Source organism: Alosa alosa, chromosome 1 (genome assembly GCF_017589495.1).
Source record: "Alosa alosa isolate M-15738 ecotype Scorff River chromosome 1, AALO_Geno_1.1, whole genome shotgun sequence".
Lineage (NCBI taxonomy): Eukaryota > Metazoa > Chordata > Actinopteri > Clupeiformes > Clupeidae > Alosa > Alosa alosa.
In genome coordinates this window covers 33512673-33773828 of record NC_063189.1, presented here as the reverse complement: position 1 = coordinate 33773828, position 261156 = coordinate 33512673, and the positions used below count along the sequence as shown (strand labels likewise).

The following is a 261156-nucleotide window of genomic DNA, read 5'->3' as shown; positions in this document are numbered from 1 at the left end:
CATTAAATACAACTGGGCCCCATTTTGTGTTGCCCATTCTGAGACCATATATTGGGTTCAAAATAATTACCCATGTAGGACCCATATTTATTGCCCACATGGGTTTATCCAGGTTTGCCCATATCCAACCCGAGTGGTTTACCCAAATGGGATCCATATGTGTTGCCCATTCTAAGACCATAAATTGGTTTCACATTAATTACCCATGTAGGGCCCAAATGAACTGCCGACGTGATATTGTCCGGTTTTGCCCATATCGAACCAGGCAGTTAACCCTAATGGGCCCCATAAGTGTTGCCCAGCCTGAACCCAATTGTTGATTTCCCATTAATAACCCACACAGCACCGACGTGGGAAACCCACAAGGGTTTGTCCAGGTTTGCCCATGTCGGAACCAAGCATTAAACACAAATGGGCCCCATTTGTGTTCCCCATTCTTTGCCCATATATTGGTTTCATATTAATTACCCATTTAGGACCTATATGGATTAACCACGTAGATTTGTCCAGATTTGCTCATATCCAACCCGAGTGGCTAACACTAATGGGCCCCATATATGTTGCCCGGCCTGAACGCAATTGTTGATTTCCCATTAATAACCCACACAGCACCGACGTTGGAAACCCACAAGGGTTTATCCAGGTTTGCCCATGTATAACCCAAACATTAAGTACAACTGGGCCCCATTTGTGTTGCCCATTCTGAGACCATATATTGGTTTCACATTAATTACCCATCTAGGACCCATATGGATTGCCCACGTGGGTTTCTCCAGGTTGGCCCATATCCAACCCGAGTGGTTTACCCAAATGGGATCCATATGTGTTGCCCATTCTAAGACCATAAATTGGTTTCACATTAATTACCCATGTAGGGCCCAAATGAACTGCCCACGTGATATTGTCTAGGTTTGCCCATATCCAACCTGAGTGGCTAACCCTAATGGGCCCCATATGTGTTTCCCAGTCTGAACCCAATTGTTGATTTCCCATTAATGACCCACATGACACCAACATAGGGAGCCCACATGGGTTTATCCCAGTTTGCCCATGTCTAACCCAAACATTAAGTACAACTGGGTCCCATTTGTGTTGCCCATTCTGAGACCATATATTGGTTTCACATTAATTACCATCTAGGACCCATATGGATTGCCCAAGTGGGTTTCTCCAGGTTGGCCCATATCCAACCCACAGTGGTTTACCCAAATGGGATCCATATGTGTTGCCCATTCTAAGACCATAAATTGGTTTCACATTAATTACCCATGTAGGGCCCAAATGAACTGCCCATTGATATTGTCTAGGTTTGCCCATATCCAACCTGAGTGGCTAACCCTAATGGGCCCCATATGTGTTTCCCAGACTGAACCCAATTGTTGATTTCCCATTAAGGACCCACATGACACCAACATAGGGAGCCCACATGGGTTTATCCCAGTTTGCCCATGTCTAACCCAAACATTATACAACTGGGCCCCATTTGTGTTGCCCATTCTGAGACCATATATTGGGTTCACATGAATTACCCATCTAGGACCCATATTTATTGCCCACATGGGTTTGTCCAGGTTGGCCTATATCCAACCCGATTGGTTTACCCTAATGAGCTTCATATGTGTTGCCCATTCTGAGCCCATATATTGGTTTCACCACCCATTTGGGACCCATATGAATTGCCCACATGGGTTTTTCCCGGTTTGCCCATATCCAACCCGAGTGGTTAACCCTAATGGGCTCCATATGTGTTGCCCAGACTGAACCCAATTGTTGATTTCCCATTAAGGACCCACATGGCACCAACATGGGGAGCCCACATGGGTTTATCCCGGTTTGCCCATATTTAACCCAAACATTAAATACCAATGGGGCCCATATGTGTTGCCCATTCTGAGCCCATATATGGGATTCCCATTACAGACCATAGTAGGACTCATATTGGAAGCCCACATGGGTTAGACAATGTCTAACCCAAGTGGTAATCCCTCCTGGGACCCAGTTGTGTTGCCCATGCCGAGCCCATATAAATGCTTTCCCACTATTTACCCAACCAGGACCTACATGGGTAGCCCACATGGGTTAGCCCACATGGGCCCTTCTTGGCTAACTCATATGGGCCCCTTGAAAAATGCCCACCTCTAGCCCATGCCCACCTGGTACCCATGTAGCCCATGTAGAACCCATGTGGGCCCCAGATATACATGTTGGCTGGGCAATGATTCCATGCAATGGCTTGGGCTTCAGGGCCCCCTGACCCCTGACCCCTTGGGCCCCTGGACCTAGGCCCGGTAGGCCTGTGCAGTAATCCATCTCTGTGAATGCTGTAGTCAAATTATATAGTCCAAGAGTATTATTGAGTCCATACAATGTTGCTTTTAAGGTGAAAATAACTGAATGGAACTAGCGCACACTGACCAGGGCATAAACTCTATTATCTTGATTTTCCTCCAAACATGACTCATTCTATATATTTTGAGTGTAGAGCCCTAGAAATAACTAGTAGTGGCCAATAAATAACAGTGGGCAGTGCAAGAAATACTGGCAGAAAGAAATAGGGTGCAACCTCATCCCTTCAACTACCTCAGAGATCCAGAGAGGGACTATTAGTGTCTGGCTGAGGATACAGAGGGATTTCAGCCCGAAAGTGGGATGAGCGATCACCTGTCAAATTAGACGAGAGAGGGAGCAGTCAGCGATGCAGGAGAAGGTGGATATAAAACAGAGAGGGATAATGTGACGGCAAAGCCTGTCACCTGAAGAAACCAGAGACACAAACCACAAGGGGACTGGGACTTCTAGTTTTCTACATGAAATATGAGCTAACCAGTGATAAAAGCAGACCGTTTGCATCATTTACTTCACATTTCTCATTCTGCTGTTTCGCCAGGAATATTTCTAGAAGCCTGAGAAAACCTTGCCTCTATCTCATGACAGGGAGGCACAGACGGTTTAAGTGGCCATCTGTTTTTGACAGTTGGGTCTTAATCTGCACAGAGGTTGTGCATGGTGTAATGGTGGGGCAGGCTTAATGGTGTGCCCCAATGATGAATTGGAATGACTAAATGAAAATAAACACAACTGCTGCAGCGAGGAATCAAAAACAATCAGTCACATGAGTTGTAGCTGCAGCACTTAATAAAAATATGTCTGCTGTAGCCTGCTGCATTAACAGTATGAGGTTGCATCAGAGATTGCAGGGCAATTAACGAAAATTGCAAAATTATGAAAATGGTCTGGCATTGACCTGTGTAATTACTATCATCAAAAATCACACATAAAGCCTCCAGCTCAACTCTTAGGTATGACGTTCAAATTCCACATTTTGATCCACTTCAGAATGTTTATTGGACTAGACTGTGGTGATGAATGTGGTGCCATAACTTCATTAGATGAGGAGGCCTGTATTCTTGCAGGAATGAAGCCCCACTCCTGAGTCTGACCCCATTCTTCCCATCCCACTCTCTTTTAGCTCTTCTAGCAGTGACCTACTCACTGTCCCTCACACCAGACTCCCTACCCTGGGAGGCAGGGCCTACACTACCATGGCTCCCTGGATTTATTAACAATTTGTATTGCTGTTATTATTAGTATTGCATTCACATTTGTGCAAAGACTCACAGGGGTTACACAAAATAAGGGAAACACCATGTTAAATAACACACAGTCTCTGTCTCTGAGTTTAGCCTTCCATTAGACTTCCTGGAGCAACTTTTCCCTTGTTTTTGATATGCCAACATGACTCTAGTCACAGTTTCTCTCGAAACATTTAACAACTCAGTCAATGTTGTCACTGAGGCTCCAGCCATTTGCGCTATAACAATTTGCCCTCTTTGGGAAAGTCATGTTTGCCTCTCAGTAAGGTGTCAGAGAGCAGCAGGCCAGACAGAAGCAGTGGCATACATTGAACTTGTTTGCTAGTTTGGTGTGCGTCTAAAACTTTTCAACATCAAATTATTCATTCCTGACACCTGGGTACAACAACCCTAAAAAATCCAATTAATTACGGCTCTAATGAAGCGATAAGGTCCTGAAGATAGCAGCTTACAGCACACAAGGCCTCTGAGGACATTGTGCATTGCAGTATGCGTGTGGTGAACACTTAGCTGAGCTCCTTTGGTGTAGACGAAGAAATAAACTGGAGCACGGTTAGATATAATGCAGCACTGTGAGATATAATGTATTTTAATGCACAAGGGTCAGGCCCCTGTGTTGTAAGGTCAAGGACTCTCCAGGAAAACTCATCTCAGGGAGATGAAACTACCATGTCAATCTCATGAATGCAAATTAGCCCGATGTTCTCATATCTCAAAAAGAGGAACGTCAACTCCTTGTCTTGGGGCAACTGCTTGACTTCAACAGGTTGTCATGTTGTACTGTTATGTGTGCTCTGTCCTCACCCAGTCCAACAATCAAGCTTTCCTGCAAGTACTGTATACCATTGAGTAATAATTACAACTCCTACATTTTATACACATGATACATGCAAATGTTCACTAATCTATGTATTAACACCACACTCTGATGTGAGATGCTACAGCATGCCTTTGACCAGACTTGCTCAATACAAGGTTCTTGTCGATGCACAAAAGGAGAGAGACAGGGCTCCCCCTAGTGGTCTTATACTAATTTGACACCTAAGTGAGCAGTGATTACAGATGTGAAGGCCATCACAGCCTCCATAGCAACAGTCTTACATGGCAACAACTTCCTTGAGTACATGATGGTTCTCGCAGTCAGCGTTGCATTCATGTGTCTGTCCCTAGTCAAGGATGTGTGTTATTGAGTGACCCTTGCAAGAGGGTTAGTTTGGGTGGAAAATGTTTGCAGCCAATGTGGCTTGATGGAATTCATTTCCATAAAGGCAGCAGAGTAGATTTATCCTCTCCCCTTTAAACAAAAGAGAAGCGAAGAGACACTGTTTGCAAAGACATATGCAATGCAGAATAGGAACGAAAGAGGAAGGGGGGAGGGAATAAATATTCTTCAGACTTAAAAGAGATGCCATTTTCACAGCTTCCTTTGCTGCTTTTTGTAAGACAGTGCCATTTGACACTCTCCTCTTCATATTAATGTTTCAGTCAACAGCCCTTAAAAGGCAATGTGTCCCAGGCTCCCATTTCTCAAGATGAGAAATAACCCAGGCAGCGTAAGCCTAGGGGAATAGCCCTGGCATAACCATCAGCTGTGAAGGCCCAATTTCATCCATACAATGCGGGACTTTGATCAGCCTGTCAGCTTGATTTAGTCTGTCTGCATGCAGCCACTCCTTCTGCGCTGTAGGCATGGAGCTTTCTGGAAATAAGAGCTGGCTCATGATGGAGCATTTCCAGGGAGGGCCTCGGAGGAAACGGCTCCACCACCTTCACTGATCAATGAGGGGTCCTGCAAGTGTACTATTAGTAATTTGTAGAGGAACATGGCAGGAGAAAACAGAACCTGGGGTAGCACATGTAGACACATTGAAATAATATGGGAGTCCAACACTACAGCTTTTATAAGGGTTTTCTGATTTTTGAAGCCAAGACAAAGGAGAAATCAAAACATTGACAAATGCAAAAATGGCTATTAACCATTGCCAGCAAAACAGAAACAGGGTCGATGCTCGTTAGTCTAGGGGATTTACAACCTAACCTTGTCCCAAAAGCCCTAACCAGTGATTTCCCTGCGATGTTGTGAAGGTCTTGGACTTTTAACTATGTCAGTATGTGGGCGAGATGTTGACTGGGCTAGGGGTGAGCCACCGGAGGAAGAAGCTGACTGGGTGAAGCGACGACTGGATCTCCGGAATCGGGCTAGCTCACTCATGTTTCTGTGGAACGGCCTGGTGACGGTCTTTCGGAGCCTTTCGGCCATAGGCTAACGTAGTTAAAAAGTGCTTAAGCAGGGCGTCGAAACGAAACAAATCAAAAACAAAAGTTACTGTGCACAGAAACAAACTACATTGGAGATTCGGTTCAGGGGAAACACCTTTTCTATCACCAAACCTTTCTCCCAAAATCTCTCTCACAAAATCAGATCACGTGACCCCCTTATACCCACACACCTGTAATCAGCTGCGGGGCAGACCAGGTCACGCCCACCCATTTGCCAGGTCCCTCTCCTGGTGGCATGTTAATATCAGTGTCTGACCAACCAATCTATGTTAATATCAGTATCTGACCTCGTAACACAATTTTTTATCACATTAAGAAATCATCTTCTAATGATACGCTAGCCGCCCACTCTGTGAGTAGTCTACACTGTAAAAAAACGGTCTCTGTAGGCCGCCCAGGTTCCTTAAAACTGGGAACAAACAAAGTGGGGGCAGCCTATCCCACAAACAAAAACAAAACCCTCTGTGGAGTTCTCTGGGAATACTGAAGGGAGAGGTGAGCTACCACTCTGGTGTGGTGAACCTTTGTTAAAATATAATGTACCGGTACGTTGTTCTGGACAAAAGCGCCTGTTAATACATTTAAACATAAACAAACACAACTTCCTGCCCAATCGCTGACTGTAGCTTTAAATACTCCTTTTGTGATTCGGCACAAGGGAGAGAACAGCTCCATAATGCTAATCAGCACAGGTTGGCAACAATTGCCCCTGGGTTATCCTATGCAACTGATGCCAAAGTAGGCCTATTGATAGACAGTAATTTCAAAACATATTTAAGACTCACTGAACTGCCATTTTTTTGTTGTGAAGATAGTTCAATTGTGTCTTTTGGGAGGCAACGGAAACTGTGCTATCGTCGACAGGAACACTCTGATTTAGTTTTAGGCTTATGTAAAAAACACTTACGTTTTAAGCCACTGAATTATTTTAGTTCAGTTATCCCGTACAACCCCAAACAGCACATGTTGTCCCTGAGCGACTCTTAATTAAATAATTTACTCTTAAGTAAATAAATATCCAAGAAATACATGGCCGCTTTACTAACTAGCACACAAAACACCATAGGTATACCTACGCTGCCTCATTGGATGTTTTACCCATTTTTTTTCTTTACAGCAGCACCCCACCGAAACTGCAACAAAAACATTAAATTATCAAACAGTCTGAAAATAACAAAGTGTGCAAAATGTGCAGTAGGCTAATGGCGAACACATCTGTATCCCATCAGCTGCGTCATCATTACAAGCCAAGACACATTCTCATGTTTTCAACAAAGACCGTTTCCCTGCTGAAATCAAAGTTTTGCTAATGACATGGGCCCTGCCCGACCGCCTGTTGGTCTGTCTCTAAGAGCATCAAACACACCAGAGAAGGGGACGGCCCCATCTGGCCATTAACGTTACTGACAGGGCACGGGCAAAAAGAAGAGACGGCTGCCTCAGCCTGCCATCCCCATGGAGACGGCACTGATGTCTCTGTCTCTACATCACTACCATCTCAACTGCTGGTTTTTCATACCAAATAATAGGCAGGCCCTTGAAATGTTTTTGATATGCCTACAGTATGAGTTGGCGCATTTGAGTTATTGACAGGTAGAGGGTACAGAGGTCAAGAAGAGGACACACCCGTACAGAACACTCAACAAAACGGAGGTTGAGGGGAAAATAGGAAAGGATTACAGAGGCTGTTTATATATGCTCATAAAACAACAATTTACCTAACAAGACAACACAAGTGTTCAGCCAAGCACTGGTGCAGTTGACAGTTCTCGTAAATTTAGTCAAGACTTAAGTTCTACTTAAGACTTGAAGTTTCCTTTCCAAAAATAATGCACTATTGCATTAGCACTGGAGTGTTGGAGAAATTATTTACAGTTCATATATTGTGCTATATATATATATTTTTTTTTTTGTATTTGTTTAACCAAAGTAGTCACATGACAGGAGTTTATTTTCCAGGTGAGCCCTGACCAAGAAAAGCAGTAAGGAATAAACATAAAATGCAACACAAAAGCACAATTAGGATGTAGGCCTAAACTAAATAAGGACACATTAAAATATAGCAAAAGACAATCTAAAAGCATTCACATGATAATGCTTTTAGCATTCACATGTGAATGCATGCAAGCATTTACATGATAACACACACACACAAATAAACACGTACATGCACAATATTCAAGAATTTCTCAGAATTATGAACAGGCAAGATGGGGGTGGGGTTGTATAAAATTTATTTTACATGTGGAATCTCTAATCATGTTTTGGTACTTGGTGTCGCAGACACCAGTGACAATTGAGTGTGCATAATGCAATTCAGTGAGACGGTTAGAATCATATACTGTATGCCTTTCACCTTTTGTTTTTAGCCAGCAGCCAGACCAGCAGATACCCTGACTTTGCTGATCTACTGACGCTTAGTTGGTACTTGGATAAAAAACCTCCTTGGAAAAGTAGGTTCCTGCTGGAAGTGGTGTTGGTGGCTGGCCAGTAGGTGGCACTCTTCCCTGTGGCCAAAAGCCACCAACCAAATATCAATCCCAATGTCCTATTGCAGTGACAGGGACACTGTACTGCAGGAGATGTTTTCCTTTGCATGAATGTTAAATTGAGGTCCTGACTCACCATGGTTGTAAAAGATTAGATCCCATGCACTTATCGCAAAAAGTAGGTGGTTCCCTGATTTGCACACACAAAAAAACACACACAAAACACATATACACAAAAACAACCACACACTCTGCACACACTCAATTACAAACACACAAAAAGGAACAAAGTAGGAAATGAACACAATTTTGATTATTTTTGTGGGAAAAAACTGGACTTTAATATATTTAACTATAATACATTTAACTTCATAAACTGTTGAATGATAACAGCTTATTGATTATGTAAACTTTAATATATTTAACTATAATACATTTAACTATAAACAATACAATTTTACAATTAGTGGCCACAACAAGTTACCCTGGAAATCCAGAGTTCTCGCGAGAGCACAATTTGAATTGTGCCCGCAAGATACTCTGGCCACGAGCAATGATCCAAATTTCTTCTATCTCTCGAGCGAGAGGGACCAATCAAATCGGTGTAGGCGGGACAAAGGCGAGCTACACTGATGACTGACACTGATGAATTGTTGTGATTGGTCGTAGCGTTATCCAACTGCGTGCAGTGAGAGTTTCAAATGCATGCTTGGTGCCGCCCCTCGAATTGGGCCATTTTCATTACTCGTGGCCAGACCCTTAATCTGAAAGATTCCAGGGTCTGGTTTACCAGGCTAACAACAAGTAGCCTATGACAGCTACTCGGCCAGATTTAAGTTACACATTGGGCTTTGTCATCTTCAGTTTATCAGAGGATGGAGGCCTGAAGCTTCATGCTCAGATCAAGTCTGTGTCTAAGTTCTTCTCTGGTTCACAAGTCAAGTTCTCAAACCCACCTAATTCATTCATCTTAATGCATCTGTTCCTGGCACTTGCAAGTAGCCTATCAAAGTAGAAAAGATATAACCAAATAGAGTAGCACAGAGACACAAACATAGTCATCTTACTGGTTAAGTTCCTTTAATTTGTTTTGACTGGTACAAATCCCAGAGGCATCAACACTGCAGTGAAACAAAACAATCAATGCAATTGTTGCTGCCCTTTCCTCAGGTCCTGAACAAGAGACGTGTGGAGGCTTCAGTGATGACAGATCTGGCTCTAAACTGCTCCATCAGCAGGAGATCGCTGTTCGACAGGAAGCACTACACTGACGTACCTGTGAGCCCACCCTGCCTAAGTAATCATTTGTCTGAAAAGACTAAAGTGGTTGTCATTTGTAAAAAAACGCTTACGAAATGAATAGCTATTTTATTATAATGACAACAGGGATACATAATGTAAATAATTAAGACTATGATATGTGCTTATTACCTGTACAAACATGACTTACTTATCTCTAAAAGCTCATAGTAGGAAGACTGAGGTGTTCAGCTTCCTCTGATGTTTACGGAGCCCAGGAGGTATCATTGCAAGATATTTTTGTATATCGAGAGAATGTGCGCTCATTTTGCTAAATTGTGGTCTCATTTCACTATATAGTGTGCACAATTTAGTATATTGTGTGCTCATTTTACTAAATCGTGCGCACATTTGACTAAATAGTGTGCTTATTTTACTAAATTGTGCTCTCAATTTAGTAAATTGTGCACACATTTTACTAAATTGTGCGATCATTTGACAAAAATTAAAATGAGAGCACAATTTAGTAAAATGAGAACACTATTTAAAAACAATACATTACTAGCCACAGCCCAACAGGTGTCATAATACCAGTTTCGGCCATGGGAGGCGGTATGCGGGCAACATAACCGCCAGCCAAACTGCAATACACGTTTCTCGGTTATTACTCTAGGGTAGACCAACTCACTTTCTGGAGGTATACTGCCCCCATCGTTTATGGAATGTGGAGAATTTATTTTTTGGCGGACATTACTCATGCCACCTTTAAACATTTACACTTTACAACTATACAGAGTTAGTAGTTGGAAATGAAAAGTATTGATAATTTTAAACCCCGGCAATGACAATCTATTTGAAGCAAATCATCTAGAAGCAGTTCAGACCCTGTGCTGCAGTTTGAAGATGGGGCCTTTTTCCAAGCTGGCTAGGTAAAGTGGTTGCCTCCTTGTCGAAATACCAGTGGTTTAATCCCTTTCAGCAAAGGTAGATTTCTTTTTGACTCAGAGATGCAGCCGTGTGAAATCCCAGCTGGGAGCAGACGGATTACCTTCTATTCTGTGCTCTCCTGCTGTTGATATAGTGTCTTCTTGCCATGGGTTGCGTCACCTTTTCATGCTGGGAGTTGGCTTTGAATAAGCACAGCCCAGCTGCTACACACATAACTCCATTCAAGGAGCCTATTGAGATGCATCATATCCGTTAATCCATATGTTATCCACTTATCCACCTTTACGCCAGTTTTTGTGTTTAAATGTTCATCTGGTAGCCTATTTTTGTTTGCCCACTGGTGGTTACTACTGTACATGAATATGTTTGAGCATCAGATACAACATCTGTTTGTGTCTGTATGGCAAAAATCATATTGCATAAATTAAATAAAGCACAAGGACTCCAGTATGGGTGTCTGATTCACTGATATGTTCCATCAGTCGCAGATTTAATTTGGCTAAACAAACTGTTGTGCACTGAATGATTTATGTTGCTGCCTGACTGACATTTTGGACTTAAAATGGCTGCCACGAGTAGCCTTAAGTGGTGACAACTTTGCTTAATAACGTGCTTTAGCAGCTGCTAATCTAATGCTGTCTTGCAGGCCTGTAATTACACAATTACATGAAGAAGAAGAGTATACAGGATATACACGTGGCCTGGAACCGTAATTTCATGAGAAAAAGTGAAACTTAGATGTGTGTGTCAGGAGGGATTTAGGCTTAGGAAGCCTGCAGTAATCAGATCTCTGATCAGTGACTTTAAGTGATTGGATTCAGGATGAGAGTTTTTAGATTAGAGTCACACAGTTTCAAATGACAATGAAATATGCTCTGTTCATTATGCAGTGATTGAATGGTTGGGTATATTTTTTGTTCTTGTCAAAGCCGCTGTTTAATTATGTGACACATGGCTACTGGACAGGTAACTATGTAATTTGCAGAAAATACAGGCCCAAGTTTCCCTCTCAGATGTGCGTACAGTATGTTGGTCTTGCTGGGAACCAACACTTAAACTCTTGCTTTGACTCTCTGTTTGATTTCTCTAGTGCCCCCTGTCCCAGCATATTCAGGTGTATGGACACACGGTTGATGCAGATAGACCTCACCATCATACTCATTTTCGAAAGTCCAACCTCACTGGGCATTACTTGCCAGCTGTTCCATGGGTTAGGGCAGGGGTGTCCAAACTTTTTGACTCAAGGGCCACAATGGGTTTTGAAAATTGGCCGGCGGGCCACACACAAAAAATTATGTTATATATAGTAGTATAGTATCATTTATATATGGTGCACTGTCACTTTAAGGGCTCTATCTTGCACTCCAGCGCAACTGACTTTGTATACTCGCGCTTTTGTCTTTCCTATTTTGCAGTCAGCGCATATTGGAATTTTCCCTCCACAGGTACATGTGCGCCCACAGGTACATGTGCACCCTGGGGCGTTAAGAGGGGGCGTGTTCCAGCGCAAACGGTCCCTGTTGATATTTTGCAGTTTCAGAAAACAATTCCGCCACAGACCAGGAACTGACCAGGAAAGTCAGTGGTGCAAATTCAGATGCTATTTTAAGGGCGCATGCATGGCCACAGGCCTGCAGGAATGAATGCTATGCACACCGATCTACAGACACCCTGTGCACAGATGGAAAAATTCAAAGCCTTGAAAATATTTGTATTTCCCGGTTTTGTTCGTGCATTGTGTCGTGACTTTTATTGAAATATATCCTTTAGTTTATATATCTTTTATGTAGTATCTTTATTCTGTGTAATATCATTGTTTTGTGAAACTGATGTCTGTAGTACATGTATGTTCAGTGTGGGAAAGGAAGACTGGTTTAAGTGAAAGAGCAGGCCTGGCAGAAAATGGCATAGATAAGGTTTGGTGCCAGGAAATGTAAGCAAAACCTAAAGAATGGCAAAACCTAAAGAATGTATGAATAACAGGATGAGAGGGCAAAGGTGAAGTACCATATATTACTTGGTCAGTTATCTGTAAACATAGAGTGTCTTGTCTGGGATGACTTGAAGGGGTATAAAGGCTGGACAACAGCCAGAGGATGTTATCTTACTTTGCTTTTCACTTACTTGCTTGCTTCACTAATGCTCCGGAGTGCATTAAAGCCATCATCTGCAGTATACATCCACGGTGTGCGGACTTCTTTTGAGTTTGTATTATTTAATGTGGATTTGACACCACAATTGGTCAACTAAAAATGTAGTAGCCTATATAGTACATCTACATGCAATATCTTTACAACAACAACGTCTAATTACGACCTATTCATTACACTAAGGTTTTGATAAGCACCACAATTTTGTCTACCTTATTGTAGCCCATCTAAAATAACTCCAAGCTTTGCTATGATCCCTCCATCCTTTCGTTGGTTTCCAAAAACTTTTTATATCCATGATGGCCTTGAAGTCTTGAGTTTGTGAATTAGCCTAAATCAGCTTATTATGTGCTGTTAACCAGCAACCATAGATAGTAAAAGAAAGCAGCAAGTAGCCTTGGCTACAATTTCTGTAGTTGCTGCGTCCATTCATTGTTATTCTCTCTCCTGCTCAAACAAAAGTTGTGCGTGCATTAAGTTGATGATGACGTGTTTACAAACTCTACTTTACATAAAATATTGTGAATAGCCTACTGTCATGCAGTTAATGGGATACTGTGCAGAGTTGGAAAGTTAGGTCAACTTGGAAACTGTTTCTCGTTGTTGAGTTGCCTGATGGTAAGGTACAGCCGTAGCTTACACCTGCAGGAGTGCTTGCTTGGGCGCCTGTGATGTGCAATGCACTTTGCTCCTCTCATCCATACGATGCAGTTCCCATTTCTCCAAACCATACATAATTACAAGGACAACTATTGCTACACGAGGGAAATCAGTGTGGTGTCCGATGTGAAAAAATAGGTATAAGGTACACATTTCCACGAATCACGGATGTGTTGATGACATAAATTAGGAAATATGCAAAAATATCACCATGCATTCATAACCCCGTGATTCAGTGAGAGTGATCCCAAAACATCAGAAAGTGACATTTCTGTATTACATTTTGTCAAGAGGAAAAATCAATAGCAAACTGTTCCCAACTGACTATAGCGCTGTGAACCGTTCCTGGCTGCACCTGGCAAATCCGCCATCAATAGTAATCCGCTATGGAACAAGCGTGCCTGTTGTTAAAGGGAATGTGAGATGACGCTCTGATTGGTTTATTGCACGTTACGCCCAAACCACACCCATGAGTAATGTAGCTACTACAGACCACCCCATTTTAGATTTGCGTCGGGCGCAACAGTCATTATCCCACCGGTAAAATAGCATCAGTGCCCAAGATCCGCCCATAAAGCGACTTGTACAAAGTCAATTGCGCTGGAGTGGAAGATAGAGCCCTAAGACTCTTTTGCCAGCTTCACTCAAATCTCAAATATAGCCTATTGCTAGTGCTGTGCCTATGGCTGTGCCCTCTCACAGTTTATAAATGGTCAGTAGTGGGAACTGTTGCGATTCCCTTTTAAAAGTTTCTTATAAAAAGGAGATATCAATTATCAACAATGACAAGCCAGCTGGAACTTGCCGCGCTCCCTCCCTCTCGTGCACGCTCAAATGTGTTCCCAATTAAATGGAGTAGCATAACGTAGTTAGATCTGCTGCAATGGAGATACTATGTATCTCGATGTAACAAGCTGTTTTGACATTTACATTGTAAACGTTCTCTAAGAAGAGTGTAAAGCAGTTTGCAGTAGCCTAAAGTTAACCACAACGTCGTCTATCACTGGAAAAAAAATGAGCGGCCTATGATAACCTAATTAAATGCTCGGCAGGCCGGATTAGAGTGCGTGGCGGGCTGGATCTATGAAAAACTAATAAATGCTCGGTGGGCCCGATTAAAGTGCGTGGCGGGCCGAAGTTGGCCCGCGGGCCTAAGTTTGGACACCCCTGGGTTAGGGTCAGAATAGTTGGCAAATGGAAAATGTGCCTTTTTCCTGTAATATTGTATCTACAGTAACGAAAGAAAATAAAAACACTGTAAACAGCACTTTCAGTAACCATGACAACTAATTTATTCTTGTGTACCCAATTATGTCTGTTTTCTGTGTTATTGATGGATTTGTTGATTTATAACAGCACACAGATGGTCATGGTTGTCAGCTATTTTACTTACATGTATATATTAATTTATTTATTCCTTCTTTGGTATGCCAATAAACATGATTAATGTTTAGTCCTGTGCTTCTCTGTTGCTATGGCAACTCTGGCGGCATCTGATTAGGGCCCTCAGACCACTGGAGGAATGAGATGAAATATTTATCAGTGGGCAGCTGTCGGGTTGAACACTTGGCAACCACGGGTAAATGATTCAGTGGTTTATTAATCACAAAACAGCGCCCTGTGCTCACCCTTCTACTCCCTCATCGTAATTGATTTGATGGCACTGCTATTGTCATCTTTTCACACAATCTCAGACAAATTGACATCTAGGTTACAGTATTTATCATTATCTTCCACAAACAGACAATTTGCACAGGCAGATCTGAGGGATGATTCATAGTCTACACAAGTTACGTGTAGGCCTACACAGTTGAGAATGCAAGGCTGACGCATGTATTGAAGAGCTCTCTTGTAGTCTATGCAAGGTACAATGTGCCCCAATCATAAACACATGACATGGCACTCACGCGTGTGTCATGGTGCAACACACTTTACTATACAATTATGCGCCAAACGCTCCTTGCGTAGTTTGATGCACCCCTGTATCTTGTGACTTTCAATCCCCATAAGTATCTCTCACAGTGAGAAGAAGCGTGAACATGGCCTGCTTACCGAGTGTGTGTGTCCATGGATTTCTTACATGCAGCTGTCTGAGAAATGCATGCCAAGTTGAACAGCTTTCCGTTTTTCTGTTTGCCACCTCAGAGTTGATCCTGCTTCTGGCATCGGATCCTTTAAGGACATTAAGAGCTGATGTTGGATCAGCTGCTAATTACTCCTGCACCTGGCTCTACCAGGAGCAGGTGTGTTTGCGTAGGAGCAGGAGTCTGAGGGGCCATTTATACGAGAACGATTGCGAAGGAAGACGACAAAATATTTTATCATAAGTGCCTTTCGTTTACACGGCGACCCCGCCATCAGGGCTTGAAGATGCAAAAATCTGAAGACTCCTTCCAGAGTGTAGAGTTTGGAAGACGACCCAGGTTGCGTCTCCGTCTAAATGGCTAAACCAAAGATCCTTGATTACCTCTCTGGCTAAACTGTCAAATTAGAATGTCTGCACGTGACGTACCGGGGTTCTATCACACCACCACCCAGCGGTCTGGAATGCATATCCAATCGAATATCACATACTCTTGCGTCTTCATATAAACAAAGATTTCCCCCTGAGAATGCTCGTCTAAACGCGAATAAAAAAATGAAGACGAGACGCCACTTCTGCGTCTTCTCTTTTCATCGTCACCGTATAAACGTAGCCTGAAACAGCAGCAGAACTGAAGATATTCAGGCCTAGACTGAAGTGGAGAGAAATGATTCTCACTGTTCCAACTCTGTGAATGGCATCTAATGCAAGCTCCCCACACAGCTCAGCTTAGTAATGACAGCAGTGACACCGCAGTGTTAGACTGAAAATGTGTATGCCTGTTTATGTTATGGAGGATAAGCAGAACAAACAGTTGTGTTTGTCAGCTAATGTTTGCCAATTTTTCGATCTATTTTTACATATAAATAACTGAGAATAACAGTTAACTGATAAAATTGTGTAAACATACAACGGACAGTCTGGCCATTTCCATCAAACACTTTTCAGCTGCTGCCACTGGACAGCTCTGGTAATTGTGAGTGTGCCCTCTGGTGGATGAAATGGAAAGAGTTGTTGAAGCCCCACACAAAGGCCACACTGAAGTTTTAATGTTCTCTTTTGGACAGAGGTGAATTCAACTAACAGAGGCACAACCCCCAGACACAAACACACTTCCCTCACTGTTATACACACTCACAGACGCACTCACTCCTTTTCAGAGACACACGTAGACCACACACAATCACCCGCTTTGCTGTTTAAACACAGTTCTGATTTGATATATTTGAAAATATAGATAAATAAATATCTATCTATAATCAACACGTACATAAAGACACACACAAATTTACAAACTGAAACACACACACACAAACACACACACACACACACTCTCACACACACACACACAATATGTAGAGGCGTGTGTAGAGGTTCTCTTGTGCGTGTTGTGATTAGACCGCAGTGCCCCATCACTCTGTGTGGGTGTGCAGGCGAGGTGGCCGAGGCCTGCTGGCTGCTGTAATTATGCATGTGCTGCCAGTCACACTGGGAGACTCAGATAAGACTGACACACAATGAGCCGAACCCCCCTCGGTCTGTTACTGCTTCTCTTAATGTTCTGTCAGAGAAGACATCGGAGGTCTCCACAAGTGCACACACACACACACACACACACACACACACACACACAGAAACTCCCACACTCATCTGCACACAATCACAGTCTCTCTCTCTCTCCTCCTACTCCCTCTCTTTGTCACTGCTCACACACACACACACACACACACACACACACACACACACACACACACACACACAAATGCACACAAGTACACACTCTGAATCCCTGAAGGTAAACTTGACTTTTCTCTGACTGATGCTGTGCTCAAAGAGGACAGCCTTTGCCGGAGTGCCGTGTCCCCTGTAAAGCAGAGGCTCGGAGTGACTCATCTCCTGTTGAGAGCCGACAGTCAGAGGCACAAGCTGTCATCTCACCCTCTGCCCCAAAGACACGGCCTTTACCCCACAACAGCTACAGGAACACACTGAGACACACACACTGCCTTGCTTTTGATGCACTCCTCCAGGGGGCCCATTTGGCAGAGCAGTTAGCTGGGTGAGATAACAAGTTTGCCAAGTTCAGGAGGGGTGTTGATCTAACGCATTTAAGGGACTGAAATTTGTGCATTTAGCACTTTTGCACTTTTTCTCCTCTGAATTATTTAGGACGCTCTGCATCCAACTTCCATAATGCCGTCAAACTGGAAAGCAATGTATCCTGGTGCATGCATGAAGCACTGTATCTGAACAGGGGACATGTATTTACAGTTAAGGTTAGTTACAGTTAATCTTGAGAGGTATGCAGCAGACACTTTTAGCAAAAGCAACTGCACTCGCATCAGTGGGTGTGGGAATCGAGTGGTCAGCGTAACTGCTCCACCCTACTGGCACATTTACTTTTCATGATGTGAGTGGAGTGTATACACTGTATGAGCTGTGTATGGGGTATAGTATACTGTAGGTGTAGTGTAAGTGTATGGGCTTGTCTGAGAATTTAGATCAGCAAATCATTGATCTTGTGGGAAAATACATGAAAATGAAAATACATTCAAGAAGGGTTCTGATTGAATAGGTGACAAGGCATCCTAACCAGTTGGTTTGAGTATTTGACCTGTGCATTTCATTTGTGTGTGTGTACGTGAGTGTGTCTGTGGGTGTGTCTCTGTGTGTGTCTTTACTGTGACCAGAGAAGCAGGTAAGAGAACTCTAACATCTATCACCTTATATGATAGGCCCAAGAAATTAGATCACACATCCCTTTCTTTCCCCAACCTCACCATATACCACCTTCTCTATTGCAGCTGCACACATATGACAGTGCTAAAGAGTAAAGTACCACAGTGATTACAGGATAATGCCTTTACCAGCCTGGCAGCTTCTGAAGGCTGAGAAATGTGAACAAAGATTTATGTGTGTGCAGATTCACGCTGGAGTCCAACCTGCCCACTCTGAGGGTGTACGACAGTATGAGTGTGCTGGCGGGGTTGGACTCATCTCAGGTGGTGGAGCAGAGTGTGAATAATGGCACAGTATTTTGTTGATTAGCCATGTAATCAATCACCTGTAGTATGTCTCATAGAAAAAATTGAGGATAATGGCTTGACAAGTTCTCATGAAAAAACAGTAGGTGGCAATAAAGGTTAATTGGTTTCCTTGGGCAATGTCCATTTTAGTAGTAGTAGTGTATACTGTACTACTACAATAGTCAGTGTAGCCTACATTTAATATAGGCTTCATTTGTAGAGGAGAAAAAAAAATGAAAAATAAGTTCAAGAAAGTGAGAAATGTACACATAATATGTGTAAGGTAGGCTAATCTATTTAATTGTGACTGTCAGAAAAAAATATATAATATCTTTATACTAAGCGATGATGTAGCAGATGAGTGGTGAGAGGCGCCAGTAGTGCAGTAGAAATCGAAAGTAAAACAAGATGCCCTCTGTAAATCATCCATCTACCCTTAGGAGAAACGGGCTTTGTCCTCGTGGATTCACTCTGGTTAAACGGCGTAGTTTGTGTCGAGGCTATAGGCTACATAAATTAATCCTGGTTATAGCCTAACATCTAAATCCTGGTGGGGGTAAGAGCAAAACCGGCATCATTGCACTACATTGTTTCAGATTAACACTGCCCGGTGAAGCTTTTTCTGAGCAGTAGACATATCATTGGATTTTTCCATTTACTACTGCGCCACTATGCCTAGGCTATAGGCTACTTATTTTGATACCTTTTATCCTCTTTATTCCAGAAGTAGCCAAACCTATTCGAATGTGCAGGGCTTCATTGTTATTCCATTTAACTACAAATGTATGCCTATTTGTTTTTTGCTCTCGTGTTTGACAAGGACAATTGAATCGGATAGTTGAGTCCTCGACTAGAGAAGCGCTCTACCGACTTCTGTGTGTTCATGAGTTTGTAATGTGCCTTTCAAGTGATGTCGGAAATATCGTAAATAGTCTACTAATTCTGAGCACATAGAATACTCATGCAGTCGTAATCACCAGTGGGAAACTCGAGTGTATCTAAGTAAGCCTACTCGAATTGCAGTATGATTTCTCCCGCCCCCCTTAATTACTGTTGTTCAGTTCGACAGCTTCAGACCTAGCCTGGAAACCAGTCTGGCCTAGATCCATAGACAAACGTTTATTTCCGAGTGGGAAGGCAATGCTTGAGGTTTAAAATCATTAGAGTTCCTTTGAACCGCTTTGAACCAATCACTAACAACCGGCGTTTCGTCATACAGAGAAATTTATCTGCATCACGCCCATAACAAGCAAGCCATCTTATCAGCAAACAGTCACAACTCCGTATCTCTCGCCAAAATGCATCATATGGTGTTTTGTAAATGTACTCAAGTCAAACCTTCATATAAATGCATAAGTACGTCCAAAGCACCACTTTTAAGCTTGTATGCGTTGTCGTTTTCGGGTGAAATGACCTTTTGATCACTATTAACATTTGCGCACAGCAGTGCATTTCTCAAAACAATTAGTGCAAACTGCAAAACCTAGTGGATAACCTGCAAAAGCACGTCACTTGCTCAAAATGGATAGTCCATTCCTCAAAAGCAAGTATTTATGTCAATGAAACTGCCAGCGTCATCAAAATGAGAAGTCTTGACACCATTGTTTGTGAACAAGATAGTCAAATGGCTTTGTCATTTGGTCAGAACTCAGTGACAATACCTGAAAATGCTCAAAACAGCACTATACAGTTGTACAGCCATTTGAAAACTACAGTAAAGTTACAAATTGCTGTAGTTAGGGGAGTAAGTGAGGACAATACACTGAATATGTACGTTTCACAGTTTTACTGTATATTCTCTTTGCAATTCTACAGCATTGTGACAGAATTTGATAACTAGTTCACCAATTTTGTATGTAATGACTCAAGCAATGAAATGAAGACTATTAGTTTTATTGGGAACATTCAGCATCCATAAGTATAGTTCATTTTGACTGACATGACAAAGCAACTGATACATGTTCAAAAGCATTTGCAATTTGTTCAGAGGAAGGAGAAATTACTACTTTAATGTGCACAAATGACTAAATGTTGTGGAGGTTGAATTAATAAGTATAAGTATATATACTCTTTATAGTTATGAGAATAATAGTTATGAGAATTTTCATTCTGATCTGAGAAAAGCACCAAAGCGACTGAGAAAAACTGTAATTTATATGCTAGACAGAGTATGACAGCTAGTTCAACACATTTGCATGTAATGTCACGAGCGAAACGAAGAAAATAAGGCCAATTTGTTTTATGGGGTAGGACTTTTCAGCAGGGACCAGTATAGTGCAATAAAAAGAAACAGCAGACATTTGTACAAAATCAGTTGCATGGATATAAGCATTGCTATTTGTTCAAGATGGAGTGAAACTGCTTTAATGATGTGCACAAGTGATAAGATGATATGGAGTTTGAACAGACAGTTTTGAGAATTTCCATTTAAAAGTCAGCTAATATGATGGTAATGAGCGGTTCGGCAAAAAACAATTGGAATGCTCTTATCTTCGAATGTCCCAGGCTGACAAGCCAGAGCCGTTATGTGATTAGCTAAATCAAACATGTCAATGTCACGTCCAGAGCGAAAAAAGCGAATTCATGACAAAGCTTCTTCAGCGACCTTGGCTACTTGGTAGCTGAGGTTGTTTCTGGTGTACACGCATCTTTTGTTTAACAGCAACATAGAGAAAACCATGAATTGCCGTTATTAGCATATTAGTGTCATTGTATTATTGGCATGTCATAACCATTTTATTTGTTTGGGGGGGTGGGGGTGGCATCACGCAACACCCTCCATTGACATTAAGAACTGGCATTATTAGCATGTTATCACCATGTTATTTGTGTGAAGTGGCTTATTTGTCATTGTGGAACATTTTTAATAACTGTATCACTTCATCATCTATGGAAACATATTTAAGGAGAGTGAACAATTATTTACACCACCATTGAAATTTGCAAATTTCTCGGGTCTTTTTGGACGCCATCTTGTAAAATGGCCAGCATTTGAAGTAGCAAATCAAGTGGATTTGGTTGTATTGGTCTTGATCACATCCATGCCAAATTTCATGCGTCCATCATAATTTGCTTTGACAATTCTGTGCAATAAATCAATTTCTAGGGTCTTTTTTGGCAGCCATCTTGGAAAATGGCCACCATTTCAAGTTGCCAATCAGGTAGATTTCATTGTATTGCTCTTGAGCACATACATGTTGAGTTTCGTGCTTGTATCATAATTTGCTAGGTCAATTCTATGCAATTAATCAATTTCTGGAGTTTTTTTTTGGCGGCCATCTTGGAAAATGGCCGCCATTTCAAGTGGCCAATCAGGTAGATTTGATTGTATTGGTCATAAGCACATACCTACCAAGTTTCATGCTTGTATCATAATTTGCACGATTCTTGCCAAATTGGCCTTGTAGCCACTCTACTAACAGAATCCGTGAACATGATCAACTGAGCTCCGTGTTAAAATTGGCCGGAGTTCTCCTTTAACTCATTGAGTGCCAAAAACGTAATATTAAGTTTTTCCTTCCCATGCGTTGAGTGCCAAAAACTTAATATTACGTTTTTAGCTTTTTTTTTTAAATTACGAAACTAGACACTCTAACACACCTTATATGTGATTTTGGGAACTCTGTGATGAATGGAAATGAAATATATGACGATCGAAAACTCATGAAAACGCACAATCTGGACATTTTATCTGGACATTTTATCATAACCGCGGTTGCCGCTTTGGGTCGAATCAGTGACGCATGCACGTCATCTCAAAACCAGGCCATTTTCGTGGGTCTATCACTAGGTGGCAGTCTCGCCAGGTCTCGCTAGGTCTCGCTGATCACTTCCCGGAAAGTTTACAGGAAACACTTAATATTTCATGAAAGACGTTATATCTCCATTTCTAGAAAAAAACAGCGATTTTGATGAAAACTAGCCACTGTTTAGCTTTGGATTTCTCAGGAACAGAGGCGTGTAGTAATACATGGTTTGCACCCACTGAAAGCTTAAAGTCTCACCTTTTAAACGAGCCATTGTATGTGTTCATAGCCATAACACAGAATATGCTGTGGCTGTACAAAAATCATCAACAATGGTCTAGATCAGGGGTCCCCAACCGTTTATGTACCATGGACCGGTTTGATTCCCATTTTTTTTGTGGGGGGGGTTCCATGTTCCGTGTTGTGCATGCATTACTTTAAAAGAACTAGCTCCAGTTATGTATGAACAGTGAAGGTAGCGAACTCTTAAAAATGTAAAAAACGTGAACTTGAAGAAGTGAAAATTGAACAATATGACCTATGAAAATTAAACATATTGAAGCTACATCTATCATGTGTGAACATGCTTAACAAAACATGGGAACTAAACGTGCATTATGCATATAATCAGTGGGAGCCATGTGCTTGTTTCCCTGCAACAAGAAAGGTTCCATCTGGGGGTGATGGAAGACAGTGACACCCTCAGTGTGTTTGAAATGTCCAGTCGATTGTGCAATTTGGTCTTAGTTGCAGTCATTGCCGAAAACCTGGCCTCGCATAGATACGTGGTGGGAAATGGTAGCAGCGTTTTCCAGCGGCTTTTACGGCTATCTCGGGATATTCTGCTTTGGTTTCATCTAAAAACCCGCCAGAGAGGTTTCCTCATAGCCTACACACTCTTAAGACCACCGTTATTTGCAATTTCGATCAACTGCTCTTCCTCCCGAAAAGTTAGGACTATTCGGGATATTGACAAATGGGTTGCGGACCCACTCCAGTGTTTCCCCTAGAAATTTTTCCAGCAGCGGTGCTGTTGAACGTAGGAAGCCCCCAAAAAAAGAAAACATTGAAAAAAATACTCCTTAAATGGTGACTTCTGGTGGATTTTGTGAAAGAAATGGACAGATTGAGTTACAAATTATGACATAACTATCAACACAAGCATTTACAAAGCATGATTATTGCAGTACTTGAACAGGATTATTGATGTTTTTCTTTCACCTTTTTCATTTACATTATTAGTAATTAGCCACTGTACAACTGTACACTGTAGGCCACTGTACAAACTATTACTATTTAGAATATACAGTGCTGTGCATAAGTTAAGACATTTATTTATATAATAACATTTATTTATTTACGATACATGATACATTAAAAAATAATTGATGTCCTATTTTTTTTTTAATTAAGGCATTAAGACAAAAGGCAAAACATGTTTTTTTATTCCTCCCTTTAGTCAATTTCAGCATGGGTGTCTTAACTTTGGCACAGCACTGTATAAACTATATAGACTTCTCTTTCATGTCATTACACTGTATTGGTGCTGTGCAAGTCGAATTGAGTGCCTGTCACTTTAATGCCGTGACGGCCCGAGAAGCTTGCTTGATTCTCACGGTTTTAAGCTAACATCATAGACTGTATATATATTATGTTTTCCATGTAATTTGGTAAAATAAATGCTCAAAAACTCTAGGAAATTCTATCTTGGATTATAGGAGATACGTGTCTTGTATCATTTCTATAATTTTGGTGAGCTCTACAGGAATTACAAACTATCTCCAGATGTAAATGGTTGCGTATCCTATTACTGAAATGTATTTAAACCTACCAATAGGCTAGCTAGACCTTAGTTTCACCGCTTAGGTATGTTAGCAACACAGGGCTTGAAAGCATTGCCTGTATCACAAACAAAATTGAAACAATGCGTGGAATTTATCTGGGAATAGGCTACTTGGGCGAGCTATCTCGCTGGCGTGTTTAATTTGGTTCATTGGTTAACATAATGTAGGCTACGTTTTTTTGCACAAAATTGCGTCTGCTAATAAACTTAAACATAAACACAAACAAGCGTGATCTCCTGTGGAATCCCTGACTGCGCCTTCAACGTTAGCCTACTAGTATTTGTTGACATCAAACCTGAACGAACGGCAGCTGTTCCTGAAGTTCACTTGCGTTTTTTTTTAATTAGGCAACTTTTTTTGCAGTGGTGCTTGAATTCCTGAGCGGCGCTGCGCCGCTGATGAATGCATTGTAGGGGAAACACTGCACTCATTGGTTTGCCGTGGATCTTTGGAGGATGGGAAGTAACGCTCAAACTCATTTGAAAGCGCAACAAGGTGATCGCGCACCAGCTGCGAGAGAAAGCAGGGGCGTCATGCAAGCCAAAATTCAGAGGGGGCACAATCAGGCAATTTTTTTTTTGGGGGGTTCTAAACATACCATTTCAATGCAGTTTGGAAGGGACAGAAATACCTTAACAGAGCAAGCAGTAACCCTCATCTATCTGAGGACTAAGATAAAGTATCTATTTTGTAAGTTAATGTAAAACACATAGGTTGGTGAAAGAACTGTAAGCTCAAATTCAGCTCATTAAAGTGTAAGCTCTTTAAAGCATGTTTAGACACACACATTTACACTTAGGCGTTCTACACATGATTTTAAAAACAGTATTGCAGTTGTTATGATTTCATTGATATGTGACCTAAGAACAAGCTTACATTTAAAAAGTTGCTGGTCTGACTTTGTGGTGCTCAGAAATTAAATTAGTTTAATCTTAATTCATGTGATGAAGGACTTTGAACGAAGTTTGACAGGTTTCAGTGCTGAGTAAGGTTAACACTAAATATTTGAATATTTTACTTCTAGTAATATATTTTTCATTACCATTATGGCAAGCAATAGGCTAGGCCTACCTCATTTGTAAGTTGCTACATGTACCTGCAAATCATGAGCAAGTGACCTGATAACCTAAGTTATGAGCACATGAGAGAGACTATTATACTTTCTTGCCCTCTACATCACGGTCATAGCGATCCTATTAATATAAAACAACTTTAGGCCTTCTTTTAAAAGGGTATCCCTTTTCACTACATGGATTAGCTGCCACATACGTGAAGAGAACAAGTGGAGATTGAGAAACATCCGACGCAATGCCTTGGTAGGCCTAATGTTATTAGGTTGGATTTTGTAGTCACTGTAAATTTAAAGGGGTGGTTCAGGATTTTGGACATAGGACCTCATTTCCAAGTAAGCAAGTGTGATATTTATCAGTGGAGACCGTTTTTCAACACGTTTCATCCAGTCGTTCTAATTGCAGAGTTCGCAGGTGCTAGGCTAGCGCAAGTCAACGGTATGTGCTAGCCTGCCACTAAAAACAGTCTTACCTACTCCAAAGGACACTCGAGGCAAATTCCAGACAATCGATGTAAATGTCTGTGTTGATAGAATAGTGTAAGAAATACAACTACCCTCGCATCGCGTTGCCATAGTTATACTTTGTTCCCTGAAGTTGGTAGTAGTCATTTTGCATCTCAGCGGCGGACTGATATTACCAAGGCTACTACTAGGTATCCCCATTGGAGTGCGCTTTACTGTTTACTTTTTGGCGCAGTACTACTAACTGGAGCAAGTATAATTCCGCCGCTGCTAAGAAACTAGTCCCTCAAAATGTAATGCGATCGTTGAAATGCAAGGATAGAACAACGTTAGAAATAACACTGTCAATACAGACATTTACATCGATAGTCTGGCGTTATAATTTATTTGCCTCGGGTGTACTTTGGAGTGGGTAAGACTGTCTTTAGTGGCAGGCTAGCACATACCGTTGACTTGCACTAGCCTAGCACCTGCGAACTCTGCAATTAGAAGGACTGGATGAAACGTGTTGAAAACGGTCTCCACTGATAAATACCACACTTGCTTACTTGGAAATGAGGTCCTATGTCCAAAATCCTGAACCACCCCTTTAAAGACAGTCGTCATTCTCCCCTGCAGTGACAGGTTGAGGTCATTAAGCAACCCGAATATGTCACACAGGTAAGTGAATTTTGACACCCAGCCCTCATCACTAAAATATGCAGCTACTTGGTGACTTTTTTTTTTTTTCTGTAAGAAATCTGTGCAGCGGCTCATAACTCAAACACTCTGGCCAGTGACCTGCAACCAACCAACTTGGATGGCGTACCCACGGTGACCCATTCACCCTCTCTAACAATATCCTCTGACATATCATCAATTAAGCCTATGGACAGTGCTTGACCTGAGCTATTTTTAGCTGCATCCCCAAAGTTCATTGCACATGCCTGTACCAGCAGGGAATTATCTCTTTTGCTTCTTAGATTTAGCAATTTAAGGCTTTTATTTGTTCACCGATGTGGTTGCTTTTCGCTCTAGTTTTTTGTCCTTCTTGCCAGCGTTTTTTCAAAAAACTAAGGGGTTTGTCTTTAAGTTTATTTAGTTTGCATGACGGCCACGGGCGGTGGTTGGGGACCGCTCTAGATTGCTGGCACTCTAGAACAAAGCTTCCGAAAACAGCTTGGCATTCAATGAGTTAAGACCTGCCTTTACATATCCAGTATTAATCAAGAACTCATAGCTTGACAGGCAGTAGGTTAGGCAGTAGGTTACCCCCTGTGTGTGTGTGTGTGTGTGTGTGTGTGTGTGTGTGTGTGTCTGTGTGTCTCTCTCTGTTCTAGATGCATACAGATATGTTAATCAAATTAACTTCTTGTTTTGTTGTTGTCAGTGATGTGGTGGCTGCTCCTCTTTGTATGTGCCTGTCATGGTGCACCAAGTAAGTGTTTTTACTCATTTAATGTTGCTTCATCCAGTCTTAACTAGATGTACTGCATGGCAGTACAAAATATGACCGCCGGTCAGTCCTGTACATCCGTTCTGCAAAAATAAATCACACTTGTCAATTTGTCTCCATCTCCTACTCCATCCCCCACTCTTGAAACTTTTGTGTATGCTTGTATGTGCATGCCTGTGTGTGTGTGGGCATGTGTGCCTGTGTGCATGCGTGCGTGTTTGTGCATGTGTGTGTCTGCGTGTGGAAGTGTGTGTGTGCATGCATGCATGTGTGTATGTCAATTTGTCCGATAGTCTAGTGGATGTATATCGGTCATAGTCATTTTTAACAAACACAATGTAAAAATGTTCTCCCATTACAAGGTTCTTATCAAGATGGGGCATTATGTATTTGAATAGGCCTAACTATCGAGTTTCCTAATGAAAAGCTCTTCATATACAGTAATAGGAGTCTTTATTGTCCTATAAGGATATTCTTTTTCACACATATCATTGTTACATTCCATGCAGGATGTACACAGCCTCATACATATAACATATAACATATGTAATTCGTTTTTGTTGTATAGAATAGAAAGAATAGTAAGGATAAAAGAGGTCTTTGTTCTGTACATTACCACAAACTACCGGTACATTGTGAGCAGTTTATGCTTAATGACTCCTCCTTTATGCCAGCAAAACATTTACAAATATGATCACTTTACTTTAAGCCTTTGAAGCCTAAACCATGCTCCTCCTTACTTGAAACACCTTTCTTGAAATGCAAGAAATTGAAGGCTGAAACTAATGTTAGCCCACCTGCATAAGACAGGAAATGCACTACTCTATCCCACCCATAGCGTTCTATTTATTTATTCACAAATATACATACCGGTACTGTAAAGTACTTACACATAGCTATATCCTACTGCTCTTCATACTATTCTTACTGCTCTGTTTTTAGTCTTTATATGTTAAGTGGGTGTTACTTAGGTTGTTAAGTGTACTTTGAGAGCAAAGTTTAACCGGAGTCAAATTCCTTGTTTGTTTATGCAAACCTGGCCAATGAAGCTGATTCTGATTCTGATACCCTATTTAGCAAGCAGAAATGTCCCAGCCCGGTGTTTAGGATGCATCGTAGACAGGTTATCTTTCATGTACAACTGCTCAAAATAAATAAGGGAACACTTTTTCATAGGAGTATAGCATCAAGTCTATCAAACGTGTAAGCTATTGGTCTGGCCAGTTACGTAACAGAAGTGTTTGTGAATCAGTTTCACCTGCTTTGGTGTCATCAAAGTTAACAACAGGAGGGGCAACAATGAGATGACCCCCAAAACAGGAATGGTTTTACAGGTGGTGGCAACTGATAATTTTTTCATCTTTATCCTTCTTGAGTGATTTTTCACAAGTTTCGCATTTCGGTAGGGTCAGTGTCACAACTGGTAGCATAAGCCAGTACCTGGAGCCTACAAAGGTTGCACAGGTAGTCCAACTCTTCCAGAATGGCACACCCAGCAGCAGGACCAGTATCTGCTCCTTTGTGCAAGGAGGAACAGTAGGAGCCCTGCCAGAGCCCTACAAAATGACCTCCAGCAGGCCGCTGGTGTGAATATCTCTGACCACACTGTCAGAAACAGACTTCATGAGGGTGGCCAGAGGGCCCGATGGCCTCTAGAGGGATCTGTGCTCACTGCCCAGCACTGTGGAGCTCAATTACCATTTGCCATAGAATACAAAATTGGCAGGTCCGCCATTGACGCCCTGTGCTTTTTAACAGATGAGAGCAGGTTCACCCTGAGCACATGTGACAGACGTGAAAGGGTCTGGACATGATGTGGAGAACGTTATGCTGCCTGCAACATCATTCAGCGTGACCGATTTGGTGGTGGGTCAGTGATGGTCTGGGGAGGCATACAGTGGGCAGTGCTTCGACTTGGCCAGCTTCACTCGCGGTCCGCGCGTGGGATCACGCGGTATCACACGACTTTAATTTGTATTTTTCCAGTGAGACGCTGCAACAACCCAAACAACGGTAGATGGCTCAAGTGAGCAGGGTGTCTCAGTAAAATGGAGCCTGGAAAACCCTACACAGACTTCACTACAGACTTTAGCAGACTGGTTTAGAAATAATGTAATAGCCAGAAATATGCCTGCCCTGCCCTAATAAAGAAATATTTGGTTAACTGCGGTGAATCCCGTTTGCAGCCGCTTAGGACAAATCAAACATTCTGGTTTTTCTCGAGTGCAGCGATGATAGACGAACATCATTTGGACAAAATATAGAGTATTAACCTCCGTTGCTCAGCCAAATGCCTTCCTGTTCGTCCTGTTATCGCGGAGTTACAGGGAATTAAGCGATTTTTGATGGTCACAAGTTTACTTCATAAGGGACTGTTAGTTATTTATTTAAGGGGCTACGGAGGAGTTTTGGGAGCATTAGTCAAAAAGGCGTGACCCTCCCTCGCCAGCAATACATTTTTCTATGACCCTCAAAGTGATTAGGAAAAATCACTGTCAACTTTTTCGGTTTATGCCTACTGTATTTTAGCGTTTTCACATATTTGGCCATAAGCGTTTATCATCCGCGAAACCAAACTACAAAGCTGAACACTTTAACGGGGAATTAATTGGGCATGAATCATGCTGAGCGCTATTTCACTACCTTAGAATAATAAAGGTTCTATCTGCGTTTTGAGTACAACGGGACGATTGAAGCGGGGGCCAGAATGAAACATTCGGTTTTCTCTGAGTGCTGCGATGATAGACAGTCATCATTTGGACAAAACATGGAGCATATTAACCTCCGTTGCTCAGCCAAATGCCTTCCTGTTACGTCCTGGTATCGCGGGTTACAAGTGATAAAGCGATTTTTGATGGTCACAAGTTTACTTCATTGGCGGTTTATTTTTTGGATTATTAAAGAGTGTTTTTCATTTAAAGGTTTGACCCGTGCTTATTCAGTAGAGCATTTAGTGCTCTCCCCAATCCCAGACGTTCACATTGCATGTTTGTTTGTAATGGATGCAACCGCGATAGGCTATCGTTTGACAATGAGTTGTTAACAGAACCAAGACATATAGCCCAGCAGCAATCTAGGGACTGATCGTTATTTATTGAAGGGGCCAATTTTGAGTGCTTCAGTTGGAAGTTGCCGCGACCCTCTCTTGCCTGCTAGAAATTGTTCAATGAACCTCCGACAGAATTGTTAAAAAACCGCGACCCTCCTGCCAATTGTCTTCCGCCCAGCGCCACAGCCACGCACTTTGTGATAGCGTTCTTAAATCAATCTTTCCGTGAGCTTGCATGCTACCAGCTTCCTTTTCAAATGTGTTCGCCTGTTTGCACAATTTCACAAATAATCATATGTGATTAATAGTATGACAAATAATCCCTGTGCCGCGGGGACGAAACAATGCATGCCAACTTTTTTCCGTGTTTATCGCATTATTTTTAACTTTCCGCTGTCTTGCCGTTTTAATGTTTTCCCGTAGAATATCCCATATTTTAATACTCTCATAACAGCCCTGCCATCGGGCCTGTCTCTGTGTTGCCCTGTTGCTACCCCTTGCCCTTCCAGCAAAACATATGTCTTCAAATCATCGTTTTCCCTTGCTTGAAGGCCCGAACTTAGAGTGATGTTAACCTATTTAAGTTTAACAGTAGCGATTGTCGTGAAACCGCGATTCATTGGCTTGCATGTTGGCCTTATGTCACGTGCGCACCTGAGGGCTACTCAGCTGAAAGAGAAATAATTTCCCCTGTTTGTATGTTCACTGCAAGTTGGCCTACCATAACTTACCAACTCTGCACTGTAGACTGGCTATTTATATTTTTCTGTGAAATAAGCAAATGTATTTGTTCAACTTTATGAAGCAGAAATTGCGCATAGGGTACTTGGAACATAATACATTTGACAAAGGACAGATGAATGTTGCTAGTGACAAAATATTAACTTTCAGTGTTTTCACGATGTCTTTGTCATGGGAAGTGTTTTTTTCCCCATGTATTTATTCTAGGTTACTGTCAGTGACTGCCCGTGAGAGAAGCGGGTTCTGTGTTTTCGTTCATGTCAGTGACTGGCCGAAGCGGGGTCTGTGTTGTGTTGTGTTGCGTTAATTTATTTTCATTGGGCATACCTTGCCGTGCCGTCCACAGCTCTTCAGTTCTGACAAAGCCAAAATTACTCCTTTTAAAACAATGAGTGCAGGAAGCGCGTTTGTATGGTTATATTGCTTGACGGGGGGGTGTCCCAAGCAGCTTTCAGCCATAAGGCTACTTTGAGAACATTTCAATTCACCTGACACTAATATTCAAAATGTTGAAAACTATTTCGGCATAGCCTATAAAGCAGTTTAATTAAATGGAATGTTAGTTGTAAACAAACGAGCTACTTGGTGAGGCTTGGCCTCACAGATGTGCTCGTGCCTTAGATGGCAGGAAAAATCTTCACGATAGGCCTATTAACTAACCACCCGATTCACGTTGGCTGGGGGGAAGGGGGACCATCAGACAATTGTGCCCAGTTAATCCGGCCCTTCCCCCCAAAAATCACACCTTCCCACCTCTGACAGCTTAAAAGAAGTCAAGAGGACTTTTGCATTGTAGGCATAACTAACATGCAATACCGCCACCAACAACAACCAAAACTAGGCTAATCATTGTCAACATGTAAATTAAATGTAACATTATTGTGAATCAAATTAAAATGTTCTCTTTTGCAAACGTAGGCATAGTACCAGAATAATTTAATAATGTTACAAAGATACTACATCAATCCGTATGTTTCATTGGGCTACTAGGCTATTTGTTTTGCCTTGATTCATTTAGGCTAGGCCTTTTTATTCAGGGGCCATATTCACAAAGAATTTTAAGGCTAAAAGTAGCTCCTAACTGGCGAATTTAGGAGCAACTCCTAAAAATAATGGGCGTGTCACTCCTAACTTTAGGACTCCTAATTTTTTCACAAAAAGTAATTCACGAAGCATTTTAGACCTAAAAGTAGCACCTAAGTCTGGGACAGTTTAAGTCGAGAGGACTCCTAACTCACTAAGACCTATTCATAAACAGCTTTTTTGTGGCATTTTACGTTGCGATGGTTTGAAATAGCCTATGTAACAGGAGCTTCAATCAAGGGAACAATTTTGCATTCATAAAAGGGATACAATAGCCCACCAACAACAACCAAAACTACTCATTGTTAACATGTAAATGAAATGTAGCGTTTCATTGTGAATCAAATTAAAATGTTCTCCTCTTTGCAAACATAGCCTAGGGATATGGTGACAGATTAATTTAATAATGTTGCAAGGTAGGCTACTGCATCAATCCATAGGCCTATGTTTCATTAGGCTACTAAGCTATTTGTTTTGCCTTACTCTTTATTCATTTAGGCTAGGCCTTTTTATTCAGTTATTAATCATCTTCCGTCCTTAGCACTACTTGTGTAGCGCCGCATTCTCCGACCTGTCACCTGTCAGTCATCATCGGAAGAGGTGTTTGGAATTCCCGCATTACAATCGTCAGCCAATCAAGGTGGTCACTTCAGTCAAGCTTCGTGCATGAGTAATGGCGTCATCCATAGCCCGCGAAGACTCACTCCTAGTTTAGGAGTTGTCTGAAAGGCTTTGTGAATAACTTTTAAGAGAAAACTCAATCTAAAATCTTTAAGTGCGATTTAGGAGTAGCCTACTCTAGTAGTAAGATAAAAGCCTTTGTGAATAGCCCTCTGCCCCAGTTATTCATCATCTTCCGTCCTTGTGTAGCGCCGCGCATTCTGAGACCTGTCACTCATCATCGTAAAGGGAGGTGTTTGGAATCATGCCCCGTTACAATCATCAGCCAATCAGCCAATCAAAGGTGGTCACGCTTGCCCATTTACCCAAATTAATGGGTGAATATTACTGATGATCATTGTTATTTAAGAACATGCAGTGTCGTGGGGTACCAAAAACATCTTGCTTTCGTAAAAAAGCATCATAACGCACATTCTGGCCGGGTCTGTTATTTACTGTAGGCTGCGCAAAACCACATGCCTTTATTTTGGGCAAGCCTGCATTCATTCATTCATTCAACCTTTATTTATTCTCGGGAGGGGTCATTGAGGGAAGCCCTCGTTTTCAATGAAGCGAAATTACAGAAGCGAAGCAAAGCTCCCACAAACAAGACAACATTCGAGGCCTTCTGTTGAAGAATTTTATATAAAGCCTGCGTGACAGTAATCCTCCTGCCCTGATAGGCCTACCACAGCTGTGGATAGTGTGGAATGTTCAAGTAATAACACAATCAATGTGTGTCTCAATTGTCCCCGCTGACCACCTCACACATTTCTCTAGATTTTGCAACGAACTTACATGACACAATGCCATAAAATATGCCAGTTTTAGGACACAGAATAATGTTTGTAATGATACCAGGTAGGCCAGGTATTGTCGAAGGTGCATGGTGAAGTGAAATTCTTACTTTGGAAAACAAACATTTGCGATATCATCGCCGATCATCAGAATATTGCAACAGATTCTGTGTTCTGGACTGTAGGTAACTTGTTAAGCCAGTGGTTCTCAAACTTTTATTTCATTCCCCACTTTGATCAAGGGGCATGACTGATGATAGTGGAGATAACACGTTATCGAGGCTTTTGCAAGTCAGCATCTTGACGGTAGTCTATTAAAAATATAAGTTTTCGATGTCCCAAGCGGAGAGCCATACTTTATTGTTTTTAACGATCTCTATGCTACTCACAAAAATGTAGGCATGGGGACATGATGAAGTAGGTTATCCAACTGTCGTGTGTTAAATTATTGTGATTACGAGCCAGTGGTTTTCAAACATTATCGCATTGACTTCGGACATCTAACTAAATGCAACAGGCTCATATCGTCCTCCGCATTCGCAAAATGGGGACCAGTGTTTTGTCAAATTACCAAATAGCTATTCGTTTTAACTATTTTTTTATGATAGTAGCCTATACAAAAAGCACTTCATACTATCTTAATCTTGGAATATGGGGGGAAGTGGCGGCGTCTGCAGTCAGCCAAATATGAATGTAATTTCTGCGGCATAAAGCAGATGTAATTGTTTATTGTACAGAAAAAAAAAAATGACATGTCAAGCAGTCAATTGACTACATTGCAGTCAAGAAGTAGAGGCAAATTAATTTCTGAAACCAAAGCGTGGGTCATAGTTGTCTAAGCCTCTATTAAGTAGCCTGTTAAAAGCGATAAGCCAGATAGTATTAAATCGGCAACAACATTGTTTTCTGCAGAAGCCTACCCAAGGCTACAGATTAATTCTGAACAGTTATTTCTCTACTGGCTCAATTACCACACCACTGTTTTGATTTGCGTAGTTGCATTAACCCCAACACTGACAATAATGTAGACAGCAAATTTCGATTTCGATTTTCGTGTAGTCAAGCCTTAAGCCATACCCAAGTAGCCTAAATCGAGGTAATGTTTAATTATGCATGATTTATTTTGTTATTGAATTCGTAGGCTGGGATTACTCTCCGCAACAATTATCTAAGGGACGGCAGGCAGAGCGATGTACAGTGGCAGAGCGACGCACAGTGGCTGAAAGTGGTACTAAAGCTTCGCAGCTTCCGCCTTGGCGTAATCTTGTGAATGAAGTGGTCATTTGAAAGCGATGCCCACTGTATGCTTTGAGGGACGCACAGACCTCTATGGGCAAGACAACGGCACCCTCACTGCTCTTAGGTATCGGGATGAATCTTCAGACCCATTGTCTGACCCTGTACTGGTGCAGAGACCCCTGGGTTCCCCTTTGTGCACAACAATGGCCGGCCACATGTGGCGAGAGTGTATAGGCAGTTCCAGGAGGATGAAGGAATTGATACCGTTGACTGTCCCCCACACTCCCCTGACTTAAGTCCAGTAGAACACCTCTTGGATATTGTGTTTTGGTCCATCCAACACCGGCAGGTTGCGCCACAGACTGTCAAGGAGCTCAATGATGGCCGTGTCCACATTTGGGAGCAGACCCCCAGGACACCATTAGTCCCGCTCCCGCCCGCTAAAGCCCGCATGCAGGAGGGATAGCCTTTTCAGTTTTTCTTTCTGCCTCACGAAAGGAGCACACACACCTGAGAAAGACTCCAGATGTCAGTTTCTTGGTTCTGAATGTAGGCTAACAACTGAAGTAGGCTTAGTCTGGTGCCCTCTTCCTCTGTCATGCTTTCGATTATTGAGTTTTGACAATGAGCAGCAGGAACAAATTGAACCCACGTAAACGACAATATAGGCTATAGGCCTGCTATCCATCAGTTATGTTATGTAGTTTTTTAATGCTGCCTAACAGAACATCCAGCTGAACTATAGTTATGAACAGTACTTTAATCATTTCCATATTTAATTTTACGCACATATTTCATTTGCGGGAGTGCAGTGAATCATCGGTTTGTCCTGCACCCGCGAACGCACCTCTCATCCCGCCCGCTCCCACAAAGAGCTTTCAAAAGTTGTCCCGCGCCGCACTCTTTTACGGGTCTACCGCGGGAGTGCAGACCTCTAGTGGGCTACATGCCCACCAAGTTTCATATTCATTGGTGTCCCGGGAATCGTTGACCAAAAATTCAGGAAGTAGATGACGGGGGAAAAAAAACTTTGACTACGCTCGCGGCGGTTATAATTAAAGGGGTGGTTCAGGATTTTGGACAAAGGACCTCATTTCCAAGTAAGCAAGTGTGATATTTAGCAGTGGAGACCGTTTTCAACACGTTTCATCCAGTCCTTCTAATTGCAGAGTTCGCAGGTGCTAGGCTAGCGCAAGTCAACGGTATGTGTTAGCCTGCCACTAAAAACAGTCTTACCCACTCCAAAGTACACCCGAGGCAAATTCCAGACAATCGATGTAAATGTCTGTGTTGATAGAATAGTGTAAGAAATACAACTACCCTCGTATCGCGTTGCAATAGTTATACTTTGTTCCCTGAAGTTGGAGTAGGCATTTAAGCAACTCAGCGGCGGACTGATATTACCAAGGCTACTACTAGGTATCCCCATTGGAGTGCGCTTTCCTGTTTACTTTTCGGCGCAGTACTACTAACCGGAGCAAGTATAATTCCGCCGCTGCTAACCCAGTAAATAAAATAAAGTCCTGGCGACGTCCCCTAAAGGTCCCCTGGCGAACGTCACCTCCTCGACATTGTGTAGGGTTCCCTTGACGTCCCGCGGACCTGTGTTCGGGAGGTCTAAAAGACGTCCCCGAAACTTTAAGGGGACGTCCTGTGATGGTCACCGCAACGTTTATATTTCCGCAATGTTAAAAAAAAAAAAAACATGAAACGTGATTTCGCGGTATTACATCCTGTAGGCTTCATCGCTGCTAGGAGAGAGGTTGTCGGAACATGAACGCGCATTTATGATTTGCCTGACAATTACACAATCAATTACACTTACCTTATGTTTCCTCGTCGACCAGTCATGTATGAAATCACGTCCTCCTTATGCATGACACTAGTGGTAAGTAGACATGGACCTTTATACTGGGCTAGGATGTGCTACTTTCACATCTACAGTGTCTTTCTTAATAAATACGACTTTCTAATGGGCATATATCGTGGCATATTGTTCAAAACAGCATCAGAGTAGGTAGGCCTAGGCTAGCCCTAAGCTAAATTGTTCAAACCATATTGTTTCAAAAAAAAAAAAAAAAAATGATCATAGCCTAAAATGTGTAAATGAATTGCAATGCATGCTGGGAAGCAAAACTCAACATGAAATAAAGTAGGCCTACATGAAATATAACTAGAATGCATTGACGTTATATCCACTCTAAGGCGTTTTCTTGGACCTGTGATCAAACAGGGACAGCCAAAAAATAGCCTATGTAAGCCTATCTTCCTGGAACATTGCAGATAAAGAAAAATGTATCGTTTTCTCTAGGCTATGAATGCTCTTTGTAGCCAACTTTAAGCTGAAATAAATAGATTCCAGATGTTTCTATTCCATATCATTTTTTATTCATAAACAGTAAGGCTCTGGTAAGGCAGAGATCTTGCTCCTCGTCAGAAATCTCATCGGATATGTGCACTCTTCTTTGCTGTTTCCACAAGGAGCTGCTGTGACATCGAGGGGACAGCTATCGTGATTTACTTTTAAAGCCAGCGAGCATCGTCAAATAAATTACAATGACATTTAACAAGTCATGAAGAAGCAGTATCCTTAATTCTTCTGCAATGTAGAGCTAGATCATTTTGCTTTACAATTTCAGTAGTCACTTCTGTTGCTAGGCAACCCTAAACAAATGCTACGTGGTCTGTTTTTTAACATTTATCTAGTTTCATTGCATCGTATTCAGCTCCAAAAGTCCTCGGTCCAGCCCCAATTCGGCCGTGTGTGTGGGACAGAAAATAAAACACATAATAAGTACGTGACTAGGTTAAATAAACCACTGCCTATCTAGAGACTTCGGTAAAGTTAGACAGAAATTGGCAGATTCGAAGATTCGCGTTTTGCGGTTCAATAAATCATAGGAGAAATGTTTTCATTGCACAATTAGGGGTTTGCACCGACGTCACGTTCTGGCCGGTAACTATGGTAACCCAGCACACTCGGCCATACTGGCGATACTCAGTGAATGAAGTACAATGGAGTATTATGCACTTTGGATATCTTACGTGATTGTAGCCGTGTCTAAACAACAGAAAAGCTCATCAAAATGCGTCTAAGATGCATATAGGGCAGGACTTGGACCACAAGAAAAGGCGCAATATTTCGAGAAATTACGGATTATTGGCAGCGCAGATCCATATGAGTTGGGTGAGGGAGACGAAGTACCAAGTTCAACCACAAGCGCCCCCCTTCCTCTGATAACTTCTGGCATTATTTTCCTTTCTCCCTGTTTTTTTTAATTACTTTTGGAAGTCGATACCTACACCAGATGTTTTTCTCAGTCTAACCTATTGGTACAACCTAAAACACGGCAATAATTAACCATTTTCCTTGACGATATTAGGGATTTACCTCAGTGCCTAATGCTTTTTAATGAGGCGAGTATCTCCAATATGGCGATGTCCAGATCTGATGACACGCCGTGCAAACCCCTAATAGAGAGCTCTATCTAACCGTAGTAAGGTAGACAACAAGCTACAACCCGGTTTTCTTTCGAAAATACCGTGTACATACATGGATAAATAAAACACATCCCTGTGAGCATTCGGCTGTCAGCCAAGCATCTAGGGACCATCTACAAAGTGCAAAAACGAAAGTGGATACAAAGATGCATTTAAATAGCTTCACTGTTATTGAGCCTAGTGCTTTCAAAATCATAACACACAGCTACTTCTTCCGTAGCAACACACTACACGTGCCAAAAAGCACTATAGCAGCTAATTGTGGGAAAATGGACTCGCCCTATTTATAATATATTTTTAATGGGGGTAAAATTCAATAGCTTCACTGTCATTGAGCCTAGTGCTTCCAAAATCACAACAGACATCTAGGCCCTCACTAGCAACATACTACACCACCTAATTATGGAAAAACGGACTCACCCTATTTATAATATAGTTTTTATGGAGGAAAAATTAAATAGCTTCACTGTCATTGAGCCTAGTGCTTCCAAAATCACAACACACATCTAGGGCCTCCCAAGCAACATACTACAGCAGCTAATTATGGAAGCACTAGGCTCAATGACAGTGAAGCTATTGAATTTTTCCCCCATTAAAAATATATTATAAATATGGTGAGTCCGTTTTTCCATAATTAGCTGCTGTAGTATGTTGCTTGGGAGGCCCTAGATGTGTGTTGTGATTTTGGAAGCAGTAGGCTCAATAACAGTGAAGCTATTGAATCCCCATAAAAACTATATTATGAATAGGGTAAGTCCGTTTTTCCATAATTAGCTGGTGTAGTATGTTGCTAGTAAGGGCCTAAATGTCTGTTGCGAATCTTGCGAATCTGCCAATTTCTGTCTAACTTTACCGAAGTTATTTAGAGCATGTTACATGCATCACGTAGGCCTAATGACAGTTATCTGAAGAAATGTGCATTGTAAGCTAGAAGCTAAGAACAGAGACTTTGCTAACGTTACACCAAGCATCACATCAGCTAACATGAATTTGACAAAATCCATTCCCTAGTTTGTAACGTTATACATTAACGTTAAACTCAAAATGTATGTGCTACATAATTCACATCTGCAGTGAACCTAGCATGGTTCATAAACTGTATGATATGTAGACTACGGTAGGCTAATGCAGCTACTGCTAGAGACGTTAGATAGATAGATACTTTATATCTCCAGAGGAAAATTACAGAATGTTACGTTATACGTTACCATTATGACAACTTTTCATTCAGTTTTATTCAGTTATTGAAAACTTTATCAGCTACATACACAGCCAAAAATGTTACTTACTTTCATCGGTGGCCACCAAAGGTGCATTTCTTCCGAATGCTGTGTAGTTTATTCTAGCTGACCTCAATGTTGCTACGTAATGACGTGTAACGTGAAGTCGCACGTGGATGTGATGTCTCCGTCCTGCAGGCTGTAGCCAGAGCACTCTCCACTCCGCTGCCATGTGTGAATAAACAAACGTCCCCTTGATGTCCCCGGTATAACGTTATTGTCGGGTCCTTAGGACATCTTTGAAATGACCAAATGCAAATGTCATCCGAGGGACCTGACGGTGACGTCCCCAGAAAGTCCTGCACCGGACGTCGTGCAATAACCAACAGATAACTTGCTCCGGACGTCAATAACATCACCGGAGCATCCACTAGAGAACATGGTCTTCGGGACCAATCGGGGACGTCGTGAATGTCCACATAAGGTCCGGGGGACGTCCCGTGTTTGTCGGGAAGAAACTAGTCCCTCAAAATGTAATGCGATCGTTGAAATGCAAGGATAGAATAATGTTAGAAATAAAACTATCAACACAGGCATTTACATGGATAGTCTGGTGTTATAATTTATTTGCCTCGGGTGTACTGTGGAGTGGGTAAGACTGTTTTTAGTGGCAGGCTAACACATACTGTTGACTTGCGCTAGCCTAGCACTTGCGAACTTTGCAAAATAGAAGGACTGGATGAAACGTGTTGAAAACGGTCTCCACTGATAATCACACTTGCTTACTTGGAAATGAGATCCTATGTCCAAAATCCTGATAGACAACAAACAGAGTTTCTTGTGAGAATTCTTGTCATGAATATTATTCCAATACACAACCTTAGGCAAATGGACAGATCATTCCCAAGGTTTCATGTTGGCTACTACAGTATACCAGCAAATAATATTAATAGTATGTGGTTCTGTGTGATTTGTCTAAATTTGGTTGGATGAGAGCAATTAATATAGTCCTCTTGATATTAAACATTTTTGTTATTTAGATTTTGTAGATTGTCATTTGTTTCCAGTGTCATTGCTGATTATTGAACCATATATTACTGTACATATGTAACCATATGTTAATGCTACAGTATAAAATATATCAGTATATGAAGACTACAGTATGTGGGGAAACATGGGTTGCCCTCTCTGACTCTTTCTTTCCATCTTCAGCTCATGACACATTCACCGTGTCTGCTCCCAATGGTCCACTCTCTGTCTGGATTGGATCCTCGATCATCCTGCCCTGTTCAGTCTCTCCTGCATTTACTGCATCACTACAGGTGCGCTGGCACCGGCCTGATAAGTACAAAACTCCAGTTCTGCTTTATGAGAACCGACAGGTCCAGGAACAGCCTGCTGACCCTCAGTACAAGGGCAGGGTGTCCCTGATAGGACAGCTGGAGAAGGGGAACGTGTCCCTGAAACTGGAGAACGTCTCACTGGCAGACAGTGGAGAGTTTGTGTGTTTTGTTGCTGGGGATACGTGGTATGAGCAGGCCAGTGTTCACCTCATTGTTAAAGGTGAGAAAAACAATTAATCAAAGTACTGCATTAGTTATTAATATTCTAGTTGCTCTGTCAATAATAATTCACTGCAAGTTATTATTGGTGATGCAAAAACAAACTTCCATTCTCTTGAAATTGTATTTTTGGAGATAAATGGATCTTCCTTCCGGTCTCCTCTACCCTCCCCCATCAGTGATGGGTTCCCCACCGGTCCTTTCAGTCACTTATGGAGGCAGTGGGCAGGTGAACATTACCTGTGTGTCAGATGGTTGGGCTCCGCAGCCTAATCTTACCTGGAGAAACAATGGAGTCACAGAAATCCCCAGTCAGAACCATCACAGTGCAACAGGTGAGTGCAGTGATGTACTGAAATGCAACTTTCACCTGCAAACTAATATGCTTTATGCTGCACAATACAGACATGTGGTGACCTTCAGGATTGGCCAACAGTTTAAATAATTCAACTTGTCTCTGTCTGTGATGTTTTTCCCAGATGATCATGGACTTGTGAGTGTGACTTCCTGGCTGGTTCACTCTTCCTCTGGTTCCAAGTGGGTTGCGTGCTCTGTAGGTCTGCCTGAAGAGGAGAGAAAAGAGAGCAGGATCTTACCATACATCTCTGGGGTTGACACAGGTATCCACAGGTTTCCTCCATCCCATGAGTTCTTGCATTAAAATTGGGTGCAATTTCTGCTTCTCAGTATAATGAATGGGACGTGTTTGGGAGGCTTTTTAAAATGTAAGTTCTTCAGACATATTCTTTTTTATTCGTCGTCTTTTGGAAGGCGATGGAAACTGTACCATTGTCGGCAGGAACACTCTGATTTAGTTTGAGGCTCATGTAAAAAAGAGCCACTGAATTATTTTAGTCCAGTTATTTGTACAACCACAAACAGCAGCTTCATAACATCATCTCTCATAAAGGTTTGCGACTGTAGTGAGAAATTCCAGAGTGTATGTACTTTAACAGTCATTTTAAGCATCACCCCAGCCTTTGATCATGCCAAACCTTTTGTCAACCAAACTGCTCTTGTGACCTTTGTCAATCAAATGCTCACATGACCCATTGTAACCACATGAGGACACATGACGACAATTAATCATTTGATGATGAGTCCTTTCCTCTAGACACAATCAAAGAAGGTGGGCTACGCTTTAAATGCAGAGGGAAGACACTGCTCTGGAGGTTCAGTTGGCCACCGCCATAAGCGGTGAGCTATGCTGGCCTCCGAGCTCATATGCTGGCCTCCGAGCTCGTAGTTCTAACACCATTGTTAACCAATAAATGTTTCACCATGTTCTCAGTATTCAAACCTGCCTCTGTCTGCTTGCACTCAATTTTTCTTACGACACGACTTTACACACTAAATAATCCTCTTCACTAACCTCTTCACTAACTAGCACACAAAATACCACAGGTATACTACTTCACTAGCTAGCATACAAAATACCACAGGTATACTACTTCACTAGCTAGCATACAAAATACCACAGGTATACTACTTCACTAGCTAGCATACAAAATACCACAGGTATACTACTTCACTAGCTAGCATACAAAATACCACAGGTATACTACTTCACTAGCTAGCATACAAAACACCATAGGTATACTACTTCCGCTGCCTCACTGGAAGTTTTACTCAATTTCTTCTTTACAGCAGCATCCCGCAGAAACTTGTGGATTATGTACTACCTTTGCAGGTATAGATGTATACAATCAATCAAGCAATCAATCAATAAGAATGAGTAAGAATGGCCCTCCCAAGGAGAGGAAGCAGCCCTTTTATCTGGACACCTGCACACAGGTGCAGCTCATCAGCTCGTTAGCTTCCTGACACCTGAAAACAAGTAGACAAACAAACAAGTGTACCTAGTGGCCCGTCACAACACAAAAAACGGTCCATAGCACAATACAAAACATAGCAAAAGACAGGAAAATACAAGACAAAACACATACAATAAAAATGAATACAAACAGTCAGAATCCCACAGGTGAACAAAAAACATGTTGAGATATTAGCATATAAACTACAGTCTCGAGGTGAACCTGACCACACTCATTGCAGGGTTCACTAGTGTTGCAGTTATGCTGTTGGGTGACTCAGTTAGTCTACACCTGTACATGAGATTCCTGAGTACAGCAGGGTAGGTGGATACACCAACACTAACAAACATTTGGCTTGCACTGCTCCATCGTGGCACTTTAAGCAGCAGCCTCATGTTTCTGCATACTGGTTTTTTTTATAGCGCCGCTACAAGTGGGCAGTATACATTTGGGTGCAAAAAGCTTTAAAAAGGGTGGTCATCACAGACAATGAACACATACTAAATTTGTGATTCAGCATATTAGCTTGTGCATACATCATACAGTACTGTCTGTGGTTGTCCCTATCATCGGATAGGTGATCAGTTATATAGTGCCATAAGTACTTGACTTTGTCACACACTTTAAGGACAGTACCAGACAGAGAGACAGCAAACCATTTATTGTCCTCCCTGATTCTAGCAATCATAACATTACTCTTCTTTGAATTGTATTTATTGTCAAAGTCTGAGCCATATTGAGAGCAGACCCTTAGTAACTGTTAAGGGCCAGCACTACAGTATATGGAAATAAAATCACCAGATCATCTGTGTACATCAGGTGTAATGGTGTTCCCAACCATACAGCCTGTTGCACAGTTGTTTAGCAGCTTTGATAAATCATCCATGTAAATATTAAAAAGAAAGGGAGATAAAATGCTTCCCTGCCTAAATACATTGCTTACATCGAATGGAGCAGACATAGAGTTAAACACTTTTGCGTAACTTTGTTATTGTGATTCATCAATAATGTGTTATGTGTTGTGTACTGCACTGTTATAAGTGCTGTATTTACAGCATAGTTATCATTACACAACTTTTCCAGCATCTTGTTGCCCCTGTCTCAACTTTTTTTTAAATGTGTTGCTGGCATCAAATTAAAAAAAGCATGTATTTGCCATGATATTTGCAGATTATCACATTCTGTTTTTTTTGCATTTTTACACAATGTCCCAACTTTTTCTGATTTGGGGTGGTACTTTATAAAACATGTTTTGTTTTTCATGGTCAAGTGGAACTGGAGAGGATACTGAGGGACAAAGAGGCAGAGATGGAGCGTCTGAAACAGAAGAGTGAAGGTAAGAGTTCTGGCCAGAGCTGGGATGATCCCAACACACACTCCCCACACACCAAGTATGGTCTCATGTACACAGATCTGATGGTGTACATATATGGCAGTTAATGACTCACTCTTAAATTTGATACCTGAAGCACAAGTTAAAGAGTTGAAAGAAAGACTGATAGCCAGTGGGGCAAAAGTTGAAAGATTGAAGCAAGAAGGCGAAAGCACAGTTAAGTTTTAATGCTTATATTATTATGACCGCCGCTAGCGAAGCGGTCATATAGGGATTGTCAAAGTTCCCCCTCATCTACTTCCTGAATTTTTGGTCAACGATACCCGGGACACCGAACCACCGGGGTATATATTTGGGGGTATATAGCCCCACTAGACTTGGAAAAAATTTGTTTCGTCCCCGGGGGCCACTCCCCCTCCGTGCTGGGCCCCCCGAACCGCAAAAAAAGCAGTTTTTCCTAAATAACTACCTGAACCGTGGCACTGAGGATGAAGAATCTTTTATGGTATGTTGGTCTCAAGGGCCCACATCAACCTGGCCCATAATCACTCATTTGGGATTTGCACCCCGGTAAAAATCGCCCCTATCTTCAGTTAAGATGTTCAGAACTGCACCAAATTGTATGTGTATGATTGACCTGGCATTCTCTGGGGGTATGCCATGTTTCGTAGAATTTCATCCATGGGGGGGTCTAAAAAAAATTACGCGACACAAGTTATGTGTACATTTAGTGACTGTACACTCATTGGCCTGTAGATGGCGGTGCACACATATACACATGCACACACACACAGGCACCCACATACTATCGGTATTAGAACGGCCGATACATAATTACAAATTCAGTAAGATTAAAAGAAAGCCAAAATAAATATTCATCATCATCATCATCATCATGGCTGCATTTCCAGTATTGGCGATAAGTAGTTGTTTGTCCACCAGATGGCGCATCGTTGCAGTGAGACGTAATTTTGTTGGAAGTTAAAAGTGGGTTGGGAAAACAATGGACGCTTACAAGGACTGCAGTTTACCGCAGAGAACGTCTAATAAGGATAGGACGATGTTCACATGAAATGTAATTCCCATTTCTTCTTGAAGCCGAAATAAATCTGAGGATGTTTATCGGACATGCTTGGTTTTTACTGCAGGTACATTAATCTTATAATATCAATAAGTCCGCTTGATACTGTAAGGCGTAAGCCATTAGTTTCCAAAGGAGATTTTATTTGTGTCGCCAGCATAGTCTATTGACAATTTATGTTGTAAATAGGCCTACCTTATAAGCCTACCTGTAGGGAAGCTAACAGTCTAGCGACGCATTTCATCAAGGCCCATTTGGACATGTCAGTTATTTGCACCACTGGTTAGATGTAAAACAGCATTTCGTTTCAGACTACTGTTACTTAATTTGTGCATTAACAATAACTACCTTATAAGCCTACCTGTAGGGAAGCTAACAGTCTAGCGACGCATTTCATCAAGGCCCATTTGGACATGTCAGTTATTTGCACCACTGGTTAGATGTAAAACAGCATTTCGTTTCAGACTACTGTTACTTAATTTGTGCATTAACAATAACGTTTCAGACTACTGTTACTTAATTTGTGCATTGACAATAAAGTATTACATGAACTAAAGATGACTAAAATCTTATGTAGAAGAAGAAACATTCACAAAAAATCCATCCATCCAAAAATGACCTTTGTTTTTGATAGCTGTTGAAAACGGCATGGAACTGACAGAGATGTTTTTGTTTATAAATAAATAAATAAATAACATTCTGCTGATACCTTTTGCTTTTCCCAAATACAATGTAGCCTACAGGTGTAAGTGACCTTTCATCAATCCAGTTGCAATGGATGAACTGTGATGAACTGCCCTACTTGTGATTGTTTAGAGATTTTAAAGGTTTCATAACAATGCTACATCTTCTTTGGCTATTCTACAATCTATTCACCTTTTCAGCACCAGTAGGCTACTTTCTGTGCAGCCGCACACACACACTTAAGCATACACAAAAGTTTCAAGAGTGGGTGATGGAGTAAAATATGGAGACAAATTGAAGTGTGATTTATTTTCGCGGAACGGATGTACAGGACTGAGCGGCGGTCATATTTTGTACCGCTATGTGGTACATCTAGTTTTAATAATGGACCTGTAACCGGAGGGTTGCTGGTTCAAATCCCGACCAGTAGGCACGGCTGAAGTGCCCTTGAGCAAGGCACCTAACCCCTCACTGCTCCCCAAGCGCCGCTGTTGATGCAGGCAGCTCACTGCGCCGGGATTAGTGTGCTTTACCTCACTGTGTGAGATTGGGATTGGGATAAATGCAGAGACCAAATTTCCCTCACGGGATCAAAAGAGTATATATACTTATACTTTTACTTAAATGCTGACTAGGATTTTGAACATGTTATAATATTTTGTGTGGGTGTCATTTAATAGAGCAATGAGTTATGTCATTTTACAGTTTAGGTTTCTATTTTAATTTAACACTAAAACTCTGTTTAAAACTCTGATTTTCTTATCCTGTGTGCAGGACCTTGGAAAGAAGTCTTCATTAGTTTTCTTGTTCTGTTGCTACTGTCCTCTGCTACGGTATTTGTGTTGTATAGAAAAGGTATGGATCATTTCAGTAATGTGGCACTAATAATTGTGTCCATGTTCAACTCAAATGTTACAAATAATGTAAGTAAAATATATATACAGGTAATAGTAGGCTAATTAGATTAGATTCAATTCAACTTTATTGTCATTGTGCAGAGTACAAGTACAAAGACAACGAAATAAAGTTCTAATGGTATTTGTAGTAGTAAATGTAATAGTAGTAGTAGTGTCAGGATCCAGTGTTCATTGGTACCATGCAGTGGGTTTAATTAATTTACATCATACAGTCCTCTGCAACTTGCTGATCACGTCAAACCATGTCCATATCATTTGCACATTGCTGTTTTACTGTCAACATGTTATGTTTTGTGCTCATATATGCTTACACTAAAAGAGGACTGTTTTTTTGTAGGCTTTATAAAATGTAAAGACTTAAAGGAAGCAGAAGCAGGTAATCCACAATGTGTGATTTTGAGTGCTTGTATCGTCTAAGCCAGGGGTGGGCAAACTGCGGCCCGTGGGCCACATCCGGCCTGGCAAACACTTTCGACCCGCCGAGCATTTAATTTGGTTCTCAGGTTGCTCGCTGTTTTTTTCCTGCAATAGAGACGACGTTGGTTAGCTTTACTGCAAACTGCTTTTCACTCCTTAGATAGCGTTTACAATGTCAATGTCAAAGCATCATAAATAGAGATGATATGCCTACTCTTAGTTATCTCCTTTGCAGCAGATCTAACGTGAACATTATGCTACTCCGTTTGGGGACGCGTCTGCGCTCACAAGAGGGAAAGAGAGCGGCAGGTTCCAGCTGGCTTGTCGTTGTTGATAATTGATATCTTCTTCTTATAAAAAAACTTTTAAAAGGAAATCATGAAGATCAACAGTAGTTCCCACTACTGACCATTTATAAACTGTGAGCGGACAGAAGATCATTGAGAAACTTGAAATATTCTTAAAGCAACAGTGCACAATTTGTTAAACAGCATAAAATTAGCAGTATTTTAAAGCAATTAATATTTTAAAACAAATACTTTTGATGCTGAATGATAGGCTATAAAAAATGTATTTTTGTGTGTGTGTGGCATTGGGGGGGATGGGGGTGGGTTGTGCAGCCCGCCGGCCAATTTTCAAACCCCAATGTGGCCCTTGAGCCAAAAAGTTTGCCCACCCCTGGTCTAAGCCCTTAAATCAGAACTGATTTTGAATGTGTAATACAGTATTATAGTACATATTGAGATGTTTTATGATACTATTTTGGGATGTTGAGCTGTCTTACAAAACGCAACCTCCACATATGTGCTATAGATAATAATGTAATTACATTATGAGCATTTGTAAAGAACCTAATCAAAATGGTCTTTAATCTTTTTTTTCAGAGTACAGAAAACAGGACAAATTGGAGACAGAGAGTGAGTATGAATTGCTGAAAGATCATTTCTATTGCAGTACCTTTCCTTACGGCTCGTGTCCATTATTGCGGCGCGTAGACGCTTGCAGACACCTAGCCCTCTCTCCCGTCACCGCTTGTGGGCGTGTATAGGCTAAAGTGTATGGTGTAACGTTTTAATTTATCTAATTACACAATGCCAGCTAACGTAGGCTACTAAAGTGGAGGTAGCCTACTACTGTTAACATATTTTATTGAAACACTCACAAATATCACTGACATGTTCCTCCAAAGCACCTTCTGTCTTGGTTCAAGTCGCCAACACTTATCAGGGGGAACAAATATTTCTGGCAGGCTATTGTTCCGGACCAGAAGACTAGAGCAAAGGACAGAACTTGTTTACCGAAGATGTACTTTCATTGGCTAACCGCATCGCATTAACCGCTCTCATTTGCATAAAGTTCAGCAGAGCCCAACTTCTTAACGCGCTGCCTCTGTTCTAATGGCCGCGCCGCCTTGAGGTGCATTGCGGAAGCGTAGACCACGCCTTGCCGCTCTCCATAGGAAATCAATGGGCTATGTGCGGCGCGGTGGGCTTTGACGCGATAATGGACACGAGCCGTTACTGTACCACACTGGAGCCCATTAGTGACAGAGAGGCGAAATGAGTGGAACAACAGACTGAAGACATGAGGATATGCCCTGGCCTTTGTAGTCTTGGACTCAGATGTACTGAAGCTTCCTGGGCCTTCCTGGTTAATATTGGCTACATGGACAAATACATACAAAATGACCTTATGTCTTATTTGCCAGGCCTACTGAAGACACAGAGTGAGGAGGTGGAGACTCTGAAAAAGACGATTACAGGTATTGCATGTACTCAGTATAAACGGCACTAGATTATTTATCAAACTTTGTGACACAAGCAGCAGATTGACAAATTGACTCCTGGTCTAAATGTCTTTTTTACACCTACCCATATCTGTGTGTCAGAGCTGCAAAGTGAACTGGATAAGAATAAGGGAGAAGTGGAGGCACACAAGCAGCAGATTACAGGTAATGCATGTATATATGTGGGTCATTCTGTGCCAAATCAACAGGTTTTAGAAAAAATTCCCGCCTGACCATCTTGAATTTGCTTCAAACTTTAAGTCAATAATGTTATTATACCCAGCAACTTCTGTGCAAAATGTTAAGCTTGTATCTACTTTATTGTCTGAGATATGGAAGCTTTTACACAACGTCCCAACCATTTCTGATTTGGGGTTGTACTTTATAAGACATGTTTTGTTTTTCATGGTCAAGTGAAACTGGACAGGATACAGAGGGACAAAGAGGCAGAGATGGAGCGTCTGAAACAGAAGAGTGAAGGTAAGAGTTCTGGCCAGAGCTGGGATGATCCCACCACACACTCCCCACACACCAAGTATGGTCTCATGTACACAGATCTGATAGTGTATATGTTAGATCTGATGTGTATATGACTCACTCTCTTGAATGTTGTTCCTGAAGCACAAGTTAAAGAGTTGGAAGAAAGACTGATAGCCAGTGGGGCAAAAGTTGACAGATTGAAGCAAGAAAGCACAGGTAGGTTTTAATGCTTACATTATGCTGAATAGAATTTTGAACATGTTTTATTATTTTCAGAAGATCAGAAGTATAATCATAAGATTACAGGTATTGCATGTACTCAGTATAAACGGCACTAGATTATTTATCAAACTTTGTGACACTACAAATTGACTCCTGGTCTAAATGTCTTTTTTACACCATTTTTTTTCATATCTGTGTGTCAGAGCTGCAAAGTGAACTGGATAAGAATACAGTGGGCAGTGCTTCGACTTGGCCAGCTTCACTCGCGATATCACGCGACTTTCATTTGTATTTTTCCAGTGAGACGCTGCAACAACCCAAACAACCGGTAGATGGCTCAAGTGAGCAGGGTGTCTCGTAAAAAGAAATGGAGCCTGGAAAACCCTACACAGACTTCACTACAGACTTTAGCAGACTGGTTTAGAAATAATTTAATAGCCAGAAATATGCCTGCCCTGCCCTAATAAAGAAATATTTGGTTAACTGCGAGTGAATCCCGTTTGCAGCCGTAGAAAAGCATGAGGACAAATTAAACATTCTGGTTTTCTCCGAAAGTGCAACGATGATAGACAGACATCATTTGGACAAAATATAGAGCATATTAACCTCCGTTGCTCAGCCAAATGCCTTCCTGTTACGTCCTGTTATCACGGAGTTACAGGCGATAAACGATTTTTGATGGTCACAAGTTTACTTCATTAGCGGTTTATTTATTTTTTTATTATTATTAAAAAGTGTTTTTCATTTAAAGGTTTGAGTTCGTGCTTATTCAGTAGAGCATTTAGTGCTCTCCCCAATCCCAGACGTTCACATTGCATGTTTGTTTGTAATGGGTGCAACCCTTGAGATAGGCTATCGCTTGCGGCAATGAGTTGTTAACAGACATGAACCAAGACATATAGCCCAGCAGCAATCTAGGGACTGTTCGTTATTTATTGAAGGGGCCACCGGAGGAATTTTGAGTGCTTCAGTTGCAAGTTGCATGACCCTCTCTTGCCTGCTAGAAATTGTTCAATGACCCTCCGACAGAATTGTTAAAAAGACATGACCCTCCTGCCAATTGTCGCTGTCTTCCGCCCGGCGCCACAGCCACACACTGTGATAACGTTCTTAAATCAATCTTTCCCGTGAGCTTGCATGATACCAGTCCTTCCTTTTCAAATGTGTTGCGCCTGTTTGCACAATTTCACAAATAATCATATGTGATTAATAATATGACAAATAATCCCTGTGCGGGGACTGAAACAATGCATGCCAACTTTTTTCCGTGTTTATCACGATTTTAACTTTCCCCGCTGTCTTGCCGTTTTAATGTTTTCCGTAGAATATCCCATATTTTAATACTCTCATAACAGCCCTGCCATCGGGCCTGTCTCTGTGTTGCCCTGTTGCTACCCCTTGCCCTTCCAACTAAAACAGATGTCTTCAAATCATCGTTTTCCTTGCTTGAAGGCAAACTTAGAGTGATGTTAACCTATTTAAGTTTAACGGCGTGATTGTCGTGAGAGCACGATTCATTGGCTTGCATGTTCGGCCTTATGTCTCACGCGCACCTGAGGCTACTCAGCTACAAGAGAAAGAATTTCCCCTGTTTGTATCTTCACTGCAAGTTGGCCTACCATAACTTACCAACTCTGCACTGTAGACCCTAACTGGCTATTTATATTTTTCTGTGAAATAAGCAAATGTATTTGTTCAACTTTATGAAGCAGAATTACGCATAGGCTACTTGGAACATAATACATTTAACAAAGGACAGATGTATGTTGCTAGTGACAAAATATTAACTTTCAGTGTTTTACGATGTCTTTGTCATGGGGAAGTGTTTTTCCCCATGCATTTATTCTAGGTTACTGTCAGTGACTGACGCGAGAGAAGCGGGGTCTGTGTTGTGTTGCGTTCATTTATTTTCATTGGGCATACCTTGCCGTGCCGTGCCGTCCACAGCTCTTCAGTTCTGACAAAGCCAAAATTACTCCTTTTGAAACAATGAGTGCAGGAAGCGCGTTTGTATGGTTATATTGCTGGACGGGGGGGATCCCAAGCAGCTTTCAGCCATCTACTTTGAGAACATTTCAATTCACCCGACACTAATATATAATATATATATATATAAATATTCAAAATGTTGAAAACTATTTTGGCATAGCCTATAAATCAGTGTTAATTAAAAGGAATGTTAGTTGTAAACAAACGAGCTACTTGGTGAGGCTTGGCCTCACAGATGCACTCGTGCCTTAGACCCTGTCCACACAGAGACGCTTTTTAGGTTAAACGCAGAAGTTTTGCTTCGTCTTGGCCGAGCGTCCAAACGAATCCTGTAAACGCACTGCTCGAAACCTGGTCCCAGAGTGGAGAAATCTGAAACCGTAGCCCGTTTGAGTTCGTTTAGACAGCGAAACCGCACATCCTGCTTGTGTATCGATGATGTCATCGCCATACCTCAGCTGCCCTGGACTTGCACTTATAGTATTGCCTAACAATACTAGTTTTCATACATGACATTACCTATGATTACACTCCGTTAAGATAAATATCACAACTGATGCTGCGCAGCGCCGATAGCTTATGACTTGGTGGACTGAACACTGTTTTTCCCGGTGTTTTTTTATGCATTCTAGCTACTGTCAGTGACGCGAGAGAACTTAAGTTATTAGGAAAGTGCGGTGTAAGTTTAGGCCACATTAATTTGTGCGTAGTGTCATTCATTTATTTTACATGTCTTACAACATATATACATGCATTCACAGTCGAGTGAAATCAGATATAAGCACAAAGACGCTTAGAACTCACGTTAAGCCGATGGTAGTACACTGAATGCGAATGCAGGATTTGATGCAGACTGTTACTAACGAAGGTTTTATAGCAATATTATAAATGTGGCGACAGAATAGCCTAGAACTTGGGTAAGCCTTGCGTTTAGTAGCCTAATTGCGGTGATAGCCAAAACTAATGTGAATCACGGACTATCCTACAACCAAAGAAAGTAAAGGTGATTAGTAGGCCTACCTGCATTAGCCAAATAAAGGACGGGACTGCGCCCTTCACAAACCGTAAAATAAAGTTTATTAGTTTTACAGTTGACTACAGTTGACAGTTCACCATCAGTCCACACAAACAATTCTGGTTTCCTTGCACTAGCCATTTCGCCGTAGCCTATTCTGTCTGTTTTTAAAGCGCAAGTTTGGCAAGTTTTGGTGAATTTCTGTAAAGACAGTGCCACCTATAGGCCTGCGGTATGAAGTAACGTGTTGAGTCGTGTTGAGATGGATCCGTTTGGACGCAAATATTCTTGATACGATTCCAGGGAAGACGGAGGAAAAAAAGATTGGTTTGGTACGTGTGGACTAGGCCTTATATGATGGCAGGAAAAATCTTCACGATAGGCCTATTAACTAACCACCCGTTTCACGTTGGCTGGGGGGAAGGGGGGCCATCAGACATTTGTGCCCAGTTAATCTCGCCCTGCCCCCAACAAATCACACCTTCCCACCTCTGACAGCTTAAAAGAAGTCAAGAGGACTCCTTACTCACAGACCTATTCACAAACCTGCGGCATTTTGCCGTGTTTTGAAAAAATCCTATGCAGCTACAGGAGCTTCCAATCGTGAGGACGTTGGTTAGCTTTACTGCAAACTGCTTTTCACTCTCCATAGATAGCGTTTACAATGTAATGTCAAAGCATCATAAATAGAGATGATAGGCCTACTCTTAGTTATCTCCTTTGCAGCAGATCTAACGTGAACATTATGCTACTCCGTTTGGGGACGCGTCTGCGCTCACGAGAGGGAAAAAGAGCGGCAGGTTCCATCTGGCATGTCATTGTTGATAATTGATATCTTCTTCTTATAAAAAAACTTTTAAAAGGAAATCATGAAGTCAACAGTAGTTCCCACTACTGACCATTTATAAACTGTGAGAGGGCACAGCCATAGGTACAGCACTAGCTATAGCGGAGCGGACAGAAGATCATTGAGAAACGTGAAATATTCTTAAAGCAACAGTGCACAATTTGTTAAACAGCATAAAATTAGCAGTATTTTAAAGCAATTAATATTTTAAAACAAATACTTTTGATGCTAAATGATAGGCTATAAAAAAATTATTTCTGTGTGTGTGTGGCATTGGGGGGGGGTGGGGGTGGGTTGTGCAGCCCGCCGGCCAATTTTCAAACCCCAATGTGGCAAGAGGCGAAATGAGTGGAACAACAGACTGAAGACTTGAGGATATGTCCTGGCCTTTGTAGTCTTGGACTCAGATGTACTGAAGCTTCCTGGGCCTTCCTGGTTAATATTGGCTACATGGACAAATACATACAAAATGACCTTATGTCTTATTTGCCAGGCCTACTGAAGACACAGAGTGAGGAGGTGGAGACTCTGAAAAAGATGATTACAGGTATTGCATGTACTCAGTATAAACGGCACTAGATTATTTATCAAACTTTGTGACACTACAAATTGATTCCTGGTCTAAATGTCTTTTTTACACCAACTCATATCTGTGTGTCAGAGCTGCGAAGTGAACTGGAGACGAATAAGGGAGAAGTGGAGGCACACAAGCAGCAGATTACAGGTAATGCATAGATAGATAGATAGATAGATACTTTATTGATCCCCAGGGGAAATTCAACACATGTATGCATGTATATATGTGTATGCATGTATATATGTGGGTCATTCTGTGCCAAATCAACAGGTTTTAGAAAAAATTCCCGCCTGACCATCTTGAATTTGCTTCAAACTTTAAGTCAATAATGTTATTATACCCAGCAACTTCTGTGCAAAATGTTAAGCTTGTATCTACTTTATTGTCTGAGATATGGAAGCTTTTACACAACGTCCCAACCATTTCTGATTTGGGGTTGTACTTTATAAGACATGTTTTGTTTTTCATGGTCAAGTGGAACTGGACAGGATACAGAGGGACAAAGAGGCAGAGATGGAGCGTCTGAAACAGAAGAGTGAAGGTAAGAGTTCTGGCCAGAGCTGGGATGATCCCACCACACACTCCCCACACACCAAGTATGGTCTCATGTACACAGATCTGATAGTGTATATGTTAGATCTGATGTGTATATGACTCACTCTCTTGAATGTTGTTCCTGAAGCACAAGTTAAAGAGTTGGAAGAAAGACTGATAGCCAGTGGGGCAAAAGTTGACAGATTGAAGCAAGAAAGCACAGGTAGGTTTTAATGCTTACATTATGCTGAATAGAATTTTGAACATGTTTTATTATTTTCAGAAGATCAGAAGTATAATCATAAGATTACAGGTATTGCATGTACTCAGTATAAACGGCACTAGATTATTTATCAAACTTTGTGACACTACAAATTGATTCCTGGTCTAAATGTCTTTTTTACACCAACTCATATCTGTGTGTCAGAGCTGCGAAGTGAACTGGAGACGAATAAGGGAGAAGTGGAGGCACACAAGCAGCAGATTACAGGTAATGCATAGATAGATAGATAAATAGATAGATAGATAGATACTTTATTGATCCCCAGGGGAAAGTCAAGACATGTATGCATGTATATATGTATGCATGTATATATGTGGGTCATTCTGTGCCAAATCAACAGGTTTTAGAAAAAAATCCCGCCTGACCATCTTGAATTTGCTTCAAACTTTAAGTCAATAATGTTATTATACCCAGCAACTTCTGTGCAAAATGTTAAGCTTGTATCTACTTTATTGTCTGAGATATGGAAGCTTTTACACAACGTCCCAACCATTTCTTATTTGGGGTTGTACTTTATAAGACATGTTTTGTTTTTCATGGTCAAGTGGAACTGGAGAGGAAACTGAGGGACAAAGAGGCAGAGATGGAGTGTCTGAAACAGAAGAGTGAAGGTAAGAGTTCTGGCCAGAGCTGGGATGATCCCACCACACACTACCCACACACCAAGTATGGTCTCATGTACACAGATCTGATGGTGTATATGTTAGATCTGATGTGTATATGACTCACTCTGTTGAATGTTGTTCCTGAAGCACAAGTTAAAGAGTTGGAAGAAAGACTGATAGCCAGTGGGGCAAAAGTTGACAGATTGAAGCAAGAAAGCACAGTTAGGTTTTAATGCTTACATTATGCTGAATAGAATTTTGAACATGTTTTATTATTTTCAGAAGATCAGAAGTATAATCATAAGATTACAGGTATTGCATGTACTCAGTATAAACGGCACTAGATTATTTATCAAACTTTGTGACACTACAAATTGACTCCTGGTCTAAATGTCTTTTTTACACCAACCCATATCTGTGTGTCAGAGCTGCAAAGTGAACTGGATAAGAATAAGGGAGAAGTGAAGGCACACAAGCAGCTTGTCTTTTACTACTAGTCACAAATTAGATCAACATAAATGAGCTGTATTGAGCCACAGTAAAATAAAGAAAGTGCCTTATTGTTCTCATATCTGTGTGTCAGAGCGACAGAGTACTAGAAATCTTACTTTAAGATTTCGAACCTGGGTCCCCATGGGCACTAGGACCCGTATGGTATAAGCGCTGTAGTCTGTTGTGCCACAGCGCCCCTGCAATATCAGAGTTTACACTGCGTTCCAAATTATTATGCAAATTAGATTTCTCTCAGATTTTCCTAAATAGTTGATGCAAATGACTGTCCGTCTCATTTTCAAGTCATCAACCGTCAGAGTATAATTCAAATTTTTATTGAACAAACCTCTCAATGATAAGTATTTAAAAAAAAAAAAATTGTTCCAAATTTGAACAATTTGAATGTGAACTGCCTCCCAGCCTCATAGATCTTTTGCTTGATGATGCTCCAAAGGTTCTCAATAGAGTTGAGGTCAGGGGAAGATGGGGGCCACACCATGTGTTTCTCTCCTTTTATGCCCGTAGCAGCCAGTGACCCAGATGTCTTCTTTGCACCATGAGATGGTGCATTGGCATAAAGATGATTTTGCTACAGAAGGCACGGTTCTTCTTTTTGTACCACAGAAGATCCCCATGATTCCGGCCCAAAACATGACTCCGCCACCTCCTTGCTGACGTCCCAGCCTTGTTGGGTCATGGTGGTCATTCACCAACCATCCATTACTCCATCCATCTGGACCATCTAGGGTTGCACGGCACTCATCCGTAAACAAAACTGTTTGAAAATTAGTCTTCATGTATTCCTGAGCCCACTGCAACCGTTTCTGCTTGTGAGCATTGTTTAGGGGTGGCCGAATAGTAGGTTTATGCACCCTTGCAAACTTTTTGAGGATCCTACATCTTGACGTTTGCGGGACTCTAGAGGCACCAGCGGCTTCAAATACCTGTTTGCTATGAATTTGTCTGGCACAAACCTTCCTTATTATGCCTTTGTCTGCACAAACCCGCCTGTGCTCTGAATCAGCGACAGATTTCTTCACAGTACGATGATCACACATAAGTTTTCGGGAAATATCCAATGTTTTCAAACCTTTTCCAAGGTGACAATTTCACGACTTTCAGCAGCAGAGCAATCCTTTTTCTTTCCCATATTGCTTGAAACCTGTGGCATGCTTAATAATGTGGAACATCCTTCTTAAGTAGTTTTCCTTTGATTGGGCTCACCTGGCAAACTAATTATCACAGGTGTCTGTTCTATTGGAGTACTATGAACGCCTTCACTCATGGAGGCCTTTTATGTTTTGATGGGAAGCTTTTTGGCAGACCATGTTTTCCCTTGTTGAAGTAGTGCTCCTTTCCCTTGGTGCAGTGCAACGGTGATGTACTACAGTACATGGAAAGAGTTTGGGGTGAACCAGAAATTTGACTGCATTTGTTACATGAGTGTTTTTACAGCTTAGGAGGTTTCTGGGTACCTGTAAGTCTTCCACAGGTTAGAAATAGCAAGTTAAAATATTAAGCCAATAAATTCACACAATTTGTGCTTTCAGATTACAACTTTCAGTTGACTCTTCATATTTATCTGATTTCTTGACTTTCCAGGTGCCTTCCCTCAGAATCATGCACTACTACTGACCTGGGACAAATTGAAAGGTTTTAAAGGTAAATATGCAGAATTCATAAACATTTTTACATTTGAATGATATCAAATAGGATCTTAAGTTTAAACAGATGAAAGGTTTGTGTGCTGTGTGAAATATGAATATTTCTCTCTGTCTCTCTATACAGAAAGCCCCAACATGGATGAAGCCAGTGTACAGGGCAACTTAAGAGCAAAAGGAAAAAGAGTGCAATGTGTTAAACCAAACCGTGATCAACCACTAAATACTTACCATTTCATTCTTTGTAAAGACCCATTCAGTTCAGGACAACACTACTGGGAAATGAGGATAGAAAATAAACTATCCTGGTTTGTAGGGGTTTGCATTGACACACTGAGAGGACAGGAAGGAGTACCTTTAACTCTTCAGAATGGCTGCTGGCTTCTCTGTTATGACGAAGACAAGGGTTTCTTTGTTAACACTGAACCGATAACTCCACTCCAGGTGACCATTTCATTCAAAATACTAGGAGTGTTTTTAGACTGTTTTGGGCATTCTTTGACCTTCTATGATGCTGAGTCCCATTCATTGCTCTACACTTTCCATGATGTGAGATCAGCTCACCCACTGGTCCCTGTGCTTAGCCCTGGAGTTAGAGACAACAAACATATACTAATCCTCTAGCCATACTCTAGTAATGCTCTAATGATAAAGATGTGGATTATTGAATGAAGAAAACAAATTAAATGTGATAATCAAAGTGTCTGTGAGCATTCATTTCAAAGGTTCTTTAGAATTTCACAAATGTTTGTAATGGTCTGTTTTTGTGTTGGAAAATAAAAGGCCTCCTCATGGCATTCAAAGTCTTCACCCATCTAAAATATAGCAATGGTTCCCAAACTTCTCATGGCATGCCCCACTTTCACAATGTGTAAAGTATTTTTTGTATTTTATTTGATCAGAACTTTAAATATGGCCAAATCAAGTACAATTTTATGATTGGATATGTATCATTCCATTCTATGAATTAGTTCATGTTCATCACCAAATAAGTTAGACTAGTTACAAATCAATGGTCTGCGCTCAGGTCAGTGTGCTGACAGAGCTCTGCCATACTTATTTTGACCAGCACCCCTGCAAATACTGTATAGACCCTTTCAACAATAAAAACAAAAACAATGCTTGAACGTTCTATTTGGGCCCCAATCTACTTCCTCTGCATTAAGATAACATATGGAATGTTAAAAAGGAAGTCTTGTAGGGCCAACTATGATGCTGATAATGGAACTCTCTTGAAAGGGTCCATACACACACTTCCCCTTCCCTCTATGAACCCACTTACAATCAAACAGTCCCACTCTGCCTCTGCCGCACGCTCAGGGTGCACTGACATGCATGCTGTACCCAAAGCATCTTGCCTGGCTGATTTGTAACTATAAAACTCATTTGTGAAATTACACAAACAACTTTTAGTATTATCCATGTCCTTCATTAACAAACCATTCCACGGTTACTACATACAGTATGTCTTTCAATTACGAGTCTATTTTGCAGTTACAAATCTCTGCTGTGTGTATGGATAATTTCTACAGAGCTACAAACACTTCGAGACAAATTTGACACTTCCTGGTTGAAAAGCAAATCCACTCAGCACATCTGTCTTCGGGAGGATTCCCGTCTGGTTGTTAGTGTTAGTAGTCACCCCACCCGGTCTCAAACCCGGGTCTCCAGGGTGCCAAATCTGCAGCTTGATCACAGCTTGAGCCAAACCAGCAGCTTGAGCCAGGGTCTTTGGTATGGCAGTCAGAGTGCATACTTAACTACAGTCACAGCACCCCGTCACGGTCACAATCACCAGTGATTATACTGAACCATATGATCACATCAAAATCACTATTTTTAAAACACTAAGAAGGCTCGACACAACATGAAACTTTGTTAGACGTATCACCAGGGACGTATCATCTCTACACATGAACTTGACCCTTTAGAACATTGTTTGTGTACACAGAGTTTACTAAAAAGAAAGATTTTGACAACTCACTTTGGCAGTTGTTTTCTCCGCACGCCGCCATTTTCCTGCCCTAAAGCATAGATGCCATAGTTATTCTATTTGGTTTGCAAAACAGGTGTTGGCTCATGTGTATGGGCAAGCAATTCTCTAACTCTTAAATGAACGTTTGATGGTTTGCTGGAGCTGTGTTTTGGATGAGATGTATGTCCATTTACAGGGGAGTTGATAAGCTCTTTCTGACTAGCTGGGTTTTCTGTATGAAATGATATATTGGGTCATTTGGACCAGGTTTATTGTTCTGCTACTGGGTGCTTGGCTGATAAGAAATGTATTTATGCAAACACACACAGAAATTAGCTGTCTCTAGTCCACCTGGGTCCTTAGATCACACATCCCTTTCTTTCCCCAACCTCACCATATACCACCTTCTCTATTGCAGCTGCACACATATGACAGTGCTAAAGAGTAAAGTACCACAGTGATTACAGAATAATGCCTTTACCAGCCTGGCAGCTTCTGAAGGCTGAGAAATGAAAATAAAGATTTCTGTGTGTGCAGATTCACCTCGGAGTCCAACCTGCCCACTCTGAGGGTGTACGACAGTATGAGTGATATATAAACTTTTTTTTTTTTTTTTTACACACTTGTACATCAACTGTACACACACTGCACATTTTATTATCTCTTGCTACTTATTAAAATATTTCTTGATCTTTCTTTCTTCACACTTACACAGAAAAAGCTGAACACCAAACGAAGTTTCACTACATGCTTTACGTTAGTATTGCTATGTATGTGACCTCCTTGTTTCCTAGTGTGCTGGCGGGGCTGGGCCCATCTCAGGTGGTGCTGGTGGACCAGCTGCAGGCCAACCTGCCTGAGCTGTGTTTCATTATGTTCTGTCTCTATCTAGACTATACATAATGGACGATTAAAGCAGTCTTTGCAGCGTGTGCGGTGTAACCTCTAAATCAGTCCCCCGAACAACAGTACTTAAATAAACAATCCTATTGTTACATCTTTCTTTTTCCAAGTTAGTCTCTTTCCCTGAATGTAGGTATTCTAGTGTAACACACTTTTACCATATGCTCTGCTCATTTACAACAGATCTAACAACATAAGCAATACTAAATCAACAGGTTCAAAACATCAGCTTTCCCACAAGTGCAACACATTTCCATTTCTCCATCTTTTTTTTTTCATAGTCCATACTCTAATCACTGAGAATAGTCTGTCAGGTAGTGGGGCCTGACAACTTGTCGACCTGACCTGGTGACCGTCTCTTGGTTCGCTGGGCCACCTGAGTCACTGTTGGTGTGGGTGTGTTTTGTGTTAGTGTGCGCTTGGTGAGATTGTGTCTGAGGTGGCGACGATTTCATCTCAAAACACCTCCTGACTCTAACTCCACCTCATATGATCTATGGCTCACCTGTTGGACCACTTTCGCTGGTCTCCAGCCCTTGTGTGTGTCACAGGGCTGTACTCTCACACTGTCCCCTCTTTCCAGAGTGTCCATGTCTTTTGCTGTGCGGTTGTAGTACTTTTCCTGTCTCTGTCTGTTGTATTTCAGTCCCTGTTCGTTGTGTGTTACCTCTGGCTTCAGCAGAGTGTCCTTTGTGGGAAGCAGGGTCCTGGTCCTCCTGCTTAGGAGTCTCTGTGCCGGGCTTGTGTTGAGGCCCTGGCTCGGTGTGTTGCGATGATCCAGCATGGCCAAGTACGGATCCTGTCTCGCTGCTGCAGCCTTCAGCATCAGGCGCTTGGCTGTCTTCACCGATGACTCCGCCTTCCCGTTACTCTGCGGGTATCCCGGCAACGATGTCCTGTGTTCAAAGCCCCACTATTGGCTGAAGTGCTGAAACTCTAGTGATGCATATTGGGGTCCGTTATCTGAGATAACAATGTCCGGAATCCCCTGTCGGGCAAAGTGGGCCTTGAGTTTTTTGATCACTGTGTTACTTTTAGTGTCAGGCAGATAATCAACCTCCCAAAAGTTTGAATAATAGTCTACTGTTATCAGATAGTCTTTATTGTGAAAGGAGAAAAGGTCTGTTCCTACCTTGGCCCATGGTCTGTTTGCCATGTCATGTGGGTGTAGTGTCTCTCTTTGTTGCTTTGGGTCCACGGACCTACATATGTCGCATTTGGAGATGAAGGTCTTGATCTCCTCATTCATTCCAAGCCAGTATACACACTCCCTCGCTCGCCTCAGACATCCTTCTACTCCCAGGTGAGAGGAGTGGATCCTGTGAGTGATGTCCACCCTGAGTGCGTCAGGTATTACGGCTCTGTCCCCTCGGAACACTATGCCATCCTGGAAACTCAGTTCCTCTGGTGCTCTCTGGTAAGTATGCTCTACTCAGCGTGTCTGCAAGTAACATATCCCTGCCTGGAACATAGGTCACACTAATATCATACTGCTGCAGCCTGAGTAGCATTCTCTGCAGTCTCTTAGGTGCACTAAGTAAGGGCTTGCTGTGTATATTCTCTAGAGGCTTGTGGTCACTTTGTACTGTGACCTCTCTACCATAAGTATACTGATGGAACTTTTCCATCCCAAACACGATGGCTAAACATTCTTTCTCTATTTGGGCATAGCCCTTTTCAGTTGGTGTGAGTGCCCTACTGCCAAATGCTACCGGTTTACCTTTCTGTGTCAGGGCGGCCCCTAGTCTTGTGTCAGATGCATCACACTGAAGTGTCAAATCCTCTTCCTTGTTGTAGTACTGTAGGACTGGTGCTTTAGCGATTTTGTCTTTCAGCCTTTGAAACGCCCCTTCTTGGATGTCTGTCCATTCCCACATGTCTCCTTGCGCGTGAGTTGTCTCAGAATCTTACAGTCATCTGAGAGGTGGTCATAGAAAGAGTGACCATCCCAACTACAGTAGTCTCTGCACCCCTTTTACGTCTGTTGGTCTTGGCATCTCTCTGATTGCCCGTACTTTCTCCGGGTCAATCCTCAGTCCATCGGCCGTGAGCAGATGACCAATGTAGGGTACCTCTTTTTGTCTGAGCTTGAATTTGTCCGCGTTCAGCTTGATGTTGCGCTCTCTGCACCTGCTTAGAAAGATTCTGACTTTCTCGTCATGGTCCTTTTCTGCCTCCTCTTGTGTTGCTCCTTCCCCCGTGATTAACACATCATCTACTATGATGTAGACTCCTGGGAGGCCCTCCAGGGCCTGCATGAGCTTTCTTTGGAACACTTCCGGTGCTGGGCTTATTCCCATTGGCATCCTTAGCCAACGGAAGCGACCAAATAGGGTGGCAAATGTGGTGGGGTAGCTCGACTCTTCTTCTAGTTTGACGTGCCAGAAGCCTTGCTTCACGTCGCAGACTGTGAACACCTTTGCCTTTGACATCTCCGGCAGGATGTCATCTATAGTTGGGAGTGGATAGTGACTACTTTTTAGTGCCCGATTCAGAGGTTTTGGGTCTATACAGATCCTCAGCTTCCCATTAGGTTTTCTCACTGCAACCATGCTACTGATCCAGTCAGTGCTGCGTTCCACTGGTGTGATTATCCCTCTTCTCTCTAGATCTTTGAGTTCCTCTTGTAGAGGTGTCATCATAGCTACAGGCATTCTGCGTTTTGGCAGTTTCATTGGTGGTACTCTGTCATCTATCTCTATTTTATATTCACCCTCCATGCAGCCATCTCCGGTGAACACATCATCAAACTCTTCCTTTATTTTGTCTATGGTCACTGTGACGGTCTAGCTACGACCGCACATGACTGGTGAACTGTCAGCACTCGTCCTCTACACATCAGCTGATATTTGTGCAGACACACAACACACACTCGTACATGGGCCATTGCTATGTGGCTAGCACTTTTAAGATGTGTAAGAAACAACACAACAGCAATGGTGGCACATTTATTGTTTGTCTGAATTAGACACAAGTTTGAATGTTTGTCAACCGATAGCTACCGATTCGCGTTCATGGCGTTCTCTCGTTCCAGCTTCTGAAGGTCCGGTGGCAAAGGAGGGCCGACTGGATCGCATGGACTGTTTATTGTTTCCGGGCGGTATTGGACCGTTCCATTAGGTTAATTGATTGTGGGGTATTTCGAGACGGAACTGATCAAGCCGCATCGACGATTAGCCTTTCCACATGTAACTAAGTTAATTATTTAACAATGTATTTAGCTCATTTTGCTAGTGACCTATGATGTATATTTATGCTTGTGGCCCAGGGTCTATCTTGTCTATTGTGTGTTAATTGATTGTTTAGTGTTTACCTGTCTATGTTAAATGGTGCTGGCTGCCAGGTATATGTTCCCCTCTGTCTAGTCTGATGTTAGTCTTGTCTGGCCTATGTGATGTGTAGGGTACTGTGAGTACTATGACTGTTGCAATGCTGCTGTATTTTGATTAGAAGCTAAAGCAGTTTTTTCATACTGTTTCGATCTCACAAGATTAGATGCTAAAGCAGATTTTTCATACTGGTTCAATATTCTGGGGTTTCTGACCTTAACCTTACATGTACCCAGAGGAGTCAACTTGGTCTTGTTATACATCACTAGCACTTTCTCAGTGTGCTCTAACTGTGTATCTGGGTTTAGTAGGTTGATGGGGATGATATTACAGGTGGCCCCACAGTCTATCTGGAAGTGAACTAACTTTTCCCCAATCTTCATTCCTGCAAAGAGCTGCTGGCCCTGACTGTGGCTGTCTTTAACCTGGTTTACAGTTTCATCCTCTCTATTTACTTCAGTTATACAGTTGACATCCTCATATGAGTCACTGTCACTAGTCTGCTCTGTAACTGCATCTCAAGCCCGCGAAAACAACAGGTCTCATCCAGGTCCGCTTGCTGAGCCCACCACTGCTCAGCTCACGCCCACCAGGGAGGAGCCAAGAGAGCGGGTTGAGCAAACACCACTCTCCACTCAGAGAGCGCGGCCCTCTGTAGAGACAAGGCAAGCCGTAAATGAACTCTGCACTCGTAGCTGTGAGGGGCTGAGTGAAGCACAGGGTAGCCAGGTGCAGAGACTACTAGCAGCGTACACCGACATCTTCACCGCAAGAGATGAGGACTGTACCCGAACGAGCCTGGTCCAACGCGATATCGACACCGGAACTGCCTGGCCCATCCGACTTTCAGGACGAAAGACTCCTACCCGCTCCCCCGCATTGACGATGCGCTGGACAGCATTGCCGGCTCCTGCTGGTTTAGCTCGCTGGACTTATTCAGTGGCTACTGGCAGATTGAGCTAGCCCCGGAAGCTCGGCCGAAGACAGCGTTTACCATCGGGCAAGGGCAGTTCCGGGTACTTCCGTCGGCCTTGCAACGGGCCAGCGAACTTTGAGCGGTTGCTGGAGCGTGTCCTGGCGGGCATTCCACGAACATGCTGCGTGGTTTACCTGGACGACATCCTGTGTCATGCAACAGACTTCACCGGTGCCATAGGACATCTGGAGAAGGTGTTCGACGCCATACGGGGTGCTGGGCTCAAACTGCACCCGAAAAAGTGCCACCTGTTTCTGGGCCATGTCGTGGGGGCCGCCGGAGTGGCCACCAACCCAGCTAAGGTGGAGACGGTGAGACGTTGGCCTGTTCCGCGCGATGGTGCGGAGCTTCCTGGGCCTGGCGTCATATTACCGGCGTTTCATCCGGGACTTTGCTACAGTCGCCAGCCCGCTGCATCGATTGACGCACAAAGACCAGCTCAGCTGAGGCCCCAGTGCTCGCTTTCCCTGACCCTCAACTGCCGTTCATCCTGGACAACGATGCCAGCGACGTGGGCGTCGGCGCCGTCCTCTCTCAAGCAGGCGAGCAGGCAAGCAAGTGGTTGCATACTTCAGCCGCTCACTGGACCGAGCGGAGAAGAATTACTGCGTGACCCGCAGAGAACTGTTGGCTGTGGTGGTGCCAGTGCGCCATTTCCGAACCTACCTCTATGGCAAACGGTTCCTGCTGAGAACGGACCATGCATCTGGCTGCTGAACTTCAAAGTTCGCTCGCTGGCTGGAGGCGCTCCAGGACTACGACATGGAGATTCGACACCGGGCGGGTCGGCTTCACGGCAACGCGGACGCCCTGTCCAGGCGTCCGTGTGCAGCAGACCAGTGGCAGCACTGCCACCGGAGGGAGGAGAGGAGCCTGGCCGCGGCTCAACCGGAGCCCGCTCGTCGGCTACAGGCTGCATCACCGCTGGCAGAGAGAGAGAGAGTCGCTGTTTTCAACGCTCGCCAACAGCACGCCAGTGAGGGGGCCAACCCTCGCCAGCAGCACGCCAGCGAGAGACTCAACGCTCGCCAGCGCCGCGCCATCAAGAGAGCCACCGCTCGCCAGCTATAGACATTGGCGAGCTCCCGATAGACAATCTGACATTTTCCAGTTGCTGATTCCTGCTGGATTACGAGCCCGTGTACTGGAACAGGTACATGGGGCAGTGGGGGCAGCTCATTTCGGCATTGCAAAAACTCTTCGTCGGCTGAGAAGCCACTTCTATTGCCCGGGATGCAGGCTGGACGTTGAACTGCATGTTCACTGCTGTGACGCCTGCACAGCGAAGAAGGGCCCGGCGCTTCGCCAAGACGCTGCAGCAATACGCAGTCGGGGCTCCCATGTAGCGGGTAGCCGTCGATATCATGGGCCCACTGCCAGTCACAGAGCGGGGAAATTGTTACGTGCTCGTAGCTATGGACTATTTCACTAAGTGGCCGGAGGCGTATGCAGTGCCAGATCAGAGCGCCCAGACGACAGCGGACAGACTGGTCACTGACGATGGGCATCCGTAAAACGAGAACGACACCTCTGCATCCACAAAGCGACGGGCTAGTGGAACGGTTTAATCGGACGCTAGCAGTGCAGCTGGCCATATTGGCCGACCGCCGACAAAAGGACTGGGACTTACACTTGCCCCTGGTGCTCTGGGCATATCGCACAGCGGTGCAAGAGTCAACGAAATGCACACCAGCAGCTCTGATGTTCGGGCGAGAGCTACGCACGCTGGTGGACTTGGTGTTCGGTTCGCCTCCGGAAGCGAAGATTGGAGGTAAGCCAGGGCTAGAATATTACAAGCAGCTACGCGAGAGACTGAAAGGAGTAAATAGATAGATAGATAGATAGATAGATACTTTATTGATCCTCAAGGGGAAATTCAAGGGTCTCAGTAGCATACAGACATAACACACAACATGCACTTACAGCAGAAATGGTAAACATAAGTATAAGTATAAACATATAACTAAACTCCACTGTACAATAAAGACAGTAGAAGATAAGACAGATAAGAAAACTAACAAAACTAAATACACTATATCAGTTAAATTAAGAAAGTCCAATGTGCTTGAGGGTGATCAAGCATAAGACGCTTGTAGTGACAGGGCCAGGACTGGTGAGGTGCTAAAGGGAGTGAGTGTTATGGTGAAGGTGCAAACAGTAGTCCAACCATAGTCCTTAGTTATGTGTGCCTGGCAAGGTACTCAAGAGAGTGAGTGTCATGGTGAAGGTGCAAAAAGTAGTCCAACATTAGTCCAACAGTGCAACAGTGCAAGAGTAAGGTCTAGAGACCAGCATAAATAATATAGACAAATAGGAGAGTAAAGTGTAATGTTGACAAGGTAAAATAAAAAACTATTTCAGTGCAAGAACAGGTTGAGGTAAAAGGGTTATAGCCATTCATTCATTCAGTATTGTATCAGAAGCCTGACCGCAGCCATTGATCATGTGTGCTAATATAGCATGAAAAACAGTGTAGCAGTGTAGCAGTAAAACAGTAGTGAAAACATTAGGCTGTGTACAATAGTAAAACAGTAATAAAACAGTCATAAGCAGTAGTAGTGGGCAGTCAGTAATCAAAAAACATGGACATGGAGAGGGTGGAGAGGCAGACAGACTAAGCAGAGAAGTCTATCTCTCCTCTTCCCTTTAGTGAGGCATTGAACAGTTCAATGGCCCTAGGAACAAATGACTTCCTCAGCCATTCAGTTGTGCATGGCAGTGAGCGAAGTCTCCAGCTGATCAAGCTCTTTTGGTTTTTGATAGTGCTGTAGAGCGGATGACATTCATTGTCCAAGATGTTGATCAGTTTGTTTAGGGTCCTTTTGTCAGATATTGAAGTGATGCACTCCAGTTCAGCTCCCACTACAGAGCCAGCCTTCCTTACCAGCCTGTCAAGTCGCCCAGCATCCTTCTTCTTTGTGCTTCCTCCCCAGCATACCACTGCATAGAAGAGGGCGCTGGCCACAACAGACTGATAGAACATCCTGAGGGAGCTTGCTGCACATTGAAGGACCGCAGCCTCCTCAGGAAGTACAGCCTGCTCTGTCCTTTCTTGTAGAGTGCATCAGTGTTGGCTGACCAGTCCAGTTTATTGTCCAGGTGGAGACCCAGATACTTGTAGGTGCTTACCACCTCCACATTGACCCCATCAATGGAGACTGGTAGCAGAGCGGGCTTAGACCTTCGGAAATCCACCACCATCTCCTTGGTCTGAAGTGTTTAGTTGAAGGTGATTGAGTTTGCACCACTGCACAATGAGTACACGAGTTGGCCAGGCAGGCTATGAGTGAAGCTGGAATACGTCAAAAGCGAGCTTACGATACTGTGATCCTGTCGTGGCCAGGAGTTCCAAACCGGCGATAAAGTACTGCCCGGAGAGAAGAAAGGCATTTCCCCGAAACTCACTAGCCAGAGGGTCGGGCCGTGCGATATCTTAGAGAAGCTGTCTGACGTGGTCTATCGTGTGAGACTGATTAAGCGTCGGAGAGTTGTGGCTCTCCAACGTAATCGACTGGCCCCGTATCGACCCCCTGGCCTCAGCTGAGGGTTGTGGAGACTTGGACACTGATTCTGTGGACCTCGGTGACAATGGAGCTGTGGCTCTAACACCGGTCACCATGCAGCCATCCCTGAAAGTCACCGCCGCGACAACGGGGCGCCCACAACGCCAGTGTCGCGTCCCAGCCAGGCTCATGGACTGACGTAGGGTAAGACTTGAGTCAAGGGACATAGACTAAGTCTCGGGGGGGCTGTGTAGTGAACCGAGCCTAGCTGGTTCATGACTGAACTCCCATAGTGCTGTGCAGTGTATGTGTGTGTGTGTGTAATGTTGGTTTTAGTGAGAGTAATTGCGTTTACCTTGTCATGTATGTGTTAGCTGGTATAGTCTTTCTTTATGTTGTACCTCATGTGTTTACCCCGTGTTGTATGTGACTACCCTGTTGGTGTATCATGCTTGTTTAATTGACCTCCCTTGTGTCGCCTGTGTAATGACGTTTGTGTGTTTTGGTGCGTAACCAATAAAACCATTCTGAGACAACTTTGCAGTTTGTTACAATACTTTGGGTGTCCTTTCTCTCTAATGAGCATTAATAATGGCACAGTATTTTGCTGATTAGCCATGTTATCAATCACCTGTAGTAGCCTATGTCTCATGGAAATGTACCCTATGTCTCATGTCTCATTGAGGACAGTTAGGGGTGTGAGGATTTACACATTCTGCATCCCAGATAGCAAAATCAGATTGCCAGATAGCGGACCGCTGGTATGCTGCTGGTGGCGTGCCACTTGTGGTCCGCCGTTGGACCACCATCTCTTTAAATTTAACTTGTCATGAATATTAAGAAAAGTTAATAAAATTATATATGGAGTATAACTGAACAAATGAAAAAGATTTTAGACCAATAGTGGCAAAATATTGGGCAATTTGTCTGCAACCCGACAGCGGACCACCAGAGAACCGATGAGCAAAATGCCAGCGGACTGCCAGCTATGCCCCATCGACAGTGGTCCGCCAGCCTCTTGCAATCTGGGATGCTAGCTCAGTTCAACTCCATTACATATGGCTTGGCAATATTAAAGGAATGCTCTGGAATAATAATAAAAAAAACCTGGGGTCTATTTATGGTTGATAATCGGTTCAATTTTTTCTTTGAGAGCAAAATTATGTTGATCGGAGGAGTTTTGAGCAAGACCGTTATAGGCTGGCGCACATGACAGAATTCCCCCTGTTATGAGTCAGTGTGTTCCATCAAAATGAAGCCATTAATTTATGGTAAACATTACATATTGTTGTTTTAACATTTAAGCCATTTTTTAACATCATAACACGGTGATATGATTATACACACACACACACGTGGTGTGCTGTGTGTGCGTGTGTGTGTTAACCTAGCATTCATGGGCTTCGGAAAAAAACGTTATAGCCTTGCAAATAGTTGGCTGTGTATATGGGTAGCCTATGTAAAACTCTTGCTGGCCTCTTGCTTAGGTTTCTGCTACTTACTTAATGTGTTGTCCCAAGTATACACTGAGTGTTACCTGCTCTGTTCTCTCCCTCCATCCTCCACTGTGCCTGTTCTGCTTATCCAGGACCAAGGATGCAGAGGACAAGAAGGGTGTGGCGATATATGACTGGAATGGTCAGATAAGATAATTTTTTATGTTTGAGGTCCACACAATGGGGCCCTTACACAAATGGAGTTGTGTTGATCCAGCATCTTCCACACCTCCCATAACACTCCTGACTCCAGCCAAATGTGTTGCATCCTCCTTACCAGATACATAGATAGATAGATAGATAGATAGATAGATAGATACTTTATTGATCCCCAAGGGGAAATTCAAGAATGTCACCATGTCCCTCTTAGAGGTGTACAGAGTATATGGAGAGCTATCCATCCCTTCCACATTGTGTCTTTTGTGTAGTTCACACACAATTGTTGTTTAAACTTTGGATACTGAAATCTTTTTTTTATTTTTGGAAACCTAAATTAGTGTCAGACCTCCTTTTTTATGTTGCAGTGTCACCATACCTTCCTCCCAGTCTTTTTTGCATTTGTTCTTGTTCTTGTTTTAAACACATATTGAAAACTTAATAAAAATTCTATTGAAAATCTAACATGTACAGTATCAGTCATCCTTTTCATGCTGTAGTCTCACCAGGCGGCTGAAATATAAGTTAGGCTATAAGTATTTTATTGAAAAAGTTGATTGCTTATTGCTAACAGCTTACATTTTAAAAGTTTCATCAATGCATTAAATCTGTTCAGTTCTTTTAGAGAAATAGCATAAAGGTGGCCTTGGTAGTAACATTTTAAGACCAGCCATAAACATGTCAAAAACACATAGGCTAAATAAGAATCAATAACAACTTAAATGTGAAAAGTTTGATCAATACTGCAAGACACCCACTGTTTCAATAACACACTAAGCCTACTGAATACTATTTATATATTTGATAGACGTTTATTGCTAGTCTTACAATGATCAAAGCTGTAGATTGGGGCTGGGCACCTTCATCTTCATCTCACCAAACGAACTGAGAAGGACACTGGATCTAATGTCCACACACAAAGGGATACAAAATTCATAGCCTACATTTGGACAATGTAAGTAAAGTATATAGCGTGATACAGGCAAATGTAGGAATCCAATAACAGCTTATGTCCAGCAAGGAAACAAACGTCCAATGTTAGAACTACCAAAGAACATATTTTAGATCGATGTTGCAGACCAATTATACTCGCAATATGTAATTGACACTATAATGTAAGCATGATAACACGTAATAACACTCGTTTTTGTTTTGTTGTAATGTTTCCCGTCTAATAACGCACTTGCTGCTGTCTATCCCATTGAAATAACACTACACGCAAAGAGCTGTTTGGAACTGTTGAAGCGTACGTGAACCACGTGAGGCGTGGCGGCGACTTCAAAGAGTGTCGCAACTCTCTTTTTCTATGGCTCTGGATTTTGCTAACAGAGTTGCCCGGTTAGGGGCTCGTCATCACTTTTGTCGTCACGTTGTAGTTCGTTTGTAGTCCATGTGGCCTTTCATGTCCTTTCAACAGTTTTAATGTGAACTTGGGAATTTGCCGTTTCCGTCACTTAAAAGCTGCAAATCTTTCTTTCACGAGCGTCTTACACTATATTTTAAGCAAATACAGTTGTTTGTTTAGGATAAGTGAGTGTATGTTTTAACCTTTGTTGTTTGTCACACATTCCTATGGCAAAGCACATGAACACTTGCTGTCGGTAAAACAAAGTAGCCATGGGGGCGGTGCTTGTCATTCCGAGGTGCCCTGTATCAGAGCCCGTTTTTAGACATTCTCTGCCTGAATCAGAGAATGTCTAATAAGGGGAGAATTGCCACTCTCGGAAAACTTCCGGTTTCTGAACTGGTTGCAGTTCCTTCTGTGGTTCCACATGAGGGCGCTCGTCCACGAGTGCAGAATGCATGGAGGTCTATGGAGCTGCACCCCTCAAAATCCACTTTTCTTGGGATATAATTTTTTTTCAAGTAATTTGAGTATTGCATTCGAAAGGAGAGGCAAAGAAAATACACTTGGTTGAGTATTATATTTTTTAAAGTCACTTAATTGCTCTAGAAAGCCTTTCAAATGTGTCAATGACGTCATTCATTAGCACAATGCTAGCGTGTTATTTGCAACAACGACCCAACCTGTAAGAAATCAAAAGGACATAAGTACTCGTTCATTCAACTTTTGACCTATAACCCATGTTGAAGTTATACAAACTACAATCAAATCTGAGATTTGTCAACGACAATCAGATGAAAGAGACCAATTTAGCTGTCTTGCTCCATTGACTCCCATTCATTCTGCACTCATGGCGATCGCCCCCAGTGGAACTCTGGTGGAACTGCATCCAAAATTCGGTACAATGGGACTTAATACGGAGTGGCAAGGCTCTCCGTAGACGGGCTCTGGCCTGAATGCACCCTAAGTGCCCGCCTACATACGGATCATGTCACGTGATAATGTTATCCAATGAAGTGAAATTGCAGTCGGGAAACATTTTCATAACATTCCTTAACTCGCGGAAACGCACTCTGCTTTAACAGCTCGAAATCTGTTGTGTCAGGCATCAAACGGTCATCTTAGGCACAGATTTGAGGGGATAGCCTTGGCCTATCTTGGACTACACAAGGTAAGGCAAAGTCAGTATAGACTATCCTTCTTCGTAACCCATATAGTTCTACAATATAGCCTACAGTCAATGTTCGTAGCTAGACCAGATTGACTATAATATTGTTGTGTAATCATATCATGTGATGTAATATTAGGCCTGTCCTTTAGCAATAGGCTATCGTTCTGTGCAAGATCGTGCAAACCAAGCCGTCTCAATATTGTTTATCAACTCAGCTGGAGAATAGCCTACTACTGCCTGGAGGTGGCATTAGAGTGCTCAGGTTATGTCACTCGTGTATGCTACAGTCAACACTCTGTAGGGGACCACAGTCATGATTGGTCAATTAACCATGTTTAACCATCTTCTCTGGCTTTATTCGGCAGATGGCCTTGACTCTGACCGACAGAGTCATTGGGGCAATCATAGGGTCCGCTGTTGCAGATGCAGCAGGTAAGCATGTGAGTTTTTTGACAGAGAATGAAAATGTGTCAACAGTGTAGCCTATTTTGCACAGCCTGATGGCATACTGATTATTTTTTTTTTTGAGACTGAACAAAGTCTCTCAAGTGTGAGGGTCTGGGGAAGTTGTTGCTACATGCATGATTGGAGTCTCATCCCCACTGGGTAGGATACTGGTGCTATGAGCATGATGTGACTCCTGAGTGTGCTGGATCAGCCCTTAATGAGCCATGCAGGAGTCACAGAACAGACAAGAGAACAGTTGACAGGGTAGTCAGACTCACAATACCACTATCAAATCTATCTATAAGTATCTTGTTATCTTGATGCTCTGATTTCTTCGCCAGCACAACCCCTACACTGGGTGTATGACCAGCAGAAGCTCAGTAGCCTTTTGTCCCAAGATAGTCCCCCAGAATTCCGCCCGGAGTCTGCAAATCCCTTCTACAGAAGGGCAACTGGCAATCAAAGTTGCTATGGAGATCAAGCTTATGTTCTCCTTGAATCGTTGTCAGAGTGCAAAGGTAATGTATGTTTTCATTTTGTGGAAAGGTTTCCATTCATTCATTCACAGTTCCTACACCCCAGCAGTTTTCATGGACCACTAAAAGTTACAGCACACTCTATTTTACTTCTACCGCTTCACTGGCACAAAGAGATTTTATTTCCTCATAGCTGTGCTGGTATTGCAGTTAGGGTTGCTTTTAGATAGAGCGTTTAAAGCCAGTTGATGGCACCCCACATGCCGACACACAACTGTGTGCCATGTTCATATTAATAGTTTGCTATTTCATAGATTTTAGCCATAGATAGATAGATACTGTATTGATCCCCAAGGGGAAATTCAAGGTCAATAAAGTATCTATCTATCTATGGCTAAAATCTATAAAATAGCAAACTATTAATATGAACATGGCACACAGTTGAGTGTCGGCATGTGGGGTGCCAAAGACATTTAAAATGTAAAGACAGACAGGTGTCTTTTTCAACAGTGTAAGCATATTTGCCTTTTATTTTACATACTAAACTTCTGACCACTCTTAAAGGTTTGAACACTGATGATCTGAAGCAGCGCACATACAAGTTCTTTGGGCCAGGATCAGAGTATGATACCCCTGTCAATGATCCATACAGAGAAAAAGGAGGTAAATCGTTTCACTGAATCAGTTCAGTTTCATGTTTCTTTTGCAATTCATTGAGTGACTTGGAAGCTCCTTTCTTTGTAAATGTTTAAGATGGTTGTATAATGGATCATAATGGTGTATAGATACAATCTGTATAACCAATTGCTCTGTATTTAATTATTTGTGCTACTGACGCTTTTAAGGTCCAAGACCACAGCTGCCCATTGAAGGACCATGGAGACATGCAAGTATTAAAGGTTTCATTAAGAATGTGGACGCTGGAAAAGAAAACACAGGTGATTCATAATGTTCTGGTTTAATTCCTTATCTGCAATGTAACTATCCCTCCTATAGTTTCAGTACTGGATCAGTATTAGCAATCTGGTGTGCATGCATAGAAAGGAAAAGTATGGCATTTGATTTTCTGCCTGTCTTTTAGGTTGTGAGGAAGACAACCAGATTGATGGAATTGCCAAGCTTGCTCCCATTGTAGCTCTGTATGCTGGGAAACCAGACATGCTGGAAAAAGTAGAAGATGCAGTCCGTGTTACCCAGAACAACGATCTGTGTGTGGCCGAGACCCTCGCAGCAGCCAGGTGTGTACGTCATGCAGATGTGTGTATGCAATGCTTCTGATCTGTATATTCATAATGCAGAAATAAAAGACCACAGAGAATATCTTAATCATATTTCAGGTTCTTGGAGCATTTCATTTTGAAGGCTGCAGATCCAGCTGCCTTTGATTGTGTGATAGCGCAACTTAATGACCCCAAGCGTAAGAACTCCCAGGAACTGGATAAAGCTGTAGCCGGTATGTCCAGACCTCACTGTTTCTTCTTTAACATATCTTGTATCATTCAAAGTCAGAGAAAGAGTTGAAGTTTTAAAAAGGTTTGTTGGATTCATAGGACACCTCTATCAAGTGAAAGAACAGCTTTCTAAGACACCTAAGGAGCTGATTCCCACTGTTTTCACAAATGCCTGAGGTATGGATGATAATGTTTTTCTCCTAAAAGTGACCAATAATTTCCATCACTTATAATAAAATCCTTGTTCCCTCCTTCTTATGATAGTCATAGTCTACTGCTGCCACTTCACCTTGTGTTTCATGTGTTCAGGTTTGCCTGGTGCATTCCAAGCAGCTCTGCATGGGGTTCTGACAGCCACAAGTTTTGAACAGGCTGTGAGAGAGACCATGAGCTGTGGGGGTTGCACCTGTAGCAGGAGCTCCTTCATTGGGGCTTGTATTGGAGCTCAGGTATGTCCTGGGAGGAAATGCAATTGTATGTACTTGTAATGTGTAGTAAATGCGTGAGTCACATGAGAGGTTCACTGTTCTTTTTTAGGTTGGACCTGAAGGGATCCCAAATGCATGGAAGACCAAGACACTGCGATACAACTCCTTGATTGAACATGCAAAGAAGATTGCTGAACTCCACCAGGCATAAATGTGCCATTCTTCATATGTGTGGATTTGACTGAGATGCAATTGTAAGGGAATGTTATGGTTTTACAGTACACTTAATGAAAGCTCCAGCTCAAACATTTGAAAGGTTGGAACTTGATGCCTTGTGTGATGTTAAGTCAAGACATGCCCAAATAACTGTCATTAAATCAGTTTGGATTATTTTTCAGGTATCACTCTTTGTTTTGTAAATGGTTATGGTTATGGGATTTGGCAGACGCCTTTGTCCAAAGCGATATACAAAAACAAAACAATATAATACTTAAATTTAACAGGGAACAATTTAAAATGTTGGTCAGACTATTAAGGAGAATTGCAATAATAAACAACAATGTAAAATAGCCTAATGGAATAATGAAGGAAAATAGCAACAATAAACTATAATGTCCATTCAATCAATAATATAATAACAATAGCATGGTAAGACTACAATAAGGAGAATATAAATAATAAACTACAATGTCTATCAACAGCCTAATGAAAAAAAACAATACTATACAAACCATAGCGCATAAGAAGTGCTTAATGAACTAGGTGCATGTTGAACATAAAATGGTAAATGGTTAAGGATAATCTCAAAATAGACATGCACACACACCTCCACCTTGCTGGAAAAAATATCACCGGTAATTAGATGGTTTTTGCAACCTATCCACTAGCTAGTTTTGTGCACAGACTGAGAAATCCCATATAAATGTAAGATCAGGTTTTTCAACATGTCTCCTAGTAAAAACATCAAGTGTGTTGTTTGCTAGTTAACTTCCATGTGGACTCAGAAATACAGATTTTTTTAAAAGGTTGCCAAGTAAAAAACAGCAACAACTTGCTTTGGACAGCAAGACCTAACCCTAATTTTCCACGCCAATAGGATACCTTGAGCGTTTGACTAATTTGTTTTTTCTTACGTTCTGATATCCATCCTTATCCTGAACTGCTTTTGGGCTAAGCAAACAAACTTAAGATGATGGCGAAAGTTGAACCAACACTTTCATTATTTTTTCCATCCCGCACTGTGACGTTGAAATGAAGTGTAATAAATCAATCTTGACGGCAACGTAAAACAAACAGCGCTGTCTGTGGTCCTGAAAAGCAGCACACAATTCAGAACCATCGCCTATAGTTATTTTGTGCAGTGGGAAAAGAGATTTGGAAATATAGGATCTAGGCTAAAACGTGACATATTGGTTTTATAGAATTATGGTGGGCTAAATTGTGAAGGCTCTTAGTATATTAAAATAAAGAGTAACGAGGTCTTACGGGTCTAATCTTCACATAAGGATCGGATAGTCCATCTGAGCGGTCGACGTCCCTTTACGACCCCTCGTGGCGTGAGGCCGAAAGTACAACCATGGCTCATTCGAGACAACTCGGAACGGTTCGAGTTCAAGCTAAAACACATTTGGCCAATTAGATCGTTTTACTGTCTATGATTAGACCTCTAAAGTTCACCTACAAAAAAGAACCAAAGCTACAATTTTTGCTCATATAAGGAGATCCGGGTCTTAATCGAAACTAACTAGGCTACCTAGGGCAAGTTGCATTGCAAGTTAGCTCTGGGGTAACAGAAATCTAAGTTTCCCGTCTTAATTAACGTACCGAAAATAACAGGAGCCACTCGAAGGCAGAGACAAAAGTGTGTTAAGCAAAACGTCTGCATTTCAGACTTCTTCATCCCCGCGAGAGTTTAACAGGTGCGATAGTTCAAACCTATGTTATTTTCTTATAGGAAGAAAATCGCAACCGGATCTCAAATATGGCAGCTTTTTTGTAAACGAACTTCAGAGGTCTATTTCACTCACTGCTTCGTCCGAATCTTCGATGCCGAGGAATATTTTACACATTGCTTAATACAAGTGGCTCTCTAGTGCAATTTATCGAGTTGGGCGGACACATCGGAATTACGAGTTGTCTCGAACGCGGCATAATGTCTTCCCTGTGCGCATCATGGTTGAACGATGTCGCCAAAGGAGTGACAACCAATGAAGTCGCATGTAGCTGACTGACGTCCAACCCCATAACAGATGATGACAGAGAACAGTGTTAGTGTTAAACATTGATGCACAACACTGATTGTTTCTAACGTTTTCAATCGGTACTGCAAAGTGTATGGATTGCTTGTAGACATTCCACGTTCAGAGGATCAGGCCTAGCCGTTGCGAACAATCGAGGTCCCAGTCGTAAACAAACATGGATTTCGATGTCAGAAGATTGGCAGCAGACGCTGGTACTTTACTCAGCCGTGCAGTTCAGGTAGCACTATAAATTCTGATACCAAGACCCTCTGACCTTTATGCGGTTTTAAAATGAGACAGGCTCTATATAGCGCTGTATTTAGGCTACTTTTGGTATGTTTGCGTAATGTAAGCTACACAGGCTGATAAGATGTTGGGTTAACGTTGTAATAACAGTATGTATAAGACCACTTCAGTGGTCGCCTTACAGCATGTAGTGAACCAAGCCATAACGACCTCACATTGTACAGTTCACAGAAGAGGTTCTTGGACAGGCTGAAAGAACTGAACTGGATGGCCACTTGGAGAACCTTCTTACTAAGGCAGAGGCGACCCAGCAATGGACAGAGAAAATAATGAAACAGACTGAAGTTTTATTACAACCTAATCCAAGTAAGAGTAGTCTGATCTTTCTAAAGTTTACACTTGACACGTAGCTGACATTTATGAAGTATAGCCTACTTCGACATATTTATACGAATTCATAGTGTTAAATTATACATACTACCTTGCCGTAAATGCAATAGCTGTGGCAGAATCAGGCTACCTTTAAGCTATACTGACCCAATGGCGTCATCCCAGCTAAGTGTTAAGTAGGGACTAGCGGGGCTAGTCCCCATCTGCTCTTAAACTCGGACACTTTGAATAGATCCCACTCCATGCAGGTCTTGTGCCATGTTGTATGTTCTCCCTAAATTGAGCCTAAATTGAACCTTTGTGAACACAGATGTCAGAATAGAGGAGTTCCTGTATGAGAAACTGGAGAAAATGCCTCCTGTGAGGCCAAACAACCTTGAGCTGCTTGGAGAATGCATGATCGACTCTGGACATGAGTTGGGTCCTGGAACAGCATATGGTGAGAGGACTGGTGCGCCGCAGGTTCTTAGATTACACTGTGCAAGTTGAGATCGGAGAAGTTGGAAAGACATGGTCTCCAAAATGAACCATAATGTGCAAGTGTATACTGTATGCACTCTGTAGTAGTCCAGGGCAGCAACAAGTCCTTTTGAAACTAGGTGGGCAGAAACATCCATAATATTTCCAACATTTCATAATATGACACAATGATACATGCACAAACATAAAGCAACCATCAGCCATTTAAACAAGCAGGAAGATATGGAAAAGTTAACAGATTCATGTTCATTGTAGGCTGTCAAACATGACATGAAACCTCAGTGTAAATCTGAGCTAGCTGCAGATTTTAGATAAAGGCATTCTCACAGTGATGTCCCAAACATGGTCTGTTTGTGCTGATTCTTCTGAAACTGGTTTTGATTTATGCCAGTTATTTTGCTTGTAAATGAAATTACATTATACCTTTGAAATATTGTTTCACTACAGGAAATGCTTTAGTCAAGTGTGGTGAGGTTGAGAAGCAACTGGGGAGTGCTGAGCGAGAATATAGCCAGTCATTGGCCATCAACTTCATCACACCTCTGAGGAACTTCATCGAAGGGGACTGTAAAATTCTTGCAGTAAGACAAGGTTATGCTATCATAGAACTATATTCAAAATAGTTTTTGTTTCATGGTGTGTTTATATTGGTTACTGTTTTTGGCAATAACAACCTAAATATGCTAAACATTTTGTGCTTCATGAAATTGCACAGCACTTTTTATAGCACAGTCACCAAATATATTGCCGATCAGTATCACAGTCAGCCAGCTGTTTAGTGTTATTTGTATATATGTATCATAACTGTTTAGAAAGCCATTGCATGTTCAATAGGATTTATGCTTGACTTGCTTATTGATCTACAATTTCACTCCCCACTAAAGAGGGAGCGCAAGCTTCTGCAGAATAAACGCTTGGATTTGGATGCTGCTAAAACACGTCTGAAGAAGGCCAAAGAAGCAGATACCCGGTCTACAGTGAGTGTTACATTTGAGTATAAGATACCCTGTCTACAGTGAGTTTCACATTTGAATTTAAGATATCCGGTCTACAATGAGTGTTACATTTGAATATAAGATATCCGGTCTACAATGAGTGTTGCATCTGAATATAAGATACCCTGTCTACAGTGAGTGTTACATTTGAATATAAGGATGTTGTTGATGTACTAAAGGTAAAATGGTTATTTTTATCCAAACTGTTCCATGATGTTTTCACAGTATTTTGTATTCCGTGCTATTGTGATTTAACATTTTACCTTAATTGAACATGACTGTTACAAAAGGCATATCTAAACAGATTTGTAGATAACAGTGATTTCTTTTAACTCAGTGAACCAGTGTCCCAAAGCTTTCATGGTCTGAAACATCAGCGTTAAATATTTTGGTAGACAACATATCTTTTCAAAATTTGCTTAATTCTGCTTGTCTCTTCCCATCACTGGGGTGGTCACATTTTCCATGCTGGAATTTAACATATTTAAAGAATTCATTATGTTGATTTTATGTGATCTTTCTGGGCAGTATGGGGCACCAATTTCTGAATACCAGTTTAGACATGAAAGAGACCTTTTGCAGTTTTTATATTTTCATGCATCTCAAACTCTCCTACTCTCTATCTCCTGCCTCCTTGCGACTGGATGCCGTCCTAAAAGCAACTTAACTCCACCCCTCCACTGGGAGAGGAGTATGTGGCACACTTTTCCTACATGTTCAGCTTCTTGCATGTCAGATGGCTTAAGGTTTGTCTACTCTGCACTGGTTCCTCCACCCAGAACACATGTACGCTGGCTCCATTGTTAGTTGTAGCTTAGCCTCATGAAGACAAGGATTTCAAAGTATGGTCATCACTGTGTCATGCTTTTACATACACAAATAGCTATAAGAGGAAAGAAATATCAAATCAAATCAAATAGGCTACTTTTTAATTGAATCACATGAGAATGAGTATTTTTCTTTGCTCATCATTATGCTGCAGTCAGCCACTAGGAGTCGAGTGAGAGTGAGATGACACTCTTTATACCTTTTACAGACTGGAGATGACGGTGATGACTAAATGTGGGTAGTAAGGATTACTGTGTGGAGGGCAGTTACAATGTCAGAATCAATCCAAACACATCTTGAATATATAAGTTGATTGGGATGTTGAAAAACCTTCAGATTTGCGCAGAGGTCTGGGGTGAGTCATCCCCAAAGAGCCTGAATCAAGCAAGTCTGTTTTGTTATATTGATCCTGCTGTCCTCAATCAGGGAACTGTTTCCAAATGTTGGACACAGCAAAAGCTGCTATTTGGTTGAGTTGTAGTTGTAGGTAAAAATGGAGTCCGTGTAATGTGTAATAATGGACTCAGTACTGTGACTGAAAAGATCCCATGTGCTTCATTTAGTCCTGTTATATGATGTGTTAACAGCCTAACAGTATGTGTGGTTTGTATCCACATCCTTTGTATGCATGCTTTGGTGCTTCACGTACCGTCTGGTTGTGTCAGGCTGCGTATCATAAAGCAGAATTGTTTGGAGTTGATATTTGAACTGGTGTTGCAGCACTTGCTATGCCAAATGTTAGAATGACATGCTCAGAGTCTTGGAGAACAGCACCACTATACATTGATTCATCTTGTCTGTCTCTTGTAGCCTATGTGTGGCAATGAATCAAAGTAATATCCCACTTTGTGACTGTGAAGTGAGTTTGTGGTGTTTGTGTATTGTTGTTGATGTGAATGACAAGATACCCCTTCTCTCACTTGGCACTGCTCTGCTTACATGAGGCTACTTTGAGGTTGATGTAGTTAAAGTGTGGTAATGGAAGTTGCTTTTTTTAACTTGTGTCTGTCTTTATCTAAAATGCACATCAGATGTGGGCTGAGGAGGTGTCACAGGTAAGTGATTGTAGGAGTGTCTCTAGACTTTGTTGCTTTTCTCTTTAAACTCCTTGGACCCAAACAGTCAAAGCAGTTTGAGAGAGTGAGAGCTATTTTCTTTAGTTCTGGTGATGATGGGGTGTCTATCGGGAGCTCATAGGGCAAAGTAACACAAAAATCAAAATATCTCTGACTTCTCTCACTTCTGCACCTATGGAGACATATTCTTTGTGCAGATATTTTGCAGAGGAGATGCCCCTATACATTCATTACATTCTATAGCAATATTGTTATTCACTGGATGAATAATACTGCAGGGGAATGACACCTTCTATTCTGACCATTTTCATGTGTAGACCACTTTCCTGTGCTTTTCTAGCCATTAAAATATAGGGTCTGGGCACTCACCGTTGGCAGTGCTCAGTCCGAGGGGCAGGATAATCGGTTGTCTTTCAAATTCCCTCTGCTTGCAATAGGACAGCCTGAGTCCCATGTGTTTTCCCACCAGCAGAGCTAGTTGGCTAGTTCAAACTTTTGCCAACTTAAAAAAAGCTTAACTCGTGTCACGCTGTTCGCCAACAGCAACATCCATCTTCTTTGTTTTCAAGTAGCAGGGAATTCAAGCCAAACCGTTGCAACTCTGCCATCAATCATTATGTTAAGCCGGCCTAACGTCTCAATGCACGATTTGATTGTTAATAATGCAGTTCCTTAAAAAGTGTATTTGATTAGAATTCTGAATGGTGCCTTTGAAATAGGGAATCATTTGTGGCTGTCCACTTTTGGTCTTGGTCGTCACTTGTAAATGTGGATCTGCTGGAAGTTGCTTTTTTGAGATATGCTTGGAAAGGATATGCTAATGGATACTACTGACAGCCAGACAATGAGGGTTTTCTAGGCTGTAGCCCACTGATGGGAGAGAAGATAGTAAAGCAGATGGGAAGTGGGAGACAGAGATTAGAAGTAGGTTTGGGAAATGACCTGAGGCTGGACACAAACCAGGGTTCCCATGGACACTAGACCCATAAGGGGTGTAGTATGCCAACGCTCCGCTTCACATCTACAATTCTGTTGGCTGTTACTGTTTCAGTCTTGCTTACTCTGTTGGTTTGTTCATGCATGTGTCAGGCAGAGACAGAACTGAGGATTTCCCAGAGTGAGTTTGATCGACAGGCTGAGATGACCCGGCTGCTCCTGGAGGGACTCAGCAGCACTCATGTAAGTGACCGGAGTCAGCAGATACATCACTGGCTGTCCATACTGGCTCTTAAAAAAATTTCCAAACGTTGGTAACCGTTTTAGATATGCCTCCTTATATTCAACCCATAATAAGGCTAATTGGGTTTATCAAATCTTTCTAACAGACACACCATCTTCGCTGTTTAACTGACTTTGTGGACACTCAAACAACATACTATGAACAGTGCCACCTGTACATGGGCAACCTGCAGAAACAATTGGGAAGGTGACTGAGTATTCATTCAACAGTGAAGTTGCATATCCACTGTGGTAGTCTTATGTACCTTATATACCATATACCAAATCTACTATAATTTTGAAATAGTCTACGTCACTGCAGTATCCCTTTTCTATGGATCCTTGTTCTATTAATTAATTCATGAAATTTCCTGAAAAAAATCTCTCATTCATGTTTCTAGTTTTTCGTCTGTGTTCTGTGCCAACAACAATCAACCCTCTGTGAATGCTGCCCTGGATGGTTCCTCTCCACCCTTAACCTCCACAGAATCGGGGGCCACTGTTCTGCCACCTCCTGTCTCTGGCCACTCCTCCCCTTCTGTTAGGGAGCTGCACCTCTCCAATGGCACATGTAAGGCCCGTGTGCTCTACAATTACAGTGCTGCATCCAGCTCGGAGCTCTCTCTGTTGGCCGATGAGGTTAGTTCAACTTCCTACATTTTAAGCAAAGATGTGGTGTTCAAAGATGATCCTCCATTCAAGTCAGCTTGTTAGGCCACTCTGGTGTGTATCTCATTAAGCCAGAACAGTATTTGCACACCCTGACAGTGCGTAATATACGTATATTTAAGTGTAAACAGGGCCCAATTGTTTGGAATGCATGGTTCAGCATGATGGCTGTTCAAGTAAGGTCAAATACATTTCCCTTTCCATTTATCTGTACTAAGGGCCAGATGTACTGTAAAGAGTACAGCCAGAGCCCGTCTACGGAGAGCCTTGCCACTCCGTATTAAGTCCCATTGTACCGAATTTTGGATGCAGTTCCACCAGAGTTCCACTGGGGGCGATCGCCATGAGTGCAGAATGAATGGGAGTCAATGGAGCTAGGCAGCTAAATTGGTCTCTTTCACCTGATTGTCATTGACAAATCTCAGATTTGATTGTAGTTTGTATAACTTCAACATGGGTTATAGGTCAAAAGTTGAATGAACAAGTACTTATGTCCTTTTGATTTCTTACAGGTTGGGTCGTTGTTGCACATAACGCGCTAGCATTGTGCTAATGAATGACGTCATTGACACATTTGAAAGGCTTTTTAGAGCAATTAAGTTACTTTAAAAAATATAATACTCAACCAAGTGTATTTTCTTTGCCTCCCCTTTCGAATGCAATACTCAAATTACTTGAAAAAAAATTATATCCCAAGAAAAGTGTATTTTGAGGGGTACAGCTCCATAGACCTCCATGCATTCTGCACTCGTGGACGAGCGCCCTCATGTGAAACCACAGAAGGAACTGCAACCAGTTCAGAAACCGGAAGTTTTCCGAGAGTGGCAGTTCTCCCCTTATTAGACATTCTCTGGTACAGCCACGACTTTCTGGCTACCGATTGCAAGTCCAGTTCCTTAGCCACTATACCACCATAGCCCACATGGATTTAGGAATTTAGGATTATACTTGTCTGTTTTTTTTTCTATATCTTTGTTCTTTTTAGGTAATAACTGTGAGCAGTGTGCCTGACATGGATTCTGACTGGTTGATGGGAGAGCGAGATAACAAGAAAGGAAAAGTACCAATCACCTACCTCCAGCTGCAGAGCTGAAGCACTGCCTGTTGCAGAATTGAAACTTTCCATCAATGTGATGGACAAAAGCAATAGGACTCACCTGTAGCACTGCCATATCTTATGAATGAGAAGTATCAGTATTTAGATATTGTTGGTCTGTTTTTTGTCAATGTGCCAAAACATTTTTAAAAATAAAAATATTATCTTTAAACAGACAACTGCCATGCAGTGATGTGCCTAAAATCAGTGGTGGATTTACAATTTTCCTTATACGCTGTGGCTAAAGAAAAGTTACTTTGAATCATGATTAGTAATGTAGGTTGCAGTTTATAGGATTGTTGTATGTTTAAGGGGTTCAAGAATAATATAAAAGGATATAATACTTGGCATTCATGTATCAGCAGTAATTCTGTATAATCAGGTAATCAACATTGTGACTAGTTTGTTGTTCTAAACATTCATTATTATGCAAACGCGTATCATTTTATGAAAATCCAAGCTAGAACCGGCACTGCCTAAAATAAATATTTGAAAATTGTTGATGCCTACTTTGCCTGTCTTGTGCCACAGGGAGTATAAGAATTGGTTGTGTTGAACAGAAAGCATACAGAAAATGACAGGAAATAGATGGGCACTCAGAGCAGACATCTACCAAGGCCAAACGCCGTGTCTCACAACTTTAGTGAAACCAAAACTAAACTTTGTGTTTTGGCCCTGTGATGTAGATCCTAAACGTAATGGATTCTTCCATGGCCCATAATAACAATAATAACTTGGACTTATACAGTGCCAGGCCTTCATGGTACCCATGCTACATCTCTCTACGAGATTCATTAAAATCATGAATCATTCATTTTCATCCAGAATAGGATTTTTTTCTCGTAAAGATCTCGTATTGATGATAGTCAAAGCACTCAGTAAAATCTTATGCATTACATCCCAATGAATTTCAGTGAGGTTAAAGTCGGGACTCTGTGTTGGCCCGTGTATAATTCTTCATTCTACCTGATCCACATCCCACAATTTGAGCCTGATCAATTCTGTCGTTGTCAGACCTGGAATATACCCTTGCCAGTAGGGAAGGGGGGAAATCAATGATGGGATAACCTAGTCATTCTGTATTCTGGTAGTCAGCTGACATAATGCTGCTGCTGTGCCTAGCTGTAATAGGCCAGAAGCACTGTCAATGACCAGAAGCGAGTGCCCTCCCTCTTCCGCGAGCGTGATCAGAGTGCACTCCGTGACTGAGTGAATAGGGAGGGTCTAGTGAGTCAGTGTCAGTGACAGGACCTACCGGTGAATGAACTATAGCGTTACACGCACAAGGTGTGTGAACGGCATTTCTTGTACGTCTTCACTGAATACCAGTGCGCCAATCAGTACCAAACATTATTTGTAAAGAAAGTAAACGATATGGAGAACGATCTGCCAACCACGGGGAACATTAGCCTGGACGATGCTGTCAAACAATGGCTGCAATTTGACAAGGTAGGATATGGCATGGTAGAGTTTATGCTATTGCTGCTAGGTCTGATAACGTTAATTAAAAAAAGAAAACTAACATGTTAACGTTAGCTCGGTGATGCTTGGTAACTTCTACCCAGCTGATGATAAGGTGCAACAACACATAATGTGTATTAGCGGTTATTTGTTTACCTGCAACAAGCTAGCAAAGAGACAACTCTGTGTTAAGGTTAACGTAAGTCGCTAGCTGGATGTCGCCTTGTGACGTAAGTCAAAACTTATCTGCTTGACTTGAGAGCGAAGCAGGTAACGCTAACTGTTAAACTATAGTAACGTTAAGGAGATACTGTTATTACTAGGTTAAGGAGTTCACTAAGTTACACCTTATTTGCAAGCAACTCGGTCGGTCCGATGTTGTACGTCTGAGTTAACGTTATTTCACCAGATTCTGCACTATGCGTTGTGTAATAGCCGACAAAGTCTGCTGAAGTGGCATGACTGTGGGGTTGGATATAAGGGTACATGGCTTTTGATGACCCCCGATATGGAAACGTAATTTGGCCTTATTAGGCTTAATGCTAGTCAGAATGTTGGCAGCATATACAGGTTGCCAGCATATAAAAAGAAAAAAATACGTTAATAATAGCCTATTCAGCGTCCTGTACGTTCGGCATGTCTGATAGTAAAGCATGGAAAAGCTGAAGTCTAGCTGGTACTACTACCACATGAGCATGTTACAATGTCTTAATTGAAGTAACGTGCTGTGTTGGCATCTGATCCTCTTGGACACATGAAAGACATTCTCAGAGCCTAAAGAGAAGTAGGAGGTTGCTGATTAACTAAAATTGGAAAGCAAATAAGATGATTTTCCCCCTTTGGCTGTGATGAGGTTAGGTGGGTTCCACACACTCAATGCTCTGTCAGTGGTAAATTGAGGTCTGTGTGTGGATGGAGGTGAGGAGGCTAAAGAGACCTCACATGCCTTCAGTTACATTGCACTACAATGAGCCATATTTTTCTGTCACGAGAAAAAAATTTGGGGGCTGGCAGAAAGATGATGAGAGTGAATGAGAAGAATTTTCCATTGTTTTCTGAATTTGTCATTCCTTAATTTCTCGTAGGTTTTTAGGCCCACCTACATCCATAACCCAAACCAATACGAAACATGACATTCATCACACCACACTCAGCGGAGACAGACAACCGTGTACCTTTAGCACATTTATTAGCAAAATGCTGATTTCCTTACATGCTAGATTCACCCCAATGACTAATGTCTGATTTTTCTTCTAAAAGATATATATATTTTTTGTCAACTTGCTTCTTATTGAATCAGAATCCAAAGACCATTGCTGCCGTCAGGGGCTTGCTAAAAGAGGGGGCTGTTTCAGAGCTTCAGACTTGCTTTGGGGCCCGGATGGAATTCGGCACGGCTGGCCTGAGGGCCCCCATGGGACCTGGTGTCTCCCGCATGAACGACCTCACCATCATCCAAACCACTCAGGTGATTGATTTGATGTCACCATCATTTGCACCAAACAGGTTATTTATTATATTACATTAGCATTAGTATGCTAAGTTAGTTTAGTGTGAATAATAAAAAGATAATTGAATTACTAGGCAAAATCATTTTGCTAATTTAAAGCCATGTGCATGATCCTACTGGGAGATATGGGTACTGTAGGTCATTGTTACGGATTTCATATGTGAAAGGGGCCAAAGTTTGTTTAAATGTAATCCTCCTTACCTCACAGTAAAGACGGGGAAAATGTGAAGAAACTGTGCCTTAGGAAGCTAGCAACCTTTTTACAGTTCCTATTTTTGCATGCATTCCTACTTATGCATGTTACAATATACACAAAGTACCTCTGTAGAAACTGCTAGACTGTTGCTCATGTCCTGTGCTTTTCTTAGGGGTTCTGCAGCTATCTGGAGGGAAGTCTTCCAGACCTGAAGGAGAAAGGGGTAGTAATAGGGTTCGATGCCCGCGCTCATCCCCCAAGTGGTGGCAGTAGCAAGAGGTTTGCCACTCTCGCTGCTACGGTTTTCATCAACAGAGGAGTGCCCGTTTACCTATTTTCTGACATAACACCCACACCTTTTGTGGTATGTATTTTTTGTACTGTAGAATTGCTCTAGAGTTTTTAACAGAGGTTTTTTTTTTTATCATGGCTGCAATTTTGAGCCAACAGATCCATGTGGGATTTCAGTATAGCAAAAGCTCTTGACAGACAAGACTTTGATCCTGCTAATGCATCTTGGGAAAATCTAGGGTCGAGTCACTTTTCTTAAAAACATTTTAGTCTGTGGTAGTTTTAAAGAATGCGTACAAGTTAATGTTAAAAAAGTTTCTAGCAATAACGTTAGATGCAAAATTGCCAAGAAGATACTAAATCACTTTCTCACTTTTAACTGTGAGGTGGGGAGGGGCAGTTTGATGTTCCGGACCTGTTTTGGAGCAGCATGTATCGAACAGCACTTTACAGTAGCTTTGCAAATTGTATCTGAAGATTGTGAAATGTTAAGTAAAGTAAATGTTAAGGTAAAGTGTTTCTAGTGGAATTGCCTTCCTTCCTAGTCATATGATCTTAACCTGACAGAGTTGCTATAGACTAAACTGGATCACATGTGTGATAAGTAGCCTTTTTGAGTCATCTATAGGCAGTCCTTCAAGAGGCTTGATGTAGTTACAAACACTAAAGCATGACAACATTTACAAACTTTGCAGTGCTCCATGATTGAATTGGTTTCAGTCAAGTGCTGTCCACTGGCTATAGCATGGCGGTGGAATTATTAATCCATAGCCCTCCAGCCAGGCTCCCAGTACCTCCTGACCAGCACATTTCCTCTACTGTGCTTTAGAGGTTGTTATTTGTTTTCTTTCAGCCATTCACTGTGTCTCATCTCGGTCTTTGTGCTGGCATCATGGTGACAGCCTCCCACAACCCCAAGCAGGATAATGGCTACAAGGTGCTCAATATTTTTATATTTTGATTACATTTAGAATTGATAGATAGATAGATACTTTATTGATCCCCAAGGGGAAATTCAGGAATTGTGTTCCTGTTTATGCACATAAACAGAGGGATGGAGAAATGTGACAGATTATTGTCAAATAAATTGAATTCAGATCAGTCTGATACTACATTGAGCTATTTCTCTGTCTTAGGTGTACTGGAATAATGGTGCCCAGATCATCCCACCCCATGATAAGGGAATCTCCACTGCAATAGAAAAGAGCTTGGAGCCATGGTCCAAGTCCTGGAACACAGAAGAAGCCATGAAGAACCCGTTACTAAAAGATCCTTACCAGGACATCCACAGCGAGTATTTCAGTGCAATACAGAAACACTGCTTTCACAGGTAAACACAAAAAGATAACCCCATCACCTGTCTTTTCCCTACCGGATTCATCAATATTAGAGTTGTTTTCTGTTATGAATAAAACCTCATTTTCTTCCCATACACAGAGAAATCAATCAAAAGTCAGAGGTGAAGATTGTGCACACCTCGGTGCATGGTGTTGGCCACACATTTGTGCAGGCAGCCTTTAAGGCATTTGACCTTCAACCTCCATTTGCAGTTCAGGAGCAAAAGGACCCAGACCCTGAGTTCCCCACTGTTAAATACCCCAACCCAGAAGAAGGAGAAGGGGTTTTAGTGAGTAGAAATGTTCTCTCCCCATAGAGAGCTGTATATTGCACTGGCTTCATGGCAGTACATATATATACACCCCTTGTTCTCGGTGTGGTACTTGATCATATCCGTCTTTTAAAGGTCCAACAAGTTGCTGTAAATTGATCATGACCCGTTTTACTGTTTGTTTGTGTGCATGCGCAGACTCTGTCGTTTGCTCTAGCGGACAAGGAGGGTGCCACCGTTGTGCTGGCCAATGATCCTGATGCAGATCGCCTGGCTGTGGCTGAGAAGCAGACAAGGTGTGTGTGTTTTTGCGTGTGTGTGTGTGTGTGTGTGTGTGTGTTGTGTGTGTGTGTGTGTGTGTGTGTGTGTGTGTGTGTGTGTGTGTGTGTGTGTGTGTGTGTGTGTTTGTGTGCATGTGCGTGTGTCTGTCTGTCTGTATAGGCTGAACTGAGTACAGAAAAGCAAACAGGGATTTTGATATTTGTAATGTATCATTGTATGTAATCATGTAATCATCAACTAAAAACCTTTTTTGGCTTTCAGATTTTTAGGGTTTCAATACACATTTCAATGAATATGTCTGCACATCTTTATTTCCCTTTGTCCTTTTCTCAATTTGTCAGTGGCCATTGGAGAGTGTTTTCAGGAAATGAGCTGGGAGCTCTTTTGGGCTGGTGGGTTTTTCAGTGCTGGAAGAAGCAACAGAAAGCAGCCCAGTTGAAAGAGACTGTGAAGGACGTCTACATGCTGGCCAGCACAGTTTCCTCTAAGATTCTAAGAGCCATCGCCATTAAAGAAGGCTTCCATTTTGAGGTACAGTGTAAGAAGTTCCGATGTCTACTAGCTAATTGTGTACTAACATATTTTCTTTATTGCTTATGTGAAGGAGCTGCTTTCTTTAAACACAGGATAAAACAGATGACCAACTGGATATACTTGAATTATACATTTATTTACATGTCAATATCACACAAATATTAGTGTGTTTCTGTTGTTGGCATGTACCACTGATTTGTAGGTTTATGGTCATTTTTAGCTGTCATAATATAATGTTTGTGGTGGTACTTTTTAAGAAACATTCCCCAGCATCCCACATCGTTTTAATTTCTCTATTATTGCTCTACCCCCTGTTGGTCTTTTAACTTTCTTCCTCTTTGATTCACTTGTTCAGGAGACCCTCACCGGATTTAAATGGATGGGGAACAGAGCCAAGGAGCTGCTGGAGCAGGAGAAAACGGTGCTTTTTGCATTTGAAGAGGCCATAGGTACAAAACTGTACATAACCTGAACCTCCACACAAGACAGGCCACATATACTGTGCAGCATCTTGTCATTCTCACTAGGTGCTTGTAAGACCAATAGTAGACTATTTGCTTTTAAATACACATTAGATTTAACTACATGGTTGTGGTTCTATTTGTTATTCCATTTCTCTGGGCTCTTAGATTTGAAGGGGGGATGGTAAATATAATACCAAACATAACTTCTTCTTGGAAAAAGGGTACCCAATCTTTAAAGTCCTTATGCAACAAATTGCAAGAGTATTTACAGGAAAATCTTTACTGTTCATGGTGAAATATTATTTCATGTTTGTAAATATTTCAGTTTTAAGTTTGTATTAAATGGTTATCGGCAGGTTACATGTGCAGCCCTGCAGTGCTCGATAAAGATGGCGTGAGTGCAGCAGCCATCGCAGGAGAGTTCATCTCCTACCTGGCAACCCAGAACACCACACTCTCTCAACAGCTCAAGGCTATCTATGAGGAGTGAGTATTTATCTTGTCTTTTTGTTTAATAATGATTGACGTGACACACTACATCTGAAATGTATTTTCTCCCTTCAGTTCTGATTTTACATGGTCATCCATACAGTATGTACATATAGAATAAGCTAGTTCTGATTTTACATGGTCATCCATACGTACATATTGAACGAGCTAGTTCTGATTTTACATGGTCATCCATACGTACATATTGAACAAACTAGTTCTGATTTTACATGGTCTTCCATACGTTCTGATTTTACATGGTCATCCATACGTACATATACAGTAGAACAGGCTAGTTCTGATTTTTCATGGTCATCCATACAGTACAGAACAAGATGTTCATTTGAGGTATGGGCTAGGTGGCCATGCCTTTTTTTTGTTTTGCCGCTGACAAAGAAACTTTTCAGCACTCTGAGGACAAGACATTTTTCCAAACACATTTTCAATATTTCAGTAATCATTTTATTTATTTTTTTTGTGTGTGTTAATCCTTTTAGGTACGGTTATCACATCACCAAAAACTCCTACTTCATCTGCCATGATCAGAAGACTATTAGTCAGCTTTTTGAGCGGCTGAGGAACTTCAGCGGTCCCAACACGTATCCTAAGGAATGTGGGGGCATATCTGTCACTGCAGTGCGAGACCTGACCACAGGGTTTGACAGCAGCCAGCCCAGCAACACAGCTGTGAGCTTTCATTTGTCACTCCAATGTGCAGTTAGATCTTCTTTTGTTCCTTCCTACAATGCTTTCTTGTCTTTATCCATTAGCTATCTTTAAAGAATAAAAGTAAAATATTAAGATCTTCAATGAATACAAAAATCCACCTGCCTTCTCCACGATTACATTACATACTTCCCTCCTGATCTTAGGGTCAAATCTCTGATAGAGCATATGCCTTTATTAAACATATCAAATGTATTGTTTTGTCATCCCTCTCTGTCTGTCAGGTTCTGCCCACCAGTAAGAGCAGTCAGATGGTCACCTTCACATTTGCTAATGGTGGGGTAGCCACCATGCGCACCAGTGGAACTGAACCGAAGATCAAATACTACACTGAGCTGTGTGCTGCTCCAGGGAATAGGTGTGTGGGTGTGGGTGTGTGGGGTGCGATTTGCCAGGGGAGATTTGATTTTGGGCCCATTCATGATATACACAAGGTTCTAGTGACAGTGCAGCAACAATCTTATCTGATTTGACACGGAATGACCAATGTGCTTATTGCATACTACAGTCCAAACAGTACTACCATGTTTTTCTGTTGTCTCAAATGTGTCCAAGTATAATGTAATTATTGAAGTCTTCAGTTTCTGCCTTAGATGTTGAAAACATATTATAGCAATAATTCTCACTTTTTCTCTTTCTATTTTTCAGTGATGTGGAACAGCTAAAGGCAGAGCTGGATAGGCTTGTTGATGCCATTGTAGAGAACTTCTTCCAGCCCACGAAGAACAACCTGATCCCACGGTCAGACTGAGGATGAAAAAGAGAGCAAATCACAAAGGACTGTAATGTTGTTAACATTGCCCTGCCATTCTGCTACTTTTATACCACTAAAAATTACCCATTTTGAGAGTACACCAGTGGTTCCCTGACATGTCATGGCAGCCCCCTTAAACAAAAATTAGAAAATAATTGTTTAATTTCTACACAATAATAATAATCCAGATTTAATCCAGAAGAGAATAATGAGTGTGTGGAGAGATCCAAAGGTGGAAGCAGTTTGAGGGCTGATACTGAATTGCTTCACAATAGTTTGTTGAAGAGACTAGTAAATAATTCTGTAATTTATTTGGAGACGCAATGTGATTCCCCACGAAGCAATCAGTGTGAGTTTCCAATGAATTTGGATGTAGTTCAGCTTTGACCAGTACCCTACTTGGTTGTTTAGGGTTGATGTCCCGGCTCCACAGGTTGGGAACCACTGGAGTATAGTGAGCTCACTTAATATATTGTCCTCTGGACAATGTTATTTATTATTAATTATGTTTTTTCTAATTTGTGATGATGCTGGATTTTCTGTGAGTAATTGTCTAATTACTGTTTTAAGTCTTAAAGCAACCAAAAGAGCCTTTGACCTTGACACTGTTATTGCATAAGGGATCAGTTCTATATGACTCTGCTCTGAACTACTATACATGTTTATAATGAGCAATCTCTCGGGCATGAACATGGTTGATGTGCCAGTAGATCTAGAGCAAGATTACGGTTGTTCAGGATTTCATTACTTGCTGACTTGATATATGATTGATATAGATACACTTAAGTGTGCTTTTGTTTTGTGTTTTGTCTTGGGCACAATTGTCATTGCTATTTTATCACCAGTAGTTTTCTGTGGTGTGTATCGATATGTGTTTTTGTTTATGGATTTTTTTTAAAATTATTATTATTATTCCTGGTATGGCTTGATGTATTCCAGACATATGCAAACATTTCATGAGAGGCGTGTATGGACATGTTTCATATCAAGTTCATTCCATATATACATATACTCCCAAGAATCTAAAATATGGTGTCTTAACTCATGAAATGGCCATTCCAGAAAGTAGCCCAAGTGTGTGTTCATGTTCACCTAAGGATGGACACTGATCTTCCAGAAATTCGAGAAATGTGCATTGCCTAGTCATCTGGTGGACACTGTACCGTGCACAACAAGCAGTAATATAGTCAATCTAAACTGTAAACTTTTCATTTTGTGTGTATGTCAGTGTAACATTTTTTACTTTTCATCCTCACAGTAATGCAATTGATGCATAGTGAAACAACTTTTAGTCAAGTGATATTGGCACAGGGTGTTGGTTCACTGTAATCATTGAGGACCTCAAGGACTAGAAGAATACCTCCACCTAGTGGCGATATGTGTGAAATCAACAGGTGCTACTGTAGATCAATGGGCCTACAGAACAGGCCGACCAGCATACTGCACTCTATGCTTTAACCCCATTTAAGTTAATGTCATTGCTTGAAGCAACTGAACTGCTAACCCAAAAACTACACGTAGGCTACTGATCCGAACAAGGTTACAAAACAAAACCTGGTTACAAAAAACAAAATAACCACTTTTAGCCCATTAAGACTTGCCCATTAAGGCTAACTAACTCTGCATACTGCACACTGCAGCCTTGGCCAATAAACACTATTAACAAAAGTGACTATTGTTTTTCTTTCTCTGTTGGTTAGAATTATTCTTATAACTGAGATATCAAATTAGTTATTGTAAAGAAATAGGTTCTTACTAGTGCTATTAAAGCATGATATAGAAAGGTCAACTAGATGTGTGTAGGCTTATAGCCTACCAGCTCATTCGAGATATTTTCAGACAATCTGTAGACCCCAGTGATCTATTGAATGCCTTCTCCCATTGCCTCGAGTTATTTTTATTCTGCCAGGCGGAGTGGCTCCTTACCCATGTGTTATGTTTGGGGAGGGAGGGGAGAGTAGTAGGCTGTTAAGAAGCAGTCATGTCCTTGAGGTCAGGAGACACCTGCTCCGTTAGCACAAGCATGGTAGTTGAGCTGTAAACAAAAAAAGGTAAGCTATAGCTTTATTTTCTTGTTGCTATTGAGAATACTATTTTTGTAAGGGCACGGTCAATAACAATTGGGATTTAAATATGATCCCGATTTAACTAGACCATTTACAAATAGCTCACATTAAAACAAGGATTACAGAGCCAGTTTATCTCAATAATTAATTTCGTTTAGTTTAGGTAGGCTACTTGACTGTCAAAGTATTTCGAACAATGGTAACTTGCTTCAGATCGTCTCGTAAGGACGCATACGCCCATACTCTACACTACAGATAACATAGAATGCCGGGTTCATTTTTCGCACATTAGGCTACTGTAAAACCATTTCATTGTTGTAGCTATTTTGTAACATGTGACTCTAAAAGACCGAAAAAACACCGACTTAAAACGGCTTTTAATGGGCCCAAATGTGAGAGACAGTGACCGAAGATCCTGCCTGCCTGCCATTCTAAGAAAAGAAAGGGGGGAAAAGATAACGCTCACTGTTTTTACCAACTGCAGTATGCAGGCTACTGTGATTGCTCTTGCTGTCAGTATTAGTTACTGTTTGACAGCATGTTTATGGTGTAGAACTTGCACTTAATCTGTTGTCACTTTGTGAGGAATGAACCAAAGTAAATTATGGCCAAGATGAAGGACTGCCCCTGCATGTAACTCACATTTCTGCATGTTTTCATCTTCACATACTTCTTCAATGGACAATACATGGTCGTTTGAATTGTAAGTAAAATTCTCTAACTTAAGTCCATCCCTGTTTGGACTCATGGATTCACATGCTAAGAGTTCCACAAGCTGAGAGGTCATGGAGGAAGTTTGCTTCAAAGTCAAGCAGAGCAAGTCAACCCTTGTCTCCACACTGGCCCAGGTAAGACTGAAATAAAATTGTCCTAGTCAATTTTCAAGAAGAGTTTTATATTTCCATCTTTTATTAAAATAAGTATTTTTGGAGTATAGGCCTACTTATTACCACCAAATGCAAGAAATGTGATATAGATCTGATTCATTCTGATTTCAATTTGGTTATCAGCATCATTGCTATTTTTTGTAATCTTGAAGTTTGAGTAGTCTATCATGTTCAACTTTCGTTAGATTGTGTCTATGGTTGATCAGAAATGCTGTTTCCCTTATTAACATCTATGGCTAGTGGAAGGGGAGAATCAGCCTGTACAAGACTACAGTGAACAGGAAAGTGAAGATTCATGAATCTGTATGTGCCTCTTTGTCTGCACAGCTTGAGTCTGAAGAAGTCCAGTACCGCCTGTGTATGGTCGGCTCGCTCCCTGTCCACCCTCTTACCACCATGCCCATGTTGCCATGGATTCTAGCTGAAATAAGAAAGCCACAAACTGTGGAGAAAAATCGATCAACATCTCCTTCATGGCCTTACTCAGGATCACGCATTTTGGACCAACCAGTGATGCTCCACATTACAGCCACTTCTGTGTGGTGTGTTCTTGACATCGCGGGCCCTGGGAAACCATGGGATCCATTGCAGCATGCACTTCTGTGGCGGCACCAGCCACATCAAATCACTAAACTCATTCACAACAGCCAGGATCCCAGCTACTTCTGCTGCCTTGCACGACAGGAGGGACATGCTACCTGCCATGTCTTCCACTGTGAGGACCAGCATAAGGTGAGGAAAAAAAAAAAAAAAATATATATATATATATATATATAGCAATGATGCTGAGAACCAAATTGAAAACAAAAAATCAGATCTATATCACATTTATTGCATTTGGTGGTAAGTTGCTTTTTTTATTTATTTAATATCATATTCAGCAAGCCATAACTTGGCAAATATTCATCTGTGGGCCAAATCACTTTGCATTCATAGTTGTGATGCCTTCAGTGAGAATCTACAATGTAAATAGTCATGTAAATAAAGAAAACACATTGAAATCAGAAGGTGTGTCTAAACTTTTGGCCTGTACTGTATATATAAATGACACAGAATCAACAGCCCTTCCTCTGGTCTTGCAGTAACCTCTGGCTGGATGTCTCTGTGCATGACCTCTATAGTGTTTGTTTTGTGTACTGATCCAGTGACATGATTAAGAGACCTTGGAATGTAGTGACGTGTGGCACCATAATAAGCTCTGTGTGTGTGTGTGTGTTGTATATTGTAGCTGGAATGAAACTAGAGTATCATGTTTATTTCTATTATTTTGCATATTATCTTTTTGATCATGAACCTTTATGACTGTTGCCCTGCAATGTTCAATGCAATAGTGCTTCAGCCAATGTCTTGTTCTGTCAAGTTCCAGACATCACACAATTTTACAGTGTATCACTGCTACATTCATTGGAAGTATGACACATTTTGTGAACCTTTGTTCTTAAAGTGTGCTGCAACATTTTAATAGCTCGAAAACTGCAAAAACAAGTTGGCCACTAGGAGGTGCATTAACCCAACTCATTATAATCCATTTGTGGATTAGTGCCACCACCTACTGATTAATAATGTTCAATGCAAACATCTACCATTTTTCATATTTGCCACTCGATATTTGCCAATATAGATGTAAAGGTTTAGACTTCCTGAAATTTGACACATTGCATTATCACCACATTGCATAGGGGATGCTATAACTGACAAATTTCAATATCATAACATTTTGAAATGTGGTATGCTTATACTTGCCTTTGTTTGTCCAAGAGTTCAATGCAATGCAATACAATTCAGAAGCCAATACATGCTTGCCAATGTCAATACTACTGCACGCTACATGAGTATTTCCATTTTCGCTACTATTTTTCATGAGTGTATAGAAGACTCTTCTTCATTCTAAAGGTTTCTTTCCAAAAAAGGATGGCTCCCTGCATCCAAGCAGTCTCCTCAGCAGAAAAGCTCCTCTGTCCTTTCCTATGAAGTGTATTTACATTGTCAGATCAATTATGATTCAGATGAATGCAAAGGTACTTAGTATTTTACCATGTCGGTGACCATCCCAAGATGTTGACCAATATAGGACATTTTCCCTATGGGCAACCACAATAACCCAATTTGATAGGTTAATATAACCTATTGCTGTATTAGACCACTATTTAACCAGTGGTTGGATTAAAGTTGGGTTGTTTTTAACCCAAAATCTTTTAGAGTGTAGCCAATCAATTTTAGACAGCAAAAACTGAAGGCAGAGATATGGTCTGTTTAGAACCTTTGAAACCACGCCTCACAGTCTGCTCCTTTCAGGTCCCTGAGAAGATCCCGGCATTGGTTAGGGCATATTTTGAGGACATATTTTGAAGTCAAAATAACAATTTATTTTGATGCGACTCCATTCCCGCTGCTAAAAACTATAAACCATTGTGTTGCTAATGCAAACAACAGTCTCGCTCTGAACTCGATTAATGTAATTTTGTAATTAATGTAACTTTGAACTCACTTATTACTCATTGATGCTAACCACATTAAATTCCTTGTAGGAGCCACTATGATGTTCTTCAGAGCACAGTGGTGCTGTTGTTGTAGGCAATTGTATGTGAAGGCTGCTTTAGGCTCAGCAGAATCCCTGTGGGTCTGTATAGATAAATCACGTTTTGTCTGCTATTCTAAACTCTATTTTTTGAGATTCTGACTTAGAAGAGTCCTGTCTGGTTTGGCCCAGATCCATATAAAGAGTTAAAAGTTCCAAAAAACTGGTGCTGAATGGCTGAATTGCATTGACTACTGACCAAGTGATTGGCCGTTTTCAGTTCCAAAACTCCCATAATCCCATAAATGCTTTTAGCCTTTTATTCTTTTATGCTTTTAACCTTTTCCCTCTGAACGGTAGAATGACATGTCCACTTCAGTTTCCAGGAAAAAACAACTATTTTTTGGTTCCATCTTCGAACCAAAATGCCACGTTCCGAACCGTTTTTGTTTGGTTGAAATGCTCCGAATGGTTTAAATGTTGGTTTGCAAATGGGAACGGAACCGGTTCTCTATCAGTGCAAAAGGGCCGGTTCTCTATCAGTGCAAAAGGGCCGGTTCTCTATCAGTGAGATACCAGTCTGGCACACGACTATAGAGCTCAACAGTTACTGCCCACTCAGATTCCTGAAGTAACAATTTAATTCATGTTGTCCTTTAAGAACTGGATTATAAACCATAAAATCATAACCGTCCAAGGTAGACTTAAAACCAGCTGTGGTATGATTAAGCGATTGTACGCTCAAATAGACACCAAAAGTTCATGGGGCATCTATCTTGAATGTATTTTATTCGTGATTTCATGGAAAAGCACTACGCTACTCAAAATCCTTACATGTAAAAGCAGAGCCTTTGATTGGGGGAGATCTCTATTGCCATGGAAATGTTTATGACTTAATTGTGTGATCCATTTGTCCATCGTGCTCTTGTGATCCATTTGTCCATCGTGCTCATCTTACGAGTAAGCAGTGTTGCCAGATTGGGTGGAGTGATTTCCACCCAATCATGTTCGAAAACCCGCCCTCTTCAGCAAAACAAAAAATGCCCAACAGCAATTTTGTCATAAATAGTCACCATTTAACTCAAATTTTATCTGCCTGAAAGCTTATTTTCCCCGGCTCGAAGAAGTCAAAAGAAACCCAATTGGGCGGACACCCAAACAAGATGTTCAAACAAGATGGCTACTTGCAATGAGATGGCTACTTGCAATTGAATTGGCTTAATGTAAGCGGTGATAAGTTAGTCATCTTTGTCTTACATGCAAAAGGAAGTGTGTTAAACTATTGTTAGGTTGGAAATGTATCATTCGCAATGGCTGAGTTGAGTAGTTCCTTCTCTCAGAAATTAAAATATATAGGTACACAGCCTTTTTTTCTTGTTTGCTTATAATGAAATGTTGTATGATCACAATTCATGCCAGAGCTGGTCAGCCTAAGGCAAGTCCTAAAACATTTTAGCCTACAGATTTTTCCAGAGATCGAATAGAGAAATTAACATACATCCGGAATTTACATCCGAAGCCAGGTTTGGGTAGCCTGGCGGGCCATCCTATATCATTGAAATGTAGTCTGGAATCGAACCATTCTACTCGCTTAATCCAAGGGGCGGGCAGAGAATTGTCTTTCAAACTGCCTAGGCATGCAATAGGCCAGCGCTACGACCATATCCGTATCCGGTCGGCAAAGCGGCAAATACATCCTTCTTCGAAAGGAATGACTTAAGTGCACTGTGTTGCTCAACTTTCAAAAAAAAAAAAAAAGTCCAACTCCTCCAAAGTTGACGCCAACGCTGATTCAAACAACCGCTCTTCGTTCGCCGTAGCCACCTTCCTTGTTGTTCACCGTCGCAGGACTGTCGTTATCCTGTTAAACCCGCCTTGACTCTCTAACAAAATAGAGCGCTGTGATTGGATGACGTCCACGGCATCAGCCAATAGAAATCCCTATGGTTTGATACTAGACGTACAGGCTGAGCAAATTAATTTGCCGCCGCTAGGGTGCGTCTAGATTTCTAGGCTATGGTTTGGGTTGATTTAGTTTACAACAAAAAGCTACAAAAAAAAAGCTATGTTTAGATGTCCCTATCTGTTGTAAAATATTGAGAGCGCAAACAAAAAGAAAAAAAAAGCGATTATACATTTGTCGAGAGGAAGGATGTTTTGGCTGTTCTCCCTACAGATTCACGGTAGGCTATTTCGTTGCTCTGATTGGTTAGTTCTATCCAATTGTGTGCAGAGCAGACTAAATAGATGCAGAAGCATTTTTGCCCTGTATCGGTGAAACGCCCCATAATCACATCAGAATGCAAGCAGATTACATTCTGACTGAATTGAGTAGCCTACCCTATGGCTGTCAGACTAGGATGACGCTAAGTTTCAAAATGGTAAATGGTAGCAACGTCTGCAAATTTATATAAAAAATAGTTGGAAGACTGTGTACATCTATATACAGCAGAGGCAAACTGTTTCCTGACTGCCTGTGCAGTTTATTATCAGTTTGTAAAGGTTAGGCAAAGAAGTAACAAATGCCTGGTCAACGATTGGTTAGGCTAGACTAATGATTTTAAAGTTAATGCAAAGTGTACGCCCCTTACGATGCTGGAGTTGGAAATGTTTCCCAATCATGAGAGGCCAGACTCTCTTCATGAAGTGACTGAGTCTGGTATTAGCCTACTGTGTTGTTTCCTTGTCTGATGATCTACTACAAAGATAGGCTAACCATCTCGCAATAGCCAGAACAAAATGGGGCTATCCTATCTCAAAAATCCATGCATCCATCGCCAGAGTTGACAAGGATTTTTTTACATGCCATGGGCCTACAATACTATGATAGGCATATTATTAGGCGTAGGCTATCCAATCAAATTAATTCTTAATTTCACAGCTAAACCATTTTTCTTTAGATTTAGGGTTGTTTTTCAAGAAGGAACTTTGTTCACAACTTTTCAGAGGAGGATCATAATAGCCTGACATTATTTGTCATGGACAGTGGCTACTGCAACCAACATTTCCATCACTCCCGACTTCCTCTTGTCCAGACCCTGCTTCTGACATACCATTGGATGAGGAACAGCGGGTGACTGAAATTTTAGTGCTCGAGGATCTGAATGGCATGGGAGGAGAGACAGAAAAGTGTTTGAATTAACAATTGAATGTAAACTAAACTGTGGACATTGCTCTTGAGGAAATGTCCCTAACTGAAGGGATGAAAGCCCGGCTCCTAAGGTTTAACTTACTGCGAAAAGATGTCAAAATAGAACAACAAGCCGTGAGTATCTGAATAAGTTTACCTACTTCTGCCGGGCGGTTCCCGTTCTGTTAGGGAAAATAAGCTAACTTGGCTAACGTCGCTGAAGTTATGCTAGCTAGCTAACGTGTTTTCGAGAATCGGGCTACAGAGAAAGTTTGGGAACAGCACGGTTTCCCGGTGGATTGCCAAATTGTTGAAATAATATCACGAAATAGCAGACAGGATATTGTATTTATTTTAAGCAGCCAATTGATTACCTTTGTGTCATCCTTACCATACAGACGTGAACATCGTTTTCGAGTTTCATTGTCACAATGCTGTCAAAAGTTAGGTTGTTGACTGACTTTACTGAAAGCAATTTAACCAACGTATAGGGATTGGTATTCGCTAGATACGTATTGTATGTTTTGGAAACCTGTCTGATGAAAGTTCAACGATTTAGTTGCGTTAATGCAACCAGGCGTTTCTATTCGCCAGTTAAAATATAAGTGACGACGTCAGAATCGTTACGACATTTTAATGTTATAGAAATTTAGCGAGAGGAATTCGGACACGCAGTTGGAAGATATTTAGCATCCCTTGATTATATGTGCAAAGTTATAAAAAGTCTGCAGGTTGCGAATTGTTGAAACGTTGTCACATGCCACTGTGTGAAAAAGTCTGGAACCTTAAGGTTGTTGCCTTTACATTCTCTGGCCAAGGTGGTGCCTGAAAAGTTCAAGTGAAGGTTCAGCCCCTTGAAATAATATGATGAATCCAAATCTGAATTGCACTCATCATACTTTTAAAATGAAAAATATTTTGGTCCAAAAGTTAGAGTGCAAGTCTCAATTCAAGCCCTTAATAGCCTTTTAGCACTAGTTACTAGTTACTACTACAAGCCCAACAGCACTGCTGCAGAAAAAGTCCTAGGGGAAACACTGCATAAGTAATCATATTGAATAACCACAGTATTGATCAAAATAATCATACAGTGATGATTAATAGCTGTCAGTATTTGGAAACATCCAGTGTCCACACATAGGGGAATAGGAGAATATTGCATTTTGATGACTGAAACCCACTGGTTAGTTGGAGAGAAAGGAAGTTAGCAATGAAGTATCGAAATCAGCAAAGATACAAAGTGTATACTGACTTTAGTACAAAAGACGAAGGTTTCTGGGAGGTAGCAGCTCATGACATGTAAGCCTATTTAAAACAATGAGTCAAATTGTTTTTGCTGCTCTAAGGAGCTGTAATCACATGTTGCTGAATGTGGAGTAAAGGTTTACTGGGTTGAATTTCCACAGTGCACAACTTGTTGTTAAAATGTCCTGAGGGTCTATGCACTGTGAAGGTGTATGGGAAGATGAATTGGGCTATGAGATATTTTAAAGGAGGCATTTGGTATAGCAGATGCTTTTGTACAAGAACATTTGATAGAGATGTTTCTGCACAGTGCAACACCATAGCAATTGCATATGCATACATTAATATCAGATATTATTATTATTATTATTATTTGTATTAGTTGTAGTAGTAGTAGTATTAAGTTCATAAACATTCCTCAAAAGAAATAACTAGAGCTTACACAAGGGATTGTGAAGCATACCGTGTGAGAGAAGCTCTGATCTTCAGAATATTGTAGGCTAGAAGTTGTACTAAGAATGGAATCTCTGCTCTGTTTAACTGTGCAGTATTTCATCTGCATTTTTGTAATCTCTTACAACACAGCCAATGAGGTCTAGGCTAGTTAGGCTATTTGTTTCACCTGGCTATGTGTGTAGGTCAGTGTAGATCTGCTTTTGCTAACTTTACTAAGGCTGTGAAATTGACAGCTCTTGCCAGCTGTTAATGGATGTCCACTTTATAGGTTACTGTTTTTTTTTTGTTAAACCACAGAATATCATGCTCACAGGCGCATGTTGTAGGCCTAGGTTCTCTACAGGTACGGGCAAAGTTTGAAAGTTTGTACAGACAGTGCAAAAAAAAGAAAAAAATCAAGGTTTATTTTGAGCCTGAATCTGCTTACCCTGATTGTGAAACTACACTTCATAAGATAATTTAAAGTGCTGAATGTGATGGTTCACATGATGTCACTGAAGTTATTGAAAGCTGTTTTAGCACCACTTCTTCAGAAGATAGGCTGTTGAAGCTACTGTACAGCACCATCTTACATGCTTTGCTCTTTTGAACGGCCTCTGCCTGAGTGACTGCAATGAGGTCTCCCAAGCCAGCCCGACGTTGGCAGCATGGTACCTGTTTGGTAAGAGGGAGTGGCTCTGCACCGGGACACAAAGACCTTATTCAGACACCGTGTGCCCTTAATTAGCCTCAAGTGTTAGACTGTGTGAAGATGTTCCTGGGCAAATGGCATTAAACTGGCATCAAGCTGGTGCCTTTTTTTAGTAGCAAAACACAAACGGCTCTCTGTTCATAACATTTGCAAAGGGGAGTTATTGTCATCAACTTGAAATAGTTTGTTAATATTTTGTTAAGGTTTAAGCTTGTTAGACTGGGCTGTTTGTTTTTGTATCCACGCAAGTTAGTGCCTCATAACATGTTACATCAACTTACAGGTTATGGAAAAAGTTATGCAGAACACATGCAATACAGAAATATCTGTTTCAGGCAAAATCCAGAACTTCCTACCTACCTGAATGACAAACTATAAGGGAGTTGCTTATTCATCAGTTTCATTGATATTCAGAGGTCCTGAGCATAAACTGATAGCATTAGTCAAAATATGTTAGCTGTTATTTTCTTGTTCTTTGGTTATGTTCTATTTGGTCTTTGGTCCTTAGGTTGTTCGTTTAAGAAAACAGTATTTCACTCAAGAACATTTATCCAGCAGAAATGTGCTCTTTGTACACTTTAAGGCCCCAATGCAGGAAGTCTACTCCCAAAGCATTTTGAAGCATGCAGCTTTAATGGGCAGTAACCGCACTGCTACAAATGACAAATGAGTAGTTCCACCACCACACTACTGTTGACAGTCTGGCCCTTCTCAGGAGTGGGACAAGCAATGCACAAGGGAAGAGATCTCTGTAGCACAGGGACACTCATTTATTTAGTTATAAGGCAAAGTGACATGCTTTAAAGGATGATAATGATGCAGTAGACATAGTGCTGTAGGGGAGGCTGTTCACAGAGGCCCTAACTGCAAAAAAAAAAAAAAAACTGTTACCTCTAGTTGTTAATCTACAATCTGGAATAGCCAAAAGGCCCAGGTTGGAGGATCTGAGGGGCGTAGTTAGACAGTAGTGGGTCAGTAAGTCACTGATATATTCAGGCGCCAGACCATGTACCAACTTGTAAGTAATTAAAAGAATTTTAAGATCAATTCCAAAATGTACTGGTAACCAATGTAGAGTCAAACCTGAGCACAATGAAGAAGCCACTAGTCAGTTTTATTTTTAAAGCGCATTTAACATGCGCAGAGTGCAACCGGAAGCGCTCCACAAACAAGACACATAACAAAAAGACAAAAGATGCCGGATGGACCGGCGTAGTCGCCAGCGTGCCCATGACATCAAGACATGACAAATACATTTAAAAAATAACAAATACAAAAAAATGCTGGACGGACTACGCCAGCGTACCCGTGACACCAAGACATGACAGACAACAAAACAAAAAAAAAAAAAAAAAAAAAAAAGAAAATACATTTAAAAAGGGGGAAAAGTGATGTTAAAATTAGTCCAATTTCCAAACCAGCTGAAAATGTCCAAGGGCAATGATGACCCGTGAAAACTGCGCACAAAGCTGTGTCTTCACAACCGATGCAACGCCAACAAAGTTCTTTACAACTGACCAACCCGGTGAATTAGGGGTTTGCACGGCGTGTCATCAGATCTGGACGTCGCCATATTGGAGATACTCGCCTCATTAGAAAGCATTAGGCACTGAAGTAAATCCCAAACATCGTCAAGGAAAATGGTTAATTATTGCCGTGTTTTAGGTTGTACCAATAGGTCCGACTGAGAAAAACATCTGGTGTAGGTATCGACTTCCAAAAGTTATTAAAAAACCAGGGAGAAAGGAGAATAATGTCAGAAGTTATCAGAGGAAGGGGGGCGCTTGTGGTTGAACTTGGTACTTCGTCTCCCTCACCCAACTCATATGGATCTGCGCTGCCAATAAACCGTAATTTCTCGAAATATCGCGCATTTTCTTGTGGTCCAAGTCCTGTCCTATATGGCTTTGCATCTTAGACGCATTTTGATGAGCTTTTCTGTTGTTTAGACACGGCTACAATCACGTAAGATATCCAAAGTGCATAATACTCCATTGTACTTCATTCACTGAGTATCGCCAATATGGCTGCGCGTGCTGGGTTACCATGGTTACCGGCCAGAACGTGACGTCCGTGCAAACCCCTAATTCACTGACAGTCTGGAGATAACGTTAACGTTGGGCCTTGTAGACTGCAGTCTGGAGATCACTGGAAGCACAGTCTGAAAAGTCGTGGGCGATCTTGTAGATCCGCAACTCGGTGGACTTTTAACAGCGACCGTTTGTTGCTCCGTGAGATTGCAGTTCTTCACCGTTAACGTTAGTCTGCAGTTGGCATGGCAGCTCGCAGGTCAGCAACAGCTCGGCAGCCACGGCAGATCTTTCGCCTAGGTCCAGCTGTCCCGAGAGATCCCCTAGACCAGACAGTGAATTGCACCGCTCACGGATGGATGGAAGGATGTCGGAGGCCCAAGTCTGCAGTTGGCATGGAAGCTCGCAGGTCAGCAACAGCTCGGCGGCCACGGCAGATCTTCTGCAGAGTAGCCTAGGTCCAGCTATCCCGAGAGATCCCCTCGACCAGACAGTGAAGTGCAGCACCGCTCACGGATGGAAGGATGTCAGAGGCCCAGCTAGGGCAAAAGCTAGCCATAGCAAGCTCCCAATGGACAAACGTCAACGACATCAGCTGACTTAGAAGCAGTAAAAAAGGACTAAGAATAACACGAAAACTATCAAAAATAATGTAAATAAACAGGGAAAGCATTTAACTAGACAAACCAATAAAAAAATAAACATGACGTACATAAAATTACGAACATTACATAAAAACAAACAAAAACATGATGCCAGACGGAGCGGCGTGTCTCGCCAGCGTCCCTGTAACCTAGCAACCTATGTGAACCAGTGTAGAGTGGCCAGAATTAAAGTAGTTGCCAAATTCTGAACGGTGTACAATCGGCTAATGGATTCTTTATTTACACGTGAATAAAGTGCTACAATAGTAAAATATTGAAGAGATAAAGGCATAATTCTCTTTGTGTCCTTTTGATGATCAGAACATCGATCTGATTCTTTTAAATACTGCTCAAAGTTTAAGTCTAAGTCCCGGGACTTCCTGGAAGCAAGCTTGGTATATCCTGCTAAAGTGGCAGCTGTGGCCTACTGGTTAGCGCATTGAACTTGTAACCGGAGGGTTGCCGGTTCGAACCCCGACCAGTAGGCACGGCTGAAGTGCCCTTGAGCAAGGCACCTAACCCCTCACTGCTCCCCGAGCGCTGCTGTTGTTGCAGGCAGCTCACTGTGCCGGGATTAGTGTGTGCTTCACCTCACTGTGTGTTCACTGTGTGCTGAGTGTGTTTCACTAATTCACGGATTGGGTCAAAAGAGTATATATACTTATACTTAAATTCCAAGAAAAGGCTGTGCAAGACCATTTGAGGGCTAATTAAAAGCATTTCCGTTTTGTCTGAATTTAGCTGTAGAAAATATCTAATCCTTCACATCGACAATTCAATCTCGTAAAGCAGCCAGCTTGTTAAGCATGTTTGGTATCACTATTAGGCAGAGCTGAGTCTTATCAGCATAACAGTGAAAAGAGATGTGATAATGAATTCTTTGGCTTAGAGGTAACATGTGAAAACAATATTGATTCTGGGATTAAGCTTTTGGGAACACCACATGTGATAGTTGAGGTAGAACTTACTTACAAACTTACTACGCCTCTGTGAATGAGTGAGAGCTCAGTGCAGGTTTTTAGAGAATGGTGTGGATAGAACAATCTTTTGGATCTCACAGACATTCCCCATGAAACTGCAGCTTCAACAGTTGGTTTATAGTCTAATGTGGGTCAGTGTGTTACATCATTGTAATTAAAAATAACAGAAACAAGGTTTGACCTACTGAGGAACTACACACACTTCCTAAAATAACACAACTTCTGTTTGAGAGCAGACTGTACGGGAGTCCATTTGGAAAAAAAATAAACAATTGGAAAGTCGTTCTATGACTTATGTTTTTGTTGCCATTTAAAAAAGCCAATGACTTTGCAGGTGAAGGGGTATGTCATTTGTTTTTGGCCAAGTAGACTATTCTATTTTGTTTTATGCATTGTCCTATAAATCACCACTTTGGAAGTAAGCAAAATTTTGAATGACATTTTAACATTAAGCATTGACATTAAGCTCTGTGTTTTGAATGTCAGTTGAGTCATTCAATTATAGTAATACAATAGGAGCCTGTTTCGTTCCCAAGCCTTTACCATTGTTGAAATGGTTTGATCAAATATTTTAATTTGACTATAAACAGATCCATTCAGATTCATTTTTTTATTGTTAGGTTGGAAATCAATGGACAGCTAGGGCTAGATTCAATTTCAGCAGTTTCTTGGGTTGTTTCCTGATGTTCTTGACTGTGCTGTTCGATTGTCAAGTGAATGTTTAACTGTTTATGACTCTCAACTCAACCTAGTGAGAACTACAGTGTAGAGTAATTTTCAGGCAGACAGGCACAGTAGAGGAGGAAGGTCATTTTTTTTTTCTTCAAAGGGTGTAAACATCACATGCACAGGGGAAGTCAGACATCTGTTCCATATCTGTTTGCATGCTTTACTTGTCTTGTTTTCCTTCTTGCTGATTTTGTGTTTAAGAAAATTTGTAGTAAGTAGTGATTGAGTAGGTTAGTTATTGATCTCATCCATGATTTCCTCAAATATTCATAATGTTGGTTACAAGTCCGAAGTGCTAACCAGTAGGCCATGTTGCTTTTATAGTGTTTTGATACTATTAATGGGCTTTCACTTGAAGAGCTATGGAGCTAAGAATAGACATTAAGCTATTATCTGATCTATATGAAGTCTGAATTCAAGAGCTTCTTTTCATAATTTTGTGAGATGACAGAATGTGCCAGTATCACCTGATTTATGTGAAAGGCAACAGAGGAAAACAATATTAACAGCGTAGACAATGTTTCAGAATATTACCTACAGTATTAGTATCTATTAGTACCAATATATCACATGTTGCATTTGAGTTTGAAGTTTTGAGGAACATTTCCCAACATGCATTTATATCCATGCTCCCTGTCCCCTCTGCAGGTTCCTGAGATCATCAGTACTTTGCGCCAGGCCAGTAAGAGCTCTGAGCGTCAGGAGGAGTCTGCTGCTGCTGACAGTTCCCTTAGTTCCAGTTGTCACGATGACAAGCAACACTGTGACACTGTCTCCCCTAACGCAGTCACATTTGCCAAGAAGTTTGAGGTGTTGTTCTGTGGACGAGTTGTTGTCGCTCACCGCAAGGCTCCACCTGCCCTAATCGATGAGTGCATTGAGAAGTTCAGCAGGGCCAGTGAAGGTATTGGTGGGTTGGGTGCAGGCATCAGACGGGTATTGTCCCTCCAGCCGACTACTAATGGCGTACAGATGGGAGCTGGAGAAGGCAACTTAAGCAGGAAGGCAGCGTTCCTCCAGCGGGACCCCAGCCTCTCTTCCCTGCAGGCTCAGGATGAGAATGGCCTTTCGCTAGAGCTGCAAAACAGAATTGTCCCTGGGGCCTGTGGAGTCCGTCCCACCAGCATTCTTGAGAATCGCACCATGCTCTTCACGGTAGGCACCATGTAAAGCATTTAATGTTTTAATTACTAATGATTATAACATAATCATTAAAGGTGTTCTAAGCGATGCCTCACGTTTTTTAGGGTAAAACATGTTATGTCACTTACTGCAAACAGCACCTAACCAACCGCTAGCTGTCTGTGTCCTAAATACACTGTAAAAAAAACGCGATCTCTGTGGACAGCCCAGGCTCCAAGAACGGCAACAAAAACAACCTGGGCAAACCTAGTCCATGAAAACATAACAAACTGTTCCAGCAAATCACAGACGAGATGCGCGTTTAGGAGAGTTTCAATTGCACGGGAGCAGCACGGGAGGAAGGGGAGGAAGTAGCGAGCTAGCTCTCTGTTTTGTTTGAAAGTCTACAGAAGTGACGTTGCCCAGCATCGCTTAGAGCACCTTTAAACTTTTCCTGCTGAACTAATAATTTCATCCTTCTTACTAGTGGACACTTATAGCTTTGTTTTTAATTAAGGTGTGTTTGTAATTAAAGTGATATAATATATAATAATAATATAATTTTACTTGTGGTGCAATCATATCAGAGTACAACATACTTTGAAACCATACCATGAATTATAAATGGAATAAATAGCAATAAGCACACACAAGGACCACTTAGATTAAGGGCCCTGATTAGAACCACAAACAGGCTGCTGTGGTAACCATGCAGCAACAACAAGAGGTGGAACCAATTGCTAATTTGGTACATAATGCAATCAAAGGATATCAAATAATCCTGCTTTGTAACATGTTGTTGACTTTAAAAGAGCGCTGGTAGGTTGTTTAGAGGGGTGGCATGGAAATACTGTGCCTTTGAGTGATTTACTGAGAAGTCCCTAGTCTGTGCACCGACACATGCAAGCACACAAGAAAAACAATAACCACCCTAAAGAAGTCACTGACGTTGTATAAGATGGACATACTATCATATAGACACTGTATACTCTGTGGTTATATAAACATTATGATCAGGGGCTGGTATGTTGTGTGGTTAAGACTGGAAGATGACGTGAGTTATATTGTGCTCCACAAAAGGTGACTATGTATTGGAAACATCTTGGTATGCAGGCGTAGAGCTCGTGACTACCATCATTCTGTTGTTTTTTCTCTCCTGTCTTTCTCACACTCTCACCGAGTTGGCACTTAAATCTGGCTTAGCACACACATACACACACACACACACACACACACACACACACACACACACACACACACAACTCAAACAACCATGGAATAAATCACCCTTTACCACTGCATTACCACTTTTCAAGCAGTTGTTTGCCCATGACAGACAGTGCTTGTATTGCATTCAAGATAGATACTGTAGGTTGCTAATGAGCATAGGAGCTGTTTTTGTGAAGGACTGTGCCTATTGTTGCATATTGGGCTTCATCAAAATGAAATAATTGCTTTCACACCTGACAATGTGCCAATTGTGTCAAGTTTATTTACAGTACATAGCGCATTTCATACACAGAGGTCATTCAATGTGCTTTACATAAACAAAAGCAAACAGTAATAGCAAATCAAAACATAAAAGGGCAAAAGTCAAAGAAAAGTTTAAAGAGTAAAGATCAAAGCACACAAGGTCAATTCATTCAAAAATAAAGAATAATTAAAAAGACAAAAGGTAGAATAATTTAAAGACCGATTCAGAATTTGTAACTCAGTGCAGTTAGCAAAAGGCATATGAGAACAGTTTGGTCTTAAGGCTAGATTTAAAACTGGTGACAGTTGGGGCCTTTTTGGAGTCATCCGAAAGTTGGTTCCAGAGCTGAACTGCATAGCAGCTAAAAGCTGCTTCACCATGTTTAGTTCTAACAGCAGGTTTTACTAACAGTTTTTTTCCTGAGACCTGAGAGGTCGAGAAGGTGTTGGAGTAATGTGGTCAGTTGTTTTAGTTTTCATGAGAATCCTAGCTGCTTCGTTTTGCGTCACCCCAAGCTGTTTGATAAGCTTAGTCTTTTTAGGAAGGCCTGTGAAAAGCCCATTGCAGTAATCAACCCTGCTGGAGATAAATGCAAATGTGTTTTTCTAAATCATGTTTTCACATCTGCCACACAGCTCACAAATTTTATCTATCTATCTATCTATCTATCTATCTATCTATCTATATATCTATCTATCTATCTATCTATCTAATCACTTGTTTTACGTTATTTACAGTAACAACCTCCCAAAAGCCCACACATTACCAACACCATCCCGTTCCGTTGACTCATTCTTGTTATGATGTCCTGGCCGGCCTTGTGTCCCTCTGCCCCTATATTTCAGGATGGCAGGAAATGCTCAGCATTTTGGCAGGAAACAGGAAGACTTGAGTTGAGTCTCTTCTAAAATTCTCACTGTTTAAGCACAATTCAAGCCAGATTCTCTGACATGGGCATAACTGACTATAACACCCAGTCAAGGTCATTTCTCTCTGATGGTATTAATGCCACTTCAGCTGGGTTTCCTTAGGCCTAGCCTAGGAGTTTAGGAGAGATACAGCAGGGCTCCGTTCTTCATAAATTGATTACTAGTAGTTGTACTAAATCAACACTGAATTGAGTAAGTTGCAGCTCCTGACTTTCAAGTTGCGGAAGTGGTTTATATGTGGTATATATATATATATATATATATATATATACACACACGTATGAGCAAGGCACCCAACCCCTCACTGCTCCCCTCGAGATTATATAATATCAGGGGAGCAGTGAGGGGTTGGGTGCCTTGCTCAAGGGCACTTCAGCCGTTACTACTGGTTGGGGTTTGAACCGGCAACCCTCCGGTTACAAGTCCGAAGCGCTAACCAGTAGGCCACGGCTGCCCCAATATATATATAGCACCAACTACAGACTTTGTTGCAGACTACTTTACTTTCCTTTCTTGACTCTTGGTCCTCTGAGGAGCTGCTGTTCTTTCAGCCTTCCACCAGCATCAAGAGATCACACACTCAAGACTTTTCATGTGTGGTTCCTCAGTGGAGTACTGTCCATTCTAGTGATACACACAGGGTCATACCTCTGTCTCCCTCGGTCACTCTTTGTAAAGGCCAAATGCTGGATTTATACTGTTTCTTCATAATTACTGAGTGATACACACATAGTAGTGTCTCCTAAGGATCCTGTTCACTTGTAATAACATTGTGAGTCTGTTACTGTGCATACATACCAAGAACGACTAGAGCGTCTACATTTGCTCTGACTGCCCTTTTTTTGATGCTTGAACCTAGGAGGTATTCCAGACATCCGCTGGAATCCCTGGCAAGAGACGCCGGCTCTCATATAAAATGAATGACTTCCGTTCGTTAGGGCAAGTTTTGACGCTCCAGTCGTTCTTGGGGTGTATGCACAGTTAAGTGGCACAGACACAGTCTGAAATCTGCCCCCATGGCATAGCTTTGTAGCTGCCAGGATAACTCGAGCTATGTAGCACCAATACCCCCCCGCCACCCCCCAGCTGGGGTCAATGAAGATGATCTGTTGGGGAATAGCTGTTTTAGCTGGAAATACCAGAAGTTATGGAGAGAATGAGTGAAGGAGTTTCATTCAGACGGAAATATTCCTAAGAGGAGTAGTAGTCCACGAAGTGGATAGTGTCTGGTCACTCACGACTGGGAAATCTTTCCAACACTACGCATGGTGACGGGCGTAGACATAGCTTAACTTTGAAATCATTGGTCCAGCCTAACCAATCACATTGATCAGGGATTATCAAGGACTAACGTTACTTCCTATTTCACCTAAACTTTACAAACTGACAATAAACAGCATTAGCAGTCAAGAAACAATGTATGTGGGCCTACCATTGCTGTAAATAAATGTACACATGCTACTGACTGCAATTTTTTAAATTTGCAGGCGTTGCCACTGCCGTTTACCCAAGCCACTTTCGATTTAGAAACTATAGCCAAACATTTTACATAGGCGGAGCAATATACTTTGTTGTAGTTTATGTCTATGGGTGCGAAATGGGGATCGATTCCTGTCTGCATAAAGAGGCGTGTCGTTGACGTATTGATGACGTTCCACCTGTCAGACAGCTAGCAACCGGCCAACAGCAGCAGAATAAATAACAGGCACACACCTGATATAAGGTCGATTTTCTCCAGACTGGAATGCTGAAAAATGCTAAATATGTACCTGAAATGGTCAGAAGGGTTTGAAGATCATGACATCGTGCCCACAGTTCACATTCCTAACTCTATAGAACCAAGATCTTAGCATATGTGGTGACTGGCACTGCCTCTGGTCTGTATAAAGGGGGATTTGGTCAAAATACCAAAACGAAGAGGCACTACAATGCCGTTTTCAACCCTGTCTAAAGAGCCATGTTCAGAGTGGCCTGTTTGTGTTTCTGTACCTTAACAAACACAAGCATATTGTACGATGGCTTTGATTCGACATTTTGGTAACAGGTCCCAAGCTTGCAGGATAAAAGCAAACCTTTGCCCGTTTGTTCTTCAGTCATGAGCAGAGACTTCCAGATCAAGGTCAAATCTAGGTGGTTTTGTTCAACAAGCTTTCCTTCTTGATGTCATGAAGGGACAAGTTCTGTATGTCTCATTCCTGTCTCTTAATATCATGTTTCCAGACCTAGGCAGCCCATACAAAAAATGACTGGGTTCTGTTATTTCTATGTTTTTGCATTGGTAGCCATGCCAGATACCCATACATACTGAGTGAACTTTTCATAATATGTGACCTTTAATAGAAATAGAAATGTTATGGCTGATGGCGGTTCTCATGTACAAGCTTGATTGCAATACCCTTGGCGTTTGGTTGATTAGTGGTAGAAGGCTTAAAAACAAGCTTGTGATCACAGTCAGATTTAATGTTAAATAAATTGCTTTCACAGCATCTTATGGTCATTCGCGTGCTGCAAATTTCAAGCCCAGGAAGTCAGCTTGTACTGTTATGGACAGGGTTAGCCTAATATTGTTAATAGTGGTAAATATACAATACAACCGATACATTCTTCCATTTTATGAAATCATTCCTCTCAAACATACTTTTTACTGATTTCTTCTCCTTTTCCTCTTCTGGCCACACTGACACTTAAATGTGAAAACGTGAATGACGCAGAGGAGCGTGTCTGTTCGGCCACTGTATCAGCATGGCGCTGGAACACGGTAGACTGAGGTTGATTCCTTACTCCCATGTAGATATATTCCTGATATTCTAGATATTTTCCTGATTAACACCTCTTAGGCTTATAACCTGTAGCTTAAGTGAATCTGCATAAGTTCCAAAGCAATTTGGGAAACCTCTGTTTTACAATTTTTTGTAAATTGGTTGCAGTGAGTTATTCCTTTCAACTCGCTGTTCTCCTAGACCTAGGTGCTACTCTTTTTGCACTAAGGGGCTTTTGTTAATTACTCTGTCAAAAACAAGTCCTAAAGACTGACATGCACATGTGCTTTTTTATATAGTTTCTTGTAAATTGGCCAGTTAGGAGCAACTTTCAGCCATAAGATTCTTTGTGCATATGGGCCCTGAGCTGCATTAAATATCAACATAACAGTAGAGTAAAGGGTCACTAGAAACATCAGTGTAAAACAATAGATAAAATAATATTGGAAATGGCACACAGTGTGATGTTTGAAGTTGAGATTTGAGGGATTTGAAGTACAATTCATACAAATCATGCAAGATCATTTTTGGGAGTGAGTTCTATTGTTGGGAGCAATGGTGATTTAGTATAAAATGTAAACACATGTAAAAATAGCAGAATTTATTCTTCCAATATATCTGTAGAGAAGATCTACTGATGTATTTATTATTTTCAATCGAGCATGCTCCTACAGTATAACATCTCCACATGACACTGTAGTAGTTTATTAAGTTAGGAAGTTTGACAAAAACTCATCAGTCAGTATAGCTTGTGAGACATAGCCATGACACATTGCAAGTCACTTCTGGTTTCTCTCAACAAGTACTTGCAACTTCCCCAAACATGCTCAACAAAACCAACCCTCTTACTCAGCAATGATATCATCCAAATGGAATCTCCCGATTAATCCACAGCAAAGGATCTTACTCACAGACATACACACACACACACACACACACACACACACACACACACACACACACACACACACACACACACACACACACACACACACACACACACACACACACACATACATACAGACATTCTCTCTCTCTCTCTCTCACTCACTCACTCATACACACACACACACATTTTCTCTCTCTGTCTCTCTCTCTCTCACACTCACTCGTACTCACACTCACACACACACAGACGGAGAGAGAGAGAGAGGGGGAAAAAGAGAAAAAGGTACAGTCTCACTCTGAACAGTAGTTCCCTTATGCTTGTTTTGATGAATGGAAATAAAACATGGTGGAAGATTTGATTAACTAAACATTGATATGATTGGTTTAAAAGCTACCACAATCCACACAGCACAAATGTATCTCCCTGTCTGTCTGTAACTAAAAAACATTTCCATCAATAATACAGAATCACATGTTTGCCATCACTGTGTGTATCAACATGTGTAGGTTGGGAGGTCACAGATATTCCTGGTGAGCCCTGACACTAAGAAGGTGGCCATAGAGAAAAGCTTCAGAGAGATCTCCTTCTGCTCTCAGGTATGCTAATGCAATTTAGATTATCTTGTAATCTTCCAAGTTTCTTGCATATTGCCCATGTGGTTTTTAAAACTTTATATTGGTATGTGTACCTCCCTCTCTAACCGAAATTACAACAATCTCTCCCTAGGGCATTAGACATGTGGATCACTTTGGCTTCATCTGCAGGGAGTCCTCAGAAAGTGGGACTTGCCAGTTTGTCTGCTATGTGTTCCAGTGTACAGATGAGTCTCTGGTAAAGCAAAGATGGGTGGCTTGTTTGTGTGGTGGTGTGGAGTTTGGATTAGTGGATGGTCTGTTGGGTGAATGAAGTATTTTCTCTGACTGGTCTGATCTGGGTTGTTGTTGTCTTCAGGTGGATGAGATCATGTTGACTTTAAAGCAGGCGTTTTCCGTAGCAGCCCAACAGCAGGTCTCGCAGACTCATGGCCAGCAGTGTGAAAACTGCCCCATGCTTACACTGCATAGAGTGTGTGAACGGATAGAAGGTAAGTCCTGTTGGCACATACATTACTGTATGTCTGTAGCCGTAGAAGATCTGGTGCACATACACGCATACTGATGGTTGTTCCACACATTTTGCATGTGTTTGTTTTTTGTTCCCTATTTGTGTGCGTGGATGTGGATGTGTGTGTGTGTGTCTGTGTGTCTGTGTATGTTTGTGCGTGTGTGTATGATTGCCTGTGACTAGGTGTCCACCCATCCAAAGCCAGGCTTGAACTCCAAAGGCATTTAGCCACCCTGGACAGCCAGGAGCAAACAGCAGTGTTTCAAATAACCATGGTGGGTATATTTATCCTATCGTAACACCTCCAATTATCACCCATTTCGTTCGAAAATTCTAAAACAACAATGTTTTTTAATACTTCAAAATAACATTTGATAAATGAACCTTACATTTTTCAGTAGCCATAGGTGTGTAGATTTAAACAAAATCTGGTTTGGTTCTTACTGGGGCTTTTACTGCTGAAATATCCTATTTTGTTTACCACGCTCGGAGGTTAGAGCTGGCCTGGTGGGTCATCTACTTCCACCCTTTCACACGGCACATGAACGGTTAGACCGAAAATTCTCGTCGCTACTTCAAAATTCCACTGGCGCTCCAAACGGATTTGTACACGCGGCCTTACAACACTGTTTACAGCTCTTCGAGTCAGGATAAAATGTAATTTTTGGTACATAGCTAATTCAGATACACCAATGGTGTGGGTGCTTGCGTTTCTTTAGGAATCCACCGTCTAGGTTTGTATAGAAATGAATGTTAAGTGACACATACACGCAAGAGGACGGAAACACGGGACGGGTGGTAATGGGGGGCGTTCCGATACCTTCCCTAACAGAATTGTGGTATCGTTCAGAAATGGCATGTGCTTTTATGATTACATTTCACTTGTATTCATCACAAGCCTACTGTAGATGCTAGTTTATGTTCCCGTTAACCTCAAGAAAATTGATTGTTGTCTGTCATGCATTTTTTTTATATGTATTTGTTTCACAATATGTTCAAACAGTTACTTTTATTTCAAAATTATTATGACCTCTGATCTATATGACAATTTTAAGCATATATTAAGCCTCTTAATAAAATCTTCAGCTCAAATGGTATTTGGTTCTGTGAATATAGGAAACAAAGAATTACAACACCAAAATTGAGTGTCTTTTCTCCAAACACATGAAATCATTTTTTGTAACATTATTGAATATAGGCCACAATCTTTGTTCTGTTAGTCACAAAAGATACTGAATTTGAGTAGTTGCCTATTGTAAGCGCAACCCGATGCCAAACAGAACCTGTTTGTGCAGTCATTTTTTGGTGTGGGTCATTCCACGTCAATTCAGCCAGGGCCCACGCACTTAGGTCTCAAACAATTCTGAAAAAATGACCAGGTGTACCAATGTTACCCAGGAGACACACTGTAAAATGTATTTTATGTAAGATCAATACTTTCCAAGATGCAGCCAGTTTTACAGGGGGATGGGGGTGTCGATTTTGTACGGCCTCTTTTTTTTTGTCAAAGTTCACAAGCCCAAAGTGCAAGAACTAAACCATGTAGGAGGCTCAAATTTTGCATGCTGGTACATAAATAGGAATAGTATGTAGCAAAATCATCAATTTTGGACTGGATGATCCTGCATGGTCATTGTAGATTTTGCTACATACTATTCCTATTGATGTACCAGCATGCAAAATTTGAGCCTCCTACATGGTTTAGTTTGTTAATATGCCCACAACAATTTGGTATAGGAACTTGGTTGTTCCCCTTTGTGTTGACTTAGTTTTGTTACATGTGGTTGTCTGTAGATGCAAACTCTTCCCAGGTTAAGACATGTTAAGATAAGAATTGCGTCATTCACTTCAGTTAGCAGAAATTTCAGACACATGAAGACAACAGGAAAGGTCTAGAAAAATTGTATCGTAGGCTTGTGTGACACCCAGTGGTGAAACAGTAAAATTGCATTTTAGAAGGGAAAAGGAAATTGGCACATTTTTTGTACAGTTGTCGGAGCCAAGGTTTGTTGTGTATGTTCCAGAAAGCACAACCCAAGTCAGACCAGGAGGAGAATGAATTGCTGGTATCATGTCTGAGAAGACTGTATGAAGAGAAACAGAAGAGTCACACACACACGTATATCAAACAGGTACAAACATGAAAACATCAGGTAGATACAGACAAAGTATCTGTCTGAATTATCGCTGTGCTGTGCTGTGCTGTAATGTGATGTGATGTGTTGTGACAGAGTGCAGTTGCAGAGGAGAGAGGAGATGCTGGTTTGAGTGGCAGCAGGTTGCGTCTGGAACAATTCAAGACTCGAGCCAAGAGGTCTTTAACAGAGTCACTGGAGGGCATTTGGAAGGTGCGTTAGAGCAAAAAGAAGGCCTTTTACAATGATAAGATTCATAGTACCACTGACACCCAAAAACTCTTTTTCACCTTCAAAACTCTACTCAATTCTCCATCTCATCCACAAGCTACCAACCTCGCAGCTGACATATTAGCTTCTTTCTTCACTGGCAAGGTAGCAGGCTAGCAGCCATCAGTGGCCAGTTCTCTGAACTCTGCATCATTTCCCTCATTTCACTCCTCTTACTGAGAGTGAAACTTGCACTCTTAGGAGGTGTCTAAACTCCTAACATGTCGCCGCCCTACGACATGTAGTAGTTTAAAACTTTGAATCTTAAAATGCTTAAATGTTATAGCTACTTAAATTTTATACTATTGTACTATAGTGTAGCTCTGTAGCTTAAATCTAAAAATGCTTAAATGTTAATAGCCTAAAGGTTATTCCATTGCTGTAAGTCCCTTTGAACAAATGTGTCCGCCACTATGACTATATGAGTTTTGTGGAATTCCGTTCATGGGGGGCCATACAATAAATTAATTTCTGTGCACATATAGTGACTACACAAATCGGCCTGCAGATGATGGTGGAGTGAAGGGTTGCCAGATGAAGTTGAAATCTACACACACTCACATACACGCATGCACACGCACACACACATAAACACACCCACACACACAAAAAACCCCACTCCTCCACAGACACATAAAGACATACACACATGTCGCGCACACACACACGTCGCGCACACACACACACACACACACACACACAGGCATGCACACAGACACACAAGCAAGCACACACACACATGCACAAACTCATTTACATACACAAAAGTTGCAAGAGTAGGAGATGGAGACAAATTGACAAGCGTGATTTTTTTTTGCGGAGACAATGTGCAGGACTGGGCGGCGATCATATTTTGTACCGTTCTGTGGTACGTCTAGTTGAAGGTAGTTGCTAGTCACTGTCCAGAAGAATGAAAGGTTATGTATGGGAAGTATATTGCGATGAGATAGTTGGAGGCGTAAATGGCCAACTTTATCATGTGACATCATTTACATGGAACATGGAGACAGACACGCACAGATATTTTTAATAGAAAGTTATAATATATATTATAATACTGTACATGCAATATGTTGCTGAATACCTGATTAGTCCACTCTGTGTGCATGCATGTGTGCTCATCTCTATGTTTCTTCCAACACAGGGCAGTAGCAAGTCTAAATGTCAAAGTGAAGAAGATGTCAGCTCCTCTGATTCCACGCTCAATAATAGCAACCAGGTAACATACACAAATAGAAGGGCTGTCTGTGTCAATCTCTCTGTGCCTAAAACATAAAAAAACATCCAAAACATAAAAAAAAAAAAATACTGGTCAAATACACTGTGTGTGATGTGGTTTATCTCATAATCCTGCTTGTGTTCTTCTGTCAGGACTCCTTGCTGGATGAACACTTGTGCTCCCCTCTTCCACTGTCCAGCCCTCTGCGCTCCCACAACTCTACAGGTGACCTGAAGCGTCTGGAGTCCAGCTCTCCACTGCAGGAGACACAGCAGCCAGCCTTCCGCAGAAGGGCCAGCACCATCAGTCACTCCCCCACGCAGTCTTCCCTCTCTGGCCCCCTGGGACAACCACAGCAACCCTCAGCAGCCACCAAACCCAAACTGGTCCGACACTACTCCGTCAGCACGGACAGCCCACACCAGAGCAAGTACGAGACTGGCGAGTTTCAATGTGTGTAGGGAATGTGTTATTTCCATACAAATGGGATTTGTGTCCCAAAGTAAGCTCTAGAGAATGAATTCCCATGAAATTGCATGAGAGCGGAATATAATTTGTTAAAGTATAGAGCATGTTATGTTATTAGAAACATTGTGTGGCATGATATTATTTTGATATCAAACATTAGGTGGGTGACACTCCAAATGTATACTGTTGCTGAGAGTATGTGAGTGAGCTCCTAGTTCTAGCTTCTAGGTTTTTTTATTGGTCACATGATGAATCAGTACTATCTGTATATCTTGGTATGTCTTGGCATACTTTAATTAGACTAGCACTTCACTGCCTACCTCGTCCTCTCTGCTGACTTTTCTGGAGGCAGAAAGCAGAGTGTCGACCCTTCCCTGCTGACTTTCATGCCTTTCCCCCCTTCATCTCCTTTCACCCCTACATCTCCTTTTCTCCCTACATCTCTTTTTCTGTTACCCTGCTAGGTCGTTGTCGCATGTTGATGACATGAGCACTCCCTGCATCTCTCCTTCTTCCTTATCTTCTCATTTCCCAAAGTCAGTCAAGCTTGCAGTTGCCGGGGGTGACGCACATATACCCCGCTCACCCAAACGCAGGTGCGTCTCTCCCCCCTTTCCCCTTTGACCCACTCATAACCACTGAAGCATGACTTCTCATATACTAGCTTTCCATGCAACTAGAACTGTGTTGCTTCCTCTTTGTATTATTGTTTGTGTGCCTGTTTTTGTTTTCCCTGTCTCTATTCTCATTCTCTCCATTTTCTTTGTTTTCCTCGTACTCTCCCTCTTTCTCTCTGTCTGTCAGTCTGAGGGGCTTTAGAGCGAGGCTCCACTCTTCTTCTTCTGTGCCAAATTTCCTGAAGTTTCTGGCTCCTGTAGAGGAGAATGAAGATGACCAACAGAGACCAAGGTACAGAGAGAGAGAGAGAGATAGAGATCAAGAGATGGAGCGAGAGAGAGAGAGAGAGAGAGAGAGAGAGAGAGAGAGAGATCAAGAGATGGAGCAAGAGAGAGAGAGAGAGAGAGAGAGACTGGATAGGGTTTTTTTCTGTAGAAAGTTTAGGCTAGCTTGAGGTACAAACAAGACTAATATGGCATTCATCTAATGTGTACATTTCTGTGTGTGTGTGTGTGTGTGTGTGTGTTTCATATGTAGTGATGTGGCTGCCCTCTCCAGTCCCGGGGCATTGTGTGTGGTTGGTGAGGACAGTCCAGTCCGATCCCACAGGTACTCCTGGAGGCAGCAGATTTTCCTGAGAGTAGCCACTCCACAGAAGAGCACAGACACTACAGGTTCGATGCACACACACACTCCACTGCTCACGTTAAAAAATCAATCATGTATAGAACTTGCATGGTTATTCTTAATTTGGCATTAATCATTGCATAAACACTACACTGCACTAAATTTAATAGACAGCAAATCATTTATGATTTTAAAAGAAATTTATAACATGCAATATATAGCTGTGCATGATCAATACAGGTGATAATAGCATTCATTGTTTAGTAAATGTATATTATAATGGCAATAATATTATGTGATTTAGTCAGTGCTGATGAAGCAGGGCAGGGAGTGTTCCCTCATATCTCTTATTCCATTACTTTTACTGATGTTTGGGGTTTCTACCATGGTATTGATTTAGTATCAGTATGGAGATGTTAATTGCCGGTATTATAGCAAAGTCATAATTTTGTTGTTGTGGCAGCACTTGAACAATGTCTTCAGATCTACCAAATTTCACGGTCAATTCAGTCTTGTTTGTCTCATGTGGTATTTGCAGTGTTATCCTCTAGATGGCAACGTTAGACTTGCACATGCAGCAGTGAACCACTGCAAAAGCACATCACCTGAATAAAGAAAAGTGTCTGGGTATGGTAATCAGTAAATGTAAGATTGTGTACATACCCAGATGTTTTATGTAGTTTGTACAGTATTTGTACACAATTGTACTTTTGTAATTTGTACACACTTGTAAATTTATAATTGTGAGGAACCACTTAACATGGACAGGGCAATACTGCACAAATGAAGAAACACAGGGGTTTATGATCTCTGAATCAAAATCAGGTTGCAATTACATCCCTATTGTTATGGACACATTCAGACACAACTCAGACCTGTATCCATTGGGAAGTGATTATGAGGCGTGTTTCAACCAATACAGGGGAGAAACTGCATCTGCACTCAATAAGGATAGACCTAACCAACCAGAGCAACGAAATAGCTTACTGTGAGCTGTAGGAAGAACACCCGAACCATCCTTCTTCCTCTGGTCATTTTTTTAAGTTATTCCGCTGTCAATATCTTTTACACTCAAACTACCAGGCTAGCTCTCTGTACTTATTTATAGAGATATAAAAATGCCTTATACCTTCCAACTTTTTGAAAAAGAAAACATAGCTCTGTTAGATACTCTTCACTGGCTTCAAATCCCTCCCTCTGGCCTACTGTATAGGACACTTACTGGATCTGCACCTTGCTATTTGAATTCCATGATTCAGCTCTAAGTCCCCTACTGCTCACTGCAGTCCACTGATCTGGACACTGATAGTGTTATGGTGGTTTTGGGACTTTCAAGAAATGTTTAGAGACTTACCTTTCACCTGAATAATTAATTATCTTACAGAGTTATGGCTTGTATGTACAGTATATGGTTCTTGTTGATATGAAAACACATTATTTGTCATTGTTTTTTATTGTCCTTCTCTTCTAAAAAGGAAGCTTTAGGCTAACTTGTGTAACCCACTTCCAGTCAGTTGTGCTAGGCTAGGCTAATTATGTGAGACTGGGTTATTATACACACAGAAGAGAAGAGTATGTACTCTGGGGTAGATGGCAAATAAGCTAATATCACAAAAGTTGACGTGTTCCTCTAAGTTACCAATTTCAAGTCTTCAATAGACTAGGTATAGGTTTTTAACTGATCCCAAGTGTGAACTAGTTGAACAAGTGTCACCTAGTACACACTATTCAGGTTTCATTGGACATGTCTGGGAAGTTTGGGAAGTTTTCATTCATAGTCATATTGAAGAACAAATTATTCTCATTCTGTGTCTGGGTGACTAGTCGTGTTTGTAAACTGAGAATGTGCATGTCAGTCTCTTGAGCTTTTTTAGCTGTATTTTAAGGAAGACTTGTTGTGTTGATCATAAGTAAAATGATGGTGTTTGGGACATGTTTTTCAAACTGGTAGCTCACCTTCAGGTGTGATTCTATTCGATATTCTGATAAAAGACAAGCATAGGTTGTTGGTACAGACTCGAGACAGCTATTGTGTTCTTTGAAAGAAGACGTTAGAGACTCAGAGCTAGAAGAGGCTGGTCTTCAGCTGAACTCATATTCCCTAGAAATAGTCTGAAAAAAAAGACACATTCCACTCTGTGTGGCTGTAAGTGTGTGTGTGTGCGTGTGTGTGTGTGTGCGTACGCATGCCTGTGCTTGTGCGAGTGTGTTTGTGTGTGTGTTTGGGTGTGTGTGTGTGTGCGTGTGTGTGTGTGTGCGTGTGTGTGTGTGTGCGTGTGTGTGTGTGTGTGTGTGTGTGTGTGTGTGTGTGTGTGCGTGTGTGTGTGTGTGTGTGCGTGTGTGTGTGTGTGTGTGTGCGTGTGTGTGTGTGTGCGTGTGTGTGTGTGTGCGTGTGTGTGTGTGTGTGCGTGTGTGTGTGTGTGCGTGTGTGTGTGTGTGTGCGTGTGTGTGTGTGTGTGCGTGTGTGTGTGTGTGTGTGCGTGTGTGTGTGTGTGCGTGTGTGTGTGTGTGTGCGTGTGTGTGTGTGTGCGTGTGTGTGTGTGTGTGTGTGTGCGTGTGTGTGTGTGTGCGTGTGTGTGTGTGTGTGCGTGTGTGTGTGTGTGCGTGTGTGTGTGTGTGTGTGTGTGCGTGTGTGTGTGTGTGCGTGTGTGTGTGTGTGCGTGTGTGTGTGTGTGTGTGTGCGTGTGTGTGTGTGTGTGTGTGCGTGTGTGTGTGTGTGTGTGTGCGTGTGTGTCAGATAAGAATAAAGTGAACATGAGTAAAAAGTCTGCACACTAGAGCTCCAATTGATGTATGTATGTATGTATATATACTTTTTTGATCCCGTGAGGGAAATTTGGTCTCTGCATTTAACCCAATCAGTGAATTAGTGAAACACAAACAGCACACAGTGAACACACAGTGAAGTGAAGCACACAAATCCCGGCGCAGTGAGCTGCCTGCTTCAACGGCGGCGCTCGGGGAGCAGTGAGGGGTTAGGTGCCTTGCTCAAGGGCACTTCAGCCGCGGCCCACTGGTCGGGGCTCGAACCGGCAACCCTCCGGTTACAAGTCCAGAGTGCCAACCAGTGGGCCACGGCTGCCACTCAATTGATAAGACGGTTTAATCACCACAAGTGTAACATTTTGGGCCACATTACCCTTCCTCAGACATGAGGCCCGAAACGTTACACTTGTGGTGATAAACCATCTTATCAATTGGAGCTCCAGTGTACAGACTTTTTACTCATGTTCATCTAAGTCTCTTTGAGTCCAGCACCTACTTTAACCTCCGGGATGTGTGTGCCTCTTGCACAAATTTAGATAAGAATAAAGTGGCATTTATGAAAAAGAATTCTGGTCAAGTGTTGTGTGAGTGCATGTGCATGTACTGTAGGTGTTTGAACAAATGGACACAAGAGCTTTGATTGGTGAGCCCATATGTTCAAGCATTTACAGTGTTGCACTGATGTTCTTGGTAACAAAACAATCTCTTTGTGAAATGTCTGTATTTGTTTATTTGAATTCATGAGTTTGAGTTGGAAGGTTTGATATAATTCTGAAGTCTGTTGCAATGTATGTTTTCTGCCGGTTATTTAAAGGAAGTGGATTATATTTTGAAATCCTAGCCACATAATACAACAGTTTGACTGCAGTAGCTATAAGCAGTACAGTGCCACTGTAGAGCTCACTTTATTACAGTGAAATGGTCTTTTCTCATTGAATCTTTTGCTCCTCTACTCAGATAGAGGAGACTCTGCTCTGGATGTGGGTGCCCTGGCCTTGGGAGGTGTGTCTGGGAGTGGGCTCAGTGTTGACGGACAGCTGGGGTCTGTGCCAGAGAAGCGCAGGCGGCGGAGTGGGCCGGAGATTAGAGAGCTGTGGAGGAAGGCCATTCTGCAGCAAATCTTATTACTGAGAATGGAGCGGGAGAACCAGAAACTACAAGGTAATGGAGACACACAAGCACACACAGACAATAGGCGAGAGAAACCACAAAGCAACACAGACCCTGGTAAACCCCCGCCTTTTCCTGTCTGAGATAAACTACCTCCGGGAGATTTTGACACACCCAGTTAGCCATAAACAGCCTCCATGAGTTGATAGGGTAAAAGGCTTGCCTTGCTGTACTTCCTCTATCACATAATAAACGACAAGAATGATGCCAACCTTGCCAGCTCTACTGACCCAGAAAATTGAGTCTGGCAGCAAAATTGAGCCTGGCGGCCTTTGAATAATTTGTGTAGACATCCCTTTCCTCTCTGTTATTGCCAAGGAGCTCTCACCTGCCAACCTGTGCTACAGTGTATCTGTACTGAGAAACCCACCCAAATTCAAATTCTAAAGTCTGATTTCTGAAATTTGATAGATGTATTAACACATGAATCAATTTGTCACTGAGTAGGATTAGGTCAGATTCAACATGTCGACAATATAAATGGGGTCCGGGTCAGCTAGCTAAGTCCCTAGCCAAATTCAAATCCAATGAAACTGCTCATGACCATAATTGCCGTAAATATGGGGTTGAGTGGGGGTTAGGCTAGACATTAGAATATCAAATGGAAGAACGTTTGTAATATACAAGGCCAACTGAAGAATATCTATGCCTATCTATCTATACGGTTTGAAAGGGAGACTGCACTGCTTTACTTTGCCAATAAGTATCCCATAAGAAGGATATGCAACATTTGCAAACAGCACAGGAAAGCTTTATATTTTACATTACATTTAGCCTTCCTTTGGTCTATGCAATGTCTGTTTATAATTGGGCTTATCCACACACAAGACAATGCTGACTTTTTTAGGCTTTTCTTTTCTAAAATATCACATTATGGGATAATGAACAGTCAAGTTTTTACTCATTCCCTGAAGTTGTCTTTGCCCTTATGTAGTTGTTGCCAAAAAAAATCCCCAGAAATGTTGTAACAACTGCCCACATGCCCAAAGTCCATTTCAGATGTTTGCATGAGCCAAAGAATTCCATGACCCTTAAATCAACCTATTGTTTCAGTTTGGAATGTGACACATCTCTGTCGTAAAGATAAGCCCAGTTGAAGAAATCAATGATGTTATTTTTAGAGGTTTACAATGTCATCTTTTCATCATTATTTTTTTTAGCTCAATTCTGGCAAATGGGTGTAGTTCACTGACTACACTGGACATGCACTTTAGTTTTTACCAGGATTTGGTTCAACAGTCCTACTCCGCTAAATGTTTCTATTTGTACAGCCTCGGAGAGTGATCTGCAGAGTCGGCGGCTGAAGTTGGATTATGAGGAGATCACTCCTTGTCTGAAGGACGTGACACTGGTGTGGGAGAGGATGCTGGGCACACCTGGGAGGGCAAAGGTCAAGTTTGACACAGAGAGCATCCACAATGCTGTAGGACGGGGTACGACAACTGCGACCGTGTCAGTGTGTGCAAACTGAAATAATTGATCAACTGTTTCCTTTTTTTCGCCTTTTTTTAAAGCCCTACAAAGATTTCTGAAACATATACTGTAGTTATCATTATCTGTCTTTCATCCGAGCCATTAATGTGAGAGGTTGTAAGCTGACAATATTGCAATGGTGCCATTTTGTGATCACATTATGACTCATGGTATAAGGGGCTATGTAAAAACTTGTCTGCTGTGCAAAGATTTTGTTCTTTTCTTATTCATATGAGATTAAAATCACAGTACCTTGGTATTTTACATGGAAGGAGTTCCACGCCAGCATCGCGGTGAGATCTGGAAGTTGCTATCAGAACAGTACCACCTGAGACAGCAGGTGCCCAGCAAAAGTCCCAGCACTGATACACCTTACAAAGAGCTACTCAAACAACTCACCTCTCAGCAACATGCCATACTTATTGACCTAGGTAAGTGTCTGGGCAGACATACACACACTTTCATCTGTGTCTTATAGCTGAAGAATATTTTGATAACAGGATAATATAGAAATATCCTCATCAATGCAGATTTACCATAAATACAGTAAATAAGCACACACACACGGAGATACACTTGCACACACACACACAAAGCACATAGCTGGACCATATTTCACAATAGTGATGCTACGGAAGACACCTGTGCGACTGTGGATTACATAAGTGAACTTACATACAGCCTCAACAGAACTGTAAAAGGGGGATACCAAAAGCATTAGCTGTATTTAGTATAAGTATACTTAATACAGCTACTGCCAGGGCCTCTTTTGATCCCGTGAGGGAAATGTGGTCTCTGCATTTATCCCAATCCGTGAATTAGTGAAACACACTCAGCACACAGTGAACACACAGTGAGGTGAAGCACACACTAATCGGACGCGCAGTGAGCTGCCTGCTACAGCGGCTTTCGGGGAGCAGTGAGGGGTTAGGTGCCTTGCTCAAGGGCACTTCAGCCGTGCCTACTGGTCGGGGTTCGAACCGGCAACCCTCCGGTTCCAGGTCCGAAGTGCTAACCAGCGGGCCACGGCTGCCCCAATACATAGTGTGTTTTCCTTCCACAGGCCGCACCTTCCCCACACACCCATATTTCTCCACTCAGTTGGGTGCAGGGCAGCTGTCCCTCTACAACCTGTTGAAGGCCTACTCACTTCTGGACCCTGAGGTGGGCTACTGCCAGGGCCTCAGCTTCGTAGCCGGAGTGCTGCTGCTGCATATGAGTGAGGAAGAGGCCTTTACCCTGCTCAAGTTTCTCATGTACGACATGGGGCTTCGCAAGCAGTACCGTCCAGACATGATCATACTACAGGTACTACTGACCCAGTGTCCAAACGGCACCACCTTTGTTCACCTCTACAGTAACTGTGTCACACAGAAAACACATGCTGCACATGTGCACAGCTGACAATGCTACTGGTAATGTTATCTGAATGCAGTTTACCGGTAACCACATGGGCCTTAAAGCTACTTTTTCTTCTTTTAGATACAGATGTATCAGTTATCTCGGCTGCTTCATGATTACCACAGAGAGCTGTATAACCACTTGGAGAAGTATGAGATTGGGCCCAGTCTTTATGCAGCCCCCTGGTTCCTCACTGCTTTTGCATCACACTTCCCCCTGGGCTTTGTAGCCAGGGTCTTTGGTAAGTGCAGAAAACTCTCTGGGGGTTAAGCAGGCTTAGTCGGTGTGTACAGATTAGGGCTGGAATGAAACATCAACATAATTGATTATGTCAATGATTTGAGTTGAATGTGTCTGTGTCACTGTTTACGAATATCCCCAATGATGGCTGCTACCACTTCAGGGCAAGCTTTTGAAATTAGTCGAGTATTGTGTTTTAAAGGGGTGGTTCAGGATTTTGGACATAGGACCTCCAAGTTAGCAAGTGTGATATTTATCAGTGGAGACCGATTTCAACACGTTTCATCCAGTCCTTCTAGTTGCAGAGTTTGCAGGTGCTAGGCTAGCGCAAGTCATCAGTATGTGTTAGCCTGCCAATAAAACCAAAGTTACCCACTCCACAGTACACCCGAGGCAAATAAATTATAACGGCAGACTATCGGTAATAGTCTATCGATGTAATATCTGTCATTATTATTGGTAAATCATCCAAATTCTTAACAAATTCAAAATTAGATTAATAGATGAATTGACTTATCCAAAACGTATCCAAAACATTTTTGTTAATAGAAGCTTCAGGTTGCTACCTGGAAAAGAGTCAGGTTTGGTCACCACTGCTCGGCTGAATATGAGCCTTTTGGCAACGTTCCAGGAAAGTATGTGTGTAATGCCTTCCGGTGATTTTGATCTTCCTGTGAAACAATTTATCGTTCTTCATTGCTTAAGACCTAATCTAAATCTATCATGTCTGATGAAGGGCTGGGGCCCGAAACGTCACATAAGGGGATATAGCCTACCATTAAAAAAACGCTAAGGAGCAGATTCTGGTGTGCGGACTCGACGTTCTTTTACATCCTTGTGCTTTCCTGTCCAGCACCCAGTACTCAACGTTTTGGATGTGCGTGCTGCACCCTTGCACTCTTTAGACCTAATCTAACCTGTCTAATCCTGTTTGACACACCTGGGTGTTCATTTGACAACTTGCGAACTCGAGGGTCTGGTGGAAAAATCATCACTGCATTGGGTGTAACATAGGAACAAAACTTGCTTTGGACTTGGCACCACAATCCGCCAGGTGTAAAATGTGGCCAGTAGTCTTCAAATGTCTGACTTATCTCTGTAGACATGTCATCTGGAAAACCTGTATTTATCCAACTATACACTGTACATTAATCCCTATTGTATACAACTATACTCTACCTGCACTTGGTATTTAATGCTTCTTTGCACTTCTGGTTCGATGTCAACTGCATTTCATTGGCTCTGTACCTGTACTCTGCTAAATGACAATAAAGTTGAATCTGATCTAATCTAATCTAATTTATAATGGGAAAAATGCCATATGTTATTTCCATTGTGTGCCTAGAATGCCTGCTATTGCACTATGTAACTTTGGTGTACCGTGCAGGAAACGTAACACTTTTCAGCACACTGTGCCTTCACAGGGCACAATTCCTTTACTTACCTTTACGTAAGTGAAAGTATAGATACACCTTGTCAAATATTACTCCAATACAAGTGAAAGTTACTAAGTCATATTTCTACTGAAGTTGAAGTACAGAAGTACTTGCTTTTTTTAAAAAAAATACTTAAGTATTCAGAAGTACAAGTATTTTTCCTTTTTAATGTATTGTAATGTAATGTTTATTTGGTCATTAATATGGTATACATCCTTTGGTCGGTCATAGGACTTGAAAAGACCTTTAGTTCCTTACATCCAACAAAAATATTTGACCTATTTTTTTAACTTTACAACTGTTCAAATGCACGCAAATAATTCTCTGTTCACAAATCTAAAACATTTTCACTGCGGAATACAAAACTAGATAACTCAATTATGAGTAGATTATTGTTTACTGATGTAGGCTAGAGATCTAGCTACGCAGGGAATGTCAGGTGATCGTGCTTTTTTCACTGCGCTTTTCTTTTTTCTTTTTTACACTTCCTGGGCTGGATATGAGCCAGCTGGTAACCTGCCAGGAATATTTCACAACGAATAAGGGTAACTGGCAACTCGACTGGTTATGGAAAAAAAACATCCCAGAGAGGCAGGGTCTCTTAGAATTAAAGATGTAGGGGTATTTATCACACTGTGTAAACCTGTGTGCACAAATGATGAAACAATGTAATTCAAAGAAATCTTTGCAAACAAGGGAAAGAGCTGAAAAACAAATTGGATGGCTGTGGTATTTTGGACCTCAGATGGCACTGCATCAACACCAGACCTGTTTCCAGACCTGTCATTGTATGGGCTCAGGAAAACCTCTGATAAACATTGTCTATGTGCACAGTTTGATACTCAATTCAAAAACTGCAGCCAAAATTGTATTGAGACATGATACAGAACAAAATACTGTCTTATCTGGGCCTAAGCTTGTTTAAAATGGACTGAGGTAACATGGAAAGGGTCCTGTGGTTAGACCAGTCAAAACTTGCCACTCTTTCTGAACCAGAAATCATTAACTCCTGTGGACTAAAGAGGAGAGGGCCTATCCAAGTATCCAATCTATCCAACTTGTTTTAGTACTCAGTTCAAAAACCCAAATCTATGACGGTGTGGAGGAGCATTAGTGCCTACAGCATGGGCATCTTACACATTTGGCAAAGCACAATCAATTCTGAATGTTGTATACAGGTTTCGAGTAACATATATTGCCATCCAGGCAATGTCATTTCCAGGGAAGACCTTGAATATTTCAGGAAAACAATGTCAAAATGAATTCTGCACATATTTAACAGTATTTTTACATAGATGAATAGTTCAGGTGCTAAAATGGCCTATCTGCCGTCCAGATTTGTCAAATTTGGTGCATAATGGAATGGAAAACATGACTAAGAATACCCCATACTGTTGAGCAACTGAAATCCTATATCCGGGAGTAATGGGATAACATTTCATTCTCAAAACTCTAGAAACTGGTCTCCTAACTGTTCCTAAACATTTAAAGAATTAACATATATTTTCCATGAAGTAGTCCAAATTTTCATTTTCATTTTTTGTTGTCTATGTCCTTTTTGCTACTAAATATGGATTTACGAGATTTGTATGTTATCACATTCTGTTTTTATTTGCATTTTACACAACGTCCCAACTTTTTTCTGTTTTGGGTTTATAGAAGATAAACCATTTTGTAGAAAGATGCATCATCATAATGAGATTTGCAATGATGTGACTCAAAAACAGTCGTTGGTAGCATAAGTGACATGTCGCTCTGTCTGCCACTCGTCTAGCTGTGTGGCATTCTGAAACATTGTTAAATTTGGGACTATTAGGCCGGCTGCAGACTGCCGACGTGGTGTGAGTGTGTCAGCTGCGTGCATATACGTTTTCATTTCGGCTCCCTTGTTAACAGGTTATATTTTGCACACTGCCTGCGTAACACGCACGTCTCAGGCGTATTTTATAGAATATAGAATTCTCTATTTTATACAGTCTATGCATTCTCCGAAGCAGTCACATGAGTAAAGCATTCCTGAGCACAATTCCGTTTTCAACTGTAAAACTAATAAAGTAAATTTTTACGGCTTGTGAAGGGTGCAATCCAGTCCTTTATTTGATGAACACAGGTGCAAATAATCTCCTTTACTTTCTTTGGTTATAGCGATTCACATTAGTTGTTGGCTATCACTGCAAGTGTATAGGCTACTAAACACTAGTAGGTCTACCTAAGTTCTAGACTATTCTGTCGCCACATCCCAGACTTTCACATTACATGTTTGTTTGCAATGGATGCAAAACAGCCTACAATGCTAAATGTCTATGGCGGAACGAATGAAACCGCTGTATCCCCATGTATTCTAAGTAATTGCACACATATCTGTGTTTATACTATATTTTATGCAGGTGAGACATGGAAAAGTGGTTTTAGAAAGTATATAAATAAATATATTTGGGGCTATAGGGCAGGGATTCCCAAACTGTGGTACGTGTACGCGAGCTTCCACTAGGGGGTACGCGAGATAAAAAGGGCAATGTCGGAAATGTGTTAAAAATGCATTTTTTTTAAAAATTGTTAAGCCTATGTCCCTTTGTTCTTTGTGTTTCATAATGTTGTTCTCCACACTGTTTTTTTAGTGTGAGAGCACAAGTTGCACATTTTGATTTTGTTATTTGATATCATGTAGGGGGCTAATTAAACATGATGCCTGGAATGCGTCAATAGAATGTGTTACATTTTTATGTGTCGGATGGTGGGGGTACGCGAGCCGAGTCAGGATTGTAGGTGGTGGTACGTGGGGGAAAAGGTTTGGGAAGCGCTGAATTAGGGGACTGAGTATTGCCATGTTAACCTATGGAGACTGACGGCCTGTAGGTCAAGAAGGGCACTTGTTTGGATGTGCGGTGGCCTTACCCACATAAGAACAGAGTGAAATAACATTTTGTACTATAGAAACATAATATAATTGGAAACATTGGAAAACATTGAAAAAATATTGGAAAATGTATTATTCTAGTTAAATGGCATAGTGCATGGTATTTCACATTTCACGTTCACATTAACCACACAGAATACTGTACTCAACCTGCACTTTGGTATTTAATGCTTCTTTGCACTTCTGGTTGGATGTCAACTGCATTTCATTGGCTCTGTACCTGTACTCTGCTAAATAATAATAATATAATAATAATATATAATAACAACAATAATAATAAGATAATAATAATAATAATAATAATAATAATAATAATAATAATAATAATAATAATAATAAAATTGATTTATATAGCACTTTTCAAGCACAAAGCACAAAGTGCTCTACAGACAAACAAACAAAACAAAGCAAAAAACAAAACAATAGTAATGATAATAATAATAATAGTAGTAGTAGTAGTAGTAGTAGTAGTAATAATAATAATAATAATAATAATAATAATAATAATAATAATAATAATAATAATAATAAATATAGCGGCAATGGCGGGCCTGAGCACCTGCGGGCCACAACCCGTGACATTTCGGAATCCAACAAAGCACCGATGTGGTCCGTTTGTGAAATGTACATATTTGATGGGTGTGCTATTTGTTTTTGTATTTTATTTTCTGGCACATTTACTTGCTTGGCCAGGTGGGGGCGCAATGCAAGGCAGGCCCATTGGGTGTCATCATAATCATGATATATATTAACCTGAGAAATTTCAGGCCATTCATTTTGAGCAAAGAACATTTCTGATACACTTTTTGATTGGCCAAATGGTGGCGCTATGTTAGGCATGGAAATTACACATGAATATCATCAAAATAATGATATTTAATTAAAATTTTGTAAATAAATTCCAAAAACTATTCTGACTTTGGCCAGCTGTTGGCGCTATGCCAGACAGGGATATTGGGTGTGTGGATATCATATACACCTAATCTGATTAATCTTAATTAACAGACGTGGAAAAAACACATTCCTTCTCTTGCCAAGTGGTGGCGCTATGCAAGGCATGTTAATAAGACATATGAATATCATCATCCTGATATCTAATTTTGTGTAAAATTTCAGAACAATCAGTCAAAGCATTGAACATTTTTGGCACATTTCCTGATTGGCCAGATTGTGGCGCTATGCTATAGGCATGCGAATTACACATGTGAATATCATCACAATAATGATATCCAAAATTTTTGTAAACTTTCAGATCAATCACTTAAGGCATTGTCCATTTCTGACACATTTCCTGCTTAACCAGGTGGTGGCGCTATGCCAGGCAGGCCCATTGGGTGTCTGGATATCATTAACATCATAATATCTATTAACCTGAGAAGTTTGAGACCATTTATTCAATGCATAGAGCATTTCTGGCACATTTCCTGCTTGGCCAGATGGTGGCGCTATGCTAGGCCTGTGAATTACGCATGTGAATATCATCACAATAATGATATCCAATATTTTATAAAGTTTCAGATCAATCGGTTAAGGCATTGTCCATTTCTGGCACATTTCCTGGTTGGCCAGGTGGTGGCGCTATGCCAGTCAGGCCCGTTGGGTGTCTGGATATCATCATAATCATAATATCTATTAACCTGAGAAGTTTCAGACCATTCATTCAATGCACTGTGACTTTATGACACATTGTCACAATTTAGAATCAGAAACATCTTGGCGTCATGTATACCAACTTTGACATGAATCGGATCAACCGTCTAGGAGGAGTACGTTAAAATTGATCATGTCCACAACACACAAAATCTCAATTACCTCACGTCCTGTGGGCGTGGCTAATGTCATGTTAATGCAAAAGTTGTTTGTTTTTGGGAGTTAATACACCCACCAAATTTGGTGTGTGTATCTAAAACTATATTCCAACCACAAGTCACAGTGACATAAGGGGGCGCTATGGAGTTCCTGGGCAACGCCCGGTGCCAAGCTTTTATCCCTGTCTATTCACTGTATCACTTGATGTGTGTGCCAAATTTAATGTGTTTTCACCCATGGGAAGCACCTCTTTTGGCATCATGATTTATCACATATTTCATCACATATTAGTCTGCACAAAATCCCAAATACCTCACTTCCTGTTGGGCGTGGCTAATGCATTGTACATACGAAAGTTGTTCATCTTGGGGAGATACAGACACCTACCAAATTTGGTGTGTGTAGTTGAAAGTATATGCCCACCACGGGATCAGTCACCTAAGGGGGCGTAAGGGGGCGCTAGCGAGTCTCTGGGCCATACCCGGGGCCAAGCTTTTTTACCTAGCTGCTTTGTGTGACACCTGATGTGTGTGCCAAATTTTAAGAGTTTTCGACCATGTTAACCATCTCAAAAACAGGAAAGCAAAAAAGTGGAATAACAATAATAGTGAATAATAATCCTTACAAAAACAATAGGGCCTTGCGCCCTTCGGTGCTCGGGCCCTAATAATGATAAAATAGTTAACTACCAAACACAAACTTAACTAAATATATATAAAAAATATATATATAATAATGATAATAAATTAGCAGAGACATGAGTGGAATCATTCACTATTTAAGGAAAGCAATTGTATATAAGTGGGTCTTTAGACTAGATTTGAAAACAGCCACTGATTGTGCAGATTTGATGTTATAAGGGAGGCTGTTCCAAAGCTTGGGTGCTCTAACTGCAAATGATCTGTCACCCCTAGTTGACAGTTTATTTTCTGGAACAACTAAAAGTCCCAGGCTGGAGGATCTGAGGGGCCGAGCCGGACAGTAGGGGGTTAATAAATCTTTTAAATAGTCAGGTGCCAAACCATGTAATGCTTTATAGGTTATAAGGACGATTTTAAAATCAATCCTAAAACTCACTGGCAACCAGTGAAGATTGGCCAGAACTGGGGTGATGTGTTCCCTAAATTTAGACTTTGTCAAAAGTCTGGCTGATGAATTCTTAACAGTCTGTAAACGAGAGATGGAATGACGATTTAAACAGGTGAATAAGGCGTTACAGTAATCAAGTCTAGATGAGACAAATGCATGTATAATTCTCTCAGTGTGCTTTAAAGAAAGCATTGATCTGATTTTGGAAATGTTTAACCCCTAAGTTTTTAGTAGTCTTGTTATTTGAGGCTAAATTTCCAAGAAAAGGGCCAATGAAAAGGACTTCTGTTTTGTCAGAGTTAAGCGGTAGGAAATTCTGTGACATCCAGCCTTTCACATCAGCTATGCAATCCTGCAGTACAGTTAGCTTGTTAAGCATTTGGTTTGACTGAGAGGTACAGCTGTGTGTCATAAATGACAATAAAGTTGAATCTAATCTAATTTCCATAACCGCGATATACGTGCCTCACAATGACTGCAATGAGTTGTTAACAGATATTCACCAAGACGTATAGCCCATCTATCTGAATTAACACCTATTTGAAGTACCATTCATGATATGTTGTCAAATTTTGAAGTTGTGGAAAGTGTACATAGCTTAAACTGTATGTTTCATTCGTCCCGGCCAGGAGGGACGAATGGGGGAAAAACTCGCCTGACTTCTACTTAAATAACTCCCGGTTTCGTTCAGACGGTTTCGTTCAGAGCTGAAAATGCAACTGTATGTGACAGAGGACAGATGTAGGTTGCTAGTGACAAAATATTAGCTTTCAGTGTATGATGTTTTTGTAAATGATTAAAAACTTTAATTAAAAACTGTTTCATTCGTGCCGGTTCTTTTGCCTGCATCAAATCGCGCATTCGCATTTAGTGTGCATTTATACTGTAGGCTTAACATGATTTCTAAGCGACTTGTAGGCTCATATCTGACTTCACTAGACTATGAATGCATTTATTTATATGACATGTGAAAGAAAGAAATGATACCAGCACTATGCACAAATCCATTGAAACCGCACTTCCCTAATAACTTCTGACTAGTTCTCTCGCATCACTGACAGTTGCTAGAATGCATTGAGAAAACACATAGGAAAAACACTGTTCTCCAAGTCATGAGCTATTGGTGCTGCACAGCACCTATTCGTGATGTTTACTGAGTGTAATCGTAGGTAATGTCATATCAATTGCCTACTGACTGCGCACCGACTTGCCAGCCCTGAATCTAGCTAGCTACCAAATCGGACCATATCCTCTATATAACGAGAAACAGGTGGAAAGAACTCTGGTGTGAAAACCCACTGATTGTGTTCTGCGTTTTACAATGACCTTGGTAACCACTCCAAATACACATAGCTGTGTTTGAGCCATTTATCCGTCTGCTCTGCAGGCAGTCTCGTTTCTGTGCCTGTCTGAGCTCCGTTCAGGCAGATTCAGGGCCAGCAAGTCGGTGCGCAGCGCTGATTGGCTAGTCAGTAGGCGATGCAATGTGCAGATTGGCTCTTCAAAAACGCAGACAAAACACTGCCAAAATTCGTGTCTGCAAAAAAGTTTTGTAGCTTTGTACATCCAGTGTTGCACACAAACAATGGATGTCGCACTTCTCCCAATTTCTTCCTAATTGTATGCGCAAAGACATAAGTTCCTTTATTGCCTGTAGCTATAAAGCTGTTTCACACATTCAAACTAAATCCCAGTGAACAAATGTTTTTCACATGTGCAGGCCTATATATTTTTTTTGCACACAGACAAATTAATTCCACAGCTACAAAACAGTTCTACACATGTTCAAATCATATCCTCGAAGACTATTTTTTTTCGCACATGCACAAAATATTTCTACAAGTACAAAGTTTCCATGCACATGCACAAATTGTTTTATACAGCTGCAAGACTCTATTACACATGTGAATATCTTTTCACGGGGTACAAAATATTTATGGTGTTGTTTTGATTCCACAAATATTAACGTTATTAAAAGTTACTTGCAAAAATGATGCCATTCAAAATTGACGTTCAGGGGTAAATACCAAATCATATTGTTTTTTAAAATCAAGCCTGTCAGGATGGAACAGTTTTTTTGGTAACACTTTATTTTAATGTGTCGCTGTTACAGTGTACCTACCTAATTAGGTACAGTGGTACAACCTGTGTAACAACATGTACTGTCAGGTACTATCATTGTACTTGCATTATGTATCTGTGGGTACCTACATATAGTTGTTACATTGTAATACTGAGTGCTTTTACAAAACTTTGCCAATTTGCCTAAATTTTCATCAGAGTCAAAGAGCTGACCTGAGACCTGCTGGATGGGGTAAATCTGGTCATGATAGATTTGATATACAAAGCATTCTTAGCTCCAGTCAAGGCCTCATTGTCTTCAGTACATGTAACAGCTGTGCTGCTACAACCTTGTTACTCTTTGATACAGTGGAATAAACCTATTAAGTGTACCAGTTAATTACTTACATGTACATATGACATGTATGTTATGTCTTCGATGTCTTGGAACAGGTCTACTAATTCACTACATAGTACATATATCAACTGTGTTGGTACACACTTATTGCTCTTTGATACAGTGGCATAAACCCATTAAAATGAAGTGTATCAGTTAAGTACTTACAATTACATATTACTGTACATGTATGTTGTGTCATTGGTGTCTTGGAACATGTCTGCCATTACCCTACATATTGTAGTACATGTATCAACTGTGTTGGTACACATTTATTACTCTTTTGATACAGTGGAATAAACCCATTAAAATAAAGTGTACCAGTTAAGTACTTACATCTACATATATACATCCTGTCAATTATGTTATGCATCCTGTAATTGATGTGTTGAAAGGTGTCTGCTGTTACACCACACAGTACATATGAATTAGTAGACCTGTTCCAAGACAAGACCTGTTCCAGTTTATTCCACTGTATCAAAGAGTAACAAGGTTGTAGCAGCACAGCTGTTACATGTACACTGAAGACAATGAGGCCTTGACTGGAGCTAGGCATGCTTTGTATATCAAATCTATCATGATCCGACGCACCCCATCCAGCAGGTCTCAGGTCAGCTCTTTGCCTCTGATGAAAATTTAGGCAAATTGGCAAAGTTTTGTAAAAGCACTCAGCATTACAATGTAACAACTATATGTAGGTACTCACAAATACATTATGCAAGTACAATGATAGTACCTGTCAGTACATGTTGTTACACAGGTTGTACCACTGTACCTAATTAGGTAAGTACACTGTAACAGCGACACATTAAAATAAAGTGTTACCGTTTTTTTTATTAAAAACATCTGAACGCAACATTGGGGGAATCTGTATTTGACTGTGGGTGTGAATAATTAGACAGTGCACTGAGTTTGACATTTTCAAACCAATCTAATGAAGGTGAACCTCAAGGAGGTGTAGCCTGATCCGAGGTGTATTTTGAGCAACCAACTACCATACTTTTTGAAAGACATTTTCAGAAAGGCAAAGAAGAGTCGCCATCGGCCCATTTCCCCCTCTGCTCATTTACTGCTGTGTCACTTGCCACTGAAGCACAAAAAATGGCGGTTAGAATGCTTTGATATGGCAGTGATTGTGTGTGTGTGTGTGTGTGTGTGTGTGTGTGTGTGCGCGTGTGTGCGCGCCTGTTTACGCATAAGAGAAGAGATAAATGAGGCTATGTCAGGTTAGCTATGTCAGGAGTGGCAACAGGCCCAGTCCCATAATAATCTCACATGCCATCTCTGGTCTGGGCAACAGGGTAGCAGCTCAGGTTTCACTGCTGCATCTGCCTGAGACACAGCACTGGAATTTTGAAAATGCTATATCGTGCTCATTGTACATGAATATCATTGTTCCTGTATGTGATTATTTTACTTCTATAATGTGCTGTATTATTTCCTTTAGACATGCTATTTCTCCAGGGGTCTGAAGTCATATTCAAGGTTGCTCTAAGTCTTCTGGGTAGTCATAAACCACTGATCCTGCAACACGACAGTCTTGAGTCCATTGTAGATTTCATCAAGACAACGCTTCCCAATCTTGGCCTGGTGCAGATGGAAAAGACCATTAATCAGGTGATCAATAATCAGCTCTGTAATAATTACGATTGTGTGTGCGCGTGCGTGTGTCTGTGCCCTGTGTTGTTTATGGATAGATCCCCTATAGATACCAGCCTGAGGTATGATTCTCAGTGTACTCAACACATACTGATATGATGACACAGGTCTTTCCTTGAATAGATTTTTGCCTGCTGCCATATCTCTTTTGTTTAATAAGGCATCCATTCCATCTTCAGTGACTTGCTACTCTTTCAATTCACAATGGCATCTAGCATTTTCTGTGTATATTATATTTTGCACACAGCGTTTTCCAACAAATGATTTGTACGTGTTTGTGTATCTGTATGTATTTTGGGTGTGTCCCTTTTGGTTTGGGTGAGTTTAGTGGTGTACCACTAACACCTTTACTTCACTCCACCCCATATGAACCCATGCATTGGGTGTGTGTGTGTGTAAAATGTGCATCTGTGGGTGACAAAACACACACTGGGCTGGGTGTGTGCTGTCTGTTTTCCTGTGGAAGACACTCAGTAGGTAGCGGAGTTAACCCATAATATAGTAAAAAATAATAAGGGTGAATATGTTGATTGTGTGTGAAAGCAACCCTTTCCCCCTTCCCCTTTCTGTCCATTGATTCTAGACCACTATATACTATTTAATTGTAAGCAAAGTGTTTAGAATGTCCATATTGCCCTTACTTTGTACACAGACACATACTGATGCTGAGTGATTGTGTGCCTGTACTTATCTATGAATGCATGGGCCCCCCTAGATCATGTACTGACCCTATACTTCATTTGTCATATCTCGGGTACCTACAAGATGGTCAAGTAGGTCTGAAAATGTGTGTGGTCCTTAGTCCTTGCCCCCTCCCCCTCTCTCTCTTTCACAAAGGGCCTACATTTCTGGCTTCTTTTGTCACACACACACACATACACACTCAATTACGTAAGTACACAGGTATTGCTTTGTGTCGGTTGCTATGTTCGTGTTGTCTATCCTGAGACGTACAGTATAGATGGTCTTTGTATCTACACTTGTCTGAACTAGCCACACTCACAGATTCCCTTTGTCTCTCACACATACAGAGGCGGACAGAGTACACAGCTTCAAGTACAGATACCCTTTGCTAAATTCAAAGTCAAAGTCTCAGTCAAAGTCTGCTTTATTGTCAATTTCTTCACATGCCAAGACATACAAAGAGATCGAAATTACGTTTCTCACTATCCCATGGTGGAGACAAGACATATTTTACCAATTAAGTCCACAGACAAACATTCAAGTAAACAATAAAAAGTAAATAAGAAAGCACATACAATGAAGAAATAAGAGCAGCAAAATTGGGTTGAAATTGTGCAATTGTGCATAGACAGTCAAGTAAAAGTACAAGTAAAAGTAAAAGTACAACAGTCAGATGTCTACTTAAGTAAAAGTACTGAAGTACTTGTTTTTAAAAGTACTTGAGTATCAAGAGTACAAGAGTAGCCTAAATTTTTTTTTTTTTTTTTTCAAATATTGCATTACTACTGCCACAGAGCTTACATTTATGTACAGAAACGTCCTACATGGAGTTATGAAAAATGTTAATGTTAATACCTTGGAGAATGTAAAAGGTAAAAGGAATTGAAAGTAAAATCAAGTCATTTTCATCTTTTTACCATGTTGCCAAGGATGGGCAGTATTTCTAATACATGTATTTAAAATATGTATTTCAAATACAAAATACTATCATTAACTTGTTCAGAAAATTTAAATAGTCTGGTGAGGTGGGGCCACAGGTTGGCACATTCCCGGGATGGACCTGCTGCATCTTCATCCATTGTTTCATCCATGGTTTTGTCTCTTATCTAAATCTGACCATGGAGTTGACTTAGGGCGAAAGCTGAGGTGATTGCTGATAGGCTGTCCCAATCAGTGGTTTCTGCACAATCCAATCACGTTTGAGAGGGAAACAACAAATTGAGGATTTCGAGATTTTTCTTTTTTCCTTTTTTTTTTTTTTTTTTAGAAGAAGTAATGGGTACTCACGGTTATGGATAGAAATGTAGTGGAGTAAAGAGTACAATATTTGCCTCTCAAATGTACTTGAGTAAAGTCATGAGTACTCCCCAAAATGATACTTGAGTAAAGTACAGATCCCTCAAAATTGTACTCAAGTACTGTACTCAAGTAAATGTACTCTGTTACTGTCCGGCTCTGCACACATACAGAAGCATTTACTTCCTTTAAGACTTTGGTTCTCAAAGTGAGGTCCGGGGACCCCGAGGGGTCCGCAGCACATTGTCAGGGACCCTGTGCTATATGCTACAAAAGGGACCCTGTCCTATGCTACAAAATATGAAATTGTCTTATATGGCGAAAAATGCTACAGTATCAGTATTTGCCCAATTGATCTGCTGATACATTACATAAATACGTCAAAACACTTTACTTTTACAGTTTTTTCTGAATGCTTAAACACAACTGTGATTCTTATAGCACAATTTCTAAAACTATTAATATTTATAGCAAAACCACTCACTGAGTTCGCAAAACTAAAAGCACTGCTTTACACTCAATTTTCAAATGATCAACACACTCCTGGCAAATCATACACATGTATGGCTATTACAGTATTTACACTATTTTGCAGATTTCTCATGTGAAAACTGTTTTAGATAATTAGTTCACTTTGCAATCAGCCTAAGCACTATAAATAAGCCACAGGTAATGTACAATGGGTACAATGGAAGGCCAGGAAGAGTGAGAAGAGAAAGAAATAGCCCTTTTACAGACAAAAAAAAACAGTCTACATGTGGGGATATTGTCATGTCAGGCCTGGATACGTCATTCCAGAATATATTTTTCCCGGTGCCTTGGACTAGGACATTGCATGTGATGTAGACCGAATTTTGAGAGAGGCTAACCCGATGTAGACTGATTTGTTTTGTCTCAGTGAAATTGCTATTTTGTGTTTTGACTTGGAAAAACACACTTGTGTTTGTTTTGATGTGTGTAAATAAACACCAATACTTGAAGTTTGGATCCCTGTATGTTTACAGAACTATGACAAAAGTATGACCTCAAACTGACATAGTCTACCTTGTGCACAGAGAAAGCAAAAGCCAGATGTGTTTTTTATTCAGACCATCAGTGTGTAGTTGCCACATTGTGTGCTTATTATTGTGATGGCTTGTGTTTACCTGTTTGATACGAAAGCATTATTTTTACGAAGGTGTGAAGAGTTAAGCAAGGTGTTAGCTTTTGCAAGAGAACTACAATGTTTTGCTGATTGGGTGAAAGGTTTTCCTATTTGTGTGTAGAGTTTTGCAAAAAAAGCCATAGTTACAAAAAATGTGCTTAAGCAATCAGAAAAAACTGTAATTAACTGCCAACAAAATGAGTTATGTTAAGCAAACACTATGAGTTCAACACAATAGGCCTACATTTGACAAAGAAACAACAAACCTTTAAAAAAAAATCCTACATACTGTCAAAGTTTGCTAACATGACTATTGTGGTATTAGCACTCTATGTGTTTTAAAATACATATATCATACAGTAAGCATCTAACAGAAAAAAAGGCTATACAGCTACATGATTAACTTAAGTTTTATGTGTTGCGATTAGGGGTCCTTGGAGAATTGTCCACTCCATGAGGGGTCCCCGGCCCACAAAAGTTTGAGAACCCCTGCATTAAGACATGTTACCTGTATTGATCATTCATCAGCCTCCAGCACCAGCTCTTACTTCTGCCTCTGCCATTTAGTCTTAGTTAGTCTGGTTTTCCATATTTCTCCATCCAACTGTGTCTATCAGGTGTTTGAGATGGACATCAGTAAACAGCTGCAGGCCTATGAGGTTGAGTACCATGTCCTCCAGGATGAGCTGGTTGACAACATCTCTACCCTCAATCAATCACAGCGAACTGCCCAGCTGGAGAAAACCAATGGCAGTCTCCGACAGCAAAATATGGACCTATTAGAAGAACTTCAGGTACCAAAAACATACATATGTTTTTACGTTTCAGAAAAATGGTTTACTCCGGTGTAACAATGTTATGCAATGACTAAAGTCTCTTTTCTGTTTTCTAATGGCCTCATTAAACCATGTCTGTGTTAATTACAGGTGGCACATGCAAAAATCCGGTGGTTGGAGACGCGTGTCGAGGGTTTGGTAACGAGTGAAAATGCTCTTCAGAAAGAGGTGTGCTGTCTCCAGCAGGATAAAGCCTCCCTGCAGGCCACCATATCCCACCTTCAGACTCAGCTGCTAGATCTCGGCCTCCCTCTGGACCTTGGACCTGAACACTACCACGAGGACTCTGATCCAATCCAGTTACACAAGCAACATCAGTCTCAGAGAGGAAGTCCTAAGCTATGACCAACTAGAACACCGCTCCTTCCAGAACTCCTCAAGCTTCACTGCCCCACCACCCCCCACCCCCTCCCTCCGAGGCACACTGATTTGAAGTGAATGTTGGTGCATCTGCTGTTCTACCCTGTTCACTGTTGTCACAGTGACTGTGGCACTAGATTACTTTAACTTCCATGCACTCCAGAGATATAGTGATGAAGAGCAGCCCTGATTGACTGTTCCTAGATGTCTGTGATGGCACTTTTCACTTGTGTGAAATGCCTTCTTCCTGATTGACTGTTCCTAGATGTCTGTGATGGCAATTTTTTCACATGTGTGAGATGCCTTCTTCCTGGGCAAAACAAAAGAAAAAAATGTCTACACGAGAGGACTCAGTGTGACCTGACCTGACCTGACCGTGCTTTGCACAAGTTCTGTTTTAAATTAAATTGATTTGTTTCACTTGTCATATTCTTATACACATATATTTCATATGCTTTGACGACTCAGAAGATTCTTAGTGAGTTCTTGCACCCTATTTGTACAAGTAACAATAATGCCTATTAAAAGTCAAAGGAATCTTCATGACAAAGAGTGTTATAAGACCGTTGGTGTTTGTAGTGTCTAATGCATAACACATATCAGTAGAGGAGGAATTTTGGCTAATGGATTGAATGTTCTGCATAAGGCTTCTTAAATGTATGAGTGCAGTTTTTTTTTCTGTGAATGCAATATTTTATGACTTTTTGATGTTTGTACACGTAAATACATTTATGTTTTCTGTATTTATTAGACTGCAGCATGCAGAAACACCACAGTATTTTCATATTGTGTCCCCCCACACACACACACAACTTTGAGAAGGAGTTGCATTCCCAGAGGCCTGTGGGTCATATACCACAAGAACACAGCCAGGGAACACATATTTTAGCCACAAAGGTCTCTCTGTCCCCTGATTTGGATATAAGGCCATGCCATGTTAACTCTCAGACGTGTTAAAGCTGATGAAGCCGCGCCATGATGGCTTGCAAATCTCTTTCTCTCTGTTTCGTATGTTTTTGTCTTTGCATGGTGTTACTGATCATGATTGCCAGTGTAACTGCTGTTATTTGCTGTTTTTTTTTAAAATATATATAAATATTTACGTTGTTGACCACAAATAGCACCATCCCGATGCAATAGTTTCTGGAATAGTGAGCTGTAAAGCAATTGAACGTACATGAAGGAACACAACTGAAAAAGGAGAAGAATTTAAGTCACAGTGCAGTGTTTTGTATTGCAACTGAAACTTCAGTTAGCCAGAAACCCACATCTCCATATCTATGGCTGAGTGGAATAGCATCTGGTGTGGATAGTAGCGTATAGCTTTACACTCGTTCCGTTTACTTTCTTCAGCATTACAATGTAGGTATGACAATGCATGACAATGCAGTATGCAATGCATGCATAATTATCAAATACTAATTGGTTCTGGATACAGGAGAATATTCAGTGTTTGTGTACCCAGAAGTGGAACAGTGATCTAGTAATAGATCTAGACTCAGTCTTCAGAAGTGGAACAGTGATCTAGTAATAGATCTAGACTCAGTCTTCAGAAGTGGAACAGTGATCTAGTAATAGATAGATAGATAGATAGATACCCAGGGGAAATTCAAGGTCTCAGCAGCATACGGACAACACAAACACGTTCTTTAACAGCAGAAAGAGTAATTCTATAGTATATAATATAAAAACACAACTAAGCAATAAGGACAGTAGAAGATAAAGAATATGCTAAATATACTAAAATACAAATTATACTAACTAACACTTAATCTAAATCAATTCTAAAAACAGTATCCACATAGTGGTGATTAATCAATCAGAGGCGCTTGCAATGACTGAGGCAGGGACTGAGCCTGTGATTCTCTGTGCATAGTAAGGTAAGGTAAGTAAGGTAAGGTGCTCTGTGTGAATGAGTGTCATGGTGATAGTGGTCATGATGATAGTGCAAATGAGTAAGTCCAACAGTGCAACAATGCAGAAATAAAGTAAAGTCTATATCTATATATTTAACTATTTTAAGAAAAGGTATAAGTGTGGCCACAGTTCGGCTGTGGCATGGAGGAAGGGGTTATGCACATGTGCTAATATAGCACGCAAACAGTGAGGCAGAAAGACAGTGGTAAAAGTGGCTAGTGGACAGACAGTATCCAAACATGGAGGGGGTGATAGAGTTAGACTCAGTCTTTCTCCTTCTCTACTCCCACCTCTGCTTGTGGGTTGTTTTATTATCAGCCTCTAATGCTCCAGGGAGGAAACATAGCACTGCGGACACACCCAAAGCCACACACTCGAAACCCCTGCATTTTATTGTACTTCATTCCAGGAAGATCATAGCTTTTATGTCAGAGTGAGACTCATGCCTGCAGGGTGTGTGTGTATGTGTGTACACATTTGCGCGCGCGCTGGGAGGGTGTTGGGGACGAGAAACAAACAGATGTATTGACTGAGCCTATAGTCACACCCAAACTGTGGCGCCTGATCCTGTCCTGAATCTACACTCCACTCTGCCTCCACTCCCACAATCCTCTCCAGACGTCACCTCACCCCGCATGTGTTTAGCACTCATTTGTTTAAACTCTTTCTTTTCTGATATTCTGATGCTTTACTCAGTTTTTTAACTTTAATGACCTATATCTCACACTTCACCAGTAGTGTGTCTGTTCATCAAATTATTATCAAAAGTATAATAAAGATGTTTTGACTGGAATGTGTGTGGACCAAGAAGCAAAACCACAAATACGTTGGTTGCCTTTTGCAACCTTCGTACCTGTACTGTGACTTCTTGGCCCAACAACTCTCAATCTCTATATTTTGCCTATAGAGAATCTGTCTCTAGGCAAATTCTGTGACGGCATTCAATCACGTAAGATTTGAATATACTACTCAAAACTAAACCCCTACATAGATAGCACGTTGATTTTACAAGCATGATAGGTAATTATTACATTATTTGGCTAACTGGGGACAGTTCCCTCATGGCTTACCACTAGACCACCACCAATGTCAAATGTTGTTTAAATGCTGAAAGTGTTTCTCAAAGTGTGGTATAATATAGATGAGTTGCTTGCAATATTGAACCAACTTGTATGTAAATCCAAACAGTTCTGAAGCATTGCCTTTGTAAGCTACGCCAGTTTAAATGATATGAATCCTCTGACACAATAAGCAAGGTGCAAAGACAATAAGGAAGGTGGTTCAGTGAGTAGGTCTATTGTGTAATATACTGTTGAAGGTGAGTAGGTCTACTGTTTTTTTTAGCTAGGTGGTCCGTGATTTTTTTTTTTTATTGGTTAAGTGGTCCTTGGTCTGAAAAAGTTTGAGAAACACTGCTTTATATCATCCATTCTAGTAATATTGATCCAATATTGTTTTAATTATGACCTACAAAAGTCAGTTTCCTTTCATTCTAGTTTATTTTTAATGTTTGGTCCACTTGAAAATATCAATATATTTGGGGTGTATTCCTGTGTCTCTTGATCAAGAGGCAAAGATCTGAACTCTCTGAGATGAGCTCTGGTATGATTTTTGCCATTACCTTTTTTCCCCTCTTTCTCTCTTGCTGCCCAACCCAGGCCATGAAATCTCCACTGAACACACCAGGAAAGCTGGCAGGCTTCACAGGCACCGCTGCCAACAAGGAAAGCTGGCATACGTTTGTCACAGGAACTCCCTCCACCCAGTGTAGGTATAGTGTAGAGTGGGGTGAAGTCAGGAACTCCCTCCACCCAGTGTAGGTATAGTGTGGAGTGGGGTGAAGTCAGGAACTCCCTCCACCCAGTCTAGGTATAGTGTGGAGTGGGGTGATGTCAGGAAAGGAGTCTATACTGTACATAGTATGTGTGCGACCTTCACCAACTCTGCTACTGTTGTTTTATTGTCTACCTCTGGGTTTCTGCATTGTCACACATCTACTCACTTATAAACCCACCAAATATAACGGCTGTTATATTGAAATGATTACCGTGACTTTGCAGTGGCTTGTCTATGCAGGCATAGATATTGTGTATGTGTGTGTTTAACCAACCACAGGCCTGGACTACCAGGACTCAAAGCCGCAACTTGGGGCACCTTCAGATTGGATGGCGAGCGCGTTAAGGGAGCTAAAACGGGTGCTAGCATCTCTTGACTACCACAGCTGGGTCATTGTGCACCATCAGTTTGTTTTTTAGCATTCTAGAGACGCAAAGCAACGTAGGAAGGCTTTTGTCGAAGGAAGACTTTTGTTGACCTCTTTTGTCGGGCAGGTGTGTTGGAATTGACCAAAGGTCGCAGATCAGGAACTAAGAATCCTGCACACTGACCATTCTGCATGCAATTATTTATTAGAAATTACGTTTCAGTCTTAGACTTTCAGGCTAAATCAGGTCTATGACCGAAACGTTGTATAATTAATGTAGGCTAGCGTAGGCCTACTGCACACCTATAGTACCAGCTGGTATCATATATGCAGTTGTCTGTCATTTTATATTGGATTCATCTGTATTTAAATTCTAACTGTTCTGAAAACGTTTGAAACTACTAATATAGTTCCATGTAATGAAACTATATTAACAATGTTAAAGGATACCACTCCTCTTTGTGACATGTGCTTGATGTGCTTACACATCAGTTACATATTTTCACAAGAATTCAATTTATTTAGGCCTAACTAAATATTCAACATCACCTATTCCCTTATATGTCATGAGCTCTCTCTCTGCCTGGTAACACGCGCTGATTAAAGTCTGATGACCTCCACCTGTTCCTGCTCTGCTCTGCCTCACCCTCGTTTACCTACCAGCTGCACTGCATTCACCACTCATCATGCCCGGTATATAAAGCCTTGCTTTTCAGTCCACACTTGTCAGATCGTCTGCAAACCCGCACCAGTTACCTGCCTGTCTTGGAAAACGACTCTTACTCTTTTGCCTGTGAACCCAGACCCATTTCGACTACTTCTTTGATCTCCAGCCCCGTAATCTTGACCTGCCTTCCGTCTCTCTTCTCTAATACAGCCTAGCCCTTGACTGTACTGCTGCTTCGTTTCAATTGCTGTTGTGTGTGTGTTTCCCCCAGGACTTCCCGGATCATCCAGCTCCTGCCATTGCTGCTCGGCTATTGGGGGAACACACACACGCAGACTCTTGGAACTCCTGAAACCCCTGTAACCCCCAACCCTTAAATAAACATTCTAACGTGACGTTTTTGTGGTCCTCGTCCTGTTTGGTGTCTGACATTATATCTTGTCATATCGGACACCAAGTGCTTTGGTCTCACAATATTACTTACTTACTTACTGCCAGTTTTGCCTCCTGGCTCTAGTCTCACCAACACATGCAAGAGAAGACAGCATGCCAACAAGACAGCATGGCAAATAGGGCAGCAACAAAGGTTCTCCACTCTGGTCGATTCTAGGCTGTTTTCTGGACACCTTCCCATGTCAGGTTCATAGACTTCATTTCCTCTTCTACTGTGCGCCGCCAGCTTTTCTTGGGTCGTCCTCTCTTTCTTCTCCCTTCAGGTATCCAGCGAAGGGCTATTCTTGGGATGCTGTCTCTTCTCAGAACATGTCCAATCCAGTTCCAGCGCCTCTTTGTTATAATACTATCCATGCTGTCTTGTTGGCATCTAGTCAGTAGATCTTTGTTGGATATGTTATTGGTCCAAAAAAATTGACATATCCTTCGTAGACTTTTTGTGTGGAAGACTGACAGTTGACACAGGTCGCTTGCTATCATCCATCCATCCGGAGCATTCTGCTCCATAGGCCTACAGGAGGGTGGATAGCACACAACTCTAATATATCCTCAGTTTTGTCTTTGCTCTATATTGCTGTGACTTCCATAATGTTGTTCAACATTCTGAACGCATTTCTGGCTTTATTGATTTTGATTGATTTTTTTTTTTTTATGTCATTGTGTGCACCCCCATCAAATCTTACAGTACTGCCAAGGTAGGTGAACTCCTTTGTTGTTGTTAGAGCTTCTCCGTACACAAGGATTGGTGGTGCCATCACCTCCGATTTCCTCTGATTTATTTTCAGGCCAACTTGCTGTGCAAAGCAGCTGAGACGTGATGTCTTCTCTTGCATGTGTTGGTGAGACTAGAGCTAAATCGTCAGCAAAATCCAGGTCTTCTAACGTTGAGAAGAGGGTCCATCTTATACCTGTTCCTTTTTCTTCTGTTGTGCGGCGCATCACCCAGTCTATAACGATGGTTAAGAGCAGTGCTGACATCACACATTCTTGTCTGTCTCACACAGGGCCGGAGTGGGGCCACTTTTCAGCCCGGGAGTTTCAGGCCCAAGACCGGCCCACTTTTTTAGTGGTGGTGGAAATTGGATAAATAAAGCAAAATTTCAGCTCTTACTATCCTGTAGTTTTTATTATAGGCTAATATTCCACTATTCCACAAGGATAGGTTGACAAGTTAACAAAAACAGGAAGGAAGAAATAAAGCATTTAAAATGTATCCCACAATTCCACTAAGAGGCATATTGAACTACTGTATTGTTTACATGTTTTTTTCTGCATGGGTCAGCTATCATGTTGTTGTTTGGTGATTTGCTCCTTTACTACATCCACTTCTGAGCAAACAAGCCATATAGGTTGATCATGTAGCCTACTGCTGTCATAGACTACTGTTCTTTCTTCCATAAAATAACTTTAATTCATATGGTTAACTCTATTATCCTTTCTACTTGTCCCTATAGTCATAGTTAATTTCGGGCTCATCATTTTCAGCGGGGGACTGGCTGATCTGCTGCGCAGGCTACTTTTGTTTTTAGGCCTATAGGCTACTGCATACACAGATCAAGCTTGAGTTTTGTTATCAATATTTGCATAATATTTGCAAAGTCTATGAATAGCCATATTGGATGATACGAAAATGCTAATATTTTAATTCATTTAATACGTTACTTGCGAATAGGTTGACAACGCTATAACGTCCATGTTATTAGCCCAATTACGCCGTTATAATCATGGCTATCTCTCTTTACCAGTTGCCACTTATGTCTGTCCTCTTCAAAAAAAATTGGAAGCATGGCACATTTGGCAGCATTTCCCTCCAATACTTTTCGTCTTTTTCACCTGGCCTTTTCAGTCCCTCGTGGCATCTTTCTACTATCCATCATCCATCCTCCCTGACGCTTATCACTACGGTAGGGCCGGCCCGGCTGAGAATTTTTTTTAGGAAAGACGGGCTATATGGACCCAACCAATTAACTCTTCTTGGGAGGGGAGAACAACCCATGCAGAGGCTGCGGTGTTGGGCATAAAATGCGAACGTGTGTAGCCAACTTTAAGAGAAGATAACGAAGATTAACGTGACAAATGCCAATATTTTTCCCTCGACCGGCCCAAAAGTGAAGCGGCCCACTGGGAATTCTCCCGATTCTCCCGATTACCCACTCCGGGCCTGGTCTCACAATATAGATATATTCAGAAATCCTATTGTGTGTGTGTGTGCGTGCGTGCGTGCGTGCGTGCGTGCGCGCGCACAATCCTTTTGTCCTCCCACACCTTGGCCCCACCTTGACTTCTCTAAAGTGTGTGGCCAATTTCTCCTATCTCTTTCATCCTCACTAGTCCTGTGGCTACCAGTGACATTTCCTCCCTGCTGGTTCTTGTTCAGTTAATGCCATACTTGACATATGAAGCATACAACTTGAAGAGAGGAGGGAAACTGCACATAAGGTTTGAGTAGGCCTGGGGGCAGAAAAGTCTTACTAATGTCACGTTCCACAAATGTTATCTATCAATCAAAGCAGAAACAGATCTGATTTCTTCGGTGGAAAATGTGTTGGTAGCCTGTGTTTTTTTTTTGTTCACTAATATTTTAACTCATATTCAAATAATTTAGCAGATGCTTTAATCCAAAGCGATTTACATATCAAGATACATCGCAAAAGGAGGCCTTAACATGACACCTCAAGACAATCAGAAGGACTGGAATGTATTGGACTGGAAGTATTAGCCAGAGAGGAACCAAATGCGATATTAGGGTTTTCAAAGGAGAATATGATAATAAATCACTAACTGGATACAAATTTATAGTGCAACTCTGATAGCAGTTATGGCAAAGGGCCTTAACCAGCTTGTGAGATACATGACCTATGACCTGGCTATGCAAGTTTACCCCTGCTGTATGCAGATTAGTCTGTCAATTGACAGGTTACTGACAATGTGACAAAACTGTAAAGATTTTTGTTATTTTATTTTCATCACTTTGGGGGGAATATTAATTGTCTTAAATAGACTATGTTAAACTTAGAACTCTTTCTGAATATTTGTCTTGGCAATTAAGGCAGTCTTATGCAGCGTGACACTACACACACACAGACACACACACACACACACACACACACACCGGGAGCCAGATTCGCGCCCCACCCTCGCTTCCAGTGGCCGCCGGTCTCCGCCCAGGAACTTAGCACGGTCCTTCCACTGATCATATGACAAGCGCTCTTCGTGGAGGTAAAGCAAAAGTTTCGTAACTTGAGAAAGATTTCAGAACCATCTGCTTGTGGACGGTTTGTTTATGGACTTTTCGCTAAACATATTCCTTAGCGTTTTCTAAGCGCAGATGTGAGACACAACCCGTCGTTATTTTCTGCGTCACCTTTTCGCTTGTGCCAAAATCCTGATTTTTCAAGAATCCACACTATTCGCTTGAACAACGGAATATCGACAATTTTAGACCTATTTTTCCTCCTACAGTCTTGAAGAAAGGGTCATCAACAAGACCAAGAAATCGCGTGAGGTAGGCTAAGTAACATAAGTGTATCAATTGTGAATGTTGTCACCGTTTTATTTTGTTTTTTAAGAATTAATCACATGACACATACTTATTTCACAGATGCCAGAGCATCGTTGGCTATCGTTTTGTAGCCTACATTTTATAGGCCTACACTACTGGTTTACTTTATCCATCAGCCCACGTCTGACCATAGGCCTTAAGCCTAGATGAACGTTCTATTAAGAACATGATTATAAAAACTTTTGGTGATTTTATGATGCCTTGATGTAAGACCTACTTTATTGCTCACAATGAGTCCAACTAGTTAGTTCAAGGTCTAGTAGGCCTACTTAATCCTGCTGTTATATTAATTTATTCAGTATATTGTTGCGGTCTCCTGATTTTTAACAGCAGTCATATGTGCCACATATGGGAGAGGAACACACCATTTAATCAGTAGCAAATGTTATAATCAAGAAGTGTTATCCATTTTTACAGACAGGATCTGAAAGGACATTGTGTACAGCATTGAAATGAAACACTCAGAAACTCTGATGCCATGCTGCATGGTGTGTTTGTAGTTTATTCTGGTCCTACCTGATTTTTTTTTATTATAGGCCTACATATGTGTTTTGTTGTTGAAAATAGGATTGTCTGTGTGACCACCTCCTCACATCTGTAGATTAGTGTTAACTTCGTCAGACGAGACGAGAGGAAATATGTTCGTCAACAACCTTTTTTTTCATGACTAAGACGAGACGGCAGTATTGTCCTGAAACACTGACTAAGACTATCTTAAGATGCATTATTGTTGACGAAAAAAGACGAGACTAAAATGTTTTGCATGAAATAAAAACTAAGATAAAATCTCTCTTCATTTTCGTCTACAAAATGAGAAGACAGAACATCTAGCTGTTATGTTTTCAAAATATTCCGAATGAGTTCATAAGCAACAGCTTTCCTGTAGGCTAGTCTACGTGCTGTTGCTGCAACCCTGTGGCTGCAACACGAAACTACATGGAACAAGAACACTGGAGATTTCTGCAAGAGTTAGCAAGCTAACTATAAGCTTTATGCCACAATGCTACATACCCAGAAGTTGAAGGTTCTCTCATACAAATTAACATCCCCCAGAATGTCCATACGAAAATGTTTATCATGTAATGTCAATTATTTAACTAGTTAGACTGAGGATGCAAAGTTTGCTAGCAAGTAAGCCAATATAGAAAGTTCGCTAGCAGGTTAGCTATGGCTAAGATGGAGAGTCTGATTGGGGAATGTGTTGTGTTTGAGGCATATCGCCATCTAGCAAGGCGGAGTAAAACATTAATACTTTGGCCTACAGTGTTTCTCAAACTTTTTCAGTTTCAGGACCACTAAACTAACCCTAGCTAAAAAAAAAAAAGATTAGACCTACTTCAACAGTAGCCTATAATTAGTCTACACAATAGGCCTACTCACTGAACCACTTTGCTTATTGTGTGGATTCATACTGTATGATTTAAACTGGCATATCTTACATAGACAGTGTTGCAGAACTGTTTTTACATACAAGTTGGTTCAATATTGCAAACAACTCATCTATATTATATTTTACCACGCCTGCTCATGGACTACTTGGGATAGCTTTATGGACGTCCAGTGATCCACGGACAACACTTTGAGAAACACTGGTCTACTTAATATGACAGTGGTCCAGTCAAATCTTTTACTGTCTATGGTCAAATCCCAGCCGAGCTATAACTGTATAAATCAGAATGAGTAATTATAACAGACGAGTAGCCCTGTGGACACACAATATTGTTGGAAAATTGAGATGTGTGAAACACTATTTGACTCAAATGGTAATCAGAAATAATTAGTTATAAAAAAAAGACTAAAATGTGTTGACTAAAACTGACTAAGACTAAGATACCTTTAGTTTTCTTTTGACTAAAACTAGACTAAAATGACGAGACTTTTTAGTCCACTAAAACTTGACTAACAAAAATGATATTTGAATGACTAAATATGACAAAGACTAAAAAGGACATTTCGTCACAAGACTAAGACTAAGACTAAATTAAAAATAGGTGACAAAATTAACACTACTGTAGATGTGGACATTTATGTTTTTGAACATGTAAATGAAAGTGTTAACTGGAAATCGCACTCCATGTGGAGATTGAATGTCTGTTATATCCTCAAAAAGGAGTGAATGAAGCATCAGTGATATGAGCTAGCTCCCAGAAGTGAAGCAATTACAGTAAATGCCTGTACTCTGGCTGTCAGTCTGTCCATAGTGCTCATGCAATCTCTCTCTCTCTCTCTCTCTCTCTCTCTCTTTCTCTCACACACTCACTCACTGTGCCTGCTTGCCTCTCTCTGTCACCTTTCCTCAGCTTTTGTTTCCTGACTTTTTGTCTCAAGGCTACCGCTTGCGTCAGACATTCCACTTGGCACATAGAGGCTCTCTTCCTGTTTGGAGCCTCTTAAGGGAGACTGCCTTTGTTGGGGGGAGGGGGTGGAGAAGGGCGTGCTCTTAAACACTCACTCTCACACACACAGACACACACACACACACAGAGAGAGAGAGAAACCCCACCCTCTTACACGCCTTTCCCCTGGATCAACACCCTGATGTTATCTGGAACAGCAGACACACACACACACACACACACCATTGCTCAAAGGGCATGTAGCTGGGCATACAGGGCTAAACATTAAATGTTTTTTGTGTCAGTACAGGCTAGGCATCATAGAGTATTTTGTGCAAACAAAAGGTCTTTACCAACAGATTAACACTTAACTTGTAAGTTACAACAGCCTGCCTTCATATTCTCCTTGTATTATAGATCAGGTGATACAGAAACCCACCACCTGCATATGTACACACACACACACACACCGGCTCATAAAAGCATGTCCTCTCTGATCCTGCCCGCCCATGTTTACAAAGAAACCCACTTCATCCCAGCTTTCAAGTCTTGGTTTTGCAACACAACCTAAATGATTGGATGAATGCCATGGTTTTGGCCTTTGTGTTTGACGAGCCTTGACAGCCTTGACACTTTTCCCAAGATAGCATGTGCATATGTAACACATGAAGGTTCTATACATTAGAAGTGTTAATAATATTTCAGTCAGGCTTGTGCAAAATTCCAGAATTGAATTGAAACTGGCTCTTTAATTGCAATTCAATTCTTGACTTTCACTTGCATTTCAATTGAGGTAGCAAACAGGAAGCAGAATTGCAATTCAAATTGTGCACAACCCTGATTTCAGTAACATATTTATATACTCTTCAGTTTGAGGTAGTCTGGTGGCCTTATTGACATTTTGGATTGCTGGCCCCAGTGAGATCCTGTTAAGTTGGTACATGTGTTTGACTTTCCTGTTAAGCAAGGAGGAGGGGCAGTTATGTCATTTCAAGCCTTTGTTCAGTGGTATTATATTATGCTTGATGCATATGATGTATGACATGCATCACATCACTTAGTCACACACAAACACACCTTCTAGAGTTGAAGTTTATATAAGGAAAGTAGTGGTGTTGGAGAGAGAGAGAGAGAGAGAGAGAGAGAGAGAGAGAGAGAGAGAGAGAGATGGCAATGAACAAGTCAGAGAGAAGGGGACAGACAGAGAGGGAATGTTTGCTAAGTGGGTTGTCTGGGTGTTTAGTGGTAATGCGCTGATAACATTGCATTTCAATCTCAAATGTACTCCTGATGCATGTTCAGTACATGTTCCCCCACAAACCCAACGCACACACACACACTTGTACACATGTATGCATTTACCTTACCAGTATTCTATGTAAAAGGAGAACATGTCAAGGTTATTCTTAAGTGTGTGTGTGTGAGTGTGTGTGTTTGAGAGAGAGTGTGAATGAGTAAATGTTTTTGTGTGCCTTGATGATGTGAGTAGACCTTGTCTCTCGGCAACTGTTCTGGTTACACCCTGCTTGTCACCAACCTCAGACTAACAACGACTTTTTGCATTTTGAAGAGCAGGTCTATGTGGTCAATGCAGGTCAATTAGTAGACATTTTTGTCATGATGTGTAGGAGCAAAGTGCTGCAAGCATGCTCTGAATCCTTTGATGGGAGTTAAGCTTCTTTGTTAATGTTTAATTGTAAGACTCTCTCTCCATGATCGATAGACTTTGGTCAAGATGTAATTTCTTCCTATCATATATTTACCTTGATCTCCCGGTAGTTATAAAAAATCTCTGACCACTGATATACATTAACACACACACATGCACACAGACACACGGACAAGTGTGTGTAAAAAGCAAGATGTAAATCAGTTTACCTGCTTTTTAAAAAATGTGCAGTTAGTGTCTACATGACCACATCACATTTGCACATCTGTGCTTGTGAGACACTAGATCAACAAACAAAACAAAAAACAAAAATAGTCAAATAACATCTGCATGTGATGCGTACTGAACAGTGAAGTTTCAGTTTTCAGTGTAATTTTTTTGTTTGTCCGTTCGTGCTCATGTTTATTTTGGTTTGTTTTTTATGTTTAAAAATACTCTAATGGCTGATTGATGGTGTCGGTAGTAGACCTGGTGGCCCTGCTGGTGGCTTATGCCTGATGCTTCATGTCTCATCTCACAGGTCCACTTGTGCCAGCCATGCTCATGTATGACTACCCACTAAAGGACATGGAGACGGTGAGTTGCCCGGGGCTCGCTTTACGTCATATTTGATCCATAGGTTGTGCAGTTTTGTTTCTCTTTATCTCTTTGTTGATGTTAATGGATAGAATGGTTTGAATGTGTTGGCACCTCTTCCTCAAGGGTTGTGCCATAATGGAGCTGGTGGTGAAGGGAGTCACTGTCTCTTCCTCTTGTACAAACTGTTTTATGGTACAGCTACATACATGTATAGACTGGCAATCAGCCAGATGGGACATAGGAAAGGGATCTGGAGTTAGTGAGTAGGTACTGTACAGTATGTTGTGGACTTAGAGAGTAACACTAGTGTCCTCTCCTTCTTTTCCTGTTTCACTGCAGCATGGGTTTGAGTCTGAGTGTTGGTGCATTGCACACTGACTGGGCTTGTCTCTGTGGGGTGCTATGTGCTAATCTAGAAACATATGATGCAACAATAGAAAAAAAAAAACACGACCCTCCATAATGGTCATTTCTTAACCCAAACTCATTCTGGCCCTCTCACAGATGGACACACATTCCTTAAGCATGACTTGTGCAGGGTGTGTGTTGCCGTCTGTCTTAGAGAGAGACAAAGCAATATTTGGGTTTAGGGAGGGTATTCTTGTGACATCAAAATGCAGTCTGTTGTTAGATTTATTTGTGTGTTTGTGATCATGATCCTCCTCTGTCATGTTGTAATTAGCCTACCTTTATAATATATCTCATATGACCTTTTTGTCATCCTCGGTCATGTTGTATGTAGCCTACCTTTATAATATATCTCATATGACCTTCTTGTCATCCTTAGTCATGTTGTATGTAGCCTAGCTACCTTTATAATATATCTCATATGACCTTTTTGTCATCCTCTGTCATGTTGGATGTAGCTTACCTTTATAATATATCTCATATGACCTTTTTGTCTCCCATTCCTCCTGCAGTCGGTGTACCAGGGCTATTCTTCAGTAATGAAGCCTCAAGTGGAAGCTTATAGTGTCATCTTCCCTCCTCACATGGGTCCCAGTGCTGCTGGTCATCTCTATCCATCTCAGTACCCAAGTCACACTCACTATCACTACCCTCTTCAGACGTACTCTAGCCCCCACCAGTCTGAAGCCCTGCCCCCCTCTAGCACGCAGGTGGAGCCAGTCGATCTGTCTCTCAGTAAGCGCTCCTCATCCTCCTCTCCTTCCTCCTCCTTCTCCCCATCCTCCTCTCCGTCCTCCACTCGAAGCTCTCTTTCACCTCCGCACACGTACAGCAGCCCGCACACACACACCAGCACACACTCCCTCTCCCAGACACTCACCTGCTCCAGCTCCAGCTCCTGCTCCAGCTCCCCCAAGCCCAGGCACAGTCTTCCACAGTCTCCAGCAGCCATGGCCATGTCCTTTTCAGCCATGATGCCCGTCTTGCATGCCCCCTCCGGAATGATCCCTGTCATTCTGCCCATCATGTATCCCTCTACTATGCACCCACCGATCATGCTCTCTCCAGTTGCCACTGATGACCAGCATGGCGGGCCAGTTGTATCCTCACACAAGAATGGTAAGTGGACACACTTTGTCTGTATGTCTCTCTCTGTCTAACCCACTGTCAGTTTGTGGACATGTCCCAAGCTGCCAAATAGCAATGCTACAAACTTACACACACACACACACACACACCTATTATCACAAGTTTCTCTTATTTTCTTTTGTAGCCTCCATGAAATCTCCTAATTATTCAAATGACATGGAACCAGTGAAAATCAAATCCGAGCCTGGCTTTGAAAGTTACCCAGAACCCTATGATGAGGAAATAACATCATCAGTGATCAACAGACAGCTTTCTTATGAGTGAGTGTGATCTGTTCAAAGCATGCACTTCTGTTTTTCCTCTTACACCTGAATGCATCTTCTGCTCACATAACCACAGAATGATACAGGTTCATTTACTCTCTCCATTGATTTATTAAAGCTTGGACCCCTTTATGTCTGTATGTGAACTATGACCATAATGGATTTATTGTGTGTGTGTGTGTGTGTGTGTGTGTGTGTGTGTGTGTGTTGTTGCATGTGTTAAGTACAGTATTAAGGTAAAACATGCCCTTTCTTGCCCTATCTGGGAATTTTGTGGATTCTTTAATAATGCAGCCAAATGTCAACATTCCACTTTCAACACTGTACACATGCTACCCAACCCCCATCTCTCCAAAACACACCCTGTTAATATTCCTGAAACTCTCTGACAGACACACACACAGCATATTTAGTGTTATGTTTATTTTCACGTCTACATCGTTGGCTAATGCTATCCACTGCACTGTAGAGATGTATCATCTCCTTAGAGCCCTATTATGGGTTTTGTGTTGCATTAGAAATGTAAACCTGGGTGTATTGGATGATGAGAGTAGCTTAGATTAGCTTTTCCAGTAATTTAAAACAAGCAAATTTGCTTAACGCACTGGCAACCAAATTTGCTTGTTTTAAATTTGTCTTAAAATAAGACATGCTGCTATCAAATTAAGTCAAAATGATCTTACGAGAAAGCACTAGGTAAGTCTCCTAATATTAAAAACAATACCAACTAGATTTTCTTTATCTTAATATAGCCTAATATTAATAACACTTGGTTAGATAAGCAGTTTTTCCAGTGTGGGTCGAGATAGATACCAGAAGATGTTGAATATGCACTGAATTAAAGAGTATATTGTCCAAAAATATCCCTTTAGAAAAATTTACTATCACAAAGGGGGTGTGGACAGAAACAGACGCAGATAGCGAGATGCAGGAAGTCTTAATTACAGTGTAATGTAAGGGGGTGTGGCAGGAACTGAATGGGGGTGTGGTAGCATATCTGCATTCTGTGGACCGCTACAGGCTCCAACTTGTAAAGAGTAAAAAAAACAACAACTGAAAATAACCTTACTATTGAAAGTTAAACGAAAAATTCCGGTGTGATATTGACCTAAAGTGTGTTGAAACATGATACCGAGTGTGAACGTATGTCTCATAGCTCATCTCGGCTTGTCCCCTGCACTCAGAAATCTGGCGCTAGTTAGCCGATGCTACAAACAGTTTTTCGATGGGGGTGCCTCGGGCATCGGCCTAGCCATGCAAATAAATCACTGTTTTACACCATTTACAAGGCTCATAAGACAAGGCTCACAAGCTTTACAAGACAAGTAGCTCCATACTTCATTGGTAGACTTCCGAGGGCCTTGACATTTAAAACGAGACATTGAGAACTTTGAAAAAGCACTGGTAGTTTACTTACTAGACAATTTATACAGACAGTATCTTCACAGAGTTTAGCGTTTGCAGCCATCTTGAATTTAGTCACGATAAGTCGAGCGACGAGTATGAATGAACAGGTATGATAAGGGATCAGATTCCAAAAATAATTCCGTGGAAATGCATGGATTCCAGTTGCTGCTACTGGAAGAAACTGAAACTGGAGCAAAGTTGGGAAAAAAGCAGGATAAAACTCAAGCATACTGTGATTGAAAACAATGCTGCCATCTAATGGTCATTTAAGGGAAATGCCGTAAACTGTGAATTGATTTTAACAAATTTGTTTAATGTGCATATTTTTTCAGAAAAAACACTCCTTCTGTGATCATGCGTCCTGTCAAAGCTCGGCATGTGGAGTCCCCAGATCCGCTGAAGAAACGGCGCATCCATCGGTGTGACTTTGGGGGCTGCAATAAAATCTACACCAAGAGCTCCCACCTGAAGGCCCACAGGCGCACTCATACAGGTCAGACACATGCAAACACAGGAGAAAGCAGCAGGGGTAGAGCAGAAGTATCTCAATCAATATCTTTTTTCAGCTGAATTGGATGCATTCATTAAATACTCACCATTCAAGAAAATGCCTCGAATGCTAAAAGCTTTGCCAGTAGAGGCCAAGCCATCACAGTGTGTAACTTGTGTGTAGAAAATACAAATGGAAACGATCTTCATAAGTTCAGTGTATTTTAACATGCATTCTTTTTGCTACAGGAGAGAAGCCATACAAGTGCATGTGGGAGGGCTGCACGTGGAAATTTGCACGTTCGGATGAGCTGACGCGACACTTCCGCAAACACACCGGTGTCAAGCCCTTCCAGTGCCCAGACTGTGAGCGCAGCTTCTCCCGCTCCGATCACCTGGCCCTGCACAGGAAACGCCACCTGCTGGTCTGACCAGTGACCACAGGGCCCCCTTCCACTGCTTCTCCTGTAGATATTCAACCCCTGAGCCATCCTCTACCACTGACATGAGCAGAGTGGATCTGTTCGTGTTCAAAGGTCCTCGTTCAAAAATGCAGTAACTTCTCTCCATATATCTTTCATCTCATTCTTGTCATTTTACTTATGTGTGCTTTGTTACCGTTAATATTTGCAGTTTGGCAGTTGTGAACTTCCTCTGCTGGTCAGAGGACAGACACATACACAGAGATACACAACTTACCGTGCACACGATAATACACAGGCACACAGATACAAGAACAACATTTACAACATTTGAGTCAGACATAAACAGTGTGAATCTTGTTTTTATCATGTACACAAAATAATTTGGGTCACTCACTAAGTGCTGTTTTCTATTATTGCTAATTGTTCAAGACCTTCTCATCACAATAACTGATTATCTTCCACCTGCCTATTTGAATGGGTGATTTTGAATATAGAGATTTCCTTGGGAGTGTGTGAGTGAGTGTGAGTGTGAGTGCAATCCTCATGTAGAATAGAACTAATCATAGAGTATAACACCATCAGCCACTTTTCTTGCGTAATGCATCTTTATTTGTAAGTCAAGATTTTTAGTTGCCGAAAATGATATTTTATTATTATTTGTCTACAATATGTCCACATCTGTTCATGATCTATTTATTTTAGGTCACATCAGACTATGTATGGCTCATCGTATCTATTACCTGAAGGGAAAACGGCATTGACTTGTAATTCAAAATGTGAAATATTTCTGAAAGGGCATTATTGTCAGTTAATGAACTGAATGTTTTGGTATTGTTTTGGTTGTTGTGCATATTGCTTTATGTGTGTATATGACACTTGTAGTATGTAAAGGAATCGTGGAAAACAGGGAGATGCCTTTATTGACGTTTGTGCTAATACTTTAGGACCATTTCCGAGGAAGACATTTGTCATTGTGATGGATTATGTGCACTTTAAAACTTTTTAAAACTTTTTAGAAGCCAAGGTCTTCTGATATGTTTGAAATGTTGCATTTCTGAATGCTTTTGGAAGGTAATACTCAGTCACAACTACATCACTTCTTCATTCAATATGTCACTTCTATTTAAACAAAGGATTGTTTTGCAATATATCTTCCAAGAGGGTGAATTTCAGGATAGGTGCCTGAAATGGATAGGTGCTTTGAAAGAGGAACAGTCCAGGCAGAAATTAGGGAGCGGGAAACATCTATGTCTGAGGTAAATCCCAAAAGTCAGAGCAGCAAAATAATGCAGAACTGTATAAGACTTATAACACAATTTTAAATTTTTTATAATAGAAATTATAATATATTTTTATAGAATGATAATACTGAAGTGGTGAGATGTTTTTTTATTTTATTAATTGCATGATTTTGATTTTTTTTTTTACCTGAAATTACAAGTATACATTTCTTTCAAGATGTGAATCCTAAAACATATATTTTCACAGTTCAGAGGGAATGGATTCTTATCATTGTACTAAACTGTGAATGGCTTATATACTGTACAGGTGCATATGGTTTTTATTGTCACAATAAACATGTATTGATAATGTTTTGCATCAAGAAGTGTTTTTCTTTGATTTCAACATTGTACACTTAAAGCAAAAACAAAATTCAACTGGATGAATTCCACTACATATGTAGGCTACATGATGTATCCATTTCAAGGGTTGATTTTAGTCTGGAAACCAGACTCTGACTTCGCAGAGTACTGTAGGGAAAAGAAATCGACCGGAGGTACGTAGGCAGGCCGAGGCCAGGCTAGGTTGATTTGATTCTTTCAATTTATGTTCAATAATCTCTAAAAAATCTAATCTCAATTAATGTATGTCTCTTTGTTATTTAATTTTATTTAATTTTATTATTATAATGTAGCCTCTTTTATTACAGCCTGGACCTATTTTAATGTTTTATTATTAACAAAACAGGCAGGAACTCTTTTTTTCGATATTTGCGATGTAACACTTTAATGTACACGTCCAGCAAACTGCGATATAACGGTATTTTCGCCCACCCCTAACTGGAGTATTTATTTTTCTAAGAACTTTTCACTTTACTCCCCGACATTTTCACAGAAATATCTGTACTTTCTACTTCTTACATTTTCTGAACTCATTTCAAAAGTAGTGTTACTTTTGTGTTAATGCATTTGAGGCAAGTTATCAATTATTTTTTATTTGTCATTGTGTAGTGTTAGGACTTGCAGGCAAGGACCCAAATGCAGACCAGAAACTTGCGTAGTTCAGTTTTAATGTTGCAGCCAGACAGCAACAGAGCAAAGCACAAGAGATACAGTCCAAACACGAAAAGTTCCAAAAAGGGCAAAGCACAAAAGATCCAGGATGAGTATCCAAAACGCAGGCAAAAACACAAAAGTTCAGGCAAAAACAGGCAGAGTATTCACAGAAGACCAGCAATACATCTCTGGCAGACACAGCATTATCCTCACCAAAATCAGTTACAACCAGACAAAGAACAGAAAATAAACTGAACTTTAAATACTAGGCAGTCTAACCAAAGGAGACAGATCATTGGGTGAGGACAAACAAGGGACAGGAGAAATCAATACAGATAATAAGCAGACTGATGAACAGCACAGGTGTGGGCAGAAAGTGGCGGGAAAAAACAGGGAGTGGCAAGTTGGAGGTGGGATTCAGGCCACAACAAAGGCACATGGCATCAAAACACAAGATTGTCCGACAATACACAACCAGTCCAGCAGGGCGGCCAGAGTCCCTCAGTACTAAGTACTGACAATACCCCCCCGCCTACGGACGCCTCCAGGCGTCCCCTTGGGTGGAATGGGGTGCCGGCGAAGGAAGTCCGTAATGAGAGTCCGGTCAAGAATGTGCCGAGCCGGGACCCAGCACCTCTCCTCGGGACCGTAGCCCTCCCAGTCCACAAGAAACTGGAGTCCTCGGCCCCAACGCCGAGCATCCAGCAGTCGCCGAACAGAACACACTTCTGAGCCACCAACAAGCCGCGGGGGAGGGGGGGGTTTGGTGGCAGGGTCCAAGGGGCTACAGACGAAAGGCTTGATCTTGGAAACATGGAAAGTGGGGTGGATACGGCGAAGAGGGGCAGGGAGCTTGAGGCGGACGATCTTATCAATTGGGTAGGGACCAATGAAGCGGGGGGCAAGTTTACGGGAGTTGACCCTAAGGGGAAGATCCAGGGTTGACAGCCATACCCGCTGTCCTTGGTGATAACGAGGGGGCTGAGAGCGATGTTTGTCCGCCTGAGCTTTCATCTTGGCTGAGGAGCGAAGAAGTGCAGAACGAGTGCGTCTCCACGTCCGGTGGCAGCGGCGGATGAATGCCTCAGCAGATGGAACCCCCACCTCCTTCTCTTGATCCGGAAATAGTGGTGGTTGGTAACCCAGGGAGCACTCGAAGGGGGTCCGGCCAGTGGAGGAGGATAGATGGGAGTTGATGGCATATTCTGCCCAAGGCAACTGTTGGCTCCAGGAGGACGGATTCTGGGAAGCCACGCAGCGCAACACCGTCTCCAGTTGTTGGTTAGCCCGCTCGGTCTGGCCGTTGGTCTGTGGATGAAACCCAGAAGATAAACAGACAGAAGCACCAAGAAGCTTACAAAAGCCTTCCAGAAACTGGATGTAAACTGTGGGCCCCTGTCTGACACCACCTCAACAGGCAACCCGCGGTAACTTGAATACATGTTGTAGCATTAAATTTGCTGTGTCTTTGGCAGAGGGAAGACTGGGTAGAGGAATGAAGTGTACTGACTTGGAGAAACGGTCAACAACGGTGAGGATGGTTGTGTTACCGTCAGATGGAGGAAGACCAGTAACAAAATCCAGAGAGATATGGGACCATGGCCTCTTGGGAATCTGCAGGGGTTGCAACAGACCTGCAGGAGGTTGAGTGGAAGTCTTGTTCTGGGCACAAACCGAACAGGCCAAGACAAAATTACGGACATCCTCTCTCATTGTGGGCCACCAGAACCGCCCGGTCAATGAAGGCCAGAGTCCGCCTGATCCCCGGATGGCAGGACAACTGGGATGAATGGCCCCACAGCAGGACCTGTGGAGCGGACAGAGCTAGGGACAAACAGGCGGTTAGTGGGACACTGACTGGGTCCAGAATCACTCGATTGGGCGGCAGCCACAATAGATTCAATTTGGAGTTGAGCTGCCCCTACAACACAATGTGCAGGCAGAACGGTGTCTGGGTTTTGGGGGTGTTCACTGGAGCTGAACCTTCGGGAGAGGGCATCAGGCTTAACATTTTTGGAGCCGGGGCGATATGACAAGATGAAATTGAACCTGGAGAAGAACATGGACCAGCGAGCTTGGCGGGAGTTGAGCCTCTTTGCGGTCTTGAATGTACTTTCGAGGTTTTTATGATCCGTCCAAACCAGGAATGGGACCTGAGCACCTTCCAACCAATGTCTCCACTCCTCCAGTGCCAATTTTACAGCAAGCAGTTCCCGATCACCAATACCATAATTCTGTTCTGTAGGGGTAAGGCGGTGGAGAAGAAAGCACAAGGATGGACCTTGTGATCGCTCGATGGCGTTGGGAAAGCACCGCCCTACACCAATGTTAGAGGCATCAACCTCTACAATGAATTGCAGGCCTGGATCTGGATGGATCAGGATGGGGGCTGAGGTAAACCGCTGCTTCAGGGTTAGGAATGCTTCCTCTGCTGCGGAGGACCAGATGAACCTTACAGCTGATGAAGTCAAGGCTGTAAGGGGGGCAGCCAGTGTGCCGTAGTTCCGTATGAAACGGCGGTAAAAATTAGCAAAACCGAGGAAGCTTTGAAGCTCTCGGCGGGTAGAAGGTGCGGGCCACTCCATCACTGCCTTGATCTTTTGTTGATCCATCTGGACTGCTCCCGCTGTGATGACATAGCCGAGAAAAGTGACAGTATTACGATGGAACTCACACTTCTCAGCCTTCACAAAGAGCTGGTTCTCGAGCAGGCGTTGAAGGACTTGACGGACATGAGAAGCGTGTTCGGCCAAAGACCTTGAAAAGATTAGGATGTCGTCCAGGTACACAAAGACAAACTGGTTCAGCATATCTCTGAGGACATCATTTACCAAAGCTTGGAAGACAGCTGGGCGTTGGTTAATCCGAAAGGAAGGACAAGGTACTCATAGTGACCAGACGAGGTGTTGAAGGCTGTCTTCCACTCGTCCCCCTCACGGATAATGGACCAGGTGGTAAGCATTCGGAGATCAAGCCTGGTGAACACTGAAGCCCCTTGAAGCAACTTCTGAAGGCTGACAACATCAGGGGAAGAGGGTAGCGGTTCTTAATGGTAATGTCATTGAGGCCCCGTAATCAATACAAGGGCGAGAGAGCCATCTTTCTTCCTGACCTAAAAAAGAATCCAGCACCTGCAGGGGAAGAGGATGGTCGGATTATGCCTGCTCCCAGAGACTCCTGAACATATTTATCCATAGCTTCAGTTTCAGGCGGGACAGGGAATAAAGGCTTACCTCTAGGGGAGACGTGCCAGGAAGGAGATCTATGGCGCAATCGTAGGGACGATGTGGGGGTAGAGAAGAGGCTCTGGACTTACTGAAGACCATCTTGAGATCCATATACTTTGTTGGGACCCCTGAGAGATCTGGGAATTCTTCTGGAGGTCTGGAGACTGGGAGTAGAGGAGTCTGCGCACGAAGACAAAGAGAGTGACACAGCAGGCTCCACCCTACAATTCTCTTACCCACCCAGTCAATGTGAGGGTTAGGTTTAGTAAGCCAGGGGTGACCAAGGACTATGGGGGCATGTGGGGAATCAATGACATAAAAAACTAACTGTTCATGATGGTTGCCAGAAAGACATAGACTCACCGGGATGCTAACATGGGTGATGTTGGCCAACTGTTGTCCATTCAATGCATTGGCCACAAGTGGAGTCTTGAGAGCTGTAGTAGGCAGCCCCCACTGAAGCACCAAGCTGGAGTCAATGAAGTTCTATTCGGCACCAGAATCGATTAAGGCCACCACCTCCTGCTGTTGGTTCCTCCACTCAAGGGTGGCAGAGAAGAGAGTGCGTTGTGTCATTGAGGGTCTTACGGGAGTCACGCCACCAGTACCCTCCTTCTACTGGCGGGCTGGCTTTTACTGGACAGGTAGAGATGAAGTGTCCTGGCTGGCCGCAATAGAGACAGGAACGTGTGCTAATCCTCCTCTGTCGCTCAGCTGGTGTCAGACGGGTACGGTCGATCTGCATAGGCTCTGGCTCAGGAGAAGTAGATGTTGATGGGGAAGCTGGTCGAACAGCGAGGGGGTCAAAACAAGAGGTCCTCGCAAGGGCTCCAAAAACCCTCCCACGGCGGGCGCTTGCTGTAGCCAAGACATCAATACGGATTGCCAGGTTAACCAGGTCTTCACAGTTGTTGGGCAGGTTATGTGCAACAAGCTCATCCTTAATATCCTCAGACAGACCATTCAAAAAAGTATCAAACAAGGCATCTGCATTCCAACCACTAGATGTTGCCAGTTTGAAAATCTATGCGTGAAGTCTGAGACAGACCCTGCCCCTGGTGCATGTGCAGTAACTCACGAGCAGCCTCATGCCCATGCTTGGAGCGGTCGAAGACCCTTCTCATCTCAGTTGAGAAATCCCGAAAGTTATTACAGGCTGCAGTTTCTGCTTCCCAGAGAGCTGTTCCCCATTCTCTAGCCCGCCCGGAGAGTTGGGTAATCACATAAGCCACTTTGGCGCGATCAGTGGAGAATGTAGCTGGTTGGAGTTCGAAAATCAGTGAACATTGAGAAAGAAAAGAACGACATGTGCCGGGCTCACCAGAATACTTTTCAGGAGGAGGCAGACATGGCTCATGAGCAGTGGCTGGAGCAGTCAGGTCTTTGATGCTTGCTTTACTTTACAGAGATAAGACAGGACAAAAGAAAGAACAGGACAGACAGGGGTGTAAAGGGGGGGGATCCAAGAGAGGGAGGAGGAGGGGGCTGGGAGCATTCAAGTTCAAAAGGCGAATAGCCTCAAAAGTAAAGGTAGCCTTCCTCCTGTTAGTCCTAGCCAGAGGACAGCCATTCAAAAATCTACAGGACATGGGTAGAGTCTTCTAAGATGCAGTTGGCTTTCCTTAGCCTTGTCGTGCAGTGATGTCAAAAACTGAAGAGGGTGGCCAATGATTTTAGAATGTGTATACAATGCTCTGGAGGTGTTTCTTATTTTTTGATTGAGAGGGAGTGAAACCAGCATATTGATGAAATGGTCAGTATACTTTCAATAAAGGAGTTATACAAAATGTTGAGAATCTCCTGCTCAAAGTAGTATAGCTTCCTCAAGAAATACTGCTGCTGTTGACATTTTTTAAGAATCACCTCTGTGTTAGAGTCAAAACGCAGTTTGTTATCAATGACAGGTATTCAACTTCAACTGGTTTGTAGTGGATTGTAGTTGCAGTCCTGTATCCTCCATGCTTGGTTAAGTCAATGAACATCTCCTTGGTCTTCATAAGGAGCTATATCACATATCACACCATTCCACAAACTCACTGAGGACAGGCCAGTGATGTGTTGTCAGCAAACTTCACTAGATGACGTTTCAGCATGGTGGCTTCTACAGTCATCTGTGTAAATGAAAAGCAGTGGTTTTAATGCAGGGCTTAGCAGTAGCTAAGCGATAGGCTTTTTTGTTTTTTTCAAAGACTTAAGATAGTCTTGGCCAGTGGTGTAGTCTACTTTTTTGAGGTGGGCATACTGTATATTTTGGCCAGTAATGGGCTCAGTGGTTACCAAACTAGGGGTCGGGACTCAACCCCTCGGGACCCCTCGGGACCCCTCGGGACCAATATTAAGGGACAAAAATGTTTGTGGGGGTCGCAGATTTAACCAATAGTAAATAATCATCAAATACCCTCTCCAGCTCTTGAAGTTCCTGCTTGCTCCTGCTGGTCCACCATCTCAGTGTCAAGGTCCCCTCCTTGCACCTTGTTGCTGACTGCCACTGCCATCTAGAGAAAACAATGAACAACTCTGTTTCATATGAGTTCAGATAAAGCCCTCTAAAAGCTATGACAAAAATAGGCCAATTGTAAGTTTCATTTTTAAGCATTTTCATCTATGACAATCAAAAATGTTACTATCAAGTAGGCCTACAGCAAGTCAAGCCCAAACAAAATTAGATTAGCTGATTTTTAAATGTTGGTCAATAGAAATATAGCCTGTTTTGTAAACTCATCACATGCACTAAAGGTTTTTGCATCTGGCATTATATGCAGTAACAGTGTGGTAGATAATGTTATTACCCATAAGTACAGATAATATATCTCTCCATCCATGCATACTACAGCCCGACCGATAAAGGATTTTGAAGGCCAATACCGATACAAATATTTGTTGATTTAAAAATCCGATATTTCGATATATCGGCCGATATATATATATATATTTTTTTTTTTTTCAGAAACGCGCAATAAAACATTAACAGATTTCCCTAACATTAGTTACTTGTAGTTATTTATGAGTATTGACTAAAATAATATGATAATGCATTTGAAAAACAAACTTGTTTACTTTCAAATAATATTGTCACAGTGGAACATCGAAATATAAGTTCTGATAAATAAAATGTATAAAAATAGAAACTTAAGATATGAAACTTAGTCTTTTGAACAAAAACACAATAACAACAACAACCAAATCAAAGTAACCAGTATTAAAAGACTTGGTAAGCTTCATTAATATAACTTTGAACTAAGACTTAATAATTATCATCATCATTTATAAATTATCATTAAACAAGATAAAGGTCACTCCTAAATGTTTGAGTGTGCGTGTGTAATAATTAGTCCCTATTGCCTTATAAGCTACCTTATTACAGTGTCAGCTTGCTTATCCCTTTACCTGCACTTTTAAAATGATTTCCATCAAGCTACATCAAACCATTTTCAATCATCAGTTGCTGCCTGCCTTCTAAAACCTACTATTTAGTGATCTAAATCCATTATGTAACTCGTTAATGCTGCGGCTGAACGACAGTCTGAAACGCACATTTGGCGTCATTGGATTTCACACACAAAGAAAAGCTAACTTTTATGCACAAGCTACGTTTTGCACAAGCTACGTTTGATACTTTTTCTCTATGTCTAAATGTTCACTCCTCGCACGTCTAACTTACCAAAGAAAATCCCAGATAAACAAACGTCCAGAAATTAAAACTAAGTAGGGTAACGTGGATCAGAGTACGTTAGCTTGCTAGTATTGAGAGAAGAACGAAAGCTAGACTACAGCATGACTAGCCTGTGTTATTACCGTGTTATGTCCACAAATTAAACAACCTGGTAACTTGGTAGCAAATACAAGTCTCATAAAAAGCGTGAATGATGTTTTTGACTCTTAACTTACTTTCGGAAACGTCAGGTCGGGCAACCTTATTAAAAAAGTTCCGAAGGTCTTGCTGTCCTTTGCGCTTGGCCAACTAAAAACCTGGAACGCTGCTGCTGCTTTAACCTGGCAGCTCGGGGTCGGGGGAAGGCTGATTGATGCTGGTAATATGTGATACAGGTTAAACATCCCGACAAACACGGGACGTCCCCCGGACCTCATGCCGACATTCACGACGTCCCTGATTGGTCCCGAACGTCATGTTCTCTAGCGGACGTTCCGGTGACCTTATGACGTCCGGAGCAAGTTATCGTTTGGTTATTGCGTGACGTCCGGTGCAGGACTTTCTGGGGACGTCACCGTCAGGTCCCTCGGATGACATTTGCATTTGGTCATTTAAAATACCTCCTAAGGACCCGACAATAACGTTATACCGGGGACATGGGGGGGACGTTTGTTTATTCACACATGGCAGCGGAGTTGAGAGCTCTGGCTACGCCTGCAGGGCGGAGACATCACATCCATGCACGACTTCACGTTACACGTCTGGGGATGACTAAAGTAGGCCTAGCCTATCTATCTATCTATTCTCTAGCAGTAGCTGCATTAGCCTACCGTAGTCTAAGGCAACATATCATACAGTTTATGAAGTTGTGCGTCTATGAGCAAAGTAGAACCATATGTCTACTTTGCATAGACGCACAACTTCATAAACTGGGAAAAGGGTTAACGTTAAACTCAAAAGTATATGTGCTACATAATTCATGCAGACATGCCGAATTATGTAGCACATACATTTTGAGTTTAACGTTAATGTATAACGTTACAAACTAGGGAAGAGATTTTATCAAAATGTTATCTGATGTGATGCTTGGTGTAACGTTAGCAAAGTCGCTGTTCATATCTTCTGGCTTAGCCTACAATGCACTTTTCTTCAGATAACTGTCATTACGTGATGCATGTATGCCTAACATGCTCTAAATAGGCAGTGGTTTATTTAACGTAGTCACGTACTTATTATCTGTTTTATTTTCAGAAACACACACACGGCCGAATTGGGACTGAACCGGCTTTTGGTGCTGAATACGATGCAATAAAATATAGGCCTAGCTGTCCCCAATGTTACAGCAGCTCCTTGTGGAAACTAGCCTGGTGAGCCAGACCCACATGAAAATGTAGGGTTTTTCTTTATCTGCAATGTTCCAGGAAGTTTGGAAACCTTTGGCTTACATTTATAGGCTGTCCCTGTTTGATCACAGCAGGTCCAAGAAAACGAGTGGATATAACGTAATGCATTCTAGTTATGTTTCATGTACTTTATTTCATGTGGAGTTTTGCTTCCCAGCATGCATTGCGATTCATTTAGTATTTTTGGCTATTATTAGTTTTTAATATTTTGAAACAATATGGTTTGAACAATTTATCTTAGGCTAGGCCTACTGATGATGTTTTGAACAATATGCTACGGGATATGCCCATTAAAACGTCGTATTAGTTTATTAAGAAAATTACACCGTAGATGTGAAAGCAGCACATCCTAGCCCGGTATAAATGTCCATGTCTACTCATCATCAGTGTAATGCATTCGGAGGACGTGATTTCATTCATGCGTGAAAACCATGAGGTGAATAAAGTTGATTGCGTAGTTGTATAATAAGTGAGTAATGCGTGTTCATGTTCCGTCTACCTCTCACCTAGCAACGCTGAGATTTACAGGATGTAATACCATACCAAATCGCGCTTTGGTTTTTTTTGGGGTTTTTTTCTCAGTAAACTTTATTTTGTTTACTGAGAAGGCTACCTTGTGGCCGTTGATGAAACGTGGCTGTGCTATTCTAAATATTGAAAAATGAATTTTAAGTGGGTGAACATTTTAGGTGGGTCTACTGAAATAACCAAAATTTTGAGGTGGGTATACGGCGTATACCTGCGTTCTACTTGGTTCTGTTTCCAAATTACTGTAGCGACCGGCTGTCAATCAGGGAGTGCCCGTGCTATGCATAACCCCGGGCACGCTCATGGTTGGCAGCCTGGCGAGAGGGGGGCGGGACCCCCGGGGAATATAGGCTATGGTTCGAGGAAGTTCTGCCTCTTGGAGTTTTGGGCCTGACACGGGCCGCTGTGTGTTATATGCTGCATTGTGTGCTTCGGTGACAATAAACCAGTTCATGAAACTCTGGCTCTTGGTGAAACGCTACATTACTGTAATTATCCAAATATCTTCAGGCAGTTCAACTGACATGTCAAATGAAACTTTAATAATTGAGCCTAGCCCAAAACAGCCCAAACAAGATTGTTGTGATTCTGATATTGTGGAGAGTCGGGCACAATGGAAAAAATAGTAGTATAATTACAGTTTTTTTCAGTCGCTAACAAGCGTTTGTCTAACCAGTTTTCACATTTTCCAAATGTGGCGATAATCAAAAGACTCGACAGGCTCACAGGTTCAGGCATGAGAGACAGAGTTCCACAAAATGAAAGGTTTTTATTTAAGCGCAGAGGATGGGGAACAAATTAAGAGAAACCTAGACCGGAAGGAAAGAGCTGTAACACAAGACTAAGAAAATATTAATTTATTATTAAAAATGTACAACTTTGTGCCCCATAGAGTGGCAAGGTAACAAAGCATGAGACAAGACAATTAGTTGGACAGGAGAGGGGGGCTTACCAGAGGGAGGCAGGCTATCCTGAAGAAAGGGATGTCAGGATCACACGTGGATATAGGAGACAGCAACCACCGCAACCCACACAGGTGAACAGTACTGGAAACACACACAGTGAAGCCACAGTAATCAGACTAGTAGGCCCAGATGACACAGGCTGACCCTTAGAGCTGACTGAATTTTCCCATTACCACAATAAATACAAATAGAAACTAAATCAAAGACATACAAGACATTCACACAATAAGGGAGTGGATGGCCATCCAAACGACAAATTCAAATTGACAGACAGACAACTGCTTTGAGAAGCCCAGCATCAATAGGAGGCCTAAACTAGGCTGTAGAATTACACAGCGGGCAGGCCTAACTATGCCTGCATATGTGCCTACCTAAAGCTTCCCAAAATCATGCAAAAGAAATAACATAAAGCCAAAAGAACATGAAAACGGAAGACTTACACTTACACCAAATATATCACAAGATACAATGACAATGACAAGACATGTAAATCAATGAGGAAAGACAACCAGAGGCAAAACAGCAGCAAGCAAAGGATGGCAACCCTGGCGATAACACCATACAACCACAGTGGAGGGTTAAACGGCACGCTGTAGCTTCAAAGTGTTTGGAGGGGACAGCCACAAACAATACGAGGTAGACACTCATCAGCCCACTGGAAGGTCTGCGGCCACGATGATCAGGACACAACTCAGGGGCACAAAGCCCTTAAACGCAAACAGCCCACAACACAACTAGACGCCACACCGAGCAATCAATATTGAGCCTTCCAGTATGCGAGAGAATGCCACCCAGAAGATCACCACACAGACCGGAACAGCCTTCCCGACAACGCGCTGAGAGCCAAACAAACCAGCCTCACCTCTGCTGCATACCTGACCCACGGTGCAAGTCAGCTTAAAGAAACCAGACAGTTGTATCCACTGATTTACTAATGAACGGCCTTAAAGGCACAGGTGCACTATTTCAACTAGGGTTATGCCGATGGACGATATCAGCAACCATCGTGATGCCACGCCCCCACATGCCAGTCACTAATTCCTGCTGTAACAGGCTAAAACATAAAAAAAGCCTTTCCCTGAAAATAAAATTGAGCCTACTTTAAAGGCTGTCAGCCAAACAGTTATCACGTATTAGTCTACCGTAAAATAAAAGACTTATTAGTCTACCCTCTTATTCAAATAATTCCTGACTGTGACGTGAATGTGTAGCCTAATTGTCTTTTTGTAGCCTACATGTCTCGCAGGCCTATAGCCTACATTGGACGTAATAGGTAGCCTAATGTTTTAGCAAATAAATATAGATTTATTATTGTTAGGCTACGACTAGGACATTCTAGCGGTCAAATATTTTTGCAAGGCTACAGCGAGCGTCAAATGCGTCCTTCTCCTCTGTGTTAAAATAAACCATTTCTTTCGTTAATTATAGGATCAGAAGGTAGCCTATTCGTCTTTCACTGTAAGGCTTGTATTTCATGCATTTAGCAAAAGTCCCAGTCGTTATTTGTAAAAGTGTTTTTACTTCGCTAATACTAATATAGCCTGGACTGCGCGATTGCAGCCCTTTACTTTCACTTCCCGCCGCCCTCATAGTCAGCATAGACGGTAGCCTGATAACGTGGGATGCTGCACGAGATTTGAAATGAGTGACCACGATAGTAGTCTTAAGTAACTTTTTTGCTGGGCCCAGCGAAGGCTGGCAATGTGTAATATTCCGCTGGTTGGTGCACACGCAAGTGTTTATCAAGGTCTATCCGTCTTTCACAACAATTTTCTTGGAGCAGATCTTCCACACAACTTCGGTAGCCTGGTCAGTATGTCTCTCTTAGCTGTCCACTTTCATCAGGCCGTATAGCCTATATATTTTTTATTTTTTTTATGTCGAACATTATAAATGTATTTCTGGCTATAGGCTAATCTAGGCTATAGGCTAATTAATTAGTGTTTACCACACTAACCCCCCCCCCACGATATCATCGTCCATCACGATGTTTTACTGTACACATCGTCAAATGCCAATTTAGGCAACATCGCCCAACCCTAATTTCAACCCGCTACAATCCACCCCCGCTCAATGTATCGTCGGCCCGACAATAGAAATCATATGCCAGTTGCGATGGTGTTAGACTTCAGCACTCCCTAATTCCCCTTCACTCACCGCTCGTGGCAGTCGATATGGGTTGGAATGCTGACCAGCGGTTGTCCGAGCGGTCCTACGCACTGGGAGGTCACTAGTGCCAGGGACACTTAGTTCCACTGGGGATAGGGCCCTGGTGCTGAGATCTAGAGTCGTACCCGGTGAGGGGCAGGCAATTTGGGGGGCCTCCACATTGGCAGTTATTGGGAGAGTTGGCTGTATGAGTGGTGACCTATCCAACCAGAGTTCCTCATCACTAGACTCGCCTCCCTGTTGACGTATGGATGTCTCAACCTGTGTACCAGCCGCAAGGGGGTTAAAAGGCTCCCCACCAATGACACCCTTCAACATGCTACAGTGAACATGCTTTACCTTATGGAGATTGTTGGTAGGTGCAATAGTGCACACTGCGCCACCATCAGTTGGGGCCCGCAGTACCTGATACAAGACCTGTGGAGTCCAGCAGTGCATCTTGTGGCGGCCCTGTACCCCCATGTCCTGCACATAGACTAACTGACCCTCCATTAAAGCTGGGTCTCGAACATGTTGATCATGCCTCGCCTTGCGACGCGCTGCTGCTGCTAATCGTTCCCGTGCACCATTAAAAGCAACTTGTAGTCGCGCCTGGTGCTCTTGGACCCAGTCACAAACTCGGCCGGCCACTGGCTCGCAGACCCTGCCCAGCATGAAGTCCACAGGTAAGCCTCCCACCCAAACACCAACAAGTGTGGAGACACACCCGTGGATGGGGCGGGGCGGGGAAGACAGGCTGCCCAGTCCCGCTTACGAGAAACTGGTAAGGTGCGTAAAAGGTCATGCAATGTGCGATTGAAACGCTTGCATTGCCCATTGCCAGCTGGATGGTACGGTGTAGTTCGAGACTTGTCAATAGAGTACAGGCTACAGAGTTGTTGAATGAGCATACTCTCAAAGCATCGTCCTTGAGTGTACTCTACTTGGGATGCCAAACCTATAGAACCACTCAGTCACAAGAATATGGGCAACAGTTGGGGCCCGCTGAGTGGGAATAGCAATAGAGTACTTACTGAAGACGTCTGTGATTACCAACACATTCTCTAATCCATTCTGTGATGGCACAGTCAATTGCTATGGTCTCGTTTGGTTGGGAAGCCAACAGGTGGCCCATGAAGCTGGTGGCAGGAGGGCGACTGGCCTTTGCCACCTGACAACGAGAGCACTCCTCACACCAGTGCCGCACATTGACAGACATTGCTGGCCAATAGCATCTTTGACGCACCAGCTCCAGAGTACGATTGACACCCTGGTGGCCGTGCTGTTGATGCAGTTGGGTTAATACTTCTGGCTGCAAGGAAGCCGGCAAGACAAGCTGGCAAATACGGCTCACTTCCATCTGGGCGTAAGACCTTACGGTATAACACCCCGTCACTCTCAGTCAACCGGTCCCACTGACACAGTAACGCTACAGCATGTGGTGAGAGTTTTTGTCTCTCTTCCCTGGTGGGAAAGCTCTTTGACACCCAGAAAGACCAAACCTCCTGGATGACAGGATCGGCCGCCTGTAGCAAACACAAATCTGCAGGGGCAGGGTACCCGATCGGTATTTTATCTCTAAATTGAAGGAGGCCAACTGGGTTGCAGACCGGTGCTCAGTGGCACCCAACTTTGCTTAGAGGTGGCCGAGTGGATTATTATCGGTATAAACTAGACATTTATTGCCAAGTAAATACTCCCTGAACTTTTCAGATAAGGCCCACTTGAGCGCCAGGAACTCCAATTTCACTGAGCTGTAATTGTTCATGTTGCGCTCAGTGGGCCTGAGACCTCGGCTAGCATAAGCAATAGGCCGTACCTTGCCATCTTGTTCTTGAGAAAGAACTGCTCCCATGCCACTATGACTTGCGTCCACTTCCAAAATGAAGGGCCGGGTGAAATCGGCATAGGCCAGGACAGGTGCAGTGACTAACCTACGCTTCAGCCCCTCAAAGCTCTCCTCACACTCTCCAGACCACGCTTCAAACAGTGACCGCCCAGATGGCTTCCTGGACTTGCTACCCGCCAGCTCAGCTACCAGCCTATTCAAAAGGGACGCCAACTTGGCAAACCCCTCCACAAAGCGCCGGTAGTAGCTAGCAAAACAAAGAAAGGAGCGAAGCTCAGATATATTGGTAGGGCGACGCCATCTGGCCACAGCTTCAACTTTGCTCGGATCTGTCCTGACTAGATATTACATGTCCCAAATACTGCACTTCAGGCTTGAAGAAGGCACACTTTTCGAACTTAGCTTTGAGACCCTCATGCTGCAAGCGCATCAACACCATTTCCAGCTGCTCAAGGTGCTGCCCTTAGGTGGAGGAAAAGATCACAATGTCGTCAAGATAGAGAAGGACGGACTGACACTGCTGATCTCCGAACATGCGCTGCATGAGTCTCCGTCACAGGGACTTAGTTGTACCTGCTGGCCAAATCCATTGTGGAGAACCAGCGGGCACCCAATAACGTGTCTAGGGACTCCTCAATACGCGGCAATGGGAACGCGTCCTTCCTGGTCTTACTATTCAATTGCCGGTAGTCCACACACATCCTTAAACTACCATCCTTTTTCCTTACAAGGACGATGGGGGAGGCATAAGGACTGCTGCTTTCTCTAATGACCTGCGTTCGAAGGAGTTGGTGTATATGGGCCTTAACTGCTTCGTAGTCCGAAGGTGGAATACGCCTATAGCGCTGCCTCACTGGGACATGGTCTAAAAGGGGAATGTCATTAGCAATTAGGTTAGTACAACCTCCTACAAAAAAGTCACCCTCTAATGTGGAAAAAACTGAATGGTACTTCAAGAGCAGTGTACAAACCTGATCCTGCTCGAAGTCATTAAGTGGAGACATATCTAACTCCTTAATCCGGTCTACAATAGCAGATGCTACAAGAGGGGGACTAGAAGTGGCGGTAATAGAGCGAACCTCGGAAACTCTTGTAGGCAGACTAACAATGCAAACACTACTCACCTGACCTAGTCTTGTACGAGGATGGAGGACTACATCGTTTACCCCAACATTGGTCACCTGTACATACACAGTACCCCGAATCACCTGTACTAAAGCTGGCGAGGCCAACAATCCCACAGGCAAGCCTGAATCGGAGGGCTCAAACAGCACATCAGCCCTGGAGTACCGATCAGAGCAAGTGGCTGCCGCCCACTTGATGGTGCCGCCTGGGATTCGACAAGCTCTCTGCCCACGCACATTTACCTTTCCAACACCCTCAGGGGTTGGCTGAATGACAGCCTGGTGGCATTGCTGCAGTGCTTGCACAACTGGGCTGGGAGCCTGAGAAACAGAAGGCAAGTCAAACAGGGATGGGCCATGTTGACCAAATAACTCCTGGTAACACTTACTGATGATGTTCATACCCAGGGCCCCAGGCACCTTAGAAAGCATGCCACCAGGAGGATCCTTAACCACCAAGACACCGCATGCATGTATCACTTTGCCACAGAGTTCTACATCCAGCTCTAAATAGCCTAGATAATGGAGCTGCAGCCATTGACAGGACTGAAGGCGCTCTTGGCCCCACGGTTCAAAGTTCTTTGAAAAGAAGCTTTCGGCCATGGTGGTCACCATAGACCCAGTATTAGTCCCACTTATTCTGACATCAAGATGAGGACAAGTGGACATCAATCCTCCCATGGCACTACAAGATCGTAAAGCTACCCCTGAGCCTGACAAAACCCCACCCGGACTGTGGCTCAACAGTCCGGCTGGTGCTAGTTTTCCGACAGCTGAACGGGGTGGGATGGTAAACCACCCAAGCGAGGGGGAGCTTCAACAGGGGTCACATGGGGCTGGCGGAGAGCCCTCTGTCCATCACAATCTCGAGCATAATGCCCAGGGCGCTGCACATGATGCTACTGGGAGCCCATGCAGCCTTTCCCCACAAGATGGTAGAGAGAAACTACAGGCCCTTGGGACTGCTGGTATACCCTCCCGTTCCCACCTAATAGCTTCTTTGCGGACTTCAATAAGGTCAGCGGCAGTGTTGGGAGTCACTGCGTTTAAGTATAACGGCGTTACTAACGGCGTTAATTTGTCAATAACGGAGTAATCTAATGAATTACTTTTCTCATAGTTACAACGCCGTTATCGTTACTGAGAATGTAAAGCGTCGCGTTACTACAATTTGGTTTAATGAAGCGCGAGGTGTCAAGCTTGGGCTTTATCAGCTCAGCTGCCTGGCGAGAGCATTTAATGGGGATAATGATGACGCCGTTGCAAATGCGATGATGATTGGCTGGGTGGGCGGATGCCATGCTCACGCTGTCTCACTGCACGTTCTGACTTCCACCTATGACTACCTCTGAACACGCAGGACCGCAGCAATGGCGACGAGCCAGGGAAATTCGAAGGTAGCATTCTCAAACTGGAAGTACCGACACTACTTCTCTCTCGTTGAAATCAAAGGCAAGAATGTATATGTATCATGCACGCTATGCCCAGGGAAAAAGATATTATCCACGTCTGCCGCAAGCAACTCTAACCTTATGAAGCACCTCACATCTACACACGCGAACATGGCGCTTGTTGCCGCTGCTGCTAACCCAGTTCCAAGCCCAACAGCTAGCGTGAGCTCCAGCGAAGGAGACGGAGCCACTACGCTGAAACAAGCAACGCTGGATTTTTCGGGTCAGCAGCAGGTGACCAAGGCCGAGCTGAATACTTTGATTGCAAGGTATGTCGTGAAAAACATGCCGTTCAGAGCTATCCTTTCTAAAATACAAATACGAGGAGGAGGTAGGGGGGTTGCCCCGTGCAGAAACACGTTTGCTAAATTCATTGACAGTGAATATGAAAAAATGGATATGGAGCTTAAAAAGATGTTTGAGGAATTAGAATACATTTCTACAACAGCAGACATCTGGACTGCCCACAATAAAAGTTACATGGGTGTGACAGCACATTGGATCAATCCAAATAACATGGAAAGAGAGAAAGCAGCTCTTGCTTGCAGACGATTTAAGGGGCATCATACTCATGACGCCATTGCAGTTGAGCTTGACAATATACACTCAACATATGGGATAACGCACAAAATCACATAACAGTGACTGATAATGGGTCTAATTTTGTTAAAGCATTTAAGAGGTACCAGCCACTTGAGGAGAGTGATTCTGAAGACGAAGATGACGTGACATTTACAGACATTAATGAAGCTCTACATGCAACTGATGATAATGATGGAGATGTGATAGCTTTGCCCCCCCACAAGAGATGTGCATCACACACACTAAACCTAATTTCATGCACAGATGTTGACAAGTGGCTGCTGTCAAATACTGCAACAAAGGCTGTGTACAGAAGTGCTACTGCCAAATGTACTGCCCTGTGGAATAAGACCAGTCGCTCAACTTTGGCTACTGAAACGGTTGATGAGTTGGTGTCAAAAAAGCTGCTTGTACCTTGCACAACCCGGTGGAATTCCTTCTATGATGCCCTGGCTCGAATCACTGAAATATCCATGGTAGACCTGAACACCATCTCTTCCAAATTAGGACTAACAGCAATAACGGAAAGGGAACACCCGTTTTTAAAGGAGTACTGTACTGCAATGAAGCCCCTTACAGTTGCTTTAGATATACTTCAGGGAGAGGACAATTGCTTTCATGGAACACTCCTACCAACAATGGAGACATTAATGTTGAAAACAGAAGCCCTTAAAACTGGCCTGCAAATACTGAGGGACCTTCCTGACGCCATAATCACAGTAAGAACTTGAATTGAATATTTTATATTATTATTTATTAAGTGAACACTGCTGTAGTACTCATAATAATAATAATAAATGCTACTACTACTAATTATTCTAATAATTATAATAATAATAACACTGATTTGTGTGGATACATACATTTAATGTGATTATTCTTATCATTTCAGGCTATCAAAACCAGATTTGCTGATGTTCTGGGAAACGAAGAGGCTGTACTTGCTGCCGTAACTCTTCCAAAATTCAAACTTCGCTGGCTGCGGTCACAGGACTTGAAGGATAAGGCTAAGGCAAGTTTGCTGGCAGAGTGCCGGAAGATTGACCTTGAAGAACCACAGCCAGGTACCAGCACATCTTCACATCATACAGATTCAGCCAAAGAGAGCAATTTCTTTTCTTTTGAGGAGGATGAGGAGGACACCTCCTCTTCTGCAGAAAACCAGGTGGCAGACTATTTAGATCTTCAGCACAAAACTTCAACTCTCTGAGTGGATTTTCTCTCATCAAGAAAATTTCACTATGTTACAATGCTGCTACTCCATCTAGTGCACCTGTTGAGAGACTGTTCAGCCTGGGCAAGCTTGTCTTCTCTCCGAAGAGGAACAGATTGTCAGACAAAAGATTTGAGAAGCTTCTCCTCCTACGTTACAACCACTGGTTCAGTTGTTAGATGAGAGGAGTATTTTAGTATAGATTAATGTATTGTTCACTGAGAATGAACAACATGTTCGTTAGATAGTAGATACATATATAAATGGATAGTGCTCTGTTTATTGTGCAATAACATACGGGTACAGAGATTTGCACTACTTAATGGCCAGATCTTCCTTCTGTTTCTTTTTACCCAAGTTTACATCTATGTGTCCTAGTTTTGCACTTGATTGTGAAGTGTGTGAATAACTGAATATTATTTATTTTCAATATTTAATTTGTATTACTTTACTGAATATTTAAGAGTTGGATAGTGCTCTGTTTATTGTGCAATATTATACAGATACAGATAATTGCACTAATTAAAGGCCAGGTTTTACTATGTTTCTTATTACCAAAGTTTACAGTTGTGTGTCTTGGTTTTGCACTTGAATGCAAAGTGTGTGAACATTATTTATTTTCAATATTTAATTTTGTTACTGTACTGAATATTTAAGAGTTGGATAGTGCTCTGTTTATTGTGCAATGGCATACAGGTACAGAATTGCACTACTTAAAGGCAAAATTTTCCTTGGTTTCTTTTTACCCAAGTTTACATTTGTGTGTCACTTGAATTTTATTTTCAATATTTATTTTGTATATGTTTTTATTTCTATGCATATCATATGGCAGGCTGCAATCTAAGTTCAAATAAATACCAACTGTTCTGAAATACTGTATGTTTTTATTCTTCAATCAGTTAATATAAATGTCTTTGACGTTAAAGATGTTATAGAACGTAATAGCGTTATAGAACATAAAAATTAACGTCAGTTACTTTGCTGAGTAACTAATTACTTTTACAGTGTGGTAACTGAGTTACTAACTCAATTACTTTTTGGCAGAAGTAATTTGTAACTGTAACTAATTACTTTTTTAAAGTAAGATGACCAACACTGGTCAGCGGTGGGCTGGCAGCGAATCAGTTGTTTTAACTCACGTCGCAGAGCACTGGAAGAAGTTTAATTTAGTAGCTGACTACGCCACCCTAGTATCAAAACTAGGGAACAGATTTCTGTTAATCAAAAGACTCAACAGGCCCACAGGTTCAGGCATAAGACAGAGACAGAGTTCCACAAAATGAAAGTTTTTTATTTAATCACAGAGGATGGGGAACAAATTAAGAGAAACCTAGACTGGAAGGAAAGAGCTGTAACACAAGACTAAGAAAATATTAATTTATTATTAAAAATGTACAACTTTGTGCCCCATAGAGTGGGAAGGTAACAAAGCATGAGACAAGACAATTAGTTGGACAGGAGGAGGGGGGGCTTACCAGAGGGAGGCAGGCTATCCTGAAGAAAGGGATGTCAGGATCACACGTGGATATAGGAGAAAGCAACCACCGCAACCCACACAGGTGAACAGTACTGGAAACTAGACGCCACACCGAGCAATCAATATTGAGCCTTCCAGTATGAGCCTTCCCGACAACACGCTGAGAGCCCAACAAACCAGCCTCACCTCTGCTGCATACCTGACCCACGGTGCAAGTCAACTTAAAAGAAACCAGCCAGCTGTATCCACTGATTTACTAATGAACGGCCTTAAAGGCACAGGTGCACTATTTCAACCCGCTACACAAACTCTATAAACACAATTAGAACAGCATCGGTCTTTTGTGGCCATTCATACATATCATGTCGTTTTCACACATTATGCAGTCAGTGAACACATTTCCACAATGCTTACATTTTCTTAATAAACAAGCTATACCTCCCAATAAAATTATGGATTGTTTTTTTGTGAATGTTAAAGCGATGGTTCGGAGTAATTTCACCCTAGGGTCCTTTGCACCATGACCCCGAGCCAAACACCCTCCCAGAACCTGTTTTCTCTTGGTCGAACCCAGGTCGAGTAGCGCTGTCAGAAACTAATGCGCTTTAATACACAACATCCCACAATAGCAAAAACAATATTCCAAACCTTAGATACAGTATAAAAACCTCTGATTCTGCTGCCAAGCAGTTTTAGCATCACCTTGGATACTGTAATATCAGATGTGATGTTGATGAAAACATGTGGCCTAACCCTGAAGATTGCAGAGATTAGATACAGTAATTTTATGCTTTTTTTAGTGCCCCCTTTTTACAGTTTTTCTCAGTCGCTAACAAGCGTTTGTCTAACCAGTTGTCACGTTTTCAAAACTCTAAACACAATTAGCACAGCATCAGTCTTTTGTGGCCATACCATTCACACATGTCGTTTCACACAATATGCAGTCAGTGAACACATTTCCACAATGCTTACATTTTCTTAACAGACAAGCTATACCTCCCAACAAAACTATGGATTGTTTTTGTAGTATTTTTGTTACAGTTTTTTTTCAGTCGCTAACAAGCGTTTATCCAACCAGTTGTCACATTTTCAAAACTCTAAATACAGTTAGCACAGCATCGGTCTTTTGTGGCCATACCATTCACACATTTCATGTCGTTTTTACACGATATGCAGTCAGTGAACACATTTCCACAATGCTTACATTTTCTTAACAGACAAGCTATACCTCCCAACAAAAGTATGGATTGTTTTTGCAGTATTTACGAATGTTAACACACAACATCCCACAATAGCAAAAACAATATTCCAAACTTTAGATACAGTATAAAAACCTCTGCTTCTGCAATGATATCAGTTCAAAACAATATATCTCAGCTGATAATAAACAAACAACTAAATAATTGACACACAATTGATTTATGTTGGGTAAATTGGGCCAACCATAGCTGATTCCAGTCTGGCTTAGACTCAGTGGCAGGGGTTATTTTTTTCTATTACATTGACATTACACAGTAAAAAGGAGGACTTTGAGGAGTGATGTTTTTAGAAACAGAAACAGAAAAAGACAAACACTGTAATGTCTGGATGAGGAAGAGTAAGAGCAAGGGGCCCAGGGAGAAGAGCAGGAGCAGTGAGAGGAGCAGTGAGAGATGCAGGAGCAGTGAGAGGAGCAGGGCCAGGGAAAAGAGCAGGCCCAAAGAGAGGGCAAGGTAGAGGTGTAAGAATGCGTGGTGGTGGCATTCCAAAGGTTGCAAGTGATGAAATTCGTGCCTCTATCATTGACCATGTAATCAATGCGATGTTGATGAAAACATGTGGCCTAACCCTGAAGATCCTGAAGATCGCAGAGATTAGATGCAGTAATTTTGTGCTTTTTTTAGTCCCTCCCCCTTTTTATCTGGGCTTTTTGCTGTTGTTTTTTTGTTCGGAATGCTCTTGTGTTTCATGGATATTTTGTTGTTTACTGAAAGCAATACTGTAAAACTTTTTCTGTTCTATCATACTGTAAACAGTACTTCTATTGTACCTCCTGTAGGAAACAGTAAATAGGAAAAGGAAAAAATAAATTGATTTGCTTTTTTCTGGAATGCTTTTGAATGTGAACATAACATGTGGACATACAGTTCCCAACCAAGACATTTAGTGTAAAAATTGCATGCAAATATCTGTAAAACTGAAACATAAAAGTCTATGCAGTTTTTGTAATGTCAACAATAGTATTTTGAAACCAGGGGCCCGTTGCACAAAACTAGGATAAGGGATTAAGCCGGGATATCTTGGTTATCCTGGCTCAATTTATCTGTGATCCAGTTGCACAAAAGCGGGATAGGGGGTAGCAAGATATGTTATGGTATAAGTTACCATGCCGATTTATGCTGTGGAGCTAGCCTGCTCCAGACCAGGCTAAGTTCCAGGATCTATTTAATCTCATCCCTTATCTCAGTCAGCAGTCACCACAAACGAAAACTAATAGTTATTCCACTGCCCACTACACATTGTTATCACATATACCTAGACCCACTGTCATTATTTAAACTTTTTTGATTAATAATTAACTTTTACATACTCGGCATTCCCGACCTGTCATGCGACAATGTGACGTCACATGAGTGCATAACCATTTCGCACGTGGTGGCCGCGTAACTAGTTGCAATATTCTCCTAAACAGAGGTGTTGCTGTTTGTTGCTGTTGTGTAAAGGCTATCGCTACCTACTTCACACCGTAGAAGAAGCAATGAAGCCGCTCTAGTTGCCATGGTGAATCAGTGAAGCTGTGATCGGTGGCGGGGTCTATTTGAGGGAGCCGTGAGCGCGCACTTATCCAGGATAGGTTTCACCTGGCTTGATGAATCCGTGTCTGCTCATCCTGGCTTGCTCGTTGTGCAACCAATTGAGCCTGTACGCTCTTGTTTTGGATTCATACACGGGTTTCCCGTTTACCAACAAAACTAGATGCGCGCGCAGCCGTGAGGCAGAAGACACTTGGTGGCCGTCCACAACGTTATAAACTTAACCTAAATAGTCGGCTGCTGTAAGCTACAATCTGATTTTTTTGTATAGCCCTGTTGTCTCAATGTTAATAACATCTCATTTCAGACTATATTTCAAAGTTTGACGTTCATTTGAATGATTAATATAACATCGTATTTCGTCATTTTTGGCGAAGACATGCATTCCGTTAGGGATATTGAACATATTTAACATTCTCTAACCATCGTGATTTCGAATTGGTGCAGTTTTCAGCACAAAAACTCATTTTATTCTTTTGCTCTTTTGCATTGCTCTATGCTGTTGGTGCTTTCTGCCTCTTGGTTGCGCACGCATGTTTTCATGACGTTCCATAGAAATCCATGTATTGAGCGCAGCTCAGTAACTTCTCCCGGATGTCTTAATTCTGCTTTTGTGCAATAGGCCCCTGGTGTACTTTGATTGAATGCGTGTATCTTGTGAAGTGAAAACAAGTGTCATTCTTTGACAGAATAATTTCATTTTGAGTCAGATTTCCAGTGTTTTGGTAAAGTTAGTGTGTGCAGAGAAATATGTGTTAGTAATATATTTAACAAAATGTGTTTTTGAGAAAAAAATTATCCATTTGGCCAATTGTTTTTTCTAGGTGTGAGTCTGTGTTAAGAGTTTAGAAAAAGTATCTGAAGTATGGGTAAGCGCTTGTTAGCGATTGGAAAAAAATGTAGTTTCAATTTCAACTGTTTTAGGCTAAAACCTGGCAACCCAAAACCCAAATAAGGAAGCGGGTGCCGACTGCGCAGCCTGAGTGTCGTCGTAAGCAAGCGGGCTAGTTGAATGGCCTACTCCAGAACTAGCTGTTGTGAAATTGTTGGGAATTTAATTGATTAACACATCACATAAACTGTTATTGAGTGTTGTTGATACACTGAACTTGTGCCCTCGGAACCAAATCTGACTGAATTTTGGAAGTAGACTGCAGGCAGGCAGCTGGTGGATACATAACTGGCATGCGTAAGGTAATGGTAAGGTAAAAGCAACGACCGAAATGCAGTGTTGAAACACGGAGCGTATTAAATATGCAAAGACAGATCCGGTATAAACACTGACCCCCGAAAAAAAATCTCCCGTTTTTGGAAAGCTAAATGTTGACAGGTATGGGCCTGGGCCTATTCATTTATAGTCTATTAGTAGAACATAAGGACATTCCAAATGCAAAGTTGCACCTTGCAATGTGGGGTTTTGCCTCTGGAGTGGGTTAGATGTTTGATGCTGGTAAAAAACAATGCATTCCCACTCAGGGCTGAGACGATGTTCTACTTTGAGATTGATCTGTCTTCAAGTGGACGTTATCGCCTGGACTGGCTATACTACAAACTTAGTCCTAATGACACCATAGCCTATTCCCCCTGACGTCACTCACAACAAGACATGGCACTAGATGCCGACGTGGCGGACGGACTGACTGACTGGGCGGAAAACTCGGGAAAATCAGAGACTGACCAAGGAATTGGTAAGGCATCTCAGACATTACAGTAAACGACAGCAAACGTCTTTGCTATGTTGTAATTGTGAATAGTGCGTATGCTATCGACATGCACTGGATTTTGCTGAATTGCTTTTTGTCTGTGCAGCTCCATTTTAGAAGGCTAAAATGGATAGTTCGCTTATTTGTTGATTTTGTTAGGCTATGTCTGCTTGGAGGCCTATATGAGTTATTCGACCTATGTCTAGAAGCAAAAACAACACCATAACCTGATTTACGAATAGCCACATTAATGTCCAGAGGTAGCCTAGGCTAAACCGAGTAGTTTCGTTCAAACTAACTTAGTTGTCACGTCCGATAATAATGCTGTTGGGTTGGTTTGTTTTGACTCCCAGACTGCCGTAGCCTAATTTACGAAATGAACTGTCAGCTCATTTGGATAGGTTATGTTCCCCTTAGCTTGTGTTGATAAAAAGCTTCCGATCATGATTCTTCACTTTTTATTTATTTATTTATTTATTTATTTATTTAGTTAGTTAGTTTTGTCGCTAGATGGAGACATCTGACAGTTAGGCCTAGTCTTATATGGCCGCGACTTTTGAGGATGCTCGTTTGTAAATCAGGCATGCGGCACAGTTATGAATCTGTTTTCAAATGTAGGGTTTAAATTTAGATAGGCTAGAATTTGCTCCAACTTCACAAGATGTGCCTATTCATGTTCATTTCCTTCTTTTCCCATCTAAGAGCACCATGTCACAGACCAATGCTGGGGAGGATGCCTCCTCTATCTCTGACTTTGTATTGTCCGAAGACATGGGCCCACCCAAAGACAAGACTTCTTCAGAGCAGGATATTCCTTCTTGTGCAGATGACACAGCTCCTCCCATAAATCCAAAACCTTCACTGGCTGGAGATGAACCACAAGAGACTGATTACCATGATGAGGGCAACTCCGCTAGTATGCCACTATATCCTCAGGATGACCAGCCAGGCACTGAGGCTGAGGGTCAGGTAGCTGAATGCAGAGAGTCTGTGAACTTGGAACCTGATGGATCAGAGGAACCTGAGGTAGGATACGGTTTGTGTGGGATGATGTGTGATGTATGCCAGCTAATTGACTTGCCTCAGAGAGACTTGTTTGAGGTAGAAACTGCCATGTATGTATAAAATTATTTTTGTACACACTATTGAAAACAATTATTAATTATATATTTTGAATATGCAGGTTTTTTTTATTTTGAAAGTAAGAAATCTACTGAATGATAACAGCTAGTATCTGAAAACCATTTAAGAGCATAGCAGTTGAGCAAGATAGGCTAATCAAAGCAACAAGCCTACTTAAACTCGCTATTTAAGATGAGCAACCTCATAGACATGCTGTAAGTTTTTGCTTGAACCGAAGGAAATCTGTAGCTGTCTTGAGTTCGGGCTGAGTGATGCAGATGTTTCTCCCATGAATTCTATCTTCTCAGCCATGTTCAGTTAGGCCACACTGCATTGGTAATGTTAAAGGCACCTTCACACTGGTCACGTATTCTGTGGCTACTAACTCCCAAATATCCTGTTGATTTTATCCCAGCTTCCCCTCAATTTAAGAACTTTAGTTTAGTTTAGTTCTTCTGTCATTTGTGTGCTGTGCAAAGTTGAGTGACAGAAATCACAAATGACTCCACATATTAAAGTCGGATGTCGGGGAACATGTTTTAGTAGATTAGTTAAATCTACTGAGTGCTACTGGCTCAGCGTTGCTACTCCCTATTGGGAGCTGTTTTAGGAAATGCTGAAGACTTTCCTGGGTTACCGGATCATAATGCATTGTATCAAACCAGCTGACAAATACAAGCCCTCTGGATATGGATTGTGAAAACCCAAATGTTCACCGGAAAGATGCTGCATGTGTCACCTGATTAATTTTTTTTGATCTCAGTATCCTTTTGGCTCAGCTGTGAAAGCTTCTGGCTGATATCTTGTAGACTGTCACCAAAGAGACTGGCACATGCTGTTACCTCTAAGCCAGCTGGCTACTGGACAATGGTGATCTACTGGACAATGGTGATCTTTGTCTATGTCAAGGGGACCTTGCCAGTGTTTTGAGATTCAAGGGGCAGTCTTTTAAGACCAGTCAAAACTTTAGTGCAATAGGTTGTTTAGTAAACAAAAGCTTAATATAATATAATGATCAGTACTTACATGTCATAGAATCCCAGTTTAATCCAGTTTTCCTTCACTCTTTATTAACTGCATGAATAGGCAAGTACCTTGTTATTACACAGTGTTTACAAAGTTAACTCCTACTTGTGTTTTCACGTGCTAGATATATTTAATTTGAATTATGACTTAAATCCCACTTTGAATTAGCACTATATAGGCCCTGTATGTGTCTGTCTGTAGAGTGGTGGGCTAACCTTCTTCTGTTTCACAAGTTTGCATTCTGAACATCATGAGAGAATGTAGGTACTGAATCTGTGCAACATTTTGTAATTGATAGAATTTATGACCATCTTTCTCTTGTATGGGATTTGATGTGTGTTTGTTCGTACAGCCATCCGTTGACACTGCAGGCAAAAGTTGGGGAGGCTGGGGTGTGTGGGGGAAGTCCCTTCTGACTAGTGCTACCTCCACTGTTGGTGAGTAATCGTGGCAGCTCAATTTTGGGGAGTCCATTCATCTCTTTGGTCTGTACAAAATGTATGCTTGACTTTCAGGCCAGAGCCTGAGTTCAGTGCGAGAGAAAGCGGGTGTGGCCCTGCGCCTGCCACAGGCTTCTTTGTGTGAAGAGGCCGAGGAGGCCGCAGGGTCCTGTGCTGAAGGCAGCAGACCAGAGGAGCTCACTCCACCCTCCACCTTGGCCTCTCCGCCGGCCAAAGGCGTGTTCTCCACCATCACCAGCGCTGTGCAGAACACTGTGAGTGGCCGTCCATCTGCACTCGCCTTCGCTGCCCCATTCATTATTTCATCACTTAGTAACCATCTTCTGTCATTTGTGTGCTGTGCAAGCTGACTGACAGAAATCACAAATTACTCCACATGTTAAAGTCGGATGTCGGCAAGCATGTTTTCAGTTTTCATCCTGTATCGATCACTCCATCAGGGCAAGTCTGTGATTTCTGGTGGCCTGGATGCTTTGGAATTCATTGGGAAGAAAACCATGACCGTCTTAGCAGAGAGCGACCCGGGCTTTAAGAAGACCAAGACCCTGATGCAGAAGACTGTGTCATTGTCTCAGGTAAAGAAGGGAGAGAGTGTGAGAGAGAGAAAAAGAAAGATAAACATCTTTTGTATGAATTCTTTTTTTGTGTTTTGCTTTGTAGTTTTTCGTAGATTTTTTGTTTTGTTTTCTGTATCGTAAAAATGTTTTTTTTCTGTTTGTGGTTAGAGGTTGGCAAGAACTGTAATTAAACAGGTAATTTAACAAGTAAGCAATTAAACATTTTCATTTAGATAATACAACTTTGTGTGTGTGTGTGTTTTGGGTATGTAGATGCTGAAGGAGGCAAAGGAGCGAGAACGGGAAAGATTAGGCAATCAGTTGGTGTCTGAACCAACAGCCCACTATAGCATCCTGTTTGATGACTATCAGGGACTGTCTCACTTGGAAGCTCTAGAGATCCTGTCCAATGAGAGTGAGGCCAAGGTTTGCCACACACACCAACCCACATGCATTGTACCGGAGCACACACTCTCCAGATCAAAGTCATTCTTAAGTGTTCAGTAGTCCAAACTGACCAGATAGTGGTCCAGACTGAAACAGACTTTACCTACCAAACCTATTTGGAACACTATTTGGAACACTTCATGTGGGACTAGTGGCGTAGTTGTAACTGCATGTAACTCTCTCTCTCTCTCTCTCTCAGGTGCAGGCTGTACTGTCCAACCTGGGAGAGGATGAGTTAGATAAACTGAAGACAGAACTGGTTGCTATAAAGGAGATCTTCATCAAAAGAGATGAAGAGGAAGAGGCCCCAGCACTAGAGGAAAACGGTGATCTACTTTCTTCCCAAATAGGCTCCACCACCCACTTCTGTGAGTCCCTCAGACAGTCAGGTCTGGGGCCCTGTCATACGTAGCTAGATTGGGATAATCCTATTGCAATCAAAGGAACAGTATGTCTCTGATTGGAACAACCAATGGTGCAATTCTGTTGGATTTAATTTAAGCTGTGGTGGACATTTCATACCCATTTACTGCATGTATACTTGAGAGGAGAGACAGTGAGAGTGAAATGAAATGATCTCATTCTCTCTCTCTCTCCATCTCTCTCTGTATTGTGTTTGTGTGTGTGTGTGTGTTTATTTGTTTTTATCAGCTAATGGGGAAGAATTCGTCAGTGTTCTCACAGAGCTTCTCTTTGAGCTCCATGTAGCTGCCACACCAGATAAACTCAACAAGGTGCAGTTTTACTAAACATGGCTCCCCCTCTATCCTGCACTGTTACAGCGTGTAGTATACCAAAATATTCTCACGTTAAACATTCTGCAGGACTGTAGGCATTCTGCTGACACTCTTAACACTTCATACTTCACACAGGCACGAGTCAGGGCACATGACTGGGTGAAGGAGGTGGAGCAGCCTGTTGCCATGGAGGCTGTTGAGGAAGCTGTTGTAGAAGAGAAAAGTGAGGAGTCCGCCCCCTCCACAGACTCAGGAGAGAATGTGGAAGAAGGAAGCGTTTCTAGCGAAGGAAAGAATGAGGAGAGGAGAGAGACCCAAGAGGATGCTTCTGACTGCGTGGAGGTAAAACAGCCTACTTTGTGTGCTGAATAAGGTAGCATATGAACAATCATCCTTGGAGAATTTTACTACAAAAAAAGTTTTGTAAACTGTGTGCGTGCATATGTGTGCGTGTGTGTGTGTGTGTGTGTGTGTGTGTGCACGCACTCATGCATTGTGCAGCACGTGTACCTGTCCTCAGTGGGTAGCTTGGCTGAAGTGACAGCACGCAGCATAGAGCAACTTCATAAGGTGGCAGAATTAATCCTCCATGGACAAGACTTGGAGAAAGCAGCGAGTGAGCAAGCCTCCATACTTGTCAGGTAAAGTGTGTGTGTGTGTGTTTTAGGATGTGTGTTAAATAGATTGGCAGCTGTGTATATTTTCACAGATTGGGAAGCAAACAAAAACGTCTTTTTTTTAATAAAAGTGTCTGCTACAGTCAACATTGCAATATTGTAACAACGAGTCTCAGTAGCTTAGTATTGCTCCCCTCTGTGATCCTACAACGGTACAACGGTTCACTTTAAAAAAACAAACAGCTGTGACCATGCCTTTCACAGTGTCTTATTCTGGCTTTGCTGATGTTTCAGGTTGACATTGGCTATGTGTAAGGAGGTGGACTGCCTTGCCAGAAAGTTCTGTGATACTTTACTTAGTATGGGGGTAAGTAAGACCAGCACAAACACAAAACAGCAAAATCAAATCTATGCTATGGCTCTTCACTAATTCTCTGTATACTGCAGTGTCACAGAAAAGCAGAAGAGTTGAACCCCCTTGTGGATAGTGTGACTCTGGAGGTAAGTGGATGGCACCATACATCCTTGTGCACCACCAATCTGAAACACATGTGTATATACAACAGACTTTGACTTTGGAATGTGTGGGATGTAGTGCCATTATTATTAAGACATTATACTTGTCAATGCAAGCTCCCATATTGGCATTCACTTCTAACATTTTTGGATAATTCATAAGTCTTCATACAATAATAGCCCAAAAGCACATCATGTTGTTCCTGTCCATACTCTACAGGGTTCAAACAGCACCACCTATATCCACAATGCCTTCCAGCTGCTGCTGCCAATCCTGCAGATATCACACATCCAAATCAGCAGGACCAAACAGCATCCAGATACAGTCAGCACAGACTAGCATGCACACACCGTGATTGTAGTAATGGATAGATTCTGTGGCTATAATATTTCTCAGTTGATTCATTGTGTGTGTGTGTGTGTGTGTTTGATGTTGCTTGTGTGTGAATGTGTTTGTATGTACTAGAAGAGCTTTCTGCAATAACTAAAGAAAATGTAGATTAATGTCGGACTTTGTTCTATTGCATTGCCAAGATTTCAGAGTTTTTTGTAATTACTAAACAGTTGCTGGACGGGACTACAGTGCCCTCACCATGTACTGTAATGACATGCCTGGTAAAGTTGACTTAAAAAGGTATAAAAATCATCTTTTGGTGAGAAAAAATAATATCTCGTAAAGAAATACAAACTTTTATCAAAAACATGTGCCACAATTACTGGCACCCCTAGAAAATTATAAACAAAATATTTTTCTTTTTCATTTGTGCAGAGGTCAAATGCCCTAGTCATTCTTCAACATGTGAAAGACAAGAGAATACACAATTCAAATTAAGGGAGTGTGTTGACCTCTGTTAGTTAGGAAATGGCTATAAAAATAGGTACTTGTGTTCTATGGTCAGACGAAATGAAAAGTAAGTGTTTTGGTATTAAAACAAAGAACACTGTTGTAAAATACTGTGTCATCCTTAAATACAGGGGTGTCAATAATCATGGCACATGTGTTTTGGTAAAAATATCTATTTACTTCAGGGTTGGATTTTTCTTCATAATAAATTACCAAAAATGCTTATTATACCAATTTTTACACAACTTTGGCCAGGATGCCAATAAATGTGGAGGGGCAGCTTTGGCCAAATCCATTATAGCTCAAGAACCATATGCCAAAGGTTTTAGGTTATACCTAAACATTTTTGAGCCTTAATTCTTGATATTGACATATCCTTAATTCCATACACCCACTAAAACTGAAGAAATGTACAGTGACTCCATTCCATAAAACATTTATTTTACATAAATTATATTTCTCATTTTTTTAAATAATACTATACAATATTAATGTGATTTGCACTTGTTTACTTATTTTGTTTAACAAAACATGAGAACTCCCTCCATACAATATGGTGCCATTTGAATATACAAGCTACTACTCTGTCTATGACATTTCCTTGAATCTTAAAAGATTTTCATTGGTCTAACTTGCGTTTTAGAACCGCTACTTTGTAATATAGACAAAAATGTTACAATTGGTGCCTAAGCTGTTTTACCATCATGAAATTTAGAAATTGAATTGGTTCCCTTCTATGTATATGTTGGGTGGAAAATGTACATATCGCCAATGTTTTTCTTTCACCGAAAGAGTAAAGATTTAGATATAGATAAGTTTTGTTGTTTTACGACACAGCTGTGTCTCGAATAGGAACTGTGTCTGTTCACAAGAATACAAATCAATCAGATCATGTCGTTACTTTTTCTTGATTGGCTTAAGAATTTGTATTGATGGCAAAACTCATTATCAGTATTCTATATTTTGATTCAGTATTGAATATTTTGTCTGGAAGATTTCATCTTTATATTATGAAGGGAAATTTAGGAAGTGAATATTATATTTAAGATGGCTTAGGCAGTAATCATTAAAGAAGCTTATCTAAGCTTATGTATTTCACTCCAATGTAAACTAATACCTATGTAAAAAAAAATTAACTGTATATTTGATTATTCGGATTGAAGCATCTGCACAACATATATATTGCCCTCAGACATGACTCCACATGGAGGACAGTGACCTGATAACGGGGCCGGCTACAGCAGATGTGTGTCTGTATGAGCGCATAATGCCCTACAGTTGCTTCTTGCTTATCTACTCCTCCTGTGGACCTTGTATGAGCTTGTAGAAACCCATGTTTTAATATGTGAATAAAAACAATCCCACCTACAGTATGTTTCTATTTTAAAGTGGTAATGTATGTGTACATCACACTAGTACCATACTCTCCATAATTTGCCATAAAAACGGTCCCACCATACAATGCGTCCACCAGAATGTTTTCCTGATAATGAAATCAAGAGCCATATTATTGAAGATAATAAAAAAAATAATAAAACACGTTCAGTTATACCAGTCCTCCTCATCCTCTCGTGTGACAGACATCAAACTGAGGGGTGGTGGGTGTCCACGGTGGTGCAGCTGAGCTAATACAGGAAGAAGGGGGAGAAAGAAAGACACTTGATCAGTTGATGCTCTGTCATGCTCTGTGGTCATAACAGAGGGCAGATGTTTAAATAGAAATAAATACAAATCATTTCTTTAAAACGGATGATGATGGGATGAATAATATATCATGGCAGTAAAGAGTACTAGAAACACACCCTAACAAAATAAGTACAAAGTCTTCAGTCAATCCTCCTCATTGCTGTGGCCATTTATGATCCGAGAAGCAACGTACTCAGACAAAACAACAAGATTTCAAAATCTCAAGAGTCAATTCAGGTTACAATGACCCCAAGTAAGCATCTCAGCCAAAACCGTTGGCTTGCCTTTTCAGCAGCTGATGACTCTTAATCATTCAAGGCTAAAGGCTAAATGAATGGCTAAATCATTTAATCAAATGCATCCTTGTAACTAATCCACCACAATAACTTCTAACGATGTTCTATGGATTCACTTACACAGTGGTCCCCACTGACTGTGACTGAAGTCTTGGTTCAGCAGCAGTGAGCCCCCACATTCTAGAAGGTAGTCAGACAAAACTATGACAGGTACTTCACTATAGTCTATTCATAGTCATTTCAAACTACTATTTTGGCTATTTGAAAATATAATTTACTTTTGTGTGTATGTGTAAGACAAGCAATAAGACACATTACATTACAACAATTTAGTTGTGAATTCAGAAATTAGATATTTTTGGGAACACACATCACAAACCCATTATTTTGAAGTCACTTACCTTGTACCTCGCCACTGACTTCATGATTTTCAACTTCACGAATAGGTGAGAGTCCTGTTCAAAGTATCCTAAGTTAGAAAATAAGCTTCAACTCTCTTTTTCTCTCTCTCTCTCTCTCACACATACACACACACACAGACTTTTTAAGAATAGGCTATTCTACTATCTTCTATATTGTGGTAACCTATATTAATGTCTTATCAGTAAGCAACTTTACCAAACCTTGAATGAGTGTGAGGAAATAAAGACCAAATCTGCTTGTACACACACACACACACACACGTACGCACGCATGCACACACGCACACACACACAGACACACACACACGCCAAACACATTTGTTAACAATAGGAATAAGTAACAAACCTTTCCTACACCTGTAGACTTTAAGAAGTGTCTCTGTTGTGAAAAATGACAAGTTATATTAGTCTTATTTGTTCAATATTTTTTGTATGGTGATTTAGAGATTAGGTAAATTGTATACACATAAGGACCATTAGGAAGGAGGGAAGGCCAGATGTTATCTTCTGCTTCCTCCTGGGGTGAGACTTCAGAGAACACATCTCCTTATGAAAATATAAACAGACAAAATAATGTTAATAATGTAAATAATGTTAATAATGATCAAAATCATAAAAATTCATTAGTAATTTCCAAATTGACTGAAGTATTGTGCTAACATGGTTTCGGATAGATGCACTTTAGGTACCTTTATGGCTCTGGATGCACTCTCTCTCTCTCTCTCTCTCTCTCTCTCAACATGGAACACTGACTGTCTATCCATATAGTGTAAAATACAAGTTAGTTCCAGAGCACATTGTTGGAAAGTCTTCTCTCCCCCCATGCATGCAAATCTCCAGTTGTACACTAGAGGGAATCTGCACTAAATATTGTTGCTGGCCGTTGAACAACAGCATGTGTTTACTATTCCTTCCAGGGCTAAATGTGGTTAAAAGTGGTTGCCAGCTTGGCAACCAGGCATGAGGTTTTGGTTGCCAAAGCAAACCAAATCACAATTTGGTAGCCAAGGGCAACCGATCAACCATTACTGTCGAGCCCTGATTCCTTCTAAGGCCCTGCTATATGAGAAAGTGCCATTATAGATCATGCTTGTATGTGATAAGGCAAAGAATATGCTGTGTGACTGTTTCAAATGTACATGTGTAAGTGAACTGTAAAAAAGGCTGGAACCTGCGGAGCCTCTGGGTGGTAATGCCAGATCTGGTATGTCAGCACATGCTGAGGGAGAGAGCATAAGGGAAGTATAAGCAACAGTGTGAACATTAATATAAGATGAAAGCAGCTCTGCAAGACCAACACACATAACATTCATGATGGCACTTTCACCTTTTACATATTATCTTCACTGTTCTAACTAGAATTCTTACATGTACTTCTTCTGATGGTGAGTCGACGACAAGGTTGGTCTGCACTGTCAGGAAGACGCTCAACTCTCCCTTCAACAAAATAAAAAAGAGTGTTATTTCACTAAAGAGCACCAACATGACTTACACAAAATATTTATGTTGTTCCTGGTGCCCATTTAGCATAGAAACACATTTTTAAAATTAACCACTTCTGTATAATAATAATAATAATAATAATAATACATTTTATTTAAAGCGCCTTTCAAGTCACCCAAGGACACTGTACAATAAGACAAAAGGATATCGACATAAGAGTAGCATAAAAACATCAGACAGAGACAGTATACAAGAGAACATAGACAAAAGCAACATATACAGGGACAGTACAAGTAGACAGTACACTTAGTAAAACACACTATACATTCAGCAGGAGACAGACATTGCCAACAAAAGTAGAGTAAAATAAAATAAAACAGTAATAGAGGAGCAAGTGGGATGGACGAAGTGGCTGGATATCAGCGTCATCTAGCTTTATTGACTACATGCAAGACAATGCAAATAAAATAATCCACAAAATGGCAGAAAAAGGAAAGGTCAAGCAAGAGTAGTGTGAAGTGTCCTATCAATTGAGCGATTGAGAGTGACTAAACATGCCCCAAAGCATATCTTATATATGCTTTGTACATACATCTTACAGGAATAGAATCCAAGCACTAAAATTGGTTGAATGTCAAAATTGGATTATTGCTGGAAGAGCCAGAGAACCAGAGCCATTATCATAGCCATCTCTCTCTTTATTTCTCTCTCTCTCTCCCTAATGCAAAAGAATATATCTTCTTCAATATAACTTACATCTGTGATTGATAAATTGATAAGACCATTTAAGTATACAGTATATCTACATTGTTTACACTTTGCTGACACTGCACAAGTATCAGCGTGTATTATAGGCCTAGGCCCAAAATAATCTCCAGCCAAAACAAGGGTACTTACTCTTCAGAAGCAGTGTCCTGCAGAGAGTCTGATAAACAACAGTCACCACCGTTATAGATATCACAACAAGGACAAGAGCAAGCCACACACGCTGGCTCAGACATTGTCCATTTCCTGGGTGAAAGAGGGAAGGAAACAATCAGTTTCAGTTTTGTGTGTGACTGCATGTGGACATTTTCATATGACTGGTTAAAGCAGCATTTTAAGGAACCCTTTAAGGCAGCTGGTTCTCAAAGTGGGGTCTGTGACCCATAGCCAAAGGGGTCCGCGAAACAATTAGCTTTGAATGCTAAAGTTGTGCTTTATCATTAAAAATGCATATTTATGATAATGATGATGATGACGATGTGATGTGATTAGATGAGTTAGATGATCTATGATGACACTTTCCACCAATAAAACAAACAAATAGTGTGGGAGAGAGCAAGAGACATTTACTCTGCCAAATGAATGAATAAATGTCTGTTGCTCCCACCCATAGCCTAACTTTGATATGATTATGACAAATCACGTCAATGAATGAATGAATCACTTGAATCACTTTACTCAGGTCACGATGAACCATTCTTACTGCTGCTTAGATTTGCTTATTTGCCAGCAAGCTAGCTGATGGCAATGTGGAGAAATGTCAGTCCATATTGTCAACACAAAATCCAAAGTTGAAAAAAGACCAAGTTACTGCGGGATAGCGAAGCTGGCCACAACTTTAGAGAATACAAATGCCATCTAAGTGTACAAGTGGTAGTAAGCATATGTTTAATTGTTACGATTATGAGGGGGTCCTTGGAATATGTTCTCTCACAGAAGGGCTCCTTGGCACCATAAGTTTGAGAACCCCTGCTGTAAGGAATCCTTTACCTTGGTAAGGTTTATTTAAGAGCCAGTTTGTTGACCATGTATATATGAAGACAGAAACAGAACATAATGAAGTAATTTTTTAACCAGTATTTTAACATTAACCACAGCGTGCATTCTCAGCAGGTTTGTCTGCATATACTCACTAACCTTTCATTTGATGAGGGAAGTAAAAGGTTTCTGTCTGATTTCTTCGTTGAACATGTAGGAGACAGTGATGTGGAGTAGGAGCGCTATTCTGTAGGAGGTTCTGGGTTTCATTGGGGCTCATACAGCAGTGGAAGAGCCCCTGATGGGTTTCTGAGCTTATAAGAGAACTGGCATTTTTCAAATGATAATGGTTGGTCACATTACGTGCTGAGGGACTGTCAATCTGGACCAAGAGAGACACTTCCAGTGGGTCTATAACAAATGGGAATGAAGCAAGAGACAAAGTCAGCTATAAAACACACACGCACACACACACCAATATTGTCTGATAGTTGCTTCACAAATTACATTCATGTAGTATTTCTCATTTATTTTAGGCTCATTTATTCATTTGGCAGACACTTTTATCCATAGCGACTTACATCATGTACCTTTCAGGCTACTGTGCACTAAGCAGTGCCATTTACATGAGTGCCAATCAAAAGCTTATTGTATATGCACACCAAAAGGCTATAGGCGTAACACCCACCTACAACAGAGCCATTTCCAAAGAGATTTGTTAGGTCGGTCTGTGTTTCACACAGCCAGTATGAGATGTTCTGCTCTGTGGTATTTGTCTCTCCACTGCAGGGTTGGTCCTTCACCCACGTGCCCACTGACATCTCACACCCACCATCAGAGCGGTCTACGCAAGGCTTGAAGCTCTCACAGCAGAAGGATATCTTTAACCCTAAACAGGAGATAGACAGATTGGGTGTTGACTGTTCACTGAGAGGTAAAACTCTTGTGTATCTTGACGATCTAACTGAATTCCAATACAAAATGTGATGGCATGAATTGGTGTGCGCTCAAAAGAAAGAGATATTCTGTTGCTGTATTAATCTGGTCTATTCATAATAGTGCCTTTTAAGCAGGTGTATAAATTTCAGATTATGAGATATTCATTTCCAATATCTGGGAGTTCACTTCACATGCAGAAAAATATACTCAGAGAGTATAGCTCACTCCTGACAGAATTATAGTATAAGTGGATGTCACAAAGACAAAAATTAGGAGATAATTTGATGATGTCACCATCTCACAACCCATCTCTTCATGATGCACCTATCTTCAGCAAAAGCAAAAGAATCATTACAGACAACATTTGCTTAATCCCACTATTTTTCAGGTGGTTTCCCCACAAATAAAGTGTAAAACTCTGTCAAATAGGATTAGATAGAAGAGTCAAGTGCTCAGCCAAGCCTGGCTAGCTGTCTAAATGGTCTAATGTCAGACTCAGACCATATAGGGACCTATTTTAGTATCTTTGTGGGTGGAAATGAGGTAACAGTTGCAGTACTGCCTGTGACGACCCAATGAGGTGAGCTTTATCACAAAACTTCATATGCCAAACTTTTGTTTATTTTCCAGATGTTTAGATTACTGAAAGCATTAATACAGTTTATATAATGCATGACAAGAAGACTACTTTGGATGGCTACATTTTCAGGATTAAAAGACAAAACGTGATTAAATATCTAGTAATAGGTGTAGCTATTCCACAACAAAGTCACATGCCTTCAGGACACCCAGTCTAAATGTTCCATGTGAGGAGCTGCATGTCCCACATACCCCTCTGAGATACCCACCTCGGGGAGAGAAGAACTCTGGCAGGCACAGGATGAATGCCACGAGAATGACCACGAGGAGTTTGGTAAGTGCGGCACATGTCATGACAAACACGAGGGAAGAGAGACAGACTAATATGCTCTGAGACTGACAGGTGCTCACATCCTACATGTATAGAATAAAAAAAAAAACACTCTACCCTAAAAAATGTAAAATGCCTGTAGTCCACTGAAAACATGCATCTGTTCTTTTGTGTCCCCCGTTTCAGTTACTTCATGAAACGCCACCTCAATGCTCTGTTTCCTGTCTTGACAAACTTCCTGTTTTATGCAATTGATAAAGAGTGAAAGAGTGTGGCGTATGATGCATGAGCATCATACATATATAAAGGGGTGTAAAGGTACACATATTCGTACTGAACCATTTAGGTTCAATACAGATGCATACCAAATACCTAATGCAGGGCATACCAAATAGTCTTTACAGTAGGCTTTTTTGCTTACAAACCATGTTTCAAATTTGAGTTCCCACACAAACATTTTATGTTGCGGATGTCAGTTTAGTCAATTCATGTCAAAATACTATTCCCATTGCGCATTAAAAATATTGTCAGTGGTACACCGGTAAACCGAGTAAACCGGAGTACACATCATACCATGATTTTTGTATATGCTTCACCCCTAGTATATAATATATATATATATATACAGAGAGAGAGAGATAGAGAGAAAGAGAGGGTTCTTTAATGATCTTTGCGCTCACAGATGTTAAATGGTTTCATATGACAGCCTAGCCAACAGATATAATCCTATCATATGATATAGGTAATGATATAATACTATCATATGATATAGAACATAGGACCCGGGGAACAGGGATGACCCCATATAATATCATATGATATAGGAAAAGTAAATCAGTGACCATTGGACAGACCATAGTGCCTGGAAGTTTGCATCCATCAAAATGTTCTTTTTTTCTGTTTTTTGTTTTTTCCCCTCAGAGGTGCAATTGTTATCGAAGTGCAGGCCCAAAGTGCCTGAAGTTGCCTTACATGTCATAAAGCGAGATTTCTTGGAGATTGCACAGTAGTCCCGCTATTGACTACAATTTTGAGTTATATATATACTAGAATAGGATTACCAAACAGGGCTTAATCCATTGTGTTTCATCTACTTACTAAACAAATGATAATCTGGCTTCAGAATTGTCTTGTCTTTTGTAATGCATAGGCTTACATGCATCATCTTCAATATAGAATAAGGCCCTACAGATTCATGGAATTAATCTTTGTTATGAAAAAATAAACAAATAAGTAGGCTACATTGTCAGCCTCTTGTGGGGGTGGAGGGCGATGGGGGTAGGGTGTTGCATAATGAGGACAAAACGAAACCCTGAGCGGCCAACACATTTAGCGTGAGAAGCCCAGTGAAGGTCACTCAGACACAGTTGGCCATCAGGGAAGGTAAAGATAGCGTACGAATGGTCGATGTCCACCAGTGGGGTATACTACGAAGCACATTAGACATATCTAGGCTATGTAGACATATCGAGGCTTGACAAAGCCTTGACTCAGGGGTATACGTTAAGTGATACTACGATTGCAGTTGTGATATATTTGTCAAACTAGGCTTTCAGCTCAGATCTGTGCGCGTTCTCGGTGTTGGGATGACTTTGGCCAATCGTGTAACGTGGAGACGCACAAGACCGCCTCTATTTAAAAACAATTACTTCCGCATTCATGAGCGATAGTTTAATCTACACTTCGGTCATTTTTTGTGTCTAACCTATAACATCAAATAAATCAATTGTCATCAGTTGTTGTATGGTATGCACGTCCATAGTGGGATATTTGCACGCACAGCACTATTAACGCGCATTCGAGATCCAAAATGTTAGTAGAGGCGGAGCTCCACCTGTAAGATATATGACAGAATCCTACACGTGAGATAACTTCATTTTTAAGACAATTGATTGGTCAGTGTGCGGTAGATTACACGATTTGAGCTATAACTTAGCACATGACCTCCTCCCGACCAGGTTTGGTTGACAGCATAAGATACCATGGTGATATAGCGACACTAAAACAGATCCACTTTCGTGTCACAGCATAGCCTGGCTTTGAGCGCAACATACCTCACTAATCGAGATTCGTAGTACACCCCACAGGAGGAGACTTAAGCCTAATTTACTGTAAACTCCTGTAATAAAATCACTAATGCATTGTGCATTAATGCAACAGGCTTCGCAACCTTAAGACAGGCCTATAATGAATGATTTATGCAAACTCTGGATTTTACGATAATTTGTAAATTTGAATATGTAATTTTTTATTGAATAAAAAACAATCCTCCTAATGCCCCCATGGGTTATTCTGCCGCCTGATTTGAAGTTACCGTATTAACTCTCCAGGTGTTATAGTAACCTGGCCATCATGTAGCCTATGACTAACGCAACAGGTATGAAAAACAATAACACTAGGCTATTCATGGTCTATGAACTCATTCATCAAACACCGTCTCTCGTCAGTTTCAGTCACCTCGGATGCCCAACCCGCGCCTTTTCTCGCTCTAAAAAGCGTTATGCGAATATAAGTAGCATAGTAAAAGCGAGTCGTGAGTGGCAACCAAATGATTGATAACTTTTCATGTCGCCATCCCCATCTTCAAACTTGTTTGAAAGCAGGGTTTGTATTGCTTTTACCTTGCTAATGCCATAGAAAGCGCTCACTGAATCACAGCCAGTGAAGCAGTGGAGGCCAATTAGGGCATCTGAAACTTCATCTCCTAGCTGTCTGCAGATCTTTTGAACATCGACAGTGCGCTTGCTTTCCCCCTTCCCCTGTGTGGAAATACAGGTTTACTCCAATAGCTTTGCAGAATGTCAGGCAAAGTATGAAGACATTTGTGTCAGGACTGTTGACTACAACATTGGCGCTGTACTTGAGGCATCGGCAGAGTGAAGTAGCATTCGGGTGTCTGCTTCCTCTTGAATTGTATACAAGGCTGGCACTGGGAATACCTCAAGTTCTGTACCACTGCCGTTAATTCAGATTGAGTGACACTCAGACCCATGCCCAACAATCAGTGTGATGTCCTCAATGTGGTCCTTCCCAGATTTGCTCCATGATTCATAAATAAATTGTTGTAATTGTTCCTTGTTGGCATCACAAGACAAGAACTTGCTTTGGGGTTTTCTGGTCAGGGGAATATGGTAGTTAGCTGGCAACCTGTTTTAGCTCGTCTGTGGCGTTCTGCATTTTGTGCTTATTGTTTTGTAGGTGTCAGGAACAAAATGAACAACTTTAGATTTACTCAATTTGGCTGCATTGATCAAGTACTTCAGCACACCCATTGCAAAGTGTCCGAATGTATTTTGGGGTTTCATTGTCTGTATTAATGCCATTGCAATATATACATTGTAAGTCTAATTTGAATGTACTGTATGTGGATACCAGAGAAAACTCAATAAAAATAATTTCATATATATATATATATTAATGCCATTGCATCATACACCAAGGTTGAACCGTCTGGTATCTGAGTTGTGGTTAGGAGCGAGTTTGATGAATCCTCTAAAAGTGCATTAATTTGGCCTTGTCTGTTTTAACCAGAGAGCCATCAATGTTTGCAATGGCTGCAGGAAAGGGCCCAAGACTATAGACAAGCATTCCTCAATGTCTATCTTCCACACTGTGCCAACCACAATTAGCCTTGCAAAAAGTTCTCTGTCTGCTTTGATGGCAATCTCTCGGTCTCTCACCTTGGTGACACTTGATGTAGCTGTGTCCTTAAATGTCTTGAGTTTCATTTTTTTCAGTGGTGCATGAAATTCTACCTCATCTGCATTGAGGCGCTGTTGAAAGAATTGTGCAAATGCCATCTCTCCTTTGTCCTTTGCAGTTAAGAGATCAACAGAGACTGAGTCTAAAGCTATTTGACCTGATGTAATGTGGTAAATGTTATCTTTTTGTAGTGTTTGATCGAATAGGTTAAGCATGTTTTGAATGGTTGACATAATGTTCTGAACATCTTGTTCGTCCTGAGTCATTCTTTTCTCTTCCAGTTCTGTTCTCTGTCTTGTTGTGTTGTTCTGCCCAGCCATGTTCCTGACCTCCGTTGTTATTGCTGCTCTCTTGTGCTGTGTCAGTGTCCACCTGTGGACTGCTCCCTTGTTCTGCAGTAAACCCTGTAAGTCCACCTTTGGTCTTTGAGTCCTTGTTTGCTGTCTGCTCTATAACCTGGTCACATGCAGTGCAGGAAAAGGCATTTGCCTTTGTGCCACAAAATCACCAGATTGCACCTGAGTGTAGATTATTGGATGAGTGTCCGGTAGAATGTTCATCTCAAGCCAGTATGCTGATAGGTATCGGCTGTAATTCACCCTGTCATATACGCAAAGAACCATGGCAGCATTATACGGATACAGGAAAGATGTAGACTCCAGTTCGCCTCTCGTGTGGTCCTGATAAAGGATAACAGATCCTCCACCATCTCAATGTAAGAACTCCAAAATTGGAATGTTTTACTCCCTTGTTGTTTGTTGAATGTGTCATAGCCCTCAAGGATGGTGTTGAACTCCTTTGTTTGAATGATTACTTGAAAATCCTCCTTAGGGAAGGCCCTCTGGAGTTCAGCAGCAACACTTAAAGCGGTTTCTCTCTGGTCATGAGGTAGGCTCTCCATGTATGCTTTCCAGCGTAGCCTCTGTAGCGCTTCACACAGCAACTTGTGGCTCCAAATGCTTCTGTTGTATTGGTGACCTGTTAGAACTCCAGCATCAACAACATCAGCTTCAATTAAAATGTCTGGTAGGCCAGCATCCCCAAAACGCTTGCCAATGCAGGACAGGAAAGCCATACAGGTGTGAAACTCACCCATTCCAGTCTAACCAGTCTTTTTTTGTATGTTTCATTACTTCACCGTATCTCTTGAGCTTTGGCATATATGGCTTGATCAAAGACTAGAACTATTTCTTGAAGATTTAATTTGTCTGCTATTTCTGTTGACCTCTTCAGAATGGTTTGTACAGTTCCCAGTTCTGTAGGACTTGCATCAATCACTGGAAGGTATCCAATGTTGGTTGGTGGTGGAATTTGAACCTCCAAGGATGAGTGTGTTGAAGCCAGTCCATCCAGGAAGGATTTTAGAGTGGGTGGTAGTCTTCATCAGGGTGTAGGCAACATCTAATCTCTGTGCTACTTTCCTGGATGTTGTGTGGTACTCCAAAAAAAAATCCACACATTTTCCAAAATGTTCTGGGCCGGTCCTCTTTTTTCTAATGTAGGTCTCAATTTTAGTAGGGGGTGGATCAAGAGATCTCTTTCTGTTTTTTTTTAGGCTCTGATTGATAGGTGTAGGTTTATGAAATTGAATTGTTTTTTTGAATTATAATGCCATTTGTGTTGTGTGTCGTACCCTTTCCAGACAATGTTTCCTATCCAAAATCATTGTTATCCCAAACTAGAGTAACTTGGCTATGAATTTGGATATTTTGGGGGATGTATGTTTCACCCTGTTCTATTTGCAGCTGTGCCAGAGCTGTGTCGTGTTCAAGGACCAGTGAGTTTGAGGAACAGTGCCCCAGACCATTTGGTAAGCCGATCAGCTGTGCTGATCCAGTCAGGTGTCTCACTGCCATAGTTAATGCACAATGTTTAGGCATAAGCCATCTCCCCTTTGTGGACAGACTCAAAATGTCCTGACACGTTGAGACAATCTTCTCCTTTTCACTGACTTTCACTCGTTCATTGTCAGTGCAAGGTTCCGTTTTCATGCCTGTAGTCCAGGCTATAAAGTTAAAGAGCCTATTTGGGATAAGGCTTGAGGCAGAGGCAAGTGTTAACTGTTCTGCTGTTGGTGGCCATATAAGTTTAGGGGTTGACTTGAAGTTGTCCTCTATGACCTCTCGTAGGATCCTAGCTGCATGAAACAAGAGTCTCCTCTCATTTGTGTCATCAGTTTGTATAGTCTCGGCTTCATCTGATGAGTATTCCGATGCAGATGATGAGTCTGAAGTGGTTCTATCTTGTACCACTTCGTGTGGTGTCAAATCTTCTACATATACAAAACCATGCTTTGACAACCTTTGAAACTTTAGGAAAGGATAGGTATTTTTCATTCTTGCTTTTAAGGCTGAAGATAGGTAAGTAGAGATATCAAGTGCTTCCGTTTCATGGACGCATTTTTTAAACAAAGCATTTAACTTTGTTCATTTCACCACCTGCTGCTTCCTCAGCAGCCTCTCCTCTACAACCGCTGTGCTAAACTGACTGTATCCAGTCTCAAACTGACACTGTCCTTTGCGGTCTTGGAGCTCTTTTTTGTAGAGGAATGCAGTGTAGTTACGGTAGCACCTGCAATTAATAGTATAACCTTAGTAAACATATTTCAATGTGTGTGTCAGTGTGTCTATAGTTGTGCTGTCAAATTTCCATGTCATTACATCCCTACCTGAAATGGTACACCGCTTCTGAGGCAACAAGATCCCTTCCACGAATGTGAAGAATCAGGTCTTCATCTTTTCTTAACTCTGCTGCTAGAAGCAGCTTGCCAGCGGTGAGTGTCATGCAGTGCTGGAGATTCTCCTTGACCCTCTTCCGGTCATGTTTTTGAGTAAAGTATCGCTCGCGTCTGCATATGATATATTGTCTTGGGAGGAGATGTGGTGCTCTCTTTAGGCGATTTGGAACCTCTGGTACAGTTGAGCGGAGTACATGGAGAACTTTAGGCAGTGTGTCTGCTTTGGAGCTGAGAAGTGGACTCTGTTCTTGCTGATCTGGTGTTGGGTGGTAAGTAAGTGATGCTCATTATAATTGTGCATATATTATTTAGTTTGTGTTCTTTTACAGTTAGTCTGGCAGCTCATTGATGGTTTAAAATGTGTTTGAAGTGGTATAGTTGTGTTAAAAAATAGCCTATTTTACTTTGTTCAAAATGCTCCAAGCTGCCAGACTATTACTGTTTTGTTGTTCATTTGGTCTTGTACAGTGTTTGTTTTGTGCTCCTTATTGTCATTGTAAACTGATTTCATCCTTTGTAAATGTAAATGAAGACATAAATTCAATGAAGACATAAATTCAACCTTTAAGTTCATCCCTGTTTTTGTTCTATTAAGTGTTAGTGTAAACACATCCAGGTTAACTTGGGGCAGCCGTGGCCTACTGGTTAGCACTTCGGACTTCGGTTGCCGGTTCGAATCCCGACCAGTAGGCACGGCTGAAGTGCCCTTGAGCAAGGCCCCTCACTGCTCCCCGAGCGCCGCTGTTGATGCAGGCAGCTCACTGCACCGGGATTAGTGTGTGCTTCACCTCACTGTGTGTACACTGTGTGCTGTGTGTGTTTCACTAATTCACGGATTGGGATAAATGCAGAGACCAAATTTCCCTCACGGGATCAAAAGAGTATATATACTTAACTCAGCCATGTACTTTACCACCACCAACAGCTATAATTGCCCTCTGAACCTAACCTGATGCGCCAGCAACATGTTCAAATATTATCTTCAAACTTTATGTAAAAGCATCAATTTGAAATGCACATTACAAACCTGTAACATTCTCGACTGTTTTTACTCTCTTCTTCTGGGCTCGTTCTATGTTTCTGATGTTGGTGTACATCATGTAGCATTCCCTATGGTAGCCTAGCCAACATTAGCTGGAACCTCTGGGATGTTGCAGTCCTGCTTGATGTTGAACAGCTGAACAGCGCCCGCTGCAATTTGGCTCTCCTTGGTGTTTAAACCAATACTGCACAAACCTTGACCAAGTTTTGACCGAAATTGTCAGCCTCTTGTGGGGGTGGAGGGCGATGGGGGTAGGGTGTCGCATAATGAGGACAAAACGAAACCCTGAGCGGCACACATTTAGCCTGAGAAGCCCAGTGAAGGTCACTCAGACACAGTTGGCCATCAGGGAAGGTATAGATAGCGTACGAATGGTCGATGTCCACCAGGGGGAGACTTAAGCCTTAAGCCAGGCCTGTAATGAATGATTTATGCAAACTCTGGATTTTACGATAATTTATACATTTGAATATGTAATTTTTTATTGAATAAAAAACAATCCTCCTAATGCCCCCATGGGTTATTCTGCCGCCTGATTTGAAGTTACCGTATTAACTCTCCAGGTGTTATAGTGGCCATCATGTAACCTATGACTAACGCAACAGGTATGAAAAACAATAACACTAGGCTATTCATGGTCTATAAACTCATTCATCAAACACCGTCTCTCGTCAGTTTCAGTCACCTCGGATGCCCAACCCGCGCCTTTTCTCGCTCTACAAAGTGTCACGCGAATGTAAGTAGCATAGTAAAAGCGAGTCGTGAGTGGCAAACAAAAGATTGACAACTTTTCATGTCGTCGCCATCATCCCCATCTTAAGCGACGTAGTAACAGGTAAGGGTGCACATTGAATTACAGTATTCGGATGTACGTTGTGTCGGGTATCAAATAACTCATTAAAAGGGGCCAAGTCTCAGCCCTTTCTACCCAAATAAGGGAAACATAACGCCCGCATGTTATGCAGGAAAGTGGCGTGTTAAAAACTGGCCTCATTGATCGTAACGTTAACGCCAGATCAGTTTAATTTGTGTGACAAATTTTGCCTGGAAACGGCTTTGCTTCACTGACACCTTGAAATTCCTCTTACTACGACACTGGTATTCCTAACTGTACTTATTGATTGGGGAAAGTGGGTTGTTGCTGGTGTGAAACCCTAACTAGCCTTTGTTAACATTAACGTTACCAGTTCGCACTAGCTAGATATAGCTAACTATGCTATCATTACTAACATCTTTCAGTGACATTCATCTACGAAGACAACATTTTAACTTTAGTCGGTTCCCGTCTCTTCGTACTGTCCATTTTACCTAACTAACTTTAGTTGGTTCACAATAAACTGGTGATCAGTTCACTGTAACGTTAAACATCAGTTACGTTTGGTATTGCTTGCCACCACAAGGTAGCCCGGACAGCAAACATTGCTAACTTGAAAACCCCGAACGCTAATTGTTAGTTAGATTATAATTGTGGGAGATAAACGACACACACACCACATCACATCAATGAGTCGAAAAAAGAAAACAGTTGCTCATATCTTGGTTGTGCTTGTGAATAGTTGTCTACTTGTACCTGTTGCAGGTGTTCTCAGTGGCAAAATGACACCAATTGTGTCACTGTGCTTACCAGTGGGTTTAATAACTTAATCTATGAACGGCATTGCATGAACGTGTTGCCATTTTAATCAGATCGCGTGGCTTGTTGGTATTTTAAAAGTTGTCATTCGCGTTGGTCTAACGTTACATATTCGGTCGTAAGAATCAGTGAGTGCGTCATACGGCAATAGTCAAGAGTGATGAGAGAATGACGAGGCTCTTAATCTTAATCTCTGTCGTATAGTGGGAGAAGGAGAGAGGGGGCCAAGGAGCACAACTTTTGTTGTAAGCAGAGGATGAATAAGGAAATAGAAGACCGCTGTGAAGCATAGGCTAGGGCACATAGGAACGGCTGTGCAGAAATGTCATTGTTAACATCCTGGTGTGTGTAACACAGATTGTGTACATGAAACAGTTGTGTACACGCTGCAGGGATCTCATGGTTCAACAGAGATGTGCTGTGTTGATATCCTAGAAGGGCACATGTAGCGGAAACAGCTGAGCACACGGTTTGGAGGTTGTTGGCTGAGGAGCTGACAGCGGAGGCTGCTAGGTATTGTAATTTTAATGAAGGCAATGACCCAGAGCTAAATATAACTGCCAGAAGAGCTCTGAAATGCATTACACATCAGAGAAAGGTCTGGGTTCTCTGAGTTGATTTGCTTGGGTGTTGTTTCGCTATATTGCATATAAGCATGGAATGATTGCTCTTGCGTTCCAAACAGACGCTTCTACAATGACAAAAGAGGTTAGTGAAATAAATATCATGTAGCCTATTGTGAGCCTAGACACACAGTCAAGGGCAGACATGAACTTCACTGTCGAAGTATCGTTTTTAAACAGGATTGTTTGGGCCAAACTTTGGTTGGAAATGACTGTAACTAGGATACATTTGCAGAAGCTTTTCTTGGAATGAATGATGGGTTGATGAGATCAATAGTTGGCTGCCTACCAGTGTAATCCTTTGAGGCTGTAATTCCTTGCATTGAATGAAGTCACTATTTCCTTGATCAGCGAGTTAAATCCAGCAGTTTGATCCTTGTGATGGCAGAAGAACACCAGATGAAAAATGTGGAGGCTGAACTGTTGATTTAATCCACTGGCCCACCATCTAGGCCTAGGCTATTCAGTAACCGGGCAACCATTAATGTGGAGTCCTGTTTCCATGCACAAAAGCATTAACAGTTTGAGGACAAGAATGGCTTGAGACTGTTGGCCGTTGAACATTTCTGTTGTGATCTGAGAAAGAAGTAAAGGTGTGGTCAAATGTAATTTATTTGCCATTTATTTCCAAACTTCTTGAGCACACTGTAGCCTCACAACTCCAAGAATACCTGACTGATCACAGCCTATGGGAAGTGTTTCAGTCCAGTTATAGGGCTAAGCAAAGCACCGAGACAGCCCTGGTCAAGGTTATAAACGACCTACTCATTGCGGCTGATAAAGGCCGTGTCAGCATTTTATTACTGCTGGACCTCACAGCTGCCTTTGACAGGTCTTTCACAACACACTGCTCAGCAGGTTGAAAACACTTTTGGGTATCACTGCTACTCCACTGGGACTAGGCCTAATTCAGTGAAACGCAGATGAAGGAAGGTGCCTGCTTGATAATTTGGTACATTAAACTACCAAATTGTTTCAAAAGTGTAGCAATCTTGTAAACAAAGGTTTTAAATGCAGTTGTTTACTCAATTTCAAAGAAATACACGTCCATGCCGGATTAGCAATTGTATGCGTGCCCGTGTTTTAGGGACATTAGAAATGGGCTTCAATGGCATCTTGGCCCGACGGACCTGCAGATCAAATCCCAAATTTGCCCAAAGTTCGTATGGGTATTCCCAGGCTACCTTGGCAACATGGCTATCGTGGCACCTTGCCCTGTTAGCATCACTTTAAGCCCATTTAGCGATAATGCAAATAAACGGTCCTGCTCAAAACGCCACCAATTAACGTAATTTGGGCAGCCGTGGCCTACTGGTTAGCGCTTCGGACTTATAACCGGAGGGTTGCCGGTTCGAACCCCGACCAGTAGGCACGGCTGAAGTGCCCTTGAGCAAGGCACCTAACCCCTCACTGCTCCCCGAGCGCCGCTGTTGTTGCAGGCAGCTCACTGCGCCGGGATTAGTGTGTGCTTCACCTCACTGTGTGTTCACTGTGTGCTGAGTGTGTTTCACTAATTCACGGATTGGGATAAATGCAGATACCAAATTTCCCTCACAGGATCAAAAGAGTATATATACTTATACTTAATTTTGCTTTCAATCAAGTTTGAAGTTGTTAACTACTGTAAATAGACCCTAGGTTGTTATTAGGGTTGCAAAGGGTTGGACAATTTCCGGTAAATTTCCAGAAACTTACCAGAAACTTTCCATGGGAAGTTAAGCTGGGGAATTTTGGAAATATTCCAAATTCGAAACTTTCATGGAATTAAAGAAAATTATGGGAATTTACGGGAATTAACTGGGAAATTTTGGTAATTCCTACTGTTTCATATACAAACATTAACAATTTGTTTCGTAATAAGCAATATGATTTGTTTGTTCGTATTTTCGCTTAGCTTAGCATACAAAGCTTGCTACCATGCTAGCGGGAATCCCATTCTCTGCCTATGGTTTACTAGTGTGCTAAGCTAGCAACACTAAAACACTGAACTGCCCAAGATACACCACGCCACTCAACAACAAAATCAATTTGTTCAGTCAGAATCCCAGAAAATGGTAAAACAAATAAAAAAATATATGACACAACATACCACCCCAACCAAACCTTATAGATTATGTAAATTATATATAAATTGTCAAGCTTAATCAGACAGATTAATTGTCCCATTACAGTTTATGCAAAATGACGTACAGTACACCCATTTGAATGAGGACAAAAGTGATGACAAGCCCATAATTGGGCAACTCTGCAAACTTTCCCCAGCTTCACACCAGTTATTTCCACATGAGATGACATTTTCACTGGGAATTTATTTTCCCCATGCACATGAACGCACCATAGGTTTTCTTAATGTCTCGTAGCCTATGCTGATTGCTGTGTGCATGGGATTGATGTATGTGCAGGGTAGAAATTTAACTGAAATTGCATTAAATCAGGTTGTCTAATATTATGCTGCAAGATGGGGTTTTATCCACTACATTTAAGTTCCCTTTAATAGACTAACTTGCCATATTAAAAATTCCCAGTTTATACCCATTAATTCCCGTTTATTCCTGTTAATTTCCATATATTCCCGTTCATTTCCATGGAAAGTTTCCAACTTTGAAAATTCCCGGATTTTTGCAACCCTAGTTGTTATACACAACTAGTTACACTTTATCAACGAGAAATGTAAGTCAAAATTTAAGTTGCCAATTATGACGTGACCTAGACTTCACAACATGTTTCTCATAAAGTCACATTTCAAAGGGAATAAAATTAAGGCTAACTAATGTAGCCTATTAAGTTTTTTTTATTAAGTGAAGCACACAATGTAACATAACACATGTAGGCCTCTCTTGGCCACTAATATGACATTTATTGACGTTTGTTTTATCTGAAAATTGTGGTTTAGGTATAGCTTAGGTTTAGTCCAGACCAACCTTATGAACATATGACTTATAGAAACAGAACAGAAACAACACATTCATCATGGGTGGAAATGTATCATGGATGATATTTGTTTACCCGACATGTATTTAATTTAAGTCAGACAAATTAGACCACACTCTGTCTTAAAAGGGGTTTAACATTTTATTACTTTTAAAAGATGCCAGAATATCAATTTTGAGGATATCTGAGATGGATAATTGCCTTAACCCACAACATGGGCACAGAAACATTCTTATATGGGAATATGATATTTATTTTTAACTTGGCATCTAAGAACAACTAGCCAAGTCTTTAGTGTGTGTGTGTGTGTGTGTGTGTGTGTGTGTGTACAAGCAGATTTTCGCTTTATTTTCTGTTACACACTCATTCACTGCTTAGTAAAGCTGCTTACTGATAAGACATTAATATAAGCTACAATATAGTAGAATAGCCTATTCTTAATCCTGACATACATTTGTGCATGCTTCCTTTCAGTTGTTTTGGTCTGGTCTTCCCTTAGTTGTCTAGATAAAGCTGATTGTGTGAGCGTAAGCGCCTATGTTTTGTGATTGATCAACACAGATGTAACGTCTTCAAATACAGTGGGGGAATTTTAGTATTGAGCTATAGGCTATTGAATGCACCACCTGAAATTTCTTAAATACTTTGTGGAAAAGCCTTTTTTTGTAATCACCGCTTCAATACATTTCATGTATGAAGAAATTGATCCGTCACAGTATTCAGGTGTGTTTGGTCCATTCTTCTAAACAGATAGTCTTTAAATCTTGAAGATTCCAGGGAGCCCTTTTGTGAATCTTGATCTTTAGTTCCTTCCACAAATGTTCAATTGGATTTAAGTCAGGGCCTTGATTTCCTTTCTCTGAAACCAATTGGTAGTTTCCTTTGCTGTATGCTTTGGATCATTGTCCTGCTGGAAGGTCTCATCCTCATCATCCTGGTAGATGGCAAGATTCTTCTGGGAAAATGGCTCCATTCATCATTCCTTCAACTGTATGAAGTCTGCCAATGCCATGAGATAAAAAACAGCCCCACAACCATAATGCCTCCACCTCCAAAGTCCAGGAGCTCCTGTGCGTGGGCGGTTGATGATGAAGTGATGTTCCTTCCACTTGCAAATAATGGCCCCCTTACTGTTAGATCCTGAAGTTTTGAAATACGTCTGTAACCTGTTCCAATGAAATGTTTTGCATCTATAAAGTTGCGAAGATGGCGAGCTCTTTTTACCCATCATGGATGTTTCTTGTGTGACACCTTGGTAACGAAAAACCTTTATAGCCCATCAATATGTACTAACCCAGCTGAAATTAATTTGAACATACAGTAGCGTCACTCCCTGATGTGAGTCGAACGTAGATGTGAGTCGCGTATGCTCAAGCATAAACGGTTACAGCAAAACTTCATGATGTGTGAACATTCGGGTACAGGAAGATGGTGTGCATACTCTGTCGTATTTCACTGAAAGGCAACAAATTCGTAAGTCGGTATATGGTTAAATGACTCATTACAGGGCGAATGAAGATTCTTTCGCCCGGCCCTACTGCCTGTAGGAAGAATATCCCGTTTGCAAGTACAGTTTATAGTACCCGCCGACCAAAGCAGGATCAGTTTACATCCTGCATCCACAGCACAGAGGCAGGCTAACGAAACGCTAGCGATTGTTGCAAACGTGTGTATAATGGCAGAGCCGGCGAAGAAGCAGCGAAAACCCTTGACGGAAGATCAAAAGAAAAGGAAAAGAGCTTCAGACCGAGCGAGGGGGAGTTTCGTAGAGAAAAAGCATCAGGCTTGCCTGCTGGCCCTTTAAATACCCTACCTAAATGGCTTCTTTACACAATTACGGTGTAAGAGTTCAAAGTTGTCAAAATGACCTGAGCCCATATTTCATTTAGGCTACTATACATAGTGACAACTAGATGTACCGCATAGCGGTACAAAATATGACCGCCGCTCAGTCCTGTACATCCGTTCCGCGAAAATAAATCACACTTCAATTTGTCTCCATATTTTACTCCATCCCCCACTCTTGAAACTTTTGTGTATGCTTGTTTGGCATGCCTGAGTGCAAAGCGGCTGCACAGAAAGTAGCCTACTGGTGCTGAAAAGGTGAATAGATTGTAGAATAGCCAAAGAAGATGTAGCATTGTTATAAAACCTTTAAAATCTCTAAACAATCACAAGTAGGGCAGTTAATCACAGTTCATCCATTGCAACTGGATTGATGAAAGGTCACTTACACCTGTAGGCTACATTGTATTTGGGAAAAGCAAAAGGTATCAGCATAATGTTATTTATTTATTTATTTTTTTTGTGTAAAACATCTCTGTCAGTTCCATGCGTTTTTCAACAGCTATCAAAAACAAAGGTCATTTTTGGATGGATGGATTTTTGTGAATGTTTCTTCTTCTACATAAGATTTTAGTCATCTTTAGTTCATGTAATACTTTATTGTCAATGCACAAATTAAGTAACAGTAGTCTGAAACGTTATTGTTAATGCACAAATTAAGTAACGGTAGCCTAGTCTGAAACGAAATGCTGTTTTACATCTAACCAGTGGTGCAAATAACTGACATGTCCAAATGGGCCTTGATGAAATGCGCCGCTAGACTGTTCATACACATTTTAACTGGCCAAAGTTGAAGAGCTTTTGTCCGTTATTGTTCGTTGCAAATATAGGCTGATTCATGTTCCCTTGCATTGTGTAACTGAGGTCCATGGCTAGTCTGGCTTTCATCAGACCAAGCTCAATCTTTTAAGAAATCAAAAAAAATAAATAGCTGGCAGATCAGGCTGGGTTCACCCAGCCTAGTCCATAGGCACCGGATATTGTTTAATTTTCCGATTGAGATATACACGCTCTGGCTTTTTCTAAATGCAAAAATGCATCAGGGAGTTATGACAAAGCGGTAACTAACAAACTAGATCCTAATAGAAAGCTGTTAGCTTCCCTAAGCTACAGGTAGGATTATAAGGTAGGCCTATTTACAACATAAATTGTCAATAGGCTATGCTGGCGACACTAATAAAATCTCCTTTGAAACCAATGGCTTCACGCCTTACAGTATCAAGCGGACTTAAACTGCCATATCATTATGAAAAATTTTAATAACATTCAAGCAGCTCCATGAGTCAAGGAAAAAGCGATGATGAAGTAGCCACTTCTAGATGGGACCCACTACACAGTAGCTTAAGGTGTGTTGCTAAAGCAGCCATAATGAAATGAAGGTGTCATTGTTTGGATACTTCACACACACACGTGCTTTTTAATTTCACAAGACTACAACTACCAAGCTGTAATCAAAGCACATCGATTCCCCTCTCACACCATGCACGCACTTAAAACAAAATAAACAGGCGTCTCAGTCTCACGATGTATAGGCAAAACTGTATCAGACCCGGTGTAACGTTGGTAAATCTTCCATTGCACAGAATGATTTTGTAGCACGTGCAATAAATGACAGTCGAAAGATACAAACAGTGCTGCTATCAATTTGCTTGGTATAACCGCATTTATAGTTTTCTACAAATGCAATCAATCAAATGCCTCCATCACTCAACTAACGCTTAACGGTAACATTACCTAGGTCCTTATTGATATTACAAGATTAACGTACCTGCAGTAAAACCAAGCATGTCAGATAAACATCCTCAGATTTATTTCAACTTCAAGAAGAAATGGGAATTACACTTCATGTGAACATCGTCCTATCCTTATTAAATGTCCGCTGAGGTAAATTACAGTCCTTGTAGGAAGCGTCCATTGTTTTTCCAACCCACTTTTAACTTCCAACAAAACTAGATGTACCGGATAGCGGTACAAAATATGACCGCCAGCTCAGTCCTGTACATCCGTTCACAAAAAATAAATCACACTTCAATTTGTCTCCATATTTTACTCCATCCCCCACTCTTGAAACTTTTGTGTATGCTTGTTTGGCATGCCTGAGTGTAAAAGCGGCTGCACAGAAAGTACCCTACTGGTGCTGAAAAGGTGAATAGATTGTAGAATAGCCAAAGAAGATGTAGAATTGTTATAAAACCTTTAAAATCTCTAAACAATCACAAGTAGGGCAGTTCATCACAGTTCATCCATTGCAACTGGATTGATGAAAGGTCACTTACACCTGTAGGCTACATTGTATTTGGGAAAAGCAAAAGGTATCAGCATAATGTTATTTATTTATTTATTTTTTTATGTATTTATAAACAAAAACATCTCTGTCAGTTCCATGCCGTTTTCAACAGCTATCAAAAACAAAGGTCATTTTTGGATGGATGGATTTTTTGTGAATGTTTCTTCTTCTACATAAGATTTTAGTCATCTTTAGTTCATGTAATACTTTATTGTCAATGCACAAATTAAGTAACAGTAGTCTGAAACGTCATTGTTAATGCACAAATTAAGTAACAGTAGCCTAGTCTGAAACGAAATGCTGTTTTACATCTAACCAGTGGTGCAAATAACTGACATGTCCAAATGGGCCTTGATGAAATCGCCGCTAGACTGTTCATACATTTTAACGGGCCAAAGTGGAAAAGCTTTTGTCCGTTATTGTTAGTGCAAATATAGGCTGATTCATGTTCCCTTGCATTGTTTAACTGAGGTCCATGGCTAGTCTGGCTTTCATCAGACCAAGCTCAATCTTTTAAGAAATCAAAAAATAAATAGCGGGCAGATCAGGCTGGGTTCACCCAGCCTAGTCCATAGGCACCCGATATTGTTTAATTTTTTTGATTGAGATATACACGCTCTGGCTATTCTAAATGCAAAAATGCATCAGGGAGTTATGACAAAACGGTAACTAACAAACTAGATCCTAATAGAAAGTTGTTAGCTTCCCTAAGCTACAGGTAGGATTATAAGGTAGGCCTATTGACAACATAAATTGTCAATAGGCTATGCTGGCGACACAAATAAAATCTCCTTTGGAAACCAATGGCTTATGCCTTACAGTATCAAGCGGACTTAAACTGTCATATCGTGGCGAAAAGTTGTAATAACATTCACGCAGCTCCATGAGTCAAGGAAAGCGCGAATGAAGTAGCCACTTCTAAATGGGACCCACTACACAGTAGCTTAAGGTGTTTTGCTAAAGCAGCCATAATGAAATGAAGGTGTCATTGTTTGGATACTTCACACACCGTGCTTTTTTAATTTCACAGACTACAACTACCAAGCTGTAATCAAAGCACATCGATTCCCCTCTCACACCCTGCCACGCACTTAAAACAAAATAAACAGGCGTCTCAGTCTCACGCATGTATAGGCAAAACTGTATCAGACCGGTGTAACGTTGGTAAATCTTCCATTGCACAGAATGATTTTGTAGCACGTGCAATAAATGACAGTCGAAAGATACAAACAGTGCTGCTATCAATTTGCTTGGTATAACCGCATTTATAGTTTTCTACAAATGCAATCAATCAAATGCCTCCATCACTCAACCAACGCTTAACGCGGTAACATTACCTAGGTCCTTATTGATATTACAAGATTAACATTACCTGCAGTAAAACCAAGCATGTCCGAGAAACATCCTTAGATTTATTTCGCTTCAAGAAGAAATGGGAATTACACTTCATGTGAACATCGCCCTATCCTTATTAGATGTCCGCTGAGGTAAATTACAGTCCTTGTATGAAGCGCCCATTGTTTTTCCAACCCACTTTTAACTTCCAACAAAATTCAAGCTCATCTTTTAAGAAATCAAAATAAATAAATAGCCGGGCAGATCAGGCTTGGTTCACCCAGCCTCAGTCCATAGGCACCTGATATATTGTTTAATTTTCCGATTGAGATAAGCACTCTGGCTATTCTAAATGCAAAAATGCATCAGGGAGTTATGACAAACGGGTAACTAACAAACTAGATCCCATTAGAAAGTTGTTAGCTTCCTAAGCTACAGGTAGGATTATAAGGTAGGCCTATTGACAAACATAAATTGTCAATAGGCTATGCTAAACACAAATAAAATCTCCTTTGGAAACCAATGGCTTATGCCTTACAGTATCAAGGACTTAAACTGTCATATCGGGCTTAAAAGTTGTAATAACATTCACGCAGCTCCATGAGTCAAGGAAAGCGAATGAAGTAGCCACTTCTAAATGGGGACCCACTACACAGTAGCTTAAGGTGTTTTGCTAAAGCAGCCATAATGAAATGAAGGTGTCATTGTTTGATACTTCACACACACGCAGCTTTTTAATTTCACAGACTACAACTACCAAGCTGTAATCAAAGCACATCGACTCCCCTCACACCCTGCCACGTGACTTAAAACAAAATAAACAGGCGCCTCAGTCTCACGCATGTATAGGCAAAACTGTATCAGACCGTGTAGCGTTGGTAAATCTTCCATTGCACAGAATGATTTTGTAGCATGCAATAAATGACAGTCTAAAGATACAAACAGTGCTGCTATCAATTTGCTGGTATAACCGCATTTATAGTTTTCTACAAATGCAATCAATCAAATGCCTCCATCACTCAACCAACGCTTAACGGTAACATTACCTGTGGGTCCTTATTGATATTACAAGATTAACGTATCTGCAGTAAAAACCAAGCATGTCCCAGAAACATCCTTAGATTTATTTCGCTTCAAGAAGAAATGGGAATTACACTTCATGTGAACATCGCCCTATCCTTATTAGATGTTCGCGGTAAATTACAGTCCTTGTATGAAGGCGCCCATTGTTTTTCCAACCCACTTTTAACTTCCAACAAAATTACGCCTCACTGCAACGATCATGCATCATCTAGTGGACAAACCGACTACTTCTCGCCAATACTGAAAATGCAGCCATGATGATGATGATGAATATTTATTTTGGCTTTCTTTTAATCCTACTGATTTTCATTTTTTTTCGGGGCAAATCACAAAATGAGTGATTATGAGCCAGGTTGATGTGGGCCCTTGAGACAAAAAAAAAATGGTCCTCCTAAACCCCACGGTTTTCGAGATATTCACAGAAAACTGTGTCTGCCCTACCCTCCTTCGGGGTCCAACCCAGCGGAGGGGCTACAGATCAAAACGAAAAACGATGGTTCCATGCTATCCATGTGGGGTTACATGTCCACCAAGTTTTCGGTACCCCGGCTCTTTCAGTGTCGGGAATCATTGGACGGAAATTTGGGCATGCGAAAAGAAAAAAAAAAAAAAAAAAAAAATCTGACTAAACCTATATGACCGCCCGCCACAAAGCGGCGGTCATAATTACGCCTCACTGCAACGATGCGCCATCTAGTGGACAAACCACTACTTATCGCCAATACTGAAAATGCAGCCATGATGATGAATATTTATTTTGGCTTTCTTTTTAATCCTACTGAATTTGTAATTATGTATCGGGCCGCTCTAATACCGATAGTATGTGGGTGCCTGTGTGTGTGCATGTGTATATGCGTGCAACCGCCATTTACAGGCCAATGAGTGTACAGTCACTAAATGTACACATAACCTAATTTTTAGACCCCCCATGGATGAAATTCTACTTAAACTTGGCATACCCCCAGAGAATGCCAGGTCAATCATACACATCAAATTTGGTGCAGTTCTGAACATCTTAACTGAAGATAGGGGCAATTAAAGCAGAATAATATTGCATTTTCATTTTTACGAGTGGGGGTGCAAATCACAAATGAGTGATTATGAGCCAGGTTGATGTGGGCCCTTGAGACCAACATACCATAAAAGATTCTTCATCCTCAGTGCCACGGTTCAGGTAGTTATTTAGGAAAAACTGTTTGTTTTTTTGGTTCGGGGCCCAGCCAGGGGGCTGGTGGTGGCACCCAGGGATCTAAATGAAATTTTTCCGTAAAAGTCTAGTGGGGCTACATACCCACCAAATTTCATGTACCCCGTGGTTCGTGTCCCGGTATCAATGACCAAAAATTCAGGGAGTAGATGACGGTAAAAATTCTTGAATTATGCATGTGTGCGTGTACAAATTTATGTTTATGTGTGGGTGTGTGTGTGTGTGTGTGTGTGCGTGCTTGTGTGTTTGCCTCGCGATGTGTGTTTGTGCATGTGCATGCGCGCATTACATATGTCTACTGTGTGAGTATGTGTCATACTTATGATTACTGTAAATGTATGTGTGTGCGTGTGTATCTGTTTATGCACATGTGTGCACATGGAATGGGTTAACATGACCCCTGGAGGCAAACATACGAGGAAAAAATGGTCATCCTAGGCCCTACAGTTCTCAAGATATTCACAGAGAACTGTGTTCGCCCTACCTCCTTCGGGGGTCCAGTCCAGCTGGGGCTACAGATCAAAACGAAGAATGACGGTTCCATGCTATCCATGTGGGGTACATGCCCACCAAGTTTTGTGTACCCCCGGTCTTTCAGTGTCAGGGAATCCTTGTTGGTGTACATCACTAAATGTACACATAAATTATTTTATTGTAAGGCCCCCCATGAACGAAAGTACACAAAACTTGGCATGCATTCGGAGGGTGTCATAATGATCCTACACTTTAATTTCGCAGTTTTGACCTTGTCAGCCAGAGATATTGTGATGAAAACACCTAATTTTTGCTTTTTAATTTTTAACTAGGTGGCTATACATGAAATAAGTGGTAATGGGATGGGTTGACATGCCCCCTTAAGACCAACAACATAAAAAAAGGTGGACCTCCTAGGCCCTACGGTTATCGAGATATTCACAGAAAACTGTCTCCTCGCCACCTACAGGCCAGTTGGTGTATAGTAACATAAATTAATTTATTGTGTGGCCCCCATGAACGGAATTCCACAAAACTTAGTGCATACAGAGGGTGTCATAATGATCCTACAATTCCAATTTCGTGCAGTTTTGACTATGTTAGGTCACAGATACCTTCAATTACAACACCTCATTTTACTTTTGTGTTTTAACTAGGTGGCGCTATACATGAAATGAGTGGTTATGGAATGGGTTGACATGGCCCCTTGAGATCAACATACAAAAAAAAAATGGTCCTCCTAAACCCTACAGTTTTCGAGATATTCACAGAAAACTGTGTTTGCCCTACCCTCCTTTCGGGGTCCAGTCCAGCGGGGGGCTAACAGATCAAAACGAAAACGATGGTTCCATGCTATCCATGTGGGGTTACATGCCCACCAAGTTCAGTACCCGGTACCCGTCTTTCAGTGTCCCGGAATCATTGACGGAAATTTGGGCGCGAAAAAAAAAAAAAAAAAAAAAAAAATCTGATTAAATTATATGACCGCCGCTTCTCTGCGCGGCGGTCATAATAAGACGATACTTACATTTAAATACATAGTGAACTGCCTTGTTTAGTACAGATTTCCATAAATGTGCGCACAGGATTGTGGGTGTGCCTAGCACGCAGAGGAAACACACATGCATCCTCGAAAATTTGGCAAAACTAAGGACTTTGGTAGAATTTGTTAGACTTTGATGGATGCTTGACATTGGAACAGTACTTCGGAGGGACATGATAATGTAACAGTCTTCAAATAGCAGCCTTGAAGGATCCCACCTTGAGGCCATCCTTAAAAATATTTTTGTTTGCAGTAACAGCCAAACATTTTTTAAAAATGGGTCGGTAGGTAGGTCAATATTTTTTTTTTTTTCAAGATTCAAAGTAAAAAAAAGTACAATATTGGTCATGGTGATTACGTAGGAATGAATTTACACAAATGTGCATATCGTGACGTAACTGACTGGGTCTTCAACCCATGCCTTCAGGCGCACCATTGCAAACCTCATTCTGATGCAGGTTATATAGACCAGCCTTTCTCAAACTTCTTTGACCTGAGGCCCGGTCATGGGTCATACGGCTCATCTACATGTACCCAGAAAGAAGGCTACAATAGCTCTTGGCCACGTTATATGGAAATTTGACTATACAATACTCAATGCTATACAGTGTATTATACAGTCTCTGCTCTGTTTCTAAGGAAGTTCCAAAAAACAACGTCGTTATATTAAGTTTCGTTAAATAAATAAATAGCCTTCCAACAGGTTGAAGCGGAGCTTTGATACCAACGTTATCGGTTAGTTTCAGTTTCTCTCGCGCAGACGCGCTTTGAATGAATGCTCATACCACCACTTAATTGTAGGGCTCCATGTTTAATGACATCGATAGCAGAAACGTTTGTTTTCTTTTTGATTCGATCCGCGGTTTCTTGATCAACTGCGCAGCAAGTTATCAGATGAAGCACCGGGCCTAATTTCACTCCACGACTCCGCGGACCAGCAGTCTCCATGTTGCGGACCCATATTTTGAGAAATGCTGAATAGACCACAACCAATTTCAATACTCCGACACGGTCACCGTTAGACTAGGAGGGAGAAGGGATGAGAAAAGACCTGGACACAGTTCTTTCAGAACTTCGTGCCAAGTAAAAGCGTTATCAGTTTGTGTGAATGAAACGAAGCGTAGGCGTGTGACATGCGTAAAACCAATGGTGTAGAGATGACGCCACAGGGTTTTATTTAAGTGAGCCACGTTTACATGTAGGCAATTTATATTCACAGTACTTGGGCCTACTAAAAGAATATTATTTTATTGCATTTGTATTGGTTGTTTAGAGTAAAAAAAATACTATCGGTCGGTATTAACGCAAGTTTACAACCGGCAAGTCGGTCAGACTAAAAGGGGAAAAAAATAAATATTTGGGTCGGTTCTAAATTGACGGGGTCGGTCGGGTTACGGCAAGCGAAAATATTTTTAAGGATGGCCTGACTTTGAGAAACAGCCAGTTAGGTAGATGTTTAGATGTTTTTGTGTGATGTGTTATTTCTCCTGAGTAAGGGATGAGACACATTGCTTTTGCTTAACACTGTTTGTCCTCAAGAATAGAGCTCCATGCATTCTGTTTGCAAAATGCCAGAAAAAAAAACTCACAAAAAAGAAGGTCACTATGTTTTTTTTTTTTTGGCAGTTTGTAAACAGAGTGCATTACCGCCATCTGCTACAGAGGTGTGATGGCAATTGTCCCCCGTAGCCTTGTTCTGGCTGCCGGATGAATAAGGCAAATTGACCCCTTCATGGTCCACAAGAAAATGTGAGCGCATGTCGGGGTCAGAAAGCTTTCCATCCCATTAAATTGTGGCTGTGTCTCAAACCGCATACTTCTGTCAGTACACTGCTAGTGTGCAATGAACGCTTACTTGTGTTTTTTTTGGTCCCAATATCTGCACTATACTTAAACTAAGTGTGCAAGTAGGTGGGTTGATACATAGACTGTGTGTGTGTGAATTGACTGAAACGTCAAGAAAAATGCCTACTAGTACTACTTTTTTGTGTATACACACTGGGCTTGCCAACCAGATAGCCGTAATGCGAGTCAATGAATCTCTGCCACTTGCTAACGTCATATCCATTCTGTTATCAGCTCAGGATCAGGCAGACAATCTCTACTAGCTACGACTAATTTATTAAGGTAGCCTACGGTTTGTGGTCCTGGGGTCACAGTGACATACCTTGACAGCTCAACATGTCGGTTTGTTAGCTGCACCATTTTTCCGCACCTAACTGAGGCTCTGGATGTTTAAAAACATTGAAGGGGTCTATTGCCTAACCGTCATTGTTGATGTGACAAAACTCGCTTCTCACAACGTATGTTTGTAGCCTCTTTATTTATAAAAGGTAATCCAGACATCCTTTCCCCCTGCCACTCGAAATTTAGCAAAGGCTACAGCTACACTAGTTTTAAACTATTGTGATTGGCTCAGCAGTAGAAGACATGTATAGATCAGACAGAGAATGTATAGATCTCTATTAATTGGCCATGTGATTTTGTTTGAAGACATTTGGCAAAGTTTTTAATGTCAACATGTTTGTTCAGTCTTTCAATCCAGTCAATTTAGTCTTTGTGTATTTTAGAGAAATTATAAACCCAATGACATGCAATTGTATTTTTTCTCATGCCATTAAGTAATCCAAATATCTTTATAGCCTACCCATTTGGTAATTATTTACAGAATTGGATACTATACAATCAATGGAAAATAAAATGTGAAATTAAATAAATGTTAAGAACTGCAGTTTGGGGCTCTGTTACATTGTATCGCATAGTACCGATTCGTTCTGTATGTGTATCCAAACATTTTGGTTCTGCATGTATCGTCTATCATCATCTAGATATGTATCGAATCGTTTTTTATAAAAGATGATACATTCAGACGCACACCCCTACTGCCTATACACTCTAAAAAATGCTGGGTTAAAAACAACCCAAATATAACCCAGCCGCTGGTTAACTATTGGACCAACACCACATTGAGTTATCCTAACCCAATGGTCTGGGTACATTATTAAACCCAGCAGATTGGGTATGATTCTAACCCAAAACACTGGGTTATATCAACACAACGTTAGTTAAATTGGCACAATAGACTGGGTAAAGGTAACCAATGTGCTGGGTTATAACTATATAAATGTTGAGTAAAATTCACACAGTATACTGGGTATAGATTCAACCCAAGCCACTGGGTTATTTCAACAGAACTGCTAGTTAAAATAACCAGTTGTCGGGTTTTCTAAACCCAGTATTTGGGTTGCATTGAGAGAAAATGGGCAACAAATAGCCATGCAATGAAATAAAACAGTTCGACATAATTATTTATTTGACAGTTTACTTTATTTTTTGAATGGATAGCCTACTCTAAAAAGCAGCATCAGCATGTGATAAGTTACTTCCATGAAGACAGCTAGATTCCACGGTCCATTTGGGGGTCAGCCCTGTCAATCAAAGAAAGAAAAAGAGTAAATTAAATCACTGCTATTGACAGAACTTTAGATCAAGACTTTCACGAACCATGATCAGTGAATGATGTTGACAAACATTACAAATTCGGAGACAAAATATTAGCGCAACACACTCGGAAACCATGGCCACCTCATGGAGTTGTTTAACAGCAGACTGACAAACATACGTTCAGTAATATTAACGTTAATGGCAGTGATAGTTCTACCGTTAGCTAGCTCATGTTAACACATTCAGTTAGTTAAATTCAAGTTGTCTGTAACGTTAATGTTACCACCAAAAACCACCCAGTAAGTTACATGGCTATAATATGAAGCTACCCTGAATGAATTAATATGTTGTTTGGCATGAGGATTACCGTACGTAAAGAGACTACTTCGACTGTATACATTAGCTGACACACATGCTGCACTAACACGAAGCATTTGTTAGAGCTAGAAGCTAGCATACCAATCGTCTGCTAACGTTAACCTAGCCAGCTGTTGGTATGCTAATTTTAGTTCTTTGTAAAAGTTTGTTTTGTTTCTGTTCAGCAGTTCATACCCAGTCAACACAGAACTATGTTTTTGTAAGAGCCTGTCTTTGTGTAGATTTAACATTAACATGAGCAGTAATTGTAAGACTGTAAATTAATGTTAGCTAACGTTAGCTGGCTTGAATGTCACAATTCTTAACCTGCTTAGGCTGAACGAAATTGGCAGGCAGAATATCCATTCATATCACGAAGGTATCTCTGGGTGTAGGCTACTTTTAAAATCCGTCTGAATAATAATAATAAGAAAGTTAAAAGCAGATACATACCTTCCAAAATCGCCTGATTTCCACTGCATGGACGGTTGAAAGAATAACGAACTCTCAAATAACTATGCAGCTGTGTTAAAGTTACCCTGGTGCTGAGTAGTGTGCTCACGTCATGTGGGGGAGAGGAGGGGCGCTGTCCTAAACTATCAACCCAACAAGCTGGGTTACAGAAAATAACCCAACATGAGTAAAAACAACCCCACACAATGACCCAACAGTTTTAACTCAGCGTTTGGGTTGAGAAAATAACCCAGCATTTTTTAGTGTAGTGCTGCGCTGCTCTGCTATTATGTACGTCCCTGTAGTCACTGTAGGCTACAGCTGTGTTACACATTGACCTATCAGCTTTCATAAGAGAGGGAGAGGGAGAATGACTTTGAAGTTTGTGTGGTTCTCAGAGAGCTGGTTAGAAAGCAACAGCTCTCATGGAAATCGAACTTGGCCAATAGCCAACATTCCTCACAAATTAGCTTTCTTTAAAATATAAAATAGGTAATTGTATAAGGCCTATCTTTACAGCTGAATTATAATGCGTTTCCAATGGACTATAAGGTTGAGCAAACAACAAAAAATGGGATGCGTGTCCTAGATCTAGACTACCTCCTAGGCAATCAATTATCTGGACTAGTGGAAATGGTTCCATTTCCCATTTTAGCGTAGCCTACGATCAGGTTTTGTAGCCAAGGTGTACGCTTTGCAGCACGCATGTCACCACAATACTCGAGCACTCGAGGGAGAAAGAGAGCAAGAGAGAGGAGTGTTCTCTCCTCATCCATCCTCTCATTCCCATTCGCTACCTCTATGTGTAGCAGTCAGTCTCCTCAGTGGTCTCGAGTTACGTCTCAGCTTGCGGTTGCCAAGACGATCTCGGGGCTGTCCACCATAGAATTCCATCTTGTTCCGTCGAGTCACTGGATGGAATGTCGAGCTCCAGAAAGGAGTTCGATGTGAAGCAAATTCTTCGAATCCGATGGAGATGGTTCGGTCACCCCACATCACCACCACACAATCAGCCACCATTGGGAGACTTCTTCAGTGGGAGAGGAACGGCAGGATCTTCTGGCGACCTACCCTCCGTTAGTGGCTGTTCCCCCTCCACTGGAAGTGCTCGTAACGGCAACAGCACAGGCTCAAATAGTGCACGCACCGGTGGTGGCTCTGTGGGCAACCTTAACAACAACAGAAAGTTTGGAGACACTGGAAGTCAAAGTAAAGGACCGGTGCCCGCAGGCGCCACGGCTTGTCCCCGCTCGTTTAGTCAGCAGGAGTGCCGAAGTCCCCCGGCGTTACCCTGGGTGCCTCCGCCGCACTCTCGCTCGGTTCTCGGTGTGACTACTGAGGTCGCATCGACGAATTCATCGGTCGAAAAAGCCACTGGTGACGAGGAAAACAACAATAACGTGGATTCCGATAGCAGCTCGTGCAGGTAATGGGTCAGTTTGCCTGGTATTCATACGCAAATGTCAGTGTTTTAAATCGAGTCACAGCCGTGTGGGCTAGGGGCAGATGTACATAAAGGCAGATGTTTGCAATTTACTTCTTTGTCGAACTTGGTTTCATGTTACCGCAAGCGTAGGGGAGTAGTAGGCTGCATGTAACATTTCAGAGGCTATTATAGACTAACATTGTTGTGGTAGCTACAGTGCATTATGAGCGCTTGGGGCGTTAAGTTCTAGAGATGAGCTTGAAATGTAATTATTAGGGTACAGGCGTTTCGGCATCGCTTATGCGTGTGTTTGGCTTTCATCATTGTGCATACACGCCTTGTAGTCTGCCGTTTTATATTGGAATAAAAATCGCCTTGCTATCCAATACCATTCAGCGAGTCTTGATAGGTGATGCACCTTGGCCAGATAAGGCTGACTGAGAACTAAGTTGTAGTTTAAACTGACTTAACAGCTGGTTTAGGCCTGTGTGGTTGTTTTTCCATCTATCATGACGAAATATCCTTCAGAGCCAACCCGGCAGTAAAGCCTTCAGTAAAGCTCCCCGGTCGGCATATCTTTTACGTCGTGTTTTTCATGTTAAATACAGTTAAAGAATCATCTTTCCTTATGGGCGTGGCGTTTAGGTTCTGAGTTTCGGTAATACTTAGGCTAGTTGTGTAGAATAAAATATTTTTGAAATTAATAATGGCATAAGCTGCATATCGGTTGTTGTTTCGAGGCAATGATTCATCCGCTCTTGATTGAGAATGTCATAGTATATTGCTGCCAATATACAAGCAGTCCATGCAGTCTCAGGAGTACATGCACATGGTCTGTCAGACACGCACATATAAGCACACTGCCTTTGTCATCTTTCACATTACAGAACATCAATAGTTTGGCATTTGTATAGAGGTCTCATCATATCTGAAATGAATAATAATGCATAATAGTGCATAGTTGTGTGTATGTTTGTGTCAGTCTTGAAAGGAATACGGTTATAAGTCTCTCGATTGATAAGCTTAGAGACCTTGTGATTGGTCTGTGACCTCATTAGGGTTCAGACACTAAATAAAGTCATGATTCTGCGTTGTCTCTCCCAGACTCGGTATGGGTGTGTTAATTTAGAGTAAAATGCAGACTAGTTTCTTTGACTGATAGATTAGTCTCATCATTTGACTGTGCCATGACTCATCATACCTCATAAATGATTTATGCACCACTTACATCTGCCCATGTGAAGACCAGAGTCTGTGTATGTGAGTAATGTCTGTGTAAGGCTGTACGCATCAAGAATATGTGAAGATATAGGCAAGATATGTTGTGAAACATATCTTGCTCATTTTGCCTCAATTCTTCAGCAGCTTATTGGTTAACCATACCCCCTTTTGTCAGAATCTATATTTGAATCTTACAGAAGAGGAACCAACAGGATATGTCTATTTTCCATTCATTGCTTACGGATTAAGCTTTTAAAGCTGGAGAGCACTATGTCACTAGACTAGAGAGAAACAGGCAGCTGTGAAGATCATGAGTAGAGTGATGACACATTGTAGTAGAGGTAGATTGACATAGGTGGTGTTCCATTCTGCAGTGAAAGATCTAATGATGGACAGAGATCCCAGCAGGCAATATAATGTTATGACCTTGCTGAGAAAGACTCAATACAACTAACTTGTTGTATTGCTCTTTATATCTGGCCTGTTAAACAGGTCACACATGGTAGCTAGATACACCTGTGCTACTCTTGACACAACATCCATGGCATTCTGTTAGTCATTCACACCTCTTCATTTCCTCTGTCTTTCACGTCATTTGACAGGCACACACATGGGCGTAAGTGCTGCGGCCGAAAGGAATAAAGATGTATTCAACTTTATAATATAAAATATATTAATAACAAGGATATCTTCATAATAAATTCATGGATGTAATGGTGGAATATTGTCCCTGAATGAGGGTACACAGAGTCATCTCACATGTTATATAATTGTTATGAACCTGCCTCCAGCGGCAGTCAGTGCAATGACTTAGCGCTTCATAAAGAATTTATTCAGGATGATCATTAAGACATTTCGCTCAGCAGTTGAATGATGTGTGAAGTGTGTGCTTACGTATGAATACATGTTAGCATGGGAACGACTGGAACTCTGGCAGTGGTGAAGGGGGCTTCAGTCAAGTTTGGCCTTAGGTGTGTCTTTGATGTGGTGTCTGTAGGAGGCAGACAGACTCATAGATTCCATTAGGGAGGCGTGCTCCTCTATCTCAAAGCTTTTAGCACTAACACGGCCCAGAGGTCTAGAAGGAAGACACAGTACAGGCCAGATTACTCTCCCATTACTCAACTCTTAAACAGAGACACAATTCTCTCTCAATTCTCTGTCTTTCATATGGAGCCTGAGAGGCGTCATTGTGAGATATTGTTTTGTATATTGAGAGATTTTGCACTCGTTTTTATTAAATTGTGCGCTCATGTACACTAAATGGTGTGCTCGTTTCATTAGCCTAAATCATGCATTTGTTTTACCAAGTCTTGGACTTGTAATTTATTTCGTTCCCACATTTTATTCACAGGAACTGAGGAGAGGCAGCAAATCAAACTGTTCAGTAAAGCTGGAAAGTTTTGGCTATCCATACATTAGACATTCCCCCTGATCAATCCATACATTAGACCAGGGGTGTCAAAACATAAGGCCCGGGGGCCAGATCAGGCCCGCCAGCAGGTTTCATACGGCCCCCCAGATGTTTTGGGTAGGAAGGGGAAAAAAAATAAAAAATTCACATCCAGTTGTCTTCAACAATTTGTTATAAGCAATATCTCTATTGCATTTATTAAACCTAGCAATACAAACCATCCTCAGGAAGGTAGAAGCAGAAAAACTAACATGGAAGTAGGGCATTTCAAGAGAGAAAGAGCCGTACCGGTATATGACCGCAGTACATTATTGTGTACTTGTTTGCTCATAAGTGATATAATCAAACACTCTGATACCCATGCAGAAAAATGATAATGACAATGACGGCCCCCCACTAGGTCTTATTCCAACAAATCCGGCCCACTACCTAATATGAGTTTGACACCCCTGCATTAGATATTCTCCCTGATCAATCCATACATTAGACATTCCCCCCGATCAATCCATACATTAGACATTGCCCTTGATCAATCCATACATTAGACATTCCCCTTGATCAATATATCAGAAGTCAAACGTTGTTAAACCACAAATGGCACAGATTTTTACAGATTAAAAGAGACAGACTGCTGTAGCCAATGTCTTTTCCGATTTTCACTTTGTAGGTGGTCTCAGTTTCTATGAATGAATCATGGGAACGAAATCATTAAAATAAGTGCACGGTTTGATGAAAATGAGCACACATTTTAGTAAAACGCTGTCTCTCTCTCTCTAATTCAAATTTAAATTTAAAGGTTCTTTTTTTGCATGACTGATTTAGTAGTTTTGCCAAAGCTAGTATTACAAATAACACAGTAGGATCACAAAATAAAGAGAGAGAGCAATGTGGCTCTAGATCTCTCTGTCTCTGGCAAGCCCTCCGGTGTGTCTATATCCATCAGGTCATCACACCTGGCTGCAATTCAGGGGCGGAGTGGTAATCGGGACGATCGGGAGTTTTCCCGGTGGGCCGGCCGATGAGTCGATGGGGTTGGGGAGAAATTTTTTAATTTGTTTGATGTGATTTCCTGTATTCTGGTGCATTTTGGGGATTGCCAATACTAAATTCAATCAGATTCATAGCCTACATCCTGATTTGTTGATATTGAGGCAATGATTCCATGCAAAGGCTTGGGCTTCAGGGCCCCCTGACCCCTTGGGCCCCTGGGCCTGGGCCCGGTAGGCCCGTGCAGTAATCCATCCCTGCTTAAATTAATGTAAGCCTAAGCTAGAATGGAGCAAAGCCTCCTGGGAATGGGGAATGTGTTTCTGGTTTATCCAATGAACCGATTGCAGGTCAAGTCTATTTACAGAAATGTAGGGGGATAAATGAGCGGCCCCTCGTCTAATGGCATGACCCTACAAACGATCAAGTTCAAGGAAAACTACAGGAGTTTTGACAGTCGACGGATTTGCGTGGTTGCTTGCTGTTTTACATATGGATGGAAGGCAGAGAGAAAGGTTAGCGGAGCTAAAGCATTGACGTTATTGAAACTAGCACAAGCTAGTCTGATGTTGATATGTAGCCTAGGCCTTGCCTAATGACCAATTAGTGGCCACTTAGGCTGATAAATGGTTTGTGGAACTCGTTGGAACTGTCTATATGTAAGCCTATATAGGCCTACTTTAATCGTTCTCGTACAAATCTATTCAAAGTGCCTGGTTTTTTCAATTATTTAATTACCTGTGTTATTAGGTTGGCATTGTCTGTAGGCTAGGCCTTTTTTAAATTTATACAGGCAACTATTGGAGTGCTATGATACCCAGATATGTCCTTGCATGATGCTTGAAATTTCCATCCACCCACAAAGCTGTTTTTATACTGCACTGTTGCATATCTAGTTCCTTACACATTTATTGAAAGTGCCTGGTTTGTGGTTGATTGGCTTGTTGTATTGCATTAGCACTATATATTTTGTTTGTGCTATTGATGTGTGTGCATGTTTGGGGGGGGCGGTGCCGTCAGAATTTTCCTGGTGGATTTTAGTGCCCCACTCCGCCCCTGCTGCAATTTGATCTATTTATCCTGATACAACGTTTGAAAATAGTATAGAGGCTGGTGGAGCTAATTAAGTAGGCCTACTAAGTTGTGTGTGTGTGTGTGCCACAGGACATCTAACAGCAGTCAGACGCTGTCCTCATGTGCCTCTATGGAGCCGTGTGTGCCAGAAGAGCTGTTCCAGGCGCTGAGCCACGCCGAGCACACCTTCAGACGGATGGAGTCGTACCTGAGGACGCGGCAGCTGTGTGATGTAGTGCTGCTCGCCGGAGACCGCAGAATACCTGCACACAGGTAGAGTGCATGCAATCACAGGATAACAGGTGTACTACAAGCCATATTGGGATTCGGTGAAGCACACACATTCATGGGGAGAAGGCGAATGTCACCATTAACTTCTCTCCCTAACTGTTCATCGGAGCCTGGGCCTTTGCTCTTTCCCTAACTCTGTTCATTGGTCAGAAACAAACTTTTTTGACTGAATGAATGTGTATATAAAGGCATACATACATAATAACATTTGCACTTATTTAAATATGGAATTTAAATTGGAATGCGCAGAATTGCTGCTTCTAAAAATGGACACATTCCTATAATTTAAATGTGCATGTTACTGTAATAGTATGTGGAAGATGATGCCAACACAAATGGGAAGTACACACCACTAAGCATAAGTGACTCATTTTGAAAGGTTTGATCAATGTGTTGAATCTCTCTCCCATCATCACTAACAACCTGTTGAGTAACACACACACACACACACACACACACACACACACACACATTTTGACTAGACTGCATTTCTGTACAGTAGAATGCATAATGCTAGATAGATAGATAGATAGATAGATAGATAGATAGATAGTAGGATGGATAGATAGATACTTTATTGATCCCCAAGGGGAAATTCAAGAAGTAGTATTTGTACATTGCTGCAGTATTTGTGCATTGAATGACTTGATGATCACGTTTTACTGAGAATCTGTTATGAGGAGATCAGTTCTTTTAAACATGGATGTTTGTTGACTCACCATACCGCACCAGAACCACCACAACACAAATGTGCAATGATGCATCATGGTGGCACTCAACACAAATGTGCAATGATGCATCATGGTGGCGCTCACTTTTACAGACAAGAGCAGCTGGTTCTCCACAGGCAGGAATCACAGCCCTGGGGAGCAACAGCTTCAGGAATCAGATAGCTGATGAAAGGAGAGGCTCTTGACTCACGCTCCAAATGGGTTCATGTTTCATTGGCCAGAATGGTAGTTGATACTCTGAACAAGGCACTAAATCCCCAGATTATTGATAATTTTTTTCCCCTTCAGATTATATGGCGTTAACACTCTGACTGTATGTGCCACCAAAGCATCTGGTACCAAGTGATGTTAGGACAGTGATAATATGTGTAGGATGTTTTTCAGAATGTCATTATTTTGTACAGGCTCATTTTTAAAACTGAAGGTTTAGGCTATATGCACCGCACTACACAATGAAGTATAAACCAACTCTTCAGACCATACGGATCCATGTGATTTGATTCGTTATAGTTTGAAACTCGATGTTGATTACGGTAATCATGTATTTTTGTTAATGAATGAAGTGCTCCATTTGAAATGCTGGCATCTTCCGACACAAGCACTAGTGAACTTGTAGCTAACTACTTATACTATCTCCCACCTCTACTTCTGCCCTCCTCTCTTTCCCACTCTTATGTGCAGGCTGGTTCTGTCCTCCGTGTCCGATTACTTTGCTGCCATGTTTACCAGTGATGTGCGAGAAGCCAAACAGGAGGAGGTCAAGATGGAAGGTGTGGACCCAGATGCATTATGGGTCTTGGTTCAGTATGCTTACACAGGTAAGGCTTCAGTGGTTCAGCATCAGCACAAAATATATTTTTCTTGTTGAAGCACACCAGTTATACGTGAATATCAAATCAGCAGACATGTTCAAGATGTTTATGATCAGTCAGGAGAATTAGACATCCTCCAGGCTTTTGTACTCTGCACTGTAGATTAAAAGAAGCTCTCTCTCTTCCTTTTATCTCAGATCAGATGCCCATTTCCTTTAACATGCTGCTCCTGTAATTGCATGACAGTTTTGCAAGCAGTCAGCTAAACGTGTCCTCCTTTTTCTGTAGCTCACCCCAGTTATTAGACCTACTTTCTCACACATAGACACAGGAGGGCGCATTACCTCTTTTGGTTTTTCTCTGAGGAATTCTGAATAGAACCTTTTAAACTTTGAAATACATTTATAGCCAACTGGCCTCTACATCAGAAAGCATTGCTGCATATCTATTTACATGTACGTTTCTGTGGGAAACATAATTACACATATTCAGGAAGATTGATTTTGTGTTTTTATAATTACAAATACGTAGTTTCTTCATCGTTGTTGAGGCCATTTCAAATCTGCATTTTATTATTCATAATTTCAAAGGTATGACTTCTTTTCCATAGTTAAGCATTAGCAGCTGTCTTCCTGTTGAGTGATGCAGATAACACCAATCCCATCACATATTGTAGACATGGAAATGGCTTTTGGATTGTGCTACTTACTTTACATAGTACATAGAGTAACACATTATTATACGGCTCTTCATAATGGTGCAGAATGCTCCATTCCCTTGAATGGGCGACGTTCGGAGGTCTGATAATTTTGTGTAACAGACCGTTGCTAAGTATTACAGACTGCTGTCAAGGAAAATGGGTTTTGTGCCTCTGATTCACATCTTTCATATCAGTAGTCCCTTCTTGCAAATGAACTTCATTCAGAAGTGAAAGCAGATGGTCAGCTGTGTTCTAAAGAATGTTTGATTCAAGTTCAGCGTGTGTGTCAAACTACTGTATCGAGCCATGACGAAGCGGTAACAAATAAATGCAAGTTTTTTGCAAGTATTCGTGTAACAAGCGACCTATTCAAGTGAATGGAGCATTCTGCAGCATTCTGAAGAGCCGTGTAATAAGCATCTGTAAAACGCACCGATAACACACATTCATGTTCCTCCACGTTCTCACCCAGTGTGCTGTGCTGTGCTGTGTTGTGTGAGCAGGGCGTCTGGAGCTGAAGGAGGACACCATTGAGAGCCTGCTGTCTGCCTCGTGTCTGCTGCAGTTGTCTGCAGTAGTGCAGGCTTGCTGCTCTTTTCTCATGAAGCAGCTTCACCCCTCCAACTGTCTGGGCATCAGATCCTTCGCCGATGCACAAGGCTGCCAAGACCTACACAAAGTAGCACATAACTACACCATGGTGAGATACATCTGGACATTCTGATATGCACCACACATTCTGACTATGTTATGCGGACTCATACACACCTCCATATCTATATGCAGGTTAAATGGCATTTACACTAATGCAGCCAAATTTACACTTAAACAGCGCTAGTGTGTGTGTGTGTGTGTGTGTGTGTGTGTTTGTTTGTATGTGTTTTGGGTCAGACCAGTCTGGCTTTGTCCTGTTTGATGTTGTTTTGCTCTAGTGGGAATCTCATTCAGAAAGAATAACCCATAATAGAACACCCAGTGTAACCAGTGGGGTTACCATGGAAACTGGGGGGAACACTTAATTTACCCTATTTCTTCTCCATCTCTTCTGTCCTCTCTGTCTCGCTGTTTCTCTGGCGTGCACTTTAATCCTACTTTGTGCTGTGTGTGTGTGTGTCTGTGTGTGTGTCCTACTGTATGACTTTCTTCTCATTTCCTTGTCTACACAACACCCCCATATTTCCCTCTCTCGCTCTCTTCCGCTACGCCTTCTGTTCTGGTGCTGGAGCCACCGGAGTTACATGCACAATTTAGAACAAGAACATCCTAGTGCTCCATTGGTAATCCTTACTTTTGTAAAGGCAGTCACTCCAGTTAGAGCTTATGAGAATATGCACACAGACCCCGGGTAGACTTGCTTTCTGTGTCTCTGTAGGAGCACTTCCTGGATGTGATGCGCAATCAGGAGTTCCTGCTGCTGCCTCCGTCTGAGATTGAGAAGCTGCTGGCATCTGATGACATGAACGTGCCCGAGGAGGAGACGGTGGTGCAGGCCCTGCTCAGCTGGGTGCGCTACGACTGCGCCGGCCGCCAGCCCCACCTCCCCACCATGCTGGCCCACATCCGCCTGCCACTGCTGCACCCACAGGTCAGTCAGCAGGACTCATTTACACAGCTCATACAGCCAGCGCCCTACCACAGACCTCACTCATGCAATATAATTGGATTTTAATTAACAAAATACACACCGTGTCATTAGTGTGTGTACGTGCGTTTTATTTGATGCCTCATATTCTGGTGGGTTAAAGTATCGATATGACATTCAGACTGGGATGGTTATGTCCATAAAGTAATAGATTCTACTTTTTTTTTTGTGAGAATATTGTTATGTGCATGTATGTGTGTTTGCTGTGTTTGGTGCTTGCTGTCTTATCAGTGTTTTTGAGGGCTGGAGGAGCTGGTATTCTCTCTCCTCACCCCCCTAGCTGCGCTAACCTGCTCCTGCTCTTCACATCCTCCACTGGAGGTCTAAAGAGGATTTCCTTATCATGCACACTCACCACCTCAGGGATCTATCAGCTGGAGAGCTAAGAAAACAAACCAAACAAACAGACGCCCGCTGACATCCGACATACACACACACACCAAACACACACACACACACACACACACACACACACACACACACACACACACACACACACACACACACACACACACACACACACACACACACACACACACACACACACACACACAGACAGTGAAAAGATTGTAGCATACAAATAAAACACATTGGAAGTGCACCAGCAGTATGTGCACTACTGGGCCAGACACCGCAGTCACAAAGTCATTGGTAAGTTCCAAGCACACTGACCAGGTGTCTGTTTTACTGAGCTGATGTGTAGATTTGATGAGGGTTGCACTGCTGTCTGTGATAATAGGCTACTATTTATTCACTGTGTTGACAGTTTTTGTGAGAGAGAATAAATGGGGGCTGAGCAAGAATGCTGTTGGCTCTCCCCTGCCTCCTTGTCATGAGGTGATTGATTTGTTGGGAAGGTCATCTGAAAAGTAAACAAGCATCAATTAACTGGAACTTCAAAAATATAAATGATGGCCAAGTAAGGCACTGTGACCCTTTGCTGAAGTGTGTGTGTGTGTGTGTGTGTGTGTGTGTGTGTGGGTTTGCTCCACAGCGCAGCTCCAATAAAAATGTAAATTGACTATTCTCTGGTCCCTGGTTGTGGTGGCAGCTTTTTATCTTCTGCAGCCATTAGATCGTTTTTCATCTCTCTCCTGCTGTGTCCATTATTGATGGATTCATATATATTTATATTGGGCTCTTCTGTGGAGCGGGCTGTGAAGGTGACGGCCTCTACCACTTCGATGCTAATGAGCATAGTGTGTGAGCCAGCCTACGTGACACCATCACATTTGTGCTTCAAAAGATGGGAATGGGAAATGAGAGGAGTGATTGAGGTGAGGGTGAGGGAGGGGAGGAGATGCTTGATGGAGGGATTGACAGGACCACTGGATGGAGGGATGGAGGTGAGGGTGAGGGAGGGGAGGAGATGCTTGATGGAGGGATTGACAGGACCACTGGATGGAGGGATGGAGGTGAGGGTGAGGGAGGGGAGGAGATGCTTGATGGAGGGATTGACAGGACCACTGGATGGAGGGATTGACAGGACCACTGGATGGCTGGATAGACAGCAGTTGTAAATCTGACAGTGTGACAGTAAGGAGCCGATGGAGGAGCTGTGTGATGTGGAGGTGCGGGTGGTGAGGGGCACAGAGAGTGGAGGCTACATTACGCACTGGGACATGACCGAGATGACGTGCTGAATCAAGGGACTGAGAAACAGAAATGATGAGTTGAGAATGGAAAGGGGCCGAGACATAGGAGCCTGCAATTTGTAATTTGGAAGATTGGTTTTACAGCTTATGTTAATGACTCGAAGGGATGAAAAAAGGTGTTGCACTCACCACATTAGTCTTTTCTGTCTCACACTTCCTTTGTCCCTCTGTCTGTCTGTTTGTCTGTCTATCTGTCAGCTGACTTGTCTCTGTGTTCCATAGCCCTAACTACTGTAGAGGTGGATGGGCTGGTCTGTGTGAAGGCTGCTATTCATTAGGAGTGGATCAGAGCAGCAGAGCGTCTTTTCCGTAATTAGAAGTAGCCGCTTAGCACTGCGCTGGAGCGAGGGAGGATGAGAGCATGGAAGAGAGGCAGGAGCACCGAGCGGAGGGCTCATTAATGGGGCTTGAGAGGTGTCATCTTCACATGGATTAGACGGCTGAGCCGCCAGGGGACCCAGTACGTTCCTCTGATGTTTATGTATAAGTCAGGCTTGGATAATGACCCTGTTTCCTCATTCTCTTGTTTTTTCTGTCTTGACAGAGAGAGAGAGACAGAGGGAGAGAGAGACAGGGAGAGAGAGACAGACTACTTTCTGATGCTACAATCCAGGTTACCATCCAGCTCTGGGAGTCTGGGAATAGTGTTGTTTGTATGTCTGTGTGGGCTCAGGACTGTTTGTTTCCCTCTCTTTAGTTGATGCTTGTGGGGTGCACACAAAACAAAAATACTAACCTTCCAGAAAAAATCCAGACATCAGAGAAAGAAATTAACCCTTGGTACATATGCAATCGAACAAGTAAAAAGTTACACCTACCTTGGGCTAAAAATCAGTTCAACTGGTAATTTCAACTTGGCCGTGAATGATTTGAAAGAGAAAGCAAGAAGGGATTTCTATGCCATCAAAAAAACTATTCAATTTGACATACCCATTCGGATCTGGCTCAAAATATCTCAAACAGTTATCGAACCAATTTCATTATACGGCAGTGAAGTGTGGGGTCCTCTTATGTACAATGGATTTGAAAAATGGGACAAACACCCAATCGAAACCCTGCATGCAGAGTTCTGTAAAAGCATCCTCAAGGTACAGAGGAACACACCTTACAATGCATGCAGGGCTGAATTAGGCCAATACCCTTTACTAATTAAAATTGAAAAAAGAGCTATCAAATTCTTCGAACATCTCAAAACAAGCGACCCCAACTCGCAAAAGCCCTAAAAAGCCAAGAGATGAGTGTAAAAACAAGTCCCCTCATCCAGCTAGTCCTGAGCCTCACACATACTAATAGTACAACTAACACAACTAATAGTCAGCCTCAGGACCTTGCCACCCTTTCTCAAACAATTCGGCCTAACCAAATTATAAATGCAGAAAAACAAAATTACTTATCATATTGGACTGAAACAACAAAAAGACAAAATAAACTTCAATGTTATTTGGCCCTAAACAGAGAGTACACTGTGGCAGACTACCTATCCACAGTCACTGATACCAGACAGAGAAAAACCTTGACCAGGTACAGACTAAGCAATCCCAGTCTGGCTATTGAGAAGGGCAGACACAGGCAAACCTGGGTGCCCAGAGAAGACGGACTGTGCACCAATTGCAACCAAGGTGCCATAGAAACAGAGCTTTACTTCTTGGCTGAATGCTGCCTATGGAAAGACATACGAGATCAATTCTTTCCTAAATTCAGAGAAATGCATCCAGACCTTCAAAACTTTAAGGATCTAAGTCTAAGAATACTATAAGGCGAGGAACAAAAGAGCACAAGAGTCACAGCAAGATATATAGATGCTTGCCATAAACAAAGGGAGTCACTTCATCAGTGAAGCACACAAAAACTCAAATATACACACACACACACACACACACACACACACACACACACACTGCCGTTGCAGTAATGTATGATGCATGATGTTTTGTTTTATGTCTTTACACACTACGTACATGTATGCTTTGGCAATACAAATTGTATTTTTTGTCATGCCAATAAAGCTCAATTGAATTGAATTGCACACATCGGTGACTGATGACTTTAGACTTTTTCCACAGACGGGTGGGATGTTTAGAGCTAATGGGTATTGGGTAATGGAGTGTTTTCCTGTGTCTGGCTTTATAGTTCTTGGCCGACATGGAGTCCAACCTGCTGCTGAGGGACAGTGTGGAGTGCCAGCGGCTGGTAATGGAGGCCATGAAGTACCACCTGCTGCCCGAGCGCCGGCCCCTCCTGCAGAGCCCCCGTACGCGGCCGCGCAAGGCCACCGTGGGAGCCCTGTTCGCCGTGGGGGGCATGGACGCCACCAAGGGTAAACACTTCAGAATGCAAAATGGAGAAAATAAGCAGGGTGGATTACAGCTGCAGCCATGGAAAGGAAGCGCTCTCCATCCTGGCCTATTCCCCGGTCCTACACACACACACACTTTCTCTCTTGCTCCATCTGTGCAGCCAGAGGCTTTGGGCGTATGATCTTCATTACACAAGGGAGCTCTTTAATCTTTTGAGTTAACGCTCAAATTAAAATGGGGCAGAGTTTAGTAGACACTGCCTTTCCGCTTACATGGCTGTGTCTGTCTGTATTTGATGGTCTTCAAGACCCTTCTCTGTTCCTAAGCCTGACATATTTGGAACATTTTTTTTTTCATAGCGTCTCCTTTAGCACCATTAGTCCTGGATGTCCCTGTACATATCCACCAGATCTTTCTGTCATGTTTCTTCTGCGTGACTCTTTTGTTCCATGCTCTGCTCATTTTCATGTGTATGAGGAGCAGAGCATCTTGGTGTGTTGATGATTTTTCTGCTTCTACAATCGGTATGCTGGGTAGTTAAATGCTGTCATTTTTTAATTGTGTCAGTATTTTAGTTGTTGAAGAATACGGACACAATAAAAAAATGACAGTGTGTGTATGTATGTATATATTTAGTGGTGATATGCAATAGCAAGTTTCATTTCACAGGGCTAAAATGTGGGGAACGTATTAATGCTGATAATGAAAGACCTACCTAATTGGTCACTGAATTTGTTTTCAGGAGCGTCCCACAAGCAGCATCCGTAAAATAAATTGATTTAGTATGTATTTAAGATGAAGCAGAGCTTGGATGTTTCTGAAACCTTCCACCGTGCAGCTGCTATCTGAGTGTGGCTATCAGCTATCGGCTCTCAGCTGCAACTCAGTCAAGAGCCAGCAGTACAAAAGTAACCCGTGTTCCACCAAATCCTTCTGAGCCTCATCTGCACTATGTCAGCAGAACTCCGCTGCATGTCAGTAGAAACTGTTGTAGAAATGGAATGGCAGGCTTGATAATCATGGCCCATGCTTCAACAGAGAAGAAATACAATATTTTGTGTGTGTGTTGTATGTTGTGTGTTGTGATTAGGTGCGACGTCTATAGAGCAGTACTGTTTGCGTAAGGACGCATGGAGACAGGTGGCTGTGATGAGTGGCCGCAGGTTGCAGTTCGGGGTGGCTGTACTGGACGACCGGCTCTACGTGGTTGGGGGCAGGGATGGCCTCAAGACCCTTAACACAGTGGAGTGCTACAATCCCCGCAGCAAGACCTGGAGCGTTATGCCACCCATGTCCACGCACCGACATGGTTTAGGTACGCGTAGCTCTGATGACCACCTATACTCCTCACACACCCATACCCACTCACACACTCATACTCCTCACACACCCATACCCACTTACTAGAGGTGGAAAAAGTATGAAAATATTGTACTCAAGTAAAAGTACCAATACCTTGATAAAATATTACTCAAGTACAAGTTAAAATACCGATCTGAAAATGTACACAAGTAAAAGTAAAAAGTAGTTCATTTAAAATGTACTTTAAGTAATATGGCAGTTGTCTACACATATCACAACCCTTCCGCGGCAAAACGTTGACATGTGAATACGTTGAGCCAATCATGTGGTGTGTTGTAAAATACATTGAGCCAATCATGTGGTGTGCTGTGAAGACATCGTGCCAATCATCTGTTGTGATCTCGCTGCTGGAGCAAGATTGGTGTCGTGAAGCCTTACGCACACGCATTCCTGCCGAAATAGATGCACGATAAGTGCCCAAAAAGTGTTGCAATATGGCCGCCGAGTGGAGGTACTTGCCTGATAAGGATGTTGAGAAATGGAGATCTATGTGAAAAATCACCTCCTTTAAGTTCTTTAAGTTTGAGCAGTAGTTGATTTTCAAAGTTAGTTGCAGTCATCCTTGGGTCGCTTTGCAGTGAACAGTAATCCAGCACAACTGAAAAGCCCCTCACAGGCAGCTGAGGCAGGCAGGCCAATGTTGAGTTGCAGAGAGTTTTTTTTATATTTGGAAACGAGCAGAAGGTTCAGCAGATTAAAGGGCGTCGAACTAGGGGGGAAAGTGGGAAGTATAGGGCAATGGAGGAGAGGGCCCTTGAAAAGTGGAATACAGGGGGCACAACATTTTCATCAGGCATTAGTAATAACTCAGGTAATCCACACATGAAAAATCCAAACAACTCCATAAGTAGAGTCATGTGTAATGAAGTGGAATAACACAGGAAAAAAGTATTGAATACGCTAAGAAAAAGAACCCTAAGGAAAGGGAAGGAACGAGCTGGAATCTGTAAGTAGTTAGAGAGTAGTTATCCTTTCTATCTGCACAAATTAATATAAGCTTGGTTATAGCTTACATATTGATGGGCTATAAAAAGGTTTTTCATTACCAAGGTGTCACACAAGAAACATTTCATGATGGATAAAAGCAAAAAGCTCTCCCAAGACCTTTGCAACCTTATTGTTGCAAAACATCAATGAAACTGGTTACAGATGCATTTCAAAACTTCAGAATCTTCCAGCATGGGAGCCATTATCTCCAAGTGGAAGAAACATCACTGCATCATCAACCGGCACAGGGCACAGGATCTCCTCGCAATATTTCTGACCAGGGAGTCAGAAGGATAGTCAATTCCAAGAGCCAAGGACCACTCGGAGAAAGCTCCAGAAAGACTTGAAGGCAGCCAATTCAATTAAATTCAATTAAACAGTTCTGGAAGTAATCTGGAACTAAAGATCAGGATTCACAAGAGGGACCCCTGGAATCTGTTTAGAACAATGGACCAAAATCACACCTGATACTGCGACTAATAAGTTTTGTCATACAGGAAATGTCTTGAAGCTGTCTTTACAATCAAAGGCTTTTCCACAAAGTATTGAAGAAATTTCAGTAGGCACGTTCAATACTTTTTTCCTGTGTCATTCCAGTTTAATACACATAACTCTTACAGTATGTTTGGATTTGTTATATGTGTGTTAATATAATGTGTGGTGAAAATTTCAAATAGACTCACTGGAAGTTTAGGCTAATTACTGGGCAAAACAAAATAAGCGTTCAATACTTATTTCCACCATATATTTATTTTACCTGAATATTTTAACTTCCAAATTAAATGTAAAAATGAATGTCAGACGAAATGTAAAGTTTGACTGACTGGATTTTGTATACAAAACATAGTGAAAACTGTCTAAGGTCACTCTCACTCTCCCTTGCTAAAGAGCTAAATGGTTTAGTCTAGGGCTGGGATAAACGATTATTTTTTAAACGATTAATCTAGCGATTTATTTTTTCGATGCATCGATTCATCTAACGATTCATTTTTTCAGTCCGATTCGATTTCGATTCGATTATCGATTATCTCCTCATTAATTCACTAATAGCAACTTATAGCCTACATGTTTATTTACACATCTGAATGAAAAAAACATGAATTCTTTAACATTGCAATATATGTTTATTGCTCTTAAGATTCCAAAATAAAAGACTATACAAGTGCAAAGTAATGCATTCTTAGTCAGAGGTAGCATTCAATAAAGTTCAGTAGTGTATGTCTAATTGAGTGCCTGTCATTTTAATACGTTCGTGTGGGAATATTTGCAATTAACATTAACACAGTTAAAAGGCTGCTGATGTGTGGATGCAATTCATAACGTAGTTAATTCAAAAAACATTCAGAGTCAATAAAATGAGCCCTGCATGAGTAACGAATAAGCAGCTGCAAGTAAGCATGCTAAACTTGACACCCAAACAGTATTCTAACGTTAGCTTTGAGATACTGCTTAATTGCATAGTGTAGCTTAACTTAGTTCATTGAGGAGACTTAACTATGTTGTGATAAGACCTTAGCAGAGTTTACTTTAACTTTAATTCAGCAGTTTTAATGCTGCAAATTTGCGCAGCATGGTCACGATCCTAAGCGGATTTAATAGCAATTTAGTCCACTGTGTTCTATGCAGTGCTTCTATGTGGCAACAACAATCCTTCAACAATCGTGAATATTTTGTTAAATGCACATGCAGAGGAGGAGCAGCGGGCTCGTTCTTAGAGAGAGAGCGGGCGGGCGAGGAAAGGCTGTGTGAGTAAAAGTGCAGCTCAATGAAATTATTTTATCTTATCTTTAATTTAAATAGTAGGCCTACAACATAGAACATCAATGTGTGGTGGCCGGTTTTGATTTCGTGGTGCCCAGCCACAGATTAGTCAACGTATGGAAAACACTGAAGGTGAAAAATGAAAAATATTTAGCAGCACAATTGACGAATCGACACTCATATTTTGCGTCGACGTCATCGATTACGTCGACGCGTTGTCCCAGCCCTAGTTTAGTCCGCCTGCACGATTCATAACGTAGTCTTTTGTTGTGTAATCTTTTGTTTATTTAGTTGAGCATGGCTTGTAGTGGACCGCTAATTGTTGTGCTGCTGGTGCAATGTCTTTCTCCAAGAAAGCCAAGTCGGGTTACTAAAAACAAAGGCTAAAACAGAAAAAAGAGAGACATCAAAATGAGGGGAAACAACTGCTAATAAACTTCTTTCTAAAGAAAGGTGAGCACAAACGTCAAAACATGAAATCCCATGGTGTTTGCTTGAATATCTCCGCAATCATTGGTGCTAAAACGAACTGAGACAACCCATTGGAATAGCGGAAAATACACTTTCATAGGTTAGGCTAATCTGATGCATCTCGTGATCCAGCTCCATCTCCATCACTTTCAGAAAGATTGCATGGCGCCAGCTTGATTCATGTCCTGTTGTAGGCTACATGCTGATCATTATCACTAGGCTAGTGGTTTAGGGATTTTTTTTCTCTCCCTTTCTGTTTTCGTTAGTCTTAATTTTTTTTTTTTTACTCAAGTAACAGATGGGATTTTTGATGTAGCGAAGTACAATACTTCACTCAAAAAGTAATCAAGTAAAATTTAAAATACCGATTTTATAAACTACTTAAAAAATACAAAATACACAGAAAAACTACTCAATACAGTAACGTGAGTAAATGTATTTCGTTACTTTCCACCTCTGCCACTCACACACCCATACTCCTCACACACCCATACTCCTCACACTCATACTCCTCACACACCCATACCCACTCACACACCCATACCCACTCACACACCCATACTCCTCACACACTCATTCTGGTGCACATCTTTGTCACTGTTCACTGCCTAGCCCAGTGTGGTAAACCAAAAATGCAAGAATTAATGGTGATCGTGTGCAGTCTGTCAGTCAGTCAGTTTGAACTGTGATGCCACCGACAGATGTGCCTGTTTGCTTTAGGGGTTTTGTATGTGTGAGTGTGTTCATTTAATTTCCCATGTGGTGGAATTAGAGCTCCGCTCACCCAGCATCTGTGTTGCGCAGCTGTTCTCGCTACTAAATCCCTCAATCACGGACGTGTCAAAGAGCAGTCATCTGCCTTGTGATCACTGCATGAGTGTGAATGGGAGAGAGGAGGTGGGGAAGTGGCTTTGGAGAGAGTGCATTGGATCACCAAAAGCTCCCCCTGTTCAAACACATGGCACTCTCCATCAGTGAGGTGTTTTGAGTTAATCAGCAGCTCAGTGGAATTCCCGAAAACCACAATACACTACACGTCCACCTAAACCACCAAGCCATCCATAGCTTTCTTTAAATATCTCCTTTTGTATGTTTGTGTGTTGGGGTGCTGTAGGCGTGGCAGTGTTGGAGGGGCCGATGTATGCGGTGGGGGGTCATGATGGCTGGAGTTATCTCAGCACTGTGGAGCGCTGGGATCCTCAGGCACGACAGTGGAGCTTTGTGGCTTCCATGGCAACACCTCGGAGCACTGTGGGGGTTGCAGTCCTCAACAGCAAGTAAGTGCCATTGCTCAGAATGTATTTGTATGCATAGGCATCCATATTGTCAGTTATTCTGCTGGGAAAAATACAAACTCAGACGCTAAACTATACATTCTAATTTTTGAAATGTGAAGATCTACTGTATAGGTACAATACTGTGTGGTAACACAAGTACGACTACATAAGGTCCTAATGTATGGCTTTAGAGTATGGCTCTACTGTATGTGTCATGTGGTTTGGGTGTGCCTGTGCAGTCTCCTAATGCTGTGTGTACTGGGCAGGCTGTATGCAGTGGGGGGCAGGGATGGAAGCTCGTGCCTAAAGTCTGTGGAGTGTTTCGACCCGCACACCAACAAGTGGAGCAGCTGTGCACCCATGGCCAAGCGACGCGGGGGGGTGGGCGTGGCCACCTGGAATGGCTTCCTGTACGCCATCGGAGGCCACGATGCTCCCGCCTCCAGTCTAGCCTCCCGTCTGTCGGACTGCGTAGAGAGGTGAGGAGATTTTTTATATTGAGTTAAACGACAGCTCATGGTGAAATGTTTAACAAGCTAATATTTTATCTTGTTTACAGTGATCAAGAAGTCTGGTAGGAACTCCTGAATTAGATTAACTGAATTAATCTAAATTTAACTATACCCTGTGAAACAGGGGACCCAACCCTTAGTTATATGTGTGCATAAAATGTTTATGGATGGATGAGTGTGATTTCCTTAGGAACAACAAGCCTAAAAATCCACTCCCAATTAATGGTTCAGGTTTCACTGGGTAAATGTCTAGTCTGGTACTCTCAGACTACATCTACATCTCATATCTCTTTCACTGGGATTATGGTCTAGAAAGGGATTATGGTCTAGAGGCTAAAAAGAGCTTGGTCCACCAGATTTCTGCCTGGCCAGTCCGTAAGCTATAGGGAATGGTTGATGTAATATTTTTCTGTCATTTGAAATGCACTCATTTGCATTGCCTCTGACACCCATGTAAATCCATATGGAGGATTTCGACATACATCCCAGTAAAAACGTCAAAGTCCATGGAAATCCATAGTGAGTTGAAAGGAAAGCTCAGAAGACAATCCTTCAGCCCACACTGATATTATTCATCAGAAAAATCAACACAGGAAGCCAACTTCCCTTATGACCGCTATCCACCTTTCATCCTATCACAGGCCTTATTGTATCTGGCTTTATATATCTGGTATGCAAACTGAATGATATTCAGATGGTACTTGGGTCACATCTCATCATCTCTCTCCTGACTGACCTGCTGCAGGTACGACCCAAAGACAGACGCCTGGACTGCTGTAGCTCCCATGAGCCTTAGCAGGGATGCCGTGGGAGTGTGTCTCCTTGGTGACCGTCTCTATGCAGTGGGTGGATATGATGGGCAGTCGTATCTCAACACTGTGGAAGCCTACGATCCCCAGACCAATGAGTGGACACAGGTAACCAAGGGAAACGTGCCATGACTTCTGTCTGTGTCTGGTGTTGTGTCTCACTGTGAGTCACCTCATATCCGTCATGTGTTTCAGCTCTTCACATGCCTCTCCCATCTGTCCTGTCCGTGGCAGAACATTTTCTCTTCCTCTTTTGATCCCCACACGTCTTCCTTTCTTGTGCCAATATGAACTGGCAAACGGACAGAATATCCCCTTGGGATATTGAATTTCCCCTTGGGGATCAATAAAGTATCTATCTATCTGTCTATCTATCTATCTATCTATCTATCTATCTATCTATCTATCTATCTATCTATTTCATGTGTTGCTAATGCACTACTATCTCCTTCATGTGTTAATGAAGATGAAGCTGTGTTGTATTGATGTCCTTTTGTGTTTGTGGTGCTGACAGTGGGTAGACAATTTCAGTTACTTTCTACCTCTCTCCTCTGTCCCTCTTCCTCACCCTTCCTGTTGGGGTAGGGACTAACTGCTGAGTCGTGTAGATCAGGGGTCCCCAACCTTTTATGTACCATGGACCGGTTTGATTCCCATTTTTTTTTTTTTCACGAACCGGCAATGTTCCATATGTGTTGTGCATGCATTACTTGAAAAGAACTAGCTGAACAGTGAAGGTAACAAACTCTTAAACATGTGAAAAACGTGAACTTGAAGAAGTGAAAATTAAACAATATGAACTATGAATATTGAACAACTTGAAGCTACATCTATCAAGTGTGAACATGTTTAACAAAATATGGGAACAAAACATGGGAACTAAACGCGTGCATTACTTAATATAATCAGTGGGAGCCCTGTGCTTGTTTCCCTGCAACAAGAAGGTTCCATCTGGGGGTGATGGAAGATGACACCCTCAGTGTGTTTGAAATGTCCAGTCGATTGCGCAATTTGGTCTTAGTTGCAGTCATTGCCGAAAACCCGGCCTCGCATAGATAGGCCTACGTGGTGGGAAATGGTAACGTTTTCAGCGCTTTTACGGCTATCTCGGGATATTCTGCTTTGGTTTTGATCCAAAAACCCGCCAGAGAGGTTTCCTCATACACACTCTTAAGACCACCGTTATTTGCAATTTCGATCAACTGCTCTTCCTCCTGCGCTGACAAGTTAGGACTATTCGGGATCTTGACAAATGGGTTGCGGACCCACTCATTGGTTTGCCGTGGATCTTTGGAGGATGGGAAGTAACGCTCAAACTCATTTGAAAGCGCAACAAGGTGATCGCGCACCAGCTGTGAGAGAAAGGGCCCTGCCTCAGTCTCTCCCAAAAGCCCCACTACTGTTTGGAACATATCAAATACACCCCGGTCCACTCGTCGTCCCCACAAATCAAGCTTGGCTTTAAATGCAGCGACTTTATCTGCCAGTTTAAAGACAGTCGTCATTCTGCCCTGGAGTGACAGGTTGAGGTCATTAAGCAACCCGAATTTGTCACACAGGTAAGCGATTTTGACACCCAGTCCTCATCACTAAAATGTGCAGCTAACGGTAACTTTTTTTCTGTAAGAAATCTCTGCAGCGGCTCTCGCAATTCAAACACTCTGGCCAGTGACCTGCTAAAGATGCTTGTTTTTGTTGCTCATTCTAGCAGTTTAGCTAACCCGTGTGACACTACCGTTAAGCCAAGAACTGATCAAGTGAAGTGAGCTGACCTGAGGCTGTGTAGCGCTGAAGGCAATATGTAAAGTGTTGAAGGCGGGACAGACAGACGTAAGAAAATAGACCTTGCAAAATGCAAACATGCGTGCAATCAAACAACTGCATATAGGCCTATGTCATGTAAAAACGTGACATTATTGCGAATTAAATTGAGTTTAGTTTGCATGCATTTTTTTTTTAAAATCATGTCGTAGGCTACGGCCCAGTTAGGAATGTCCGCGGCCCGGTGGTTGGGGACCGCTGGTGTAGATAATAAAAATGTCCTGCACAAGACGTCATGCTTGGCCCTATACTAAAATCTCTCTCTCTCTCTCTCTTTCAGGTGGCACCATTGTGTTTAGGCCGAGCTGGTGCATGTGTGGTGGCCGTCAAACTCTGAAAACAGTTCAGCCAAACATTTCTTTGTAGCAGTCTCCAGGGAGCGGCTTAGCATCCCCACGAGACAGAATGTAAACTCCTCCTCACGTGACTCTACATGTGTACATACAGTCACACTGACCCATACAAACTCGTGCAGAGACACACAACAGACCTGCTCCTTTTTAAAGGAGTGCTTTGTCTGTGGCGGATCTTAAGTGGGTTGCAGTGTTCCACATGCCCTTAGGCTTCCCCCTGTGTTGTCCTCGTGCTCGCTCAGCCTGGTCCTGCTGCTTACGCAGGACAGGGCAGGGCAGGGCAGGACACGGCAGGGCAGGCTGGGTGGAGGTTGCCTCTGACCTGTCTGCAGCCAAGCGTGAGACACCAGCAGCTCAGCTCTGTAGGCAGTAATTGAGAGGAACTCACCAGCCTGAAAGGACTATCAGTGTCCTGTATCAGCTGCCTGCGGATTTGTAGGCTTTGTCCCAAAACATTTTCTGCATATCAACTCTGGATTAGGCTGGAAGTATCGGAGAGGATGATGTTGAGATGAAATTGGGTTATATTAACTGATACTGTATTTAGCTGTATGTGATGAAATTGGGTTATATTAACTGATACTGTATTTAGCTGTATTTGTTCCTGTGAGTACCTGCTTCTGCTGAACCTGTTTCCCACTCTCTCTCGCCGTGGTCATTACACATTCCAGTGGCATATAGTTTCATATAAGCCACCTCCATTACCCTCCAACCATACACATACGGACACAAAGACTCTCTTCCCCACTCCTCTTGTCATCTTTTCAGCTGACAGATGTAGAAAAGAGAGAGAACATAAAAGCATTAGATGAATTAGTCATTGTGAATGCTCCTGACAGGAAGAGAAACCCAAACGAAAAGGACAGTAGGGCAGATAGTGGGTATTGAGAGGGCAGCTCAGAGGTGTGATCATTCTAAAGTATCTGACAGACAGGTTATAATGAGCATGTTCATATTCATTTTGGTGAATGTGTATCTACAGCCAGGGTTGGACTGTAAAAACAGATCCGAGCTGACCAAGCTTAAGCTCCTGTGATACAGACTCACTGTTATAAGAAGATCAAAGTTAACGGGCCATTTTGCAGCTGTGCATCCTGCTGTTTGGCAGGTCGTGTTCAGTTGTGTTGATATTGGGTTTGGAGGACATTCAGTACAATGCCCACAGTCTCATACCTTTTTCCCGCTGAACAATAGATGAGTTTTGAAGTGGAGAGATGACAGATTGGGTATTTATATTTGATGCTCTGTCTTTCCAACCTATTATTCTCCCTGGGGGCTCAGCTGAGTAGAATGATAAATGGATCCCACTGATGTTTAAATCTCTTCCCTGAAGCTGAGATCTTCTTTCTGGTTGTGAACCAAGTAATGACCTCTAAATCCCCCCCCCTCCCCTTCCTTTCTCTTTCTTTCTTTCTTGCTCACACACACACACACACACACACACGTTTATTATGCTCACTGAGTTGAATTATGGACCATGGGGAGACTGAAATGCTAAAGTGTAATGTAAAAAATGTAGCAAAACATAGTTTTTGCTGTTGAAAGGAGGTGTGAATGTCATGGCAGTAGACTGTATTTGATGTCTGATTTCCCTGCTCTCAGCGGCTCATTTCACTGACACTATTAGGGTACGTTTGTGTGAATGCTATTGACACAGCCCCCCCTGCTGTGAGGAAACAGATTTTTGTTCGTCCATGATGACTCCGCATGACTGAGAGGCAGAGACAAAGCATGTGGAATGCACCATCCATCAAGACCCTGCTTGGACAGACCACAGGAGGAGGGAGGAAAGACCTTCACCAAGGCGGCTTCAGACATTCATGTAACTGTAGGTACAAGGCATATCACAGATGGTTGCTACTAAAAGACATCAAATGAAGTTCCATTCTTTTTACATGTGTAGCCTTTGGCAGCTGTTACAGTATGGGTGAAATAAAGTCTCTTTTCCCTGAGTGCTGATCCAGGATGTATAACTTTTTTGTGCACTGTGTTGGAGGGCATTGCCCCATGCAGTTTTGCAGTACATACAGTACATATGTCTTAAAGTCCTAAACAAGCAACGTTATCACATGCTCTTACAATGTGCATACAATTGTAACATTTTATGTGTAGATATGGACAGAATCTGTGTAGGTGGTTATTTAGAGTTTTGTTGTTTCTCTGTGTGTGTGTATGTGTGACAGAGAGAGAGGGAGAGTATGAGTGTGTGTGTATGTATGTTTGTTATCCTATTATTTTATGACGAGACCATTTTGATGTATGGGTATTTTTGTTATGATGTATGGGTATTTTGTTTTCTTTTGTACATTCCACTGTTATTTTATTTGATTGAGTTTTATATTAAAGTGGAAAAGAAAATCAGTCATCTGTGTCCTATGTTCTCGTCTCAGATACTTTATTACACATTTCCACACTACTAGAGCTATCTACCAATCCCACTGGTTTGTTGGACTCTTAAATGCATAATCAGTGCTCCCCATTGAGTTACACCTGAGTAGTGTAAACAGCAGTGGTTTGTGCGCGTGTGCGCGCGCGATTCAGTCTTTGTGGAGTCCAATTCATTTTGGAGTCACAGAGAAGTCGTGAGACACTGCCCTTTCCCCCAAGCACTTATTACAACTGGGAGCTCAGCCAGGCCAGTCCAACTATGATTCATCCTGCTGTTCACAGTGCAGGAACTTTAAATCATCAAGGCCATATGAGCTAACTGCCAAATGCAAGTGAGAAGTGGGTCGCCTTTGGTAGGCATCTTTCATCTGTTTGCACCTCAAGCATCAAAATTGATCGATGAACTAATGATGTAAAAATCGAAGCATATCAAATGTTTTCCGTTTTGTATTTTTGACCAATTCATGAATAGCGATTTGTCGCCCCCTCCTGTTGAATCATAATACTAAATAATAGTAAAATAAATAAATTAGTAAAACAAATATATATATATTAAATATATTAGTATATGTTAGGATATTGTATTACTTTTATTATATTGATATTACGTTTGTGTATAGAAGTACTTTGCTGGCTACAGGTCGTAAAGACCAAATAGGTGAGTGAGTGACTTATAAAATAATTCGCAAGTTCAACGCATGAGCTCAAAGATATAGCAGAAAGATGATAACGTTACATCATTTCTGCTGTCATCAAACAGATAATATATGTCAGTCTATGGTCATCAAAGAGGACTATTTGTGCCGCTCTTCATTGATTGGCTCTGAGGTCGCTATGGGTGACGCCGACGCTTAGACTGACGAATCCTGGGAAATGTACACAAGTCTTGTACAGCAGTTTAGCCTTTAAACGAAAAGTATGAAGGTATGTAATTCTGTTTTTGTTCCCGCCACAACATCTTTTCTGATCGCAGTATTTTAAACACGTTATGCTTTGGTGTATACGTCGCTAAATTATTTGTATGGGTGGTGAAGCTCATTCTTAGTTTGTTGGTTAACATTAGCTTCATGGCTACATTTAACGTTAGCTGTCCTAATCAGTAAGTTAAACGCATAGGAGCTAGACGGTAAAAGGGGGGCACTTAACGTTATGTGACTTTAATGTTGGATCAGAATTCAAAGTAATGTTACGTGTGTGATGTGTCTTTACTTAGCTAAAGTTAACGTTGAGTTACACTACTTACATGCGCAGCAGCAACAGACCATATAATTGCATTTTAGGTTGCGCCAACCAGTACGTTACTATTAGACATACGTTAGCTATTGCAAAATATTTAGTTGGAAACCTCAATAACCCTAATGATCAAGTGCATTTATGCCACAGCGCGTATTCACAATCGCAGAGAAAAATTGGCAGGGGTCCTGCCTGCATTACAAATGGCAGAAAACTTTGGGGAATTATCTTGCCGTTGCTGGGTAAGTAACACACATTTGTTTTCTACATGGTGGATGCTAAATATATAATTTAATGAAAACACTTTCTACTTTAATTACAGAATGATCTGTTGTGGTTGTCAGGAGATTTAGATAGTATCAAACAGCTGTTTTGTTTTCTTTTGTTTTTTAGTTTCGACAACACCGTAAAGATCTTCGATCGGCATGGGCAAAGAATGAATGAATTTAATCTACCAGGGTGCGTATAACAGTGGAAACCCCACTTAAACTGTTCCTTGATTTAGTTGGTTACTGCAGTGTATTTCTGATATTTTATATGTTTGTTAGTAACACTGCAAGAACAGAAGTCAACTCTAGCCTATGTTAAGCATATAATTCATGAGTGCACCATAGTGCACCAGGCTTAATATAATTTGACAGGCTTCTATCTGTGTTGGCCTTTCTCTTCTTCATTAGAAGGTGCATAGGAATGGATTGGGATAAAGATGGGGACACCCTGGCAATAATAGCAGAGAAGTCAAGTGCCATCCATCTATGGGATGCAAATGTCAACAAAACGTCACAGTTAGACAGCGGCATGAGGTAGGTACATATTTGACAAAACTATGTGAGGATGTTTCTGTGTTATGTAGAGGATTGTGACTTGAGTGGTCTTTTTTCCTTCATATTTTTTGACACATAGGGATCAGATGTCTTTTCTGCTGTGGTCTAAGACTGGGCCTTTACTTGCTGTGGGAACAGCCAAAGGGAACCTGCTCATCTACAACCAGCAGACCTCCCGAAAGATACCAGTTCTTGGTAAAGTATTGACACAACATATGTCATGTTGAGGATGATGTCTGAAAAAACATTACTTTAATATGATAAATAAACAAAATATTACTATTTTGTGGTAGATTGATGCTTTTGTGCTGTGCTCTGACTTAGGTCACCTCTGTTTGTAGCATACTGTCCCTACATGATGTAAAATGTACATAAGTTGTTACGCTAATGTTGAATGTTGTAAGCCAACATTCAAATGTGATAGGCAGATTATGTTATCTGGGCAACATTATATTGTCCATCATAACCACATCACTTAAGGGAATTAAGGGAAATTAATTTGTCATTGCCTATGTTTAGGTAAGCACACAAAACGCATCACCTGTGGTTGCTGGAGCTCTCAGAACCTATTGGCCCTGGGTAGTGAAGATCGCAGTGTAACAATCAGCAACCATGAAGGGGACACCATTCGACAGGTCTGTACTTGTGTCACCATTTGCTCTTCCCTATCAATGTCACAAACCTTGCTCGTTTTGGTTTTGTAAAGCACCTTGACACATAACAACCTGCTGAATTTTCTTCTATAAAAGTATGTTAGTACATGAATGAAAAACGCATGTGTCCTTGCTCTTGCTCTTATCTCTCTCACATTCACACTCTCTCAGACATCAGTACGGTCAGATCCTGCCGATATTCAGTTCTCTGTGATGAAGACAGATGAGAGATCTTCACCAGGAGAGAGCACAGTAAGTCAGTGAGAGTGAGTGTGTAAATTGAAAGGTCTGTTGACAATAATCTGAACCAATGACCAATGAAGAATTTATGTTCTGAAGGAATAAAGGCAAAACTGGTCATCCATATTGGCAAAACAGCATGTATACAAGTAGAACATAGAACATTGCCCAGGTACCCTCCCAAAACAACCTTGTCTTCATTTTGTTCTAGTGGCATTTTTGACCAAGTTTTTTTTTGTGCCTCAGTAATTCAAACACTAAAAAACTTTGACCTCTCCTGAATATGACCTGCATCTTAATGTTCATCTTTAGATAGATAGATAGATATATAGATACTTTATTGATCCCCAAGGGGAAATTCAAAGGTCTCAGTAGCGTACAGACATCACACACAACATGTACTTACAGCAGAAATGGTAAATATAAGTATAAGTATGAACATATAACCAAACTCCACTGTACAATACAGACAGTAGAAGATAAGAAAAACTAACAAAACTAAATACTAAATATATTAAATAGAAAAAAATCCACAGTGTGCTTGAGGGTGATCAAGCATGAGAAGCTTGCAGTGACAGGGCAGAGACTGGCCTGTAGTTCTGTGTGCATGGTGAGGTGCTCAAGAGAGTGAGTGTCATGGTGAAGGTGCAAAAAGTAGTCCAACAGTAGTCCTGTAGTTCTGTGTGCATGGTAAGGTGATCAAGAGAGTGAGTGTCATGGTGAAGGTGCAAAAAGTAGTCCAACAGTAGTCCATGGTAGTTATGTGCATGGTGAAGGTGCAAAAGGTGCTCAAGAGAGTGTAGAGTGTCATGGTGAAGGTGCAGAAAGTATTCCAACAGTAGTGCAACAGTGCAAGAATAAGGTCTAGAGACCAGCATAAATAATATGGACAAATAGGAGAGTAAAGTATAATGTAGACAAGGTAATATAAAAAACTATGTCAGTGCAAGAACAGGTTGAGGTAATAGGGTTACAGCCATTCAGTATTGTAGCAGAAGCCATTGGTCATGTGTGCTAATATAGCATTAAAAAAACAGTGTAGCAGTAAAACTAGTAAAAACATTAGGCTGTGGACATTAGTAAAACAGTAGTAAAGCAGTAGTGGGCAGTCAGTACTCAAACGTGGAGAGGGTCTTTACATGGCTTGCTGTCCTATTTCAGAAAGCATTATCATTAAGCCACGTGGACTGCTTTGAACAAAACTCAAAAATATTTTTTCTATTATAATGAAGAAACATTTTATGATAAAAATGTATTTATTCAGAGGAGGAGAAGGGGAGCAGAAGGGGAGGAGACTGTGGAGGAGAAAGGGAGGAGAAGAGGAGGAGGAGAAGGGGAGCAGAAGGGGAGGAGATGGAAATGAAAGGAGACGCAGGATGGGATTAGTGTACAGGGTAGCCCTGTTTGCTAATGGCTAATTTTTTGTCCTATGTGATGTAGGTGAGCGTTGCTGTGGGGAAGAAGACTCTTTTCCTATTCAACCTGAATGACCCTGATAACCCCATTGAGTTGGCCTTCCAGCAGCGCTACGGCTCCATAGTCTCCTACCGCTGGTACAGCCTCACTGCTATTCTCACATTAGGCCTTGCTGCTGTCTGCCTACATTCATTTGAGAGGCATTTAAGGTGCATAGCAAGGAGTTATTATACAGGATGAATGTTGTACTCAAAAGGAAGTATCAGTTGTTGTGTTATAGTAATGAGGTCATTTCAAGCTACACAGTAGCTAGATGTTCAGTTTTCTATTATATTCTCTCATATTCTATTTCTCTCATTATTTAACCTTTCTTTTTCTCTCTATACTCTCTCTCTATCTCTTTTTGTCTCTTTCTGGTCAGGTATGGGGATGGATATATAATGATAGGATTCTCTCAGGGTTATTTTGTGGTCATCTCCACTCACATCCGTGAGATTGGCCAGGAGCTCTTTCAAGCTCACAACCACAAGGACAGTCTGACCAGCATCGCCATCTCCCAGTCTCTCAGCAAGGCGGCCTCCTGTGGAGACAGCTGGTATGTCTGACCTAGGGGCTCCAGGGGCCAGAAGAGGATATGCATATATCCATATGAACTGGACAGAAATAGATCAGCTTTGACATCCTCATTTGTATTTGGGCAGAAAGTGCTTTACAAATGTTGTTTTTTCCCCCCGCCAGTATAAAGATCCATGACCTCACAGAACTTAAGGAGATGTATGCCATCATCAACCTGGATGAAGAAACCAAAGGTTTAGTCAGCACACTTACACATGCTCTGTGAAGAAACCAAAGGTTTAGTCAGCACACTTACACTTTGGTTGGGTATAGAGTCCATAAAGTTCAACACACACACACTCATCACACACATCATACGCTGACTAGTAGCTGGATCAAAGAGTGTGTGCGCACTGTTGCGTTTGTCAGGTCTGGACCAGCTGTCATGGACAGATGATGGACAGCTGTTGGCAGTGTCCACCCAGCGTGGCTCTCTGCACGTGTTTCTCACACGACTGCCAATCCTCGGCAGCAGCTCGGGCACACGGATGGCGTACCTCACGTCACTATTAGAGGTCACGGTCGCTAACCCCGTGGAGATGGTATGCAAACACACACCAACACATAAACACATTGTGGAAACATAACGTTTATATGAGTCACTTCTGAGCCACCATTTCTGTGATATCTTTCATAATACTTACTCTTGATTGTGTCTCGTGTCTTTTTTCAACAGGAAGGACCATTAGCCGTAGCAGTGGACGTGGAGCCTAATTTCATTGCTGTAGGGCCATACCATGTTGCTGTGGGGATGAATAATCGGGCATGGTTTTACGCTGTAGGAGAAAATGGTGTGTGAAAGAGAAATTGAACAACCATTTTTGCTTCTTCAAATGACTTGTTTAACTTATCAGTACTATCTTAATTGTTTCTTTTAATGTCTTATATTTCATGTCCTTGAATCCCGTTTAATTTGCATGTTTTTGTTGCATGTGTTTAGCAGTAGAAAGGCTGAAGGACACTGAGTATTTGGGCACGGTGGTGAGCATGTGTCTGAATGCTGACTACGCAGCTGCACTGTTTGAGGGGAAAGTGCAGTTACACATGGTAGGTAGTGTGTGTGTGTGTGTGTATCTGCGTGGATGTGTGTGGGTGGGTGGATGGATGTGCACGCATGTATGGGTGTGCATGTGTATTTTAGGACCTCAGACAACACAGCATTTTTATTGAAAGGGATGCATGATATGAAGTCTTTGCAGAGCTTACTGCTCATCAAGCAGAAACTGATGGTTCTTAGTTTGGCACAATTTAATTTGTGAGGGCCATCATATGTGACATGTTTAATGTTAATTGTAATTTTGCTTTGTGTCTTTACGTATGTTCATCAGATTGAGGGTGAGGAGCAGGAGGAGAGGCAGACAAAATTGTTCTCTGGTGATAAATATCGCATCATGAGCCACGCACTTACTGCTGACTTCCTGTTCTTAGGCACTGATGTAAGTCAATCATGTGGTCAATAGCAACTCTGCTAATGGCCTACCTATCATTTGCTTGTAAATTGCTTGTAATAACCTCTTCTGACTAGTTTTAGCCGTTTGGCTGCTAATACTCTCCCTCTCTCTGTCTCTCTCCCGCTCATAGACGGGCTTGATCCAGTGCTTTTTCATTGAGGACTGGCAGAACATTAATGAGTATCGCCACCCCGTGGGTGTGAGGAAGGTTTTCCCCGACCCCAGTGGGACACGTCTCATCTTCATAGATGACAAGAGCGATGGATTCCTTTTCAGCCCGGTAACACTCAAGTGTGCATAT

General features: G+C 41.7%; 10 protein-coding genes across 22 annotated transcripts in view; 9 read left to right on the top strand and 1 right to left on the bottom strand.

The window, feature by feature from the left end:
* Window positions 1-18118: 18118 nt before the first annotated feature.
* LOC125308033 (E3 ubiquitin-protein ligase TRIM17-like) lies at window positions 18119-58316 on the top strand. The gene is made up of 21 exons (XM_048264251.1): window positions 18119-18140; window positions 26962-27009; window positions 40530-40880; window positions 41059-41214; window positions 41359-41499; window positions 43964-44029; window positions 46566-46646; window positions 47046-47084; window positions 48010-48042; window positions 48834-48887; window positions 49014-49076; window positions 49326-49391; window positions 49533-49607; window positions 53958-54011; window positions 54126-54188; window positions 54517-54582; window positions 54724-54798; window positions 55003-55065; window positions 55404-55469; window positions 57558-57617; window positions 57744-58316. The coding sequence occupies exons 2-21, from the start codon at window positions 26964-26966 to the stop codon at window positions 58238-58240; spliced, it is 2115 nt and encodes a 704-aa protein (XP_048120208.1). The 5' UTR covers window positions 18119-18140; window positions 26962-26963; the 3' UTR covers window positions 58241-58316.
* A 13993-nt stretch (window positions 58317-72309) lies between these two features.
* LOC125300056 (crystallin J1C-like) lies at window positions 72310-75664 on the top strand. Of its 2 annotated transcripts, none has more exons than XM_048251550.1 (10): window positions 72310-72470; window positions 72836-72902; window positions 73259-73435; window positions 73958-74056; window positions 74239-74331; window positions 74475-74631; window positions 74731-74846; window positions 74944-75021; window positions 75154-75293; window positions 75382-75664. In XM_048251550.1, exons 2-10 carry the CDS (start codon window positions 72836-72838, stop codon window positions 75481-75483), a joined length of 1029 nt encoding a protein of 342 aa, XP_048107507.1. In that variant the 5' UTR covers window positions 72310-72470; the 3' UTR covers window positions 75484-75664. The 2 variants fall into 2 exon arrangements, with proteins under 2 accessions (XP_048107507.1, XP_048107518.1); XM_048251561.1 differs by having other exon boundaries at window positions 72316-72480.
* Window positions 75665-77462: 1798 nt separating this feature from the next.
* LOC125305558 (endophilin-B1-like) lies at window positions 77463-85009 on the top strand. 2 transcript variants are annotated; one of them, XM_048260355.1, is made up of 11 exons: window positions 77463-77750; window positions 77983-78124; window positions 78459-78587; window positions 79076-79209; window positions 79513-79605; window positions 80283-80369; window positions 81483-81506; window positions 82617-82706; window positions 82853-82953; window positions 83147-83384; window positions 84400-85009. In XM_048260355.1, the coding sequence occupies exons 1-11, from the start codon at window positions 77688-77690 to the stop codon at window positions 84505-84507; spliced, it is 1209 nt and encodes a 402-aa protein (XP_048116312.1). In that variant the 5' UTR covers window positions 77463-77687; the 3' UTR covers window positions 84508-85009. The 2 variants fall into 2 exon arrangements, with proteins under 2 accessions (XP_048116312.1, XP_048116322.1); XM_048260365.1 differs by lacking the exons at window positions 80283-80369; window positions 81483-81506 and having other exon boundaries at window positions 77466-77750.
* A 723-nt stretch (window positions 85010-85732) lies between these two features.
* pgm2 (phosphoglucomutase 2) lies at window positions 85733-94494 on the top strand. The gene is made up of 13 exons (XM_048262608.1): window positions 85733-85959; window positions 87272-87439; window positions 87850-88041; window positions 88822-88905; window positions 89105-89298; window positions 89406-89595; window positions 89776-89873; window positions 90201-90390; window positions 90749-90842; window positions 91214-91343; window positions 91844-92033; window positions 92297-92430; window positions 92721-94494. The coding sequence occupies exons 1-13, from the start codon at window positions 85885-85887 to the stop codon at window positions 92821-92823; spliced, it is 1842 nt and encodes a 613-aa protein (XP_048118565.1). The 5' UTR covers window positions 85733-85884; the 3' UTR covers window positions 92824-94494.
* Window positions 94495-94800: 306 nt separating this feature from the next.
* Window positions 94801-145100, top strand: tbc1d1 (TBC1 (tre-2/USP6, BUB2, cdc16) domain family, member 1). Of its 6 annotated transcripts, none has more exons than XM_048249477.1 (23): window positions 94801-94877; window positions 95657-95740; window positions 96107-96511; window positions 108851-109357; window positions 115882-115971; window positions 116102-116206; window positions 116327-116459; window positions 116663-116754; window positions 118504-118611; window positions 118711-118827; window positions 120029-120103; window positions 120256-120533; window positions 121036-121167; window positions 121376-121480; window positions 121727-121863; window positions 125540-125743; window positions 127024-127185; window positions 127498-127656; window positions 128289-128533; window positions 128708-128867; window positions 140023-140192; window positions 143976-144152; window positions 144285-145100. In XM_048249477.1, the coding sequence occupies exons 2-23, from the start codon at window positions 95678-95680 to the stop codon at window positions 144537-144539; spliced, it is 3879 nt and encodes a 1292-aa protein (XP_048105434.1). In that variant the 5' UTR covers window positions 94801-94877; window positions 95657-95677; the 3' UTR covers window positions 144540-145100. The 6 variants fall into 6 exon arrangements, with proteins under 6 accessions (XP_048105434.1, XP_048105424.1, XP_048105450.1 ...); XM_048249467.1 differs by having other exon boundaries at window positions 94841-94877; window positions 95601-95740; XM_048249493.1 differs by lacking the exon at window positions 121036-121167 and having other exon boundaries at window positions 94841-94877; window positions 95601-95740.
* Window positions 145101-152984: 7884 nt separating this feature from the next.
* Window positions 152985-163673, top strand: klf3 (Kruppel-like factor 3 (basic)). Its single transcript, XM_048261490.1, has 6 exons — window positions 152985-153299; window positions 157882-157937; window positions 158861-159467; window positions 159622-159757; window positions 161500-161660; window positions 161906-163673. The coding sequence occupies exons 2-6, from the start codon at window positions 157899-157901 to the stop codon at window positions 162085-162087; spliced, it is 1125 nt and encodes a 374-aa protein (XP_048117447.1). The 5' UTR covers window positions 152985-153299; window positions 157882-157898; the 3' UTR covers window positions 162088-163673.
* Window positions 163674-188245: 24572 nt separating this feature from the next.
* fam114a1 (family with sequence similarity 114 member A1) lies at window positions 188246-196168 on the top strand. 2 transcript variants are annotated; one of them, XM_048243746.1, is made up of 13 exons: window positions 188246-188456; window positions 189174-189497; window positions 190972-191056; window positions 191135-191334; window positions 191521-191655; window positions 191911-192063; window positions 192284-192410; window positions 192736-192818; window positions 192957-193163; window positions 193323-193462; window positions 193733-193805; window positions 193886-193939; window positions 194175-196168. In XM_048243746.1, the coding sequence occupies exons 2-13, from the start codon at window positions 189180-189182 to the stop codon at window positions 194292-194294; spliced, it is 1695 nt and encodes a 564-aa protein (XP_048099703.1). In that variant the 5' UTR covers window positions 188246-188456; window positions 189174-189179; the 3' UTR covers window positions 194295-196168. The 2 variants fall into 2 exon arrangements, with proteins under 2 accessions (XP_048099703.1, XP_048099697.1); XM_048243740.1 differs by having other exon boundaries at window positions 188247-188456; window positions 192284-192452.
* Window positions 196169-196269: 101 nt separating this feature from the next.
* LOC125294843 lies at window positions 196270-209774 on the bottom strand. 2 transcript variants are annotated; one of them, XM_048243876.1, is made up of 11 exons: window positions 209704-209774; window positions 201077-201277; window positions 200548-200799; window positions 199543-199656; window positions 198571-198639; window positions 198374-198421; window positions 197677-197748; window positions 197549-197581; window positions 197182-197235; window positions 196901-196981; window positions 196270-196423 (listed from the first exon to the last, which is right to left on the bottom strand). In XM_048243876.1, the coding sequence occupies exons 1-11, from the start codon at window positions 209771-209773 to the stop codon at window positions 196341-196343; spliced, it is 1077 nt and encodes a 358-aa protein (XP_048099833.1). In that variant the 5' UTR covers window position 209774; the 3' UTR covers window positions 196270-196340. The 2 variants fall into 2 exon arrangements, with proteins under 2 accessions (XP_048099833.1, XP_048099842.1); XM_048243885.1 differs by lacking the exon at window positions 209704-209774 and adding an exon at window positions 202176-202400 and having other exon boundaries at window positions 196901-196960.
* A 582-nt stretch (window positions 209775-210356) lies between these two features.
* klhl5 (kelch-like family member 5) lies at window positions 210357-254396 on the top strand. 4 transcript variants are annotated; one of them, XM_048243664.1, is made up of 12 exons: window positions 210357-210553; window positions 234645-234827; window positions 236258-236394; window positions 237592-237788; window positions 238461-238673; window positions 240930-240998; window positions 242516-242702; window positions 243773-243997; window positions 248378-248540; window positions 248807-249019; window positions 249798-249969; window positions 251963-254396. In XM_048243664.1, the coding sequence occupies exons 2-12, from the start codon at window positions 234685-234687 to the stop codon at window positions 252017-252019; spliced, it is 1776 nt and encodes a 591-aa protein (XP_048099621.1). In that variant the 5' UTR covers window positions 210357-210553; window positions 234645-234684; the 3' UTR covers window positions 252020-254396. The 4 variants fall into 4 exon arrangements, with proteins under 4 accessions (XP_048099621.1, XP_048099596.1, XP_048099604.1 ...); XM_048243639.1 differs by lacking the exon at window positions 210357-210553 and adding an exon at window positions 228917-229858; XM_048243656.1 differs by lacking the exon at window positions 210357-210553 and adding an exon at window positions 233870-233995.
* Window positions 254397-255250: 854 nt separating this feature from the next.
* wdr19 (WD repeat domain 19) overlaps window positions 255251-261156 on the top strand; it is a 15661-nt gene continuing 9755 nt past the window's right edge. The window contains exons 1-15 of the mRNA XM_048243535.1: window positions 255251-255347; window positions 255807-255898; window positions 256050-256115; window positions 256334-256459; window positions 256560-256675; window positions 257000-257115; window positions 257305-257385; window positions 258814-258926; window positions 259211-259384; window positions 259528-259598; window positions 259774-259946; window positions 260081-260195; window positions 260345-260451; window positions 260733-260840; window positions 260986-261135. Coding sequence (XP_048099492.1) covers window positions 255342-255347; window positions 255807-255898; window positions 256050-256115; window positions 256334-256459; window positions 256560-256675; window positions 257000-257115; window positions 257305-257385; window positions 258814-258926; window positions 259211-259384; window positions 259528-259598; window positions 259774-259946; window positions 260081-260195; window positions 260345-260451; window positions 260733-260840; window positions 260986-261135 — 1614 coding nt within the window. The 5' untranslated portion in view covers window positions 255251-255341. The remainder of the gene's footprint in view (window positions 255348-255806; window positions 255899-256049; window positions 256116-256333; window positions 256460-256559; window positions 256676-256999; window positions 257116-257304; window positions 257386-258813; window positions 258927-259210; window positions 259385-259527; window positions 259599-259773; window positions 259947-260080; window positions 260196-260344; window positions 260452-260732; window positions 260841-260985; window positions 261136-261156) is intronic.

Bases quoted from the DNA above. Each gene is read 5' to 3' on its own strand.
- fam114a1 (XM_048243740.1), top strand. From the start codon at position 189,180: ATGTCACAGACCAATGCTGGGGAGGATGCCTCCTCTATCTCTGACTTT. The intron at 192,819-192,956 runs GTGCAGTTTTAC...TACTTCACACAG, and splicing joins CACCAGATAAACTCAACAAG to GCACGAGTCAGGGCACATGA. The intron at 193,940-194,174 runs GTAAGTGGATGG...CATACTCTACAG, and splicing joins TGGATAGTGTGACTCTGGAG to GGTTCAAACAGCACCACCTA.
- LOC125308033 (XM_048264251.1), top strand. From the start codon at position 26,964: ATGTGGTGGCTGCTCCTCTTTGTATGTGCCTGTCATGGTGCACCAA. The intron at 49,077-49,325 runs GTAATGCATGTA...TTCATGGTCAAG, and splicing joins ACACAAGCAGCAGATTACAG to TGAAACTGGACAGGATACAG. The intron at 54,799-55,002 runs GTAGGTTTTAAT...TCTGTGTGTCAG, and splicing joins ATTGAAGCAAGAAAGCACAG to AGCTGCGAAGTGAACTGGAG.
- klhl5 (XM_048243639.1), top strand. From the start codon at position 229,353: ATGTCGAGCTCCAGAAAGGAGTTCGATGTGAAGCAAATTCTTCGAATC. The intron at 229,859-234,644 runs GTAATGGGTCAG...TGTGTGCCACAG, and splicing joins TCCGATAGCAGCTCGTGCAG to GACATCTAACAGCAGTCAGA. The intron at 234,828-236,257 runs GTAGAGTGCATG...TCTTATGTGCAG, and splicing joins CGCAGAATACCTGCACACAG to GCTGGTTCTGTCCTCCGTGT.
- tbc1d1 (XM_048249477.1), top strand. From the start codon at position 95,678: ATGGAGGAAGTTTGCTTCAAAGTCAAGCAGAGCAAGTCAACCCTTGTC. The intron at 121,168-121,375 runs GTGCGTCTCTCC...TCTGTCTGTCAG, and splicing joins CCCCGCTCACCCAAACGCAG to TCTGAGGGGCTTTAGAGCGA. The intron at 121,864-125,539 runs GTTCGATGCACA...TCCTCTACTCAG, and splicing joins GAAGAGCACAGACACTACAG to ATAGAGGAGACTCTGCTCTG.
- LOC125294843 (XM_048243876.1), bottom strand. From the start codon at position 209,773: ATGTACACCAACATCAGAAACATAGAACGAGCCCAGAAGAAGAGAGTA. The intron at 200,800-201,076 runs GTGGGTGTTACG...CATTTGTTATAG, and splicing joins TGGAAATGGCTCTGTTGTAG to ACCCACTGGAAGTGTCTCTC. The intron at 198,422-198,570 runs GTAAGAATTCTA...TCTCTCCCTCAG, and splicing joins CACCATCAGAAGAAGTACAT to CATGTGCTGACATACCAGAT.
- klf3 (XM_048261490.1), top strand. From the start codon at position 157,899: ATGCTCATGTATGACTACCCACTAAAGGACATGGAGACG. The intron at 159,468-159,621 runs GTAAGTGGACAC...TTTCTTTTGTAG, and splicing joins TGTATCCTCACACAAGAATG to CCTCCATGAAATCTCCTAAT. The intron at 161,661-161,905 runs GTCAGACACATG...TTTTTGCTACAG, and splicing joins CCACAGGCGCACTCATACAG to GAGAGAAGCCATACAAGTGC.
- pgm2 (XM_048262608.1), top strand. From the start codon at position 85,885: ATGGAGAACGATCTGCCAACCACGGGGAACATTAGCCTGGACGATGCT. The intron at 87,440-87,849 runs GTGATTGATTTG...TGCTTTTCTTAG, and splicing joins CCATCATCCAAACCACTCAG to GGGTTCTGCAGCTATCTGGA. The intron at 88,042-88,821 runs GTATGTATTTTT...GTTTTCTTTCAG, and splicing joins TAACACCCACACCTTTTGTG to CCATTCACTGTGTCTCATCT.
- LOC125305558 (XM_048260355.1), top strand. From the start codon at position 77,688: ATGGATTTCGATGTCAGAAGATTGGCAGCAGACGCTGGTACTTTACTC. The intron at 77,751-77,982 runs GTAGCACTATAA...CACATTGTACAG, and splicing joins TACTCAGCCGTGCAGTTCAG to TTCACAGAAGAGGTTCTTGG. The intron at 78,125-78,458 runs GTAAGAGTAGTC...TTGTGAACACAG, and splicing joins TTTATTACAACCTAATCCAA to ATGTCAGAATAGAGGAGTTC.